The sequence below is a fragment of the Peromyscus californicus genome, unplaced genomic scaffold (genome assembly GCF_007827085.1).
Source record: "Peromyscus californicus insignis strain IS unplaced genomic scaffold, ASM782708v3 Scaffold_4__1_contigs__length_199733344, whole genome shotgun sequence".
Taxonomy (NCBI): domain Eukaryota; kingdom Metazoa; phylum Chordata; class Mammalia; order Rodentia; family Cricetidae; genus Peromyscus; species Peromyscus californicus.
In genome coordinates, this window is record NW_026294562.1 from 163,849,522 (window position 1) to 164,137,879 (window position 288,358).

Sequence of the window (288,358 nt, forward strand, 5' to 3'; positions counted from 1 at the left end):
GGGTGGAACCTGGCAGTAAGAGGTCCTCGGGGGAGGGGCTTCGCCACTCAAGTGGCTCCAGGGGCTTACAGCAGTCATTAAAAGTTTTAAGACAGTGGTGGGAATTATTACAGCTGTTAGAACAAGCTGAGCACTGAGCAGGGCCACAGAGAACACTCACACCGTTTCATTGGAGACTTTGGGCTTCTGCTCTTACGGTGTATATTAAGGTTCCTTAGAGAACATGACACCACACTTGGAGATGTATTTTGACCACGTAATATGGGGATTAGTCATGGTTGTATCACATGTTTTGCTGAAGAATAAGGTTTTATTCTAAGATTGCTTAGTTTTGCAAAACAGACCCTAGTCAATCATCTTCCAAATGTTTATGATTATATCCACAGACAGGTCCTGATTCTGCCTGGATCAGAGACACTTCCTATCAGAGGTGGATGGTTAATACAGAGATTCATAAGCATTCAAAGTGCTGAGGATAAGTGGGTATTAAGTCTGGATACCTAAATATGACATCCATTACATCCTCTGCAAGACCCAGAAAATACTGGGAGGAGAGTGGCAAACGTTCCAAGATCCAGAGGAGCGGTGTCATCAAGACCTGCATACAAAAAAGAGCAAAAAAGGGTGGTGGCTGGGTGTAGTGAGTTCCTTTAATCCCAGAACTTCGCAGGCAGAGCCAGGCAGATCTCTGTGAGTTCGAGGCCAGCCTGGTGTACAGAACAAAACCAGGACAGACACCAAAACTACATGGAGAAACCCTGTCTCAAAAAACCATAAAAGGAAAAAAAAGCTTACATACTTCAATGCATAATTGATGGTCTTTTTTTTCTTTTTTGGCAGGGTCTCTGTACACAGTTCTGGATGTCCTGGAACCCAGGCTGGCCTCAAACTCACAGAGATCTACCTGCATCAGACTCCAAAATGCTGAGATTAAATGTGTGTACCACCGTGCCTAGCTGCATGATTAAATGATCAATTTGATATCTCTCAAAATATTTTTTGAAGAAAACACAGGCATTTATTATAGGAACATTCTCAAAGCATGTTGGAAAAGGCCCACTCTGGCAGATGTGGTGGGGTGGAGATCACACAGTCCCCATTACTATTTTCCTGTGTGTCATCATCTAGGCCAGCTTTGCACCCTCTAAACAGGGGTCTTCTCCAAGTAACCAGACTCCATCAAGGACAGTCCTTTGCCTTTATGGCAAGGGCAGTTCTTATTCCCAGCAGGACCCCAACCCCCATCCCTATTCATGCATATCTTTGCTGAGTTTCAGGGATCACAGAAATGCCTTGCTGCATGAGGCAGGTGTTGCAGGACACTGGGGGACTAGAGTAAGGTGTCTTGAGCCTGGTGCACCCCAGTTCCATACAGTCCTCCTTCCCCTGATCTGCTGTAACACCAGCACTTGATGCTGCACTCAGGTCATGTGAACCTGCTTCTCCTCCTCATCTGTCTTTCCCTCACTAGACCCACCGAGAGTGCCTTTATCAGCAACTCCACTTTGTACACAGTGATGTTTACACTTTTAGAGATTCTTCAAAAGAGAGTTGTCCCTGTTCATCCATTTACCTGCTGTTTTTTTAATTTATTTTTTTACAGCTGAGTTATAATGTGTAAAGGTACTATGTTTTCCTTATCCATTTATCAGTTGATGTAGATCCAGTTTGAGTCTATTTCAAAGTTTTTGTGAATGTTGTTAAAATTGCATTAATTCCCTCTAATCTTGGATTTTTCCCAGGTGTATAAAACCAATGAATAGTGACAAAATAGTTAAACTATTGAAAGAACACAGCAAGAGGGTGCTGAGCGTGGCTTGTGTGCAGGAGAAGGCTGGGAGGAGGGGCCACAAAGAGACCTTTAATCAGTATATTAAGATACAATTCCATGGTACTGGACCCATGGATCACAGGTTCAGAGCAGTTGTTGCTCTCTCTTTGAACCATGATTCAATACCTGGTGCCCACATAGTGGCTCACAGCCATCTGTAATTCCAGCTACAGGGGATCTGGTGCCCTCTTCTGGCCTCTGCAAGCATAGCACACATGTGGTGCAGGCAAAACTCCAACACACATAAAATAAGTCTAAATAATGAGTGATACTTTAGGTTGCTGTGAAACCAAACTTCCTGGATTCACAATAAGCATGAGACTCTCCGTGACCAGCATCAGTGGAATTAGTTTTGGGTTGTATGGATTTTCCTTTACACTGTGTGAATATATGCTGCTGTGTTTGGTTTAATAAACAAGCTCCAGTAGCTGAACAGGAGAAGGGTAGGTGGGAGAGCCAAACTGACAGTGCTGGCAGGAAGAAGGGTGGAGTCTAGAGTTGTGAGGAGATGCAGAGAGAAGCAAGATGGCCATGCCACACTGAGAAAAGTTACCAAGCCACGTGGCCAAGCATAGATAAGATTATGGGTTAATTTAGATGTAAGAGTTAGCAACAAGCCTGAGCTATCGGCCAAGCATTTATAATTAAGTTTCTGATTGGTTGTTTGGGATCAGCTGTAGGCACAGGAAAACTCTTCTTACAGGTCTGCATGCTCATGTGCACATTTGTGCTTGGGCATGTGGGGGCCAGATATCAGTCTTGGTATCTTTCCTTATAAGCCTGTTTTTAATATTTCTTGATTTTTAAAATAACATTTTAGATCCATCCTCAGAAAGACAAACATGGTATGTACTCACTCATAGCAGGATACTAGACATGAAACAAGGATGATTTGTCTGCTACTCACATCACCAGGGAGGCTACCTGGAAAACAGGACCCCACGAAAGACACAGGGATTGCCCAATGACAGAGAAATGGAATGAGATCTACATGAACAGCCTGGACATGAGTGGGGGTAATGAAAGGCAAGGGTCGAGGGAAAGAGAGCTTGGGAGAGCGGGAGATCCCAGCTGGATCAACAACAGAGAGGGAGAACAAGGAATAGGAGACCATGGCAAATGAAGACCACATGAGAATAGGAAGAAGCAAAGTGCTAGAGAGGCCCACAGAAATCCACAAAGATACCCACACAACAGACTGCTGGCAATGGTCGAGAGACAGCCCGAACTGACCTACTCTGGTGATGGGATGGCCAAACACCCTAATTGTCGTGCTAGAAACCTCATCCAACTACTGAGGGATCTGGATGCAGAGATCCATGACTAGGCCCTGGGTGGATCTCTGGGAGTCCAATTAACGAGAATGAGGGTTTATATGAGCGAGAATTGTTGAGACCAAGGTTGGATAAAGCACAGGGACAAATAGCCAAATGAATGGAAACACATGAACTATGAACCAATGGCTGAGGGGTCCCCACTGGATCAGGCCCTCCGAATGGGTGAGACAGTTGAGTGGCTTGATCTGTTTGGGAGGCATCCAGGCAGTGGGACCAGATCTTGTGCTCATTGCATGAGTTGGCTGTTTGAAACCTGGGGCCTATGCAGGATTGTTTGGCTCGGCCTGGGAGGAGGGGACTAGACCTACCTGGACTGAGTCTACCAGGTTGACCTCAGTCTGTGGGGAAGGCTTTGCCCTGGAGGAGATGGGAATGGGGGGGGGGTTGGGGGGAAGGTGAGGGGGACGGGAGGGGGGAGAACAAGGAAATCCGTGGCTGATATGTAGAACTGAATTGTATTGCAAAATAAATTAAAATAAATAAAAAAATGCAAAAAAATAACATTTTATTTATGAGTTTGAAAATTGCATACAATGTATCATGTCCCCTACCCATTCCAACTTTCTCCAACTTCCCATAACAACTTCCAGACACATCTCTCTCCTAACTTCATATCCTTTTTTAAAAAATTAACTTGTTTCATCCACTCAGTGCTGTCTGTGTGCTCACAGTTGTGAGACCGTTCAGTCTGGCATGGGCAGTCTGCCAGTATGTACCCTCCTACAGAAAAATGACTCTCCTCTCTTAGTGGCCATCAACTGCCTGTTGCCCCAAGTGTATGATTGGGGCTTTAGTAGTGTTTCTCTCATTCCCTGCTAGGTTTTTAAAAATTCTTATTTTCAGGGCTGGAGAGATGGCTGAGATGTTAAGAGCACTGGCTGTTCTTCCAGAGGTCCTGAGTTCAATTCCCAGCAACCACATGGTGGCTTCCTCCATTCATAATGAGATCTAGTGCCCTCTTCTGGCCTGCAGGCAGAACATGGTATGCATAATAAATATATCTTAAAAAATTCTTGTTTTCACACAATATATTTTATGTTTTTTTTGTTCTCTGCCAACTCCTCCAAGATCCTCTTCATGTCCCTAACCAACCAACTTCATGTCCTCTCTCTCCTTCCTCTTTTCCAAAACAAAAACAATGAATGAAAAACAAACTTTTGACTGTTGTAAGCCTCTACCTGGGGTTCTGAGAACTGAATCTCAATACTCTGGAAGGGCAGCAAGTGCTCCAATGAGTCATTATTAAGCCCCTCAAAAATATTTTCTTATTTTTTTTATTTTATGTATTTGAATGTTTGCCTGAATGAATGAATGTGTACTATGTGCATGTCTGGTGCTGGTGGAGGTTAGAAGAGAGTTCCAGATCCCCTGGAACTGGAGTTACAGACAGTTGTAAACAACCATGTAGGTGCTGGGAACTGAACCTGGGTCCTGTAAAAGGGCAATAAATGCTCTTAACCACTGAACCATCTCTCACGCCCCTTAGAATTTTTTCATTAATACTTAGAAAAATTCATATAATGTGTTTTGATCACAATCATTCCTCACTCTCCCCCCTAATTCCTCCCAGATCTTTCCCTCACTCCTTTTCATGTTCATGTTCCCTTAAAAAAATCCAATGGGTCCAATTTGTGCTATCCATAAACTCCTGGGTGTGGGGTCATCTATAGGAAAATGGTCAACTTACTAGGGGCCACAACCTTAAAGACTATTGTCTCTGTCTCTACATCAGAAGCCCTCAACTGTCAATAGCTTGTCATTAGAGGGTGGGGATTCATGATCGATCCCCAATGCTGGTATGTTGAACTGCTTTGAATTTGTGAAGGTCACCACAGCTGCTGTGAGTTCATATTTACAACAGCCATATCAGGTCTCTTGATCAGCACTCACAGTGCTCTTCCTTATTTTCAGCCTTATGTCCTTTCTGAGCTTCTTCTGTTGCCTTTGAGACAAGATATCCCATGGGACTTGGGTATCATCAATTAGGCTATACTGACTGGCCTGAGGGGATCAGAAATCTTGGTGTCCTCACATTCCTATTGCTGCAGCTACAAAGACATGCCCCTGTGCCTTGGTCCTTACCTGGGTGCTGTGGATCACACTTAGGTCCTCAATCTTTTGCAGAAAGTACTTTACCATCTATGTTCATGTGGAGCCCTTTGGATCAATGCCAAAGAATGTTACAACTGTGTCACAAAGTAGGTATTTCTTTTTCTTAGTTTAATTTTTATTTATTTAAAAATATTGTTTGTTTTTTTGTGTATATGGTTTTAGAGCTCACCATTCTGCATTGGACAAAACCCATAATGGGGGGCTCATACCTGGAAAAAGGTAATTCTCCTTCTCCAAGCCATCATTAACTGTCTGTAGTTTTCTGTCTTGGAATGATCTCTCAGCAATATATATCCCCATATATATGAGTACTGAGGACACACATATATGTATCTGTGCACACACATACACACATATATAATCAAAGAAAAAGAAGTTATCAACTTGAGAGTTGGAGGTCATGGCAGAGGTGTTAGGAAGAACAGCTGGAAGAGTCTCAAAGTAAGAACGGTTAGGGGGAATGTGATGTCATTCTAACTGGGGCAAGATGGAATTTCACTGTGGTTTGGATTTACACTTATTTGATGTCTAGTTTATCTAAATATACATATACATGTTATAAAGTACACACTATACAGACTTTTTATTTAAAATGTTTTTCATACAATATATTTTGATCATGTTTTCCCTTCCCTCAACTCCTCTCAGATCCTCCCCACTTCTCTGCCAGAATTTTTTACATGAGTGCTTTATTTATGTCCTTTTTACCCCTCCCTCTCCCCCTCCAACACCTCCTATGTCCCTCCCCTGCTCCCTCTCAGATTAGAGGGACCTAATAATCTTCATGACCTCATCTTCTTCAGTTATTATTGTTATATATGCTCATTGAGTTTTGTTTGGTTTTTTTAAGATGAGGTTTCTTTGTGTAGTACTGGCTGTCCCAGAACTCACTCTGTAGAGTAGGCTGGACTTGAACTCACAAAGATCCACCTGCCTCTGTTTCCTGAGTGCTGGCATTAAAGGTGTTTGTCACCACCACCCAGCTGCTCATTGACCTTTTCTGTTTTGTATTTGATATCTGTCTGTTTATTTCAGTAGCCCATTCACTGGTTGGGTTGTTTATTTTCTCTAATTCTTAGAGTTCTTTTAACTTTATATATTCTTATATATCCTCTATCAGTTGTTATAGGTAGCAATGATTTTTTCCCATTCTGGGGGCTTTTTCTTCACTTGATTTACTTTCCTTTGCTGTAAAGAAACTTTTTAATTATTTGAGGTCATGTTTGTCAACTTTTGACATTGATTCTTGTGGGACTGGAGTCCTATTCAGAAAGTATTTTTTGTGTCTACCTCTTATTGCTTTCTTTTATTTTTCCTCTAATAGTTTCAGAACTTTGGGTCCTGTATCAAGATTTAAAATCTAATTTGAGATTTCTCCAAATTCTTTATGTGGGCACTAGGTGCTATGAACTTTCTTTACACTAGCTACTTAACAGTACACCTGAAGGCTCTAGAACAAAAAGAAGCAAACTCAGTCAGGAGGAGTAGATAACAGGTAATAATCAAAGTGAGAGCTGAAATCATTAAAATAGAAACAAAGAGAGCAATACAAAAAAAATCAATGAAACAAAGAGTTGGTTCCTTGAGAAAATCAATAAGATAGACAAACACCTGTCCAAACTAACAAAAAGGCAAAGAGACAATATCCAAATTAACAAAATTAGAAATGAAATGGGGGACATAACAACAGACACTGAGGAAATCCAGAGAACCATCAGGTCATACTTCAAAAACCTGTACTCCACAGAATTGGAAAATGAAAAGAAATGGATAATTTTCTGGATAAGTACCACATACCAAAATTAAATCAAGAGCAGATAAACAATTTAAATAGACCTATAACCCCTATGGAAGTAGAAGCAGTCATTAAAAGTCTCCCCTCCCCCAAAAAAGTCCAGGGCCCATGGTTTCAGTGCAGAATTCTACCAGAATTTCAAAGAAGTGCTAATACCAATACTCCTCAAATTGTTCCAAACAATAGAAACAGAAGGAACTTTGTCAAGCTCTTTTCATGAGGCTACAGTTACCTTGAAAACCAAACCACACAAAGATGCTGCAAAGAAAGAGAATTACAGACCTGTCTCCCCCATGACCATTGATGCAAAAATACTCAGTAAAATACTTGAAAACTGAATCCAAGAACACATAAAAAATCATCCACTATGATCAAGTAGGCTTCATTCCAGAGATGTAGGAGTAGGTCAACATACAACAATCTGTCAATATAACCCACCATATAAACAAACTGAAAGAAAAAAACCACATGATCATCTCATTAGATCCTGAAAAAAGATGCTTCTACAAAATCCAACACCCCTTCATGATAAAGGTCTTGGAGAGATTAGGGATACAAGGAACATACCTAAGCATAATAAAGGCAATTTACAACCAACATCAAATGAAATGGAGAGAAACTCAAGGTGATTCCACTAAAACCATGAACAAGATAAGATTGCCCACTCTCTCCATATCTATTCAACATAGTACTCAAAGTTCTAGCTAGAGCAATAACGCAACAAAAGGAGATCAAGTGGATACAAATTGGAAAGGAAGAAGTCAAAGTTTTGCTATTTGCAGATGATATGTTAGTATACATAAATTGCCCCAAGAATTCTACCGGGGAACTCCTATAGCTGATACACACCTTCAGTAATGTAGTAGGATACAATATTGACTTAAAAAAAGGCAACCCTCCTATATACCAAAGAGAAATGGGCCAAGAAAGAAATCAGAGAAACATCACCCTTTACAATACCCACAAATAATATAAAATACCTTGAGATAACTATAGGAAAAATTGCTAAACAGTCTTATAAATAAAAAACCTGGAGCCAGATATTGGGGTTAAAACCTTCAAGATCAGAGGAATAGGAAAAACCACAGCCACCCTCACCTTACCAACGCCTCAATCTCCAAAGAGACCTACTTTCTATACAACCATGACTATATGCCTTTCTGTTCTGCCATCTCATTTCCTCTCTCTGCCCAGCTATATCACTTCCTCTTCCTGCCCAGCTCTGTCACTTCCTGTCTGTCTGTACAGACCTCCAGACCTTTATGGCTAACTAGTGTTGGAATTTGAGGCATGTGCTACCACACCTGGCTCTGTTCCCAGTGTGGCCTTGAACTCACAGAGATCCAGATGGATCCCTGCCTCCTGAGTGACAGGATTAAAGGCGTGTGCTACCATTGCCTGACTTCTATGTTTAATATAGTGGCTGGCTTTTTTCTCTGATCTTCAGATAAACTTTATTAGGGTGTACAATATTTTGGAGGACACAATACATCACCACAGATAACTAGTCAAACATGAAAGACCTGTATGACAAGAACTTTAAGTCTTTGAAGAAAGAAATGGAAGAAGATATCAGAAAATGGAAAGATCTCCCATGCTCTTGGATAGACAAGATCAATATAATAAAAATGTCAATCTTACTAAAAGCAATCTACAGATTGAGTGCAATTTCCACCAATGTCCCAACAATTCTTCACAGACCTCATAAGAACAATACTCAACTTTATAGGGAAAAACAAGAAGCCCAGGATAGTTTTTTAAAACATAAAACAATCATGTACAAAAGGAACTTCTGGAGGTGTCACCATCTCTGACATCAAACTCTACTACAGTGTTATAGTAATTAAAACAACTTGGTATGGCATAAAAACTGACATGTGGACCAATGGAATTGAATTGAAGACTCTGACTTTAACCCACAAACCTAAGAACACCTGATTTTTGATAAAGAAGCCAAAACTGTACAATGGAAAAAAGAAAGCATCTTCAACAAATGGTGCTGACATAACTGAATGTCAACATGTAGAAGATTGCAAATAGATCCATATTTATTGCCATGCACAAAACCCAAGTCCAAGTGGATCAAAGACCTCAACATAATTCCAGTTGCACTGAACTTGATAGAAGAGAAAGTAAGAAGTAGCCTTGAATGCATTGGCACAGGAGACCACTTCCTAAATATAACATCAGTAGCACAGACACTGAGAGCAACAATAAGTAATCAGGACCTCCTGAAACTGAGAAGATTCTGTAAGGCAAAGGACACAGTAAATAAGACAAATTGACAGCCTACAGAATGGGAAAAGATCTTCACCATCCCCACATCTGACAGAGAGCTGATCTCTAAAATATATAAAGAACTCAAGAAACTAGACATCAAAATACCAAACAATCCAATTTAAAAACGGGGTACAGAGGATTCTATGAGCAAGGGACATCGAGATCATGATGGGAAAATGTATAGAGACGGCCAGCCAAACTATTAGAAACCCATGAACTGTGGACCAATAGCTGAGGTGCCCCCATGGTACTGGGCTAGGCCCTCTGGATAGATAGACAGTTGTTTAGCTTGAACTGTTTAGGGGCTCGCCAGGCAGTGGGATCAGCATCCATCCCTGGTGCATGAGTGGGCTTTTTGGAGCCCAGTGCCAATGGTGGGACACTTTGTGCAGCCTTGGTGCAGGGAGGAGGAGCTTGGACCTGCCTCAACTGAGTGTACCAGGCTCTGCTGACTCTCCATGGGAGACTTTGCCTTGGAGGAGGTGGGAATGGGGGGTGGTTTGGAGGGAAGGCTGGAGGGCAGGAGGAAGGAGGAGAGGGGAATCTGTGGTTGATATGTAAAATGAATAGAAAATCTCTTAATAATAATAAAAAATAAGAAAATAAAAAAATGGGGTGCTGTGGGATGGTCTGTATGTCAAGTGTGTTGCTGATTGGTCAATAAATAAATCACTGATTGGCCAGTGGCCAGGCAGGAAGTATAGGTGGGACAAGGAGGAGAATAAAACTGGGAAATGGAAGGCTGAGACAGAGAGACACTGCCAGCCGCCACGATGAGAAACAGCATGTGAAGATGCCGGTAAGCCACGAAGCCATGTGGCAAGGTATAGATTAATGGAAATGGATTAATTTAAGCTGTAAGAAGAGTTAGCAAGAAGCCTGCAATGGCCATACAGTTTGTAAGCAATATAAGTCTCTGTGTTTACTTAGTTGGGTCTGATGGCTGTGGGACTGGCAGGTGATAGAGATTTGTCCTGACTGTGGGCCAGGCAGGAAAACTTTAGCTACAATGGGGTACAGAGCTAAACAGAATTCTCAACAGAAGAATCTGAAATGGCTCAAAGATGTTTAGGGAATTGTTCAACATCCTTAGCCATCAGGGAAATGCAAATCAAAATGGCTCTGAGATACCATCTTATACCTGTCAGAGTGGCTAAGATTAAAAACACTGAGGACAACCTATGTTGGAGAGGATGTGGAGTAAGGGGAACTCTTCTCCACTGCTGGTAGGAGTGCAAACTTTTACAGCCACTTTCAAAATCAGTATGGTGGTTTCTCAGAACATTGGGAATCAATCTACCTCAAGAACCAGTGATGCCACTCTTGAGAATGCTCAATCATACCACAAGGACATTTGCTCAGCTATGTTTATAGCAGCATTATTTGTAATAGCCAGAACCTGGAAACAACCTAGATGCCCCTCAACTGAAGAATGGATAAAGAAAATGTGGTCCATTTACACAATGGAGTATTACTCAGCTGTAAAAAGCAATGACATCATGAAATTTGTAGGCAAATGGATAGATTTAAAAAAAAAATTCTGAGTGAGGTAGCCCAGACCCAGAAAGACAAGCACACTATGTTCTCACTCATAGGTGGATATTAGATGTAAAACAAAGGATAACCAGACCACAATCCACAGCTCCAGAGAAACTAGGTTTCAAGGATTATCCTAAGAGGGTCACACTTGGAGCTCCCCAGGAAGCAAAAGTATTTAAGACCTCTTAGGTAAACTGGGAAGGGTGTAGAAGGGAAGGTATGGGGGATGGGAACAGAAGGGACTGTGATGACTGAGTGGAGGGAGGGACGGAGAATCAGAGCAATGAAAGAAATATCTTTGTAGAGTGCTGCAAAAATATATGTGAAGTAGAGATTCAGCTGATGATGACAAAGCTATACCTGGAAGAGTTAAGAACTCTTCCAGAGGATAAGGCCAAGGCTCAAAGTGTCTTGGTGATAATTGGCTTTTGATTATTAGCTGTTTTCTGCTATGAATTTCTCATGTGCTATTGTAGCTTTTCCATCAATCATTGGGCACAATTTCCCCTCTACAATTAAAGTATTTGTACAACTTTCTCCAATTGTGCTACAACAGACACAGTCAAGACCCCTAATTTCAGGCCTTTCTGTAATTATTGTCATTAGCAGCATCCAGCCAGGAACATCTTCAGACAGAGGAAAGTATCTGAGATACCTCACAGATTCTCTAAGAACAGACTTAAGCATCCAGACTGTTTGAGAAGTCCTGGCAGATGTGCTAAGTAAGCTTAACTTTCTCCTTTCCCAAATCTTATCTCTAGTTTTAGATTTTTTAAAAAAATTACCAGGTACATCTAGCTGTGATGGAAGTTGCCTAGCCAAGTTGTCTAGTGACCGAGTACACTTCTCCTGCCCTCTCAGAAAATGGTAGATAGCTTGAACAGATAAGGAGCCATGAAAAAAAGAAGGCAGTTTTACTTGTACCCATGACCCAGTGACTTATAGGTTCTATAAATTCTTAACATTTTAACTAAACACTTCTAAGAATATAGTTTGAGCACATAAACCCCCTTTGCTTAAATATTAACCAAATTTAGCCCTTAGATGATTCATTTCCCTATTAGTCACTTTCCTTTTGGGTTGCAGATGATAGCTGATAATTACTGCTCTTTTGTGTGGATTTATTACCCCTCCTTTTGACCCTGAGGGAATTCAAGCCTGGTGATCTTGCCTTAGCCAGAGCATTGCTATTGCATGGGTATGTAACTGTAATCCTCAGAGACTTGAGGACAACATTTACTGTAAAACTAGATGGAGAACTAGAGGGATGAGATGGAAGATGAGGAAGAGCTAGATGAGAAAGAACTAGGTGGGTAAGAATGAGATGAGAAAGACCAAGATGGGGTAGAACTAAGATGAAGGAACTAAGACAGCATTTAGAGGGTACAGCGGATAAATGCAGAGAGAAATCCAGCAAGAAAGGAGCTAGGCATGTGAACAGAATGGAAGCTGTATATAGAGAGAACTGACTCAGAAGAATAAAGTGAATGGACTAAGAATTTCACATATGCAGATTCATTTCATATCATCTAAGGTTAGATTATCAGATTGTTGTAGATTCTTCCACAGACCCTGGGAGAAGGCTATTGAGGGGCTAAACCCCAATAGTCCCCATTAGTAGAGGAAACCATTAGGGCATTAGGGAGAAACCTGATGCTAGGGAAATCCCTAGGAATCCACAGGATAATACTAGCTGAGACTTCTAGCAATAATGAAGAGGGTACCTGAACTTACCTTCTCCTTTAATCAGATTAGTGACTACCCTAATTGTTATCATATAACCTACATCCAGTAAATGATGGAAGCAGATGCAGTGATCCACAGCAAAGCACTAGGCTGAACTCCTAGACTTCAGTTGAAGAGGAGAAGGGATCACAGGAGCAAGTGAGATCAAGATCATGATGGGGAAAACCACAGAGACAGCTGACCCAAGCTGGTGGGAGCTCATGGACTCTGGCTTGTCAGCTGGGAAACATGCATGGGACTGAACTAGGCCCTCTGATTGTGGGTAACAATTATGAGTTATGTGACTAGATCTGTTTGGGGATCCCCTGGCAGTAGGACCATGACTTATGCTGGGTGCATGAAATGGCTTTTTGGAACACATTCCCTAGGGTGGGATACTTTGTTCAGTCTTGACACAGCAGGAAGGGGACTGGTCCTGCCTCAACTTAGTATGCCAAACTCTGTTGACTCCCCAAGGGAGGTCTTACCCTCTCTGAGGAATGAATGGGGGGGGGGTGGGATGGGGAAAGGTGGAGGGTTGGAGAAGGGGAGGGAGGGGGAACTGGGATTGGTATGTAAAATGAAAAAAACTTAAAAAAATAAAGAGAAAAAAACCTGTGTGGGTTGAGCAATGGCCTTTAATATCAGAGAAACTGCAGGCCTTAGAACAGCTGGTATAGGAGCAGCTAAATGCTCAGCATATTGAAGAATCAACCAGCCTTTGGAACTCTCCTGCATTTGTTATTAAAATGAAATCTGGAAAATGGAGACTGGTAACAGATCTAAGAGCTATTAATAAGATGATTCAGGCAATGGACTCTATAGTCTGGAATTTCTTTGCCTTCTCTGTTACCTAAAGAATGGCCCCTTATAGTTATTGATTTAAAAGATTATTTCTTCACTATACCTTTACAAGAAAAAGACAAAGAAACATTTGCCTTCATGGTGCTGACATATAATAATTCTCAGCCTGTTAAGAGAGATCAGTGGAAGGTCCCCCCACAGGGAATGTTAAATAGCCCACCCTATGCCAATATTTTCTAAGTCATTCATTGGAAATGATATGCAGGCAATTTCCTCAATCTATAATTTACCATTACATGGACAGCAACTTACTAGCTGATTCAAATGCAGATACTTTAGAAAGAATGTTTGAAAAAGTAAAGAAAAATTTGCCTAGTTGGGATTACAAATTGCTCCTGAAAAAATACAAGGAGGATATTCTATTAATTATTTAGGATATAAAATAGGTCTACAAAAAGTTAGACCCCAAAAGGTGCAAATTAGGAGAGAACAATTGCGGATTCTTAATGACTTTCAAAGATTGTTAGGAGAAAATGGCCCATCAATGGCCCACTATTAGAGTAGAAAATCAAGAACTGATTAATTTTTTCAAAACCTTAAATGATGACAAGGACTTAAGTATTCCAAGAGAATTATCATCTGAAGTTGAGAGAGAATTGGCTTTGGTGGAAAAGAAATTACAGGATGCACATGTGGATTGTCTGGATCCAGAGCTTGATTGCATTATGGTTATTTTACCCTCTACACATTTTCCTACAGGAATATTCATGTAGATGGAAGATATTAGCTTAGAATGGATCTTTCTTTTTTTTTTTTTTTTTTTTTTTTACCACATAAACAGTAAAAAAAGCCCATCTTGCTCCAGACTTCCCTTTTACAACACTGGTGAGTGCCCGTCCTTGCCCCAGACTCCATCCCTGGGCACCAGCCACTCCAGGGAAGACCTGCCCAACTCGGCCCCAGGTTCTGGCCACCGGGCAGGTTCCCTGCTAGCCCCACCGGGAAGGATCCCCTTCTCCAAGACCCCTGGCAGACCCTGCAGTCTCCACGCCCTGGCCCCACGCCCATCCGCCTGAGCCCCAAGCCTCTTCCTGAGACTTAGAGGCCGGCCCCCACCTCCCATCTTGCTCCAGACTTCCCTTTTACAACACTCGTGAGTGCCCGTCCTTGCCCCAGACCCCATCCCTGGGCACCAGCCACTCCAGGGAAGACCTGCCCAACTCGGCCCCAGGTTCTGGCCACCAGGCAGGTTCCCTGCTAGCCCCACCGGGAAGGATCCCCTTCTCCAAGACCCCTGGCAGACCCTGCAGTCTCCACGCCCTGGCCCCACGCCCATCCGCCTGAGCCCCAAGCCTCTTCCTGAGACTTAGAGGCCGGCCCCCAGCTCCCATTTTGCTCCGGACTTCCCTTTTGGAACACTGACTTCCCTTTTGGAACACTGGTCTGTCTGAACCAAGTGTGCGGATAAGGCCAAGAACGAACCACAAGGAGATGGGCAGACGTCAAGGCAGAAACATATACAACAAAATGAATAGCAATACAGCATCACCAGGCCCTAGCCCTCCTCCAACACCTAGACCTGAACATCAGAAATTGGAAGAAGCAGAAGAAAACAGCCTCATGAATGACATCATGAAGAAGCTACAGGCTTGCGTAGAGGAAAAGACAAAAAAATGTGAAGAACGCTGTAAACAACTAGAGGAAAGGGCAAACAAATTAGAAGAAATCAATAAAGTCCTGGAAGAAAACAATAAAATACTGAGAGAAAATCAAGAAAAATCAATGAAACAAATGAAGGAAACAGTCGAAGACCTGAAAAGGGAAATAGAAAAAATGAAGAAGACACAAACAGAGGGAATGCTGGAAATAGAAAATCTGAGAAAACGATTGGGAACTTCAGATGCAAGTATAATCAACAGAATGCAAGAGATGGAAGAGAGGATCTCTAGCGTTGAAGATACAGTAGAAGAAATACATTCATCAGTCAAAGAAAACACTAAAGCCAACAAAGTCATGAACCAAAATGTCCAAGAAATTTGGGACACCATGAAAAGACCAAACCTAAGAATAATAGGGGTCGAAGAAGGAGAAGAATACCAACTCAAGGGCACAGAAAATATATTCAACAAGATCATAGAAGAAAACTTTCCCAACTTAAAGAAGGAAATGCCTATGAAGCTACAAGAAGCTTATAGAACACCAAACAGACTAGACCCCCCAAAAAAGTCCCCTCGCCACATAATAGTTAAACAACTAAACGTACAGAATAAAGAAAGAATATTAAGAGCAGCAAAGGAAAAAGGCCAAGTGACATATAAAGGCAAACCCATCAGAATAACACCCGATTTCTCAATGGAGACTTTGAAAGCCAGAAGAACCTGGACAGATGTAATGCAGACACTAAGAGACCATGGATGTCAACCTAGACTAATATACCCAGCAAAACTTTCAATCACCATAGATGGAGTGAACAAGACATTCCATGACAAAGCCAGATTTAAACAATACTTATCCACAAACCCAGCCCTACAGAAAGCACTAGAAGGAAAATTCCAACCTAAGGAAGTCAGATACACCCTCGAAAACACAGGCAACAGATAAAGCCACAGCAGTAAACCCCAACGTATAGAAGTACCCACACATCACCACCAAAAAATAACAGGAATGAACAATCACTGGTCATTAATTTCCCTCAATATCAATGGACTTAATTCACCTATAAAAAGACATAGGCTTACAGAATGGATACGAAAGCAGGACCCATCTTTCTGCTGCATACAAGAAACACATCTCAAATTCAAAGATAGACACTACCTAAAAATAAAAGGCTGGGAAAAGACTTTCCAATCAAACGGTCTTAAGAAACAAGCGGGTGTAGCCATCCTGATATCCAGCAAAATAGACTTCAAACTAAAATCAATCAAAAGAGATCAAGAAGGGCATTACATACTCATCACAGGAAAGATCCACCAAGATGAAGTCTCAATTCTGAATATTTATGCCCCAAACACAAGGGCACCCACATATGTAAAAGAAACATTACTAAAGCTTAAATCACATATAAAACCCCACACATTAATAGTGGGAGACCTCAACACCCCACTTTCACCACTGGACAGATCTCCCAAATTGAAACTTAACAGAGAAATAAAGGACTTAACTGATGTCATGACTCAAATGGACTTAATCGATATCTACAGAACATTCCATCCTAACAAAAAAGAATATACCTTCTTCTCAGCACCCCACGGAACCTTCTCTAAAATTGACCACATACTTGGCCACAAAACAAATCTAAACAGATACAAAACAATTGGAATAACCTCCTGTGTTCTATCAGACCACCATGGTCTAAAGTTGGATTTCAACAACAACAAAAACTACAGAAAACCTGCAATCTCATGGAAACTGAATAATACCCAACTGAATCACCAATGGGTTAAGGAAGAAATAAAGAAAGAAATTAAAGACTTCCTAGAGATCAATGAAAATGAAGACACCACATATCCAAATTTATGGGACACTATGAAAGCAGTACTAAGAGGGAAATTCATAGCACTAAATGCCCACATAAATAAGTTGGAGAAATCTCACACTAGAGACTTAACAGCATACCTGAAAGCTCTAGAACAAGAAGAAGCACAGTCTCCCAGGAAAAATAGACGCCAGGAAATTATCAAAGTGAGAGCTGAAATCAATAAAATAGAAACAAAGAGAACAATACAAAAAATTAATGAAACAAAGAGTTGGTTCTTTGAGAAAATCAACAAGATAGACAAGCCCTTATCCAAACTAACCAAAAGACAGAGAGAGCGCATCCAAATCAACAAAATCAGAAATGAAAAGGGGGACATAACAACAGACATTGAGGAAATCCAGAGAATCATCAGGTCATACTTCAAAAACCTCTGTTCGACAAAACTGGAAAACCTAAAAGAAATGGATAACTTTCTGGATAGGTACCACATACCTAAGTTAAATCAAGACCAGATAAACTATTTAAATAGTCCAATAACCCCTAACGAAATAGAAACAGTCATTAAAAGTCTCCCAACCAAAAAAAGCCCAGGACCAGATGGTTTCAGCGCAGAATTCTACCAGATCTTCAAAGAAGAGTTAATACCAATACTCTCTAAATTGTTCCACACAATAGAAACAGAAGGAACATTACCAAACTCCTTCTACGAGGCTACAATTACCCTAATTCCTAAACCAAACAAGGATACAACAAAGAAAGAGAACTACAGACCGATCTCCCTCATGAACATTGATGCAAAAATACTCAATAAAATACTGGCAAACAGACTCCAAGAACACATCAAAACAATTATCCACCATGATCAAGTAGGATTCATTCCAGGGGTGCAAGGGTGGTTCAACATACGAAAGTCCGTCAATGTAATACACCATATAAACAAACTCAAAGAAAAAAACCATATGATCATCTCACTGGATGCAGAAAAGGCATTTGACAAAATCCAACACCCCTTCATGATAAAGGTATTGGAGCGATCAGGAATACAGGGAACATACCTAAACATAATAAACGCAATGTACAGCAAGCCAACAGCCAACATCAAATTAAATGGAGAGAAACTCAAAGCAATTCCACTAAAATCAGGAACGAGGCAAGGCTGTCCACTCTCCCCATACTTATTCAATATAGTACTTGAAGTTCTAGCCAGAGCAATAAGACAACATAAGGAGATTAAGGGGATACAAATTGGAAAGGAAGAAGTCAAGCTTTCCCTATTTGCAGATGACATGATAGTATACTTGAGCGACCCCAAAGATTCCACCAAGGAACTGATACAGCTTATAAACACCTTCAGCAACATAGCAGGATACAAGATCAACTCAAAAAAATCAGTAGCCCTCCTATATACAATGGACAAAGAAGCGGAGAAGGAAATCAGAGATACATCACCCTTTACTATAGCCACAAATGACATAAAATACCTTGGGGTAACACTAAGCAAGCAAGTGAAGGACCTATATGACAAGAACTTTAAGTCCCTGAAAAAAGAAATTGAAGAAGATGTCAGAAAATGGAAAGATCTCCCATGCTCATGGATAGGCAGGACTAACATAGTAAAAATGGCAATCTTACCAAAAGCAATCTACAGATTCAATGCAATCCCCATCAAAATACCAACACAATTCTTCACAGACCTGGAAAAAATAATACTCAACTTCATATGGAAAAACAAAAAACCCAGGATAGCCAAAGGAATCCTGTACAATAACACAACTTCTGGAGGCATCACGATCCCTGACTTCAAGCTCTACTATAGAGCTACAGTAATAAAAACAGCTTGGTACTGGCATAAAAACCGACATGTGGACCAATGGAATCGAATTGAAGACCCTGACATTAATCCGCACACCTATGAACATATAATTTTTGACAAAGAAGCCAAAAGTGCACAATGGAAAAAAGAAAGCATCTTCAACAAATGGTGCTGGCAAAACTGGATATCAACATGTAGAAGGCTGCAAATAGATCCATATCTATCACCGTGCACAAAACTTAAGTCCAAGTGGATCAAGGACCTCAACATAAATCCAGCTACTCTGAACCTGCTAGAAGAGAAAGTAGGAAGTAGTCTTGAACGCATTGGCATAAGAGATCACTTCCTAAATAGAACACCAGTAGCACAGACTCTGAGAGAAACAATCAATCAATGGGACCTCTTGAAACTGAGAAGCTTTTGTAGAGCAAAGGATACGGTCAACAAGGCAAAGCGACAGCCTACAGAATGGGAAAAGATCTTCACCAACCCCACATCTGACAGAGGACTGATATCCAGAATATATAAGGAATTCAAGAAATTAGACATCAAAATGCCCAACAGTCCAATTAAGAAATGGGCTATAGAACTAAACAGAGAATTCTCAACAGAGGAAACTCAAATGGCCGAAAGACATTTAAGGAACTGCTCAACATCCCTAATCATCAGGGAAATGCAAATCAAAACAACTCTGAGATACCACCTTACGCCTCTCAGAATGGCTAAGATCAAAAACACTGAAGACACCTTATGCTGGAGAGGATGTGGAGCTAGGGGAACTCTCCTCCACTGCTGGTGGGAATGCAAGCTTGTACAACCACTTTGGAAATCAATATGGCGCTTTCTTAGAAAATTGGGAATCAATCTCCCCCAAGATCCAGCTATACCACTCTTGGGCATATACCCAAGAAATGCTCAACCACACCATAAGAGCACTTGTTCAGCTATGTTCATATCAGCATTGTTTGTAATAGCCAGAACATGGAAACAACCCAGATGCCCTTCAACTGAAGAATGGATAAACAAAATGTGGTACATATACACAATGGAATACTACTCAGCAGAGAAAAACAATGGCATCATGAGGTTTGCAGACAAATGGATGGATCTAGAAAAAATCATCCTGAGTGAGGTAACCCAGACTCAGAAAGACAAACATGGTATGTACTCACTCATAGCAGGATACTAGACATGAAACAAGGATGACTTGTCTGCTACTCACATCACAGGGAGGCTACCTGGAAAACAGGACCCCAAGAAAGACACAGGGATCACCCAATGACAGAGAAATGGAATGAGATCTACATGAACAGCCTGGACATGAGTGGGGGTAATGAAAGGCGAGGGTTGAGGGAAAGAGAGCTTGGGGGAGCGGGAGATCCCAGCTGGATCAACAACAGAGAGGGAGAACAAGGAATAGGAGACCATGGTAAATGAAGACCACATGAGAATAGGAAGAAGCAAAGTGCTAGAGAGGCCCACAGAAATCCACAAAGATACCCACACAACAGACTGCTGGCAATGGTCGAGAGACAGCCCGAACTGACCTACTCTGGTGATGGGATGGCCAAACACCCTAATTGTTGTGCTAGAAACCTCATCCAACTACTGAGGGATCTGGATGCAGAGATCCATGACTAGGCCCTGGGTGGATCTCTGGGAGTCCAATTAGCGAGAATGAGGAGGGTTTCTATGAGTGAGAATTGTTGAGACCAAGGTTGGATAAAGCACAGGGACAAATAGCCAAATGAATGGAAACACATGAACTATGAACCAATGGCTGAGGGGTCACCAACTGGATCAGGCCCTCTGAATGGGTGAGACAGTTGATTGGCTTGATCTGTTTGGGAGGCATCCAGGCAGTGGGACCAGATCTTGTGCTCATTGCATGAGTTGGCTGTTTGAAACCTGGGGCCTATGCAGGATTGTTTGGCTCGGCCTGGGAGGAGGGGACTAGACCTACCTGGACTGAGTCTACCAGGTTGACCTCAGTCTGTGGGGAAGGCTTTGCCCTGGAGGAGATTGGAATGGGGGGGGGGGTTGGGGGGAAGGTGAGGGGGACGGGAGGGGAGAGAACAAGGGAATCCGTGGCTGATATGTAGAACTGAATTGTATTGCAAAATAAATTAAAAAAAAAATAAAAAAAAACAGTAAAAAAAATGAAAACGTATGTGGAAAAGGTCTCTGAGTTGATTCTAAGAGGAAAATTGAGACTCTTCATCAATTATCGGGAATATACAGAAATTGTAGTACCTTTCATTAATGATGAAATTGACAAATTATGGGCAGAAATAAAACCTTGGTAAAGAGCTTGCTACAATTTTTGGGACATGTTAATAAATATCCCCAAAGCAAGATAATTCAATTTATAAAGAGAACTAACTGGATCCCTCCTCACATTGTATGGGGAGCACCAATTTCTGGAGCTCATACATTTTATACTGATGCAAATAAATCAGGAAAGGCAGGTGACAAATTTGAAAATTTAAGTGGCTCAAAGCCCTTATGGTTCTGTCCAAAAGTCGGAATTGTATGCTATTCTGATGGTATTAATGGATGTTATGGAACCTCTTAACATAGTTACTGACTCTCAGTATGCAGAAAGAATTGTTTTACACATTGAAATTGCTGAATTTATTTCTTATGAGTCACAATTAACTTCATTATTTATTCAGTTACAAGAAATAATGAGTAGGAATTATCCCTTATATATAACACACATTCAATCCCAGATGGGTCTGCCAGGCCCTATAGCACAAAGTAATGATGAAATTGATCAACTATTGATATGAAATGTGCTGGAGACCTCAGAATTTCATAAAAAGCATCACGTCAATAGAAAGGGTTTGAAAAAGAATTTTTCCATCACTTGACAACAAGCCAAGGAAATTATAAGGAAATATCCTACTTTTCTGCAATGAACATGACCATGCCAACAGCAACCTTTGAAGTTTCCAAAAGGATGATGGGGCCCCACAACAATGATTCCACATGGACTATGATAATGCCACTAAGCTGACAAACATAATCCAAAGATCAACTTTGGACTACAAACTGCTCAGGTCAGTTTTGAGGTGGCTAGCTGAGATGATGCAGCCTCACAGACTACTCTAGCCAGAACTTGAGATAAGCCCTGCACTTTTTTATTACGCAGAGACTGGACAACAAATAATTCAACTACCTCTTCCAGGACTTGATAATTAACCTCAATTTTTCTTTTCAGGATCCCCTAAAGATGCTGTCGCACCCAGCAGGAAGTAAATTTAAGGATACAATGCCCATAATCCCAAGAGGTGGGGTAGGCAGGTTTTGGTTATTCAGTGGGTTTGTCATGTTTAGGGAGGTTGGTTACAAGTTGCATTGGTAATGGTCAGGAAAAAAGCTGAACAAAGGAGATTAGATTCAGGGTTCTTGTTTGAAAAAAAAAGAAAGAAAAAGAAAAAAGGGGAATGCAGATATGCAGATTATTGAATCTACTCTGGAAAAAAATAAGATATAGAAATGATAGGATATATATATATATATATATATGCCTAGAGTTTATATATATATATATATAAACTCTAGGCCTGTAGGCTGAAGATGGATGCCCCAATGTTGCAGAGGAACCTTGGGTGACTGTCCAGGCAGCCAGCCATTTCTGTCATTTCTCACAATTTTGGAAGCTGCTTGTTTACACTTCCTGCTTACTCAGTTAATATTATTTCCTTCTCAAGTCTCTGGAGTTGAAGACTAGTTTTCCTTGTTATCAAATTCAGAAAAGAATCTCACTAAAGAGGTATAAAGTGTATAAGTTTCAGAGACATCAAAAGATAACTTTCAGTTGGTAATACAAGTTAGGATAGAAAGTGAATTCAGTACACTTTGGACTCACCAAAACAGGATAAATAATGGAGTATTTTCTCTGAATTTGTCAAGTGACAATAGACTAGACATTATTGATGTAATTATTGCTTATATATTATATATAGTTATTGTATTTATTGTATATAGTTTTCCTTATATTAGTTATAATATCTTTTTTATTTTAGACAAAAGGGGAAATGTGGTAATATTTGTGTAAGCTCTAACAAATAAAGCTTGCCTGAAGATCAGAGGGCAAAGCCTGCCACTAGTTAGCCATAGAGGCCAGGCAGTGGTGGCACACACCTTAAATCCCAGCACTTGGGAGGTTGAGACAGGAGTTGATATGGCTGGGTGGAGAAAAGGAATATAAGGCAGGAGGAGACAGGAGCTCAGTCCTTTTGGCTAAGGAGTTGGTGAGGTGCAAGGTGGCTGTGGCTTGTTCCTTTGTCTCTCTGATCTTTCAGCATTTACCCTGATATCTGGCTCTGGGTTTTTATCAAGATCAATTAGAATTCATGATATATCTATCTTTTAGTGTAGCTGGAAAGTTTCTTTGGTCCTGCCAAGCCCCCACAGACCTGTGGCCTGCTTGTAAAATAATCACTCAGAAGCTTTTAATTATAACTGCTTGGCCATTAGCTCAGGCTTAATACTGACTAGCTCTTACACTTAAATTAACCCATAATTCTTATTTATGTTTAACCATGTGGCTTGGTACCTTTTCTCAGTTCTGTCTTGTCATCTTGCTTCCTCTGTGTGTGGCTGGTGACTCCTGACTCAGCTCTTCCTCTTCCCAGCATTTTCCTCATCTCTTACCCCACCTATACTTCCTGCCTGGCTACAGGCCAATAAGCATTTTATTTATCAACCAATCAGAGCAACACATATCCCACAGCACTTACCCTTTTCTGTCTAATCAAAAAGGAAGGTTTTAACTTTAACATAGTAAAATTACATATAGTAGAACAATTATCAATCAAGAATTACAGTTATAATATCTAGTCTATTTGTATTTTGCAAAATTAAAGAAAATATTCTATCATCTATCCTATATGCCTGAGTATAAAGTTACATATCTAATTTATCTTTTATCATAACCAAGGAAAATTATAACTATTTAGTCTTCAATTACATCAAAGACCCCAGAAGAATATAATATTACCTAAGTAAACAGGAAATGCATTGTAAGCAACTTCCCAAACTCTGGAAATGAGAGACAGCTGCCTGCCTAGACAGTCATCCAAAGTTGCCCCATAATGTTGGGGCATTCATATTCAGACAATAGGCCTAGAGATTTTTAGTCACTTCTCCCTGTGTCCTGTAAAATGTCTGGCAGTTTCTTCTGTGAAGCAGGAACCTGAAGGATCAACTCGCTTTGCAAAGTTTGGTGGTCACCTTCCTATGGGTCCTGCTTGTCTAGTTTATATAACATATTATCAGCAGTCCAGGCAAGAGCAGTTTCTTGCCCAAATGGCTATTTTTGCTGAGAAGAAGATAAACTCCATATAGAGTGTCTTTGATTCCCATCTTTCTCTTTGAAGTAAATCAGTGCTGCCAGGAACAGATGTGTCTGACTGTCCAGAAAGTCTAAGTTTTAAAAACATTTTATATGCCATATTCTGTGGGTCTTTGAGGTGTTTGAAGATTACCTACCTAATTGAATTATATCTATGTATATCTAGAAAACTTAACTAACATGACTATATGTTTGACTATCATAGAAGACTATTTCTTAATTGTCCATTACAATTTAAATGAGTTACATAAACATAATACCTTAAACGAGAGTAGAAATATATATTCAGTATAACAAAACTAACTTTAAATTTGTGTCAATAAACTAAAATCCATAGCAATGTAAAACATTTCAAATAAGTAGATTAAATAATCTACCATTTTATCCTATCATATCTATATGCTATCCTCCTTTTTTTGACCATTTTTGAATTTTCTTTTGACAGCACTAATGCAAAAATGGAGGAGTAAGTATCAGTAATCACATGGATGCATTTTTGGCATCCAAAAGAGGAAACAAGAGTAACATACATCAGCTAAAGAGAGTAAGGGCGCAGGCAGGCCTCCAGGATTTGCAACTGTGGGCTGTAAAGGACCTAGTGGGAGGAGTGGTCCACAGGAGGAACATCTGTGAGCTAAATGCTTGCAAGTGACTTTTCTTAAATCTGGAAACAATTTGTAGAGGGAGGAAGCAGAGTTATGAAAGTGAGCATGTAACTTGGTCTAGTGGCGAGAGCCTGAGGGCAGACACAGCTTGAACCACTAATGCATTTCCCTCTGGAATTACTCCAGGGAGGCTGTGATGGGAGAGGATATGTTGTATATAGAAAAGAGCAGATCGTTGCTCCATTAACATCTGGAGCTGAGTCACAGCCATAAAAAGTGGGCCTTCTGTTGGTTTTCATATAGCATGGGGCAAGGATTTTTTACCACATTAGCAGCATACTGACTATCACTAAGAATATTGAGAGGGTCCTCATAGTCCTGGATCGAGATGGCCAAGAGTTCACTGAGCTGAACTGATTCTTTATAGGACGGAGTGTACACCTGTGGTTTGTTTCCTATTAAATGTGAAATAGAGCCAGATTTTGTCTTGGATGCATCCATGAACCCTGAAGCTCCATTTGGGATGGGGGTGGAACCGAGAAACCTAATATGTAGGTTTGACAATTGTGGCAAAATAGACAAAACCTCGTTTTTTTGGGTTAATGATTATCAATCTGACCATGGAACATCAATGGAAAAATTTGTGCTGCGGGACTAGAGGCGAAATTCCAAGTTAATAGATCCTGTGATATGGGAAGTACAAATTGATCTGGGTCTTTTCCTAATATTAACTGGGAGGTCTTAAGAATTTTGAGAGCCAGTGTAAAAATACCATCTATGAACAGAGTAATTGTAGGAGTGGAGGAGTGTGCTAAATGTACCTACCCAGTAAACTATCTGATCAGGGCTTGATATTTAGCCCTGATGGGTAATCCAGATGTGAGCATGATCAATCCCCAGAGTTCTTTATTTGAATCGTCAGTTTTAAGCCTGCCTTAACCATTCCTAGGCTTTTTGAGCCTCCTCCGTGATAGTCAGGAGTTCCTCAGGCCTCTTTGCACTGCTCAAAAGGGCAAAAAGAGGGCTCAATTGGCCAGTGGTAACAGGAAGGCAAGGTTTCCCAAAAGGTCTGCATGGATGATAAAGTTGGGGGAGTTAGGAATTTGAATTAGAGCTTTTGTGGCTTTATTTTATTATTATTTAGAGTGTGCCCCAGAATTATATAAGGCTCCTGACATTGCACCTTTTCAGCATCTACCTCCTTTTTAAAAGTAGGACTTTTGTAATCTTTGTCAGCAAGTTTTTTTAAATGGTGTGCATTAGGATTGTCCAATTAGAATGTCATTCATGTAATGGGCAATGGAAGAGTCTTTAGATACTGGTTTTAATGTCTTCCATACATAAAGTTGACAAATTCTTGGACTATTTTTCATGCTCTGTGGGAGCATCCTCCAATGGTATCTCTGTTGTTCTCAGCTGAGATTGAGGAAGTGAATCTCTGCTTGTCATCAGGATGTAGAGGGATGGAGAAAAAGCAGTCCTTATGTCGGCAGTTATTATATAATAATTATTGGGAATGGCTGAGAGCAGGGAGGCTGGGCTGAGTAGCTCCCATGGCCTTTATGAATGCATTAATTGCCCTTAAATCAAGGAGAAAACTGAATTTGCCTGATTTTTTTCTTTATAACAAAAACTGGAGAGTTCCAGAGGCTAGTAGATTGTTCGATGTGTCCCATTTCTAATTGTTCCTTAACTAGATTTTGTAATGTTTGGTGTTTTCCCCCCATGATTGGTCACTAATCTATCCAAATTGGGCTGCTGGAGTTCTCGGAAAGTTTTAGGAGGAAAAGGAGCTCCTTAGTATCAGTGGCCATTAGAATTGGGGGTAACTTTTCATTCCAAGCTTATCATGTATTATGCAATCATCATAAAAGGCTTTACTGTTAGTGGTGACTACCACATCCATATTGTTCAAAAGATCTCTTCCCTGTAGGCTATTGGGGGAGGTCTAGCAAAACTTGGGGGGATAATTGCCCTCATTATCTACCCATATCACCAGTGGAGACACCTGCCCAGATGATGACTGTTCTCCAACACTATAGGACCAGGGCGGACTTTCCAGGAGGCAGGTATTTCCTCCTTCTTCAAACCTGTTCTTTCCACACCCATGTCAATAATGCCTCCAAATATGGCACCACTTGTTTTAAGTCTCATTCTTGCTTGGTGGGTCCCTATGGGAATGGCCTAAAGTATTTAAGGGGTTTCCCTTATTTCTGGGTCTGGGGGCTACCCCGTTGGAAGTTTAAAGGCTGTCCATCTTTAGTGGTTTTTAGGTGTACAACCTCTAGCCCAGTGGAATCCTTTTTTACATTTAGGGCAAACCGAAGGAGGTCTCTTCCCCACAACATTCTGAGTTTTATTTGGGCATTGCTTTGCAAAATATCCCTGACCTCTACATACCCAGCAGCTATTTTTTGGACCCAAAGCCTCATTTGTCTTAAGGTGTTTTGCTAAAGCAGCTGCAAGGGCCTCTGCTTGGTTAGAAGCAGTATCTAAATCCCTCAGAGCATTTATCCAGTCCTTGAGCTTACCATTTTTAATCGGGCAACAGCTTTTTTTTCTTCTTTTTTTTTTTCTTTTTTTTTTGCCTCAGTAGTGGCTCCATCCCAAATTAATTTCTTTGTTAGAGCTTCACCCACCCCCAGGTGGCCGTTTACCGCCTCATCCACGGGTTAGACAAAATCTGCGAGATGCTCCTTGGATTTTTGCTTTAGTCCCGAAAGCAGAACAGTAGCCCCTTCGGTGGTGTGGTTAATTGCTTTGGTAGCGCAAAGCCACACTTGGTCAAAGTAGTTAGGCAGTCCTTGCGTCCGTGCAGAGGGCGAAGCATATACTCCCTCACCTTGTAAGGCATGGGGTGTGGGGTGGTACCGGAACATTTCTAGCAACATTTCCGTGTTCGAGAACTTCTCCCTCATCATAAAATGTGGCTTTCCATTTGGAGGAATTTCCCTCCAGAGAGGACAGCTCTCATTATAGTTTTCCAGTCCTGAGGGGTGTTTCGTGTAGTGGTCATGTATTCGAACAGCTGAGTAACAAAAGGAGAACGCAGCCCTTTCTCCACGACTGACTGTGTAAGGTGGACTCCCTATTATGTCGTTTCCATCTTTGCTGTCCCACTTGTTTTTTGGGGAGAATCACCGCAAATAATTGTGGAAACTCTGAAGGCAGGTTTATCATAGCATTATAAAGAGGAAACATTGGGGAGGAAGCAGAGGGTGCCAAGAGCTCAATGAGTTTCTTTGTCCAAGGATTAGGCGTCACTGTTGGGGGTGATGAAAACAGCTGTCAATTTGGGCTTTCGGTTTTTGATTGTGCATGGGTAGAAGCCAAGGCAAGTTGATTTTTAGCGCTTTGAGTGGGATGGGGGAAGGGGTTGGGGTGCATCCTCTTCCGTATCTGATCCATAATTAGACAGTTGTTCTAGGGCAGGGTAGACAGAAGATACTCTTGGTTTGCCCACATTTTCTTTTATAGAGTTGGGCAAAGGGGTGGGTTGTGGTTTCAGTTCGCCTGCGTTTTTTGCTTACAGAGTCGGGCAAAAAAGTGGACAGCGATTTCACTTCCCCCGCATTTTTTACAGAGTCCCGCAAAGAAGAGGACAAAGAATTGGGTGGTGTCGCCAGATCTCCCGGGCTCTCCACCTCTGCCACTAAGGTAAGAATGGAAAAAACAAAAAAAACAAACAAAAAATCCCAAACAAACCAGTTCCTTTAAGGCAATTGATGGCTGTGATGATGGGCAAGAAATAAGGAGGAGGGTCTTTTCCCTCGTGTTGTTGGGCGAGCAGTGCTACCCATTCCTAACCTAAGTATTCGTGTCCCATACTTCTCCAGCAAGTATCCAGGGACAAAGGTCTAGCACCTTGTCATAGAATTTATTAAGCTGTCAGAGAAAGAAAGCTGCCCACTCTAGAATCTGTTTCAACACGTTCAATTGCGTTCGTTTAACACGTTCAATTGCGTTCGTCTTCTATGAGAGGAAGTACTGCGTATTGGCTAGAGATCCACTCACCCAACTTTTCTTCTTGGGGGTTTCTCCTTAGGGCACCATGTCACCATGGCCCCTGGTAGCAAGCAGGTCCCCCACTGTTGTACTCGTGCCGAGAAACCCCCAGAGTGTAGCTGGAGTTTTCCTGCCTGGCCCACAGTCAGGGCAAATCTCTCTCACCTGCCAGTCCCACAGCCGTCAGACCCGACCAAGTAAACACAGAGACTTGTATTGGTTTCAAACTGTATGGCCATGGCAGGCTTCTTGCTAACTGTTCTTTCAGCTTAAATTAATCCATTTTTATAAATCTATACCTTGCCACATGGCTCGTGGCTTACCGGCATCTTCACATGCTGTTTCTCATCTTGGCGGCTGGCAGTGTCTCTCTGACTCAGCCTTCCACTTCCCAGCTTTATTCTCCTCCTTGTCCCGCCTACACTTCCTGCCTAGCCAATGGCCAATCAGTGTTTTAATTATTGACTAATCAGCAACACATTTGACATACAGAACATCCCACAGCACTTCCCCCCTTTTTTTTTTTTAAAAAAAAAGGAAGGTTTTAACCTTAACAAAGTAAAATTACATATAATTTGGGAATTTGGGTGTAGCTTCTCTTACTACTTCCTGCTGGAGGGGGGCGCTGTATCTTATGGGGATACAAAGAAAATTTTAGGATCATGGAAAAGTCCATGAGGGTGTATCGTCTGAGCCAGTTGCCTTCAAACCATTCTGGATGTTGGATCATCTGGGCCATGGTGTCATCGGAGACCTTTCAGGGGGTCTTGCCTGGTCAAACCTGATGTATCTTAATCTGGAACAAATCCATAGCCTTTGGCTTTCTGTGGGAACAAAAGCAGAGTCTCCTTTCCAAAGCAACATATCCTTATATCCAAATTTTGAAGTCATGGTATCTTTAAAATATACATTTTGGCATAACTCAACAGCTTTTACAATCAAATATTTTTCTGCAGTTAAAAGTCCCAAAGACAACACAATGCAGATTCTCTGTGTAATATCCATTTTTACGTGGCTTATTTTTTATACTACCTTTACTGTCTCTTTAAAGACTTTATTTTTTAAAACTATGTATTTATTTCTATAACTCTATATATCATCTTTTTTGTCTCTTTCAAGCCTACGTATCTTTTACGCACATTGTAAACTATTACATCTGAATCTGTCTTATTGTGAATCTATTGCCTTAAACTGCAGCAGCTGTGGCTGCTGGCTCCACCCACCTCAGCTTCCCAATGTGGCGTTTTCCACCAGCTCTGGGAGCTATCGTGGGTCTCTATGCTTTTATCCAAGCAGTGTATAGCCCAGAAACCTCCTTTTTTGTTTTGTACCTACAAAGGCTAAATCCACCACGCAGCTTAATGTGCCACTTGCAGAGGCTTCATTCCTGCCATTCTGCAGGTTGAGCGCACACACCAGAAACCCACAAGTAGCTCAAACCAGTAGCTGTTGCTCATTTGAGAGAGACAATTAGGAAGCTGTTTTTAGATCCGTTTTAGAATCTTTTTTCTCAGTTTTTAGGTGGAAACTCTTGCCACCACGTTGGACGCCATTTGTAGCTGGAGTTTTCCTGCCTGGCCCACAGTCAGGGCAAATCTCTCTCACCTGCCAGTCCCACAGCCGTCAGACCCGACCAAGTAAACACAGAGACTTGTATTGGTTTCAAACTGTATGGCCATGGCAGGCTTCTTGCTAACTGTTCTTTCAGCTTAAATTAATCCATTTTTATAAATCTATACCTTGCCACATGGCTCGTGGCTTACCGGCATCTTCACATGCTGTTTCTCATCTTGGCGGCTGGCAGTGTCTCTCTGACTCAGCCTTCCACTTCCCAGCTTTATTCTCCTCCTTGTCCCGCCTACACTTCCTGCCTAGCCAATGGCCAATCAGTGTTTTAATTATTGACTAATCAGCAACACATTTGACATACAGAACATCCCACAGCACCAGAGACCAAGGAGTCAGTTTCCCATGCAAGCACACAAGGGTCTTTTTATTGTCGGTTTCGAACCTAGGCTGCTGCCTAGCAGAGAAAGGGGCTCAGGGGTTGGAGGGTTTTTAAAGTAAAAAACCATAAGCCAGGAATTACATGCGTTGGTATTTTTGGATTGGGTAAAAGGGATATGGGGCAAAGTCATTTTTTTGAAACTATTGATCTAGACTTTCCTTTGGTGCGAAACCACATTTGAAACTATTGGGTTAGACTTTTGGTGTGGAACTACAACCTGTTGACTGGTTTATCTGGATATAGCAAGGGTCATAAACTGCAGACAGAGTATCTAGATCTTGTTAAACTTTACTGCCCTGTTTCTAAATTGATTGCTTCTAGGGTGTCTGTTCGAGTTGTCATGGCCCATTCCTGAGATTCTTGCTGGAACTGAGTACAGCCCCCTGCCCCCCCTTCACCAAGTGGTCTAAGATGGTGGCCCTTTCCTAAGATGGAGTCTGTAAAGTCTAGGCCATCATATTGCCTTCACACCACATCAGCCTAGTATTCGCTGACTCCATCATGAACCCAGGTGGCAAGCAGGCCTCCCACATCAGCCTACTGTTTACCACCTTCATTTCTTCCCTTCTGCCTCCTTCCACAGCACATGAACCATTATGCTTCTCTTTCTCTCTCATTTTTCCACCATATATTAGCTCATCATGGGACCTGTGGATGTCTTCCCACCAGCCTGGGGCCTTTGGGGCCCTAGCCGGCCTTTGGGTGGATAGCATCCATCTGAGCAGAATTCCTTTTCCATCTTTTTACCCTGAAGTGTCTATCCTTGATGGTGAGGTTCGTTTTTTTTGAAAGCAGCAGAAAGATGGATTGTGTTTCCTAATCCAGTCTGTTAGTTTGTGTCTTTATATTGGGGAATTGAGACCATTAATGTTGACAGTTATCAACGAACAGTGTTTACTGATTTCTGGTTTTTTTTTTTTTTTTTTTTAATTAATTTATTTTGCAATACAATTCAGTTCTACATATCAGCCACGGATTCCCTTGTTCTCCCCCCTCCCGTCCCCCTCACCTTCCCCCCAACCCCCCCCCCCCCCCCCATTCCCATCTCCTCCAGGGCAAAGCCTTCCCCACAGACTGAGGTCAACCTGGTAGACTCAGTCCAGGTAGGTCTAGTCCCCTCCTCCCAGGCCGAGCCAAACAATCCTGCATAGGCCCCAGGTTTCAAACAGCCAACTCATGCAGTGAGCACAAGATCTGGTCCCACTGCCTGGATGCCTCCCAAACAGATCAAGCCAATCAACTGTCTCATCCATTCAGAGGGCCTGATCCAGTGGGGACCCCTCAGCCATTGGTTCATAGTTCATGTGTTTCCATTCATTTGGCTATTTGTCCCTGTGATTTATCCAACCTTGGTCTCAACAATTCTCGCTCATATAAACCCTCCTCATTCTCGCTAATTGGACTCCCAGAGATCCACCCAGGGCCTAGTCATGGATCTCTGCATCCAGATCCCTCAGTAGTGATTTCTGGTTTTTTGCTGTTGTGATGTGCCCTCCCACTCCAGTTTTGATTACTGAACTGGGATTATTTATTCCTTGTGTCTTCTTGGGTGAATCTCTTTAGGTGTAAGTTTTCTTTCTACTGCCTTCTATAGAGCTAGATTGGTAGGAAGAAATTGTTTGATTTATTGGGGAATGTTTTTCTTTCTCTGTCTATTGTGATTGATAGCTTTGCTGGGTATAGTAGTAGGGGTTGACATCTGTGGTCTCTTAGTGTTTGTAGACCATCCATCCAAGCCCTTCTGGTTTTTAGAATCTCCATTGAGAAGTTGGGTGTTATTCTAATAGGTGGCCTTTATATGTTGTTAGTCTTCTCCCCTTTCAACTTTTAGTATTCTTTATTTGTTCTGTACATTTAGTGTTTTGATTATGTGCTGTGGGGAATATCTTTTCTGGTTCAGTATATTTGGCGTTTTGTCCTTCTTTAGATTGGAGAAATTTTCTTCTATGATTTTGTTAAATATATTTTCTATACCTTTAACTTGGGTTTCTTCTCCTTTCCCTGTCTCTATTATTCACAGACTTAGTCTTTTCACAGTGTTATAGATTTCCTGGATGTTTTATGTCTGTATTTTTAAAAGATTTAATGTTTTCTTTGACTGAACTATCCATTTCTTCTATCTCCTCTTCAACACCCAAGATTCTCTCTTTTCTTGTACTCTGTTGGTGAGGTTTACCTTTGAAATTTTTGTTAGAAATCCTAAATTTTTTCATTTCCAGTTTTATATCAGTTTGAATTTTCTTTAGTGCTTCTACTTCTCCTTTCATAGCAGACACAAATGCAGATGGACTAGAAGGAAAGGCTGAGGGGGTCAGCAGGAAAGAGCGAAACTGGGTCTGCCAGGTAATCTAGTTTTGGGTTATCGTCACTGCGATTTTTCTCTTGTTTTTTTCAGCATGCTCATTATTCCTACATATAAAAGTTCCTAACTTTTGTTTCTTTATATTGTATCTTACTACTTTGATGAAAGTTGTTAGAAACAAAGAGGTTTCTGGTAACATTATTAAGGCATTTTAGTTATAAATTTATGTCATCTGTAAATAGGAATAATTTGCCTTCTCTTCTATTTGTATCTTTTTTTACTTCTTCCTTATGTCTTATTACCCTGGCTTAGACTTCAATCACTATATCCAGTAAGAGCTGAGTGGTCATCCTTGGCTCATTCCTGATATTACTTTTTTTTTTCCTTTTTTTAAATTTTTTTTTATTTATTTTGCAATACAATTCAGTTCTACATATCAGCCACGGATTCCCTTGTTCTCCCCCTCCCGTCCCCCTCACCTTCCCCCCAACCCCCCCCCCCCATTCCCATCTCCTCCAGGGCAAAGCCTTCCCCACAGACTGAGGTCAACCTGGTAGACTCAGTCCAGGTAGGTCTAGTCCCCTCCTCCCAGGCCGAGCCAAACAATCCTGCATAGGCCCCAGGTTTCAAACAGCCAACTCATGCAATGAGCACAAGATCTGGTCCCACTGCCTGGATGCCTCCCAAACAGATCAAGCCAATCAACTGTCTCATCCATTCAGAGGGCCTGATCCAGTGGGGACCCCTCAGCCATTGGTTCATAGTTCATGTGTTTCCATTCATTTGGCTATTTGTCCCTGTGATTTATCCAACCTTGGTCTCAACAATTCTCGCTCATATAAACCCTCCTCATTCTCGCTAATTGGACTCTCAGAGATCCACCCAGGGCCTAGTCATGGATCTCTGCATCCAGATCCCTCAGTAGTTGGATGAGGTTTCTAGTACAACTATTAGGGTGTTTGGCCATCCCATCACCAGAGTAGGTCAGTTTGGGCTGTCTCTCGACCATTGCCAGCAATCTGTTGTGTGGGTATCTTTGTGGATTTCTGTGGGCCTCTCTAGCACTTTGCTTCTTCCTATTCTCATGTGGTCTTCATTTACCATGGTCTCCTATTCCTTGTTCTCCCTCTCTGTTGTTGATCCAGCTGGGATCTCCCGCTCCCCCAAGCTCTCTTTCCCTCAACCCTCGCCTTTCATTACCCCCACTCATGTCCAGGCTGTTCATGTAGATCTCATTCCATTTCTCTGTCATTGGGTGATCCCTGTGTCTTTCTTGGGGTCCTGTTTTCCAGGTAGCCTCCCTGTGATGTGAGTAGCAGACAAGTCATCCTTGTTTCATGTCTAGTATCCTGCTATGAGTGAGTACATACCATGTTTGTCTTTCTGAGTCTGGGTTACCTCACTCAGGATGATTTTTTCTAGATCCATCCATTTGTCTGCAAACCTCATGATGCCATTGTTTTTCTCTGCTGAGTAGTATTCCATTGTGTATATGTACCACATTTTGTTTATCCATTCTTCAGTTGAAGGGCATCTGGGTTGTTTCCATGTTCTGGCTATTACAAACAATGCTGATATGAACATAGCTGAACAAGTGCTCTTATGGTGTGGTTGAGCATTTCTTGGGTATATGCCCAAGAGTGGTATAGCTGGATCTTGGGGGAGATTGATTCCCAATTTTCTAAGAAAGCGCCATATTGATTTCCAAAGTGGTTGTACAAGCTTGCATTCCCACCAGCAGTGGAGGAGAGTTCCCCTAGCTCCACATCCTCTCCAGCATAAGGTGTCTTCAGTGTTTTTGATCTTAGCCATTCTGACAGGCATAAGGTGGTATCTCAGAGTTGTTTTGATTTGCATTTCCCTGATGATTAGGGATGTTGAGCAGTTCCTTAAATGTCTTTCGGCCATTTGAGTTTCCTCTGTTGAGAATTCTCTGTTTAGTTCTATAGCCCATTTCTTAATTGGACTGTTGGGCATTTTGATGTCTAATTTCTTGAATTCCTTATATATTCTGGATATCAGTCCTCTGTCAGATGTGGGGTTGGTGAAGATCTTTTCCCATTCTGTAGGCTGTCGCGTTGCCTTGTTGACCGTATCCTTTGCTCTACAAAAGCTTCTCAGTTTCAAGAGGTCCCATTGATTGATTGTTTCTCTCAGAGTCTGTGCTACTGGTGTTCTATTTAGGAAGTGATCTCTTATGCCAATGCATTCAAGACTACTTCCTACTTTCTCTTCTAGCAGGTTCAGAGTAGCTGGATTTATGTTGAGGTCCTTGATCCACTTGGACTTAAGTTTTGTGCACGGTGATAGATATGGATCTATTTGCAGCCTTCTACATGTTGATATCCAGTTTTGCCAGCACCATTTGTTGAAGATGCTTTCTTTTTTCCATTGTGCACTTTTGGCTTCTTTGTCAAAAATTATATGTTCATAGGTGTGCGGATTAATGTCAGGGTCTTCAATTTGATTCCATTGGTCCACATGTCGGTTTTTATGCCAGTACCAAGCTGTTTTTATTACTGTAGCTCTATAGTAGAGCTTGAAGTCAGGGATCGTGATGCCTCCAGAAGTTGTGTTATTGTACAGGATTCCTTTGGCTATCCTGGGTTTTTTGCTTTTCCATATGAAGTTGAGTATTATTCTTTCCAGGTCTGTGAAGAATTGTGTTGGTATTTTGATGGGGATTGCATTGAATCTGTAGATTGCTTTTGGTAAGATTGCCATTTTTACTATGTTAGTCCTGCCTATCCATGAGCATGGGAGATCTTTCCATTTTCTGACATCTTCTTCAATTTCTTTTTTCAGGGACTTAAAGTTCTTGTCATATAGGTCCTTCACTTGCTTGGTTAGTGTTACCCCAAGGTATTTTATGTCATTTGTGGCTATAGTAAAGGGTGATGTATCTCTGATTTCCTTCTCCGCTTCTTTGTCCATTGTATATAGGAGGGCTACTGATTTTTTTGAGTTGATCTTGTATCCTGCTATGTTGCTGAAGGTGTTTATAAGCTGTATCAGTTCCTTGGTGGAATCTTTGGGGTCGCTCAAGTATACTATCATGTCATCTGCAAATAGGGAAAGCTTGACTTCTTCCTTTCCAATTTGTATCCCCTTAATCTCCTTATGTTGTCTTATTGCTCTGGCTAGAACTTCAAGTACTATATTGAATAAGTATGGGGAGAGTGGACAGCCTTGCCTCGTTCCTGATTTTAGTGGAATTGCTTTGAGTTTCTCTCCATTTAATTTGATGTTGGCTGTTGGCTTGCTGTAAATTGCCTTTATTATGTTTAGGTATGTTCCCTGTATTCCTGATCGCTCCAATACCTTTATCATGAAGGGGTGTTGGATTTTGTCAAATGCCTTTTCTTCATCCAGTGAGATGATCATATGGTTTTTTTCTTTGAGTTTGTTTATATGGTGTATTACATTGACGGACTTTCGTATGTTGAACCACCCTTGCATCCCTGGAATGAATCCTACTTGATCATGGTGGATAATTGTTTTGATGTGTTCTTGGAGTCTGTTTGCCAGTATTTTATTGAGTATTTTTGCATCAATGTTCATGAGGGAGATCGGTCTGTAGTTCTCTTTCTTTGTTGTATCCTTGTTTGGTTTAGGAATTAGGGTAATTGTAGCCTCGTAGAAGGAGTTTGGTAATGTTCCTTCTGTTTCTATTGTGTGGAACCATTTAGAGAGTATTGGTATTAACTCTTCTTTGAAGATCTGGTAGAATTCTGCGCTGAAACCATTTGGTCCTGGGCTTTTTTTGGTTGGGAGACTTTTAATGACTGTTTCTATTTTGTTAGGGGTTATTGGACTATTTAAATAGTTTATCTGGTCTTGATTTAACTTAGGTATGTGGTACCTATCCAGAAAGTTATCCATTTCTTTTAGGTTTTCCAGTTTTGTCGAATAGAGGTTTTTGAAGTATGACCTGATGATTCTCTGGATTTCCTCAATGTCTGTTGTTATGTCCCCCTTTTCATTTCTGATTTTGTTGATTTGGATGCTCTCTCTCTGTCTTTTGGTTAGTTTGGATAAGGGCTTGTCTATCTTGTTGATTTTCTCAAAGAACCAACTCTTTGTTTCATTAATTTTTTGTATTGTTCTCTTTGTTTCTATTTTATTGATTTCAGCTCTCACTTTGATAATTTCCTGGCGTCTATTTTTCCTGGGAGACTGTGCTTCTTCTTGTTCTAGAGCTTTCAGGTATGCTGTTAAGTCTCTAGTGTGAGATTTCTCCAACTTATTTATGTGGGCATTTAGTGCTATGAATTTCCCTCTTAGCACTGCTTTCATAGTGTCCCATAAATTTGGATATGTGGTGTCTTCATTTTCATTGATCTCTAGGAAGTCTTTAATTTCTTTCTTTATTTCTTCCTTAACCCATTGGTGATTCAGTTGGGTATTATTCAGTTTCCATGAGATTGCAGGTTTTCTGTAGTTTTTGTTGTTGTTGAAATCCAACTTTAGACCATGGTGGTCTGATAGAACACAGGAGGTTATTCCAATTGTTTTGTATCTGTTTAGATTTGTTTTGTGGCCAAGTATGTGGTCGATTTCAGAGAAGGTTCCATGGGGTGCTGAGAAGAAGGTATATTCTTTTTTGTTAGGATGGAATGTTCTGTAGATATCGATTAAGTCCATTTGAGTCATGACATCAGTTAAGTCCTTTATTTCTCTGTTAAGTTTCAATTTGGGAGATCTGTCCAGTGGTGAAAGTGGGGTGTTGAGGTCTCCCACTATTAATGTGTGGGGTTTTATATGTGATTTAAGCTTTAGTAATGTTTCTTTTACATATGTGGGTGCCCTTGTGTTTGGGGCATAAATATTCAGAATTGAGACTTCATCTTGGTGGATCTTTCCTGTGATGAGTATGTAATGCCCTTCTTGATCTCTTTTGATTGATTTTAGTTTGAAGTCTATTTTGCTGGATATCAGGATGGCTACACCCGCTTGTTTCTTAAGACCGTTTGATTGGAAAGTCTTTTCCCAGCCTTTTATTTTTAGGTAGTGTCTATCTTTGAATTTGAGATGTGTTTCTTGTATGCAGCAGAAAGATGGGTCCTGCTTTCGTATCCATTCTGTAAACCTATGTCTTTTTATAGGTGAATTAAGTCCATTGATATTGAGGGAAATTAATGACCAGTGATTGTTCATTCCTGTTATTTTTTGGTGGTGATGTGTGGGTACTTCTATACGTTGGGGTTTACTGCTGTGGCTTTATCTGTTGCCTGTGTTTTCGAGGGTGTATCTGACTTCCTTAGGTTGGGATTTTCCTTCTAGTGCTTTCTGTAGGGCTGGGTTTGTGGATAAGCATTGTTTAAATCTGGCTTTGTCATGGAATGTCTTGTTCACTCCATCTATGGTGATTGAAAGTTTTGCTGGGTATATTAGTCTAGGTTGACATCCATGGTCTCTTAGTGTCTGCATTACATCTGTCCAGGTTCTTCTGGCTTTCAAAGTCTCCATTGAGAAATCGGGTGTTATTCTAATGAGTTTGCCTTTATATGTCACTTGGCCTTTTTCCTTTGCTGCTCTTAATATTCTTTCTTTATTCTGTACGTTTAGTTGTTTAACTATTATGTGGCGAGGGGACTTCTTTTGGGGGTCTAGTCTGTTTGGTGTTCTATAAGCTTCTTGTATCTTCATAGGCATTTCCTTCTTTAAGTTGGGAAAGTTTTCTTCTATGATCTTGTTGAATATATTTTCTGTGCCCTTGAGTTGGTATTCTTCTCCTTCTTCGACCCCTATTATTCTTAGGTTTGGCCTTTTCATGGTGTCCCAAATTTCTTGGACATTTTGGTTCATGACTTTGTTGGCTTTAGTGTTTTCTTTGACTGATGAATGTATTTCTTCTACTGTATCTTCAACGCTAGAGATCCTCTCTTCCATCTCTTGCATTCTGTTGATTATACTTGCATCTGAAGTTCCCAATCGTTTTCTCAGATTTTCTATTTCCAGCATTCCCTCTGTTTGTGTCTTCTTCATTTTTTCTATTTCCCTTTTCAGGTCTTCGACTGTTTCCTTCATTTGTTTCATTGATTTTTCTTGATTTTCTCTCAGTATTTTATTGTTTTCTTCCAGGACTTTATTGATTTCTTCTAATTTGTTTGCCCTTTCCTCTAGTTGTTTACAGCGTTCTTCACATTTTTTTGTCTTTTCCTCTACACAAGCCTCTAGCTTCTTCATGATGTCATTCATAAGGCTGTTTTCTTCTGCTTCTTCCAATTTCTGATGTTCAGGTCTAGGTGTTGGAGGAGGGCTAGGGCCTGGTGATGCTGTATTGCTATTCATTTTGTTGTATATGTTTCTGCCTTGATGTCTGCCCATCTCCTTGTGGTTTGTTCTTGGCCTTATCCGCACACTTGGTTCAGACAGACCAGTGTTCCAAAAGGGAAGTCAGTGTTCCAAAAGGGAAGTCCGGAGCAAGATGGGAGCTGGGGGCCGGCCTCTAAGTCTCAGGAAGAGGCTTGGGGCTCAGGCGGATGGGCGTGGGGGCAGGGCGTGGAGACTGCAGGGTCTGCCAGGGGTCTTGGAGAAGGGGATCCTTCCCGGTGGGGCTAGCAGGGAACCTGCCTGGTGGCCAGAACCTGGGGCCGAGTTGGGCAGGTCTTCCCTGGAGTGGCTGGTGCCCAGGGATGGGGTCTGGGGCAAGGACGGGCACTCACCAGTGTTGTAAAAGGGAAGTCTGGAGCAAGATGGGAGCTGGGGGCCGGCCTCTAAGTCTCAGGAAGAGGCTTGGGGCTCAGGCGGATGGGCGTGGGTTCAGGGCGTGGAGACTGCAGGGTCTGCCAGGGGTCTTGGAGAAGGGGATCCTTCCCGGTGGGGCTAGCAGGGAACCTGCCCGGTGGCCAGAACCCCTGATATTACTTTTATTGTTATCATTATCATCATGCTTTATTTATTTATTTATTTTTGAAATAGGTTCTTTTTGTGTAGCTTTGGCTGTCCTGGAACTCACTATGTAGACCAGGCTGGTCTTGAACTCACAAAGACCCACTTGTCTCTGCTTCCCGAGTGCTGAGAATAAAAGTGTACACTACTATGCCTGGCATCATTCCTGATTTTAGAGGGAATGCTTTTTTTTTCTGATAATTTTCTTTTTCGGTTTTTCGAGACAGAATTGTTCTGCGTAGTTTTGGTACCTGTTTAGGATCTCCCTCTGTAGACCAGGCTAGCCTCCTTACAGAGATCCGCCTGACTCTACCTCCCGAGTGCTAGGATTAAAGGCCTGCACCACTGCTGCTCAGCCCTGTTTTTTTTCTTTATTTAGTATAATATTGATATAATAAAGTCTGTTCCCCTGATTCCTATTTTCTTGATGGCATTGAAAGGATGCTGAATGCTGCTTAAGGCCTTCTTTGCATCTATTAAGATCATTGAATGGTTTTTGTCTGTAAGTCCATTTTATGTGATGTATTATTTATTGACTTGTGTATGTTGAACCATTCTTGCTTTCCCCAGAATGAAACCAACTTGAATGTTACATATGATCTTTTAAGATGTGGTTTTGATTTTGGTCCTTCCTTCCTTCCTTCCTTCCTTCCTTCCTTCCTTCCTTCCTTCCTTCCTTCCTTCTTCCTTCCTTTTTTCTTTCTTCCTTCCTTCCTTCCTTCCTTCCTTCCTTCCTTCCTTCTTCCTTCCTTTTTTCTTCCTTCCTTCCTTCCTTCCTTCCTTCCTTCCTTCCTTCCTTCTTCCTTCCTTCCTTCCTTCCTTTCTTTCTTTCTTTTTTGAGACAAGATTTCTTTGTGTAGCCCTGGCTGTCCTGGAACTCTCTTGCTAGACTAGGCTGGCCTTGAACTCAGAGATCTGCCTGCCTCTGCCTCCCAAGTTCTGGGATTAAAGCTGTGTGCTACCACCACCCCTCATGTTCATATTTCAATAAGAAACTTTTTCATGGGAGAAAGTGATCTCTATGGTTCTTTGCTGAGTCCCCCTTTGATTTTGGTGTTAAGGTAATAGTGGTATACCAGAAACAGACTGGTAATGCTCCTTTCCTTCTTATTGTTCTGGAATAGTGAAGACTGTTAGTGTCAGTTCATCTTTAAATGTCTGAATTTAGACATGATGATAATCTGTATTAGTCAGGCTTCACTAGAGGAACAGAACAAATAGAATGAATACGTATTAGAAGGAGATTTATTAAATTGGTTTATTCTATATGGTTGGGCTAGCCCAATAATGGCTGTCTTACATCAGACCAGAGAAGTGAAGAACCTGGTACCTGCTCAGTACAGTAATCTGGGTACCTCAGTAGTCCCAATTTGATGCTGAAGATCTTAGATGAAGGCTCAACATGATCTTTTTCTTTTTGGGAGACCTTTTGGTATTGCTTCAATTTCATTGTGCCTAAGAGATATATTTGATTTTGGTAGGCCATACATGTCTGGAAATTTATCTATTTCTTATAGATTTTTCCATCATTTTAGAATGAAGGTTTTCAAAGTATTCCCTAATGATCCTTTGTATGTCATTATTATTGATCGTAATGTCTCCCTTTTCATCTCCAATTATATCAGTGGTTCTCAACCTTCCAAATGTTGTGACCCTTACATGAGTAAGTAAGTATCAATGAATTTTTCAAACTAAATACTTAAAGCAAATGACAACAGGAAACTGAGAGTCACACAGACCTGATGAAGAGTTATGGGACACATTTAGTTGAAAGTAATTTCACAGACTGGAATTAAATTGCAAAGCATCCATACAATGTATGTGTGGCTATCATTACAAAAGCATGTATACAGGTTTGCCTGTGTGTGGATGCACTCATGTAAGTGTGAACACATGCACATAGCAGTCCATGGTTGATATTAGAAATCACTTTCCATTGGTCTTCCACCTTACCCATTGAGGAAAGGTCTTTCAGTCAAGCCCAGAGCTCACTGAAATGGCAAGTCTTGCTATTTGGCTTCCTCTGTGGATCCCCTGTCTCTACTTTCTGCATCTAAAATAATAGGCAGGCCGCCATGCCCACTTGGTTTTTACATGGGCCCTGAAGATGCAAATTCCAGTTCTCATATTTGCATGGTAAGTGCTTTTGCCCACAGAAACATCTCCTCAGCAAAGGTACACTTTTTCTATACTATAAGTATAATATAGAATCTTTTTGTTCTCATTTTTCCTTTTTTTGTTCAGTTATTAATTTCCTGTTATGAATATAGTGCCCAGAACACTCATAACATGTTTATCAAATTTATAAAAATCTCCCAGGGAAGCTGGGCATTGGTAGCACACATCTTTAATCCTAGAACTCAGGAAGTAGAGGAAGGTGGATCTCTGTGAGTTCGAGGCCAGTCTAGTCTTCAGAGAGAGTTCCAGGACAGCCAAGGCTGTTACACAGAGAAATCCTGTCTAGAAACAGCAACAACAAAAATATTTCCCAGCGAAGCACAATTTTGTAGACGATTAATCATAAATGTAGATGTAAATTTTGTACTCTCCATATTTGAAAGAGTCCAAACAAGCAGATAAAGTTACTTATAATACTATTATATACCATATGTACTCAACATAAAATTTAAACATAATTATATGAAAAATTTTAATTTTTATTAGTCTTTGTCCTTTTGATATTAAAGCTTCAAAATCTCATACTAAAAAAAAAAATCTAAAGAAACCTTGCATGAGGCCCTGTGTTTTAAGAAATGCTGAGCCGGGCGGTGGTGGCGCACGCCTTTAATCCCAGCACTCGGGAGGCAGAGGCCGGCGGATCTCTGTGAGTTCGAGGCCAGCCTGGGCTACAGAGTGAGTTCCAGGAAAGGCGCAAAGCTACACTGAGAAACCCTGTCTCGAAAAACCAAAAAAAAAAAAAAAAAAAAAGAAATGCTGTATCTATTTATTTATGTCCTGACTACAGTTTCCCCTCCCTCCTCTCCCCCCAGTCCCTCCCCCAACCTCCCCTCTGCCTCCTCCTTCATCCCCCCCATCTACTTCTCCTCTGTTTCTGTTCAGAAAAAGGCAGGTAGGCCTCCCACGGATATTGACAAAACTTGGCATATCAAGTTGCAGGAAGACTCAGCACCTCCCCATGTATTAAGGCTGGGCAAGGGAACCCAGTAGGAGGAGTAGGATCCCAAAAGCCAGTAAAAGAGCCAGAGACAGCCCCTGCTCCCACTGTTAGAAGTCCCACAAGAAGATCAAGCTAGACAATTGTGAGATAGATGCAGAGCACCTAGGACAGTTCCATGCAGGCTCCCTGGTTGGAAAAAAAAAAATCAAGAAGAATCAGAAACGAAATAAATAAATAAATAAACAAATAAAAGCACTTCATTATAACATCTTTACTATGCTTATTTTCATTTATAGTTTTATTCCAAAGTGCCAGGGACATAGCTCAGTGCAGTTATATCAAAGTCACAAATCCATAGTTTAAGCAGAAAATATACTTAAAATGGATGAAATTCATTAGTGGTTTTTAAAGAACTATAAATCATTACATTTGAATACATTATTGTTTTATTCTATAATGAAAATTATTTAACATGGTATACTTTATTAAATCTTTTAAGAAAAGATTTATTTATTTATTACGTATACAGTGTTCTGCCTGCATGTATGCCTGCATGCCAGAAGAGGACACCAGATCTCATTACAGATGGTTGTGAGCCACCATGTGGTTGCTGGGAATTGAACTCAGGACCTCTGGAAGAACAACCAATGCTCTTAACCTCTGAGCTATTTGGCAGCCCACTTTATTAAATCTTATTATTTTTTTTTTTTTTGGTTTTTCGAGACAGGGTTTCTCTGTGTAGCTTTGCACCTTTCCTGGAACTCATTTGGTAGTCCAGGCTGGCCTCGAACTCACAGAGATCCGCCTGGCTCTGCCTCCCGAGTGCTGGGATTAAAGGTGTGCGCCACCATGGCCCGGCTTATTAAATCTTATTTTATTATTTTTCTTATTTAAAATGAAAGCAACTCTGAATAATTTTGAATTTTTCGAAAATTTGTCTTAGTTATACTTTATATATTTGTCTAATCTCCATCTACCAATAATAAGAGTTTAAAAGTTTTATAAATCCTTCTTGTTTAACTATGTACTATGGCTTAACAAAGTCTTTCTGAATTGCTATCTTAGAAAATTCTAGTATAAGACCAGCATTCCAAAGACAGAAAAGAAAGTCTTCCTTATTAATAGATTACTATGCCAAAAAATAAATCTCTTCACTGATTAAAAAAGTGCAGTATCTGTCAGTTCCTACTAGTTGAATATTAAGAACGCCATGGTTATTTTGCTCAGATGTAGTAAAAAATCCTCTAAGGCAGAGGGGAGTTTGAGGTATCAGATTAGCCATGACAGCCTCTTGTAGAAAAGGTACATTCAAAGTTTGAAAAGGAAAACATGAATTTGGAAATAATTTTCCTGTTGTTCATCAGAACATAAGGGCAGACGATTGGGTAGCCTGAAGATAAAGCTCCACTAACCAGATCCAATACTGGGCTGCTCTTAGGTCTGTGAAGTGAATAGAAGGTGACAAAGGTGTTTGAGAAATAGAAAAACACGAAGAAACCCACAAGCAGAAGGATGCTGAGTGTGGCTTTCTTTTCAGAAGAGGCCTGGGAAGAGACACTAGAACTGTGGACATGCCGTGTTCTCCTCTTGTGTCTGAACAGGAGGGTCACCATGTAGAGGCTGGCCCACATCATGAGAAACACAAACAGGATGTCTCTAATTATTAATGCAGTTACAAGTGGCATGGTGGTGTGATAGCGAACCTGGTTGCTTCGGCAGTATGTCTGGGAGTATCCAGAACCCACAACAGTGAAGTTGATTTGGCCTTTTACATTTTCAAACATGGGAATATAGAGAAATGTATTGATGATCCAGATGAAGAGGAGTGAGGGAAAAATACAGGACTCAAGCTTGGATTTAAGCCATGCCCACTTGGAGTGATTAGAACTGACAGTAATGGCTTGAAATGCACTCAGTAGCAAGATAGTACAGATGGAAAGGCCCCTGGTAACACTGTATGCATACAAAACAGTCTTACATCCAACATCATGGAAAAGGAGCTTGACCGCAAAGGATGCCATGACATCTGGTATCAGCCTGAACACAATGCTCAAAACATTGACAAGTGTCAGATGTGTGAAAATCATATCTATGGGCTTCTTCAGATGAGGCTGAATTAAGAAGGTGTACATATATAGGACAAAGAGCAGTGAGTTTCCTATGAATCCAATGAAAACTTCTGACAGGAGGAAGAATCCAGAAATTAGGTCTCTTGGGAACATTATCTTAAGGAAGTCTTCAGTGTTCTGACTGGACAAGGCAGACCAACCAAGTATAAATGCATGATGTTGGGAGGTTAAAATTAATGGACTAGGTGGATGAATATAGTGATTGATAGATAAGTACAAGAACACCAGATAAACTCAGAGGTGACCCTTCCAGGAACTGGATTCCATTATTTCTGAGAGCCTGAGAGTGGAAAAGTCAGGGTTAAGGAACTCATAAGGAACCACATGACACTTTAGTATATGAACCAAGATACATTTGAATCATATGAAAGACAGATGGACAGTGTAAAGAACTAAAAAGCTGACCATCAAGAAAACAAATAACCCAATTTTAAAAGAAGGTATAGGATAAATGTAGAATTCTCAAAGATGGAAGACAAATGGCTGAGAAACACTTTTTTTTTTTTTTTTTTTTTTTTTTTTTGGTTTTTCGAGACAGGGTTTCTCTGTGTAGCTTTGCGCCTTTCCTGGATCTCGCTCTGTAGACCAGGCTGGCCTCGAACTCACAAAGATCCGCCTGCCTCTGCCTCCCGAGTGCTGGGATTAAAGGCGTGCGCCACCACCGCCCGGCGAGAAACACTTTTTAAAAATGTTCGGCATCATTAGTCATCAGGGAAATGCAAATTAAAACTACTTTGAGATTTCAGCTTAGCCCAGTCAGGATGACCAAGATGAATAAAACGAATGATGGCACATGCCGGGGAGGATGCAGGGAGAGGTAGACATGGGAACTAGTAGAGCCACTATAGAAACCAGTGTGGCAGTTCCTCGGGGAGCTGGGAATTGATGTACCATAAAATCTAGCTGTATCATTCTTGGGCATATACCCAAAGGACTCCAGTTGTACCACAGAGACACTTGCTCATCCATGTTCACTGTTGCTCTATTCATCATAGCCAGAAACTGGAAACAACCTAGATGTTTATCAACTGGTGAATGAATAATGAAAATGTAACATCTGTATGAATATCATTCAGCTGTTCAGAAAAATGGAATAATGTCATTTGGTGGTGAATCGATTGAGGTAGAAACAATCATCCTGAGTGAAGTAACCCTGTTCTAGAAAGAAAAACACTGGCCTGGCGATGGTGGCACCTGTTTAATCCCAGCACTCAGGAGGCAGAGGCAGGCAGATCTCTGTGAGTTCAAGGACAGCCTGGTCTACAGAGGGAGTTCCAGGACAGCCAGGGCTACACAGAGAAAGCCTGTCTTGAAAACAAAAACAAACCAACAAACAAACAACACCAACAACAAACAGAAAGAAAGAAAGAAAGAAAGAAAGAAAGAAAGAAAGAAAGAAAGAAAGAAAGAAAGAAAGAAAGAAAGAAAGAGAGAGAAAGGTAAACAGTGAATGTTGTCCCCCTGTGCCTACTGGCTTTACTATTGCCCTTGTACCTTCTCTCTTAATTATTCTTAATTATTTGACATTGCTATAGAACATTATAGCTCAGAACAAGAGTGTGGGTATTAGTCATTCTAACCTTGGTTTAGACTTTATTACACAAGTCTGTGAGGACAAGGATCAGTTCAACAATTACCTATCAGAGCTATCCAGGTAGAGACATTTAGCTCATTACCTCCAACTTTACTTTCTAAGTCAAAAGTCAGTGTTTGGGACAAATGTGGTTCACACAACTTGTAAAGGTTCCTGAATGGGAATGGGGAGAGGTAAAACTATATCTGAGTATCTAACTGTACAAAACATAAGTTTTTAAAATTATTTATTCTCCCCTCATACAATAGATCCTGACTGCAGCTTCCCCTCCCTCCACTCCTCCGAGTTCTCCCTCCACCTCCCTATTTCCCCACATCTAGTCCCTCCTGACCCCCACCCTAGAAAAGAGTAGGCCTCCCGAAGGACATCCGTTGAACTTGGCATATCAAGATAAAATAAGACCAGGAACAAACCCTCATATCAAGGTTGGAAGAGGCAATCCAGTAGGAAGAAAAGGGTCCCAAAAGCAGGTGAAAGAATCAGAGACACCCCCACTCCCACTGTCAGGAGTCTCTCCCAAACACCAAACCAACGACTATAACATATATGCACAGGACCTAGCACAGATCCATGCAGGCTCCCCGATTGATGCTTCAGTCTTTGTGAGCCTCCATGAGCCCTGCTTGGTTGATTCCACAGTCTATGCTTCTCTGGGTGTCCTCTGGCTCCCACAATTCCTCAGGGTTCTGGAGCTCCAAGGGGAGGAACCCACTGGAGATCTCCAACCTGGGATCTCTCTCTGCCTAATGTTTAGCTCTGGGTCTCGGCATCTGCTCCCGTCAGGTGCTGGACGCAGCCTCTCTGATAAAGACTGGACTAGGTACTGATCTATGCGTATAGCAGAACATCATTAGGAATCATTTCATTGTGGTTTTTTTGTTTGTTTGTTTTTTGTTTTTCCAGTTGTATTTGGTTCTACTCTAATCATAATAGGGATGGCATGGGTAAAGCATGGCCTTGTGGCATGAGCATGGGCTTCAAATTAGACCAGCCATTGGTTGGCTGCTCCTACAAGTTCTCCACTACCATTGCCCCAGCATATCTTGGAGGCAGGACAGATTGTACGTCAAAGGTTTTGTGGGTGGGTTGGTGTACCAGTCCCACCACTGGAAGTCTTGCCTGGTTGTAAAAGATGGCCAGTTCAGGCTTCATATCCTCCATTACTAAGAGTCCTTCCTAGGATCAGCCTCAGAGATTCCAGGGAATCCACTGCGCTAGATTTCCACATCACCCTGCTCCTATGCCATCCAATTCTAGTATTCTCTGCCTATACTCTTTCCCTCCATCCCTCCCTCCTGCCTGTTCCATCCTACTCCATCCCCACTGCACCCAATCCAACTGCAAAATCTATTCTATTTTCTCTTCCCAGGAAGAACCATGCATTGTCCCTTCTAGAGCCCTCTTTGTTACTTAGCCTCTAAGGGTCTGTGGACTGTAGCATGATTATCCTTTACTTAATAGCTAATATCCACTTATAAGTGACTATATACCATGTTTTTTTTCTGGGTCTGGGTTACCTCATTCAGGATGTTTTTTTTTCTAGTTCCATCTAATTACCTGCAAATTTCATGATGTCATTTTTTTAAACTTCTGAGTAATACTCCATTGTGTAATTGTACCACATTTTCTTGATCCATTCTTTGGTTGAGGGGCATCTACATTGTTTCCAGGTTCTGGCTATGATGAATAAAGCAGGAACAAATATAGTTGAGCAAGTGTCCTTGTGGTAAGATGAAGCATCGTTTGGGTATATGCCCAATACTAGAGTAGCTGGGTCTTGAGATAGATTGATTCCCAATTTTCTGAGAAACCACCATATTGATTCCATCGTGGCTGTACAAGTTTGCACCCCCACCAGCAATGGAGGAGTGTTTCCCTAGCTCCACATCCTTACTAGCATGAGCTGTCACTTGTGATTTCAATCTTGGCCATTCTGACAGATGTAAGATGGAATCTCAAAGTTGTTTTGATTTACAAACTGATAGTTAAGGGTGTTAAACATCTCCTTAAGTATTTCTTCACCATTTGAGATTTCTTTATTTCAAATTCTCCAAAACATGAATCTTTTTTTTGTTGTTGTTTTTCATTTTGTTTTTCAAGACAGGGTTTCTCTGTATCCCTGGCTGTCCCGGAACTCACTTTGTAGACCAGGTTGGCCTCAAACTAATAGAGATCCACCTGTCTCTGCCTCCCAAGTGCTGGGGTTAAGGGTGTGCAGCACCATCATATGGCCCAAAACACATCTTTTAATCTAAGATTTTTTTTCTGGCTCAAACCAGCATTCATGCCACGATGGGGACACCTAATCTGACCAAGAATTGAAGTGTCTTGAAGACCATGAGAAATCCACATGTTAGTGCGAATATTTTGTGTGTCTTTATGGAAAGATAATTTTTGCATTCTCAAGCATAGTTACAATGGTACTGATACAAGTTGGGGAGATACAGATATGAAAACTTCAATCAAACTATAGATCTTGAAGTGTCCTGAGAGGTGAAAGTAACGATATAGGGTCACCGAGTGACCAAGCATCAAACATACCTTTTTGCAAACAGGAAGCAGTGCTGTGTAGCCGAAGTTTTCCTGTGTCGTGCCTGGTCCCACAGCTGCTCATACCCAATTACACACACAGAGGCTTGTATTACTTACAAACTGGATGGCCTAATGGCTCAGGATTCTTGCTCTTATATCTTAAATTAACCCATAACTATTAATCTATGTATCGCCACATGTTCTGTGGCTTTACCTGCGTCTCATACATGTTGTTCCTTTGGTGGCTGGCTCATGTCTCTCTAGACTTCACCTTTCTCTTTCCTGTCTCTCTCCTTTCCCACCTGCCTCTAAGCTGCTTTGTCATAGGCCAAACAGTTTTATTCATCAAACAATGGGAACAACATATATTCACAGCACACAGAAAGACATCCCACAGCACTTTCCCTTTTTTTCTAATAAATGTATTTTTTTTTTTTTTTTGGTTTTTCGAGACAGGGTTTCGTAATAAATGTATTTTAAAGATATCTTGACTTCCAAATTTGGATCTAAGGATATGTTGCTTTAGAAAGAGGCTCTGTTTTGTTTCCACAGGAAGCAGGAGGCTATGGTTTTGTTCCAGGTTAAGATGGATCAGATTTTACCAAGCCAGACCTCCTGAACCCTAACAGATGGTACCTATCAACAAAGGTTATAGGTGGTCTTCCCAGGACTTGACCATTATCTTGAATTTCCTCAGGATCCCCATAAGACTACCAGTGCCCACAATCAGCAGGAAGTAGCCTAGAAAACTATGCCCACATTCCCCCAAACTGGATTATGGATATTTGTCTTTGTTTAGAGATTGGTTACAAATTGTTATTGGTCATAGTCAATATCTTTCTAAAGAAAAGAGGAGGATAGGATATAGATATGATAAGATAAAAGGGTAGATTATTGAACCTACTTTTAAACAGCAACTTGTTTTCAATTGCTATAGATTTTAGTTTATTGATACAAATTTAAAGTTAATTTTGTTATACTGTATATATATTTCTACTCTTGTTTAAGGTATTATGTTTTTTCAGCTCATTTGAAATTGTAATGGATAATGAAGAAATACAGATTAATAATTAGTTATCTATGATAGTCAAGCTTATAGTCATGTTAAGTTTTCTAGGTATACATAGATATAATTCAATTAGGTAGGTAATCTTTAAACACTTCAAAGACCTACAGAATATGGCATTTAAAATGTTTTAAAAACTTAGACTTTTCTGGATAATGAGACATGTCTGCTCCTGGCAGCAGCAATTACTTCAAGGAAGATGCAACTACTTCAAGGAAGCACCAAAGACACTCCATATGGAGTTTATCCTCTTCATGGCAAAAGTTAGCTATTTGAGCAAGAAACTGTTCTTGTCTGGACTGCTTGACAAAATGTTGTATAAACTGGACATGCAGGACCCATAGGAAGCTGACCACTGAACTTTGTAAGGCAAGATGGTCCCTTCAGGTTCCTGCTTCACAGAAGAAGCTGCCAGACATTCTACAGGACACCGAGATAAGTGATTGGGGGACTCTAGGCCTATAGGCCAAAGATGGATGCTCCAACGTTGTAGAGGAATATTGGGTGAATGTGTAGGCAACCAGATGTCTGTGTCATTTCCAGAGTTTTGGAAGTTGCTTACAATGCATTTCCTGTTTACTTAGGTAATATTTTATCTTTGTGAGGTCTTTGATGTAGTTGAAGACTAAATAGTTATAATTTTCCTTGGTTGTGATAAAAGTTAAATTAGATATGAAACTTTAGACTCATAAATATAGTATAGATAGAATATTTTCTTTAATTTTGCCAAATACAAATGGACTATTTATAATTGTAATTCCTGCTTAATAACTGTTCTATTATATGTAATTTTACTAGGTTAAAGTTAAAACTTTTCTTTTTGAATAGAAAGAAAAGGGGAAGTGCTGTGGGATGTCATTCTGTATGCTGTGAATATATGTTGCTCTGATTGGCTGATAAATAAAATGCTGATTGGCCAGTAGCCAGGTAGGAAGTATAGGAGGGGTAAGCAGACAAGGAGAATTCTGGGAAGAGAAAGGGTTGAGTCAGGAGTCACCAGCCACACACAAGGAAGCAAGATGACAAGGCAAAACTGAGAAAAAGTACTAAGCCATGTGGCTAAACATACATAAGAATTACGGGTTAATTTAAGTGTAAGAGCTAGTCAGTAATAAGTCTGAGCTAATGGCCAAGCAGTTATAATTGATATAAGCCTCTGTGTGTTTACTTGGGTCTGAGCATCTGCAGGACCAGGCAGGACACAGGAAAACCTTCAACTACAGTGCTGTAGACCTTGGACCCAGCTGTGGGCCAAAGAGCAGCCCAGTGACTCAACTCCAGTCCAACTGAGCTATGTGCAGGAGCTAGTCAGGGCTAGTCAGCATTCCAATGGAACCTGAACCACCCAGGCTCAGTTACACTCTCATCAATGCAGGGCGAAAGCTATACTGTCAAGGGGATCCTTATTCCAAGGCTGGCTTTTCAGATCAAGATCTTAGATAGGGGCCATGTGATTCACCCAGGAACCAGGGTGGACACAGATACATTTAAGCCCCTATCCATAAGACAAACAATAGAAATCCCTTGTACAAATCCTGTAGCAAACCATGAGATCCAGGCCCAGGGTCACTTAGCTATGATTTGGAGGGAACTAATCCACCTAGATTGCTTTCATAAGGAGATATTGGAAAACTAGAGAAGACATGGCCTCTTCTATGAACAGAACTGAAATACATGATAAATATTCAAGTATATAGAAGGGAGACTGGCCAGGCTGCAGGGATGTGCCCAGGGTCTGAGGACATCATGGGTGGAAGGGCCAAAGCAGCACAGGCTGTGGAGATAAAGCAGAAATGGAACCCCAGAGCCTGAGACTGAGTCTCTGTAAATCTCCTGAGTAAACAGACTGAGAAGGAACCTGCCTTACCTATTCCTTGTCTTAAGTAGCAGATTCAAAGGAAGATGAAATCCTCACTCTTACACTGGATGTGGTCCTGCTGAAAGGCTTGCCTAGAAAGAGACCACCTGGAGACAAGGCTCTCTACTGCCACTGTCTCTGGACCTCACTGGGGCCACAGGTGAAGCAGAATTGCTCTTACTGCAGGTCAAGCTGGGCTAGCTGTCAATCATTGTATCTGCTGCTGTTGCTGTCCCCCACCCCCACTGCAGTGGGAAACATAAATTCAGCTGAACACAACATGTGAACAGACTCACATAAAATCAAAGAAGCAAAACGAGTGGGAACAAATGAGAAATAAAAACTAGAGGAGAAAAACATCCACCCTGACAATGTGCAAAACTCAACACACACACACACACACACACACACACACACACACACACACACATCCAAATATGAGAAAGCATCTACCATCATCACACTTTCAAACAGAAGAGTCCACCACCAGAATCAAGGAAAAGGAGGGCTGAAATGTCTGAAAACCATTCCAGAGTCCTACTTTACACAGGATCCATGGCCACATGCAGGGCCCAAACTGATGAGTGAAGTAAGCAGATCAATTCAGGGCAGAGATGAGAAAATTAGCAGAGTAGATAAAAGGGTCAGCTCTTAGAAAGGATGATTAAAGACACAAAGGGGAAAAATTAGCAAAGTAATTAAGACTCTGAGAGCAAACAGAAATGCTGCGAATAGCAGAGCCAATCAATCAAATCAGAAGCACAGGTGAAAGCTTCAGCAGCAGATGATAATAAGCAGATGAGAAGAGATTTCCAGGCTGGAGGATGATATCAAGAATACAGTACATCGAGGTGTATGTAAAGAAAAGAATGAGCATGTCCAGATCTGTGGAATATACTCAACCAACACAAGGTGGGGTAGAGCATGGTGAGATAAAGTCTACAGGCACTAGTAAGTTAACCAACAAAACTAGATCCAGTGTTTGCCAAACTTAAAGGAATGATCATCCAAACACACTCCAAATAGACACACCAGAGAGGAGCCACACAAAGACACATCAAAGCCAAGATACCAAAAATGTGAACCCCAGAATCAGTCTCAGGTGTTATAAGTGGAGATTGCCAACCCACCTACCAAGATAGCCATGTGAAAATAACATCAGCTCTCAAGTCAGCAACCCCAAAAGCCAGGAAAGCATGAAATGATAGATTCTTAGTCGTGAAAGTAACTGGCTTTTCAAACACAGCTGCTGTGCCCAGCAGGATTCTCTTCCATTTGGTGGAGATGTAAGTGCACTTCAAGACAAGTACAGACTAAGGCAGTCCTCAAAGCTAAGTTGGCAGTGCAGAACGTACTTGTCACATTCCTGACCTTGCTGGAAAGAATACATGTTTTGAGATGGATGATTGGAGAAAGGAGAGCTTGAACATAGCCAGTCCCTTGTAAAGAACACATCCCCTCTCCTACACCACTGTGAAAGTGTGCACTGCCCTGATGAAGGAAACAGCATCAGGATTAAATGTAGACAGCAGTAGTTAAATGCAAATACTTGTTAAAAGATGAGATCATGGGGCTGGAGAGAGAGCTCAGTGGTTAAGAGCACTTGCTGCTCTTCCAGAGGACCCAGGTTTGATTCCCAGCACCCACATGGCAGCTCATACCCGTCTGTAACTTCCTGTCCAGGGAATCTGACACTCTCATATAGACATACATACAGGCAAAACACCAATGCACATAAAATAAAAGTAAATTATATATATACACTAGAACTGTAAGGAATCATGACTGAATCCTTGGCTAAAACATGTGCTAAGACAGAAAAGGGAAAGAAGATGGTAAAACTGTGTATGAAGATAGAGAGATGGAGAGAAAATAAGAATGAGGAAACATATATTTGATAGTAAACATGAGAAAAAATACCTGATAAGATCACAATCTACAGAAGGAGGCTGGGAAAGGGACATACCTCCCTCTCATTCTCAGGCCCGAGTGTCTTGCCATCCTCAGTGGAGGCAACTGTATCCCAGACAATTGTTTTAAAAAGTCTTCCCAAACACACTCACAATTAAATTGCACACAGAATGGCAGCATGTTTCCTCCCTATGGGCATGGCCCCCAATGGTATCTGAGGCATCGATGGCCTTGTTTTAGTGCATCATTTTGGGGCACCCAGAGAACAATAAAACAGTCTCCCACCTCTAAAATGAGTCTCCTGGTGACCTTATTAAGCTAACTAGGCCAGGTGCCTTTGAGAACACACATTTCCCCAAGATAAGCTACATCAGAGAGTCAACTTCGGGATCTGAAAAGTCATTAAAAGTTAGTTCTCCTGCAGTGGCAGAGATCACCACAGCCACTCAAATGGGCTGAGCACTGAGCAGGACCCCACAGGACATGCTCTCTGTTCCCAGGAGGCCATTGTGCCTCCTGCTCTTACAGTGTGCTTTGAACTTCTTCGTGCTCCATAGAGGGCAGGATGCCAGGGTGTAGTGGGTTCTCTGGATTATAGTATGTGTTTCTTGCTTGATATTGTTTGCATTGGTTGTAGTTCCATCTTATCTAGGTCATTATCCCTCATTATTCCTGGACTATATTTGATAACCATTCCTTTGTATATAGTCTTGTATTAGGTTAGAACTTTCTTATTTAGACAAAAAGTGGGTAGCCATTCCAGCTTTGATCTGGAAGTTCCAACCCCCATTGAGACTTCGGCAACTGTCACGCCTACAAGGCGGGGCGAAAGGAGGCGCCTGGGGACCCGAGATCTGGATCGGCGGGCGCTCTCTCTGTTGCGGGACCCTGGACTGGAGAGGTGGACCAAGCAGAGCTCCAGAGAACACCGCTGGACTGTGATACACCTTCCCCAGACCCCGCGACCTACCTATCCCTTAATTTGTAAGTTACGCCATTAAATAAATCTCCTTTTAACTACGTGGAGTGGCCTTAATAATTACACCAATACCAGGGTGTGAAGTCTAGCTTTGCCCACTGTACAGGGATCAGTCATGGCTATAACATACTCTGTTTCCCATAGACTCTTGTTTTGAAATTCCTTGCTATGATAATAAGTAAGTTTTTCTTTACTTATTGTGTTAAATATTTCTGATGAACTCATGCTGCAAATCTAAAGAATGTAAAATTATGCATATCCCACATGGCAAATAACCCTGAGTACCTCAAATGGGTACTTAAAGAGTCAATGTAACCCTTCCTTTCCTCCTGGGACAACCGTTGAGAACATTTTATATAGCCTTTACTTTTAGGTTTAATGCCTTTGGAGCATACAATTCAGAATTTAGAAATCTTTATTTTAAGTGGAAAGAATCATATGTACGAATTCTTTCATTATTTTTATCTTATGTCTATGGGTGTTTTGCCTGCATGTACATTATGTCCAACATGTGCATGCAGTTCCTGAAGTGGCCAAGAGAGGGAAGCAGATTCCCCTAACTAAAGTTACAGATGCCTGTGAGCTGTCCCATGTATGCTGGGATGCTAACCCTCTGGAAGAGGCCCTGCCTGTAACCACTGAGCCACCTCTCCAGGTTAGCATTTTACAAATTCTTAAGGGATGTAAGATTTATCTTGGGAAATATGATTTTGCAGTTGTGGGATCGTATTTTAGAATATTGTTATTTATTTATTTATTTATTCATTTATTTATTTTGGTTTTTTGAGACAGGGTTTTTCTGTGTAGTTTTGGTGCCTGCCCTGGATCTCACTCTGTAGACCAGGCTGGCCTCGAACTCACAGAGATTCGCCTGGCTCTGCCTCCCGAGTGCTGGGATTAAAGGCATGTGCTACTACCACCTGGCAATATTGTTTAATTTATTCTTTGAAAATTTCATACAATTTATTTTGATCATATTCATCTCCCTTCTCCACTTCCTCCCAGGTCCTCCCCCCACCTTCCCAACAACACAGCCTAATGAACTCTCTCTCTCACTCTCACTCTCTTTCTCTCCATCTCATTAAAATTTGATCGAAACCCAGGTGTGGTGGCTCACACCTTTAATCCCAGCACTTGGAGCTAGAGGCTGGTGGATCTCTGTGAATTTGAGGCCAGCCTCATCTACAGAGCAAGTTCCAGAACAGTCAGAGCTACACAGAGAAACCCTGTCCTAAAAAAAAAAAAGTGTTGATCAAGTCGAGTTTCTGTTGGCCTTGGTATGGGGCATACCCTTGAGTGTAGTGGATATGCCAAATGTCATTCCAACAAAGAAAACTGATTTTTCCTCTCCCAGCAGCAATCAAATGTCAGTAGTTCCTCAGGTAGGAATAGAACGTCCCATCCACTTCCTCTCCTCTATGCTGGGATTTTCTCTGGCTTGAGCTTGTGTAGGTCTCCTGCATACTGTCACAGTCTCTGCGAGTTCATATGTACATCTCTCCTGATGTGCCTGGAAAACACTGTCTCCTGGAAGTCATTCACCACCTCTGACTCTTACTATGTTTCCAACTCCTCTTCCTCACATATCCCTTAGGGGAAGGATGTGATAAAGTCATCTCATTTAGGGATGAGCGCAACAAGCCCCCAGACCTTAGCACAACTGACTCCATGACGGGAGTCCCATCTGGCTGTAAAATCCAGCACAGAGACAGCACCATCAGCCAAAATGAAAACCAAGACCGAATTCATCCAAGTCCATAGTTCTGGGGAAGTCTCTAAATGTACTAACCTTGTATTTTTGCCTTCTGTAGTTCTACTTCCAGCTAACTGTTCTTGTTAACTGAAGTACGTCAACCCTGGGTATGGTTGGTTTGTGCTGAAAAGCTCAGCCTGAGAAAGCCTTGTGACTACACTGGCATGCCTAACACCCAGTACTGTCGCCAGCCAGCTAATAAAGACATTCCAGTGGCCTACACCTCTGTCTGAGTACTCTTCTTTGGTGGATAGCCCACAAAACGGAGCACTCCAAAGTCTCTTAGTCTCTGTTCATTGACCAGTTATGGGTCTCTGCATCAACTCTCACCTACATCGAGGAGAACCTTCTCTGGTGAGGGTTGAGTGATCTATGGATGTAGCAATAAGTAATTAGGCATACTTTTATTGTTGTGTCCTGTTGCCAGAAAGAACACAGATCCCATGATGCAAGGTAGTGTGAGATGAGCACGGTTTCTGACACTTTGAAACTGTAAGTTCCAAAGATTCTTATACGTTCCCTTGGTCATGCTGTCTTATCACAGCAATAGGAAAGTAGCCAAGATCACAACACATACTTGAGTCATAGAACATAAATAAATCAAGTGGGTATCGACCTGGAAGCTTCATTCCTACTAGCTAGCCTTCACAGTGCTAGAAGGTGCTGTGCATGCTACTAGTGGTGAAAAGTGATGATCAATCTCACCCAGGTGGGACACCAGTGAAATACAGTAACAACCTGCTTGACAAGAGATGCCCACTGATGCAATAGTGGTATGGTTGTTCCAAGGGTAAGCAACCATTTCCTGGCTGAATTTCAGATCATGAGATGGAACCCATACCTGGCACTGAGAACCTGTGGCTGGATAGTGTATGAGCTCTAAGAGAAAACCTGTTACTATTACCCTACTAAATGCGTGTAGCCTTGGATGACTTCCAATACTTAATGCTTTACTTAGAGATTAGTGTATCTCTCAATTTTATCAAGGAAGCTCTTTCAGTAGATGGCAATGAACACAGAGACCCACAAATAATCAACATGCAGAGAATAGGAGACTTTAGAGTGCTCATCCCTAAATGGAAAGTAAATATCACACCCATTCTCTCAAGTGTCGAGGATTTTTGCAAAAGTGGGAATAGAAGGAAAGTAACAGCCAGAGATGATGGATGATTTTAAGGAAACTGGTTTTTAGACACAACAGAGCTAATGCACACATTAATTCACAACAATGCAAGACTAGGGCAAGCTCCAGCCAGACAAAAATCCCAGCATGGAAGCAGAGAGTAGGCACATAGACCAACCCATAACTGAGGAATACTGGCATTTGATGGCTGCTTGAGAAGACTAAATCAGTTTTCATTAATGTGTGGCATCTGGCCTCTGTTATATCAACCACACTATAGGACAAGAACTAAACCCAAGAATAGTTGGACTTGATGAGTTGAGAGAAAGAGAGAAACATGACAGTGGGTGAGATAGTGAGGTAGGGGTGAAACTGGAGGAGCTGGGGAGGGTAAATATGATCAAACCATGCTGCATGACACTTCTTAAAGAATCATAAAAATTATTTTTAAAATGAGTTGGATTTATCTGGTTGCTAAACTGTGGGATCTTCAATCAACTGAATTTCCCAGGTTTACTGGCATAGAATCCCATGATCTCATCTTTTAAATGAATAATAGCAGGAAAATTCTGGTACATTCATGAAATGAAACACAATACAGTAGGGGGAAGTGAATTAACTACAGCTTCAAAAATAGGTTTTTAAAACTACTATCTGTCTGTCTATTTGTCTATCTATCTATCTATCTATCTATCTATCTATCTATCTATCTATCTATCTATCATCTATCTTTGAAGATGGAACTTTGAGTATATCCACTTAAAGTCCCTAAATTCCTTAAAGTCCCTGAATCCTATTATTTATTTATGACAGGGTCTCTCACTATGTAGCCCAGGCTGTCCTGAAAATCACTATGGAGTCCAGGCTGGCCTAGAACTCATGGAGAATCAGTTGTCTCTGCCTCCCTAGTGTGCCACCATGACTGGCCAATTTTTGCTTTTAATTTTTACTTTTTAGGCATTAAACCCAAATGTAAAGGCTGTATAAAATGTTCTCAATGGTTGTCCCAGCAGGAAAGGAAGGGTTACAATGACTCTGTAAGTACCCATTTGAGGTACTCAGGCTTATTTGCCATGTGGGATATGCATAATTTCACATTCTTTAGATTTGCAGCATGAGTTCATCAGAAATATTTAACACAATAAGTAAAGAAAAACTTATTTATTATCATAGCAAGGAATTTCAAAATAAGAGTCTATGGGAAACAGAGTGTGTTATAGCCATGACTGATCCCTGCACAGTGGGCAAAGCTAGACTTCACAGCCTGGCATCATGCCCTCTATGGAGCACGAAGAAGTTCAAAGCACACTGTAAGAGCAGGAGGCACAATGGCCTCCTGGGAACAGAGAGCATGTCCTGTGGGGTCCTGCTCAGTGCTCAGCCCATTTGAGTGGCTGTGGTGATCTCTGCCACTGCAGGAGAACTAACTTTTAATGACTTTTCAGATCCCGAAGTTGACTCTCTGGTGTAGCTTATCTTGGGGAAATGTGTGTTCTCGAAGGCACCTGGCCTAGTTAGCTTAATAAGGTCACCAGGAGACTCATTTTAGAGGTGGGAGACTGTTTTATTGTTCTCTGTGTGCCCCACAATGATGCACTAAAACAAGGCCATCGATGCCTCAGATACCATTGGGGGCCATGCCCATAGGGAGGAAACATGCTGCCATTCTGTGTGCAATTTAATTGTGAGTGTGTTTAGGAAGCCTTTTTGACACACTTGTCTGGGATACAGTTGCCTCCACTGAGGATGGCAAGACACTCGGGCCTGAGAATGAGAGGGAGGTATGTTCCTTTCCCAGTCTCCCTCTGTAGATTGTGATCTTATCAGGTATTTTTTTTCTCATGTTTACTATCAAATATATGTTTCCTCATTCTTATTTTCTCTCCATCTCTTTATCTTCATACACAGTTTTACCATCTTCTTTCCCTTTTCTGTCTTAGCATGTGTTCTAGCCAAGGATTCAGTCATGATTCCTTACAGTTCTAGTGTCCTTTATGAAAAGTTGCACCCCAGAACCTTTTCTATGTCCCTGAAACTTTCAGAGGTACTGGTGCAGGATCCCATGATCTCATCTTTTATATATGTAATTTACTTTTATTTTATGTGCATTGGTGTTTTGCCTGTATGTATGTCTGTGTGACGGTGTCAGATCCCCTGGACAGGGAGTTACAGACAGGTATGAGCTGCCATGTGGGTGCTGGGAATCAAACCTGGGTCCTCTGGAAGAGCAGCAAGTGCTCTTAACCACTGAGCTCTCTCTCCAGCCCCATGATCTCATCTTTTAACAAGTATTTGCATTTAACTACTGCTGTCTACATTTAATCCTGATGCTGTTTCCTTCATTGGGGCAGTGCACACTTTCACAGTGGGGTAGGAGAGGGGATGTGTTCTTTACAAGGGACTGGCTATGTTCAAGCTCTCCTTTCTCCAATCATCCATCTCAAAACATGTATTCTTTCCAGCAAGGTCAGGAATGTGACAAGTACGTTCTGCACTGCCAACTTAGCTTTGAGGACTGCCTTAGTCTGTACTTGTCTTGAAGTGCACTTACCTCTCCACCAAATGGAAGAGAACTCTGCTGGGCACAGCAGCTGTGTTTGAAAAGCCAGTTACTTTCACAGCTAGGAGTCTTTCATTTCATGCTTTCCTGGCTTTTGGGGTTGCTGACTGGAGAGCTGATGTTATTTTCACGTGGCTATCTTGGTAGGTGGGTTGGCAGTCCCCTTATAACACCTGAGACTGATTCTGGGGTTCACATTTTTGGTATCTTGGCTTTGATGTGTCTTTGTGTGGCTCCTCTCTGGTGTGTCTATTGGGAGTGTGTTTGGATGATCATTTCTTATATAAGTTTGGGAAACACTGGCTCTAATTTTGTTGTTTAACTCATCAGTGCCTGTCGATTTTATCTCATCATGCTCTACTCCATCATAGGTTGGTTGAGTATATTCCACAGATCTAGACACACTCATTCCTTTCTTTTTTTTTTTAAAATTTAATTTTACATGCGTTGGTGTTTTGCCCGTATTCATGTCTATGTGAGGGTGTCAGATCCCCTGGTACTGGAGCTACAGTCAGCTATGAGCTGCCAAGTGGGTCCTGGGAATTGAATCCGCGTCCCTTGGAAGAGCAGCCAGTGCTCTTACAGCTGAGCTATCTCTCTAGTCCTGCCCATTCCTTTTTTTACGTACACCTCAATGTATTGTATTCCTTTTTGTTTGTTTGTTTGTTTCTGTTTTTGGAGACCGAGTTTCTCTGGCTGTACTGGAACTTCACTTTGTAGACCAGGCTGACCTTGAACTCATAGAAATCCACCTGCCTCTGCTTCCTGAGTGCTGGATTAAAGGCATGCACCACCACTTCCTGGCAATGTATGGTACTCTTGATGTCATCCTCCAGCCTGGAAATCTCTTCTCATCTGCTTATTATCATCTGCTGCTGAAGCTTTCACCTGTGCTTCTGATTTGATTGATTGGCTCTGTTATTCTCAGCATTCTGTTTGCTCTCAGAGTCTTAATTACTTCGCTAATTTTTTTCCTTTGTGTCTTTAATCATCCTTTCCAAGAGCTGACCCTTTTATCTACTCTGCTAATTTTCTCATCTCTGCCCTGAATTGATCTGCTTACTTCACTCATCAGTTTGGGCCCTGCATGTGGTCATGGATCCTGTGTAAAGTAGGACTCTGGAATGGTTTTCAGACATTTCAGCCCTCCTTTTCCTTGATTCTGGTGGTGGACTCTTCTGTTTGAAAGTGTGATGATGGTAGATGCTTTCTCATATTTGGGTGTGTGTGTGTGTGTGTGTGTGTGTGTGTGTGTGTGTGTGTGTGTGTGTGTGTTGAGTTTTGCACATTGTCAGGGTGGATGTTTTTCTCCTCTAGTTTTTATTTCTCATTTGTTCCCACTCGTTTTGCTTCTTTGATTTTATGTGAGTCTGTCCACATGTTGTGTTCAGCTGAATTTATGTTTCCCACTGCAGTGGGGGTGGGGGACAGCAACAGCAGCAGATACAATGATTGACAGCTAGCCCAGCTTGACCTGCAGTAAGAGCAATTCTGCTTCACCTGTGGCCCCAGTGAGGTCCAGAGACAGTGGCAGTAGAGAGCCTTGTCTCCAGGTGGTCTCTTTCTAGGCAAGCCTTTCAGCAGGACCACATCCAGTGTAAGAGTGAGGATTTCATCTTCCTTTGAATCTGCTACCTAAGACAGGGAGTAGGTAAGGCAGGTTCCTTCTCAGTCTGTTTACTCAGGAGATTTACAGAGACTCAGCCTCAGGCTCTGGGGTCCCATTTCTGCTTTATCTCCACAGCCTGTGCTGCTTTGGCCCTTCCACCCATGATGTCCTCAGACCCTGGGCACATCCCTGCAGCCTGGCCAGTCTCCCTTCTGTTTACTTGAATATTTATCATGTATTTCAGCTCTGTTCATAGAAGAGGCCATGTCTTCTCTAGTTTTCCAATATCTCCTTATGAAAGCAATCTAGGTGGATTAGTTCCCTCCAAATCATAGCTAAGTGACCATGGGCCTGGATCTCATGGTTTGCTACAGGATTTGTACAAGGGACTTCCATTGTTTGTCTTGTGGATAGGGGCTTAAATGTATCTGTGTCCACCCCAGTTCCTGTGTGAATCACAAGGCCCCTATCTAAGATCTTGATCTGAAAAGCTAGCCTTGGAATAAGGATCCCCTTGAGGGTATAGCTTTCGCCCTGCATTGATGAGAGTGTAACTGAGCCTGGGTGGTTCAGGTTCCATTGGAATGCTGACTAGCCCTGACTAGCTCCAGCACACAGTTCAGCTGGACTGGAGTTGAGTCATTGGGCTGCTCTTTGGCCCACAGCCAGGTCCGAGGTCTGCAACACTGCTTCCTGTGTGCAAAGAGGTGTTTTTGTAAAAGGCGAAAAACCTATATGACCTGATGAGATACCAGAGTATGTGTGGATGGGATAGGAGAGGTCAGTTTAGGGTGGGGAATGGAGGGAGAGAGTACTGGAAGAGACAACTGGAATTGGGGGGCATTTCACTAGCAAGGTAGCAACCTAGTGCAATGGAAACTCCTGGGAATCTACAAGGGTGACCCTAGCGAAGACTCCCAGTAAAGGGAGATACCGACCCTGAACTAGCCATCTCTGTAATCAGGCAAGGCTTTCAATGGAGGGATTGGGACACCAATCCAGCCACAAAACCTTTGAGCTACAATTTGCTCTGCCTACAAGGAGTGCTGGGGTAAAGCTGGTGCAGAACTTGTGGGTGTGGTCAACTAATGACTGGTCCAGCTTGAGACCCATGCAACAGAGGGAGCCCACATCTGACACTGCTTGGAGGGCCAGGAACCAGAGGCTGGGTAGCCCAGAGACCTAGGATAGAACCAAATATGACCAGAAAAAAGAAAGTCAATGAAATTATTCCTAGTAATACTCTGCTGTACTTGTAGACCAGAGCCTAGCATAATCATCATTAGAGAGGCCTCATCCAGCAACTGATGGGAACAGATTCAGGGACCCACAGACAGACATTAGACAGAGCTTGGGACTCTTGCAGAAGAGGGAGAGGAAGGATTGCAGAAGCCAGAGGGGTCAAGGACACCACAAGAGAGCTCACAGAGTCAATAAACCTGGGCTCATAGGTCTGACCTAGGTCCTCTGCATATATGTATGGTTGTGTACCTTGGTCTTCTTGTGGGACTCTTAACAGTGGGGGTGTGACTGTCTCTGACTCTTTTGATTGCTTTTGGGACCCTTTTCCTCCTATTAGTTCCCTCCTTCAGCCTTAATATGAGAGTATGTGCCTAGTCTTATTTTAACTTGATATGTCATGTTTGATTGATATCCCTGGGAGGCCTGTCCTTTTCTGAAGGGAAATGGAGGAGGAGTGGATATCAAGGAGGAGAGAGGGACTGGGAGGAGAGGAGGGAGGGGAAATTGTGGTCAGTATGTAATATATAAGAGAATAATAATAAAAAAAGGATTAGAAAAAAAGTGGTGTGTTTTATGCTTGGTCACACAGTGACCATATCTCTGTTTTCACCTCTCAGGAGATTTCAGGATCTATAGTTTGATTGACGTTTTCATGTTTGCAATTCCCCAACTTGTATCAGTATCATTGTAGCAGTGCTTGAGAATGCAAAAATTATCTTTACACAAAGGCATACAAAATATTCACACAAATGTGTGGATTTCTTATGGTGTTCACTTGGCAAGACACTTCAATTCTTTGTCAGATTAGGTGTCTCCATCATGGTACAAATGCTGGTTTGGGCCAGAAAATTCTTGGGTTAAGATTTATGTTTTGTATAGTTGGATAGTCAGGTATAGTTTTATAAAGACTCTCCCCATTCCATTTCAAGAGTCTTTACAAGTTGTGTGAACCACATTTGTCCCAAACACTGACTTTTGACTTAGAAAGTAAAGTTGGAGGTAATGAGTTAAATGTCTCTACCTGGATAGCTCTGATAGGTAATTGTTGAACTGATCCTTGTCCTCACAGACTTGTGTAATAAAGTCTAAACCAAGGTTAGAATGACTAATACCCACACTCTTGTTCTGAGCTATAATATTCTATAGAAATGTCAAATAATTAAGAATGTATTGGTTTAGAGAGAAGGTACAAGGGCAATAGTAAAGCCAGTATACACAGGGAGACAACATTCACTCTTTCTCTCTTTCTCTCTTTCTCTCTCTCTTTCTCTCTTTCTTTCTTTCTTTCTTTCTTTCTTTCTTTCTTTCTTTCTTTCTTTCTTTCTTTCTTTCTTTCTTTCTTTCTTTCTTTCTTTCTTTCTGTTTGTTGTTGTTTTGTTTGTTTGTTTTTGTTTTCAAGACAGGGTTTCTCTGTGTAGCCCTGGTTGTTCTGGATCTCCCTCTGTAGACCAGACTGCTGTGGATATCATTCTGTATAAATAAAACACTGATTGGCCAGTAGACCTGCAGGAAGTATAGGCGGAACAAGGAGAGAGGAGAATTCTGGGAAGTGGAAGACTGAGGGAGGGAGACACTGTCAGCCGCCGCCATGATAAGCAGCATGTGAAGATGCCGGTAAGCCAGGAGCCATGTGGCAAGGTATAGATTTATAGAAATGGATTAATTTAAGATATAAGAACAGTTAGTAAGAAGCCTGCCACGATCATACAGTTTGTAAGCAATATAAGTTTCTGTGTTTACTTGGTTGGGTCTGAGCCCAACTGTGGGACTGGTGGGTGACAGAGATTTGTCCTGACTGTGGGCCAGGCAGGAAAACTCTAGCTACACCAGGCTGTCCTTGAACTCACAGAGATCTGCCTGCCTCTGCCTCCTGAGTGCTGTGGTTAAACATGTGCTACCATTGCCAGGCCAGCGTTTATCTTTCTGGAACAGGGTTACTTCACTCAGGATGACTGTTTCTACCTCAATCGATTCACCACCAAATGTCATGATTCCATTTTTCTGAACAGCTGAATGATATTCATACAGATGTTACATTTTCATTATCCATTCACCAGTTGATAAACATCTAGGTTGTTTCCAATTTCTGGCTATTATGGATAGAGCAACAGTGAACATGGATGAGCAAGTGTCTCTGTGGTACAACTGGAGTCCTTTGGGTATATGCCCAAGAATGATACAGCTAGATTTTATGGTACATCAATTCCCAGCTCCCCGAGGAACTGCCACACTGGTTTCTACAGTGGCTCTACTAGTTCCCTTGTCTACCTCTCCCTGCATCCTCCCCGGCATGTGCCATCATTTGTTTTATTCATCTTGGTCATCCTGACTGGGCTAAGCTGAAATCTCAAAGTAGTTTTAATTTGCATTTCCCTGATGACTAATGATGCCGGACCTTTTTAAAAAGTGTTTCTCAGCCATTTGTCTTCCATCTTTGAGAATTCTCCATTTAATCCTATATCTTCTTTAAAAATTGGGTTATTTGTTTTCTTGACGGTCAGCTTTTTAGTTCTTTACAATGCCCATCTGTCTTTCATATGATTCAAATGTATCTTGGTTCATATACTAAAGTGTCATGTGGTTCCATATGAGTTCCTTAACCCTGACTTTTCCACTCTCAGGCTCTCAGAAATAATGGAATCCAGTTCCTGGAAGGGTCACCTCTGAGTTTGTCTGGTGTTCTTGTGCTTATCTATCAATCACTGTATTCATCCACCTAGTCCATTAATTTTAACCTCCCAACATCATGCATTTATACTTGGTTGGTTTGCCTTGTTCAATCAGAACACTGAAGACTTCCTTAAGATAATGTTCCCAAGAGACCTAATTTCTGGATTCTTCCTCCTGTCAGAAGTTTTCATTGGATTCATAGGAAACTCGCTGCTCTTTGTCCTATACATGTACACCTACTTAATTCAGCCTCATCTGAAGAAGCCCATAGATATGATTTTCACACATCTGACACTTGTCAATGTTTTGAGCATTGTGTTCAGGCTGATACCAGATGTCATGGCATCCTTTGCGGTCAAGCTCCTTTTCCATGATGTTGGATGTAAGGCGGTTTTGTATGCATACAGTGTTACCAGGGGCCTTTCCATCTGTACTACTTCTCTCCTGAGTGCATTTCAAGCCATTACTGTCAGTTCTAATCACTCCAAGTGGGCATGGCTTAAATCCAAGCTTGAGTCCTGTATTTTTCCCTTACTCCTCTTCATCTGGATCATCAATACATTTCTCTATATTCCCATGTTTGAAAATGTAAAAGGCCAAATCAACTTCACTGTTGTGGGTTCTAGATATTCCCAGATATACTGCCGAAGTAACCAGGTTCGGCGTCACACCACCATGTCACTTGTAACTGCATTAACGATTAGAGACATCCTGTTTGTGTTTCTCATGATGTGGGCCAGCCTCTACATGGTGACCCTCCTGTTCAGACACAAGAGGAGAACACGGCATGTCCACAGTTCCAGTGTCTCTTCCCAGGCCTCTTCTGAAAAGAAAGCCACACTCAGCATCCTTCTGCTTGTGGGTTTCTTCATGTTTTTCTATTTCTCAAACACCTTTGTCACCTTCTATTCACTTCACAGACCTAAGAGCAGCCCAGTATTGGATCTGGTTAGTGGAGCTTTATCTTCAGGCTACCCAATCGTCTGCCCTTATGTTCTGATGAACAACAGGAAAATTATTTCCAAATTCATGTTTTCCTTTTCAAACTTTGAATGTACCTTTTCTACAAGAGGCTGTCATGGCTAATCTGATACCTCAAACTCCCCTCTGCCTTAGAAGATTTTTTACTATATCTGGGCAAAGTAATCATGTCATTCCTGGGTACCTAATATTCAGATGGTAGGAACTGACAGGTATTGCATTTTTTAAAGTCAGGGCCTTATATAGGCCATGCTGGTCTCAAACTCGTTATGCACTGCAGATGATCTTGGCCCCCTGTTCCTCTTGCTTCCACCTCCTAATTACTGGGGTTACAGGCATGCAGCCACCTCATCTGTTTTTTTTTAGGTATGCTATGTTTTTAATACGAGACTCTGAGGACTTCATAGGAACAAACATACATTAATAAATCAACAATTTTCATATGACATTGTGCTTAACTTTTATAGTGAACAAATTTGAGATGTAATAGTATTATAATTAGCTTCATATTCACATGTGAACTCTTTTAAAATTACAGAGAGTGTCCATTAGATAATGATCCTAAATTTTAAGGGCAATGAAACCTGGGATCATTTTATGGCTCGAAATCACATTGTTTATTCTAAGTGACTGGCCAACCTGCTTTGATTTTCCCTGCTTGGTGCCATTGTTTCAATTTTTTTGTTGTTGTTGTTTTCATGAGGTTTGCCAAGGATTTTATGGGCTCTAACTTTCCAGCACCTTGAATTCCCAACAATACTAATTTGGGGCAGGGTGGTATCTCAGTCCTCCTCATCACTTTTTGTTTGAGATTCTTCATACTAATCATGGATTATTGTGATGTGAAATAAAGCCAACTTTCATCCTAAGAAAAATACATTGAGTAGAAGGTTTACTATTACATGTATGGTTGATCTTCTTCTGTGAAATTATTCTTCTGCTGTGAGATGTCCTGTGTGCTGTGAATATATGTTGTTATGATTTATTGATAAATAAAAAGCTGATTGGCCAGTAGCCAGGCAGGAAGTATAGGCAAGAAAAAGAGAGAGGAGAATTCTGAGAAGTGGAAGGCTGAATGAGGAGACGCCAGCCTGTCGTCCAGGGAGCAGCATGTAAAGGCAGCAGGTAAAGCCACGGAACACGTGGTGACATATAGAGTAAAAAAAATGGGCTGAGTTTAAGTGTAAGAGCTAGACAGTGGTAGACCTGAGCTAATGGCTGAGCAGTTTAATTAATATGTTTCTAAGTGATTATTTTATAAGCGGTTGTGGGGTCCGTGGGGCTGGGCAGGACTGGAGAAAACTCCAGCTACATTCTTCCCTGAGCAATTTTTACTTATCAGCTTGTTAAACATGCCAGGAATGTTCTGGCACTGTATTAATGACAGCAAATAAATAATTAAACAAAATGGCAAAAATGAGAATAAGATGATTATATACCACATTTATGGCAAAGAAAAAGTGCATCTTTGTTGAGGAGATGGTTCTGTGGGTAAAGCATTTGCCAGGCTAGAATAAGGCCCAAAGTTTACATCCCTAGGGCCTGTGTAAATGCCGAGTGGGTATGACAGGGCCTGTGTAAATGCCGAGTGGGTATGGCGGCCTGCCTATTATTTCAGACTCAGAAGGCAGAGACAGGGGATCCCCAGAGGAATCTAGCTAGTGAGGCTAACCATATCAGTGAGTTATAGGTTTCATTGGAAGGCCTTTCCTCAGTGGATATGGTAGAAGAGTGATGGAAGATGATTTCTGACATCAACCATGAGCCTCTACATGCATGTGCTTTCAGGTTTCAAAGCCCACACCATTCTGTGTTAGGTGTCTCTTTCTGTGTCATGGTTGTTGATCAAAAAGTTCTCAGGAAAAAATCCAGTGCCACACCTGCCTATCTGCTGCTATACTCCCTAACATGATGGTCATGGTCTCTCAACCCTTCGAAGTAGTAAGCCCCAAATAAACACTTTCTTCTATAAGTTGGTTATGGTGTGTTATCACAGCAATAAAACTGTAACCAAAACATTTTACAAAGTTTCTGTTTTACAAGTGAGACCAAAGTGCAGTGTCCTAGGTTCATTTCTGTTATTATGACAAATTATCTGACAAGAAGCAACGTAAGCGAGATTGGTTTTATTTTAGCTCTCAATTCCAGGGTGTAGCTCATTATTGTGGAAGAAATCACAGCGTTTGGACCTTGAAGCAGATAGAGACATCACCTCCACAATGGAGAGCAGAGAGAGATGAATGCATACATACTTACTCCTGGCTCACCACTCTCACTATACTTATATAGTCCAGATCCCTTTCTAGGGAATGGTGTCACCCATAGTGGGGCTATGTCTTCCCACACCAGTTAACAATAAAGAAAATCCCCTACAGACATGCCTATAGTTCAACCTGATCTAGACAATCTCTTACTGACTCTAGATTGTCATGTTGTAAATTAAAACTAATCATCATTACAGTCTGGAAGAGTCAATTATTTGCCCAAGTTCACATAGTAAATAACAACTAGAACTGGGATCTGGTTCATGTGCATTGAACTATTTCACTGTGTTATTTTCTAATAATAAAATGAAATAAAATAAAGTAAAATGGGGGGCTGGAGAGATAGCTCAGGGGTTAAGAGCACTGGCTGTTCTTCCAGAGGTCCTGAGTTCAATTCCCAGCAATCACATGGTGGCTCACAACCATCTGTAATGAGATCTGGTGCCCTCTTCTGGCCTGCAAGCATACATGTAGGCAGAATACTGTATACATAATAAATAAATAAATCTTAAAAAAATAAAGTAAAATGAGATAAAACAAAAACTAACACATTGGAATTGGACAAAACAAACAGAAGGAAAAGAGCCCAAGAGAGGAAATAAGAAATAGAAACCCACTGTTCACACACTCAAGAATACCATAAAAACACTAACCTGGAAGCCATAACAGATATGTGAAGGATCTGGTGCAGAACTGAGCAGGCCCTATGCATGCTGCATCAGTCATATATGAGTGCATATGAGTTTTGATCATGTTGACTTAGAGGGTGTAGGATAAAAGGTCCAAGTCCACTTCCAGGTTTGAAAATCTATCAGAACCCACCAATCCTTGAGCTCAAAATCCCACCAATCCCTGGGCTTGGCTTGAAATCCCACCAATTCCCACTCTGGAAATCTTCACCATGGAAAATTCCTCCCTGAAGAAACCCATATAAGCCTGTCTCCTTAGTTCCCTGCTGCTTCTTTCCCAAGCAGAGGGAGCCAGCCTCTTGTGTCTCTCCCAATAAATCTCTTGTGTGAGGTTTGTTCTGTGGTGTGACTTTGTGGTATTCCTTGGGTCCCAACTGCCAGGACACCTTTCCTTACAGACCTGTAACACTTGCATTGGTGAAACTCTCCCCTTCAGAACCACAATACCACCATTGGGGAAATTTTCCCCTTCAGAGCTGTATAGAAGGTCTTGTTTTCTTGGTGTTCCTCTGTCCCTTCAGGCTCTTACACTCTTTCTGTCTCTTCTCCCACAAGGTTCTCTGATCCCTAAGGGGAGGGATTTGATGGAGACACCCCCTTTGAGCCTGAGTGTTCCAAGGTCTCTCACTTTCTGCATGTCTGGTTGTGGCAAAATAGGCACACAATACTTACAAGATACGACGAAGAATCCAAACTGGGATGTCAGTTGTTGCAGCCAATGCCACCACCTCTTCTTTCCAGTGGGGGATGGGGAAGCTGAACCAAGCCACAGCCACTTGCTCAGTGGCTCACTGGGCCAAGTTGCTCCTTTCAATTGGCTAGTGGACCAGTGACAGAATTCATGTAACACCTCCCCCCCTTTTTTTGTCCAATTAAGAAGGAAGATTCTGCTGGGCAGTGGTGGTGCACGCCTTTAATCCCAGCACTCAGGAGACAGGGGCAGGTGGATCTCTGTGAGTTTGAGGCCAGCCTGGGCTACAGAGTGAGTTCCAGAAAAGGCTCCAAAGCTACACAGAGAAACCCTGTTTCGAAAAACAAACAAACAAAAAAGGAAGGTTCTAATCCTAAGATCAAAAAACTATATTCAATAAGAACTATTATCAAGTATTGTCCAGAAGAAAGAAAAGGTAATAACATAAACAAAAATTAAACTACATATAACAAAAACAATTATTAAGTAAGAAATACATTCTACATGTCCCGACCATAATTAATTGAAGAATTTATAGAGATTATTCCAATAGCTGTCCTCTCCTGAAGAATCCAAAGTTTTGTACCTAATTTATCTTAGCTAAGATTTGGGAGAACCGTAACTGTAACTGTCTAGTCTTCAACCCCATCAAAGACCTGAAAAGGAAAAGGAAGTGCAAGTAAACAATTTCCAAAAATGTAAGAAAGGACAGAAACAGTTGGCTGCCTGGACAGTCACCCAAGGTTCCTCTACAATGCAAGGGCATCCATTTTTGGTCTATAGACCTAGAATCTCTGACAGACCTTTTTCAGAAGCAGGACATTTTGAAGGACTGTCCACCCTGCCTTGGCAAAGTTCTGTAGTTGCTTTTCTTTGTGTCCTGCTTGTTCAGATTGGACAGCATACTTACTGTCAGCAATTGAGGCAAGGGCAGTTTCTTGCCCTATAGGCCAGTTTGTGCCACAGAGAAAGTAAACTCCATATGGAGTGTCTTTGGCACTCATCATTCTCTTTAGAAGTGCATTGGTACCACCAAGAGCAGATGTGTCTCATGTCAAGAAACAAATTCCAAGTTATTAAAATATTTTAGTCAGGCAGTGGCAGCACACGCCTTTAATCCCAGCACTTGGGAAACAGAAACAGGTGAATCTCTATGAGTTCTAGGCCAGCCTGGTCTACAGAGCAAGTTCCAGGAAAGTCTCCAAAGCTACACAGAGAAACCCTGTCTTGAAAAAAAAAAATAAAAAAAAAAACAATAAAAAGGGCCGGGCGGTGGTGGCGCACGTCTTTAATCCCAGCACTCGGGAGGCAGAGCCAGGCGAATCTCTGTGAGTTCGAGGCCAGCCTGGGCTACCAAGTGAGTTCCAGGAAAGGCGCAAAGCTACACAGAGAAACCGTGTCTCGAAAAAACAAAACAACAAAAAAAACAAAAAACAAAACAACAACGAAAATTTTAAGTGCCATATTCTGTAGATCTTTGAAATGTTTGAAGATTACCTATCTATTTGAAACATATCTATGTATACCTAGAAAACCTAACTAACATGACTATAAGTTTGATAAATATGGGTGACCATAACCTGTAATTCCTTATTATCCTATATTGCTTTTAAGGACAAAAACTTCATAATATATAAATAAACAAGCTGTATAGGTGTGAGCTGTATAGATAATACCTTAAGCAAAATTAGAAACAGTTGTACAGTATAAGGACAATAATCTCCAATTTTGTAACAGTATACAAAAATCTTAGATGGGAGTAGACACATACATACAGTATAACAAAAATAACCTAAATTTGTATCAATATACAAAAATACCTTAAACAGTAGTAGGAACATATATACAGTATAACCAAAATAAGCTTGAATTTATATCAATATGTAAGAAGCTATACCATGTAAGTTTTTTAAGACTGATAATTGCTTTTTAAGTTTGCAAGTAGATTCAATAATCTACCTTTTTATCCTATCATATCTATCCCCTCTGCTGTGGGATGGTCTGTATGTCAAATGTGTTGCTGATTGGTCAATAAATAAATCACTGATTGTCCCGTGGCCAGGCAGGAAGTATAGGCGGGACAAGGAGGAGAATAGAGCTGGGAAGTGGAAGGCTGAGTCAGAGAGACACTGCCAGCTGCCATGATGACAAACAGCATGTAAAGATGCCGGTAAGCCATGAGCCATGTGGCAAGGTATAGATTAATGGAAATGGATTAATTTAAGCTGTAAGAACAGTTAGCAAGAAGCCTGCCACGGCCATACAGTTTGTAACCAATATAAGTCTCTGTGTTTACTTGGTTGGGTCTGACGACTGTGGGACTGGCGGGTGTCAGGGATTTGTCCTGACTGTGGGCCAGGCAGGAAAACTCAAGCTATAAATGGCGCCCAACGTGGGGCAAGAGTTTCCACCTAAAAATTGAGTAAAAAGATTCTAAAACGGAGCTAAAAACAGTTCCTAGTTGTCTCTTTCAAGTTAGCGGCAGCCTGCCGGTTTGAGCTACTGGCGGGTTCCTAGCGTGCATGCATGCTTGACCTGCAGTATGGTGGGAATGAGGCCTCTGCAAGTGGCACATTAAGCTGTGTGGTGGATTTAGCCTTTGCTAGTACAAAACAAAACAAAACAAAACAAAAAGAGGTTTCTGGGCTACACGCTGCTTTGATAGAAGCATAGACCCACTATTTCTGAGAGTTGATGGCTCCCAGAGCTGGCGGAAAACATATCACCCACCGCCATGTTGGGAAGCTGAAGTGGGCGGAGCCAGCAGCGCCAGCGCCCTTTCAGGCTTAGAAGGCTGCAGTTTAAAGCAATAGGCTCAAGCTAATATAAAAAAATAAGCCACGTAAAGATGGCTACCACACAGAGAATCTGAATTATGTTCTCTTTGATATTCGTAACTGAAGAAAAACATTTGATTACAAAAGCTGTTGAGTTATGCCAAAATGTATATTTTAAAGGTACCTTGACTTCAAAATTTGGATGTAAAGATATGTTGCTTTGGAAAGGAGGCTCTGCTTTTGTTTCCACAGAAAGCCAGAGGCTATGGATTTGTTCCAGATTAAGACACATCAGGTTTGACCAGCCAAGACCCCCTGAAAGGTCTCCGATGACACCATAGCCCAGATGATCCAACATCCAGAACCATTTCAAGGCAACTGGCTCAGACGATACACCCTCATGGACTACTCCATAATCCTAAAATATTCTTTGTGTCCCCATAAGATACAGCGCCCCCCTCCAGCAGGAAGTAGTAAGAGAAGCTACGCCCAAATTCCCAAATATACCAAGCTGACTTTGGAGATGTGTAAAGGTTAAAACCTTCCTTTTTAAGAAAAGAAAAGGGGAAGTGCTCTTTCTCTATTTCAAATAAGATCCTTGAGTCTTAATCTCTTTTGTTCAACCCCTTACTCTACTTAAAACAAAACCCTCTTCATGATGACAATTATCCATAACCTGAGAAAACCCAAAACCCATCCACCCCACCTATTGGGAAAGTGGGCATCGTGTTCTTAGAATTACTTCCTGCTGTCTGGGGGTGATGGTATCTCTATGGGACCCTGTAAAAACCAAAATAATGGTTAAGTCTCAGGAGAACTAGCTGCATCATTTGTTGCTAGTCTCTGAGTAATGGGAAAGTGTAGAGCTATCCGAAGTTCTGACTGGAGTGGTGCATGAGGGTAGACCGTATCAGCTAACCCCCTTGGAATTGCCCTGAGCAGTTTGTAGTTCAGAGCCAATCTTTGGGTAGTGTTGAATAGCTTAATGGCATTATTACAATCCAGGTAGAATCGTCATTGTGGGGCCCCATCACCTTTTTGGAAACTTCAGAGATGGCTATTAGGAAAGTTTATTGTTCACTGTAGAAAACTTGAAGGAAGTCGTCAGAAGAATGTGTTACCTTTTATTCATAGACAAAATTCGTACACAATAGTTACAAAATAGGACGAAGAATTCAAACCGGGACACCAGTTGCTATGCTGCCTCTGATGCCGCTGCATCTTCATTCCAATAGGGGATGGGGAACCTGAACCAAGCCACAGTCACTTGCTCTGTGGTCCGGTGCCAGTTTGCCCAACTTCCAAGGCAGCGGGCATCTCGCCCCACTGCATTTTATTCGGGTTAACTCCGCCCTCTGGAGCAAGCTGCTCCTTTCAATTGGCTAGTGAACCGATGATAGAATTCTCATAACACTGGAAGCCTTTCCCAACCTGGGCATCATTCAACAAATTTTCCTCACCTGGGCTGCATCTAAGGAACAGAGAATTCTGGCTATGCAAATGGTGTGTGTATGTGTGTTTGAGTGTGTGTGTGTGTGTGTGTGTGTGTGTGTGTGTGTGTGTGTGTGTGTGTTGGGGGTACTATGCAAGTGTAAATGTCATATGAAGGGTCATATGCCCTGTGACCTAGCTATTTGGGTTTTTTTTTCTTTCTGCTCACTAGCCCACTCCCATTCTTGGGAGTGTTTTCCACTTTCTGTTGTTTTTTTTTTTTTCTTTTGAGACAGGGACTCACCATGTAGCTCTGACTGACCTGGAACTCAAGATGTGCACCAGGCTGGCCTTGAATTCATAGCGACCCACTTGCTCCTGTCTCCTGAGTGCTGGTATTAAAGGTGTGCACCACCCTGTTTTCCCCTTTAATAAATTGCCTCTTTCCATGATAGTCTGGACATTTTCAGTCTTTTTCTGAAGCCCCCTATCTGCCATGCGGATGCTTGCAGACTTCCGTTGCTGAACATGATGGCTTTTTTGGACCCTAACCTAAAAGGCATGGTTTCTCTTTTATCCTAATTCCTTGTCCCAGTAATGGCCAAAGGTTACAGATTGCCTGTCCTGTTTTGTGCTTTTTACTCCTTCAAAAACTAATAAAATTGTTATTCTCAAATGCTTTTATTAATGAGACTAAACCACAAAAGGGAACCCCAGTTTCCCCAGTAATATTCACGCCTATCATCCTGCATTGGATCCCTGTTTCTCAAAGTGCCCTCATTCATTCAGTCCAGTTGGCCTCGTCATTCCCACAGGGACCAGAGTGCCTATTTCTGTACCACTCAGAGACCTGAAATTCTGCCTCTAGTCATGTTCTTCCCAGCTACCTATGGTATTCTCCATGGCTGTCAATGTCTGAGCTACAAGGAATCCTACAGACAACATCGCAATGACTAGAAATTTCCCTTAGGGCACTTCCGATTTCCCCCAAGCATCCCCCATCTCCTCATATACTGGTGTCCCAGTGACTTCCCCACATCTCCTTATTAAAATTATATTATTTATTTTATGTGTATACATGTATTGCCCGTGTGTATGTCTGTGCACCACATGCATGCCTGGTGCCTGTAGAGGTTAACGAAGGGCATTGAATCCTCTGGGACTGGAGTTACAAATGGTTGTGAGCCATTATGTGCGTGCTGAGAACCGAACCCTAGTCTTCTGCAAGAGCAGCTAGTGCTCTTAACCACTGAGCCATATCTTCAGGGCCCCTCCAATCTCCTTATTACAGACATATCCACAACACTGTCATTCCTTTTAAACATCCCAACTTCCCTAATATTAGTCCAGTTTCTCTTGTTTCAAGCCAATCCCTCTGCCACACTCCATTCCTTCATGTTCATCCCAGCTCGCTTTGGTCATTGAATTCTTTGGCTGATAGTTCTAACCCCCCTATCTCACCTCACCTCATCTCCTTCTGCACTAGGATCACTATGGTAACAGTAACCTTTAGATTTCCCCATCACAATGAGACGCGCCCGTTGTCATGGAAATCAAGCATCAAGACCAGACAAGACCAGGACCTGGGCGTAGTAGCTCTCTGAACCTGAGAGCAATGGCGGCTCCCTTATTGTGCGGCTAGTAAAGGACCTTCCCCATTCCTCTACTCTCCTTCCCTCGGACTAAGCGCCCACAACCTCCCAGTCCTGCCAGTTAAGAACGGACGCTTGTGCCAGAGACTTCGGTTTAGCAGCAAAACTTGGACACTGCACATGCGCCCTATCTTAGCACAAGGGACACGCACTCAGAAGGCGGGGCGACGCTCAGCCTGATGGAAGTTGTAGTTTCCTACGTTCCACAGCAGACGACCAATGGGTGAATTGGATGGGGACAAGGTTTCTAAAGCTGGGATCTAAAGAGTAAGCAGTATTGTTGCCACAGGAATGCTACAGCGCCAGCCCTCCCAGCTGGTCGGCCATTTCCTTTTCATCTTTCTAACTCGCAGCTTACTTGGCACCACAAATCCTGGATACAATGGAGAACTGATTAGATTAGAGGGTGGAATGTTGGTCATAGACTGATAATAACGTCAAAGGTCACCGATAGTATGCTAATGGATGAATAGGACGCTTCGAGTAAAGAAGAATTGCAGGGAATGCTAGAATCTTTGTACACACACTCATTTATCCCTACAGAACCCTATGAAGTAGGTACTATTACTATCCCTGAACTGTAACATAAAGAAGCCAGCCGGCGAGACGGCACAGCAGGTGAGAGCATTTGCATTCAACCTGACATCATGGGAGCAAGAACCTACTCCCTCAAGTCATCCTCTGTCCTCCACACATATGCTGTGGCTTAGGCACACACACACATACACACAGTTAATTAGTAAGCAAACAAATATTTTAAAACATGTAACATAAAGAGATTAACCAACTGAAAGCTACACATGTGAAGCCAAGGATGTAAGCCCAGGCAATACGTTTTCACTGGTAAGTACCAGATGATGGTATGTGTCTATGAGGAGTGAGGCAGAGAAAGCCAGAGTATGGGGTGAGGTGATTTTAGGGAAACTACTCAGGGATGGTCTTCAGTAGGGGGTGAGTTTTGCACTGGCCCAAAGGGACTGATTTTCTTCACCAGTTGGGCACCTGGATCATACCCCAGGAGTCACAGTCCTAGTTGGCTTTGTTTTGTTGCTGTGATAAACACCATGACCAAAAACAACTTGGGGAAGGAAGGAAAGGGTTTATTTGGCTTCTGGCAACTGATTCTTCATCAAGGGAAGCCAGTGCAATAGTGCTGCTTACTGGCTTGTTTGGTACTTTTTTTCTTTTCCTTCTTCTTCTTCTTCTTCTTCTTCTTCTTCTTCTTCTTCTTCTTCTTCTTCTTCTTCTTCTTCTTCTTCTTCTTCTCTCTCTCTCTCTCTCTCTCTCTCTCTCTCTCTCTCTCTCTCTTTCTCTCTCTCTCTCTCTCTCTTTCTTTTCTGAGACAAGGTTTCTCTGGGTAGCTCTGGCTGTCTTGGAACTCGATCTGTAGACTCAGAGCTGCCTGCCTCTGCCTCCCAAGTAGTGGGATTAAAGGCGTGCGCCACCATGCCAGGCTTAGTCACCTTTCTTAAACAGCTTAGGCCCACTGGCCTAAAGATGACACCACCTACAGTGAGCTGGGCCCTTCTACATCAGTTAGCAACTAAGAAAAATGATTCACAGACATGTCCACAAGGCAACCTGATGGAGGCGATCTTAGTTTGCTTTCTGTGGCTGTAACAAAACACCATGACCAAAAGCAAATTGGGAAGGAAAGGGTTTATTTGGTTTACACATCCCAGGTTACATACAGTCCATTGAGGTAGGCCAAGACAGGAACTCAAAGCAGGAACCTGGAGACAGGAACTGAAGCAGAAGCCATGGAGGAACGCTGCTGCTTACTGGTTTGCTCCCCCATGGCTTGCTTGCTCAGCTTGTTTCCTTATACCACCCAGGACCATCTACCGAGGGGTGGCACCACCTACAGAAGACTGGGCCTTTGTCTATCAATTAACAATCAAGATACAGTGAGATTTGTCAAGTTGGCAAAAACTATGAGGTTAACTAATTTTGACTTTTCTTTCTGCCTTGCCTAAGGGCAAAATCTTATTATACATACTGTCCTTAGGCCAAAAATATACTTCATTCTTTCAAGGTGAAGTTCCTTATGAGAAAAACCATACCCATTTCACTAAATCGCTTCTATACTCTATTTCTGTTTTCAAAATTTAATTTCTCTCTGCCTCGTGTATGTGTGTGTGTGTGTGTGTGTGTGTGTGTGTGTGTGTGTGTGTGTGTGTGTCTGTGTGTCCATGAAGGCCAGAAGAGGGCATTAGATCTCCTGGAGCTAGAGTTGTAGATGGTTGTGAGCCACCCCATGTCGTAATGGGGACTGTACTTAGGTCCTCTGCAAGAGCAGCTAGTACTGCTAACCACCAAGGAACCCCCCCCCCCATTTCAAATGTGCTCCCATAGCAATACTGTTTTGTGGATTGTGGGAAGCCAGGGTATAGACAATCCTCTTGGGTGATACAAGACACATCAGCAATAAATGCATATTGTTGTATACCTAGGATTTGTTTTGGTTGTTAGCACAGCACCAGTGTAGCCATAGACAACTGACACTTATGACTTATGGATGAGAACACAAAGGTCTTCTGGGATCTAAATATGAGCATCTGATACTAGGACTTCAAACATGTATCTTTCTTGGCCATGAAAGGGCCGTGTGTGTGTGTGTGTGTGTGTGTGTGTGTGTGTGTGTGTGTGTGTGTGTATGTGTTCCATCACACAAATGGCAGGACAAAAGAGGAGAAACCTGGCACTGTAACCCCCACATTCGGGTACAGTTAGAACCTTTGATGTCTTGTCTGAACCATTGAGTTGTCTTACCTTAAAATTCTTTTATTGCTACTCTAAGTGTGGCTTGTGATCCATCAATAACAGAATCATCTTTCTCAAAGTTCTTGACCCTCCTTGACCTGCCAAATCTAACTCTGTGCCTCAACAAGCTTCCCTTTTCATGTTTACATGGAAGTCTGAGCAAAATCCACCTTCAGTTGCATTTTGTAGCCTACTATTGACTTAGGTCCCTTGTATGAGTTGTGCACACAGAACCCCAAAGTCAAGCCACTCTTCATCATTAACATCCTTCACTTCAGAAGCACCACACTAGAACAAGCCCTAGGACCCGGATCTAGAGTCCAGCAAGAATCTAGATATTTCTGATTTATTCTCTCTGTCTCTGTCTTTCTGTGTTTGTGAATGTATGCATGTGGAGAAGAACAACTTTTGGGAACCAGTTCTCTCCTTCCACTGTGGGTTCTGGGGATTGAATTCATATCATCAGGTTTGCAAGGCAACCTTTTTAAATTTTTATTTATTTCTTTTTTATTTTAACCTGCTGAGTCATCTCTTTGGCAATAAGATGTTCTTCATCTCCCAGTTCTCCGCTCCTCCTCAGGATGGGCTTCATATCCACACTGGTGGTGAGCAGGCCTAGAATAATTTCACGTTGGAACATTTTAAGAGTAAGATAATCTTTCCTAGAAGTTCTGTCTCCACTTGAGAAGACTCCATTAGTCAAAAACCCATTCTCAAACTAATCACTGAGAGGCTTTGGCATGCTCAAATGTCTGGAAATTGCTATGGTTGTGAAGTGGTTCAGAAGAGGGAGGATGAGTCATCAGCTGTCCTAGCAACCGATTAATTGTGAACCCTCCATTCATCCTAGAAGAAATTCAGTGACAGAAAGAACAAAGGGATGCTGGGCCATTTCATTTTTCCTCTGGATCTGTGTTCCCCACTCTCCCAGAAGCCATGAACTCAGCCTGGAGACCAAAATAATGCTGTTTATTCCAATCTCAAAGCACAGTCGTTCCATTAGTTTCCTTCCCTCCGAGGCAGTCTTTAGGTTGTCCCAGTAGACCTCCAGAGCCATCTCCCCTGAGAAATGGCCAAGTGCCCAGGTCATCCGTCTTTTCTCTTCCTGTGCTTTGCCACGCCCTTTTAAAATTCTGTCTCCTCCCCTTTCCCCCCTCTCTTCTTCGGTGCTTCACTTCCCCAGTCCTATCTCTTGCCCGCCCTCCTCCTATCTTTTCTTCCCTTCTCCAGTCTTACTCACTCTCCCTAGCTTCTCCTATTCCAATCTTATAGTCCCCAGGGCTCTCAGGCCTACTTCTGTCAGTGTCCCCATACCTTGGCTTCTTTTTGTGACCTCCACTGAGCCTCCCCCTGGCCCAGCTCTGTCCCTTTCTCGTCTTCTTTCTTGGCTGATACTGTTTACACCTTTCCTCATGCATTTCTTCTCCAGAGCAATGTCCTTTCAATGTGCCCTGGCCGTTGCACTTCCCACAGGTGTGGCTCCAGGATCTCAGAGACCATAGCCAGCATCCCCTAGGATGTAGAGGAAATTGGCCAAGGAGAGGTCCTTAGATGACTCAGGAGGTGATTACAGGGGCTGGGGTGGCCCCTTGGGCATGAACCCTGTTATCTTTGGGATCAAAGAATATGTTTCTGCCCTCCATATGGAGGGTAGCAGGAAGGGGTGCACAGGGTCAGGGTTCCTGGGATCTCCCCCAGCAATCTCTGAGCAGGTCCATGTGGAACAAGGCTGCCCCTGTGAGGAGACGTGCAGCAAAGAGGTGTCTGCAGGGCAGGCGTCTGGCAGCATGAATGGAGCAGCTGCAGTGTGTCAGGGCTCCATCCAGGAAGAAGTCTGAGGTGCCATCCTTAAGGGCAAAGCCAGCTCCGTTCCAGTGGAAACCTCGGGTCCCGTGCTGCCTGGCGAAGGCCAGCTCCTCGGCCACTAGGTCTGCCAGCTCAGGCCCACAGGCTGCTCGGAACTTGGCTAGTGGCTCGCAGTCCACCCCCTCCTCTCTGCAGGGGCGGCAAAGCCTCTTTGGTTCCCCTGGGCCTTCTTCGCCTGCCCCTTGCACCATCTCCCCTGCGGCAAGGGACTCCACTCTTGCCACTGCCCATTCTGAATTGCCCTCCAACACAGTCCGCACAGGGGTGGTGCATGGTACACCATTACCCAGCCCTGGAAGCCTCCCCTCTGGATCCCCAAATTCCATTTGCTGTGCTCCATTCTTGGAAACCACAGTCCGGGCCCCCCCTTCGTCTCCATTTGCTATGCCTGTAGCTCTTGCATCCTCCAAATGAACAACAACGATGTCTTCCAGGCCTCGTCTCCTTTTGACTTGAAACCTCCCACCTCTCTCCTCTGTAATCTCCAACTCTTTCTGGCCCTCACCGTCCCACTCGGAACCCTTCTGATCTCCATTCTCAGGGACCAACTCTAAGGGCTTCTCCACATGGACCTCCCTCCACTTCCTAATGTCTAGTCCCGTTTCCATGTCAAACTGAGGCCCTTTCCAATTTCGAGGTTTCGTTGGACGTGCCATCTCCTCTTGCAATTTGACGTCCCTCCAGGGACTTCCTTCAAGACTTTTGGTCTTCTCAGACTCAACCTGGGTGCCTCTCTGGTCTGTGGGCCCCAGCACCCTAACCCTTCCATCCTCCACCTGGGTTCCCCTCCAGTCTCTGACCTCTGGCCCTCTCAAGTGCTCTTTTTCTAGCTGGGCTCCTCTCCCTTCAGGTCCCCTCACCTTCTGATTCTCCAACCAGACTCCTTGACCATCTCTCAGCTGTAATCCCTTCCCCTTCTCACTTTCTCGCTCAGGCCCTCCCCAGTTGCTGGTCTCAGAACTCCTCACCTTCTCTTTCTCCATCTGTGCCCTATTTCTGGACTCACTCTCCAGCAACACTCTGTCACCATGAGCACCCTCGGAGGCTGCTTCTCCAGTCGCATCAGCCCACTGCATGGCCACTAGGTCGCGAAGACACTGAGCCACACTGTGTGAGGGGCTGAGGCGGCGCAGAAGTCGCCTTCGATGGCCACGCACTAGAGCACAGGCATCCAGGTCACGGGTTGCTTCGTAGGCGCGGAAACGTACCCACATGTCGTGGCGGGGTGCCCAGTTATGCTCAAAGTATCTGATGAAGGCAGTTGGAGCCTGGGAACGTAGCTCAGCCAGTGCCTCACTGTAAGCTGTATAGGATTTTGAATCTGCTAGACGGCAGAGGAGTGGCCACAGGTCTGGATCCTCCTGGTTGGCACCGCCCAACTCCTGTGCCTTACTGAAGAGCGTCTCCAGACCCTGAGCTCGACAGATCTGCACGCGTGCACACGGCAACAGCTGGCGAACTGCGCGCAGCTGTCCCGCCACCTCGGGTCCAGCTGTGAGGCAGCGCACACGGCCCTTGACGTCTGGAGCACTTTGCAGCAGGGAGACTAACATGAACCTCAGCAGGCTGGGTGTACCGGGGCGCGCCACACAACAGGCAGTCTGGCGCGCACGTCCCGCGCTGTCCACGCACAGCACTGCCATCAGGTCCAGCGCGCCCTGCAGCCCGGGCAGCCGATCCACCAACAGGATACGTGGGAAGCGCCGCAGCAATGCCCTGGTGCGTGATGTCAGGAGGAACACCGTCTCCACCATCGCTTGGTCCTCTACGAACACCAGCTTCACCTGTGGGCACGGGCAGGGAGGCAAGGAAAGAGGTCAGGGCACATGGGTGTGTGTGTGTGTGTGTGTGTGTGTGTGTTCTCGAGCGCTCCTGTGTTTGTGTCTGCGCACGCTCGTCCTGCTCAATTCCCAGGGCACATGCTTCCTTTGCAGAAATGCAAATCCATTTGTTCATGCATTTGCATAGAATCTTTTGATTGGCCAGAGGCAGTGTAATCAAATCAAAATCTGGCGCTCTTGTAAACTAATAGCTCTCCTGCGTTTGCAACCATGACACCCTGGTCTGATCTGACAATACTGGGATATTTGTATGTGATTAGCTCCTAGTTGCTGCTGCTGGAAGGCGGATGTTACTCCTTCTTGCACCCAGGAGCGGTCTTTGCAAGGGCCTTTGCACTACCACCGGCAACAGGAGCTGCAAGAGACAAGCAGCCTGCTGGAGCTGAGATAAGCCTCCCTGCTTAGATAAGCCTCCCAGGGGGTCCCCATGGCTTTGGTTTGAGGGCCACTGGTAAGCAGGCAGATAAAATGGTGTTGATTTGAGCCTCTCAGCCTACCTCATGGCTTGATTTTACCCCCCCCCCCCCCCCCCCCCCCCCCAGTATCCTCTTTAACCTCAGTCCCTGCGGATTTCCTCTTCTAGGAACTGTCTATTCTTCCCAGCCCTGAATGTGGGAGGAGCAGTTAGAAACAAAGCTTTCTAAACCAGATTGCTGAACTTGAGATCCTGCAACCCCTTCTTTCTGGCCGAGTGGCTTCTGGCAGCTTACCTCACCTCCATCTCATCTCTAAAAATGGCAATAGAAAGTTCTGTGACTAGAGGGATGAAATGCATTCATGTATCTTCTCCATTGCCTGGTGCAAGCAACATCATTACTAAGAAGTAGAATAGACTCTCTAAGAGTCCAAGTTCATAATGACCACATTGAGTATCTGTTTGCAGACACCCCCAAGACAGGGTTTCATGTAGCCTAGGTTGGTCTCAAATTATGTAGCTAAGGATGCCCTTGAAATTCTGATCCTTTGATCTAACCTTCTAAGATGTGGGATTACAGGCACTTGGTTTATATTAGGTGCTGGGGATGGAACCCAGGGAACCAACCAAGCAAGCACTTTACCAACTGAGCTACATCATCAGCCCCAGATCTCTTTAGGTACTGGGACAGTCCTGGGGCTCCTTTGGCCAGTTTCTGTAAGAAATAACCCACAGCTGTGGAAACAGAATTTGAATCCAATTTAATGAGAGACCCCTCCACAGCCACTCTGCCATAATCCAACCTAATCTTGCAAGACTATTTAAAAAACATTGAATCATGTTCAGCCTTCCTAAAATCTACTAAATAACTTGTGGACACAAGGAGCAGATGGTTCAATGGGCAGAGTGAGCATGTGGACCTGATTCAAATCCACAGCACCACATAAAAAACTGGGCACAGCTTTAACTGTAACCCTAGCCCCGGGAAGCAAACACAGGCAGATCTGAGAGTTTGGAAACTGCCAGCCTAGCTGAAAACAGCAATTTTTCACTTCAGCATGACATCCTGTCTCAAAGCAATAAGACAGAGATAGAGGAAGACAGATGATGCTTTGATTTGGCTTCTGCATGGGCATGTACACTCTTATGTGCAGGTACATGCAACACACATACACACATATGCCTAGCTACACACGTATATACACAGAGAGTCAAAGATAGACAGAGATCTAATAAATAACAGGTTTGGCAGAATTCAAAGAGAAGAAAGACATTACTTTCCCAACCCCCAAATCACACGCTTAGCACCCCAAAGGGTACTAAAATTCAATATATATATATATATATATATATATATATATATATATATATATATATATGTTTATGTTTTTTTTCTTAGACAGGGCTTCTCTGTGTAGCCCTAGCTGTCCTGGAACTTGCTCTGTAGACCAGGTTGGCCTCAAACTCAGAGATCCTCCTGCCTCTGCCTTCCAGGTGCTAGGATTAAAGGTGTGTACCACCATGCCTGGTGAGATCAATACATTTTAAGAAAAAATGTATAGTAAGCTTATCATTGACACAATTACAGTTCTACAACAATATTTTCAGACATTATTTAATTTTGAAAATTATTTTCTGTGTATTTTTTTTTCTGCATGTCTGGCTGTCAATCATGTGTATGTCTGGTGCCCTTGGAGGCCAGAAGAGGGTGTTGGATCCCCTGGGAACTGTAGGAACTATAGTTATAGTTGTAAGCCTCCAGGTGGGTGCTGGAAATTGAACTGGGTCCTCTGGAAGAGCAGTCAGTACTCTTAACCACTGACCCATCCATCCCTCCAGCCTTCATCATTTTACACTGTCATTTGAATTTACTTAAAATATGTTCAACCCACATCTGCTGTATTCAGTAGGGCAGATACATGGAGCTGTTTACATTTTAATTTAAGCTGTGTCATTTTGTTGTAATAAACTGTTAACTGTGAGTATAAGATACTTTCTGGGTTCTGTGACTGCCAGTGAATCCCTGAACCCCAGAGTGGCCACAAAGGTCTCCAACAGCACCAGGGGAGTGATTTGCCCAAGTCTTGCAAGTGGTGGGTCTAGGAGATAGGTTTAGGCCTTTAGAAGTGGCTGGGTGTATGTGCGTGTGGGAGAGGCTGGGTGACACTTAATGGATATGCTGACATTTGACGAAGGTGGGGCTCTATATTGTAAACAGGTTTAGTTTTCTTCCAAACATTTTATGGAGCAAACATGATATGCAAAGTACTGCTCTAGGCATGGAAGGGTGTAAATAAGGTGCAACATTGAGTGTGTATGTGGGACAGGCAGCAAACCAAAGAGAAATACATCTTAAGTTGATGATTCTGGGTGAATGAAGTGCTTAGGAACATTAGTCATGCATGAAGCAACTTCTCTACTAGGCATTCCTCCAAATCATTTAATAACCCCACAAAACATGCACTGTAATTACTTACCCCCCTCTTTCAGAGGAGGGTACTGAAACAGAGAGGCCAGTTGCTTGCCTGCGTCATCCAGACAGTAATTGTTAGAGTAAGGATTTGAGTCCATGTGGCTTGGGCATAAGGCCAGACTCACAGGATCTGGCTTTGTGCACACAAGTGCATCCGCAGAGATGGAAAAGCTAAAGGAGCATTGTTTCAGGTGTGTGTGCAGGTGTGGATAGAGGCTAGAAATGCTAATAGAGAGACCACAGCACTTACCACTCTCACTCATGACTCCCTATATGCAAGTACACCCTTCCCATTTCATATAATCACATGATACTACTTTCCAGTTTGTCCTGAAGGGAAAAAATTAGGGAGTGACAACAACTGCTAAATAGTTAAAATATAAAGGCCTCTTACTTTCTGGATTCTCTCCTTTCCTGTCCCTATGTCACTGTTGTGGAACACTGTCATTTAGGTCATCTAGGCATGGCATGACAGTTGCTCTCATGAGATTTTAGCAGCTGTGCATACACACACACACATACACACACACACACACACACACACACACACACACACACACACACACACACACACCTTTGTCTGAGATCTGCACAAGATTGGGCCTAATAAAGTTCCAGCAAAATGGTGGGGAATGTCAAGCAGACTAGCCCTTCCATAAAGATGTATAGGCTGTTACTGGTTGCTACGAGACAGACATTTTTCTTCAGTAGTGTAGCTCCTTGTAAACTTCCCATGCTTCTCTAACCCTAAATAAACTCACCAGTTTTACAAGGTAGATTTAGGTGGAACTGCTTCTTGGGTATGTTGTTGGTGTCCTATCTGGGGTGAATGGACATTTGGTCACCTCCTGAGGAAACGTTCACACATTCTCTGACACATACACATAATCCTTACCCGACAACCCTATAAAATAATGTCTATCATCATCATCATCATCATCATCATCATCATCATCATCTCCATTTACAGATGAACAAACTGGAGCTTCATGAACCTAAGTTACCTGTTCATAATGCATTCACTATCCCACAGCTAGTAAACAGCATAGTCATAATGTATGAGAAGCTTCCAGAACATATCAACAGCAATAAATCATGTTGCCAGCTTTGACTATATCCCCTCAAAATGAACTGATGTGATATAAACATCGTCAAAACTTGGGGAAGGTCTTGATGACACAGCCCTTGTCTCCGTCCTTTGCATAATATACTGGTTATTTTTCTTGTCACTGTGACCAAATACCTGCTAAGAAACAACTAAGTTGAGGAAGAGTTTATTTTGGCTTACAGTTTGCGGGGCTGCAGTCCTTCATGGCAGGAGTGGGGGTATGGAGGAGTGTGAAGTGGCTGGTCACCTGTGACTACAGCCAGGAAGCAGAGCTCAAACAGGAAGTTGGGCCAAGCTATAAAGACTTGTCCTTCAGTGTTCCACTTCCTTCAGCAATGCTCCATTTAGTTAAGGCTTTACAACATTCCAAAACTGTGTCACAGACCAGAGACCAGACTATGTGTTCAAGCACATGAGCCTATTTTCACACTCAAACCACGACAAGTGACTGCACTTTTCTCTATCCTGGGCACTTAGGATTGGTATTTCACATGCTTTGCAGGTGAGCAGCATCATGACTTGCTTTGGTCAATGAAATACAGAGAAAAGGAACAGGCGCTGAGCTTTCTAAAGCAATCTCTGCTATGCCTTTCAATACTAGCAGTGTCCTGCAATGGTGTTTGTATTAAAAGCTTGTGCTCCTTGGAGCCTTATGGGAGGTCTTTAGTTCACTGGGGTACATCTGAAGGACTGTGTCCCATCTGTCATCGCAGCTTCTCTGCTTCCTGCCTTGCCAGGGCCTGGAGCAGCTTGCTCTGCCACGTGCTCCGCACAAGATGTACCACCATGCCAGAGGCCCAAAGCAATGAGGCTCCTAATCTTTGACCCGAATCTCTAGAACTGTGAACTAAATGAACCGCTTTACTTTGTAAGTTCATGGCCTCGGGCAGTTCAGTATAGTGATGTAAAGCCAATGCACCCTTACTTAGAAAACTGCTGCAGAGTGAAAGGAATATATGAACGCTGCTTATCTAGTCTTGGGATGATAATAAAGAACTCCTTTTCAGAATATTAATATGCTTTATAATATAGAACTATCTCAAAGGAACTTATAAATGAAAGAAACCGAGTGAAACCATGCAAGGTGATGGACTGAGCACCCCACTTTCTCCTCAACCTGTAAAGATAAAAGATGACAGGTGCAAAACTTACCTTTGAAGCTGGAAAGCAGGCGAGGAAATGGATTGTCATCCCACCCACAAAAACTATGAACCCTAAGTGGGCAGATGGGAAGTACTAGAAACCAACATTAGAGTACCCCATCAGGACCAGGCAACACAGGACATTCCCATAAGACCAGGTGAGGGCTGCTGGAAACCCTGTGTTTCTTCTCTCCCTCTAGGCTGTCTTCCAAGTGACTGGAGGTTTATTCTGTAAATAGGGTAAATGGGAAAGGTTGCTGGCCTTGGGGACAGCAGGCCCACCTGAGGATGAAGGAGGGAGATTCCAAGCTCCATGCAGGGTTGCCATGCATCATGCTGACTGCCAGCTCCAGTCTCTTCCCCACATGGCTGCTAGACTCTGGCAGCCTGGCCTTCACCTCCAATCAGGAGGTGGGAAGACTTTTCTCAGGGGACCTGACCAAGCCCCAGAGAAAGAAGGAAAGATGTTGGCATTTGGCATTCTTCAGCATGCAAGGCAAGACAAACCATCTGTGTGCTAGGCATGGTAGTGTACTACTGTACTCCCAGCAGGAGTTCAAGGCCATCCTTAGTACATAGCCAGTTCCAGGCCAGCCTGGGCTACCATGAGCCCTTGCCTCAAACAAACAACCAGAAAAAAAAGATGCAAATGATGTATAGAATAGATGGCATTGTTGAGTGGGGTGTGTGTGTGTGTGTGTGTGTGTGTGTGTGTGTGTGTGTGCGCGCGCGCGCGCGCGCGCATGTGTGTGCTCATGCACAGGGAGGGTGTGGACAGCGTTAGGTTAACAGAGTTTTAATCAGCCATAAAAAAAAGAAGAATATTAGGTCATTTGTCAATTATAGGGACATGGACGGGCCTGGAGATCATATTAAGCAAGTCAGACTGAAACAGAAAAATACTGCATTTTTCTCTCAGATGGACAATCAGAAAATATACATAATAAAAATCAGGGAGGGTTATTAGGAAAGAAGATGGGGTATGTAACAGGAGGAAGAGAGAGACTAATGTGGGGTTAGTGACTAAAGTCCAAGTCCATAGTACACTCGAATGGATATCTCATGAACTCATAGTTTTATACACTGGATAAGTGCTAATATATATATATATATTAAAAATACAGAAATGTAAACTTACCTGCACATGTACAGCTCTATATTACCTGATGGAAAAGCCACACTAGTGATGAGGTCTGTTTAAATTCAATTACTTAAAAACTCCAGTTCTGGGCTGAGGAAATGACAGAGTTGGTAAAGTGCCTGCCACTCAAGTACAAGAACCTAATTTCAGATGCCTAGAACCCACATAAAAAACAGTGGGGGGTGGAGGGCAGAGACAGGTAGACAGCTCTCTGAAGCTCATTGGCCAGGTAGCCACTCTATTCAAACTGAACTGCAGGTTCAATGAGGGTCTCCATCTCAAAAAACAGAGGTGGCTCAGCAGGTCAAAGTTCTCACAACTAAGCCTGAGCACCAGAGTTTGATCCCCAGGACATACATGGTAGAAGGAAAGGACCAATTCCTGCAAGTTGTCCTGTGATATCTGCATGCAAGCTAAGGCATGTGTACACTTGCATATCCCCTCCACAAAGAAAATAAATATAATACATTTAAAAAAATTTGGAAAGTAATCAAGGTCAACCTCAGGCACATGTGTGCACTCCCACCCCAGCAACAACAATAAAAAATAAAACTAACCAACCAACCAACCAACCAACCAACCAGCCAACCAAAAACCCAGCTCCTCAATCATATTAGAATTGTTTCAACTGATCAAGAGCATATGAGGGCAATGGCTACTATACTGGATAGCAGAGATAAAGTTACTCTGAGTATAGAAAGTTGAGGCAGGAGATGCAGCCCAGAGGTAGAATGATTGTCAAGAATCCCCCAGTGAGGGTTTGGGGCGTGGCTCAGTGGCAGAGCATCTGACTATAATTTCCCAGTGAGAGGCTGGAGGTATTGTTCAGTGGTAGAGCGCTTGCCCAACATGTAATAGGCCTTGAGTTCTATCCTCAGGAGTGCAAAAACAAACAATAGATAGTTAACAGCACCTTACAATCTTTCTGCACATCCCCAGCTTCTGCTTTACAAGTTTTCACTCTACTGCATTATATAATACAGCTTCCTGAATGATGAGTTCAGGGGCATATCCTTGGGCACACGCATTAAAGAGTGGACTTATTTATGCACTTTGTTTGCATAGTCCACACTGAAAAAAATATAGATTGCACCTTCCCTCACTTAGATCTTCCTAATACTCAACTGACATTCTATCTGGGTGTTTTTGTTTCTGTCATTAGAACTTCTGCAAGGCAGCCAACAGTCATACATGCATACATGCTTTTTTAAGTTTCAATCAATTAAAATAAGCTCAGACCTTATGGTACTGGTTGCTTTTCAAGTGCTCATCAGTCATGCGTGTCTAGGGCTCCCAAACAATGCGACACAGAATCAGAGAGTCTGCACAGGACAGAAAGTTGCTGCTGGGCAGCCTGCACTAAAGGATGTTTTGTGACTGCACCTTAAGCACCCTAGCAGGTGCTTTCTGAATAAAGGGATGAATGAATGACATGTGGTGAGAGAATGAATGAACGATCAACGAAGTAGGTCAGTGATTCTCCTTGCCCAATGCTGCCTCCTGTGAGACCCTACCTTGGCCTCCGGATCTGTGCGGAAGAGCCCCTCAAGCACTTGCAGGGCATCCAGGACCCCATGGTCTGGGCCCTTGCAGTGGGACAGCAGGCGGCGCACGTCAGCAGGGGCCACAAACTGCTTGGAGATCTGGTTGGTGATGCGGACTGGCAGGCAGGCATTAGCCAGCAAGTGGCCCGGGCGGAAGTGGTAGGCAAACTCGCGTGGGCAGGCCGGGTGCGAGTGGGTCAGCTGGCATTCCGACACCACGAGACGATCCCGCAAAGGGCTCAGCTTGACAGTGATGAAGGCTGGGCAGCTGGGCTGGGGAGGCCTGCAGAGGGAACCACCAGCGCCTCCGTCATAACCCTCTGCACAGTCTCAGTTCTGTTTTTTCTTTCCCTCCCTCCCTCCCACCTTTCCCCTCCTCTCTCATTAAGTTTCAAGGATAGAGAAGAGTGGAGAGCCTTAAGAATACACTGGCTGGGTGAATTTGTGTAAGTCTCTGTGTTTCATTTTCTCTGCATGGTAATAGGGAAGTGATAAGACTTTCCACATAGGATCCTTGTGTCGGTGAAAAAGAATTGGCATGCTTAAAACCCCCAAAATACTGAACCAGCAACTATAACATAGTAAGCACTACATATTGGTAGAAAGGCTTACACCTACACACCCAGCTCTGTGACCGACCACATACCCTGTTATATTACCAGAAATTTTTAGCAATAAAATACTTCAGGGGCTGGTGAGATGGCTCAGTGGGTAAAGATACTTTCCAACAGGGCTGATGACCTGAATTGAATCCTCAGAACCCACATGGTTGAAGGAGAGAACACTCTCGTGCAAACTGTTCTCTGACTGCTACACACACACACACACACACACACACACACACACAAGCACACATACAATAAGTAAACAAATGTAGTAAGATCATATAAAAACACTTCAGATTGTCTTGTATCTGCTTCTGGTTTCACAATACCAAGTCCATATGAGGCCTTAAGATCATATAAAAACACTTCAGATTGTCTTGTATCTGCTTCTGGTTTCACAATACCAAGTCCATATGAGGCCTTAATGAATTCTCCCTTTCCTCTGTTCTCAGAGGCAATCACTACCTACAATTACATATTTTACCTTGCTATGTTTTCAAAATCACAAGCAATGGATGGTATGGTCTACTCTTGCTAGAGGTAGGAATGTCACCCAAGTCCAGGAATTCCAGACTAGACTGGGCAGCACAGCCAGACCCCTTCTTAAATAAATCAACAAATGAAAAAAGGAAATGCCAACAATAGAGAGGCCGACAACAGTACCCATCATGCAGTACCTGTCACTGATGTGTCAGACACTTTGAAGAACCCACGAAATACCTACCTATGGAGCCCTGTATCTTATGATACCAACTAACATGACTGCCTGCATGTAGGCAGCAAAAGACACTGATTGGCATGTACACAATAGGACTATGTATACTAGCCAGAACCCGAAACCCAGGTAAATAGCCACGGGTCAAGAAAACAGGCTTTGATATACTCTTAAAAAATAAAAAAGTAACACCAAACAACACTAAAAACCAACTAACAATTACCATTTCCAATGTGGATGTACCTCAACAAAGCCAGGAACAGAAGAGCAACCCATTGTAGGATTCCCATCTACACGAAATTCAATGGCAGACTAAGTTCACCTCTACTGCCAGGCTAGATAGTAGTGGCCTTTTTAGAGACCTGGTTCACTTCTAGGATGTTTAGACATCATGTTGAACATGCATCGTGTATATATTTCTATATGTGTGTTGCACTCTTGAAAGAAACCTTTTGTTCTGTAGCAGTACAGTGGAAAAATTGATACCACCCCCCATGAGTGTCCACATCTGAGTCATCAGAACTACATATGTCACCTAACGTTCAAGGGACTTTTAAGATGTGATTAAATAAGTATCTTGAGATGGGACAATTCTGGACTGTAGTAGTGGCGAGGGGCATGATCTCTTCATTAGGATCTTTATGAGGGAAAGAAAGTAAAAGATTCAGAGAAAGGACCAAAGCACTTGTGTGGGCTCCAGATGCTGGAAGGGTAGAGGATACTTGTCCCCGAACCTCCAGGAAGGAAGTTCAGGAGGATCAGGAATTCAAGGTCACCCTCAGCTACACAGGAAGCTCAAAGCTAGCCTGGTTTACATGTGACCCTGTAAAAAAAAAAAAAGTTTAAGCCACTATATTTATGGTAGTTGGTTATAAAATAGGAGACAAGGAGACAAAGTCAATGGACACCTTCTGTGCTTCCTTTGAAGACTATTATAGATTTTCCTGGGCTTTTCACATTTTGACTAATGCTCCACTTCATGACCCTGACAACTATTAAGAGATTTCCCAGTCATTCAAACAGACACTCTCTTAGATACCTCTCTGTATGAGTGGTTTTCAAACTGCAGAGCAAATCTCTTTGCATGAAATCAATTTTGGAAGTTATAATCAGTATCTTATTATAGAATGAATGAGAATAGGAAATACAAATCAGTATCTGGGTTTGATACCAGTATCTTAAAAAAATTATTTTCATAATAACAGTACTGAAATTGACATCTTCCTGAAAGAGGGTGGTTCAGCAGTATTTCTCTATGGAGTATTGATTACTACCCCCCCCCCCCCCCCCCCCCCCCGCAGGAGGTTTTACCTATAGAATAGTGGTTGGCTAACATTTTCTGCCAAGAGTCAGATAGTAGATATATTCCAAACAGATATATGCAAATATATACAAACCAAGAGTATGGTTGTGTTTCAATAAAACTTTATAAAAATGAGTTTCAGGTTGGAAGGAGCCCAAAAGCTTTGGAGCTTTATGACCCTTGTAACATACTATGTAGTAAGGAAGTCATGGTTCCTTGGTAGTCTAGTAAAAGATGTCAGTAGTGAATTCCCCCAAAATGGCCTTCCAGTGTCTCCAAATCGCTCCTGAGACAGGTGTTTGTCCTAAGGATCAACACATAATGAAAAATTTCTTTGAGACATCTCTTTTTTCTTATATGCACACCAAGGAACCTGGCAGATTAAAAAGAAAAAAAATCTAAATAATTATGAGACTTTCCCCCTTATTTAAAAATAATAAAATATAAAGTTAGAAAAGCAATCTATTTCGGTGTTTGAGACAGTTATGCTGTGCAACTCACAATCTTCCTACCTCAGTGCTGGGACCAGAAAATTCTTAAGTATATAAATTATAATAAATAAAAAAAACCCCAAACATATAGGCCCCATACTGGTATCAGGTGGAAGCAACATGCAACCACATTTGATCTACCAAAAAGTAGTACATTCCCAAGATCCACCTTGTCTATTTTCTAAGGAGAGTTCATTGTCATTTGTTGGAGTCTGGTCTGGTCCCTTTGAGCCTGAGGGGTTTCTGTTCCTAGATCAGGTCTTCATTTAGGGAATGCCACCTCTTCTGTGAAGCCATCCATCTTGCCAGAAAACACATGTCCTCTGTAGGGTCCTGGCTTCTCACATGACCAAGTATGGATGCCTGTATGTGCCATTCTTCCTTGCATATAGTGGTGGGTAATGCCAGTGCCTCTAAATGCAAATGTGTATAGGAATTACCTATTTTACCCATCACCTAGAGTAGCATCTGTCCACCAAAGAAGCTCAACAAATATATACAGTGGTTCCCTCATACCTCCTGGTTTTACCTACAGATCTCTCAGTCTTAAATCAAAGTCACTTGGAAAAAGAAAAAGAAAATCAAACCATCTATACTGCATATGCACACACTTTCCTTATGTTTCCCTAGTAGCATAACAGTTTTAAGCACGTACATGCAGTAGGTATTACAAGCCAAGTATAGGTACTTATATTTCACAGGAAGATATGCATGGGTTATATGCAGGTGCTACACAATTTGAGCACCTGTCGACTCTGTTTGGAATCAATTCACAGACACCAAAGACAACTGTACACTGAGTGAATCACCAAATGCCACCTAAACACCGGGCAACACATTCAGCCACCCTTCTCATCTCATCAAAACCAACTATCACTATGCCCTGCCTGTTATGTTTTCGAAACATCTCTGGACCATCCATGTTTTTTTCCATCTCTACAGCCACCAACCTAACATTCTTTCCTCCTTCATAAATCATCCCTTGCCCTTTACATCCACTCAACTCTTACTCCTTCAGACCATACCACCAGCATCAGCTCCTTCCGGAAGTCCTTTCTGATGAATCCCAGGCTAGGGAAGATACCAACACATACTAGATTGTGTGAAGGATGGCTGTGTGCATCCTATGCTCCCCACTACATCTCAAGACATATACACTGCACATGAGGTGCGCAGAACAATTTTCTTGACTGGGCTAATGGGCTGATCCCTAGAACCAAGAGACCCATCGGGGTCCTGGAACATTTCACTCCTATACTGACAATCTATGATTGAAATACAGATGGGTGGGGCAAGATAGGATAAAAATTAGAAGCATGAGCCTTGTAACCAAGACTGTGGGATCTAAGTCCTGGCTTTCCCACAGCAGCTGGGCTACTGTGTGTATGGGTCCTTTAACTATTTGTGCCTCGGTTTTCTCATCTGGAAACTGGGGCTGAAATACTGTCAATTCCTCCAGGCTTGATGAGAGGAGTTAAGTGATGCACAGGGGTCAGAGGAAGAGGGGTGAGCAAACATTTAACAAATTGTAGTCATTATTCTCAAAACATTTTTTTTTTCAACCAAAACCCCGTCTTGTTTATTCTGAAATTAAAAAACAAAGTGTCAAGGTAGGTGTGGAGCTCGAGGATAACTTGTGGGAGTCATTCCTTTCCTTCTACTATCTGGATCCCTGGGACCAAGCTTAGGTGGTCAGGCTTGGTGGCAAGCACCTTTACTCACTGAGCCATCTCACTGGCCTGACATAATTGTTCTTCATCTTGCAGGTTTTAAAGACTCTGTGTTTTTGAAGGTTGGGATATGTTGGGATGGGTTGAGGAATACTGTCCTACAGAGAAAAGTGTTAGGGGAAACGACCCTGGTGCTGGAGGTATTTGGAGGCAACTCAAGGCCATTGAATCTCTGGAAAGTGTGATTCTCAAATACTCCCTAGTATATACAGCCTCCTCCTTGGCCTCTCAACCCTGTCCTCCAGACCACGGCCCACATGATGAGATTTCACTAAATCAGCACTGACTTTGCTCACAGCCTTTCGGAACTCCTCAGTATCCCAAGGATGAAGCCCCATTCCCTGGACTCAGCCCATCCAGGTCCCGACTTTGACACCATCCCTGTTACAGACAAAGCATGGCCTGTCCCTGGACTGTGGCACTAGAGAGGGCCTGCTTTGAGCATCTGCGTAGGTTCAAGAGCTCAGAAATGATGAGCACAAGTCAGTGTCCCTGAACTAGCCCCACCAACCCTCACCCCCACCACAGAGCTCTCCACCCAGGAACCAATCTTTTTCTCCACTAGGTCAACAGGCTCAAATTCAGGGCCATGCTCTCTCTCCACAGCCATGTACCCCCTGCCCAATGGCTCTTCCTGGCATTTGTAGAACACCTGGACAGTAACTACAGATAGTAAACACCATGTGTTAAAAAACAATACATGCACAAGTGTATAAATAAAACTCTCTGAGGACCTGTTTACTGATCATCTCTTCTAGAAAACCTCCTAGAACCTCTCCTAAGATTTCAAGTACAAGATGGCTCAGTGGGTAAAGGCGCTTGCTGTCAAGCCAAGCCTAAGGGATCCTTGGTACCTACATGGAGTTACGAGAGAACTGACTCCCCCGAGTTCTTCTCTGACCTCTATACCTAGACTGTGGCATGCTTCCTCTTCCCCACAAAATAAATATATGTAAAAAAAAATATTTTAAGTAGAGTGGACCACTTTCCCTTTCCTTTTATCTAACTCTCATCTCACCCTCAATTGGATGCTCACTACTATACGTGGCTATTTGAAATCTGTTTTTGGGTTGTGCTTTCTCCGCCCTCCTTTCTGTTCCTTTCGTCTTTGTCGCCTTCAATAGATTCCGACTAGTTCATGAGGTAAGAAGATAATCAACTCTGGTCTCAAAACACCCAGTAAAGAGCAGACACACAGAAGAGGTCCTCAGTAAATGGTTGTTAAATGTTGAATATGGTCCTGCCAGCAAAGGCAGAGGCTGGATTAGGCCTGTCCCTTTTGCAAGTGCTCACTCTCTAGACAGTTGTGCGAGGACATGTGCTTGATGCTGCTCTGGTATTAGACCTCTGAATCTCCACTTCTAGAATAAAGAACAAACTAGAACACACCCCCACAACAAATGTTGAAATACCTTGGGTAAGAATAGCTGCGGAGTGCTTACTCCATGTGCCCTTCCGAACAATTAACAAGTTTTATTCAAAACCTACGACACAGATACTTCTGTGCTCCTTATTTTCCAAATGAGCAAACAGAGGCCCAGGAAGGTGAAGTTATTTCCTCCATGACTATAATCACAGGTAGACACCAGTCCCAAGTCTGTGCCCCAACTTTGGTAACAGCTATCAATTAATTAGGTAATTAATTGGTACCAGGCATCAGGTAAATGCCTTCTTATTCATGATCATGGATCTTTACAATGGTCCTCAGTACAGGTATACATGTGATAGCCCCACTTTAGAGATGTGAAAACTAAGGTTTAGAGCTGTGAAACTCATTACCTAACGGTACCCCATTCTAGTTAGTAAGCAGCAGAGCTGGAGTCCAGCAGCCCAAAGGCACAGCCTGTATTCTTAAGGTCTTAAACACACACACACAGACACACACACAGAGCTACAGTCCGGCAGCCAGCCCAAAGGCACTGCCTGTATTCTTAAACACTCTGCTCTTACCCATCCACGGCTTCAAACTAACAGTCTCAAATGAATACATGCTCTCTCTCTCGCTTTCTCTCTCTCTCTCTCTCTCTCTCTCTCTCTCTCTCTCTCTCTCTCTCTCTCACACACACACACACACACACACACACACACACACACACACACACACACCAGATAGGCAGGATAAAGCAGTGGCAGCTCTGATTGAGGCAATAAAGAGAAGTAGAACAGGTGACAAACAGAAACTCTAATGGCCTATCTCAGCAGCTGACCATTTCCTATCCAGAAGCATGGTTTTGTCTTGTCCTACATCCAAGGAAGACTGGAGACACATCAGTAAGAAAATCCCCAGTCCCGAGAGGTTCTCCTGGACCATCAACCAACCCTTTGGTGGCACTACACATTTGCCAGGAACTACCCGCATGCTTATTCTTTTAATATCAATCTTCCTGGCCAGTCAGAAAGTTCCAGATGGTCGATTTTAGTCTGAAGTACCCCCAGCTCCCAGCACAGGACATGGCTCTACATTGAATAAAGATATTTGCCTGTCTTGTGGCTTTCCTTGCAGTTCAGTCTCCCAGGTTGCTCTTCATAGCCGTGCAAAACCTAGAGAGTGCAAACCCTGGCCCTCTTATTTCCCTGGCTGGTTCTGGTATTTGGGGAACCGATTCTCCCATTTCATTTTAACTTGTTTCATTGTGTCTTTCACCCTCTTTGATGGCCTCTACTAAACCCTGTATATCAAGCCTGGGTTGTTTTGTAGTATGTTTGTCCCCTGGCTTAGTCTTTCTCTTTGTCTCAGTAAGTGTCCTTCCTTGAATCTGTCCTGCTTGGCCTCTCTGTTCTTGGCAATCAGTGGGCTTCTCTCCCTGATATTGGATCTGTGGGTAGGAAGCTCTCTGTCTGGCTCACCCCTTGTTCCCCTCCCCCTGCAGGGTCACAGCTCAGGCTCACGCACCACGCTGTGGACTGGTTGGGTACGCGCACATCCTTGCACACCAGCAGCACGTAGCTGTACTTGAGCACGTGGATGAGCCTGTAGAGTGGGGGCGCATTGGCCCAGGGGCTGCGTGCCACATGTGTGGAGCTCTTCACCGAGAAGACCACCAGCCGCTGCTGGCACCACTTGTCGAAGAAGCGGCTGAACTCAGCCCAAGAGAAGAAAGTTCGATCCAACAATTCCTGTTCCTCCTTCTGCACTGCTGTGCCTGGTGGGGGTTCTGTCAGCTCCATCCCGGGGCCCTGTGTGGAACTGGGGAGAAGAACTGGACATCAGACCCATCCCCACCTGGGTTACCCCATTATTCCCTATTCACAGACTGTCTTATCGGCTGCTGATGCCTCACGTATGTCTCTGGGCAGATCAAAGTGGTTTTATTGTTTGTTTTCCAGAGAGTAGTTTCCATCCCAATTTTGTGGTCCACCTGTTGCTTCCCTAGGTTCAGTTGGCACTTAATTTCAATTCTAGTCCCAGTTGCCTTAGATGTGACCTCTAGGTACAAGTGGAATCAGTTCTTCTAAATATCTGCCTTCAGCCCAGCTGTGGACATCTTTGTAGATGTATTTATTCCTAGTTTCTGGTTAAGATTTTTCCTTTTTCCAGATGGGTCTCCTACCCCTGGTGATAACTTCTAGTGGCCCCATTGACCTGGAACTTCTTTTCCCCATGAATCTACATTGACTGTAACTCATATCGACCCTCATAGCTAGGCATGAATTTCAAATCTAGGCATATTCTTCACACACCTTGGCTTTCTTCCCTAGATGTATCAGATATGCAGCTGTTACCCCTCACATATGACCACCTTGGATTGCTACATTGATCTGTGGCTTATGCTTTCCAGAGATGCTCTTATCTTCAGATGTCCTTCCCATGTCCTGTCATGGGTCCTTAGCCTACAGGGGTGTGGTCCACTTGTGGCCAACTGAACTCAGAAGTGTCACTCACGAGCAGTCATCTGTGGTCCATACTCCTCCTAAGACTTAACTCTCCTCCTGGGCCAAGTTGCAGCTCCCTCTTTCCAGCAATAGCTACTATTCTCAATGTGAGTCTTCGTTCTGGACTTGGCCCCCTTGTCCTCAGATGGACTTCTTCACCCCTGATGCTCCCCCCACGTCCAGCTGAGCCTTCCCTCCCTCGTGCAGCCCCTTCTAGCTGGTTCCCACCTCCCCGGACCCTCGCAGCCCGTCTCACCACCGCCCCTCCCGGCCTAACCACCCTACACAGCGGTGCTTCTCCACTCCCCAGGCTGTGCACCCTTCCCGCCCCCTCCCCCTCAACTCACCTACCCAACCCGGAGCAGCGTCCACCTCCCACAATGCCCCGCGCCCAAGCCCAGCCCGGCCCTTGCTCCCGGGATGCCTCGCGCGGCCTCCCGCCTTTCTTCCCGCAGTGCCTGGCAAGGTGGATTTTCACCAACCCTTTTCCTTTCCCCGCCTGTCACCCTTACGACCTCGCAGCCTCACCGGCTCATCCACGGGGAGGACAGGCTCCGGGCCGCTTCCCAGCATGCTGTGCGGGACAGCGCCCCTCCCCTCCCCGCTCCGTCCCATTTCCAGGCTGCCTCACGCTCCGGAGACTACAACTCCCAGCAGCCTTGGGGCGATAATGGCGGCGCGCGCGCGGGGCGCCCGGGCCCCGCCTTCGGCCATCTCCACCCACCCCCCAACCCCGCCCGCCAGTCTGCGCGCGAAATCCGTGTGGCGCGAATTTAGGGCTTTCGGGCGCGCGTCGCCGGGCAAGCAAGTGCGGCGTCCGGCGAGGTGACTCGAGAGGCAAGTGGGGCCGTGGGAGCGTGGCTGGGGCTAGGGCTGGGGGCGGCGAGCGTCCCGAGCGCTTGTCGCCGCCGGTGAGCTTCGCCGGTTCCGGGTGTGAGCCGCAGAACGAGCGTGGGGACGTCGCGGCGGCCGAGGGCGTGGGAAGAGGGCAAGAGGGAGTCGGGGTGGCGGGGGAGCCGCGGGCTGACTGGTGGACGAGGGCCGCAGCAGGTTGGAAGTGCGGCGTCTGCAGAGGACAGGAGGAGGCCTTGAAGGGGGCGGGGCCCGGGAGAAAGGCCGGCAGTGGGCGTGGCCACTGGAATTGGAAGCATCAGGTGAGCAGGGGCAGCCTGGGGCCGGAGGGAAGGTTTAAGTGTGCAGTGTTAACCCTGGACGCCAGCTTTCTATCAATATAAGATGCTAGGTGTAATGGGGCCGGATGGACTCTTGTAGTGAGAGCAGGGTGACGTCAGTAGCCAGAAAGCGTTCCTCTCTGAAGACGAGAGAAACTTGGCGTGATCAGTGTCAAGAGCCAAGGAAAAAGGTGAGGTAGGCTGCCAGAAAGGGACACAGGCCTGGGCATGGATGAGACAGGACTGCAGGTCTGGAGGCGAGGCCTGGAAACACTTAGGGGTGGGTCAGGGCTTGTTGCTTAAGTGCGTGCGGAGTTGAGGGGGCAGAGAAACTTGGATGGCAAGAATAGAAGGAAGTTGTCAAGGTGAAGAGGGACATTTGGAAAGGGAATCTGGCAGACAGCCAAGAGGGCTTGCCTAGCGGCATCAGACCCTGCCTGAATTCTGTCCTCAGTACCATAAGGTGTGTGTGGGGGGGGGCGGGGGACGAGAAAGAATAAAGAAACTTACCTCTCAAAGCATAAAAACCTGAAAAAAAAATCTGTGCTGTGAATTTTTTGTATTAGATGGAAAGCAGGCACCGTATGGGGAAGGAGACTTCCCTTTTTCTGATCTGCAAGTTTTATGACTTAATAGTAAATTTTAATTAAAGTTTCTTACTGGTTTATAAAATTAGGTATTTCTCCTGAAGAGGAAATGCATATTTCTGATTGTATACACAGTATGTGTGTGTGTGTGTGTGTGTGTGTGTGTGTGTGTGTGTGTACACGTATGTGTGTACCAGGAATTATGTATAGAATCTATTTGGTAATGCACATGAGTGTGTGGGAGGGAATCCAGGCCCACGTGTGCAAATACCACTATCTGCTTCATTGTCTTCAGACAGGGTCTCGCTAGGTTCTGGCTAGTCTGTCAGGCTGGCCAGTGAGCTTCTGGGATTGGACTTTTTCCACTTGTCTGTACCCCACAGTGCTGGTTTACAGCCATGTACAGCCATGCCGAACTTTTTTTTTAAACACGGGTGCTGGGGATTCAAGTTCACGTTCTCTTGCTTTCACAGAAAGCACTCTTACCCACTAAGCCATCTCTGCAGTCCCTGATTGCATCTGCTCTTTTATTTCCTTAAGGGGGGTGGTTGTGTGTCGTCTCCCTCCCCCCCCCCCCCCCCCCCCAGGTCTTAGTCTTTGCACAGCCAATATCCTTAGAGGTCTTTGAATTTGTTTTTCAGGTACAACTAATGAGAAAGAAAGAGCAAGAGAGGAAAGGGGAGAATTCTGCTGCCACCATGCAGAGAAGTATTATGTAAGGCCTCTGCCATGCTCCAGGCACTTTGTGTTGTGACTCTTCCTGGGATAATGCGAACTAACACTCATTTACCCCAGATAGGGCACCAATGACAAGCCACCCAAATTTAGCTTCGTGAACCAGTGGGTTTATTGGTGTTAATTGGTGACACAAAGGCAGCCCCTCACTCCAAAGCCTACCCCAGCATGGGTGATGACTCCTGAAAGCTGCATCCCTGGAGCTCCATGCTCAGTCAGCAGGCTGCTCCACTGAAGAGTCCCTCTCAATCCAAAGCAGTGTTGACTACTAATATAAACCTTGGGGAGGGGCTCGTGAGTCTTGTAACTTTCTGAGCCTCCCCAGTGTCTTGAGCTTCCTGATTCTTGAGCTTCCTCCTCCCTGTAAGAGGTTGTGTCTACATAATACGCCTTCCAAACTCTGAGCTTTCTGCTTCAAATCTGCATTTTCTGAGAAGACCTTGAGTGAGACTTCAAGTTCCTAGCATTGAGTAGTCTGAAAAATGAGAAGTGGGACATGGGAGGAAGTAGTGAATCAATTAATTCATTAGTTAATTTTTAGCTGCAGGGTATTGGTCCCTAATGCAGAGGTTCTCAGTTAGCCGTTTTGCACCCTGGGAACATGTGGCAATGTCTGCAGACATGTTTGGTTCTGGTGATTTAGGGGTCTGGGATTTGGTTTTGATATCTAGTGGACAGAAGTTAGGCTTGCACTAAACCTCCCTCGGTGCACAGGACAGCCTGAGTGCCAGTTCAGAAACCCTCTACTAATGCAAGGTGGCTTTAGGAACATGAGAGAGGAAGGTACATGGTTTCCATAGTTACAGTGTGCAACTTCAGGCTTGAAGTTAGATCCAGCAACCAAATATTGTCATGGTCTATCTTTCTGTGGTCATCTCAGTTACCTTTGATGTTGTACCTTCAGGCTGGCTCTCCCAAGATCAGCAATCTCAGGGAAGAGATTACCTCTCTCCTTTCTGACCCAGCAATATCTAGAGCCAAATTCTGACTTGCAGTGCACTGCACTAGTTGGTGAGGCCTGGGTCATGTGTCCATGTGCCATAGTGTAGGTCACTCCTATTCTGTATTGAGAGAAGACCATAGAGAGAGGGGTGTTCCGAGAAAGGAGGGAATGGATACTAGCAGGCTCAGACCTGGGCTTTAACTGTAGAAACCCAGGAGGCACAAATCCCTGCTTACTCACAGGGTGGGAAACCTGGATATGGTCTGTCCTGGGATGGCAGCTCTTTATTCAGATGCTTTCTGTTCTCTTATTTTCTTGCCCTTTTTTTTTTTTTTAATTTTTTCAGTGTCCAGAATAGAATAAAACCTAGGGTCTTTGCCCATTCTAGGGAAGCCCTCTACCACTAAGTTACATCCCTGGTGTGTGTGTCCCCTCCCCTCCCCCAAGGCTATACAAAAGTAGAACAATCTGCATGGCTGGGGATGGTGTCTGGAGCTTCAGGTGTGGCCCAGGTGGGTGGAGCTTCGGTGCTATTAATGTCTCTCATCCCCTTGTGCTCCTCCAGGTCATTTTTCCAACCCACAAAAGAGGGTAAAGCAAAGAAACCCGAGAAGGAGACGGCCAACAGCACCAGAGAGAAGGAGCCCCCTCCAAAGTGTGTAAGGGGGCCAGGGCAGGGCATATGCCTTTGGCAGTCAAGATGCTTGGCTTTGCAGGTGTTAAAAACCTACTTCAGATGTGTCGGCCACAAAATGATATTTTTATTTATTTATTTTTTTTGGTTTTTCGAGACAGGGTTTCTCTGTGTAGCTTTGCGCCTTTCCTGGAACTCACTTGGTAGTCCAGGCTGGCCTCGAACTCACAGAGATCCGCCTGGCTCTGCCTCCCGAGTGCTGGGATTAAAGGCGTGCGCCACCACCGCCCGGCCAAAATGATATTTTTAATTTAGATGTTTGACAGCCAGCTTCAGGTACTACCGAACCTGGGACTTCAGAGTTCTTGTCAGGGCTCTGTTCCCACATGCTTTGCATTCACTCTAGACCAGACCCTGTCCATGGGGTACAGATGCTGGCCACATTTTGATTCATACAGTCTCAGGAAAGATACTCTGTGGCCTTGCTTGGGTACCATGGTCACCCTTGGGCCAGAGCATGGATGTGAACACATTTAGTTCATAATCCCCAAATTGAGATGTTGAGCAGGAGGCCTCACTTCCTTTGTCCTAGCTTCCTCATGAGTAAAAAGGTGCCTAATATCCAACAGGCCTTCTGCGTGGGGTCAGTGAGTAAACAGATGTGCCATTTCTACCACACTGCATACTGGAGAAAAGGCACTCTGCACATGTAGGAGTCAAGCTATGATGTCGAGGTTGGTCACTGTGACATATGCATTGCTGTGTGCAAGTGCGTATGCCGGTTTGTTTTCTGTGATTGACTTAGGTATATTATATGTTATTATCTGTTAGCTTGCTTCTTAGCTTAGAGGACGTTTTTTCGTTCAGGAACACAGGGGCTCAGTTCTTTTTACCTTCTGTGTTGTATCCTCTTCTATGGATATTTATATGCTATATAAACTATTTAGCAATTCATTTTTGGTGAATTTTTAGGTTGTTTCCTCTTTGTGGGTGTAACAATTATATGCTAATATATTTAAATTTGCTTTTGTTATTTTTAATTATATGTGTGTATAATTATGTGTGCAGGTATTTTTTTTGTCTAACATTGGAGGAATTATGTATAATAACTGTAAAAACATTAACTCAGAACTAAGGTAGATATTTGACCTTGGGGCTGGAGAGATGATACAGTGGTTAAGAGCACAAACTGTTCTTACAGAGGACCACAGTTTGCTTCTAAGCACTCATGTCAGGTCACAATTACCTATAACTCCAGCTCCAGGAGAATCCAATGCCTCTGGCCTCTTGGAACACCTGTGTCCATTTGTACCTATCCACTCACAGATATATACAAAATGATAAATCTAGGGGCTGCTGAGATGGCTCAGTAGTTAAGAGTACTTGCTGCTTTTCCAGAGTACCCAGGTTCAGTTCTCAAGCACTCAGGTGGTTGCTCATAACCACCTGTAACTCCAGTTCCCAGGGATGTGATGCCTTCTTCTGGCTCCTGTAGGCACTAGGCATGTGTAGGGTACATAGATATACATGTAAGCAAAGCACCCATGCACATAAAAATAAATGAATAAAAATTTTTAAAAAATTAAAAGAAGTTTTTGACCTCTTTCCACTAGAGGAAAGCACTGTGACTCATAAAACAGCTCTCAAGTATTTTCTGTGTGTCAGATATAGCTCTAGACACTGGTTTTGAGGTGAACCAAGTAGATGGCCATTCCTCTACTCTTCAAAAGTCTGTAGAACTTTCTGTGGTTCTGAGCATGGACCTGCTTCCCTCTTTGTAAAGAAGTTCTGTAGGATGAGTGCCTGTCACCAGGAAGTATGGAGTAGCTGGTACTCACGGTGGCTATTGGGGGGATTTATTAAGGCAACTCCACGTAGTTAAAAAGGAGGTTTATTTTGGGGGGTAACTTACTAGTAAAGGGGTTGGTTATAGGATCCGGGAGAGGTGAGGTGCAATCCATCTGGGTTCTCTGGAGAACTCAGCTCCGTCTACCATCCAGCGTCCAGGATCACCAGAACCAAGAGAGCCGGCACATCCGGATCTTGGATCTTAAGGGCTTCTGTCTCGGCCCCACTTCAGGAGCAGGCCATAGGTAGGCGTGACAGTTACTGGCAGCCTCACTGTGGGTAGTACTTCCAGGTCAAAGCTGGAACAGCTAGCTGCCCACTACAGGTGGCCTCTGTTCTTTCTGACTGAGTTTGAGGACAGTAAGCACTTGAGTGACTGCCATCAACACATATGCCATCTTGCGTGTGTTCCCATAAACTGGGAGCTCAGAGGTGGCATCAAGGGGATAGGGGAGAGTAACAGTCTCCCTTTCTTCATGTAAAACTTCAGGCTGGTATGCTGTTGCCTGGGTGACTGACTACTGTGCTGAAACTCCTGTGACAAGATAGAAGGTCTCCATATGGATTTTAGTGTCAAGCTGGTGCCTAATCCCTGCCAAGAAATCCATCTGCTTTTCATGACATGTTACCACGACACAGGCACTCAGGATGCCTTGGGCATAGGATGGAGAAAGGGATGGAGGGAAGGATACTTAATTGCATATAACAAAGTCAAGTATGGTGGCATATACCATAATCTGAGTTCTGGTGAGGTGTAGGCAAGAGGATCAAGAGTTCAAAGTTGATCTCTGCTACATACTGAGTTTGAAGCCAGCCTTGGCTACATGAGACCATCTCAAAAGAAAAAAAATAGTGAATGCCATGGAGGTGCCTAGAAAAGTGCTCACTGAAATGGAAGAGAAGGGAAGTGTTTTTGGGCAGTGTCCCCACCTGCCTGCCATGTGCTCCACATCTCCCTCCCACCTTCCAGGGTGGCACTGAAGGAGAGGAATGGAGTGGTGCCTGAGAGTGATTCTCCAGTGAAGAGGCCAGGAAGGAAGGCGGCCCAGGTCCTAAGCAGCGAAGGGGAGGAGGAAGATGGAGCTCCTGGCACCCCCAAAGCCCAGGTGGGTTCCAGCAGCCTGCTGGTTTTTCTTCTCTAAATTTAATGTGTGTGTGTGTGTGTGTGTGTGTGTGTGTGTGTGTGTGTGTGTGTGTGTGTGTGTCCTGGCTGTGTGAGTAGAGGTCAGAGGACAACTTTGTGGTGTTCCTTTCTTCCACTTTCACGTGAGTTTTAGGAACTGCACTCATGTCTCTAGGCTCATGCAGCAAGCACCTTTGCCCATCAAGCCATCTTGCTGACCTTTGACCTACTCCCCTATACAGCTGAGTGCAGTAGCTGTGCAGGAAGACTGGGGCCATTGTCCAGGAGACAAGCAACATCCACTGTTGTGCCTTCAAGCAGGAGGCTTGGGGTACAGGGTCCCAGTCTACCTCTTCTCTGGCATGTGGGGCTCATTCGGCCCCTTGACATCGTCATGCCTCAGGTGCCTCATGAAGAATATATCTATTGCACCTTCTACTTCATAGTTATCCTATAATTCTGTCAGTCAGATGCCTGGAGTGGATTATCTTTAGGGTGTGGGCAGGGCCATTTTTCTGGAGCCTGTAGGGAAGACCACTTCCATGCTTCTAGAAGCCTGTTTGTGCATCTTCTGAGCCAGCCTTATGGTCTCTGTCTGTGCTTCCTGTGGTCACATTTCCTTGTGATTCTTCTTGCTTCTATGTAAATTTTTTTTATAACTTCTATGTGTCTTTGTCTGTGTGTGTGCGTGTGCATGCACATGCCATGGTGTATGGTATCACAGGATAATGTGCAAGAGTTAGTCCTCTCCTTGCACGTTGTGGGAGATACAAAGAAGTATGAAAATACAGTCCTTAGACTCATGACCACACTAGCTGCAGAGGAGGCTGTGGAATGTAGTACTCGGGCCCATGATTGTACTAACTCCAAAGGAGGTTGGTAGATAGTCTTTGGTTAGGCCATCAGACATACAGCTGAAAAAGGAAGATTCTGTTACTCTAAGAGGCAGAATTGGTGTTGGGGTCAATAATGGAGTGAATCTGGGACACTAAAAATGTTTTGGTGGGTCAGATGATTACCTAGATGAGAGAAGGTAGCTTCAGTGGGGATGAGACTGAGTCCATTCTGCTCTGAAGCATGGTAGCTGCAACTGCCAGGTGATGCATGCATCCTCTTTATTCTAGAACTGTTTTCCTGTCTCCTTCCAGAAGTCCGTGTCAGACTCCAAACAGAGCTCTCCTCCCAGCCCTGACACATGTCCTGAGAACAGTCCTTTCTTCTCAGAGAGAAGCAGCCCCTCCATGGACATCTCCCCATCAGGATTCCCGAAGCGTCGCACTGGTAAGGACAGGCCAACTCCTTCCTTTCCATCTGTACTGCCCATGGTGGTCCTCCTTCGAGTGGCCCTGATGGTAGTACTGTGGTGGTGATGGTAGTACTGTGGTGGTGATGGTAGTACTGTGGTGGTGATGGTAGTACTGTGGTAGCGAGCACAGTTAACTGTTCCTCAGCTGTGTGACCTGAGGCAAACAGCTTCACCTTTGTGGAGGTGTGGCTACTTTACCTGTGGACCAGGTGGTCTGAAATACAGTGCCAACTGCCCAGAAGTGCCAGGATTAAAGGCTGATTCATGTAAAGTTAATGGGCCGGACTTGGCCCACAGTCAGCGCTCAGTCAGTACGTGTTGGAAATTGTGATTGTCATGGGGAGTGATAGCTACCCACGGCTCTTGGTAGGAACACAAAAGTACACGTGTGGAGACTGCTGGAAGAGAGGGTAGCTAAGCTGATCCCTGAAAAGCAAAGAGTCAGGTGGGATAAGAGAAAGGAAGAGGATTCCAGGTAGTGTGAATAAATTGGGAACATCTTGGTCACTTAGGTCTGGAGTTCTGGCACAGGGAACACAGAGTTGGGAACATTGAGTGAATAGACTGGAGACTATCCTAGAGAATCAGCCTGAGACAGGCTGGAAGGAGAAGACTTGATGTGGATAAGGGCCAGGTGAGAGACCCACATGTGACCTGGGGACTCTGAGCCTGGTCTGATGACTTGTAATGTAGTGACTTGAGATGGGAACTTGTGGTGTTTTGGTTAATGGACATTGTGAAGCTGGTGCAAACGAGCATGCCCGATCTTCAGATCTGTGATGCTCACCAGTTCAGCCATTGCAGTCTGCAGACTTAAAATTGAAAACCCCAAATGATGCAACACCACTGGACCCAAGCATTTCATGCAGGGTGTTCCACCAGAGCTGCCTTCAGCAAGTGAAGACTTTCCAGTGTCCCATGAGCAACTTGGGTGTAGGAATCTGCTTTTTGTGCAGAATGCTGTCAGTTTTTAAAAACCTAAACACAGGTTAAATATTCATGACAAAAACCTGATGTCTGAATTGACACATACATACAGCATGTCAGATTTTGAAGACTTAGTGTATTTGGTTCTTTTTTTCCCCTTCTCATTACTGTGACAAAAGACCTGCCCAAAGCATCTTAAAGCTAGGAGAGTTTATTTTGGTTCACACTTTGAGAGTGCAGTCCATAATGATTGGGAAGGCATGACAGCTGGCCACATTGCATCCATGTCCGGAAGCAGAAGGAGACAATACTGGTGCTCGGCTCGCTTTCTCCTCCTTCGTTTTCATACATTCCCTGTCCCCAGCTGGTAGGATGCTGCCTCTCAAATTCCGGGTGAGTCTCTCACAGTTAAAACTCACCAGGAATGCCCTCACAGGCACAGAGGTGTGTTTCCTAGGAATTCCAGATTTGGTCAAATTTTCATGAATAGTGAAGGAATCAGTATTGGCTCAGGATACCCCAAGACCAACTTCTCAGCACAAAAGAGATTTATTTGCTTTAGAGGGACAAAGGGCAGGGAATAAGAGGCAAAGACAGGAGATAGATGATGAGGGAGAAGGGGAAGGGAATAAAGAATGGGGAAAGAGGTATTTGACCCAGAAGGGGACAAAGGACTGCCTCTGGATAGAGAGGAGACAGATGTGGCACATAGGAAAATGGCAGTTTATAAAGGTAAAAGAGGAAACCTTGTGTTAGAATGAGGTGTTTAATTTTAATTGGGCATGTTAATTAGGTCAGCCAAAGGGTACTTTTGATTGCTGGACTTTAATACTTTGATAGCTGTATGTTGGTAGTCAGCCTCAGGAGGAGGAAGTGGCCAAATAAGGGACTAGGCCTTGGTGGCTAGCTTTAGGAATGTAAGCTAATGGTTTTTAGCAAGGCAGAGGGAGTGGGAGAGAAGGGCAAGGTCTGCCAGAGTCATGTGTGCCAAGCTTGGGCTGGTTAGAGTCCCTTTAGATAGGAACCCACACTCTTAGCATTAAAAAAAAGACTGCTTATAATTTAGAATTGAAATTGTGCTCAGATCATAATATATGGTTTAAAACTAGGTTCTCCAGTTTGCCCCCCTCTTTAAGTGCTAAAGTTTAATATCACATAAGCAGTTCCCTGAGTAGACCCGGTCACAGGGCTGCTCTGGGAGCTCCGAAGGTTTGTAAAAGGCAAGTGGAGACGATCCCAGATAGGAGCCACATGTGCAAAGGCCCCGGGTAGGAATAACACAATGTTATTAATGTTATTAATAACACAATGTGTGTGGGAATTCTGACTCTGGTGTTTCTAGAGACTACACTGTGGTTTGAAGAACAGGGAGGCAGCTTGAGGATAGATAGTGTGTGGTAAGATGTGAGCTACAGAGTACTGGCTGGATCCTCAAGGCTCTCAGATACCAGCTTGTTATTGTTTACTAGAACTTGTTTCCTTCTCAGAATGCAAGAAGCGGGGGGGACAGGGGTTAAGTAACCCAGTTAAGGTCACAGATTCAGAGCTTGAAGAATGAGATGCTCATAGGGGTAGTGGCTATGGCAGGTACAGAAGAGGAAGGGATCTGGAACCTTCTGAGTCGCCCTGTTGACCAGGCAGTGTCTGATCTCACTGGGGCAGACACAGATAAACTGTGGTCAGCCATAGTCCTCCCTTTGCCTCCCTAGCTCGGAAGCAGCTCCCGAAACGGACAATTGAGGACACTGTGGAGGAGCAGAATGAGGACAAAGACAGAGCAGCCAAGAAAAGGAAGAAGAAAGAAGGTGAGGGACCAGGATGAGAGGAGCGTGTGTGTGTGTGTGTGTGTGTGTGTGTGTGTGTGTGTGTGTGTGTGTGTGTGTGTGTGTCTCGGGGATGTGTGGGGGGGGGGTGGGTACACGCACATAGAACGGGGACCTTCAAGGGTCTGGGAGGGGGGAGGTGTGTGCAGTACAAGGTGTTTGGACTTCCAGATCTGATATCTAAACCTTTTAAGTCAACATTTCACACTTGGAGCCAGACTTGGTGGCCTATGTCTGTAATCATAGCACTCAGGAGGCTGAGGCAGGAGGATCCCTTCCAGTTTGAGGTCCGTTTGCTCCACATTACAAGACTCTGTTTCAAATAGTTAAATGAATAAACATTCCATACTCTAGTACACAGAAGCTCATCATGAAAACTTTTTGAAACATTTTTTTGTCTTAATTCATTACTGTGTATAACTAATTTTGTTTTTATTTAATGGAAATTATTAGTATTTTTTTTTACCATTGCTTTGCTGAAGTTTTACTTATTTTTTGTTTTATTTTTCGTATTTTTCTTTTTTTTCAAAATTTATTCTTCTCTCATACAATACATCTCAATTGCAGGGTAGTAAGTTTATCCAAGGATATTCTTTGAGATGTGTTGTACCGGTTTCTTGAAACCCCCAGAGACCACCAAGGAGCTGGTTTCCAATGCAAGCACATAAGGGTCCTTTTATTGTCAGGTTCAATGTGGGCCACTGTACGGCAGATGGAAGGAAATGTGGCAGCGGCCGCGAACCCAGGTGTAAAGAGTTTTTATAGGGAAAAACCACAAGCCGGAAATTACATGCTTGGGATTGAGTAGAAAGGATATGGTGCAAGGTGATTTTTTGAAACTCTTGGTCTAGACTTTGGGCACAAAGCCACATTTGAAACCATTGGGTTAGACTTTTGGTGGGGGACTACAACCTGCCGAACAGGATTATCTGGATATCTTCAAGGGCCATAAACCACAGACAGAATGTCTGCAGGAGCATACTGTTCTGTGTCTGAGTTGTTATGGCATGTTCCTGAGGTCCTTCATGGGTCTGAGTACAGCAAATGGCCCTACCCTAAGATGGGGTCTGCATTGCCTTTACAAGATCTACCTCCTATTTTGAGACAACTGAAAACTTAAAATTCCCTCAGCTAGTTTTCACTTAATGTCCAGCAGGTGTCGCTGTGTTCCCTTGGAGACTGCAGAATGGCAGGCTATTGAGAGGGTTCCCTTTGTCTTGGTGCAGTGCAGGGAAATGGGGGTGGGGAAGTGGGGTGGGGTGTCCATTGGGGCTGTCTGTGATTCCATCAGTTGCAGTCTCTGACACATCCAGGTTCTTGTTTATGTGATAAGAAAAAATTATGCTCAGTTTCTATGGCAGGTTTAAATTATTTGGTGGAGACTTGATTTCCTATTGGCAATTTGTAGTTGGTAAAAAATTTCCCTATAAGTCGGAGATTTTAGCCATTCTGAGTATCTTGAAGTAAAAGGAGTATCTTTGTCCTAAGGCAAATTTTCCCCAAGTTAGTGTTTGTGATGTTATCCTTACCAGGGGGATAGCTTTTCAGTATGTTAAAAAAAGAAAAAGTTTAGGCTAGACAAGTGCTGGATGACTGAGTTACAGTTCAGTGTCTTGTTTTTGAAACACGGTCTCACAGAGTCGCCCAGACTAAAAGTTAAATTTACTCTGTAGTCCAGGCAGGCTTTGAACTTGTGACCTTCCTGCCTAGGACTATCTCATGGGTGGGAGTTGTTGTTTTTAAAAATGATAGGCGGTGCTGGTTACCATGCGGAAATGTCATGAGGCACAAGCCATGACAAAAACCTAGTATCAGAGCTTTATTGTGGGGGGAGACAAAAGAACCAGGCCTGGGGAGGAAGCACGTGCAGAGAGGGGTGGGGGGAGTGGGGGCAGGAGAGAACAGAACAGAGAGGAGAGGGAGTCTGTGTCCAGCTTTTTAAGGATTCCAAGGATTCCCGTAAACATGCTCAGGTAGGCTTATGGAGCCACGCCACGCATGCATGCGCTGACTGCGTGACCACATTGTGCGCATGTAATCAGTCACCAGTGCGCACTGATGACATGAGACCCCTCCCTTACTTCGCTGCTGAACTGCACATGTGTGGCCATGCAGCTGGAGTGGTGGCAGAACCCTAACAGGAGTGCCTTTAGGCCTCACTGCCATTTAACGTTTCTGTCTGTCACCAGAAGCACAGACCCCAACAGAAAGCCTCACAGAGGCTGAAGATGTAAAACGGAAGGAAGAAAAGGAGGGGGGCCAGCCCATAGTGCCCCCTGAGCCTGCAAAGTCCCCTGGTGAGTTGCTTACCCCCCCATCTTCATGTCCTGATTGGGGTGTTACTTGTCTTTTGATGGTGAGTCATTTAAAACAAGGTACAGACTCTCTAGCCCAAGCTGGTTCAGTGTAAACTCCCAAGATAATCATGGGTTTTATTGTTAGTACTGGGTTTATTGTTTGCATGAGGGAAAAGAGGAAAGAGCCCCCAAATAACGTGCTTTTAGACATCATAGGTGCCAAGCTGGGCAGTGGTGACCACGCCTTTAATCCCAGCACTTGGGAGGCAGAGGCAGGCGGATCTCAGTGATTTTGAGGCCAGCCTGGTCTATAAAGCGAGTTCCAGGACAGCCAGGACTGTTACACAGAGAAGCTCTGTCTTGAAAAACCAAACAAAAAAAACAAAAAACGAAACAAAACAAAACAAAAACAAATACATCATAGGTGCCAGTCAAATACAGTGAACTAAGTAGGTGTTTATTAAGAGCAACATCTAAACTTAGTTATGAGATTCAGAAGTGGGAATGCCCTTGGAGGCCATGGTGCAGCTTCTGTGCCCCGGTGTTCTTCAGACCCTGTGTCATAGGTGACATTTGCAGAGACGGTTTTATGACATACTGAGATCTGGTTTTCTACAAGTGCAAGAAAAGTGGGACTGCGTGTTCAAATCACGCTAAGATTTTATTTATTTATTTATTTATTTATTTATTTATTTATTTATTTATTTATTTATTTATTTATGTGATGCTGGTGGTGGAATGTAGAGCCTGATTCATGCTAGGCAAGTGTTTAACTGAGCTACACCTCAGCGCTCTCACTAGTGGGTTCTAGGCAGGTGCTCTGCTACTGAGACACACCCCCAGCCTCCCACTGGGGACTCTAGGCAGGTGTTCTACCCCTGAGCCCCACCCCCAACTCTAGGTTTATGTTCATTTGTTTGTCTGAGACAGGATTTTCCTGTGTAGTCCAGGGTGGCCTTGTAATTTTGCAGTCCTTCTGTCTCTGTTCTGAGTAGCTGGGGTTTCAGGCAGATCCGCCTAGCTGGGTGCTGAGGTTTCTTCTCACCACCATTCCCAAGTCTTCTGGCCAGCGCCAGCTGGGCTTTCATTAGCACTGAGGGGTAGACATCGGGCTGGAGGCCCTGCATTTATGGATGGAGAAAGGTCAGAATGGTTAGATTTTCCACTTCTAGGGCACAGTGACCTTCGAATTTTAAAGTCTAGAGGGAGAAAGAGTTTGTATCATCATCTGTCCTCTCTCACTTCAGAGTCGGTACCCCTGACAAAGACAGAGAACGTTCCAGTGTGTAAGGCTGGCGTGAAACAGGAGCCTCAAGAAGAGCAGAGCAAGCCTCCTTCCAGAGGTGGCAAGACACTCAGCAGCTTCTTCAGTGAGCACCTCTCCCCTCTCTGTCCCTCTGGGCTGTAAGGCAGCAGGTTGTGGGCTCTGTTCAGGCTGTGCTGGCTGGACAAGGCTTGGGAGGTGGGGACGATCAGGAGTAAGGACCCTCTACTCCGCATCTCCCCTTGCAGGCCCCCGGAAGCCAGCAGTGAAAGCTGAAGTGAAACAAGAAGAGTCAGGCACTCCAGGGAAGGAAGAGACCAAGGGGTGAGTCGGTGCCCGGGTCTGACAGACATCTAGCACATTCCCTTCTCCATCCCATGACTCAGCCCAGGCTTGGCCTTCCTCCTCTTGCAGGGCTCGGCCATTGGTCAGTATTTTGGGCATGTTTGGCCCCTATTGCAAAGCCTTAGGTTGCAGGCAGAGTAAGAACTGCTCAGGGACAGGGTTTGCATACCCATTGATTGCTTGGCCTCTTGCCTGACCTCCAGCCTCCTGTCTGACCCTCAAAGGAGTAAAGGCACCTATGTGACACAATAATGTAATCATGGGTTTTCTTACCTCTCACCCCTATCCACCTGCCTAGAGTGGTTCTGCACTATTCCCCGAACAAAATCTTAAGGCCCTTTGTCCACTGGTCCCCACCCATCACTCTGTCCTCAGTTCTTAGCACTTGGATTTTACCATACTGAGCTTACCAGGTTGAGCACATGTTCTAGAAACAACAGACATCTTCACTGATAACTCTGAGGGCCTCTGTGCCAGCCCTGGGTGGCTAATGGGTACGAACCAGGAAAGAGCTGCTCTTTCCTGATAATGACTGTGGATTAGAGTTGTGGTTCTCTGAATAGGCTGCTACGTGATTGTTTAATTGTGTTGGGCCACTCTTATACCACTGTTTATGAACACAAGAAGATTTGCTGAATGGACAGTCAGGTGGATGGTGGCAAAAACATCCTATAAACTAATGGGATCAGACCCCATTCTTGCCTTACTCAAAACCACATGTGGGTTGTGGCTCAGTGGTAGAGGACTTTTTTAGAATCACCACCCAGTGAGGAGCTGAGAGTGTGGCTCAGTGGTAGAGCACCTGTCTAGAACCCACCAGCGAGGGGCTAGAGGTATGGCTCAGGTGTAGAATCCCTGCATAGAATTCCCTCTCAGTGAGGGGCTGGGGGTATGGTTCAGTAGTAGAGCACCTAGTAGAGTATCTAGAATCAACCTGTGAGGGGCTAGAGGCCCAGTGGTAGACCTCCTGCCTAGATTCTACCAGTGAAGAGATGGAAATGTGGTGGCCTTTGGCCTTGTGAGCCAGATCCAAAACATAGTAGACATTCCTCTGAGAAGTAACTTTGTAGACCCAGAGTTACCCAATTTTATTTCTCCTTTGTCTTCATAGAACCCTGGATCCAACAAATTACAATCCTTCCAAGAGTAACTACCATCCCATTGAAGATGCCTGCTGGAAGCATGGCCAGAAGTAAGAAGTTAGCCTTCCCTTGCTGTCCTACTTCTGTCCCTGTGACTGTGGGAGGCTATCACTTTGGCCTCTATTGGAGGAGTTGTCACATCTCTCCCATTCCTGTTTTGGGACATGGCACCGTGGGAAGGGCTAGTGGATAGTTGCCTCTGCATTTTGGTGTTGGCAAGGCTATCCCCTAGGAGGGTGTGAGGAAGCAGGATGGATACAGGATGTGATGTCCTGTTCAAGTGGTTCTTGCATCTCTTTTCCTTCCCCAGGGTTCCCTTTCTTGCTGTGGCCCGGACATTTGAGAAGATAGAGGAGGTTTCTGCTCGGTAATTCATTACTCAGGTCTGGGGGCAGGTGCTCTATGGCTCTGTGCTGAGCATGGCATCGAGTGCTGCCTCCTACCCTGCGGTCTTTCCTCACCTCTTCTCCCCATCATAGTCACTGTCTATTCCTAAAAATGGCTCACATCATTTTGAGGCCCAGCCTCAGAAGACCCTCAGCATCATTTTTTTCCTTTTGGTTTTTGAGACAAGGTCTCTCTATGTAGCCCTGGCTGATTTGGAAGTTACTATGTAACTCATGGAGATTTGCCTACCTTTGTCTTCTGAGTGCTGGGATTAAAGGCGCATGCCACTACACCTGGCTACAACATTATTTTTGATGGCATATTATCTTAGTCTAAGTGGGTCCAGCCTGTGTCCAAAGGCTGCATGCAGCCAAGATGGCTACGGATGTGGCTGAACACAGACATCTTACACTTAATGCATCGTGAGAACTGTCTCTCGTTGATTGTAACTTGATTGCACTGTTCTGGAGCGTGAACCTTGCAGATGACCTCACCTGTCAGTGTCAAAGGTTGAGTGTGCCTGCGAGAAACAGAAGGGTCGGCCAGATCTGCAGGGTTAGGAAACAGATTCTAGGAATTACAGGAAATGTGTCACACAAAGTGATTCAGTCTTGCTTCCTCATCTTAAGTGAATGGAAGTCCAGTCTTGGTTACAGAGAGGGTGACCCCGCTTGCCAGACTTCCCCTGCAGAGCCTTCCCTCTTAGTGATGCTCAGTATCAGTAGTCCATTTTGGCTCCTTTGCTCCTCTCCCAAATCCTGTCCCTTCCTGGCTTCTTACACCTAGAGCTTTCTTCTGTGTGTGTAGGTGCTATAAGTATTATGGAGTGTACCTCATTCTGCCTTTGCATGTTTAATCAACCTCATTTTTACTTCTCCATGTTGGCTTAAGCTTTCCTGGCATATTTAAACTTTTCTATAATATGCCTTCATTTTTATACATCTTTAGGGTGCCCTTAATGCTTTGTCCTTAGAAATGTTTCCTTGGGAATGTTTAAGAACTTCCCATGGGGTGTAACCCCACAGTGAGGTGATGGAGGACGTGGGAAGGACCTTGAGTACCAGGATAGCTGTAGCTCAGAAAGTGGCTTGTAGCAGCAGCTGGGTAAGGTGGCCAGTGGGACAGTTAACATTGCTCTGCTTCCTGGCTTTGTGCCTGTGGCAGGTGGCTCAACCTCCCTCTCTGAGACTCAGTTTCCCCATGAATAAAGGGGAGACCATACATCTCTGCCTTTTATGGAGACTGAATTTATCAACACGACGTAGGGAGACATTAGCTTTTGGAGAATCTCATACATTCTACTTAGAAGGAACTGGAAGTGGCTGTCCTGACCCATAATCTAAAATCACGGGGACAGGGGTATACAGTTGGTCTGTCTGTCTGTCTGTCTGTCTTCCTTTCCTCCCTCCCTCTTTCCCTCCCTCTTTCCTTCCATCCTTCCTTCCCTCCTTCCTTCCTTTCTTTCTAAGGTTTTTTTGGAAGATATTCTAGAAAACCTTCAAAAGCAATGGCGTGTCCTCATGTATCTGGACTGGCTTCCTTTGTGTTGATGTGTTATTGTGGTTTAGGACCATCATTAGAACCAAGATCATCAGACTGTAGACACAAAGCTGTTAGTGACAGGGATCCCTGCCTTCATTTGCATTGTGACACTTGCCCGTTTCTGTCCTGGTTTCTTTTCTGGGATTCCCACCTGTGGTGTTTAACTGGCCTGTTCTCAGGCATCCCCTCCATCTTCATCCAGCCCACACAGCCTCTTCAGTTAGGCTACATAAGTTGGGCAAATAGAAAGCCTGCAGTTTCTGTGTCACCATAACCAGCATTTCACAGGCAGCATGGCCATCGTTTTCAGTGGCTGGAGTGTCCTAGAATGGACAGCCTTGGCCTGAACCTCAGCCTGAACCTCAACCTGATGCTTCATGACCTTGGGCAAGTCATGGTCTTCCCATGCTTGTTTTCTCACTTGCAAACTGGAGATAATAATGTCACCTGTCTCAGAGGGGACATGAGGATCCATCAGTTAAATGGTGGGAAGGATTTAAAAGCAATGCCTTCTTGAGGAGGTGTCTGCATGGCTGCTGTCCTTTGTTAGTGATTACTACCATCTACATTGTCATTTTCACAGTCACCCTTCCACAGGCAAGCTGTCATTGCTCCTTTGGTTCTCCCTCCCTCTCCTTTCTCTTGTTCCTTTCCCCCACCCCCTTACTTCCTGGGACCCCACACCCTACTGACCATGAAATAGGTGGACACACTCTGGCCCTTTCCTCCAGGCTCAAGATGGTGGAGACACTGAGCAACCTGCTGCGCTCCGTCGTGGCCCTGTCACCTCCAGACCTGCTCCCTGTCCTCTACCTCAGCCTCAGCCGCCTTGGGCCACCTCAGCAGGGACTAGAGCTGGGTGTTGGTGATGGTGTCCTCCTCAAGGCAGTTGCCCAGGCCACAGGTAGGAGGGACCAACAGGAGGAGGCACTTGGAGGTTGTGAAGGAGTTGGGGGTGGGTCAAGGTAGAGGGAGAGGCCAGTGGGAAGAGTACTTGACAGGCCAGAATTTTAAGATCTGGGCAGTACAGGGTGTGGAAGCACAGCCTGTGTTGGGACGGGCTGTGGGATGGAGAGGCGCGACACCGGGACACAACTCAGTCATTGAGTTGTCTTGACTGCCTGACTGTCCATCTTGTGAGCCCTCTGCTCTTACCTAAGTGTACCGTAATGGGACTCTGCTTTGGACCATAAACAAGGTCAAGGTACACCCCATATGGTAATGGCTATTTTAGAAAGGTAGAACAACAGAAGCACAATAAACAAGAGGCTGGAGACCATTAGAGACCAACTAAGGATAGAACAGAAAACCCTCTCCACTCCCGTTGGCTTCACCCCATCCCGAGGATTTCAGTCCCATCCACCCATCTCTGAGTCTGGGTGTGCTCACCCAGCTGCCTGTCTTCCTCTGAATGGCTGTCGTTTAGGCTTCTTACACTGACCTAATGGGAGCAGGTACTTACTAGTTGTACCAATGAAGCAACCTGGAGATAACTGGAGAAACATCCAGCCAGGGAAGGGACACAGGTAGCCTCAATGTCCCCTTCCCTCTTCCTTCCCCACCATCTCCTCTATCAAGGTCGTCAGCTGGAGTCCGTCCGGGCTGAGGTAGCTGAGAAGGGTGATGTGGGGCTGGTGGCCGAGAACAGCCGCAGCACTCAGAGACTCATGCTGCCCCCACCTCCACTCACCACCTCCGGGGTCTTTACCAAGTTCTGTGACATTGCCCGGCTCACTGGCAGTGCTGTAAGTAGATCAGTGTGGCTCATCCCAACACCCAGATGTCCCAGGACCTAAAGCAAAGCATGTGGAGGGGACTGTGTGCTTTGACTGTGGGGGCTGAGTGTTCTTTTCTGCTTGTATGTTCACAGTGTCTCATCCTGTTCTCCTCTGGAGACCCTAGCACCTAATGCTATGCCTCCTGGGTGTCAGAACTCTTGTTAGTGCTTGTTGGACAAAGGGAGAAAGGCAAAGAGAGCTAGTTCATTGCCATCCATTGCTCTCAGAGCAAGAGGCTACAACAGGTGGTGGCGGTGGCAGCTTTTCCAAAGCTGAAAAGTGTCTGGTTCCTCCTCTGATGATGCCTTCCCTTTTCTCCACTTTGTTCAGTCCATGGCCAAGAAGATGGACATCATCAAGGGCCTTTTTGTCGCCTGCCGCCACTCGGAAGCGCGGTTCATTGCCAGGTAAACATGGGGCTCATGAGACTGGGGAGGCATATGGGTCTACGTTGTGAGCACCTGGCAGCTCCAGCACTGTTAACAACCCGACTGCCTCGTGATGAGAAAAGTACCAACGTGGCCCAGTTCTGACTTTGCATAGGAAGCCTTGTTAGTTACTTTTGCATTACTGTGGTCAAACTACCTTTTTGTATAATATTAAGGGCCAGCCTTAATATTATATTATCCCAGGGGGCCCATAAGGGACACTACCAGTGGCATGGGAATGAATCTAGATACACTTGAGTTCTTTAGTCCATTCACTTTATTCTTCTATGCCAATTCTGTCTACACAGTTTCAGCCCAGTCCTCACATTCAGCTCCTCTCTGTGCCCAGTCATCCTGTCCTCAGAGTTTTAGTAAGCTCTTATGCTTTTTTGACCTGATCTTTCTTCTCTGTCCCTTCTATATTCTTCCTGACTCCTTACCTGGCCCTGATAAACTCTACAAGAGATCTGTTTTATCCTCTACTGAACCTCTGTCTTTCTCTCTTCTCTCTGGCCACGTGGTTCTGTGTCCTCTATTCCTGCCTCACCCTTCACTCTTCCTCTCCTCTCTCTGGCCATGCAGTTGTGTCCACCTCTGGAATTCCACTCCAGTCCTTACTGCACCTAGTTATGTAAAACACCCTATAGTCCTCAGTCAATCTTTCTGCCATGCCCCTAGACATGGAGGAAGGGGATGGTCTGAGCTTCATTTGCACAAGAAACAAAGCTATGCATCTCCAGCCAGCTTGTTTCCTAGGCTCAACCGGGGTGGGGTGTGTGGGTGGGGTGGGGGTGGGCGAGTTAGTTACCTAGAAGTTCTGCAGGTCTGAGGAGCTGAACTGTTTGTCAGATGGTCTGGGAATATTTGGGCACACAAGAATTTCATAGCAGAAGACAGCTGAAATACTAAAAGCTGGATAACACCAAATATTCATAATAAATGGCTTGCCTTTTGACAGACTCTTGGCCGGTCAAAGTATAGCTTTAATAAATACACAGCTGAATCTCTATAATATAGTCTTGTGGCCCGCAAGAATACCTGATGGAGGAAAGGAGTATTTTAGTTCATGGTTTGGAGGGTTTGGGTCCATTATGGTGGGGAAGGCATGGTAGGGTTTGTGGCAACAGGAGTGTGTGCAGGAGGCTCCTCATACTACAGCAGACAAGGAAACAGAGTAAGACTAGAGCAAGGCATGTATAATCTCCTGTGACCTAGTGACCTGCTTCCGTTGGGCAGCCCCTGTTTCCTGAAGTTTCCACAGGCTCTCAAAAAGTACCACTAGTTGTGGACAAGCATTTAAAATGTGAGCTTGTGGGGAATATTTCATATCAAACCATAATAACTTCCTGTCATGGGCTAACTTCCCTCTATTGGTGATCCTGCCTAGAGAAGGATTCTGGAGCTCAAGGGTAAATTCTGTGATTGATTCTTTATGTCTGCCTTGGCCTGAGTTCAGCATAAAGCTGTCATGACAGTGGAAGGAAAGTCCCTGGCCTCTCTTGAAGTGTGTCTTGAAGCCATTTTTTAGGTGTTCTGCCCTGTTCCTACTGTTTGATGCCATCAGTTCTCCCAGCTACTTTGTGAGGTCGAGCCTATCCACCTTATTCAGCTGATAGAGGTGGAGGTGCGGGTCGTTTAGCTCCCTGTAGCGTGAGTGACTGGCTTAAAGCACAGCCTGGGCTGGCTCAGGTTCTTGACTGTCACACCTGCTAGCAGACTCTTGTTCTGATTCAGCTTTTGCCTGTGACTTACTTTCCACAAGCCCCTACCCTCTCACCTGTGAAGGTCCTGCTTTCTCCCAGGAATGAACAGTGGTCATGGCCATTCCTGGCCTGCCTCAGTTTCCTTGTCATTTACGGGTTATGTGATATCTTGGGTCCCTTTGAGGCTATGAAGACTCTCTGGACATTTAAGAGGTTCCACAAAAGGTGGAGATTGGGGAGACAGGAACAGGTAAAGTGTGGAGGGCCAGACTGGAGAGTGGCCCGCTTGCTCACCCTTGCTGCTCTCTCCGCAGGTCCCTCAGTGGACGGCTGCGCCTCGGGCTGGCTGAGCAGTCAGTCTTGGCTGCGCTTGCCCAGGCCGTGAGCCTCACGCCCCCTGGCCAAGGTGAGTTACTCTGGCCCATTTTTATGCCAACACTGTGTCCCCAGGGCTTCCCTTCTCCATCTATTGCCCTATTCTCCTCTGAAAATGCTCCTGGGCAGCCCACCTCATTCCTTTCCCTGTCACATGCCATACACTGCCCTCAGTGACCCTGGGTCCTTGAATAGTGGAAGGGTCATGTTCATCACTAAGCTGCTGGTGGGTCTTTTCATAGACTTTCCCCCAGCTGTTGTGGATGCTGGGAAGGGCAAGACAGCAGAGGCCAGAAAGATGTGGTTGGAAGAACAAAGCATGATCTTGAAGCAGACCTTCTGGTGAGATGCAGGGATGGGGCAGACTGATGGCTAACACGTGAGTGACTGACGTGGGTCTAACAGCAGCAAGGGGCTGTAGTCCAGACAGGGATGATACTGAGTTGTGAGCAGTGAGAGGCAGACACTGACAGCATGTGGGGCTGCAGGCACAAGACACCCCGAGTTCCAACCAAGGCCCTAAGGGACCCAGAGAAGAGGCTGGTGACTACTTGTAATAGATGTTACAGGCACAGAGAGGATTAGGGCTCTATAGTGAGCCACATGGAGGAATTTTGGTCAGCAGTTGACCTAAGACCTTTGACTGGGTGACCATAGTAGAGGAAAGAGGGCTGTGGGCAGTTCCGTAAATGTCCCCAAGGCACCTGACCTGGGCCTGACTGCCTGGGGTGCTGGGCGTACGGCAGTCGTGAGTTTCTTACAGATCTCCCCGTGGCTCAGCCTCTGGAGGCTCCGCTATCTGCCAAGTTCTGTCCGACCCACTCCGCCCTTCCCAGACTAGCTGAACAAGTTAGCGGTGACCTTGAGTGGGACATAGCCATTGCTCTCAGGACGTGAGCGAGGGGTGATGGAGGTTGCATGCTGAGGGAGACAGTCAGCATGATGTGTGGTGACTGACAGTAGGACACAGTGATGAGGAGTTTAGGACGTGGTCACAGAGTTAAGCAGAGGTGTTCAGGAGCCCAGGTCTGGCACGGGCTGAGGGATCTCTGTATTTGCACTTGTATATAGACAGAGTTTTCAAGTTCTAGAAAGAACCTCCATGGGCTGGGTGTGGTGGTACACACCTGAAATCTCAGTACACACTTGGGATCTCAAGTTATAGGCCGACTTGGGGTACGTAGGAAGATCCTGTCTTATAAAATCACGGAGTGGGAATGTGGCTTAGCAGTTGAGTGTTTGCCTAGAATCCACTAGTGAGGGGCTAAGAGCGTGTCTCAGTGATACAGGACATGCCTAGAATCTAACACCTAGAATCTAGCAGTATCTGCCTAGATTCATCCTGATCTGGATTGGGGTGTGGCCCAGCAGCAGAACATTGCCTTCATATGCCTAAGATCCTGGGTTCTACCCCTTCTCCCAGCACTTGGAAGAAAACAAAAGACCTTGTCATCTTGCTTTCTTCTCTCCAACCCCTCCCTAGTGAGGTGCCTGACCTGGATCGAATCATCCCTGTGCTGCTGGAACATGGCCTGGAACGTCTCCCAGAGCACTGCAGGCTAAGCCCAGGTACCACGCCATCGGCCTCGAGGTGGGGGCAGCTGTCCTCCATTGAGCTGGTGTGAGCAGTCGCACCCAGACGGCTTCTGAGTGCTGTTTCCCTTTGCTGAGACCCTTTCCTTTTCCCCTGAGCTCTCCTTACGAACTGAACAGAGCCTGGGCTACAGCAGCAAAGATTCCCCAGAAGGCAGTGGCCGAGGAGAGTCTGTCGTGTATCTACATGTGTAGAGCACGACTGGCAGCCATAGAGCATGTAGCTGTGCTTCAGTGGTCATCCAGGGACCTGGATTCCTCTTATCTCGTCCCTCTGCTGTCTTGAAGCTGTCACTCTAAAGCCTATATGATTAGGGAAAGAGGGGAGGTAATGTTGCTTGTAAAATGTGACCATATACTGCTCTTGTTACTCCTGAGCCCATTTATGGCCTTTCTTAACTGCCAGGGAGGTTGGTATGGGGACCCAAGTGTGTCTTCTGAAATGCGGGTGGTTCTCTCCTTTACATTATGGCAGGAGAAGAGAGTAGTAGGTCCTGGGCACATTGGTAGCCTTTGCCTCTCCCTCTTAATTTCTTGATAGATTGCCTTTCCTCTGCCCTCCTAATTTGCTTTCTTCCCTCCCAGGGGTCCCTCTTAAACCAATGCTGGCCCATCCCACTCGGGGTGTCAGTGAGGTACTGAAACGCTTTGAGGAGGTGGACTTCACCTGCGAGTACAAATATGATGGGCAGCGGGCACAGGTATGGGTCGAGCACAGCCCTTCCTGTATGAGAAGGGTACTCTGTACAAGTCCGGAATGGCACAATCCTCTCTCTGGCTTTAGTCTCCCCTCTGTTCAGTGAGTGCAGTACCCTTCACCTCCAGCTTATGGCAAAATGGGGTTGCTAGAAGTTCTGACCTGTAGAAGGGTCACCAGGAGATGCTGACTCCCCTGGTACTTGGTGAATACAGTATGATTTATGGTTGCCGTTCTGGGACGCCCTTGTGTGACTCTTAGTGCAGTGATAGGCGTGTGCCTCCTGAGACCAAGGCATTGGTGCTGAGGAAGTATGCTATGGCTTTTCTGTCTTGGTGGGATTGGGGACTAGCTTGGCGTTTATCACATGAGGAAGGGATAGCACACAAGGTGAGTGGTACCTGGGGCTTTGAGGCAGTCACAGCCGTGGATTCCACACGCACAACCTCAGCAGTGAGTCTTCAGAATAATACTGAGAAGACAATCAGAAAACAGTTTATAATAGTGGTCATGATTATAAACATATGTGCATATGTATGTTAAAGATACTGTACATATGAGATGGCATATATATATATATATATAAAACCCTCTTAAACCCTGTGACCAGACAGTATTCCGACAGCTGTGCCAACAGTAGAATCCAGAGTGCTTCAGTTGTAGCACAACTCATTCAGACAGGTCTGTGTTGCATTCAACAAGGTGGATGAACTTTGAGAGACAGGGAGGTAGGGAAATGGGAAACAGAAGCGATGAAGTTAGACACCAGGCTGGTAAAGTGACAGTAGGCAAGATGCTTTACCAAGCTTGATGACCTGAATTCGATCCCCAGGACTCACATGGTGGAGGGAGAGAACTAACTTCCTCAGCTTGTCCTCTTACCTCCACACTCAACAGTGTGATAAATCTTGTACATGTGTGTGTGTGTGTGTGTGTGTGTGTGTGTGTGTGTGTGTGTGTACATACATTATATAAAGTTAAAAAAAAACCAGGGGGAAAAAAGATGTTGTATGCTATACACAGGTTGCAGGTACCAGGAAACTTAAGATGATTTGCTCAGATCTCTGTAGCAGCTCATTGAGCTTCCCAAACTTACCTGTGAAGGTAAAGTCTGAAGCCAGTGTCACACAGAAAGGGCTTACCTGACTTCCTTTCCCTTCCCCTGTGATGGTAGATCCACGTTCTGGAAAGTGGAGAGGTGAAGATCTTCAGCAGGAACCAGGAAGACAACACAGGAAAGTACCCTGATATTATCAGCCGCATCCCCAAGGTGAGTGGCTGCCTCCTGGGCTGTGGTACAGCCCCCTCTGGACCAACCTGGTGCAGTAGGGGCGGGGCTTATTAGGAGACTGGAAGATGTATAGCTGTGTATAACAACCTTGCTTCAGTATGGTTTGAACAGATGTTGCGTTATTTCTGCAGTCTGGAGGCAGGTGCTCCAAGGCTGTTCTGATTCCACTGTCCTTGGTTGGCTAGCTTGTCATCCTAGTCTTGTCTGCCTGCAGCTGCCACACTTCCAGACAGAAACAGAGGGAAAGGGGGTTCTAGGCTATGTCTAGCCCATGGGAAAGTTAATGCTTTCCTGGACCCCTTCCCCTGTCCCCCCCACTGGCTTCAACTTGTGGACACTGTCTAACACGGGTTTCCATGAACGTCCTTAGCAGAATCCTGGATCAGCCTGGAGCCTGTCCATAGTGAGGCCAAGAGAGGACCTAAAGGGCACTGGCCTGTGAACAGCTGGAGCTTTACAAGTAGCTCAGAGGCAGGGCAGGGCTGGGTCTTGGGCCAGGGGTTTCTCTACACTTCCTGGATGTTGGGAATTGAACCCAGGTCTTCTGCAAGAACATCAAGTGCTCTTAAGCACTGAGCACATCTTGGTTTTGCTGTTTCCTGGAAGTGCCCTTATGCAGCATGTTTTCTGTACCCGTTCACTCAGCAAATGTGGATTAGGCATCTGTGTATGCCATAGCCTGTGGTAGCACAGCCAGAGCTTGCTGCTTTCATTAGAGGGGGGCACTGTAGACTCTGAAGGAAAGGTCCAGCATCTGTGACCCTGAATAAGAACCATAACTGACTGGGACATTGTTCAGTGTTACAACAGTGGCCTAGAGTCTACTAATGAGAAATTGGGGGTGTGGCTTAGAAGTAGAGCTCTTGTCTTGAGTCCACCAATGAAGGGCTGAAGGCATGGCTCAGTGGTAGGACGCTTGCTTGGTATGTCGTGCCCAAGGCCCTCTGTTCAGTTCCTAGCACTGAGTGAGGGAAAAGTAGGTTTGAATTGGACTTTCTTGAATTATCAAGTAAGCAGTGTCTTAAACCATACAGCCAGCTCTGGGATGCAACACGAAAGGCGGCCCCTGACATTCTACCAGTGTTTTAGTGAGGGAAAAGAAGGCTTCCCAGGGAAGGTAAACCACAGGAAAGGGGATAGGGAGGAAGGCAGGCATTGCATAGGAAACAGCATGTGCAAAGGCCCAGTGCTGTGAGACGCCTGCTCCTTAGAGACACAAACCAGCTGATGTGCTGAAGTGAAGAGAAGACTAGGGGCTGATGAAGAGTTCTCCAGAGCCCAAGGAAGTTCACACCATTTTTATCAGCAGGCACAGCAATAATAATCAGGGTTTGTGGCAGTCACCTTGGCTGTTGGCTAGAGGTGCTATTGCAGGGGTCAGTGCAAGTAGGCAGCAATTGGGGTGACTGAGGCAAGCTGTGGTGAGGTGAAAGCTCAGAGACCTCAGAGGGGAAGTGCTGGGTTCAGGGAAAGTTGAATGTGGTTGAGAGGAAGAGGGAAGTTCCTCTGGGTGCAGCCGCTGAGTCTGGTCCATGGCACGAAATGGCAAGTCACCAGGAAAACCAGTGCCCCTTGGTGAGGACTCAGGAGGATCTATGTTCTTGTATTTGCTGAGGTCAGTTGTGGTTCATGAGAGCAATGGAGGGAAAAAGAATTCATTGGCTTGTTTCTGTCCTTTGACCTCTTCCCTCACTTTGCAGATTAAACTCCCCGCAGTCACATCTTTCATCCTGGACACTGAGGCTGTGGCCTGGGACCGGGAAAAGAAGCAGATCCAGCCATTCCAAGTGCTCACCACACGAAAGCGCAAGGTAGCATCAGCCCATCAATTTCCTGTTGCAGTGGCACACTCTGTCTCTTTCCTTCCAGTGCTGACTTTGGGTCCTACCTGGTCCCCTCAGGGGGCAGAGTGAATCTGAGTGTGGGTCTAGCTTTGGCAAAGTGGTTACCATTGTTCCAGCCATCACTTTCTCACCCCAGGATCTCAGTTAGGAGAGATTGAAGGGTCCTTTTCCTGTTTTTATCATTTCACTATGAAAGGCCTATTGGGGAAGTCGCATACCCTGGACCTCAGCTGGCTTTCCTTTTATATCTAGCTTGTTGGTGTTGTGGCATTTTTTCATCATTAGCTGCAAGGGAGGCTGGAAAGCAAACCATGCAGTGAAGGAGGGTTAAGTCAGGATTTCCCAGGAGTCATCCTCATTCAGGGCTTATGTCTGCAGCATTGCTGCCTCCTCAGCAGTGTGATCCCCTTGCCTGGGGGGAGGAGTGAGGAATGGTAGGTGTCTGTCCGAAGCATGATGGGATAGGGCACAGAAGGTCACCTCCCCTCCCCTCATTCCTGGTCTTTATTCTGTTCCAACTAGGAAGTTGATGCATCGGAGATCCAGGTGCAGGTGTGTCTGTATGCCTTTGATCTCATCTACCTCAACGGAGAGGTGAGTTCTGCTCTGTGACAGGTGCCACACAGAGAGTGGCAGGTTGGAGTGAGCTTGGAGTCTGTCTCTGCTGCTTCTGATTCTGCTCCATCACTGAGCTGGAATGTCATGCTCAGGCAGTGAGCCTTTCTAAGTGTGGGCTCAGTAGGCTAGAGGCCCCCAGACCTTTTGTGCAGGGTGATTTTGAGGACTCCTGGTATGGTTTTACATCTGTATGAAGTAGATTTTTCTCCCTGTGATTTCAGAAGCAGTGGAAAAGCCAGCCTCTGTTCTGTTGAGAAGGGTCTGCACACTGTCAGTCAGTCAGTGCCCCTCTTCTCGCTATTTATTTTTAAATAGATGTGTGTTTTATAAAATACACTGTTTGGAGGTGTATAAGTACTATAAGTAGAGTACCTGCCTGGCTTGCTCAAGGCCCTGAGCTCCATTTGCAGAACACAAAAAAGAGGGAGAAAAATGCTAATTGGCCATATTGGATACACTGTTTTTTAATGAATTAACTATATTTTAAATTTTGAATTTCTGATATTGTGAATATCAAGAAGTATGGCCACCTCTCTCCTCCCCCTAAATAGAAGCCCTTTAAAGAGAGTCCTCAAGTACTTTTTAACAAGCTGAGGTCACGACTCAGTGGTAGAGCCCCTGCCTAGAATACCCCAGTGAGGGGCTGGGGCTCAGAAGTAAAGTGTCTGCCTAGGATTTATGAGACCTCATGTTATGTCTCTAGTATCTGCTAAAAACATAAACATTTTAAAAAAAAAGGCTATAAAGAGTTTTAAAACTGAAAATTTGAAAATGGTCACTTAAGGGTACTGGTTAAGAAGCTGATGATTACTGTCACAGAAATTGTTCTCACCCAGCCTCTGGAGAACTCATCGTGTGTATTTAGGGGGTTGGGACGAGTGACAAGATCTCCCATTCTTTTCTTGCCTCTTCTGACTGCTTCTCTCTTGATATTTTCTGTCTGGGCAGTGCCAGTCAAATCTCTGTACCTGGTCCAGATCTGATTCTGTCACTGGGCTATCAGGAGAACTGATGGTCTATATGTTTCTGGCTAATTGAGCCACATAGCACATATTGTTTCCACCAGATAGATGAGTTTGTCTTAGGGAAGTAAGGAGAGCAGAGGCTAGCTTTCTTATGGATAGATGACATCTTATTGAGGTTCTATCTGTCTTGTCTGTGTGTATAAAGTGTGTGTGTGTGTGTGTGTGTGTGTGTGTGTGTGTGTGTGTGTGTGTGTGATCCTTCCTCAGCCTCCTGAGTTAGCAAGCAGTTAAGCTTGTTAGTTAGCTAGTTAGCAAGTACCACCCCCTGCCTAGCTTACTTCACTATTGTTTATAAAGGACCTTAGCATGTGTGAACTTTGTATCTGGGATGGGGGGCTCCCAGACTCCTCTCCATAGATATTGAGGCACCATTGCATTGTTAATCTTTTTCTCACTTAGGAGGGGATTCTCAGTTCTCTGTTAGTGTAGGGAAGATCCCCTTGGAAATGTGTATTAACCTTGTGGTCTTAACCCTTATTGGGTGGTACTAAAAATGACAAGAAGTAGGGCCTGTGTGATGGCATTCAGCATATAAAAGTGCTTGGCTGGCAAGCCTCATAACATGACTTCAGTCCCCAAAACCCTATGTGGAGATGAGAGAACTGACTCCACAGAATTATTCTCTGACCTCCACATGTGTGCCATGGACACCCATATCTGCATATTATGATAAACAAATTTATAATAAATAAAAACTAAATTATAATTCCACAAAGTGTTCATTCTGGCACCAGGTGGATGATGGATGATGGCTTCCCATTAGGTAATCCTGAGTTCAGCACACTAGTGGGGTCTGCTTTTCTCTGATCCCTCCGTCTATAGTTAAAGTTCTGACGGTCCTGCTGGCCGCTGGTTCCTCCTTCCCCAAGGCTTTCTGTAACCACATGTGTGCCTGCTGTGTACACTGTCAAGGTCCGGACTTCTACAGTTTTTATTTCCTCAGTGTTGTCCACTTTCTCTCCTCAGTCCCTGACTCGCCAGCCCTTGTCTCGACGCCGGCAGCTGCTCCGGGAAAACTTTGTGGAGACAGAGGGTGAATTTGTCTTCGCCACCTCCCTGGACACCAAGGACATTGAGCAGATTGCTGAGTTCTTGGAGCAGTCGGTGAAGGGTGAGTGCAACCACTCTTCTCTCTACGGGTCTGAAGCCTTGCTGTAGCCTGCGCTGACCGTGTTTCCATTTCCCAACCCCTGAGATTTGCCTGGAATCCTGCCTGCTCAGGCCTTGTGGGCCACTCTTTGCCAAATCAGGCTTCCGTGTTTCCTACAGACTCCTGTGAAGGGCTGATGGTGAAGACCCTGGATGTCGATGCCACCTATGAGATCGCCAAGAGGTCACACAACTGGCTCAAGGTGACTCTGGCCTCTGACTGGCTTTCCCAGTGTGGACGCCTGCCCCCCTGTGCGCTGGAGTCTCCAGCCACTCCCCGTTATATGATTCCTGCCTCAGCAAAGCATGGCTAATGGCGCTTCCAGGAACTCACTGTGAACTGCTTAGCCTACACCTTGGTTCCATCATGGTGAGGAAGCCAAGCCAGGTCTCTGTGCTCCTGTGCTGGTGTCATTGTTGTAGGAGGCACTCAAAGGACAGTCCTTGGGTTGTGTCCGAGATAAACCGCCTCTGATGAGCTCATGAGGAAAGAGTCAGCTTGGTTAGGGAAGGTCTTGGGGGGTTCAGAAAAGCCCTCCAGCTCGACATCTGGTACAACTCTGGACAGCAGGGAGGGGTGGGCCATGTGAAGATGAGGGCAGAGCATTTGGGCTGGGGAGCCACAGGTACATCGGCCCCGGAGGCGGAGTAGGTTCAGTGTCACAGGATACAGGGTGGGCAGGGGAGGTCAGGGGAGCAGGCTATAGACTGTAGCACCTAGCACCCTGTGAGATGAAACTGGGTTCTTTTCTAAATTTTTCAGGAAGCAAGCAGAGTCTCAGAGAAAGTCTGATCCTGTTGTCACTTTGCAGATGTCCTCTGGCTGCTTTATAGAGAATAAGCCAGTGTGATGTATGATTGGGCAAAAATGAGAAGGGGGTGGAAGAGTGTTTGCTGGCACAAGATGACAGATGGAGGCGCTTGGGAACTGGGCAAGCTAGGCCTGCCGTGCTTTTCCTCTTGCCTCTGGTCTGTTTCTCCTATCTAGAAGCAGCTCATTGTGTGCAAACCTTCCCTGCCTTAGCAATAATTCACTCTTTTACCCACAATCTTAAGTGCCTGCCTGTCACTCAGCTGGTGCTTCATAAGTGTTTCTTGAATGGATGGGTAAGTGTGAAGGGATGGGTTGAGTGAGTTAACCGTGACTGTTTGGGGACTGAAGCAAAGAGAAACAAGGTAACCCCCAAGCTGGATGTGGTACATACCATAACCCTAGCACTTTGGAGGCTGGGGCAGGAGGATCCAGATTCCAGCTCAGCCTGGAAATATAAAAGGTGATTCCCCTCACATATCTCTAACTCCTTTGCTTTGCTTCAAGATGAAAAGCCCTTTTACCTGCAACTTCTCCAGCAAGCTTTCCTTGCTTCTCTTCCTCAAAGTTCTCAGGTACTCAAGGACAAGCCTCAAGTAGTGAGTTCCCACCTGCCCTTCTACCCCTCTCATCCCTCGCTTCTCTCCTCCAGCTGAAGAAGGACTACCTTGACGGCGTGGGCGACACTTTGGACCTTGTAGTGATTGGTGCCTACCTGGGCCGGGGGAAGCGTGCCGGCCGGTATGGGGGCTTCCTGTTGGCTGCCTATGATGAGGAGAGTGAAGAACTGCAGGCCATATGCAAGGTCCTGGGGACTGGGTGCTGGTCACAGAATCGGGAGGGATAAATTTACACTCTGGGATGTGCCTGTGTCATCATGCATGTGCAGGCTCCACCAGCTCTGAATAAATGAGTGGTGCCTCACATGGTTACCCATGTGATCAAGTGGCTTGTAATATGTCATATTTTTGGGCACTAATCTGTGGTCAGAAATTTTTTTTGCAATATTTTTACATTTTTGCAGTATTTATCTAGAATGGGGATTTAAAAGCACTATTATTAGGACAGAAGGCAAACAGTAATATGGCTATCAATACAGACAGGACTTGTCTAGTTAGAAACTTACATAAGCAGTTTAAAGATAGCTACCAGCACGGAGTATTACTACTTTTTAGCATTTCCTAAATGTTGGTTCTAAGTTTAATGGTGGTGTTAAAAGAGTAGGAGTGGTAAGAGGTGGTGCAAGCCTGTAATCCTAGCCCTTGGGAGGTAGGAGAGTCACAAGTCCAGTGCCATACTGGATATGAAGCTGGGAGTGTAGCTCAGCAGTACAACTGTTGCCTACGATCCCCCATGAGGGGTTGAGGCTGTGGCTCAGTGGTAGAGCCCCTGCCTAGAATCCCCCAGTAAGAGGTTGGGGGTGTGGCTCAGTGGTAGAGATCTTGCCCAGACATTGGAGAGACACAGCAGAGGAGATAATTTTTTCTAGAAAGCAAAGGGCAGTGCATGACAAGCGTAGTCTTTCAGGGCAGGATATTTTCCCCTTCCTTGAGCTTTGGCCGAATGCTCAGTAGCATCACTCCACCTCATCTCAGGTGGCAGGAGCAGGATTAGGTGCTGGACCAGCTGGCCAGATGAGATTCTAATTCGCCATATTTTCCTGCAGCTGGGAACTGGATTCAGCGATGAAGAGCTGGAGGAGCATCACCAGAGCCTACAGGTGGGCTGCATGACTGCCCGGCGCCTCTCATCATACTCTGTGCCAGGGCTCTGGTAGTATGGATTCCGAGAACATCTAGATTTAAGTCCCAGATCTGCCAGCTACTTCCTGGCAATGCTGGCCAAGGGACTGCATGTCCCAGCACAGCATACATCTAGGAGCTGTCCCTTAGAAGTGCTATGAGCCTCTAGAGAAGGACGATCTTTCTTAGTAGTCTCAGGCGTTTTCTCTGTCCTGTGTGTTGGTATCTTCAGGTCTGACCCCATCTCTGTCCCATTCTTGGATATCTCTCTGCTGTTCCCTAGGTTTGTGTCCCTCACCTCAAACTCCCCCTCACCCCCTCAAGTGTTGTCTATGTATGTGTCTGTGTCTCTCTGTATCTTTAGTATCCCTTCTCAGTCCCAGTGGTGTCTCCTTTCTTCCCTTTATCATTTTCCTTGGATACCCCATGTCTAGCTTTTTGACTTAAGGATTGCTTAGACAGCATCTTCTCCACTTTCTTCTCCCCTTCTCTCATCTCTAACCTTCTCCCTCTAAGGCTTTGATAATTAAGCTCATCTCCTTTCCCTCTGCTCATTGCAGGCTCTGGTTTTGCCGACCCCACGCCCCTATGTGAGGATTGATGGGGCAGTGGCCCCAGACCACTGGCTGGACCCAAGCGTCGTGTGGGAAGTGAAGTGTGCAGATCTCTCCCTGTCCCCTGTCTACCCTGCTGCACGGGGCCTGGTGAGTGCTGGGGTCTGGGAAAGATTCTAGGAGGAAAGACAGAGCTGTTGGGGAGAGACTTTGGGTTGTGCTCTTCCTGTGTATTGATTAAGAAACCTGGAATATACTTGGGTGTCAGATATCATTCCAGCTGTAGTAAGAAGACAGTGACATTGCTCCCTTTGGTAGCATCTCACCTTCATCTCCAACGTAACCTGAGAACCTAGACTTATGTGAAAATTCAGCATGCCTTCCCATTGTTTCCTTCATGACTGAAGTTGCTACTTCACCCAGAATTAATTGTCATGCTACCAAGTTTTGCAGTTCCGTGGCTAATGTCCCTGTGTCAGAACAGGTCAGTGATGTAGCCGGTGGCTACAGCAGTCAGTAGGTAGCACACAGGAGATAGTACAACTCAAATTGAAGGTTCTTTTGACCTTTCTTCCTGTCCTGAAGCATGGCTGGCATGTACTTTCTGAGTATAAACAGACTTATATTTTGAAAAGTGTATCTCCTGGGTTTTTGTTTTTTAGGGTTTTTTGGTCTTAAGCCAGAGCCTGGTGCGTGCTAGGCAAGTTCTCTACTGCTGATCATGCTCTTACTAGGGGATTCTAGGCAGGTGTTTTACTACTGAGCCACATCACTGGCATCTCACTGGGGTATTATGCTCTATCATACCCCTCTTTCCTTTTTTCTCTATTTTTACCCTGTATTTTTGTTTTTGTTATTGTTTATTTTAGACAAATTCTCATTAACCTACACAGACCTTGAACTTGAAATTCTCCTGCTACATCTTCCTGAGCAGCTGGGATTGCAAGCAAGTTCTTCCAGGCTCAGTTTATCTCATTAAAAAAAAAATTCATACTTACTATACAGTAGAGAGCAAGGGTTCTTGGTACCAAGTGCAGGTAGCTGGCCTTTGTCCTGCATTTACTGTGATGCAGCCATAGGTTAGTAACTGGCATATTACCCGTTTAAGTCTCATAGAAATGTTAGTCTGTGTACTTGTGCTCGTAGGTGAGAATGAGCATCACAGAGAGCTGAGGTCACTGCCTTGAGCTGCCCGCTGGCATCAAAGCCCCAGCTGCTTTCCAGCACTCGTCCTCATTAGGATGCTAACTGCATAAATAACTATAGCAGCTGATACTTCCTGAGTGTTAAAGTACACCAGGTACCAGGATTTCAAACATGCTGACACCTTCTTTAACCTTTATGGCCCATTGCTCAGCCCCATTGAACCAAGGCCCAGGTCAGGAAAGAGGAAGAGACTAGGGAATCACTTGTCAGCTTACTGCAGTTGGAACCCTGCAGAGCGCCCCCACTACTGTCCTCTCTCACAGGTGGACAAAGAGAAAGGGATCTCCCTTCGTTTCCCTCGGTTCGTTCGCATCCGTGGAGACAAGCAACCAGAGCAGGCCACCACCAGTGACCAGGTGAGGCCCTGGGAAGGGGGTTGGTTCTGGCCAGGAGCCAGAGAGGTAGGAGTGGCTGGGGAGGAGCTGCTGATACCCTCCACCCTCTCCTCAGGTGGCCTGTTTGTACCGGAAGCAGAGTCAGATTCAGAACCAGCAAAGCTCAGACATGGACTCCGACTTTGAGGACTGCTATTAAACCTCTGGCCTCCTGGGCCTGGGGCAGAGGTTGAGGGAACCTGGGTACTGTTCACCTGGTGGTGTTGACTGGTGTGTGTAGGGACATAGGGGTGGGATACTGGGGCTGGGATGCTTCATTTTCTTCAATAAATGACTATTAAATGCCTACTCTGTGAGGAGGTCCACACTGAGCTGGGTGGCATTGGTCTGTGAGCTCACATAGGGTATAGTATATGACCTTGCCAGGTGCTGGACAAGTGTCATGTTCCCCGCATTCTGGCAGCCTCCAGCCATTTGTGCTGTGGAACATTCAACATGTAGCCGTTGCCACCTAAGTCCTAAGACTAGAACAGTTTATTTTACTTTAAATAGCCACATGTGGTCAGTGCTAGTCATTGAATAGCAGTAGTTGGGAGCCTTCATGTTTTAACTTCTTTGAACTCCTAGCACTCTGGCAGGTTGACACTGTCGTGCTGTCTTTTGCAAATGTAGGTGAGGACACTGAGACTTCCAGGGGCCACCAAGTGCCTTGGCCAAGAGCACCAGCACTTATGGTTCCAACCCAGTGGCCTGACAGGCAGTCAGTCCCACATCTTCCTAACAAGGTCCCCATTCCCTTGGGAGACAGTGGTGCAGTACCAGGTGTGTGGTTCCCATTTGTGTCACCCACCATCTTATTACCAGACATCACCTTAGAATCCTCAGTGTAGCATTTCAGTCATCACTCCACAAGATCAGGTAGTGACTGTGGCTGCTTTGCTTATGGCAGTGCCCTGGACATAATATCTTGTGTATGGCAGGTGATCAGAAGTACTAGCTGAGTGCCAGCCTCCTTTGGCACATGACCAGAGACCAGGCATCACTGTTAGTCTTCCCCCAGTGTCCCTTTCCTTTCCTCCAGTGCTTCAGGAGGGACTGCGGTTCTCACAGAGGTGCAGATAGCCCTAGCTAGTTTGTGGTCCCATGAAGGTCACCTGAAGCTGGAGAAGATACAGACATGTTGCAAAACTTACGCAGATGTGATAGAAAGGCTCTTAAGATGAGAGGGAGAATCTTCTAGAAAGCCCTGCTTTTCTGAGATGGTTCCAGAAAGAACTGGGCCCTGGCAGGTTTTAGGGACCTGTAGCAGCTAGCTTTCTGGCCACCAGCTGGAGGAGACATGGACCAGGAGGAGGGTAGACAAACAGGCAAAGTCCAGGTCTGCACAGCTAGAGCCATTCTTGTGGGACACAGTGAAGCCTATCTTAGTTGGCTATTGCTGTGATAAAACACCATGACCAAAAGCAACTAGAGGAGGAAAGGGTTTATTTCAGCTCATAGGTTCACTTCATCATCAGCAAGGGAAGTCACGTTTGGAACCTGGAGGCAGGAACTGATGCAGAGGCCACAGAGACGTGCTGCTTACTGGCTCACTCCCCCTGGCTCGGTTTTCTTACAGCAACTAGAACCACCAGCCCAAGGGTGGCATTGACCACAGTGAGCAGGATCTTCTCACATCAATCATCAGTCAAGAAAATGCCCTACAGATTTGCCTACAGGCAACCTAGTGGAAGCATTTTGTCAAGATTCCATCTTCCCAGGTGACCATACCTTGTGTCAAGTTGACACAGAACCCAGCTGTAGCTGAAGTTTTCCTGTGTCCCACCTGGCCTGTGGTCAGGATAAATCTCTCTCACCCACCAGTCCTGCAGCTGCTTGGACCCAGGTAAACACACAGAGGCTTATATTAATTAAAACTGTATGGCCTAATAGCTCAGGCTAACTATTGACTAGCTCTTACACTTAAATTAACCCATAATTCTTATTTATGTTTAGCCACATGGCTTGGCACCTTTTCAAGAAGTTCTGCCTTCATATCTTGCTTCCTCTGTGTCTGGCTGACGACCCCTGACTTCCCAGAATTCTCTTCTCTGCTTGTTCCGCCTATACTTCCTGCCTGGCTACTGGCCAATCAGCACTTTATTTATTAACCAATTAGAGCAACACATTTACAGCATACAGAGCGATATCCACAGCACTTCCCCTTTTCTTTTTTTTTTTCAAAAAGGAGGGTTTTAACTTTAACATAGTAAAATTACATTATAATATCTAGTCTATTTGTATTTGGCAAATTAAAGAAGATATCCTACCCTATATTTGCGAGTCTAAGGTTTCATATCTAACTTACCTTTTATCATAACTAAGGAAATCATAACTATCTAGTCTTCAACTACATCAAAGACCTCAGAAGGATATAATATTACCTAAGTAAACAGGAAGTGCATTATAAGCAACTTTCAAAAATCTAGAATGACAGAGACAGCTGGCTGCCTGGACAGTCATCCAAAGTTCCTCTGTAAAGTTGGGGTATCTGTCTTAAGCCCACAGGCCTAGCTAGAGTCTCTCAGTCACTTCTCTCTGTGTCCTGTAGAATGTCTGGCAGTTTCTTCTGTGAAGCAGGAGCCTGAAGGACCATTTTGCCTTGTAAAGTTCAGTGGTCACCTTCGTATGCATGTCCAGTCGATACATTTTTGTCAAGCAGTCCAGGCAAGAACAGTTTCTTGCCCAAATGGTTATTTTTGCAAAGAAGAAGATAAATTCCTTATGGAGTGTCTTCGATGCCCATCTTTTTCTTTGAAGTAAATCGTGCTGCCAGGAGCAGACATGTCTCACTGTCCAGAAAGTCTAAATTTTTAAAACATTTTAAATGCCATATTCTGTAGGTCTTTGAAGTGTTTGAAGATTGATTACTTGCCCGATTGAATTATATCTATGTATACCTAGAAAACTTAACATGACTATAAGTTTGACCATCATAGAAGACGAATTATTAATCTGTATTTCTTGATTATCCATTATAATCTAAATGAGTTACAATCTTCTGTCTTAGCCAGAACATACTAAATATTAGATTCAGGTTCTTCAGGATAGGACACCTTTTGGAATGATCTCTGTAATGTGCCATTTACCCATGCTCCATCCAGACTTCTCTGGATTTTGTATGTGTCTCTTGTTTGATATTTGTGTTGGCTGTAGTTCCATCTTGTCTAGGTCATTATCCCTTATTCCTCCTGGACAATATTTGATAATCATTCCTATTGTATATAGTTTTGCATTAGGTTAGAACTTTCTTATTTAGACAAAAGGGGGAGATGTACTTTGACCTGGAAGTACTACCCCCATTGAGGCTTCGGTAACTGTCACACCTACGAGGCGGGGCTGAGACAGGAGCCCTTAAGACCTGAGACCGGATGTGCCAGTTCTCTTGGTTCCTGAATCCTGGACGCTGGAGGGAGACCGAGCAGAGTTCTCCAGAGAACACCGCTGGACTGCACTTCACCTCTCCCGGACCCTGTTACCTATCCCTTTACTTGTAAGTTACCCCACAAAATAAACCTCCCTTTTAACTACATGGAGTTGCCTTGATACTTCCACCGATACCCAGCCCTCACAAAGCCCCTTTCAAAGCACTTGTCCTGGCCTAGGGAGATGGCGCAGTCAGTAAAGGGTTTACTGTGCAAGCATGGCGACCTGAGTCCAGGCTGCCTCAGAACTCACATTAAGGAAAAAATAAAAGAGCCAGGCACCATACTGTGTGCCTGTAATCCCAGCACAGAGGCAATAGAGACAGCAGGATCCCTGGAGCTCGCTGGGCCAGCCAGTCCAGCCGAATTGCCAGGCTCTAGATTAAGTGAGAGGCCAGACCCACCTCAAAAACTAATGTGGAGAGTGATTGAAGAAGACATCTGACACACTTGGAGCGTACTTAAGTACACACGTGAACATGCACATCCACGTGAATACGTGATAGGAGCACGTACATACACACAAAACCAGATAGATGTCTTTGGGGGTCTGTTTGCTGCAGTTGACATCCTACCTGGGCTGTTGTAAGAGTTGAATAAGGTGAGGCAAGGAGGAGCTTGAAGCACAGGTGTCAGTATGGTCCCCGGCCAGCACAGTCCTAGTGGGATCCAGTTGTGCAAGCCTGAGCCTGAACCAAGTGGCTTTTGGCCTTCCTGCCTTGCTAGTGATTTCCCTCTCATATTCTCACCAGTGAGCTCCACTAGTTTGTAAATGGTCTACATTTAACAGGTGAAGGTTCTGAGGCACTGGGCTCTACTGTCTGGGTGATGGGGGCGCAGCGGGGTGGGGTGGATGAGACAGGATTGTTTGGGCTATCTGCTTCAGGCCACATATTCACAGTAAGTATGCCAGGAGGGCCTTGTGTGCACCTATGAGAATATGGAACCTGCTACAATCAAGTCTGCAAGGAAGGAGTCACGCTGATGTCTAGAGGATGTGAACACTGAAGAAACAAGTCTGGAGTTGGGTGAGCAGTGGGCACATGAATGTTCCCCAGAGAGTGAAAGCCTGCTCAGCTCAAAAGTTGTCACAGCCTATCTAGGTGGGGAGATTATAGAACAGTGGTTTAGGTATATGTCAGAAGGCATCATGGGAGGTTGAAGAACTGGAAGCAGCGTTCCTAATTCAAGGTGACTCAGAATGACCAGATCTCAGTCACGTGATCACACCTGCTGCTAAGGTTGCTAGGAAGTGTTTTATGCTGGGAAGGAGTTTTTTAAATCAACCAACTGTGAGTGGAACTCACCACATTTTTCCATATGGATGTGAAATGAGTCAGACTTAGTCTTAAATGTCTCATGCATAACTTCATCCACCCCCTCCCATGAAGCTATTCTATTGGTACAATTATTTTCTATGTCTTTTAGTAAAAGAAAACCTTACCCTCATCAGGATACTGTTGGTTGCTATAAACCTCAGTTAGCAAGTAGTGGATTGAGATTTGGCTGGTGCCCTCAAACCCCGAGGACTTCCTATGTGCTATGATATAAATGCTGAACTGAAGATATGCTTTATGGGCTTCCCAGACCACTACACAGCCTTGATGCAGGAAGGAGGGGCCTGGACCTGCCTCAACTGAATATACCAGGCTCTGCTGACTCCCCATGGGAGACCTTGCCTTGGGAGGGTGGGTTAAGGGGGAAGGCTAGGGGGTGGGAGGAGGGAGGAGAGGGGAATCTGGTTGGTATGTAAAATGAATAGAAAAATCTCTTAATAAAAAAAATAATAAGTGAGCTTGCCAGCTGCCTGAGAGTCCAAGGGGTAGTAGCAAAGATAGTTGTTGGGAGCAGTATCTGTTTCCAAGTGCCATTCCTTTATCTGGAGCTTATCCTTCACTGCCCCTTATCATGGCTTGCCATGAAGAAATGGTTGCACTGGGCATACTGCCCAACAGCTTGCCTGCAAGTTCCCTGCTACCTTGGCAACAGAATCAAAGCAACAGCTCAGGTTGCTGCCAGGAACACCCAGTTTGTGACAAGTTAGGGGTGTGTGGTGACTGTTCTCAGGCCAATTTTCTCCCAAGGAAGATAGCAGAGGTTATGCCCTCCTTCCACCAGAGTTAGAAGCTCCCTGACGACAGAAGGAGCTTTACTTTTGCATTCAGAAGCTGAAAGAAGACTGTAGAAGACAGGAAAACAGGAACGGGCTAGCTAGTAAACGCTGACCTCATTTGGGTCCAGGGAAGCAAGGAGATTAGGAACCAACAGGATGCTGTGGAAACGGGGTCCCTGGAGGATGACGAGTTAGTAGACGTTCAGGTTTGTGCTTACTGACATGAGTGAGGGTGGCCCATTGTCTGGTTTTGTTTTGTTTAGTTGGGCTTGCTATGTAGCCCAGGCTGGCTTCTTAACTTATAACCCTTCTGCTTACTTAGTGCTGGGATGACAGGAATGCACCACTATACTCTGCCATTATCTGGCTTTTAGAAAGTTGCTGGGTCAACACTGGTTTAAGTTGGGAATGCTTTTAAAGCATTTCTTTGAGAACGATAATTCAATGTTCTGGCCTGAGTCTAGTCTCACTCCCCCTCCCCCTGCCCCACCATGGAGAGCAGAACCTATTTTTACTATATTCATTTATTTGTATGCATGCCATAGCATCCATGGGGAAGTCAGAGGACAACTTGGGGGAGTTCTCTCTTTCTACCATTTGGGTCCCAGGGGATGAACCCAGGTCATTAGACTTGGCAACAAGTACCTTTATCAACAGAGCCATCTTGCTGGCCCTTTATTTAATTGGTATATATTCGTTGAACACAGTCCTGAAAACTCATAAAAACATTTTCATACTATTATATGATGTACTTTGACTTTGTTCTTCTTACCCCGCCCTGCCATCCCCCCTCTTTTCCTTATCCCTCCCCTATATAAAAATCTAAGGACCACAAATGTGATACTGCCTTTATGAGCCTGAGAGTTTATCTCGTAATCTGGAGTTTTAGCCATTTCCCTGCAATTGTCATACTCTTTATGGCTGAGTGAAATTTCTTTGTGCACATGGACCACGTTTTTTGTATCTGTTCCTCTGTTGATGGACACCTAGGCTTGTTCCATAACTTAGCTGTTATGACTAGTGCCACAGTGGACACTCTGTGTCTGTGGAGCCCTTCGGTAAAGTTCCTAGGAGTGTCATAGCTGGGTCTTAGGGTAGAACTGTCTTTATTGTTTATTTTTTTATTTTTTTGAATTTCCTCAAATTCCACACTGATTTATTTTAAATGGACAAATTTACATTCCTATTAACCTTGATAACGTTCCCTTTGGTTTGACTCCTCATCATTAACTTGTTTCTTTAATGACTGCTGTTTTGATTGGAGTGAGGTAGATTCAATGTAGTTTTAATTTGTGTTTTTCCAATAGCAAGTGATGAACTTTTTTTTTTTTAAATTACTTGGTTATTTATACTTAATCTTTTGAAAACTGTTCATATCATTTGCCCATTTTATTGATTGGGTTTGATGTCTTGGTGTTTGTTCTTTGAGTTCTTTACATATTTTAGATGCTCTCTTCAATCTGAAGTGCAGTTAGCAAAGATTTCCTCTAATTCTTCAGGCTATCTTTTCACTCAACTCTTTCTTTGCTATGCACAGCATTAAAAGTTTACAATCCCGTTTTTCAATTCTTGGCATTATTTTCTGAGTATCTGGAATAATTCTTAGAATGTCCTTGCCTATTCCCTGTACCTTGAAATGATTACCCTAATTTTCCCCTCTAACATGAGTTTCAGGTCTTATGATTGTTGGGTAATAGCCTCAGGTTATGAGGAATTGAATCAGGGTGTATTAGACAATAGCCCCAAGCGACAAAGAATTGCTTAGCCCAAGCCTGACCATTCAGCTCCATCTGCAGAAATAATAAGTCTGCATATTGAAAACAACTCACCCTGTTCCCAGTCAAACTACAAAAAGAGCTATGGGCATCTATATATATCTACATGTCCCCCAGCTCCTGTGAAGGCAATCAACCTTCATCCTTAGGAAAAGCTGGGGCCTCTTGCTGTTCCAGTAAGGCTGTCTTGCCTGTTGAGATGGAGTCTATCTCTTCTCTGCCTCATTTTCCTTACAAAGACGTCTGATCCATTTGGAACATACCTTTGTAGAAGGTGAGAGGTAGGGATCTAGCTTCATTATTTTGTGTGTGGATTCACAGTTATTCTAGCACTGTTGAAGAGCCCATTTCTCTATATTTTTGGCATCTTTGTCAAAAATCAGGTGTCTGCAACTGCAGGGGTTCTGTGCTGGTTCCATCTTTTGTTTGCTACAATGGGTGAGCAGGAATTCTTGACTTTCACGAAACATGGCTTGGCTGTTTGCCTGTGGAGGGTTTGGGTGAATCTTGTGACCTCACTGAAACTCTGGTTTTCTTACATATGAGTCGATAATTGTGCCTGCAGTAGATGTGAGTATGAAATTTCAGTTGGGTGAATGATGTACAGTGTTGATCATGTGGAGTAGGTGGCAATATGCTATATTGACAAGTCACTCCCTTTGATTCTTTTCTTTCTCTGTAAATGGGGACAAAACACCATATTTTGTGGTTATAAAAGTCGCCACAAAGGGTCATGAGAATTAGATGAATAAATACAAAAATGTACGTAAGGCGAGGAGATGGACAGGGTGACACAATGGTGACCCAGACTGTAGTGGGATAGCAGTCAGGAGCAGGACAATGAACGTGTCTGGGAATTCCTGTTCAGGATTTTCTTTAAATTGTCAAAATCTGAGACTCCATTAGAAAAAAAAAAAAGTTTTTTTTTTTTTTTTGTGCTGACATGTAGCCTCAAGGTTTTCATTGCAAAGAAGCCGAGGAGGAGGGCCCTTTCTATATTCACTGCTTTCGAACAATGCCCCATACTTGGAATAGGTTTTGTTGGCAGCAGTGGAACATGATGGGAAGGAGGGGGCTAGAAATAGGAATCACTGCCTCTAGCTCCTGGACACCATTAAAACCTATGAAATGAGTTCTACTTTGTATCTTGAATAATTAGTTTGTAATAGGACTTACAGCATTTGTGAATAGTCTTAGCAAAGACCATGGGAAAAACATCACAAAGAAATTGGCTTAAAGAAATCATATAAATAGCAGGAGAAACACACCATTAATCATTTGAATGGAAATTCCAGGTTTCATAGCTATAGAAAGTGATAAATATTTCCAATGATTTAGTAGAAAGGTGTGGCAAACTAATGTAAAGCTAGAGACATACTTCTTGGGATTGACAAGGGAGGAATTAGCCCCATTCTATCATTGATGCAGGGTGGGAATCCCATTGTCCTGACGTCTTGAGTTTACCTGGAGAAAACAGAGTGTCAGTGCTAATGAGACCGAGGGAGAACCCAAATCAAGCCCCTTGCTTCACTTGTGTTGTTCCTTACATGTAATGGACTATACAGAAAGCTGGTTTTGGAGGTCAGTGTGCGTCAGTCTCAGATCTTGGCCATGTAACACTGCTGAGCATATTTCCTAAGAAATCCTGACCCCGCCCTTGACCAGCAGCTCTGGTTAATCATTTGAGGAGTGCTTGGTCAAAACTATCAATGCAGACTGGCATTTCTGGGATGCCTTTGATCTCTTTCCTCCCTTTCATGGTGGATGGTGCCAAAATAAGAGTAACTGGCAGCTGTCAGGCCCATTTAGGCTTTGTGACTGTGCCAAATCAGTAGATGACCAGACACCAAGTTTTCCCACACTCTATTCTGGACCACTGGACATGCGTCTAGAGTTCTACAGTCCTCCATATTTCCTAACCTAAGCTCTTGTACTTTCCCTTGCCTAAGGATAAAAGGACTTTAAAACCCCTAATGGATTTCGTGTATGTTCTCCCACACACACCCTCTGTGTGTGTGTGTGTGTGTGTGTGTGTGTGTGTGTGTGTGTGTGTGTGTGTGTGTATGTGTGTTATCATAGGTACTGGGCTGAAGCCTGATCACTTTGGCCTTCAGGGACAGTTTATGTTTTTAAAAATTAGTTTTTAAAATTGGCATTCAAAGCAGTGTGTTTCATTGTGACATTTCTATACAAAATTTTTGTTGCTCTCCTCCCCTCCACTCCCCCCTTCCTCTACCTGCTCCTGCTGGTCTCCTTCCTCCTCTCTGACTGCCCCCTCTTCCTGATTCCACAGTCCTCATGATGGAAGCTTGAAATCACCTGTGGTGCGACTGTTGACGCCATGGGAATTGCCAGGTGCTGCAATTGTTGACTGTTGACATCTTGCCATTGCCAGGTGTCTGTGTTATCAGACTGGGGGTCATAATCTACCCCAGGAGGTCAAGTTAGGTAACATCTTCCTGCTACAGAATGACAGTTGTTAAATGTGTACTAGCACACCACCAGACACACAATATGTACATATATGATATATATGTGTATATATGTAAATGAATAGTGTATGTGTTTTGTGTTTATATGTTTGCATATATGTATATATATCACTATAAATACAGATATAAGTGTATTCCTGTAAATATGTAGTGATATATATTCTATGAGGCTGTGTATGGATGTTATATACCTGTAAATGTATAGTATATCTATGTATGTACATTTAGTATATATGTAAGTATATAGTGTAGATGTGGTATATGTCCATATAATATAGATGTAAATATGCAGGAGTGTATATATCATTGTATATGTGTGTGTATAAATGTGTATATGGTATGTATATGTGTAGAGTATATGTAAATAATATGTATAGTTTACATTTATAGTATGTATACATGTGTAGTATGTATGTGTGTATATATGTAGTGTGTGTGGTAAATGTGTATAGTGTATACATGTGCATATAGTGCGTATAGGTAATGTGTATTTGCATATAGTGTGTATGTATAGTGTGTATGTATATTATAGTGTTATACATTTGCTATTTGTTAATTTCCATGTTAATTCTGGAAGGACATGAGAAAAGCAGTGATACATTTCCTGAAGGGAGAGAAAATGTAGGTTCTTAAGAATAAGAGAGAGACTGGGCAGTGGTGGCGCACGCCTTTAATCCCATCACTTGGAAGGCAGAGTTTGAGGCCAGCTTGGTCTGGTCTACAGAGTGTAGTTCTAGAACAGCTAGGACTACACAGGGAAACCCTGCCTTAAAAAAACAAAACAAAACAAAACCAAAAACCAAGTAAGCAGAGAATAGAAGGGAGATTTCACAACAATCCATTTTCCATGTTTGACTTTTACTATCACCTAGTAATAACTGATAAGTAATAACTAGTAATAACTGATAAGATTAATGATTTACGTGTAGGTGTTGCTTACTGTATGCAAGGTAGGTTGTAAATGATTGTACTCTTATCTTATGTAAACACACCATAAGACAGATGACATTGTCTGCAATTTACAGATGATAACCTCAAGACTTTGAGAAATTAATATGAAGTAACATCCTCATTCTATAGGCAATGATCTTGAGACCCTGGCAAGTTAAGTAACCTTTTTTTGCTGAATTAATGGAGTAATGTCCTTATCTACAGGCAGTGGCCCTCTGACCCTGGCGAGTTAAGTAGCCATTTTCTGCAGAAATTAACAGGGAGTAACATTGTTCTGCAATTACAAGTCACCTATGTAGTTGCTGTGTTTGGCCAACAATAAGGAGGAGAGAGGAAGAGAAATAAAACAGAAGAGTAAGTGAACAGGAGAGATTGGAGCAATGGGGTGGGGGCCATTCTTAGCGTGCTCCTGTCTCCTAGGACAGGCTCCACATTGTCATTTGAATGTCATAGTCATTTGCCTACTGTCAAGATGAGGGATCTGAACTCAAAGACTGTATCTCTCATAGCTGTGACAGAAGCAACTTAAGAAGGAGAGGATTTCTTTGGCCCATTGTTTAAGGATATGAACCCACCATGGTAGGGAAGGCATGATGCTGTGACCTCATCATAGGAGGCTGGAATTCACTGTGCAGCTTGTTAATCTTCCCGATAAGCACAGAGCTAGACCAGAAGGGATGCTGGCCTGCAGTGTGGAAGACCCACCATGGTGGTCCTACATCCTCCAGCTAGGTCCCATGTCCTATAAGTTCCACACACTCTTAAAACAGTGGCATCAACTGGGAACCAAATATTGAAAAACAGGAGCCTGTGGTGACATTTCGCCTGGAAACCGTAAGAGGCAGGGACTTGTGGTTTGTCACTGGGTCGCTGGAGCCAGCATTTGGTCTCAGGTCTGTATTTTTCTCGGGGTTCTGTTGAATACAGAACAGAGATGGGAGACAGAAGGAAGAAAGGAGGAACAGGGCAGATGCTGAGAGAGCTACCAAGAGAAAGGCTGTGAGGAGCAAGGCATTACGAAGGCCAGAAGGGGAAGAACGGAGAGAGACGGGGAAGGAGAGAGAGCACAAGAGAGTGAGATGGAATGAGTGATGTTTAATGGTGGGGGCGTCAACAGAGAGGAGCAGAGGAGAGGGCAGAAGGGTCGAGTCAGACACAGTCTCACAGAGTCCGTGTGGCCCTGAGCTGGGACCTGTCCGAGCCTGGTGTGCTCAACAACGGGTATGCAGTGGGTACCGTGACACCCTCTCCCAGAATGTTGCCAAGAGATCAGGAGTAAGTGGGAGGGCCTGGTGAGCAGGCCCTTCCTCCTCTGTAGCTGACACTAAAAACAAAAACTAACACAGACGGGAAGGAGATTTGTAAGGAATGAAGGGAGAAGGCATGGGTGGGAAGGAAATGAAAGAATGGGGAAGGGGGATCCAGAACACATTATATGCACGTATGGAGTGGTCAAAAAACAGAACTTATTTTTTAAAACCTCTTTGTTGTTTGGGAATTTTGTACAGTGTGTTTTGACCATATTCACCCTTTCCCCAACTCCTCCCAGATTCATCCTCCCTTCCCTATCCACCCAACTTTGTGTCCTCTTTAATTTTCACCCACACGTCAAGTCCCATTTGTGTTGCTCATGTGTTCATGGACTTGTAGCCTTCCACTGGAGCATGGTCAGCCTATCAGGGACTTTTTTAAAAATGAGAATTTAATGTAAATAATGTATTTACATCATTTCCTCCTCTCCATCTTCTCTCTCTAATTCTTGCTGCATCTCTCTGTGAAGTGGTTGACCTCTTTTTTAATAATTATTGTCACATAAATCACAAACACACACACACACACACACACACACACACCATTTAATGTTGCTTGTATATACATGTGCTTAGGGCTGACAACTTGGAGTTTGATAACCTATTTGGTGCATCCTTTGAGAAGACTGCTTCTCTCTCTCAGCAGCCGTTAATATTGCCTATAGCACTTCATCAAGGGATGGGGCCATGTGAGATTTCCCCCATCCATATTTACATGTTAACTAGAGTTTTCATTATGCAAGCCTTGTTTGGACAACCATTTCATCGAGAGTTCATGGGTGCAGTTTCCCTGTCATGTCTAAAAGAACAAAGCTTATTAATAGAAAGTGTAATCTCAGTTTTGCTGGCAACTATAACAAAAATAACGTATTTCCACCTTAAGTTTATAAGTTTTTATTGTCCCAGAAAAGCTGGGTGGGGGAATTGAAAGCTTTAATAAAACTCGAATACAAATCCAATAATGTTTTGATAAACCAGAGAAGTCAGGGGTAGAAGTGGGAGAACCTGTATGTTCTTTGAGGCAATTGAATATAAAAACTTCATTTAAAAAAAACGTAGTTCAAGCATGAGTGCTTATGCTTCTACTTGTTTTTAATATTTGACTTTAATCCCAGGAACAAGATTTCCAGGTAGGTCCCTTTTGATAGTTTCCAGGTAGTCGTTTACCACACCCATAGGGTGCCAGCTTGCAACATAGATAAAAACTAGAAAGCACTCCTCTCCCTCCACAGGCTGGGTTTCCTTTAAATGCACCACCCAGGCATTTCTCTGATAACTTGAAGTAACCCACGACCTAGTCCCCCAGTATATATTGCTGGTTGCCACTCTTTCCCATCTATCTTTCCTCTATGCTGGAGGCTTGTGGAGTCTTCCTGGGGTCTGTAAGTACCAAAACCTTTTTACCAAACTTCCTCTTGTATGTGTTTGTGTCATTGAAGCTGTTTGTACTCTGACACACTGACAGTGAGGCAGCTGGGTCCTTGCTGGGGACAACAGCTACCAGCTAAGTTGCTGGAAAAATTCAGGTAATGCAGGGATGGAACAAGGTCAATAGAATAAAGGCAACCCCAGGACAGTGAAAGAAAAAAGAAATTCTTGTGTTGGACTTGTGAATCATATCACCACTGATAATCACTGGCAATAGCAGCTCTCAACTGGTAGTTTCCTTCCCCGGAGCTAATATTGTCTGATGGAATTTAGCTCTTTTCATGAGTTCATCCCACAGGATGAAGGAGTCTGGTAGATGACCCTGTATGGGGTAGCTGGAGAGGTACAGGTGTCAGGCCTCTCAGCCCGTCTTCTAGCAACCTCTACAAGGACTTGAAACATCTAAGCCCTTTCAGAAGTGAGGAATTTCTAGATTGGGGTAGGACAAGGAGTCACCGCTAGCCCTAGGACTCAATGCCCTTCAATAGTGGAGTTGTAGTCACATGGAGCCTCTTCCCCAGCGTCCACCAGGGAGTCTGATCTTTTAAGTCTCCAAGTCAAGGGTGGAGTGTAGGGGCAGGAGAAACGTGGACTATTCTCCAGGAAGGTAGTGTGTTCACAATATGTCTTTGTCCTTCAGCTTAGCCTCATCCTATCAGCAGTCATATCAATAACCTCAATTTGAATGAACCACTGCCCTCCTGGGCTGAGGAGCCAATGGCTGAAGAGACAAAAACATCTGGTTCAAAGCCAGAAAACCGTCTAAAAGGCTTTCAACAAACTTGCCACAAGGTCCTAATTACTCTTTTCTGTGCCCCACCTCAATTTTTTTAAAATGGCTATTTGAATTCAATCCATGACATGACATTGATCCGATAATCACTACAAAGCAAGGCTGGACTGGTAGACTGAGCTGCCTGCCTTAAGGAATATCCATCCAAGTTCATTTCCACAGAAACCACAGCTGGACCCAATGCTGACCTCAGAACTCCATCAACTCACCACAAAGTAGGGCGTGACTGTGCCACAGGAAAAAAGCGACATTGAAAGTAGTTGAAGAATTTGGGAAGATGAACCCTGAAGAGTCTTCCAAACCACAGCCATCCAATACACATATGCGGTGAGTCGCAGGTGTAATTTAACTTTTAATGTTTTTATCACTTCCATTTTGTGTGTGTGTGTGTGTGTGTGTGTGTGTGTGTGTGTGTGTGTGTGTGTGTATAAGGGTGTGCATGTGCCATTGTATATATGTGGAAGTCAAAAGACAACCTATGGGAATAATTTCCTTCTACCATGTGGGTCCCAGGAATCAAACTCAGATCATCAGACTTGGAGGCAAATGCTATCATATTGATCCCCACAAACAGGTGAAGTTTAGCTTCTTAACTACTTAATTTTTTATTAGGGTAAAACATGTTAATATAAATTTACCGTCTTGACCATTTGAAAGTAAACAAATTCAGTAGCAATTATTACATTTTCAGGGAAGTTCAAGTACCACCTCTGTCTAATTTCAGAATATTTTTAGCACCCCAAAGGGAAACTCTCCACCCAATAATCATCTCTTCCATTTCTCCCCCTCTCCAGCCCCAGGGGAGCTACTGACCTGCTTCCTGTAACTATGTGTTAGATCCTATTCTCAATGTCTTACTTAGGGTGGTTATATATGATATGACCTTGTGTCTGTCTCTGTCACTTAGAATTTCCTTTGAAAGGGCCATCTACAATGTAGTATGTACAGGAAACTTTCCATTACTGAGTGATAAACCATCACTCAATTAGATCATGTTTTGTTTGTGTGTTCATCGCTTGATGGACAACGGGGTTTGTTTGCCTGTTGGTTATTGTGAACAACATGTGTAGGTTAATGTACAAGGTTTTGTTTGAATACCTGCTTTAAATGCTTTGGATTATATACTTAGGAGTGAAATTTCTGGGACATATAGCAATTCTGTTTGTTGGCTGCGTATGTGTGTGTGTGTGTGTACCTCAGAGGTTGACATCAAATATCTTTCTCAATTGATTGTCACCTTATTTTTTGAGATAGAGTCTCATGCTGAACTTGCTGTTCATGGATTTAGGTAGATGAGATGGCCAGCAAGTTCCTGGGTTTGTCTTAGCCTCCCCTCCCCAGAGTTGGGGTTATAGGTGCACATTGCTGTACCTGGCTTTGTTACCTGGATGCTAGAGATTGAACTCAAATCTTGCTTCCCCAGAAAGCATTTTACTGAATAAGTCATGTCCCTACCTTTCTCTTTTGCCTTCTTGAGATCAAGCATCACAGTGAAGCCCAGGGTGGCCTTGATCCTCAGTCAACATCCTCTTATCTCAATTTTCTAAGTGCTGGGATTACAGGCATAAGCCACCATGCCAGCTTCTGTTAAATATTTTTGAGAACCACTGAACTGTTTTCTGCCATGCTGTTAAGAGCATAAATGCAGCCACTCTTTAGTATCTGTGGAGAATTGATCCCAGACCAGCACTAGACCTCCTGCACACACCTATATCCCTAGGTGCTCTGGTCTCTTGTGTAAGACATCATGGTATCTTCAGAGACCTACACATCCTCTTGGCCTTTTTAAGTCACTTTCAGTACCCAGTAAGTGCCAGTTCTGTGGGAGCAGGTGCTCCACTGTCTTGTTCAGTGGTTAGTGGCCAGAAAATGTCTTTGCCTCTTTAGTGGAGCTGTAAGTTCCTCAGAGGGTCACTGAATTTGCATAAGCAGACCCTGAAAATATTGAGGACCACCAGGTGTTTGTAGTCATTATATCCTGAATTTTGAGCATGTCATGACAGAATTTATTGATGAGCTATTGTGTGCCCTTTGAAATTTTTGTAAGGTTTGTTTTTATGTGTATGTTTGGATGCCTGAAGAGGGTGTTGGATCCTCTGGAGCTGGAGTTATAAGCAGTTGTGAGCTGCCTGATATAGGAGCTAGGGACTGAATATGGGCCCTCTGGAAGAGCAACAAACATTCTTTTTTTTTTCTTTTTAAATTCTTCTCTCATATAATATATCCCAACTACAGTTTTCCCTCCCTCCACTCCTCCCAGTACCCCTACTCCCTATCTCCCCTCTCCCCAGATACACTCCTCCTCAGTTTCCTTTTAAAAAAGAGTAGACCTCCCAGGGATAGCAACTGAATACAGCATAATAAGATACAATAAGATTAGACACAAACCCTCATATCAAGGCTGGATGAGGCAACCCAGGAGAAGGAAAAGGGTCTCAAGAGCAGGCAAAAGAGTCAGAGACACCCCCACTTTCACTGTTAGGAGTCCCACAAAAACCCCAAGCTAAACATATATGCATATATGCAAAGGGCCTAGTGCAAACCCATGTTCTGTGATTGCTGCCTCAGTTTCTGTGAGGCATAAACATACAAACCCTGCTTAGTCAGTTCTGTGGGCTATATTCTTCTGGTATCTTCAACCTCTCTGGCTCCTACAATCCCTCATCTCTATTGAGGTTCCCTGAGCTCTACCTAATGTTTGGCTGTGAATTTTTGCATCTGTTCCCATCAGCTTCAGGAGGAAATATCTCTGATGATGACTGGGCTAGGCACCAATCTATGAGTATAGCAGAATATCAGAATATCATTAGGAATAATTTCATTGACTTTTTTTTCCCCGCCAGATGTGTTTAGTTCTAAGTTCTATCCTAGGTCTCTGGACTGTTCAGCCTCTGGTTTCTGGCCATCCAGACAGTGTCAGCCATGGTCTCCCTCTCATGGCTTGGGCCTCAAGTTAGACCAGTTATTTGTCGGCACTCTCATAAGTTTTGAGCCACCCTTACCCAGCACATCTTGTGGGCACGACAGGTTGTAGGTTGAAGGGTTTGTGGCTGGGTTGCTGTTCCACCACTGGAAGCCTTGCCTGATTATAGAAGACGACCAGTTCAGACTCCGTATCTTTCATCACCAGGAGTCCTCACTGGTGTCACCCTTGTAGATTCTAGGAAGTTTCCACGGCACTAGGTTTCCAAACTGCCCCCAAATGTCTCCCAATTCGAATAGTCTCTCCTATATTCTCTCCCTTTGTCCATCCCTCTCCAACCTGATTCCCCCGTTCCCATCCCCACCTGCTCCCAGCCCACCCACAAAATCTGTTCTATTTCTCCTTCCCAGGGAGATCCATGCATCCTCACTAGAGCCCTCCTTTTTTACTTAGCTCTCTGGGTCTGTGGATTATAGTGTGAATATCCTTAACAGCTAATATGTACTTATAAGTGAGTATATTTCATGTTTATTTCTGTGTCTATGTTACTTCACTCAGGATGATTTTTTTTCTACTTCTATCCATTTGTCTTCAGATTTCATGATGTCGTTTTTTTTTTTTTTTAAACGGCCAAGTAATACTCCATTATGTAAATGGACCACATTTTCTTTATCCATTCTTCGGTTGAGGGACATCTAGGTTGTTTCCAGTTCCTGGCTGTTGGCATCAAGCATTCTTAATTGCTGAGCCATGCGTGTCTCTAGCCCTCTTAAAACAATTACATTTAATTCATTAATGTGTTTATTTGTATGTATGTGTGAGAATGCATGCATGCATGTATGCTTGCGCACATTGTACCACGGCACATGTGTAGGTCAGGAGACAAGTTCTCTCCCTTTACTGTGTGGTTCAGCTAGCTCATCAGACTTGTTGGCAAGCACTTTTTACCTGCAGAACCATCTTGGCTGGCCCTTGGCTGCTCTTTAGTTTACGTTTTCAGTAGCTGATATACACCTTCAACTTAGAGCCCTTGACCACATTTGCTCCTGAGCAACCTGCAGCTGGTAGATGGCTCTTTGGAGGACAGAATTCTAGCTAATTTCTGTGTTTAGTTACTGCGCAATCCCTGATGTTTCCTGTTTTTTCTTTGTCCTGGGAAGCTCTGGGGTTTACTTTGCCACTGGACTCCAGGAAGAAGAGAAGGCAGCTGTGAACAAACGTAGCCCCAAGGTGTTGGAGGCTCTGCAAAAGCTGAACATCCAGGCTGAGCAGGTAAGTGGGAGTGAGGTGCCATACTGGTAGGATTACCTCTGCTGGCCCTAGGCTTTGCAGCTCAACTTGTCCAGGATGAGCAGGAAGAGCATAGGAATGAACTTACTCTGGTAGAGCAGTGACATGGGGCAGCTGTCACCTTACTTTGGATACCCTCCTGTTCCTTACATTGTCCACTGGTTCTAATTGTCCTTCCTCTAATGTCCAGGCTCCAGTCATTGCTGTCCTAGGTTCTGGTGGGGGGCTGCGGGCCCACATCGCTTGTCTTGGGGTACTGAGTGAAATGAAAGAACTTGGCCTGTTGGATGCTGTCACATACCTCGCAGGGGTCTCCGGGTCCACTTGGTAAGTGTTATGTGTGGGTATGGAAGGGTGCGCCATGTTTTCTAATATCAGAATGAGAGCATCTTCCTCCAGACACCAAATGCATGCTGCTGTCTTTTATTTTCCATTTCTTAAATGGACAGATAACAATTGCGTATTTTATGTTGTATGGCGTGATATTTCAGCATATGGATTTGTTGTGCACTGATGTATTTTCACTTTTCTTGGTGTAACGAAATACCTGACAAAAAGCAACTTAACAAAGGAAAGATTTCCTTGGGTTCTCAGCTTGAGAGCAGTGTCTGTCATGGCATTAAGGGCACTTTGCGAAGCAGAGAGGGAGGTGTGATGATGATCAGCTCAGCTTCCTTTTGTTCCGCCTGGGTCCAGCCTGGGGAATGGTGTGATCACATTCAGGGTATCTTCTCATGTCATTTAAATGTCTCGATAAACACCTTCACAGGCTCACCCACAGATTTACCGCTGCATGTGAGGGTGTTGGGTTGTGCATGTTCCTGTGGAGGCCTGTAGTGGCCAGGGCAAGGCAGATATCAAGTGTCCTCCTTGTTGGTCTTTACCTTATTGCCCTGAGACATGGCCTCTTACTGAGCCTAAAGCTCACAGTTTTGGCTAGGCTGGCTGTAGGATCCATCTGTCTCTGCTCTCCAGTGCTAGAGGTGCAGGCATGTTCATCCATGCCTACCTTTTAAAATTATTAATTAGATTTATTAATTTATTTTACATCCTGACTGCAGTTTCTCCTCCCTCCTCTCCTCCCATTCTCCCCACCCCCACGTCCAATCCAATCTTCTGTTTCTGTTCAGAAAGAGGCAGGCTTCCTATGGGTGTCCTCAAAGCTCGGCATATCAAGTTGAGGTAGGACTGAGCTCCTTCCCTTTTATTAAGACTGGGCAAGGCAATTCCGTATGAAGAATAGGTTCCTGGAAGCCAGCCAAGGACTTATGGGCAGACCCTGCTCCCGCCAGAAGAACTACTACTACTTCCTGTTCTACAAGTAGATCAAGCTACACAAGTGTCACACCTATGTAGAGGGCCTAGGTTGGCCCCATGCAGGCTCCCTAGCTGTTGGTCCAGAGTCTGTGAGCTCCTATGAGCCCAGGTTAGTTGTTTCTGTGGGTTCTTTTGTGATGACCTTGACCCCCCTGGCTTGTCCAATCCTTCCTTTTCTCCTTCTCTTCAACAGGATTCCCGAGCTCATCCCAGTGCTTGGCTATAGATGAAGGCTCTCTGGTGACAATTGGGGTAGTTACCAATCCGATTACAGGAGATGCCATGCCTGCTTTTTACATGAGTATTATGGATTCAGACTCAGGTCCCCATGCTTGCATAGCAAGCACTCTTACTTACTCAGCCATTTCCCCAGGCCCAAAGTTCTCTTTGAAATAGTCTATCAGTTGTACAACAGAAGGGGCTTTGCTACGTTTCTGTAATGCATATAGTATACTTCGATCATATTGACCTCTCTATTACTCCAAATTTGCCCACCCACTTTTTACCTTCTGCTGCCCCTTTTCTAGCAGTTTCAAGTTCAAGGGCAGTGTTTACACTTTAGGTGGGCAAAATATAACCCCTTATGATCTTTTAGTTTTTATGAGAGATTATTGTGTTAAATCTATGTAGACTTTCTTATTCCAAAGGGCTCAGAAGCCCTCATGCCTGACAACCTGATTCCAAGCCCAGGGCAGACATGGTTATTCAGTGTTGGTACCTTTTCAGTAACAGATAAAGCTTCACAAGCTTTTGAACTTAATGGCGTGGAGAATGAATGATAGGTGGAGGCAACAGATGGCAGAAATGTAGCACTTAGTGGTGGGGCAGCTCCTTTAGAGACACACTTGTTGGATTAGTTATTTTTCTCATTGCTGTGGTGAATACTCAGCAAAAGTAATTTAAGGAAGAAAGAGTTTATTTGGCTCAATTTGAGGGAATATGATCCATCATATGGTGGGGGAAGACATGGCAACAGGATCTTGAGGCAGCTGGTCACATTATATCTTCATTGTAGAAGCAGAAAGAGGGGCTAGAGAGATGGCATTCTCAAAGCTTAAGCATGGTGTTGTTGCCTGTAGGGGAATAGGAGGTGGGCCTTGCAGCCCAACAGTGTTGACACAACTCCTACAGTGAGTCATTCAGGGCTGGTCTAAGCCCAGCTGTCACGTCTGTGTGCCTCCATCTCTTGGACTGTTAGGAAGATTACAGTTCTAATCTTACTGGGTTGCTGTGACAGGGAAAGCATCCAGATGGAGCTAACTAATAGAAATATAACTTGAGTCATGTCTGTCCCTTCTGATTTTCTAAAAGCCCCATTAAAAAGTAAAAGGATACAGTGACATTAATTGTAATGGTGCATTTCCTCTTTTAATAGTAGTTTTTTTTAGGTATTTAAAGATTATATATGTATATATATGTTTATATAGTGTATGTTAATCATATCCATTCCCTACTCCCCCAAGGCCCTCCCTAACACAGCTTCCTCCCAACTTCATATCCCCCCCATTTTTTTAAAATTATGATTCAGTCCATTTAGTATTACCATATGCACATCGGTGTGGGATCATCCTGTGGGATATAGGAGACTTACCAGTGGCCTCACCCAAAAGAAAAATGACTCTCCTTCATGAGTATTTATTTCATTATGTAATTAATCAGCAACTTGACATTCCTTTTGTCAGACCAAGTCTTTGCAAACCGATACACATTTTATTTTAAATATTTTCTATCATGTTTATTTATCGAGCACATGTGTGCCACCACATCTGTGTAGAGATCACAGAAGCTTATTTCTCATGTGTTTCAGCTTCCCACTAATGGAATGGAACGGCCGTGTTTAAATTGAAGTTAATAAAATGAAATGGAATGGAGAACCAATTTCTAATTATATTAATCACATGCTGTATTAATTACTTTTGATCATTGCTGTGTCAGAAATATCCAACAAACGGGGCTGGAGACATGGCTCAGTGGTTAAGGGCACTTGCTGCTCAGTCATGAGAACTGGAGTTTGGGTCCCAGCACCCACCTCAGGAGGCTCACAACACTCATCACTCTAGCTGCAAAGGATGACACTCTCCTGGCTTCTGTGGGCACCCTCACACACATGTGTACATACAGATGCATACACACGCACACACACACACACACACACACACACACACACACACACACACACACACACAGACACATTCAATAAAATAAATTAAAAAGGCACTTGACAAATGTGACTGGAGGAAATGAGGGTTCATTATGTCGCCATGGGCACTTGCATTTGTGTGTGCATGCATATTCCTGCAGATACACATACACAGAGAGACAAATTTTAAAAAATACTAACTGAACCGGCTGGTATCAAATTTCTTTATAGGAACTGGTAAGGAGTTCTCATTTGAAAACCTTTCCCCATCTAGGCATGTTCTCAGTTTGTTCATCTAAGATCAGATAAAGACAATAAAAAGCATGAAGATAGTAGGTTATCTGAAAATAAATCCAGTTCCCTTTCAATACCTGTGTGGTGCTGAGGAAGGCATTTAGCCTCTCTGTGCCTCTCTAAACTGAGAATGACCCTGTTGTTCCTTTTGATGGCTAATTCTGAAGGTGATTGTGCTGGTTGGTATCTTTGACAACTCAATGTGAACCAGAGTCACCTGGGAAGAGGCAACCTACTGAGGAATTTTCTCCATGGGTTGCCTTGTAGACATGTCTGTGAGGGCATTTTGTTAATGTTTGATGTGTGAGGGACCAGTCTGCTGCAGGCAGTGCCACCCATTTGGGAGGACTTGTTTGCACTGCGACCCTGCTGTGCCAAAAAAGTCATCTTGAATCAAGGACAGAGTCAGCGATTGGCCGACAGGGATTAGCCATAGAGTTATTGGAAGACTGAGGAAGTTGGAGGAGAGAGGGACAGAAAGAGAGAAGGAGAGACTGAGGGGGACTTCTGGGACTTTTGGACCAGGAAAAGGTGGAGAGCAGGGTCAGCTGATTGTCCTTCCACTACTACAATTTAGGTAAACGCTACAGCCACCCTTAAGCTGGTGGTCGTATAAGAAAGCAGGCTGAGAAAGACATGGAGATCCAGCCTTCCTCCATGGACTCTTCATCATTTCCTGCCGTGCTGGAGTTCTTGCTTTGACTTCCCTCAGTGATGGACTGTAATTTGGCCTGAAAGCCAAATAAACTCTTTCCTCTGAATGTTGGTTTGGGTCAGCATTTTATCACAGCAATAGAAACCAAATGAGAATAATGATTATCTGTCACATATGTTTTTCATCTGAAAAAAAAAAAAACCCTCTCTGCCCGTCATATGTAGGACACTGGGATTCAGTTCCAGAGGTGGGATTCAGGGCGACACTGAGATGGATCGTTGGGGTTAAAAACTTTATCAGAAGTTACTCTATTAGTTGCTTGTCTCTTGCTGTGATAAATATGATGACCAGAGTAACTATATAAGGAAGAGTTTATCTGGGCTTCTGGTTTCAAAGGGAGAGTCTGTGGTGGTGAGAGGCATAGCAGTAGGCAGCTAAAGCAGGAAGCCGAGAGATTACAGCTTCCATGGAAACAGAAAGCAGAGAGAGTGAACTGAAAATGGGGTGAAGCTGTGAACTCTCAAAGCTCACCTTCAGTGATGTACTTCACAGCAAGTGTCTACCCCTTGAAGGTTTCAAAACCTCCACAAACAGTGCCAGCCACTGGGGACCAAGTTCAAATACATGAATCTATGAAGGACATTCTCAGTCAGACCACCAGTTATTAATGCCATCCACACATAGGTAACAACAGAATTCAGGATCCAACAATGAGACGGTACAACATGGTGGGGACCCTGAAAAGGAGTCAGGACTCATATGATAGAGTCAGGTTCCTTCTTACAGGTCTCAGAGGGAGGTTTCAGCATGATCCTGCAGTCAGTCTCTCCGATTCCCCATCATGGAAGCAAGTGGGGGTGCAGGATGTCTGTCTGTCTGTACCCTCTAAAGTGTAAACCCACTTCCCCAGGTTAGAGATCCTTGTACTTGGAAAGGCATTAACTAGATCTTCACAGACCGTGCTCTTAGTAGGCACCTGACTGTGTCTGTATGATGGGCAGGGTAGCAGTCTGGTCTGGGGGCGAACATTAAATCATGATGGATTTCTTCTATCTTGCTCTCTTGTCCTATCCGTTAAATAGGAGAATCACAGAGAGGCCGTGTGAGTCCTTGTTTGCCATCCCGAATTTCCTCTATGAATAACCATTATTTCCCTGTTTTGTCACATGAGAGACACAGTCAGAGTTAATGGCACTCTTGGGTCACTGTTCTGATCCTCAGTCCTTTTCTTCTCTCTGCTCCCAGGGCATTGTCTTCATTCTACATCAACAGTGGGAATATGGAAGGGATGGAAGAGGAGCTGACACATCGATATGAGCAGAATAGGTGGCACTTTGGAGAGAGCCTGAAGAAAGCCGTACAGGCAGCAAGGAGGGAGAACTACTCCATGACTGATTTTTGGGCCTATTTTGTTGTTTCTAGGCAAACCAGAGAGGTAAGCCATTCCCAGCAGAGGATGTGGGGTCCCAAAAGGCTTGCCCAATATCCTCTTTCAGCTCTTCCAAATCTGGGCACTGGGAACGTTTACCTCAAGACTAAAAAGATGCCAGGGTTGATTGGTTGTGAGTGGAAGAGTCAGACTGTGACTCATTTGTGCAGTAGAGTAAGTAGAAGTTGTAGAAACATCTAGGACCATCCAAAGGCAAGAGGCTCCGAGGTACCTGTTCTTTTTTCATCTCTGTCCTTGTTCATTTCTTTTCCTGAATTTGCTTTTCTCTCTCCTTGTATTAATTTTTATTCTTCACCCCAGAAAGACTAGAGTTTTCTGTGTCTCCATGTTTTCAGTGGGAAAAGTTTTCCCCAGGCCCAGAGTCCCACAGAGGTCACCTCCAGACCCTCTAAGCAGCCGGCTCCAGGATCCAGCCCCAGGTTGTCTGAGCACACCTGGTCAGCTCTGTTCCGAGCAGATGGCTGCTGTCATCCAAATGCCTGTGACTGCCTGTGGGGTGAACTCATCATGGGTGCGTTCCTCATAGGAGAGTCAGGATGACAGTGGGAACTCAGCCCCAACTGAGTTCTTTCTTCAGTGGATTTCTTCGGTTTTTTTTTTGTTTGTTTGTTTGTTTGGTTGGTTGGTTGGGTTGAACATTGTCCCATTCTTAGAAACAAGAGGGAAAGACACAGCCTGAATTGTGAGACAGGACTAAAAAGAGAGAAAATGGAAGTTTTGAATGATGCTGTTAGAATTTCTATCAGACTGTGGGTTCTAGGGGAACAGGTGCTGTTCAGAACTGTCAGAGTAGAGCAGGAACCTACAGTGTATTTGGTTTTCTCCTCTTGTCATCCCCCTTCTCTTCCCTTTCTCACTCTCCTTTCTGTCCCTCCTTTCTCTCTGAGAGATTATTTTTAACTTTATTTGTATATGAGTGTTTGCCTGCATTTATGGATGTACATTGCGTTCATGAAGTGCACATGGAGACCAGAAGAGGGCACTGTATCCCTTGGAACTGGAGTTAACAGACAACTGTGAGCTGGAAACTGAACCCTGCTCCTCTGCAAGTTTTCTTAATCTCTGAGCCATCTTTCTAGCCCCCTCTCTGTCATCTCTCTTTCCCCTGCATCTCTCCCTCACCCTCCCTCTCACAGTTTAACTTACTGTTTTTTTTTTAAGATTTTTGAGGTATAACTGATATGCACACAGTTGAACATACATATATATTTCAAACACATTTTGATGAGTTTGGACACATGCACTTACCTGTGAACTATCTCATGATCAAAGTACTCAGCATTCATCCCCTATAGAAATTCCTTGTGTTCCTTCCCGAGTGTGCACGCGTGCGCGCCTGTGTGTGTGTGTGTGTGTATGTGTGTGTGTGTGTGTGTGTGTGTGTGTGTGTGTGTGTGTGTGTGTGTATGTGTATATGTTTTATTTGTGAGGTGGATGGTAATACTTTGCATGACAACTATCCCCTTCAGTAATGCTAAGTGGCACAAGCCAGTCACATGATTCCACTTCTCCGGGGCATCTAAGACAGTAAAACTCACAGACGTGAAGAACAGAGTGGTGGTGGTCAGCACCTGGAGGCAGAGGCAAATGAGAACTGTTGCTCGAAGGTGATGTAATTCTGCCAGATGAATAGGGACACGATCTCTGTCTTCACTCTTGGCCCGTGAGACTGTTTTCCTCTGCACTGGTCTCTCTGACTCTTATCCACTCTCATCCTTTGAGGGTACCCCACCTTACTCTGTAGATGAGCTCTGTCTATTGTCTACACTGAGAAGCATGAATAGTGGACTGTCGAGATAGCTGCGGTCAAGCCTGAAGACCTGAGTTTGATCCCTGGAACCCACATGGCAGAAGGAGAACTGACTCTTTCACGTTGTCCTCTGACTTCCACACATGTGGAAATGGGTTTCATAGATGAAGACGAAAGAAAGAATATTCCAGAACTAGGTGCACTATGTACTCAGATCCTATCGAGTTTGGGGAGACTAAACCATACCCTTGTGCTTTGATCCCATTCAATCTGGGTACTTTCCCTTCATAGCTGCAGGACTCCAGTTTGTCCAGCATAAAGAAAGAAGTGGAAGAAGGCCTGCTGCCTTACCCAATCTTTGCAGCCATCGATGGTGACCTTCAGCCTGACTGGAGGAAGAGAAAAACTCGGAGTAAGCAAAAAAAAAAAAAAAAAAAAGGAGGGCAGGGGAGGTAGTAAGGGAATGAAAGGCACTGAACAGGGCTGGGGATATAGCTCAGTGGTAGAGTGTTTGCTTTGAATTCATGGGGTCCTGGGTTCAGTTTCCCCAGAAAGGCTTTGAGTGGAATATGTGTGTGTTTCTGCAAAACTGGCTGTCAGGATAGAAGGGTATGCTCAGCTCACAGAGAGCAAACAGGAATCCCAGAAACCACCAGAGGGCCCACACTTGCGTTGAGTGACCAAAGAAGTTGAAATGTGGGTGAGGTGAGGGACCCGGGTTGGAGATACAGTGGCATGACTCTTTCCTGTCATCTTCTCCATGGTTCCAATAACCACCCCAATGCTGGAGGCTTTCCTAATGTTCTGTTTTTCTTTTGAGTCCCAGTCTTTGCTCTGGGATCAAGAACTCTTCACCCGATTTACTGCATATAAAATGCATTTATTTGTTTGATGAGTTTGCCCCTATTTCTCAGTACCTGCCAGGCCCTGTTCCAGGTGCTTGCTCACCCTAGCATCCTAAAGCTCAGAAGTCCCTGAGGTTAATGCTCTATTTCTTGAGTCCCAGTACGTGTCCTTGATCTTGTTTCATTTCTGTTGCTGTCACAAAAAAGCAGCCTAGGGAAGAGAGGGTTTATTTGACTTACAATTCCAGGTTATGGCCCAGGGAAGTCAAGTCAGGAACTCACATGTCACATCCACAGTCAAGAGCAGAAAGGAAGTATGCATGTGTATCATTATTTTCTTGCTTGCTCTGAGTTGTCTTTCTCTCCCTTTATACTGATTTTGCCTAGGGAATAGTGACAACCACAATAGGCTGGATTTTTCCCTCTCAATTGACAATCAAGGAAGGTTCCCATAGACTTTCCCATATGCCAACCCAATCTATTACCCATTATGACTCTTTTATGGGTATTCTGGCCCATGTCAGGTTGAAAGTTGAAATTAATCAGCATCGTCCTTGTATGGTTTTCCACTAGAGTGAGTAGAGCTGACCTCCTCCTTTATGTAGATCCTCCCCCAGCAGTCTAGAGGTAAGGTTAATTTGACTGTATCATCTGACACTCCATTGATTACCAAGGTTGATTTGACTGACATGGATATGGATATGATAAGGAACCCAGGAGGTTCCTTCCTCCCTAGCCACTCCATATGTGTCTTTTCTGAGCTATATACTGGTTTAGAGAGGTTGACCTTCCTTCATAGAGGAAGACAGTTATTCAGTCAAGAAGGTATGAATAGCTGCACTCTTCTCAAATATTCCCTAAAGACTAGTGAGACCTCTAGCCCACGCCTTCTCTAACTCAGCCCTCCACATTGCAACCACTATCTTCTCCACAACCGGAGCACATTATGGACTGAGTACCAGCATCTCTCTTGAGGACTCTTGTAATTACCTCCTCATTTGTCTTCCTGTACATGTCATCTCCTCCTCCCATAGCGACCTGATAGAAATTTCTAGGACAAACATAATCATGTGATTTTCCTTCTTACTATAAATAGTGCACTCAGTCCACAGTACCCCCAGATGACCCTCATCTCATAGTGTGTCTAGATTTTCATCATTCTCACATTCTGGAGTTGCATCTGTGATGAAGTAGAAGAGAAAGGTGGGTATGAGGCTCAAGCTTGGGGAAACAATGGAAAGAGGGTTTTTGAAAGAATGAATTGCTTCCATCTGAATCGGCTTTCAGAGGCATGGGGAAGAGATCCCCCAATATTTGAGATCAGCCAGCCCATCCCTATATGGTAGTCTCTTGGTTGGTATTCCTTACTCTATGGATGCCCTTCCCTCAGCACCTTGTTCCAGGCTCAGAGATTGCAGTTTACTCTTGTTTTGCCTCCCCAGAGTCCTGGTTTGAATTCACCCCTCACCATGCTGGCTACCCTGCACTGGGGGCTTTCGTTCCCGTCACACAGTTTGGAAGCAGATTTGAGAATGGAACACTGGTTAGATCTGAGCCTGAGAGAGACTTGACTTACCTGAGAGGTCAGTACTGGGATCAGATGGAATTCTGAGGAGGTGAGAAGTGGATGTTGGGCAAGAATAACCTCTCTGAATGTCTGGCTCTGCCAGGCTTCTTCATTGCTAGGAGAAAAGGAGAAGTCTTGGGGTTTCCAGAGGAAGGCCTTCAGCATCTCCAGGGACTCCCTTGCTTGACAGATATCTGGTAGCTTACTAAGTGGTCCAGGAGGCACCTGAATCTAAGGTTACAGCTTCTGATAAACAAATTTAGAATGCGAGTATGGGATTTATATGCAATCCCCAAAATAAAACACTCAGCACTGTACCCAGACTGTGGTAGCAATTCAAAGATAGTTAAATCCCTATTTACTCAGCAAATGATTTTTGTTGTTGTTTTAGATTGGGTCTCATGTATCCTATTTGGCCTTGAACTGACTGTGTGCCTGAGGCTAGTCTTGAACTCTTATTTCTCCTGTATCCATCTCCCAACTGCTAGGATTATAGGTGTGCACCACCATGCCCAATCAGCATATAATTTTGAGATACACTATGAAGTCCTTCATGGGTACCTCCTTCTGCACAGACAGATACAGAGCCAAGACTGAAAATGGCCCTTCCAACAATCTGGTCGTGAAGTAGGGTCCTTTGATGCCATCTCTGCACTTTTTACTTGTCTAATCTGGCTCTAAGTCCTCCCCATTCCATTTCCAGGATTTTAGAATCCACCCATACCCCTTCTTTCCCGCCAGCAGCAGCCCTCAGCCCCGAGCTATCATTGTCTGACACTATGAACCCCTCAGCTGTTCCCCACATTCCCATTCTGCTTCTGTCTATTACAGGCAGCAAGACTCAAGTGTAATGCAACCCCATTGATTCGCTCTAATTACAGGAAGTCTTAGTTTGATTTCTCTCTTCTTTACAGGTTTATGGGGAAGTGCTCTAGCTGATATTGAAGACATTAAGAAATATATTTGGGGTGAGTATTTGAGGGGACCCCAAGGGCCAAAGCCTAGAGATAGGTATCTTGTGTAAAGGAACTCATCTTCCATTCCCTTCGTGTGACAGATGAGACTACTGTCATTGTCCCTACAGTTGTATTTCCTAAGGCCACTGCTTTCTCTCAAGCCCCCTTGAGGCAGCAAGGATGGCTGCCCAGCGGCTGGGTGCAGGCTGCCTTGGCAACAGTGCTGTTTAATTACGTGTGACCTCTTTTCCCACCTTCTCTGCATCTCAGTTGCTCTGTCTACACCACACAGATGATGATAGCAGTTGCTGTAAGGGTTCAGAGAGTGAGTTCCTCTAAAGGACGAAGGATGGAGCCTGGTAGGTAAAAGCACTGGCAAACAATAGAAGTTATTATCTGTTCTAGTACATCCTTACCCCAGCCTCAAGGGATGGATGCTGCAATCACATGAATTTAAATTTTATTTATTTTGCCAGGCATGGTGGTGCACACTTTAATCCCAGCATTCAGGAGGCAGAGGCAGAAGTTCTCTGTGAGTTCGAGGCCTGCCTGGTCTGCATAGTGAGTTCCAGGGCAACCAGAACTGCATAGAGAGACCCTGTCTCAAAATTTATTTTATGTACATGGATGTTTTGTCTGCATGTATGTCTGTGTACCACATGTGTGTCTGGTGGCTGCAGAGTCCAGATGAGGGCATTGAATCACCTGGAACTGGAGTTCTACATGGTTGAGAAATGTCATGTGTGTGCTGGGTATTGAGCCTGGGTCCTCTGGAAGGGCAGGCAGTACTCTTAACCACTGAATCATCTCCCAAGCCTTCAACTTTAATTTTTTTGAGAGCCACTGAGTCGTAAGAATGCTGAGTGACTTGTGTGCTCTCATTGTCAAGTGAGTACTGATGTAGGAATGGATAGCAGTTTGTGACTGCAGCCACATCACAGCTCTGACCAGTATGATATATGCTCTGGCCAACCAAATGCTCTGTGACACCCTTTCTCCTGTAATTGAGACAACAATAACCCCCAGCCTCATGTATTAGAGGTGAGTTTTAAATGACTTAATATTTGTATGGTGCTTAGAGCAGAGCCTGGACCACAGTAATAATGTCTCATGAATATATAATAACAATGATGTAACCAGACGGAATGAGTCTGCATCTTGGTGAGTGTGAAGCCAAAACTCAACAGCCAAAAGGTGACACAGTAGAATAAAGAGGCATTACCTATTATCTGTATGGCTAAGTAGAGTCAGGCATTGATGCCAAAGTGATACCCTCTTCAAACAAAGGAAGTGTGAAGACTAGTTTGGGGAGGTCGTGAGTGTTTGGGAAGACATTTCAGGAGTGTGCACATACCTACCTGGGCATACATAATTTAAGAGGTAGAGCTGTAGCAGTGGCTTAGTGGTTAAAGCATTTGCCATGCAAGTGTGAGGACTAGAGTTTGGATCTCCAGATCCTGTGTAAATACCAGTTGGTCATGGCAGCCTGCCTGTAAATCCAGCCTTGGATGGCAGAGACATGGGATCCCTGGAGCAAACTAGCTACTAATGTAGCCATATTGGTTAGCTCTGGGTTTGACTGAGAGATATCTGCCTCAATGAGTAATGTAGGAAACAACTGAGGATGATTCCTAGCATCATCTTACATACTGCACACATGCACACACACATGATGTGATGTGCACCTTCATATGTTACCCTCATGTGACCAACACCAATATCATACCCATAAAAATGAAAAAAGGAAAAAATAAATCAGATGTATGCTGTTTAGTATGCTCAGTTTCAAATTAAAGTTCAAGAGGGAGGGATGGAAGTTGAGAATGAATCTGGGTACATGAGTGAGGCTTGGGTCAAAGATGGTGGGCAGGAATACTCTGGCTGTGCTAGCTTTCATGGTAGAGGTGGTGGGCCTCACTTAGTGCCACAGTGCTGGGCAGTTGTTTGTTGAGTTTTTGTGAGCTGACCTGTTGTAGGCCCCAAGTAAAAAAAATTCTTTCTCCAAGATGTTAGCTGCAGCCAAAGTAAAGAATATTTTGAATATGAATAATATCTATAGGAATCTCTTATCTCCAAGGCTGCCTGCCTCACTGTAGCTGCTAACAGTAAAAATAATTACTGAAAGTTTATGCCCATAACTATTCATTCTTTATTTAATACTTTGGGCCAAACATATTCAGGGTCTGTGTTTTAACATTGTTCCTTGAAAATAACATTCATCATGTGTTTGTTGGTTAAAGGCAAATTCAATGAGTCTAGAACCAGGTGTGGTGGCTCATATCTTTAATCCCAGTTCTCCAGAGGTAGAGGCAGGTGGATCTCTGAGTTCTAGGCTACCCTTGTAGGCCTGGTTTACAGAGAGTTCCAGGACAGGCAGGATTATACTGAGAAACACTGTCTTAAAACGTAATAAAACAAAAAACCAAACAAACAAAAAAGAGAGTATCTATTTCTAGCTTCCCTGTGGCTAAAGTTGGAGGTTGAGTCATACTTCATTTCCATAGTGGGTGTATGAGGATTGCTTTCTGGTGAAGAAGCCTTGATTTATAGTGGTGTGTAGTGTCTTGTCCAATTTCAAGTTACCAATATGGGTTCACTGAAGGTAGAGTTGGAGAGAAAGCATGGAATTAGGTCTTGAGATTCAGTATCAGCAAAAGCTCCAGCCTGCGGTGACCAATCCTATAAAGGAATAGCCCTAGAGAAACTTGCCTTGGACACACTCAGCACTGGGAGTGATGGTGCATGCCTGGAATCCCAGCACTTGGGAGGTGGAGGCAGGAGGATCAGGAGTTCAAGGTCATCTTTAGCTGTGTAGTGAGTTTGAGACCAGTCTGGGCAATATGAGGCCCTGTCTTATAAAACTAAGAAAAAAAACAACAACTCAACACCATAGCCATTGGCTTCATTGTACAGTTAAACTTTCTGCATTTTTACTCTCTTGCAGACATGTTAAGGGACCTGAGAGAAAAATTGAAGCAGAAAGGTAAGCACCCTGCTTTGTTGTGAACCACTGATGAGAATATGGATGAGGAATTGAATAAGCCAGCCACAGATTATGCAGAATGTCACGATTATGCTCATAGTTACCTTGTGAAATGCAATTCTTACGTCACCTGCTCAGTTGTGCTGTGTGTGTGTGTGTGTGTGTGTGTGTGTGTGTGTGTGTGTGTTCCTTCCAATAGTATGTAAAGGTGTAATGGTGGGAAAATCAGAAGCCTTGTCAAGAGGGCTCATGCCTCTGTGCTACATGGAACAAGGGAGGTGGCCTTCTGTTCTGTACTTGCCGTTTGCCAGCCAAGGTGGGCATGGGAGGAACATCCAGGTCCCTGAATTGCATGTGGGAGCTTTGTAAGTAAAATACATGGAAGCTGGGCTGGGCACACACAGCAGTGTCAGGAAAGGGGTGACAGGGAGATTTGTGTGGGGGAAGTCAGTGATGGTGTCTCCACACCCTCATGGGAGGCTACTTTTCTCTCTGAGCAGAGGCTAAAGCAGCGACATACATGGACCCTCCAGAGGTGCAGGTGGATGAAGCGCTCTTGGATTTAATGATGGCTTATGTCAAAGATCAGAATGACCCCAGCATCAAGGATAAGCTCCGGGCCCTGCAGCAGGTTCTGAGTGCTGAGAGAGGTTTGTGCATGAGGACACACTTGCAGACCACTGTGTGGCTGCGAAGGGGCTGGTGAGCATGAGGAAGGCAGGGTGTCGACACAGCCAGGTGGCCTGCCATGGCGATGCGGCCCTCTCTTCTACCCCCACCCTGTAAGTGAATGTGTGTGCCGCTAGGCCTGACCCTTCCTGAGCTTTCCTAGCCTTCCCTGAAGGATGGCATGTTTTCTCTCAGAGGAAATTATTGCTCTACAACGCAGTCCCTGTCAGGTCACCGCAAGAGATGAGGTGGAGTGGGCTAAACAGTGGCTCCTGGGAGCTGGCGTGGGTCCATCCTGAAGCGGGTCACCAGCTGGGTTTCTTGTAGCAGATGAGTCTGGCGAACAGAAATACATCTGGCTGGCTGAGATAGTCCAGAATTGGGATGAGGTCTCTCCCAAGGAGAAGGAGCAGTTTCTGGAATATCTGTTGTACTGCTTCATGAGGCCACGAGAGCTTCATGAGGGCGCCAAGCCCAGCTCGATGAGCCGGATCGGGGGTAAGAGTCAGCACTGTCAGCCTCCTCCTCTCTTGTCCCCACTGGTATCCATCACATTTCCCCATCCCTGTGACAAGTCGTCTGACACAAGCAACTTAGAGTGGTTTACTTTGACTCACAGTTGAAGGACGTATTGTCTGTCCACCAGAGGAGTGTGCGGCAGCTGGTCACATTGCCCCCCAGTCAGGAGGGGGGGGGAGAGAGAGAGAGAGAGAGAGAGGATAGATACAGACAGAGACAAAAAGAGAGAGAGAGAGAGACAGGGATCAGGAAGAAGTGAGAGAGAGACAGATAGATAGATGATAGAGACAGAGAGACAGAGACACAGTGAAAGACACAGAGAGACAGAGACAGACAGGGAGACACTGAGAGACATACACAGATAGAGAAAGAAGCAGAGAGAGACATTTACAGAGACATGGAGAGGCAGGGAGATGGAGGGAGACAGAGACAGGGAGATAAACAGAGGGAGAGAGATGGAGAGAGAGACAGAGAGACAGTGGAGAGATAGGAGAGAGAAGGGAGAGACAGGAGAGAGAGATGAGAGAGACACACAGAGAAATACACAAGAGACAGAGAGAGACTCAGAGAGAGAGACAGAGTGGAGAAACAGAGAGACAGAGATGGGGAAACAGTTTAAGAAGATACTGTCCACCATGGCAGAAGGAGTGTGAGGCAGCTGGTCACATTGCCCCTCAGTCAGGAAGCAGAGAGAGAAAGAAAGAGAGGCGCAGAGACAGAGATGCACAGAGATAGAGAGACAGAGATGTAGAGACAGAGAGACACAGAGAGAGCCAGAAAGGGAGACACACAGAGAAAGAGACAGAGAGACACAGAGAGAGACACATGGAGGGACAGAGCAAGACAGGGAGAGAGAGAGACAGAGAAACAGAGAGACAGAGAGGGAGTGAGATAGAGAGGGAGAAAAAGGCAGAGAGGGAGAAAGAGAGGGGAAGGGAGAGGGAGAGAGAGGGAGAGACAAAAGTAAGAGAGACAGAGACAAAGTAAGAGAGGTACTGGTGCTCAGCTATTTCTTCCTTTCTATTCAGTTGGGGCCCAAGCTCTTGAGATACTGCTGTCTGCTTTAAGGTGGGTCTTCCATACTCAAAACCCTCTGTCACCTTGAAGGTCAGTGCTTCGCCATAGGACTTTAGAGGCGTGCCAACCCATACCATCCCATGATACTTACTTTGTACCTTTCAATTTCTGCATCTAGGTCTAATCCAGGATGTTTTTACTTTTCTGAGTAAAACTGGAATTTGTTGTTGGAGGTGGGAGTGGGGAACTGTCTACAACTTCCTCTATAAACACGGTAAGAATACTCCCCCTTTTGTCTTCTAATCTCTCACAGGCTGTGGTAAGCTGTGGAGGACTAGGGGCATGAGTGGTCTCAGCTCGTCTCTTTCCTGGAGGTGTGGAGGTGGGGATGGCATGGTGCTCAATGGTCTGAATGGCAGAGCTTCTCCATGGTAGTGGTTCACAGTGAGTCACAGTCTTTTTGGTATCAATAGAAGGCGTGATAATGCTCCTGAAATGTTGGTGTTTTCCTCTGACTCTGAAAAGATGTAGACATCCACCATAGTTTATCCTTTCATGATCTGACCTTCATCATTGAGATAGAAGAGACACTAGCCTGTGGGGTACTCTTAGATCACTTTATAGTTTTTACAAACTTCTGTCTTGCTGTATGAATGCCTTCTTTCAAGATTATGCCAATCCCCAAACATTTAAAGTCCATTTACCACTCTTCCATGATAAGACTACATACTGCCAACATCTTGTGCCTTAATGGCTTTGTAGTTTAGGAAAAGGTGAGTTCCCTAGGAAGATGAGCTCCGCAATGTTGTTAGCTTGGTCAGTACCATACATGGCTTGAGAAGTTGCATCACTCTATTTTTGCTGGTTATAACAAAATACCCCAGGCTGTGTGCTTTATAAAGAAAAAAAGTTTATTTAACTCATTAGGAGATGAAAGTCCAAGATGAGGTGGCCCCATCTGTTCATCCTCTGTTTTGAGTGTTCCTGGTTGCAACATAATGTGATGGAGAAGCCGTGTGTAGAAGGGACATAGTCATAGGTGGATGGGCCTCATTGTATAAATACTTTGCTCTCTAAAGAGCTAATTTACTGCAACACAAATCCCTTCTAAGGCTGGTGCCTCCACATTCAAATAGGTCCATCTGTTAAAAGGTTCCTCCACAGCACTTCACACTTCAAACCAATCTTCCTGTGCACGGGTCTCCGAGGAGCACACTCAAACCATGTCCAAACACCAGCAGAAGTGAACCCTAACTGGACATGGGTCTCTACTCACCTCTCAGAGACAACAGCTCTGTCTGCTCAAACTGCCTCCTGTACCTACATTCTGACCTTAGATTAGACAAGTTCTTTTCCTGGTTTTAGGTAACATCACAGATGAGGCCATGCAGAGCCGGGAGTTTCTGCATCTGGTGGACGCTGGTTTAGCCATCAACACTCCCTACCCGCTTGTTCTGCCTCCGGTTCGTGAAGCTCACCTCATCCTCTCGTTTGACTTCAGTGCTGGGGACCCACTAGAGGTAAGTGAAAAGAAACTTTCGTATTTGAGGGAAGGAGATGAGATGGCCTGGGCAGAGATGGGGCTGTTCAGGAAGGAACTCAGGGTCTGGTTGGGAGGTGGACATTGGGCAGTTGTTGTCTGCGGGCACTATGGCATGTACATCCCCCACATCGTGCATAGACACACATAATGATCATATATTTAAAAACTATAAAGATACTTGCTGGCTGGCAAGATGGCTCAGCCGATAAAGGTGCTTGCTGCCATCCTCCAGACCCATGTGGTGGATCTCATAAGTTGTCTTCTGATGCCACACACACACTGTAGCACACACATGCACAAACACACACACACATACACACACACACACAAAGTACATTTAGTATGGGTTTATGTATCTTGTCTTTAAAATATACACACTTACAGCTGGGCAGAGGCAGGCAGTGTGAGTTCGAGGCCAGCCTGGTCTACAGAGCGAGATCCAAGTCAGGCACCAAAACTACACAGAGAAACCCTGTCTCGAAAAAAACCACACACACACACACACACACACACACACACACACACACACACACACTTACATAATATACATTTGCATCTCTTATGCAATGTATACATATATAAAAGTATATTTATGTTTGATTAAACTCAGATCATCAGTCTTGGTGGCAAATGCCTTTACCTGCTTAGTCTTATTGCTGGTGGGCAAAGATTTATATTTCACATTTATGTTTTTTTTTGCTGGCTGTGTTACTTGGATCTGAAATGTACCCCAGAAGTTAGTAACTTCTACCCCATGTGTTTGTACTTGATCCTTAGGGTGTAGAGATTGGAGAGTGTCAGATGATTGGGGAGATACGCCTAGTGCAGTGTTCTCAGTCTTCCTAACTCTGTGACCCTTTAACACAGTTCCTCATATTGTGGGGACCCCAACCATACAATTATTTTCATTGCTACATCATAACTGTCATTTTGCTACTGTTACGAATCCAAATGTAAATATCTGTGTTTTCTGATGACCTTAGGTGACCCCTGTGAAACTGTTATTCAGCCCCTAAAGATGTCGACACCCATAGGTTGAGAAACACTGGTTTAGTGGGAGGTTCCTAGTTCACTGGGCTCATGCTCTCAAAGGACAGCATGATCCTTTCTCTTTCTGTTATCTGTCTGCCTTGTGAGGTGAGCAGTTTTGCTCTGTCATACACTCCTACCATGTGGCCAAGTGATCATTGTAGCAGGAATCTTAGAGAGTCTTATTAATAAAATCAAATCCAGGGCCAGTTATTGGGGTGAACACTGGAAGATCAGAGAGACAGAACAAGCCACAGCTAACCTCACCTGGCCAACTTCTCAGCTGGTCTTGTTTCCTCAGACTGGAAGCTTTTGTGTCCTCATCCCAGTGGCTCTCAGCTGAACTGTGCTGCTCGAAAGCCTGAACGCTTAACCAGCCAAATGCTTAATCAGCCAAATGCTTCTAGCTTCTGGTCCTCACGCCTTATATACCTTTCTGCTTTCTACCACCACTCCCTGGGATTAAAGGCTGGCTTTCTGGGATTAAAGGCATGATGAGTCACCATGCCTGTCTGTATCCTTGAATACATGGATTTCTGCCTCTGGAATGCTAGGATTAAAGGCGTATGCTACCATTGCCTATCCTTTATGTTTAATATTGTGGCTGCTCTGCCTCTGACCCCAGATAAGTTTATTAGAATGCACAATATTTGGGGGAATACAATACCACAGATCATGGCCTGGAACCTCCAAGCCTTGAACCCAAACCAACGTTTTCTCTTTGTAAGCTGATTGTGTTGGGTGTTTGGCTGACTGACTTCCATGGTAACCATTAAGCTATTTAAAATCACATGCATGGCTGACTTTCCATTTCTGTTAGCCAGCAATGGAAACTAGCTTTCTCTGTCACCATCCACCATCCCTGTGAGGTAGATGTTAAAGAGTCTTTCAGGGAGGAAATGAGATTGGCTGGTTCTGAATATCTGTGGATGCCCCCTCATCTGAGCACATTGTCCTTCATAAAGACCCCAAGGTTATTCTCAAGCCTAGAAGAAACTATTCATTGTCCCACAGTGAATGGGAGATGTCTTCTGTGCAAAACCAAACCAAAAACAACCATGCACTTCCCAGCCTCCTCCTGAGGTCTTTGGTGAGGTTCCTGTGTGTCTCAAGACCTCCTATTCTCCCCTTCTCAGACCATCAGGACCACAGCAGACTACTGCCGATGCCATGCAATCCCCTTTCCTGAAGTGAGAGAGGATCAGCTGAAGGAATGGGCCAAAGCCCCAGCGAGCTGCTACATCCTCAGAGGGGAGACTGGACCTGTTGTCATGCATTTTACTCTGTTCAACAAAAACAACTGTGGAGGTAGGTGTGGGAGGAAGAGCAGGGTAAGGAGCCATGGGATCCAGGCTGGGTGGGGCTGTATCTTAGGGATGCCTGGTCCACACTTCAACATCTAAAACTCATCCTGTCGACCCTGGGGCCTCCAAAAGGATGTCATGTTTTCTGTTTCTGTCTTAGACATTTCTACCTGTTTCCTCCTTTTGTTGGGACGTTCTGGTCTAGCTGGATGTCTGGCTCCTTCTACCTGGGCACTCCACATTTATTATCTAGTCCTAGGTGAACAGTTCTAGGTGGATCTTAGCATGTAGCATGGCCATCCTGTCAGTCTCAGCCCTGCTGCTTATCCCACTGGACTCTCTGGAGCTCTCTGCCACTCTGCCTTTGGGGTGGGGTTCCCTATAAGGGATAAAGTATAAAGCCTGTCTTTTTTTCTTTCTGTAGTAGTGTCTCACTATAATTGCTGAAGCTGGCTTTGAGCTCAGGATCCCCTTCCTTCAACCCTCCAAGTGCTGACATTGTGTCCATCACTTTACCTGTTCCTTTCTACTGGCCTTTGTTTTGCTTTAAAGATTTATTTTTGTTATTTCCAGTTATGTGTATGTGTGTTTGTCTGTCTGTCCATGTGAGTGCAGATGCCCAAGGAGGACAGAAGCACTGGATCCTTTGGAGCTGGAATTACAGAAGGTTATGAATCACCTGACATGGGTGCTGGATATTGAACTCCAGTCCTCTGAAAGAGCAGTTTGAGATCTGTCTAGCTATTTCTCCAGCCCCCATTAAATTTATTTCTAAGGCAGAGTCTCACTGTGAAGTTTAGCCTTAGCTCAAACTCATAATCTTCCTGCCTTGGTCTCCAAGTGCTACTATGCTATGTGTGCACTACCATGCCCAGCTAGTGTATGTACTTTCTTACTTCTTTTAGTTTTTTTGCAAAGATGTTTTATTTTTATTTTATGTGTATGGGTGTTTTGTCTGCATGTATGCTTGTATACCATGTGTGTGCCTGGTGCCCAAGGAAGCCAGAAGAGGGCATCAGATCTTTTGGAACTAGAGTTACAGATGGTGTGAGCCACCATGTAGGTGCTAGGAATTGAGCCCATTCCCTCTGGAAGAGCAGTTATTACTCCTAAGTGCTGAGTTATCTCTCCAGCCCTTTCTCTTCCTTCCTTTAACAAATATTTATTAGTTACCTACATTGGCCATTGTTCCCGGCAATACAGGTTAATATGAAAATGGAGGCATTTTTTTCTTCCTTGTGTAGGTATGGAGAACAGATAGTAAAACACATGCTTCACTTTATAAAGTGATTTACCAACATCTCTTTGTTTATAAAGCCAAGTGTGCCAGCTGGATTTGGGCCAGAAACATAGTTTAGCAGCTCCTGACATAAACGGACACAATCCTAACTTGACAAATGTTCTCCTTGGTTTGGTTCTATTTCAGATGACATTGAGACGTGGAGAAAGAAATATGACACAATGAAACTCTCTGACTCCTACACACCAGATCTGGTGAAAGATTTGCTGAGAGTGTCTAAGGAAAATGTCCAGATGAATAAGGATAATATCCTTAATGAGATGAGGAAAATAGCTGTGTGAGTATCAGGCTGTATCAGCAGCTGTAATGGCCCTGACCTCTGAGTTGGATCTAGGGAATATCTATTGCAGAGCTAACTTTCAGTACATCTGGTGGGAGGATTGTAGGTGTGGCTGGCAATTGAGCTCCTGCCTAGAATCCCCCAGTGAGGGGCTGGGGGTGTGACTCAGTAGTAGAGGCCCTGCCTAGAATCCCTCAGCGAGGGGCTGTTGGTATGGCTCAGTGGTAGATGCCCTGCCTAGAATTCTCCAGTGAGGGGTTGGGGGTGTGGCTCAGTTACAGGGTACTTGTTTAGTGTGTATGGGACCCTGGGTTCCATCCTCCGTAATAAAATAAAAATTTGTGGGAAGAGAGAAACTGTTTCTTACCATTGGAGCTTGTATCTGTGTATGGGAGAAGACAGGCAGTGGATGGTGTTGGAGTGAGTGGCTTTCTGAAGCACAAAGCAGAGTGGACCAGGTTGCTATGACTGTTGGTGCTTGCTTTGGGGACCAAATGTGTGATGGTTTTCTAATAGCCTAAGAGTATGCACTGAATGGACACCCCATCACAGCCTTTCACAGCTGACATTGAGGCCCCAGTCACTGCCATGGCCCAGAAATGTCTGTCAGATGACATTCAGAGCTGCTTTTCATTCCACTCTCAGGAAACCTGTCAACTTCCCACGGGTGACTAAGGAGGACTGCTGGGGAGACACAGAGCAGCATGCCCAAAGCTCTCGGACTGTGGAGATCAAGATGTCCAACAACACGGACATAACATTCAGTGAGCCCTTGTAAGTTTCATCCTTGTCTTGTCCTCTCAAGTCCTGCCCTAAGTTATCCCTACGCCTCATGTGTGATCGGTGGCATCTCTGCAGTAGCTCAGTGTGTGATGGCAGATCAGAGAGGTGTGGCCAGTTCAAGCCTCAGCTTCCCTTCTATAAAGATTTCACAGCAAGTGTGCTAAAAGTTTGTAATGATCTTACTTAAAAAAATTATCTTATATGTATACATACTTTGTCCTGCATGCATGCACGTGCACTGTGTGTGCAGTGCCAGTGGAGGCCGGAAGAGGGCATGAGATCCCCTGGAACTGGAATTACAGATGGTTGTGAGCTGCCGTGTGGGTGCTGGGAATCAAACCCAGGTCCTCTGAAAGAGCAGCAAGTATTCTTAACTGCCAAGCCATCAATCTTACTTTAGAAAATGTAGTGTTTTTACTTTTTCTTTGAGAATTTCATAACGTGTATATGATATATTTTCATCATATTTACTCTCCAACCCCCCTCTAATTTTTCCCAGATGCCCCCAGATCCCACTCCAGACTTCATGTCCAGTTTTTTTTAACCCACTGAATTCATTTGGTGCTACCCATATGTGTGTGGGTGTGGGGTCATCCACTGAGCTTGGCCTTAGACCTAACAGGATGACATCCCTAAAGAAAATAGGTTGCTGTAGTCGGAAGTTTTCTCCGGTCGTTCCCGGCCCTGCATTTGGGACGAATGAATCTCTCCCTCCTGTGTCCTGTAGCCACTTGGTTCCACGTGAACACACAGAGGCTTATATTATTTACAAACTGTATAGCTTAATGGCTCATGCTTCTTGCTAGTTAGCTCTTATACCTTAAATTAACCCATTTCTATTAATCTATGTTTTGCCACGTATTCTGTGGCTTACCAGTCTGCTGGCATGTTATTACTCCAGAGGCAGCTGGCGTCTCTTCCTCTCCTTTTCTTCTTCATGTCTATCTGCTTAGATTTCCGCCTGCCTCTAAGCTGCCTTGCCATAGGCCAATGCAGCTTTATTTATCAACCAATCAGAGCAACACATATTCACAGCATACAGAAAGACATCCCACAGCAGGTTGCTATGGCTCTTGGTGCCACCTTGGGGACCAAATGTCTGATGGTTTTCTAATAACCTAAGAGTATGCACTGAATGGACACCCCATCACAGCCCTTCACAGCTGACATTGAGGCCCCAGTCACTGCCATGACCCAGAAATGTCTATCAGATGACATTCAGAGCTGCTTTTCATTCCACTCTCAGGAAACCTGTCAACTTCCCATGGGTGACTAAGGAGGACTGCTGGGGAGACACAGAGCAGCATGCCCAAAGCTCTCGGACTGTGGAGATCAAGATTTCCAACAACACGGACATAACATTCAGTGAGCCCTTGTAAGTTCCACCCTTGTCTTGTCCTCCCAAGTCCTGCCCTAAGTTATCCCTATGCCTCATATGTGATTGGTGGGCATCTCTGCAGTAGCTCAGTGTGTGATGGCAGATCAGATAGATGTGGCCAGTTCAAGCCTCAGCTTCCCTTCTATAAAGATTTCACAGCAAGTGTGCAAAAAGTTTGTAATGATCTTACTTAAAAAAATTACCTTATATGTATACATACTTTGTCCTTCATGCATACACGTGCACTGTGTGTGCAGTGCCAGTGGAGGCTGGAAGAGGGCATGAGATCCCCTGGAACTGGAATTACAGATGGTTGTGAGCTGCCGTGTGGGTACTGGGAATCAAACCCAGGTCCTCTGAAAGAGCAGCAAGTGTTCTTAACTGCCAAGCCATCAATCTTACTTTGGAAAATGTAATGTTTTTACTTTTTCTTTGAGAATTTCATAACGTGTATATGATATATTTTCATCATATTTACTCTCCAAAACCCCCTCTAATTCTTACCAGATGCCCCCAGATCCCACTCCAGACTTCATGTCCAATTTTTTAAAATAATCCACTGGAGCTTGGTCTGTAGAGCTACCAGGATGACATTCCTAAAGAAAACAGCTTCTCTCTCTGCCAGAAGAAATCAGTTTTCTAAGTAGCTCCTCATGTAGGGGTGTGGGCTTGTGTGCCCCTCCCCAACCCACTAGGGGCTGTGGACTGGCTTGATCGTGTGCAGGTAACCACAGCTGCTGTGAGTAGTTGAATGCAGCATTCCTGCCCAGAGCAATCTTATCTTTTGAGGACCTGCTTGTCTTTCATCATCTTGTGGGTTTCCTTTAGTGGAAGGAGTTGCCACTGGCTTGATGGTGGGACACTCCTCCCCCAGTGTGAGCACCATGTCATGTGGCAGAGGTGAACATAGTTTCTCACAGATGCCTGTGGTCACAAGCAATGAACTTGGTTTTCTTGTTATCAAGCACTTAAATGGTGCACAGGTGAATCAGGGTTGCAAAGCACGGGGAAAGAGTGCTAGCCATGATGTCTGTGGGAACAGACTTCCATATAAAGGAAAACCACATCCGAAGAATCTGCAGTAGGATGACTTTAACCTATTGAATAAGGAGGAGGAAAGCTATTAGCGTGGCTCAGTGTGAAGATGTAGAAAACATGGAATACAATATGATGTGGCTTCTGACATTAACTCCTTGCCTCAATCTGAACAGTTGTCCCTAGACTTGACATCATTAGATACACAAATATTTACACAATAAGCATAGGTGATGGGAACACCCCTTAGGCAGTGGAGTTGAGATTAAATGTAGGTATTCTTGTGGAATAAGGAACTTTCTTTCTTTGAACCCATGCATAGTCTATAGAGGCCTCCAGATCTATTTTTCTCCAACATGCAAGGCCACCTGCTTATAACAATAGTGACCTGTAACTCCTCTCTCCCAGATACTACTTGCAGAGTGGGCGTGTACTAGTGGACCCACCACCTCTGCTGTCTCCAGAGTCCACCATCAACTGCTCCTTTGTGAAGAAGAACTCCAGCTTCCAGGGCACTGTGGGCATACTGGTCTACCAGGGCCCAAGTGTTCACTTTGCATTGCTGTTCTCTGTTCCCTTCAACTATGCCCTTCACAGAATTGAGTTTGCCTTAGCCATCATAACTGAGCCAGTCTCCAGAGACCTGGAGAGGGTCTTTGATGACATCATTCAGGGCAAAGGGTCTCCGGAGCTAAAGGCAGCAAAGTATGATCTTCAGATTCCTCATGGGACCCTGAAGCTGGAACACGATTCCTTGATCATTAGAGCCACAATGTCCAACATCCATGTGGCTAAACTGGATGTAGTGGTTGAGACCAAAAAAGCTCCTTAAAAGTCTCTTTCCTCCATCTATAGCTGCTTGTTTTATACTTCCAGTCAGATTGCTTGGCTCTGTAAAAAGAGAGACCTCAACTGAAATCATGGTCTATCTCTGCAGAGCCAAGGAACTCTAAGAAGACAACTATTCTGTAAATGCTTGCTGCTTGACCAACAGATTGATGATGCATTTCTTAGTCCCTCAGCACCCTCCTGCATCCTGTGTCACCCATGATGTATCCTTTATTCTTCATTCCCTGCCATGCTGTTGTGGCTTGCCTTCCACACTTTCCTCCCTCAACAACTTACCTTCATTGGCTGTCTTGTCTGCTGCCTCACCCTTCCATTCTACTCCTTCCACTGGTAAATCAGTGGCCAAGCTTGATGGCTCCGCATCTGACTTGGGTCCTGGCCCCACAATTTGCTCACTATCAGAACACAGGCAAGTCCTTTCACATGTGAGCCTTCCTTTCACCATCTGTGGAGTAGATAATTGTGTCTGTGTCCTGGGGGGCTCATATGAATTAAGTCCTAAGACCTTAGACCAGCTCTGGTAAAGGCAAAGTTTTCAAGAGGCATTACTTGTTCTTTTTCCTCAAGCTAATATTCTTTTCTTTTGATTAAAACATTGTAGTTTTTAGATGGCATATAAGATAATTGGGTTCATCATGGCTTTCTGTAGCCATAGATAATTGTATTTGTTAGTATTTGTTCCCCATTACCTCCCTTTGGCCCTACTTCCTTCTCATGTGGGTCTCCTTCCTCCCTCCAAAATACCGGCTCCTGCGCTTGTGTCATATGTATGTGTGCATAAATATGTATTTTAACCTAAATTCTGCATATAAAAGAAGACATGCAATGTTTGTCTTTTTTCTCTCCTAATTTCCCTCTTGTCCTTCATCTCTTTGGACTTCTCTCCTGACACCAAATTGTCCCCCTTTCACTTTTACAACATCCGTAATACATAGAGGTAGATAAGACAAAGAAACAGATAGGTGGTAGATGGTAGATGTGAGGCATATAGATAATACAGATAATTAGTAGATAGTGATAAATAGATGACAGAAGAATGATAGTAGGTAGATATTGAGATAGCTGTTACACTTAGGAAGGAAAACATGATAGTTGTCTTTTTGAGGTTGGGTTATTTTGCTTAACATGGTGGACTCCAGGTCTGTCCATTTCCCACAAACAATGTAACCTCGCTCTTCTTGATGGCTCAATAAATGTTAAAGACTGCTAGAGTTGAATTGTTTATTTCTTCTAAAAAGTAGATGGCATACCTCACGTGCTTGTAGACATGACATTAAAAGGAAATGGGGAGTTTTCACATGTGAACCAATTAAGATGAGATGACTAGGGTGGGTGCTACTCCACTGTGAACATGGTTGCTGGTAGCAATGGCCATATCAGAGGTGCAGCAGATGGCAACCCAAGTTCAGAGGTCAGTCCACCAGAAGAATATCTCTGATGGATATGTCTCATTCAAGCAACACTTAATGAGAATGCAGACTCCAGACTGTATTTTGCTTCTGTTGTCTCCCTGCATACTTGCTGCTGCTATGTATGCAGTGTGGGGAGTTCCCCACTGCCTGTATTATTATGTATTCATCTCATAAATACATTTCATCTGTTGGGCATTTACATCTGTGGATGGTCAGGAAGATGATTTCTGCTTAAGCTGTGTAATTTTGATGAATAGAAATAATATTAGGTTATTTTTCATAAGTAGGCCTATTGTTCCACGAGGACTGTGAGATACTTAGGACCTGTTTTATATCATAGCTCAGGCAGACATTGGAAAATAGTTGTATCTGCCCAGCTCTAAGACAGCTTTCGTGCCATTAGCTGATTGAATGCTTCAAAGTAACTTTAGATTAAGTCCAGGTATCTTGCTAATGGTTTTTTTAGATAAATATCCCCTATCTTAGTTCACAAGGACATACGAGCTACCTGGCTAGGTCGTGTATACAAAAAGCCCAATTATTACTAGCTAGCAAATGATTTAGTCCTTGCACCCATTCCTGGCCTCAATTTGTGAAAATATATCCTGACTAGTCAAGGCTACAGAAAATAGCTTGACTGTATAGCCCCTAATGTGGGCTGTGGATGTTTTTAGATAATTAGAAGTTACACGCAGGACAGAAAAAATGTATTTTAAAACTTAAAAAACTTTGCTTTGGAGAATGCCAGAGTGAGCTCATATTAAGAAAATGAAGGTAAACCTGACTTCCAACTAAAGCATTTATGGCATCTTGTCCTGCGAGTCTAAAAATAGGATAGCGGGCGGCGGCGGCGCACGCCTTTAATCCCAGCACTTGGGAGGCAGAGCCAGGCGGGTCTCTGTGAGTTCAAGGCCAGCCTGGGCTACAGAGAGAGTTCCAGGACAGGCACCAAAACTACACAGAGAAACCCTGTCTCAAAAAAAACAAACAAACAAAAAACAAAAACAAAAGCAAAACTCCAAAAAATAAGATATATGCACAAATTTCTTATTTTTCTTAAACTCCTCAGTAGTTTAGCTTTATTTATCTCTAGATAAATAAAAATAACTGTTTTTTTTTCCTGGAAGCTGCAGCTGTGAGATTACAGCCCACCAATTAGGAAGCTGAGATTTATTGCATGTGTGCTGTCGGGATGACTCTTCTCTTGTCATTTACTTAAGGAATGGAGTGTGACCTTAAAATGTCACTCCTATATTCAACATGAAAGAGTCTGTTGAATATATATAGCTGTGAAGAACAAAGAGATAGAGAGCAACATGAGAGAATAAAGAAAAGTGACCATCAGAATAAGTGTGAATGTGGTTCCTTCCCTAAAAGCCCTTAGATGGAAAAAAGTCTTAGCTTCATGACACTGGATTCCTTGCAAGCCCTGTGTCAGCTGCCTACTGAAGAGAGAAGCTTTTCTAGTCAAGGTCAAGTGCACTAAATATTTGGAAGGCAGTTTGGCAACATATCTATTTAGCAAAACAACAGTATGTAGGCTCCCCTTAAGATCTGTGACCTCCTGGTATCAAGGATTCTTGCACCCTGCTCCTTTGAGCACATGACTGACTTAGGAAATACCACATCTGTCCTTTCCATCTTTCAGTCACCAAAGGTCAGGCTTAGATGAGTGTTCAAAATGCTTGTTGGAACAGCAAATGAGCGGAGGCTTCACTCTAATCCCCATATCAAAATGTACTATCCAATTCTGTTCTGGGGATAAAAGAGTTTCAGAGGCCCACACTAGCTCTCCCCTCCCATCTCACTCCAGCCAGATGGGGAGGTAGGAAGAGCTCCTATCCACTGTCTGATGAGAGATTTCCCATGAGCTGTCACAGATCTGTCACAGGGACTGAGGGAGAGGCCAAGAGAGGCAGGAAGAACTGGCAAAGGACTGAGACAATCAGGAAGCTGGGCTGCCTGCTGCAGGGGAGCAGGAAGGAGGGGCCATCTTGACATCAGAGCTTGGTGAACTCTACCTGCCCCCATGCAGTTTCCCATGGGCCCTGCCTGCATCTTTTTGAGGAAGGGCATTGCTGAGAAGCAGCGGGTGAGGTGGGGATGATGCAGAAAGGTTGTGGGAAGAGCAAAGGGTCCTGGGGCCTGGGGAGAAGGAAGGAGTATGCAAGTGCTGAGCAACAAGGGAAGCTGGTGAAGAGAGCACAGCATGAACTGAGCTCAGGTAGCACTGTGTGGGCACAAGGGTCAGAAGTCAGGAGCAAGGGGGGATGGTGGAGTGAGAGAAATGTAAACGGGAGATGGGATAGAGCCATTGTTGATAACATCATTGTTTTCTATGGGAAATCAAACAGTGATGATGGTGATGATGGTAATGGTGCTGCTGCTGCTGCTGCTGGTGGTGATGACAAATGTATATGGTGGAGGTGGTGGTGATGCTCATGACAATGGTGATTGTGATGGTGCTGCTGCTGCTTTATGGTGATGGTGTTGATGATCCTGATGATGGTATTAACAACAGCTACTGCTTATTGAGTCTTTCTGTGTGCCTAGTCCTGTGCAAAATAGTTTACATGCCTGATGGCATTCAGTCCTTAGAACAGCACACGAGGTTGGGTATAATTTCATTCCTGTTTTACAAGGGAGCACACTGAGACCATTAAATCATGAAGTATTTTGCTTTAAGTCTATAGAGTTAATGAGTGTCACGATTTTATTTATTTATTTACTTATTTATTTATTGATGTACTTACTTATTTACTTACTCAATCTTGTTTGATTCTTAGGAACATGGTCTTCCTTGTAAGGCTTTAGAATCACCCAAAAGGGGAAGAAAAAAAGGAGAGGATAGAGAGGGAAGAGGAGAAGATGGAAGGGGAGAGAAGAGAAGGTGACACAGGTCACGGTATGGGGCAAGGCAGGGCAGGGAAGTGAAGATAGGAGAAAGGAAGTGAAGGGAAGATAGGGGAGGGAGAGAGGAGGGAAGGCAAGAGATTACTTGGGAAGAAAAGAAGAAAGAGAATCCAAAGTGAGGAGGTCTCAAATTATAAGGTTGATAAGGAGTAAATTCCCCGACACTATGCCTGCTAACCAAGCTTACCCTTGGGTGTACTCATGAGTAGGGAACCATGACCAGCAATTCTCAGATGTGAGACTGACACTGAACATTCTTCAGGAACCACCCTGAACACTTGTTTCACAGAAGGGGATGTTCACCCTGGGAAGGAGCATGGCGGTTCTGGAGTCAGTGGGATGTAGCAGAAAGAATTTGCTATGGGAATCAGGAGTCCTCCATCCTAGCCCCAGCCCTGTGTCTGACCTCTGAGTGATCTCAAAGGAGTATGAGTGTCATAAAAGTAGAAGAGGGTATTACTTCAGGGAAGAAATGGGACTGGGAAAAGAGGAATATGTGCTAGATGTGGTTGTGGTGCCAAGAACAGCAAAGGACAATGATATAGATGTGTGACAACATCCCAGTGTAAACCTGTTTCTTTGTTAACAAAAATTCATTTTTAAAAGGACGAAGTGGCTGAGAATGTATCTTAACTGGCAGAGTTTATCTTTGCACATCTGAGGTCCTGGGTTCAATCCCTAGCTTCATACAAAGTGGGCGTGTTGGGATGTTTTTGTAATCCCAGGGCCTGGGAGGTGGAGGCAGGAGCATCAGAAGTTCAGAGTCATTCTTGGCTACTAGTTATATGAGACTCTGTCTCAATAATAGAACAAATAAATAAGGGCCAATGAGAATGCTCAGTAGGTAAAGGCACCTGTTGTTAAGTCTGATGACCTGAGTTCTATCCCCAGGATGGTGGAAGGAAAGAACTGACTGCCTCAGATTGTCCTCTGACCCCTCACAAGTACTCGGCAAGCGCTTGCATTTCAAAATGATTAAATAAATAGGCAAATAAGTAAAAGGAGAATAGGATTCATTGATTTCTCTCTCCCTCGGAAGGGAGTATTCTGTTTATGAACTCTGTGACCTTTGGTAGGCTCATTAATCTCTGTTTTTCAGCTTCTCATGGATAAGATGAGAATATTTGAGTCTACCTCACTGACATGGTTCTGAGGTTTAAATACAACGAAAGGGCTCTGACCACAGTAGATGAGACATATTGCACTTTCTTCATCTGGAGAAGAGGTTCTAGCTCCCTCATGTTTAGGACAGACCATCAGAGATGAAGATTCAAGGATGGGAGACAGGAAATGAGAGGGGAGGAAGAAAAGGGTAGTCAGAGAAGAGCCGGGGACGGGAGGTGGAGATGGAAGGAGGAAGGTGAAATTAAAGAGCGCGAAGGACCGGGAAGCTTGATAAACACTGGGGACGGGAGGTGGAGATGGAAGGAGGAAGGTGAAATTAAAGAGCGCGAAGGACCGGGAAGCTTGATAAACACTGGGCTTGTTTGGGGAAGTGGGACCTTTCCAATCTCCTCTCCTTGTGTTCCTTTCAGGAGAGACCACTGGGACAGGACGAGATTGATGGTAAGTCCTTGCTTAGATGCCCTTCCATGTTAGCCACTCATTGCTGCCCCCTCCTCCATTTTTGTGTAACTTCTTTCATGGGAGGATCCCTTTCCCTCCCCCTGCTGAATGTAATTTGCGCAGCTCATTCTGTGTCATTTTAACAGGGTGTCTGTCTCATTTGCATGGGTCTGAGGAACTCAGAAATGATGCAAGTTTTAGATTTAAAAATGTTACTATTTTTCTTTGGTTGGTTTTGAGATCTCTTGTAAGTTCACTCAAGAGTCTGAGGACTTCAGTGCTCTTGGGGGGTCATCTTCTCATTAGCACATTTTATAGATTCCTGCTTTTTTTTTTTTTCTAAATGAGTCATTTAGTTCATTAAATGCATTCTTCATAAAATCTCTAGTTGTGTCTTATGGATAGTTTCAAGGGATGCCAGTCTTAGCCACTGGCTGTTTCAAGTTGCTCTACAGCTCTTCTCTTAATTTTTAGAGCTCCGGGAAGCATTTCTTGAATTTGACAAGGACCGAGATGGGTTCATCTCTTATAAGGATTTGGGCAATCTCATGAGGACGATGGGTTACATGCCTACGGAGATGGAGTTGACTGAGTTGGGCCAGCAAATCCGCATGAACCGTGAGGACAGGGCTCGGGGACACGCCTGGAGTTAGGACAGCGTGGGAATGAGGAAGGTGTTCAGGTTGACAGTCGCACTTTAAATAGGAAGGTGGTTCAGGGGAAAGAGCTGTCTGCCAGAAAGCAGCTCGGACTGTGCTGCATTTGAAGTGGTTAGAAAAAGGACTTTTAGGGGGGTGGGCTGGGGGGAAGGCGGGGGGGGTGAGCGGGAGGGGGGAGAACAAGGGAATCCGTGGCTGATATGTAAAATTAAATTAAATTATAAAATTAAAAAAATTATAAATAAATATAATGTTAATAAATGAGTCAAAAAAAAGAAAAAGGACTTTTAAAGATGGATCTAGATACCAGTTGCACCTTTTATGATTCAAAATGTTAAAGATTTCAAAAAAATGTGTATGAGTGTTTTGCCTGTATGTATGTCTGTGCACCTGCAGAAGCCAGAAGAAGGTGTCAGATTCCCTGCAATTGGGATTACATACAGTCATGAGCTACCATGTGGGTTCTGAAAACTAAATCCAGGTCCTCTGTAGGAGCAGACTGTGCTCTTAATAGCTGAGCCTGTCCAGCTTCCCACTTAAAATTTTTAAATTGCATTTATATATTTTGTGTGTTAATGGAAGAAGGGGCACATGTGGATGCTACAACATCTGTGTGGTAGGGTACAGTTTTCAGGAGTCAGCTCTGTCCTTTCACCACGGGAGTCTTGGGGATAAAACTCAATGTCATCAAGCTGGGCAGCAAATAATTTTTACCTGATAAGCCATCTCCCTGGCCCACAAGTCCCACTTTCATTATTTACTCATTGTGGCCATTTTGAACAGTGGAATATTTCTGGAATATTCCTGGTTTTCACTTTCCTGATCTATCAAGTAAAGATATGATCATGGCTTACTTATTCATTGTATTGTAGAAAGGGTGCCACTGTGGGAAAGGTCATATTCCCCAATGAGCCCTTACTATATGTAAGTTCTTATCAGTAGAGTAGCTTGGTGTTGAGCTTGATGGACATTGAACATACACCTGGACTTGGATCCAGTGTTAATGAATAAGTAGTATTGCTCAGCAATGCATCATTAAATGCAAACCTAGGCTGATTCTGTGATTGAATCCAGAATTAAGTTGGCTCCTGGGCATGGATCTGAGTTAACAAGATTAAATTCCATGTCATAATAGTAGTTAGGCCCCTGTATGCTGGTTCCATATCTGTAGGTTCAAACAAGTGCCAACAGAAAATATTTAGGAAGGCTCTGTATCTACACTAAACATGTAAGGACTTTCTGCTTTTCTCTGGTACCTGAACAGTACAGCACAGCTGCTATTCACAGAGCATCTGAGTGTAGCAGATAATGGATAATCTAGAGGTGACTAGATCATATATGAGACTGCATGTATAGTATACACATATTATTATACATATTATACCACTTATGATAGGGACTTGAACATCAACATGCTTTGATATACCATGGATATCCTAGCACCAGATTTCAGTGGATACAATGGATAGCTCTCATCAAACTTGGAAGAGACTGGTCCACGTTTAAATCTACATTTCTTCTGTTGATCTATAGATGGTGGATGAATAAGCCTTAAACCAGTAAAAAAATTGCTGAGTGGGTCTGGACAGATCACTCCATGGTTAAGAGTATCTACTATTCTTACAGAGGCCCTGTGTTTATATCCCAGCACCCATGTTGGGGAGCTTATAGCCATCTGTAATGCCACCTGCAGGAGAATCTGATGCCCTCTTCTGGCCTCTGTGGGCACTGCACTCATGTGCATACATGCACACAGTTTAAAATGAAAAAAAATTAAGATTTACTGAAGATCACCCAGTTATACCTATATGCTTTGTCTAATAAGTTCATTCACATTAGAGCAACCTGAGGGCTTGACTTGTCTGAGAAAAGGAAGAGACTCAAAGAAAACCCTTAGCGTTCAAGAAGACGGGAGTTGACCTATTTCTGACTTAAATGGGAAAGTGCAGGGATAGAAGCTCAGAACCTGTGGAATCATTGCTAACCATGCTCCATCTTCCTCAGTTGGTGGCCGTGTAGACTTTGAAGACTTTGTAGAGCTGATGACCCCCAAATTGCTTGCAGAGACAGCAGGGATGATTGGTGTCCAGGAGATGCGAGATGCCTTCAAGGAGGTGAGTTAAAAACTCCATAATGCTGACAGAGGGGTGAGGGAGACCTCAAGGAGCTAGTTTTATTAGTCCACACCATGGGCAGTGCTCATTTAAATCAGCTGGTTGGGATTAGATACAGAGGAAAGGAGAACCACATATTCCAAACACCAGGCAATATGTATTCATCTTTTTTGACCCTTACATACAGTATTAGGAATAAGCACACATCTATTCCCATTGTATGCATGAAAACATTGAGAATCAAGGACTGCAAATGATACCCATGTTTCCCAAGGTAAATACTGGAGCCTCTAATCTTGCCTTCTGTAATGGAAGGAAGAATCTAAGAGTTGATATTTTCAAAAGGGCAGAGCTATTCTATGGAAGGAAGCTTCTAGTACAGAGGTTGTTAGACAGGAAGATGTTTGTGAAAGGGAGGCAAGTCTTAGTCCTAGACATAACAAGAAACAGATAAGGTCTCCAGGATTTGGTGGCATGGCTCAGTGGCAAAGCACCTGCCTTTAGAATCCCCCAGTGAGGGGCTGGGGTGTGGCTCAGTGGTAGAGCCCCTGCCTAGAATCCCCCAGTGAGGGGCTGGGGCATGGCTCAGTGGTAGAACCCCTATCTAGAGTCCCCCAGTGAGGAGCTGGGGGTGTGGCTCGGTGGCAGAGCCCCTGCCTAGAATCCCACAGTTAGGGGCTGGGAACCTGGTTTTGCAGTAGAACACTGCTTTAGTGTGTGCAAGGCCTTGGTCCTTCTCTGGCTTTCATGTCACATGTATTCTGTTATCTCCTTCCCTCTTCCTCCTCCCATCTCTTCTTCCCTTCTCATAGTCTGCTTTCTAGTTTCATGACACACACACACATGCATACACATACATACTCAGATTTAAATCTATGTTCCATGTATGAGAGAGAACATCTGATTTTTGTCTTTCTGGCTTATTTTGTTTAACACAGTGGTTTTCAGGACCATCCATCTTCTTGCAAATGTCATAATTAAAATTTTCTTCATGGCTGAATAAAATTGTCAAAGAATAAATAAAATATCCTACTAAATATTTATAATAATATAATACTCCTAATAATTTATAAAAATATAGTGATATATGATAATAATAAAAAGCATGGGGTGAGTAAGATAATTCAGTGGGTAAAGGCACTTACTGCCAAGCCTGATGATCTGAGTTCAATCCCCAGGACTCACATAATGGAAAGAGAGCAACAACTCCTGCAAATTGTCCTCTGACGTTCACAGGTGCACCATGCATGCATGTGCCCACACATACACATACACATAAACAGACAAACAAATAAATAAGCAAATAAATGCAATAATTTGTTTAAAGACATGGAAAACAAACAAAAACTAAGAAGAACAAGGAAGCTCCTGGCCGTGATGGATAGATCTGTCACACTAGTTGTGACAGATTTCATGAATCTATGCAGAAGTCTACACTCATCCAGTTGTGTGCATTACACACACAGAGCTGTTTGTATATCAGTTACACCCTTAATAAATATGTTAAAAATAATGTAGATGCAAATTTAAAAGAAGCCCTATCCTGGAGGAGCCAACATTCCAGTGGATGACATGTCCTCAGTACTTAGCTTGGTTCTTAACCTCCAGTGAATGACCTGGAACCCTGACCTTCCCTGAGGCTGTAATCACCACTGAAGCTAATCTAGCCTCGTTGCTTCTGTTTAGTTTGATGCCAATGGAGATGGGGAGATCACATTGGCAGAGCTGCAGCAGGCCATGCAGAGGCTGCTGGGAGAGAAGCTCACACCCCGGGAGATTTCTGAAGTGGTACAGGAGGCTGACATCAATGGAGATGGCACTGTTGACTTTGAAGGTAATACACTGGACAGAAATCCAGGAATCTGCACCTGTTCCTTCCCCATGTGGTTCTCCAAGTCACCCTCTCCGTATAGCTCTCCAAGTTTGCATTTGAATGTTCTAGTTTCATTTCTCTTGCTGTGATAAAATGGCTCACTCCCTGGCCTTTGCTCAGATAGCTTTCTCATGCAGAAACCGCCTGCCCACAGAATGGTGTTGCCCACAGTGGACTGGGACCTCTTGCATCAATCAGTTAGCCACCAACCAATGCCCCATAGATATGCTCTCAGGCCAATCTGATTGTGGCAGTTCTTCAGTTGAGTTTTCCTCTTCCTAGACAACTCTAGATTGTGTCAAATTGATAATAACTATAAACTAGTACACTGTCGGATCATACCTGAGGGAGGCATACGTTGGCTACATCAAGTTTAAATTGTGATATTCTCTGGTTTAAAGTACTCAGCATCTAGCTATTGCCTTCAGGCATGGGGCCAAAATGTGTAGTCTATTCTCCAAGTCAATGCCTCTTCAGCTCACCTATCTCTGTCTTCTGCAACTATGCTGTGAATTGGTATGTCCTGGGGAAATGTGTTTCCTGTTGCTTATCCTTTAACTTCTCTTCCTTTGTAACTCACTTCCTGTCCACTTGTTGCACTTCTAAGACATCCTTCAAAGACACATGCCAATCACCTTTTGCCAAGAATCTCCCCTTTCCCTTGCCTGAGTACATTAAACCTGACAGGCCTTTTTGTTCTTTTCCATGGAATGTATCTTATGTTCGTTTCCATGCTGCAGAGCAGCTGAGGATCTCCCACCCACCCCTTCCTTTTGCTGGTGTTTGTGTGTGAGGCAAATGTACAATGTGTGTGTGTGTGTATGTACACTCACAGAGACCAGAGGAGGGTATTGGGTGTCCATCTCTATCACTCTCCACTTTATTCCCTCTAGACAAGGCTGTCTCTGAATCTGAAGCTAGGCTGGTAACTTGCAAGACCCAGCAATCTTCCTCTTTCCACCTCCCACAGCACTATGGTTACAGGTGCACACTGGAAATTTTAATGTGAGTACCAGGGATTCAAACTGAGCTACTCATGCTTTTGCAACAAGCACTCTTACCCATGGATCCAGCTCCCCGGCCATTCAGAGGGGTCTTTTAAAAGCCATGTCTGCTCTGCAAGTCCCCAAATGGGAACTTAGTAAATTTGTTGGGTACCCGTTGGATCTTATCAGTCTCAGATATACTTTGTGCATCAGTGAGAATGGGGAAGAGGTGGAGGTGAGGCTATCAGATTTTTAGGCCAACTACAAGCAAGGGAAGGATAAGATGACCTCAAGATGTGGTGGAGCCAGCAAATTCATCTGACATTACGTCTAGACAAAGTAATGGGCAATCTGTTCATTCAAGGCATTCTATTCACTGTCTACTTGATCTTGAACAAGCCAGTGTCCCTTACTAGCCTCTATTTCTTTTCTGTAAGATGGCACCAGGAGGGTTGAAATATGCAACAAAGGCTAGACATATAGCCCAGTGGGTAAGAGCTTTTGCCGCCCAAGCATGAGGACCTGAGTTTGGATACCTAGTACCCATGTGAAAAAAAATATTCAGGCGTGGCCCCATGGCTGTAACTGGTGGGGGATAGTGGTGGAGATCAGAGGTTCACTGCAGTTCCTTGGCTATCAGCTTAACAAAGAATTGGTGGGTTGAGTCTGGAGAGATGGCTCAGTGGTCAAGAGTGTTAGCTGCTCTTCCAGAGAACCCAGAACTCATGGCAGTTCACAACTCCAGTTCCAGTGAGATCTTCTGGGCACTGTATGCATGTGGTGCACAGGCATCCATGTAGGCAAAATACCAATGCACATTAAAACAACAACAACGACAACTAGTGAACCCCAGGTTTGGGGAGGGACCCATCTTCAAGGGAATGAGATGTGGAGCATTGGAGGAGGACACTGGGCACCCTCCTCTAGCCTCCCCATGTGCATGTGTGGGTGCACATGCACCTGTACATACATGCATATACCACACACACAAGAAAAAGAAAAGATGGCATAAATATCATATATGAAATAAATTTCAATAAAAGATGAAATAAATGAAACTAATAATTTCTATTTATAAGCACTTAGTATGATTTTTATGGACATTGTGTCATAGAGAATTCAAGTCATTTCCTAAAGATGGATGTCACTACCTACAACACGGGAAAATCTCCCCAAAGTAACCCCAGTTGCTTTTACTAAGAGGAGCTTCACAGGAAATTTTCTTTTTCAGAGTTTGTGAAGATGATGTCTCGTTGAAGAGGTAATAAGCTCCAGACACACACTGCCTTGTCAACATGGGACTGGATTCCCAGGAGCCCTTGAAGGGTAGAGGGTGGGAGTGGACTTGCCATGTTATGGACCTGGGTGTAACTGCAATCAGTTGCTTTGCTTTTGGGGAGCAGAAACAACTATAGAAGCAGATTTAGAAGGAAGACTGTGTCCATAAGTAGGAACTGCATTAGGATCCAGCTGCCACTCAAACATTCCAGGGGCTATGACAGCTTTCCCTAATTCTCTGTTTCCCAGCAGATTCTCCTTCCATGTCTCCCTTGGGAAAAGGTGGTGTGGGGAACTTTTTCACAGCCTGCAGGAAGAAAAGAAAATCTTTCAAAAAGTTCCACATCGAGCCTGCTTTCCTCCTGGCTCCTCTAACAACAACCCTGTTTCCTTCTCTTGGCAAGAGAGTGTCCCACCAGTCACAGGGCTGTAATGGGGATCCTGATAAGTCTCAGCTTGGAAATGCCTCAGGAAGGAGGCCTTCAAGGTTGCGTTTTCCCAATTTCCCAGAAGCACAGTTCATTGCTCCCCTGTAAACACCCATGTCTCTGTCCCAGTGTGAGATAACCAAGGGGAACTGAGCTAAACCACTAATCTGGATTATCAAGGTTTAGAGCAAGCTGATCCCTGGGGGGAACTAATCCCCTGCAAAATATCTTGAGCTTGGGGGGAGTAGGGGGAGAAGACAGGATCCCCCAAATCCCTAGCTCAGCCAGGTGACTGAAATGCCATTCCCAGAAACCCTCTGCCCCTGTGCTGATCTGCCCTTGGCTGCTTCAAGTGAGTCTCTACCTTAGGTGGTTCGTGGACTCCATCCCTTACATACTCACATGGATCTGGGCACTTCAGCCACTTTATCACTCAAGATAATGAATTCTTGTCATGCCTTCCTCCCAGCTTTTCTTGCTTTGAAGTCCATTAGGTAGAACTATAGAATATGTCATCTGATCTATGACCCAGTAGCCTCAATGTATATGACTGAAATAAAGTAAAAGTAGAAGAATAATATATGTCTTATCCTCTTGCCTATGGTTTCTCTGTTTATGTTACTCTCTGGGGACCACTTGAATTTATTTTAGCTTTTTTTTTCCTTTTAGTATTTGTGTAGTAATTTTCTCTGAATTGAAACATTTCAACCCAGAGGAAAGCGTGTTAATACTCAGGAAATCCTAAACAAGGATCCTTAACACTCAACTATGGGTCTTGAAAGATGGCTCTGCAGTTAAGAGTCCTGGCTGCTGTTCTTCCAGAGGACTCAGGTTTGATTCTCAGCACACACATGGTGGCTTATAACCATCTGTAATGTCAATTTCAGGGTATCTGGCTCCCTTTCTGGCTTCTGTGAGAACTGCTTGCATGTGGTGCACACACATATGTGCAGGCAAAACATCTATAGATATTAAAAAAAGAAGATTGGAGATATGGTCTTGGCTTTCTTGTGAATGATGATCTGGAGGGAGGTAAAGTGAGAAAGTGGGATGATTATATCTCCTGGGACATGTGCAGCCTACCAGTGGCCATGTCACTCAAAGAGAGTGATTATCCCATTTGAAACAGCCAATGACTCTTCTAATAGGGGTGGAGACTTAGTGGCCCTGCCTCCATCTGTGATGGAGTTTTGACTTACTTGATCTTGTGCAGGTAACTATTGCTACCATGAGTTGATGAAGTCCACAGCCTTCCTGTGCCCAGAAATCAGCATTTTACAGCTTTCCTCCCCATCCACCAACTCTTAAAATTTTTCAGCCCTTCCCTTCCATTATATTACCTGAGCTTTGGTGGGAGATTGATACAGATGGTTTATCCACAGTTGAGCACTCAGAGTTAGTTATACTTGGCACTTTGGCCAGTTGAGAGTCTCTGGATTAATCATTACCCACAGCATGAAGAAGTTTCTCTGATCAAAGTAAAAAAAAAAATAGTTCTGAAAAAAACCACAAATCTATTTATAACTACAAATATTTAGAATGCATTTTGACAGAATGACCATTTTGTGAAACAACAGGTTTCCTTCCATGGCCTATGATTTCTATAGCCACAGGCTTTGACCAGGTTTACAGTACCCTGGTGGGGTGGGAGGCCACTTGGAGCTGAGGCTACTTCTAACTTGGGCTACAGTTACAGTACCCAGGCATGAATTCTTTCTCACGATGCAGACTTCATAGCCAATCAGTAAGCAGTTGGTTACCCCCGTAACTGTCATGCTGTTAGCAGATCAGTATTGTAGAATTCAGTGTCCGCTGCTGGGCAAAACCACTGATGCCTGGGCAGCATTAATTAGACTCAGAGGGTTATTAATTATAATAAAAAATTTATATAATAAAATAAAATATAATATAAAAAATAAATACAATAAAAAGAGGACATGACGTTGAAAAGGGAATGGGGTGGGGTCACTAGGGAGAGTTAGAGGGAGGTAGTGGTAGATTGATATGATCAATATACACTGAATAAATGTTTGAAGCTATCAAATAATAAGATGTATTTTTTAAAGAAAAAAAACAAAAATAACAACACACACAGATGAAATATGGGAAGAATAAAGAGTAGCTTAATTAGAATGGCAAGAGAAGGGAGCTCATTGAAGATGGTATGTCTCAGTTTAGGTTTTCCAAGTTTTTTCTCTGTATGGGGGTAAACATGAACTGGCAGGAGGTTCACTGCAAGAGAATCAACCCTGTGAAGGAAAGCGAAAGGGGTGGGATCAAGCAGAAGAAACTGAGCTTTGGACACAGCCCTGTGGAGTTGTCTCACTTGAACTGAAACACCTGAAATCTGGCCTCATTCACTCCTACTCTGTCAACTGAGAAGGACATGAGCCTGGGGGGTGGGAGGCCACTTGGAGCTGAGGCTACTTCTAACTTGGGCTGGCCACTGATGACTCTGCAGCCAGGACTCTACAATTGGACAAAGTTCCTTTCTTAAGAGGGATCTGCTCAGCCTGATTCCATTTCCATCATAAGGGCACTTCAACCTTTAACAGAGGGGGATGCAGCAAAGTGGGGGAGGTGTAGGGAGATGAGGGTAGACTGCTTAGCTAAAGTCAAGGCTCATAGGCTTGGTGAGTTTCTTAGTGTTCTATTGCTGTGAAGAGACACCATGACCATGGCAACACTTATAAAAGAAAGCATTTAATTGGGGCTTGTTTACAGTTTCAGAGGTTTATCAGAGAGCATGGTGGCATGCAGGCAGACAAGGTGCTGAAGAAGTAGCTGAGAGTTTTACATCCAGACCCACAGGCAGCAGGAAGAAAGAAACTCTGGGCTTGGAATGGGCTTTTTGAAACCTTAAAGCCCACCCCCAGTGTCACACTTCCTCCAACAAGGCCACACCTAATCCTTTCAAATCATGCCACTCCCTGGTGACTAAGTATTCAACTATATTAGCCTATGAGGGCCATTCTTATTCAAACCACCACAGTGAGTGAGGATAGTGTGATGAAGGAACACAGGCAGAGAAGGAAAGAAAAGAAAAACCTTAATATTGTATTCACCAGAGAAGATTGCTCAGACATGGGTTTAAGCCAATAGAAAGTCTTTATTATGTAAATATGCCACATTTTCTTTATCCATTCTTCAGTTGAGGAACATCTAGGTTGTTTCCAGGTTCTGGCTATTATGAATAAAGCTACTATAAACATAGTTGAGCAAGTGTCCCTGTGGTATGATGGAGCATCCTTTGAGTTTATGCCCAAGAGTGGTATATCTGGGTCTTGAGGTAGATTGATTCTCAATTTTCTGAGAAATCATCATATTGATTTCCAAAGTGGCTGTACAAGTTTGTACTTCCACCAGCAATGGAGGAGTGTTCCCCTTGCTCCATATCCTCAACAGCATGAGCTGTTGCTTGTGATTTTGATCTTAGCCATTCTGACAGGTGTAAGATGGAATCTCAGAGTTGTTTTTATTTACATGATGGCTAAGGATGTTGATCATTTCTTTATATGTTTCGAAGCCATTTGAGATTCTTTTGTTGGGGATTTTCTGTTTAGATCTGTACCCCAGTTTAATTGGATTATTATTATTTTTTGATGTCTAGTTTCTTGAGTTCTGTATATGTTTTGGAAATGGATGGAACTAGAAAAAAATCTTCCTGAGTGAGGTAACCCAGAAAGACAAACATAGTATGTACTCACATATAAGTGGATATTAGCTCTAAAGTAAAGGATAACCATGCTACAATCTACAGACCCAGAGAGGCTAGGTAACAAGGAGGGCCCAGTGTGGGGAGGGACTCCTTGATCTCCCTGGGAAGGGGAAATAGAAGAGATCTCATGGGTAGACTGGGGGTGGGTGGGTATGGGAACATGAGGGGTAGGTAGGGTTGGGAGGGTGTGTGGAGGGGGAGAGTACTGGAAGAGATGACTGCAAAGGGGGTGCATTTTGGGGTCAGATGGAAACAGTGCAAGGGAAACTCCCAGGAGTCTACAAGGATGACCCCAGACAAGCCCCCTAGCAACAGTGAATACATACCCTGAACTGGCCATCTTCTGTGACTAGGCAAGACTTCTAGTGGAGGGATTGGAACACCAACCAGCAACACAGTCTTTGACCTACAGTCTGTCCTGCCTATGGGAGGTGCTCGGGTAAGGGTGGTGCAGAGATTGTGGGAGTGGCCAACCAATGACTGGTCCAACCTGAGAACCATGCCATGAGACCAGTCATTTGCACCAATCTTTGAGTTTCTAGAAAGAAAGACTAACCTTCAGGGACATCTAAGAATTCTTGGACCAAGAGTCTGATCTCTTTGAGTGAGAAATGCCTTGCACAGGCTCAAGTGATTGAATACTTAGTCCTCAGTGAATGACAAGGTTGTGGGACCTTGGAGAAATGGGTCTTAGCCTACTGATAGCTAGGTGTGGGTCTTGAATGTTATATACTCTTTTTGGTGCCAGTCCGAGCTCTCTGTTTTCTGATGCAACAAGATGTGAGAAGCAGCAGTTGCAAGCTCCTGCCACTACAGATGAAGATGCTCCAACTGCCATGCCTTTCCCACTGTATTGAACTAATATTCCCTAAAAACACAAGCTAAGATAAACCCTTCCTCTTTTTTTTTCACCTGTACACCATAACCATTTATTTCTTGTTCCCTAAATTCTTATCTTAATATCATAATATGAAACACAGTATAATTTTTAAAATCCTCCAGTCTTTACAAATTACAACACTTCAAAAGTCCAAGGCCTCTAAAAAACAAACAAAACAAAAGTTTATTAAACGGTCTGGTAAAAAAAAAAAAACTAAAAAAAAATTAGATATTTTCTTTTTTTTAAAATTTTTATTTTGCAATACAATTCAGTTCTACATATCAGCCACGGATTCCCTTGTTCTCCCCCCTCCCCTCCCTCTCACCTTCCCCCCAGCCCCCCCCCCCCCATTCCCATCTCCTCCAGGGCAAAGCCTTCCCCACAGACTGAGATCAACCTGGTAGACTCAGTCCAGGTAGGTCCAGTCCCCTCCTCCCAGGCCGAGCCAAGCAATCCTGCATAGGCCCCAGGTTTCAAACAGTCGACTCATGCAATGAGCACAGGACCCGGTCCCACTACCTGGATGCCTCCCAAACAGATCAAGCCAATCAACTGTCTCACCCATTCAGAGGGCCTGATCCAGTGGGGACCCCTCAGCCATTGGTTCATAGTTCATGTGTTTCCATTCATTTGGCTATTTGTCCCTGTGCTTTATCCAACCTTGGTCTCAACAATTCTCGCTCATATAAACCCTCCTCATTCTCGCTAATTGGACTCGCAGAGATCCACCCAGGGCCTAGTCATGGATCTCTGCATCCAGATCCCTCAGTAGTTGGATGAGGTTTCTAGCACGACAATTAGGGTGTTTGGCCATCCCATCACCAGTGTAGGTCAGTTCGGGCTGTCTCTCGACCATTGCCAGCAGTCTGTTGTGTGAAACCCTTCCTCTTTTAAGTGATTACTGTTGGCTATTCTGCCACCGGATGGGAAAAGTAACTGTAGAAGACTCACTGACATGAGGGCTAGAGAGATGGCTCAGCCTTTAAGAGCATTGACTGTCCTTCCAGAGGATCCAGGCTTTGTTTCTAGCATCCATGTTGTGCAGCTCACAGCTGCCTGTATCTCCATCTCCAGGAAATTAGACACCTCCTTCTGGCTTCTGTGGGTACGCATACATGTATTACTGTACATTTAGACACCCCTCCACACACTAAGACCCCCATGTCTACCATATGCCTTATTCAAACAGTTGAGTTCAGGCTTTGTGTTTATACCATACTTTCCTTCTGCTTCTGACACAAAATATCCACTTGAAGCAGAATGTTAAATACTGAAACTGAAACATTGGACCAATCGGGGTCTTGGGATGGAGACTTTGTCTCAGATGGGTTTAACACAGGAATTAGGGTGTCAGATATTCATGGTAATACAGCATGGTTTTACTAGGTCTTTGTCTCACCAACTTAAAAAAAATGAAATCCACAGTCAGTAAAAGGTTAGTTTTAAAAAGGAATTTTATTCTCAAAAGAAGGCTTATAGAAGAAAGGTTTAAAAAGTTACTGCAGAGATAAGGCAAGTTGAGACTCCAGTGCCAGTGGGAGGGGACCCCAGTGGGCTGCTTTTGATCTGCTGCTCAGGGGCTTTTTACAGGTCTGCAGCAGAAACTGGACAAAAGGTGAGGTAATTTTTCTTGAGGTTAGTTTTTTTTGAGTATATTGGGGGCTGAGTCAACTGGGAAACTCCATAGTCTGCACATTTCCCTGGCCCAACCAGGGTGACAATCAGGGCTGTTCACATATGGTGTTCCCTACTAGGGAGTACCTATGCATATGTACTGAAGGCCCCAGTTCTGACTTTAGCTCATCCACTGGCTGCCACCAATCCCAGACAGGGCTGCCCACTGTTGACCTTGCATGTGTTGCTGGTATTGGACTTCGTTGGTGTCTGCTAGCTGTTAATTAAACCATGTTCATATTGTTTCTTGGTTTTGTGACTAGTTTGTCATTTTTACCCTGGACTATTTCCCTTTATGGTCTATGAGGAGTCCACATAATCACAGCCACCAAGATGTAGTTGCAGTTTTTCTTGGGTATGTCTTATTTAGCTGTTTGTATGCTGGGTGGTCTGGGGTAGACAGGTGGAAGCTTTTTTGAAGCCATCTTTAGTTTGGTCTGTGACCATAAACACTATTAGTACAATTTGGTCTGTGGTAATGAGTACTATTAGAATACATGGAAGACAACAGTGCCTTCTGAATGTTCCCCAGGCAAAGGGCTTTCTGGGAGCAAGACAGCCTATGATACTGTCTTTCCTCCTATCCCTACCCTTCCTCTTATTTGGCCAGTTTGGTGCTCTCACACCCAGCTGCAAGCCCCTCGACTTTCTTTCTTAAGTGTTCAAGACCCCACTGCCTTAACTCTAGCATCCTAGCATCCTCTTTAGGCTCAACTGGTTATTTTTATGTATCTATCTATCTGTCTATCTATCTATCTATCTATCTATCTATCTATCTATCTATCATCTATTATTCATTTATTCGAGACAGGATCTCACTATATAACCTTAGCTGGCCCAGAACTTGCTATGTAGACCAGGCTAGCCTAGAACTCAGAGCTCTTCCTACCTCTACCTCCCAAGTGCTGAGATTAAAGGTGTGAGCCCCCACACTTAGCCCAACTTGTTCTTATAGCAGTGAGGCAGCATTTCTAAGGCTGATTAAGTTTGGAAAGATGTGCAGTGATGATGAAGTAGGTTCCAGCCTCAGTGTGATGTCTTCCTCTGAATATATTCTTCTCCCTGAGAATACAAGGAGCGGCTTGATAAATAAGTATGCAATGGTTTAAAGTACATTATAAATCATAAATAAAAGGGGACTTTTGATGGATTTCAAGACTCAGTAATTAGAAACAGCTGAGTGAGGAATAAGTAGACACCTACTTTCTCTTGGCTCAGAAAATTAATCATGAGTCTCTTGGCCTCACATTTATGGGAATAAATTTTGTGAGAGAGGAACCTGTAAGATAATCTTGCTGTAATGGAAAGAAGTTGGGAGGAGGATGAGGAGAGGAAGAGAAGAGGAGGAGGAGAGGTGAGGAGGAGAAGATGAGGATGAAGAAGAGAAAGAGAAAGAAGAGGAGAAAGAGAAAGAGGAGAAGGAGGGGGGTGAAGAGGGCTGGGGTTATCTTCAATCTTAGCCATAGACTGGAGATCTCCCTGGCTATTTTTGAATATGTACCCAGTTGATAAGGTACTCAGAATTCCAAACCTGTTCTTTGCCTCTTTTCTAGTCAGGAAAGATAATTCTTACTACTAAGACACACTGTAGACCCGGTGGTGGTGGCGCACGCCTTTAATCCCAGCACTCGGGAGGCAGAGCCAGGCGGATCTCTGTGAGTTCGAGGCCAGCCTGGTCTACAGAGCAAGATCCAGGACAGGCACCAAAGCTACAGAGAAACCCTGTCTTGAAAAACCAAAAAAAAAAAAAAGACACACTGGAGATCCGTCACTAACTTGGGATCATCCACAAGAAGCACGCCTTGTGAGGACAAATACTACTGAAGCCACCAGAAGTTTGCTGCACTGGAGGGAGGGGTAGTGGATTTTGTCCACACACTCATGAATGAGTTTCTCCTGTCTTCTGGAGCCCACAAGTTATGGGGTTATTAAGTTAGTGGATGCAGAAGGATCTACAGAGGATTTATATAAACTAGCAAAGACAGAAGGAAAAAGTCATAAGGAAATGGTGTACAAAGTTAGTCTTGCGGCGATACTTGGTGAGTTCTAGGCTGAAGCTGGGGATAAACACCAAGTGCCAAAGGACAATAACTACATGCCACCTTTTCTCTGGTCAGCTACTCAGTGATAGAGACATTGAATTAGCAATGGGGTGCCATAGCTTCTGGGGGACCATAGAATTATTGGTCATTATTTCCAGGTTTTCTTTCTTTTTGTTTTGTAGCGGCGGGGGGGGGGGGGGGATTGGAACACAGGGCCTTTCTAATGCTAGGCAAATGCTTTAATAAGCCATATTCAAGCTTCTAATCATTGAATTCTAGGACAGCACTGTATAGTACAGCTGATCCACACTCCTAGCCCTTCCCTGGGGGATTCTAGACAGGGGCTCTACCACTGAGCCACACCCCAGCCCCTCACTGGGGGATTCTAGGCAGGGGCTCTACCACTGAGCCACGCCCCAGCTCCTCACTGGGGGATTCTAGGCAGGGGCTCTACCACTGAGCCACACTCTAGCCCCTCACTGGGGGATTCTAGGTAAGTACTCTACCACTGAGTCATGTCTCCAGCCCCTCAGTGGGGGATTCTGGGTAAGTACTCTACCATTGAGCCATGCCCCCGGCCCCTCACTGGTGAACTATATCCCCACTTCTCTTCTTGGTTTTTTTTTTTTATCTTGAGATAGTATTCACCAAGTTGCCCAGGCTGACTTTGAACTTGCTTTGTAGCCCATGAGGGTCTTGAAGTTGACTCCTGTATCCAGGACTGTAGGTTATCCTTTTCTGTTACCTTCTAGTTTGAGAAATTCTACTTTTCTAACTTTTTACACACAGTCTCCTATACTCCTGATGTGGAGTGATAACATGGGCTAAAGGGTTTACCTGTCTCTCTCCTCACTTCTCCTTTGCAAGAGAAATAAACCTGAGTTTCCTGCAGCCTTCTACCTGGAGAAGTTCTTCTAGTCTCCCGTCCTCTTCACCTCATCTTCAGAAAGTGAAGGCCACCTTTGTGGTTGCCTGAGTGGTTCAGGGGCACTGGAAGTTCAGGGGTTCTGGAAGGAGCAGCTCTCACATTTTTCTCAGCGTTGCACCCAGGTGTGTGACCCACTTCACCTCCACATTAGTGAGGAACTTAATCTGAGCCCCAGGTCTCACCTTAGCATCAGCAGCGTATCCAATTGTAGTCTTCATCAGAGCTGTACGTGGTTGCATACCACGCACCGTTTGTCCTTGGCCTGTCTGTGGTGCAGTTAAAATACTTCTTGTTGCTACAGAGGAATGAGAAGTGGCAGAGAATGACAGGAGTCATTGCTTCAGAAAGACCCAGGGAGAAGAAAGGGATTAATCAGTAATTGTTCTCAGGACTCCACACTGTCATAGAGGCTTGGGCTTCAGAGCCCACCCTAGACTCAAAGCTGAGTGAATGCTGCATGTGGTGGGGGTGCTTGGGCTCTGCAAAAGGGCTGCTATTGCAGGGAAAAGAGAGCCTTTCTCATGTAAGACTAATACCCCAACAACAAGCCATCTCTCCAGCTTCTCACTGGTGGAGTCTAGGCAGGGGCTCTACCACTGAGCCAGATAATTGGTGCTGTCTCCTCCAGGTTGATTATGATCTGTTTAAATCAAGGCAGCTGATATCACCACATGAGGCCTTTATGAAATCATGTCTACTATTTTTTTCCTCAAGTAGGGGTGTGGAAGGCTCAAGTGACTCATGGCAGTCACAAAAACCTTTCTGCAAGGATGCTCTCTTTTTGGATCTCTGACCAAAAAAGAAGGTCAGCTGGTTGCTTCTCAGCTTCTCTGATATAGCGGGTTTTTACCCCAATATCTGGCTCCTGAGTCTTTGTTGGTAAATAGAAAAATAGAGACTTAGTTAAAAACTTACATATTGTGCCCACAGCAGAGCTGGTGTCACGGGACTGTAAGTCCCTTCAGGCTATGGCCTGAGTGGCTGATGGAACACTGACTGTGGAGCTGTGGAGCCACAGATGGTGGTAAAAATATCAGACGATTCAGGGGTAGCTGCTAAGCTGACAGAAAAGCAACAGCTTGATCTCATGGAAGCATTTCCTCAACTGAGGCTCCTTCCTGTCTGATGACACTAGCTTGTGTCAAGTACACTCGATATTCACTCTTGAGGCCCAAACCTGGTCAGTCTCCATCCATCACGCAGCCCCCACAGCCTCCACTTCTCACATGTCACCTCACAGGACTTCCAGTATTGCATGGAGTCAACTTTGTAGTTGCTGAAACACCATACTTTTGTCTCTGCTGTTGTCTGTCATGCAGGTAGTATTGGACTTCGGTGGTTTAAGTAGGTATCCCCCTATAGATTCATGTGTTTGAATAGGGAGCACTACTAGGATGGGTGGCTTGGTTGGCACAGGCATGACGTTGTCGGAGTCCTTGGCCTTGTTGGAGTAGGTGTGGCCTTCTTGGAGGAAGTCTGTCACTGTGGGGGTGGGCTTTGAGGTCTCCTATGCCCAGGCTATGCCCAGTGTGGGACAGTTCTCTTCCTGTTACCTGTGGATCAAGATGTGGGACTCTCAGATCCTTCTCCGGCACTATGTCTGCCTGTATGCCACCATGTTTCTTTCTGTGACAACAATGGACTAAGCCTCTGAAACTGTAAATCAGCCCCAAATAAATGTTTTCCTTTATAAGAATTGTCATGGTCATAGTGTCTGTTCACAGTGACAGAAACCCAAACTAAGACAGCCTTTATGGTAAAAGGTAGAGAGAAAGAGACATTGTGCATAATCTGTGCAGAACAGAGTTCACCAATGGCTCAGCTTTCTTAGGCTACCCACAGGGAAGAGTTGTTTTATCATCAACCAATCATCAATCAACAAACTGCTCAATTATAAACCTCAGGTTTGGAAGAGAGTTTTCCCATTCATTTCTGAAACATTTGTAAAGCCTGGAACATAGACAAGGCCTCTATGCCTGCTCAACATTTAGGTGGATGCTAGGGGCCAGGACTCCAGAACCACACTCTGTTGACAGGAACTTTACATACTGAACCATCTCTTCAAGCCATATGGACACTTTTTGAAATAATACTTAGCTTTAGTGATTAAAAAATTACTTTTTTATGGAAAGCTTTTGACCATTTTTAAATATTTCAGCTATGATATCTTTCCATATATTTCATTTTCTTTTCTTTGGTTTTATAGAGTTTCTTTGTGTAACAGTCCTGGCTATCCTGGAACTCACTTTGTAGACCAGGCCCAGCCTTGGACTCAGAGAACCCACTGTCTCTGCCTCCCAAATGCTGATGTGCACCACCATGCTGAGCTACTTATTACTTTACTTCCCTTTATTTCTGTCTGTCAGTCAAATAATTAGCGCTTGCTATCTATAAATTTGATTTCAGAATAGTGAAATGAATGTTATATTTATTATAAAGAGGGGTACATTTCACCAGAAGCTCAAGATTGATGGTACCAGAGAAAAGAAAATCCTAAATATTCAAAAGCAGGAGTTAGTTGGAAAAATTTAACACTAAGTGGTTGGCTCAATCAGGCATAATGTCTTTTGCCTTTGTGAACAAAAAATATCAGAAATCATGCAATCCTCAAAAATGTCCTGAAATTTCTCTTTTCTCCTTTAAAAAAAAAGATTTTGTTCTGGTGGAAGCTCCACCTCAATTCCCCTCCCTCATCTCTCTGTCCCCAAACTCTGCTTCTCCCCCAGAGATGCTCAAGACCACTCTCACAGGATATTTAAACTGCACCTCAGAAAACAGACACATGGTTTTTCGGTCTCTCTTCCCTGTCTCCTTTCTTGGGGCTAAAAAAAATCACCTAGGAGCATTTTACCCGTTAAACTGGGACTTTCTCTTTTTTCTTTTTTAGAATTTCATACATGGATACTGTATTTACATTCCTTTTTACATTACGTATCCACCCTTCTTCTAACACCTCTAATTCTTTTTTTTAAATTAATTTAATTTTACATATCAGTCACGGATTCCCCGTCCTCCCTCCTCCCCCCTCGCTCTCCCCCCAACCCCTCCCCCCATTCCCACCTCCTCCAAGGCAAGGACTCCCCTGGGGATTCAGCTCAGCCTGGTAGATTCAGTTGAGGCAGGTCCAGTCCCCTCCTCCCTTCACCTACGCTGAGCAAAGTGTCCCAGCATAGGCCCTAGGTTCCAAAAAGCCAGCTCATGCACTAAGGACAGGTCCTGGCCCTGCTGCCTGGGGGCCTCCTAAATAGTTCAAGCTAATCAACTGTCTCACTTATCCAGAAAGCGTGGTCCAATTCCATGGGGGCTCCTCAGCTATTGGTTCATAGTTCATGTGTTTTCACTAGTTTGGCTATTTGTCCCTGTGCTTTTTCCAATCATGGTCTCAATATCTCTTGCTCATATAATCCCTCCTCTCTCTCGCTGATTGGACTCCTGGAGCTCCACCTGGGGCTTGGCTGTGGATCTCTGCATCTGCTTCCATCAGTCACTGGATGAGAGTTCTATCATGACAGTTAGGGTGTTCGGCCATCTGATCACCCGAGTAGGTCAGTTCGGGCTTTCTCTCGACCATTGCTAGTAGTCTATTGTGGAGGTATCTTTGTGGATTTCTGGGGAAACTCTCTAGCACTCTGCTTCTTCCCAAGGGGTCTTCACTCATTATGGTATCTCTTTCCTTATTCTCCCTCTCTGTTCTTGATCCAGCTGGGATCTCCCACTCCCCTAAGCTCTCTTTCCCCCGACCCTTGCCCTTCATTACCCTCCCTCACGTCCAGTTTTCTCATGTAGATCTCATCCATTTCTCTGTCATTGGGTGATCCCTATGTCTTTCTTAGGGTTCTATTTTCTAGGTAGCCTCCCTGGAGTTGTGAGCAGCAGTCTAGTCATCCTTTGCTTTACATCTAGTATCCTCCTATGAGTGAGTACATACCATGTTTGTCTTTCTGAGTCTGGGTTACCTCACTCAGGATGATTTTTTTCTAGATCCATCCATTTGCCTGCAAACCTCATGATGCCATTGTTTTTTTCTGCTGAGTAGTATTCCATTGTGTATATGTACCACATTTTATTTATCCATTCTTCAGTTGAAGGGCATCTATGTTGTTTCCATGTTCTGGCTATTACAAACAATGCTGATATGAACATAGCTGAGCATGTGCCCTTGTGGTATGATTGAGCATTCCTTGGGTATATGCCCAAGAGTAGTATAGCTGGATCTTGGGAGAGATTGATTTCCAGTTTTCTAAGAAAGCGCCATATTGATTTCCAAAGTGGTTGTACAAGTTTGCATTCCCACCAACAGTATAGGAGTGTTCCCCTTGCTCCACATCCTCTCCAGCATAAGCTGTCTTCAGTGTTTTTGATCTTAGCCATTCTGACAGGTGTAAGGTGGTATCTCAGAGTCATTTTGATTTGCATTTCCCTGATGATTAGGGATGTTGAGCAATTCCTTAAATGTCTTTCGGCCATTTGAGCTTCCTCTGTTGAGAATTCTCTGTTTAGTTCTACAGTCCATTTCTTAATTGGACTGTTGGGCATTTTGATGTCTAATTTCTTGAGTTCTTTATATATTCTGGATATCAGCCCTCTGTCAGATGTGGGGTTGGTGAAGATCTTTTCCCATTCTGTAGGCTGTCGCTTTGTCTTGTTGACCGTGTCCTTTGCTCTACAAAAGCTTCTCAGTTTCAAGAGGTCCCATTTATTAATTGTTTCTCTCAGGACTTTTTCTTAATTTGGTTTGATTTGGATTGCTGTGTCAGTGGAGAGGTCTATTGGGGTGCAGAAACTTTTTGGATTTCATTTTTTTTATTTTAATGCAAATGTGTATGTGTTTCTATGTGGGTGTGTACATATGAGTGCAGTGTCATGGAGGCCAGGAGAGGGCATAAGACCCCTGGAGCTGGAGTTACAGATGGTTGAGAGTCATTGTGTGGGTTCTGGAAACTGAATTCCAGTCCTCTGCAAGTGTAGCTAATGCTCTTAACCTCTGAACCATCTTTCTAACCCCTTTCCCCACTTACTAACTGTCCAACGTAAGCTATGATAGTCCATTTGCTGGATTGGTCTTAAATATTATGATATCTTCACTTTGAGGGCACTATTTTAACACTATCATTAATAGCTTTGTTATCTATTATGGTATCAATATCCATAATGTAAACATTTAATATCACAAATTCTGAAATGATTATGGCATCAACATGGCTCCACAGGAAAATACCATAATGGACATCCTTTAATGGGCTGTGATCAAAACACAAATATCCTAAAATATTGTATTAAATGACCTATAGGATCTTTATATAAATCACATAAATGAAATCCATGTTTAGATACCCCCAACATAGCTCATTAAATATGTACAGCTATTCCAAAATATGAAAAACAAAAGCTCCAGATGCTTCTGGTCCTGAGCACTTCAGAAAGGATACCTAACTGGTATTAGCATCCAGTGTTTGGCTTTCAAGAACATTTTCTCCTTCTCCTTTTCCTTCTCCTTCTCCTTCTCCTCCTTCTTCTCCTTCTCCTTCTCCTTCTCCTCCTTCTCCTTCTTCTTCTTCTTCTTCTTCTTCTTCTTCTTCTTCTTCTTCTTCTTCTTCTTCCTCCTCCTCGTCCTCCTCGTCCTCCTCCTCCTCCTCCTCCTCCTCCTCCTCCTCCTCCTCCTCCTCTTTGGTTTTTTTTTTTTGAGGCAGGATTTCTCTGTGTAGCTTTGGAGCTCACTCTGTAGACCAGGCTGGCTTCAAACTCAAAGAGATCTGCTTGCCTCTGTCTCCCAAGTGCTAGGATTAAAGATGTGCACCACCACCACCCAGCTCAAGAACATTTTCTACGTATATAAATAGTATTTTTTAAAGATATGGTTGGGGCTGGAGAGATGGCTCAGTGGTTAAGAGCACTTGCTGTTCTTGTAAAGAGTTTCCAGCACCTACATTAGTTGGCCCACAACTGTCTGTAACTCCAGTTACAGGGGATCTATCACACCCTTTTGACCTCTTCAGGCCCTGCATCCATATGATGCACATACCTATATGCAGGCACACACATACATATAAAATAAAATCTTAAAAAAACTTTTCCAAAAAGACACAGTCATATCTAAGGATGTCATGCACATTAGCATGGTCCCTTTGGAAATTTGCCCTATTGAAAATGTGCAGACAGAGAAATGTAACTATGAGAAATCAATTTTATTCACTCCCCAGACTATAGCATTGTGCAGTACTTCCACCAGACTCTGAAAGTTGATGTGAGTGAACACCAAGTGGCAATTCTATGGAATGAAGTACAGGTGAAGAGAAACCTTCCCATGTAGAAGAAAGGAGACACAACTCAGTGTTTTCTAAAAGACGAATCAGAAAAGAATCATGACAACAAATAAAGTGAGGACACAGCTTAATTTGAAAGTTTGTGTTCCTCAAATTCATAGCTTGAAATGCCAGGTCTCAGCTAAACTTAGGGGCTTGTGCTTGTAATACCCAGTTCTCAGGAGACTGAGGTAAGAGAATTGCTATAGTTCAAGGCTACTTTGGGCTACATAGTAAGTTCCTGGCCAGCATGGTAGGACCCTCTCTCAAAAACAAAAACAAAAAACCAAAAACAAAACCAAAAAACAGGATAAATAAATAAATTAGTCAATTAAAAGCACACACAAAAAACCCCACAGTCCTTAAGGTAATGTCATTAAGCACTGAGAGGTCGCGAGGGTAAATCCCTCATGAATGGGAGTACAGCCCTTATTAAAGAGATCCCATGTGGCTACTCCCTAGGATCATGTGAGATTTACAATGCAAAGTTGTTAGCTGAACCATGAACAATGGCCCTTATCAGACTCTGAATCATCCAGTGTCTTTGTTTGCAGGCCTCAGCCTAAAGACATGTAAGGAACATGTTTCTATTGTTCATAAGCCACCCAGTCTCTGGTATTGTGTTGTAGTAGCACAAATAGATTGGCAGTTCTCATGATGGTTTGAAGGCTGCGTATCTGCTATGTGAATCCAGCTCACTAATGATATGCAAGCTTGTGCCTACTTTATGTCTAGGTCAAGAGGACTAGGGAAAGCATTTTGTTTTAGTTTGATTTCTGTTGCTGTGATTAGACATACTCTAACCAAAAGCAAATTAAGGGAGGAAAGAGCTCCATTTCATGTTACAGTTACAGCCAATCACTGAATTAAGTCAGGCCAGGAACTCAAGTAGAAACTTGAAGGCAAGCTTGCTTGTTCCACACAGCATTACCTTGGACCAAGGTACTAACTTCATAGCCAAAGATATACAGAAGGAACTATGGAGGGTGCTGCTTGCTAGCTGGACCCAGGATAGCTTTCTTTTTTAAAAAATCAATTAATTGATCATTTAATTAATTAATTTTATATCCTGGCTGCAGTTTCCCTTCCCTTCTCTCCTCGTTGTCCCTCCCCCACCTCCCTCTGTTCCCAACCCCTAATCCACTCCTCCTCTGTTTCTGTTCAGGAAAGGGCAGGTCTCCCATGGACATCAACAAAACATGACCTATCAAGTTGCAGTAAGACTAAGCACCTCCCCATGTACTAAGACTGGATAAGGTGACCCAGTATGAGGAGTAGGATCCCAAAATCCAGAAAAAGAGTTAGAGACAGCACCTGCTCCCGCTGTTAGGAGTCCCACAGGAGGACCATGCTACACAACTCGAACATATATGCAGAGTGCCTAGGTCAGTATCATGCAGGTTCTCTGGTTGTCTGTCCAGTCTCTGTGAGCCCCTATGAGCCCAGGTTAGTCGATTCTGTGGGTTTTCCTGTGGAGTCCTGAGCCCTCTGGTTCCTACAATCCTTTCTCCCCCTCTTCTGCAGGATTCCCCGAGCTCCACCTAATGTTTGACTGTGGGTCTCTGCATCTGTTTCCATCAGTGGCTGAATAAAGCCTCTCTGATGACAACTGGGCTAGCCTCCAATCTATGTGTATAGCAGAATAGAGTTGGGCATAATTACTTTGACATTATTTTCTCCAGTCATGTTTGGTTCTATCCTAGGTCTCTGGGTCATCAAACCTTTCGGTCCTGGTGCTCCGGGCAGTGTCAAAGGTGGGATTATTCTCCTGGCATGGATTTTAAGCTAGACCAGTCATTGGTTAGCCACTCAATCTCTAGCCTACCCTTACCCCAGCACGTCCTATACGAAAGGGCAGACTGGAGGTCGAAGGTTATGTGGCTGGGTTGTTTTCCCACTCCCTCCACTTGAAATCTTGCTTGGTCCCAGGAGATGGCCACTTAAGGTTCTGTATCTGCTATTGCTAGGAGTCTAAGCTGGAGTCATCCCTTGTGCCAGGATTTTACCTGACCCAGATATGCCCCTCTCTTTCCAGTAGCTCTTTCAGTACTCTTCCCCCACATCACTCAATATTCTCATCCCCATCAGACCTCAGTCCACTCACGAAATATCTTCTATTTCTACTTCCCAGTGAGACCTGGGTGTCCCCCTTGGGCCCTTCTTGTTACTTAGCCTCTCTAGGTCTGTGGATTGTAGCATAATTATCCTTTATTTTACAGCTAATATTCACTTATGATTGAGTACCTACCATATTTGTCTTTCAGGCTAGTGTCCTTATGTAGCCCAGGACCACCTGCATAGAGATGGCACTGCCCACAGTGGGCTGGGCTCTCAACATCAATTAACAATCAAGACCTTCCTCCACAGATATGCCCACAGGCCAATTTGATCTAGGTAATTCCTCAAATGAGATTTCTTTCTCAGGTGACTCTAGATTGCATCTAGTTGACAGTTAAAGCTCACCAGGACATGTTTCAGATACAACAAAGGTAAACAAGGTATATCATTCCAGATACCTTTCTAAGAGAGTGGAATAGGCACCAGCAATGTTACAAAAATTCATTTTAGTGTTTGACAAGACTGTGTTAGATAAACAGGGATGCATAATGACTCATATTGAAACATCATAGACTGAGAGAAAAATAAATCCCTTCCAATGGTCTTTTGAATCCCTCTGATTATGAAAAGGGAAAGGTTCAATTTAATGCAGCTACATCTCTACTGTCTAATTTCATAATCTCCCCTTTTAGCAAAAAGGAGGCCAGGACTTAGCTCACAGCCTTATTTGAACAGTAGTATCTAGTGAAATTTGACAACAGGCTTTTCATAGAACCTTTTATTTGCATTCCCTGTGCACAAACAGTACTGCTGACTTTTTTATTCTATCAAAGAAATGATGAATTTATTAAAGTGAACTTAAGGGGATGGAACTTAAAGAAAATGCCAAGTAAATAGTGATTTTTTGGTGATATCTAGATGTGGGAAACAAAGAGAAGGGGGCATTTGAGTTGTTAAGCTTGGGAAACTCAATCCCTTGGTATTTTTATTTTTCTGTATGAGAATGAGAATTTCATGTTTTATTCAATATGTTCATAGACCCCAGAGCGGTGAATTAGTCACAGTTCATGCTGATAAAAACAACTGACAGAATAAACCAAGTTTAGAGAATACCAAAGGAAATAAAACTAAACAGATTTTTTAAAAGATTTATTTATTATGTATACAGTGTTCTGCCTGCACCAGAAGAGGGCATCAGATCTCCTTACAGATGGTTGTGAGCCACCATGTGGGTGATGGGAACTGAACTCAGGACCTCTGGAAGAGCAGCCTGTGCTCTTAACCTCTGAGCCATCTCTCCAGCCCCTAAACAGATTTTTTTTTTTAAAAAAATAAACGAATCATAAGAAGAGGTAAAATGCAAATTAGAGCCAAAGTATTTAGAGTGTTACTTTATTTTTTTTCACCACTCAATGCTAGATACTTAATATCTGCTCTTACACCCCAGGGAGTGCTGTTCTTGCCAACATTCATTCACATATTCACACCAGCCAAGGAGTCAGGTAAAGTTAGCACCATGTTTGGAGTAAAGATGGAATGCCTGCTAAGCTTTCTTGTCTGCTAATCCAGGCTCACAGCCTCCATTCTTGCATTTCTCTGATTTTCCTATTTTATTTTCTATTTTCTTATTTTGTTCTTTCCTTTAGTGACATAATGAGGGAATCCACAAGTAAAATAATCTGGTAGGTAATCCCTCCACTCCTCCCCGCTTCTCCAGTGCTCTGTAGTGGAAATGGTGTTTGATATCTTCCAGCTCAAAACAATTACCAAGGAATCCTCTGTCCAGCATCCTCTGTCACCTTCCAGTTAAGTACATATCAACATGCTTGGTGAAGGAGGGGAAACTGTATTTCTTACTACCACTGAGTTTAACAAAAATTTCAGACAGTTTTTTTGGTTGTTACAGCTGGTGGAGAGTCAGATAGTTCCGGGTCTAGCATCTGCCCCTCCCCTACATCCCATGATGCACAGGCATGGTCTCCAGAGTGAAGAGTCACTGGGTTCTAAATTTCAAATAGGAGCATGATTGGGAAACTCTAAGAGAGAGATCTCAGTCCCTGGGAATAATAGAGATGAAGCAGAAGATCTTGTCCTCTGTCTACCAGAAAATGCTTTTCTACACAATTTGCATTATGATGTGTTAAATGAACTTAAACATTATTGTAAACTATTGTTACAATAGTCAGTCCTCTACTAGTATGGATGAGCAATATGAAGTCCATCTTCAAGCTGTTTGCAGAATTGCCTCATCCCTTGTTCTGGAGTATGAGGGATGGATTAGCAAAAATGAAGAGACTCCTACTTTTAAAACTGGCTGCACTTTCTTAAGTAACATGCTATTTCCCACCTGTGGCTCTCAGAGATGTTGTGAAGTTTAAATAGGTTTAAATCTTGAAACTACTTAAAGTATATATGAAGCACGAGTGCTGCTTAACAAGCACCAACTGCCTCTGTCATGATTAACACTGTCATGTTATTATCACCACCACCACCACCATTATCAACACCATCATCATCATCATCACCATCACTAAAGTGTTTCCTCTACCCTGGGATGCACTAAGTACATGGTAGCTTGTGGAGATGGAAAGGGCAGGTGGCCCCTGTGCATGGAATTAAGGTTATCCTTCAGAGCTGTTAGTAAGAACCCAAACGTAATGAATACTATTAGCCATCTGTGAAGCAACTCAGCAGATGGCCTAATCTTCTTAACTGGGTTACAATCCTCCATAATCCAGACCCTCCTGACCTGTGTGTTCTCACTCTCTGATGAACATCTCTTTGACCTTACCCCATGGTATCTCTGGTCTTTTATTCTCATGTCCTTTATCCCACCCTGAATGCCATTCCTCCTTTACTATCTGTAGTTCTTGTTCTTTACTCATGACAAACTGCTCACTACCGGCATCATTAGTCTTTATCATGCTTTATTCAGCATATCCCTGAAGGAACTTCCCAATCTGAAAGTATTGTCTATGATCTACAGTCTCATTCAATGGGGGTGCTAGATTTATAGCTGCATCCCTTGTTCATAATACAGAACCTTGAACTTAAGGTCACTTAATGAACATGCACTGAATAAACAAATGCACCAATAAATCTGTGCAGAGGAGATATGGGGATAGCAAGTTTTCCCTTCGTGAGTATCGGTGTGTTCTTAGGGAGGCCTGACCAAAATGAGATGAGGATCCCACAACTCCTTTGAAGGCCACGTCCCACCAGGCTTCCTTCTTGGCTCCACCTCTCCAAATTTTTATCACCTCCCTATAGCACCGTAACCCAAAGAGTAAGTCTTTAATAATGGAGCTTAAGAAGGTGGAGACCCTGGGGTCAGGATGTCAAACAAACAAACAAACAAACAAACAAACAAATAAAATAAAAAGAAGGTGGAGATGCTTAGGACCTAAACTATAGGAAGGAACAAGAAAAAAGTTTTTGTGTTTAACTGATATTTTGGAATTTATCTGCTATAATAACAGCGCCACCCCCAATCCTCAGGGAGTCACACATTTGAAAATATAAAGTCAGTGTTCTATGGCCTCTAATGGTCCACCAGTGACCCTGGCACTGAGTAATCAAAGCCTGTGAATTTATGAGTGCTTTTTAGGCTTTATTCAGAAAAAGAGTTGTCAGCTTGCAAGGAATCTAGTGCAGAGCCATGCTCCCCACTTCCAGCCCCTCTGTGAGGAATTCTAGGCAGGGGCTCTGCCACTGAGAGCACATTCCCAGCCCCCTCCTTACCTGTTATTTTGAAACAGTTATCTTGTTATAGCATCCGTGCTGGTAACAAACTCCCTCGGTAGTGTAGACAAACCTTGAACTTAAGATTCTTCTGCATCAGCCTCCAGAATAGCAGCATCACAGCCACAGAGGCCGGTTCTTTTTCTAATCTCCAATGTACAAGTAAGAAAGCTGGTATTGTGTTGTGCACACAGTGAGACATGGCAGAGCCAGTGTTCTACCTAGACTTTCATCCGAAGACTCCATGCACACTGCATCTCTAATGGTGTTCTTACATCTTCATGCAGGACACGTCTCTCTCGGGCCGGTTTTTGGAGTCAGTAAATATTTGGTACTTACTGTTTTCATCAACCATTCTGACTGCTGTTCCCTTCATGTGTCTTCTTCATGATCCACAAGCATATCATCTAAGCAACAACAGGAACCCAAGAGTTGGCAATCGTGGGAGCCCACAAGTGACTCAGTTTCCCAGTTTGACTCTGAAGTCTATCCTGAGTCAATAGAGCTCAGGCTTGCTTGCTCCAGGGCTGTGAGAAAGTCCTGATTAGCCCATGGGAAAGAACATGCTATCTAGCTAAATGCAGGCTGCTGATACCAGCTGGAGGTGCATCATGATAGGAAATGAAACTCTCTGCTCCTTGATCCAAGGACAGGATAGACAGTGGTTGAAAGCCTGTGCTGTGCATTGTTCTACTTCTGTCCTTCAAGTTTGTACGTAAGCTGTCTGTGAAATAAACTCAGGCACTGTCTGGCACTGACTGGTGGTCCCCTCACTCTATTCCGTCTTCTTCATTGTCTCTGCAATCCGCATGCCTCCACCCAGCTACCTGGTCGACTTGTCGCCTGGCTCCAACAAGTGGCGCCCTGCGTAGGGGCGGGTACAGAGGATACTGTGATGGACACTGCGGAGAAAAAATGAGTGACACTTGAGGAAAGTGGAAACTGTGGTAAGTACAACTTGAGAGTAAAAGTGATAAGTGTGAATAAAAAAGCAGATGCGCAGTAAAAAACTTCAAGAATAAGTGTAAAAAATAAGTATGGGCCAAGGAAATAGTAAACAGCTCTTTGTACATTTACTTAAAGACATCTTAAAGGCTGGAGGTACTAAAGTAGAATATCAGCAACTATGTACATTTTTAGAATTTGTAGAAAAGACTCATCCTTGGTTTCCTGAGCAGGATACCTTGGATGCAGATATTTGGGGGTGTATTGGAGTTAAGATACAGCAATATTATGACAAGCATGGCCCAGAAAAAATTTCAATAGACGTCTTTAGTCTCTGGACACTTATTAGGGACAGCTTAGACCTCCATCTTGAAAGGCAGAAAGTGTTTCCTGAACCAAGTAAAACTGAAACTAAACCTTCTGCTCTGCCAGAGGAACCACTTTATGCGGATGCTTTTATAAAGTTATCTAATGATAATGACCAGTTTAGACTCTGACAATGAGGCAGAAGTAGAAGGAGAGGCTGCTAAATATTATAATGAAGATTCTCCCCTACCTCAAGATTATCCCCCACCTCCATTCCTGACTATGAATGGTTCCTCTGGAAAGATTAAGTGGGTCACTACCTTAAACCACTAGCCTGGTGTCTCATTTTCAGATCTGTTCATGGCTGGCCGGTAAATGTAAATGTGAATGCTCTTTGTCTTGGTCTGTGTTCTGACTGTTACTATGTTACTGTTCTGATCAATGTGTTTAAGGGGACTGGGTCCCCCTGACTGAACTGGGATAAGCAGGTAGCTCCTGCTAGGTGGCGGCTTGTGTATTGCAAGAGAAGCCATCTGTTAGACGGGACTCACTAACCGAGAGTGAGGCCATCATCTTAGTGCTGATGTACCAGTACTTGGTTGTCTGTGTAATTGTTACTTGTTTCTGTCTACTAACTTGCCTCATTTTCCTGGGAGAGAAGGAGAAAGAGGCATGGCAAGAGCTGCCTCTCTCTGTAGCTCTCTTGCTGTCAGGCCCACAGTATTGGCAGAGCTGGTCTTGGCCAGTAGGAGAGGCCTGCAGCCAGGCAGCGGCTCTCACAGAGGTTGGGGGTGCACGTTCTTGGAGCAGGAAGGGCAGAGACAGGGTGAAGTGGCAGGGAGTTTACTACGTACAATTGACGAGCTGTACTGAAAGCTGAGCAGGGAATCTGAGGTTAATTGTTAATTACCATAGTCAGAGGAGTTAACAATTTTTCTTCAGGAACACTGGCAGCCAAGGGCATATTCTGTGCCCACTATCCCCCTCCTTTCCTTCCTAAGCCAAGTTCTTCACTGTGATAACTTCAAGGTCTCTTCTGTTGGCCAGGAGCTTCCCACCTTAACCCTTCTCTGTCCTGATACTGCTTGAAAAAAGTGTTGAATTACCAGTTTGCATACTTTGAAAAGCTTTGACTTTAGAATAAAAGTCAAAGACACATTATGTTTGGGAAAATTATGCTTTTGCTTGCACAGGAAAAGGAAAATTAAATGGATTTTGATCATTTGAGTTCAATGATTACAAACACTTGTCATCATTTAAGAGAATTCATTATAAATTATTATTGGTTAAGATAAGAAAAACTGATGCTAATCTCCAATGTTTCACATTGATACAGGTTTTTATATATTAGTGCAAATGTAAGTTTTTTGTTATGATATATGCACACACATATGTTTCTATTCTTGTTGGAAATGTTATGCATATGCAGTGTTCTATACTGCTAGGATGAAACCACAAGAAAAAGGATTTTGATGGAAATTTGCATGTTGTCTGAAAAGCAAAAGAAGGCAAAAGACTGGATTAATTAAAGAAAAGGAAAAAAAATTGTCTATGTTTGGCTGATCCAGAAGAGCAAACATAGGTAAAGGCCTGACTTGAAGGTACATGGAAAGTTATAGAAGGCCAGAGAGGATGTGAACTATGCTGTATTTGAAGGGAAACTGTAAGATATATTGGAGATTTAACAATATTAGGTTAATTCTGGTTGGTTTTCTTCATTTCAAAAAATATTAGATGACTCTGCCCTTTCAGTATTTAGGACATATATCCTAAGGAACTAAAGCCTCAGAAATTGGAAATAAGAAAAGATGGGTTAAAAACATTGAATATTGGCCGGGCGGTGGTGGCACACGCCTTTAATCCCAGCACTCGGGAGGCAGAGCCAGGCGGATCTCTGTGAGTTCGAGGCCAGCCTGGGCTACCAAGTGAGTTCCAGGAAAAGGAGCAAAGCTACACAGAGAAACCCTGTCTCGAAAAACCAAAAAAAAAAAAAAATTGAATGTTTTTCAAAAGTTATTAGGGGATATTTAATGGTTACAATTTTATTTAAAATTATCTACTGGTGATTTGGAACCCTTGAATGACATTCTAAAAGGAGACAGTCATCCCAATTCACCTGGAAAGTTAATGGAAGAAGGACAGCAGGTTCTTTCACAGATTGAGAAGGCTATTCAATCGACAGGTACGTTATATTGATTATGATGAACCTTGGCAAGCATATATCCTGCCCACTGGACTTACTCCTACAGCAGTATTATGGCAAAATGGCCCTCTTTTGTGGTTACATCTTTATTGGTGAAATTATGAAGGCCACTCCACGTAGTTAAAAGGGAGGTTTATTAGTGGTGTAACTTACAAATGAAGGGATAGGTAGGTTGCAAGGTCTGGGGAAGACATAGCTCAGTCTGGCGGTGTTCTCTGGAGAACTCTGCCTAGTCTACCTCTAGTGTCCAGGGTCCAGGAACCAAGAGAGGGTGAAACATCCGGATCTCGGGTCTTCAGGGCCCTCTCTTGGCCCCGCCTTGTAGGTGTGACAGTTACTGAAGCCTCAACAGGGGTTGGAACTTCCCGATCAAAGCTGGAATGGCTACCCACTACACATCTTCACCAGTTAAAGTATTAAATCCATATTATGAAGCTGTAGCATGTCTAGTGCAAAAGAGTCAAGTTGAATCTAGAAGATATTTTGGCAAAGAGCTTGAGATAATTAGTGTGCCGCTCACTTGACAAAAAATTGATTGGCTATTTCAAAATGATTTTTGGGCAATTGCTTTTGCTCAATTTTTGGGTCAAATTGATAATCATTTTCCTCTCGACAAATTATTACAGTTTGCTCAGATGCATTCTTTTATTTTCCTTAAAGTGGTAATGCAAACTCCATTGAAAGATGCTGCTTTAGTTTTTCCTAATGGCTTATTTAATGGAAAAGCAGCCTATTAATCAATGGAAATGATATGTAATCCAGATTAGTACTACTTCAGCTCAAGTAGTCGATGAGCTGTTGCTATGGTCTTTCAAGTTCTTAAAGATGGTTCATTTAATTTATGTATAATCATTATATTTATAGAGCTCTTCAACTGTTTCTTCTATTAAAACTACTAATAAGTAATTAAGAATGCTATTTCAACAAATTCAGGATGCCATTCAATTAAGAAAACTGCCATATTTTGTGGGACATATTAGAGTACATTCAAATCTTCCTGGTCCATTGGCTGAAGGTATTGCTTTAGCTGATAAATTTGCTCAGTTGATCACTTTATCTCAAGTTGAGCTTGCTCAGTGATCACATGCTTTGCATCATCAAAATAGTAAAAGCTTAAGAAAACAATTTGGTTTAACAGGAGAAACTGCTCATCAAATTGTTAAGAAATGTGCTATGTGTCTATAATATTTGTCTGTACATCATTTTGGAGGTCTTCTTCCTCATAATTTATGGCAAATGGATATTACTCATATTACAGAATTTGGAAAATTGAAATACGTGCATGTAATGGTTGATACTTATTCAAGATTTTTCATGGCTACTGCTCAAACTAGTGAGGTTGTCAAGCTCATTGCCTGAAATGTTTCTCCTGTATGGGGAAACCAAAAGTTATTAAAACTGATAATGGATATGGATATGTTAGTAAAGATTTTCATCAATTTTGTTCTCAATGGAAATTGAGCATAAAACAGGTATTCCTTATAATCCTCAAGGTCAAGGTTTCGTTGAAAGAGCTCATGGCAGTCTCAAAGCACATCTTCAAAAATGAAAAAATGAGGAGTTATACCCTCAGTCACCACATAATGAATTGAATCATACCTTATTTGTTTATTTTTTTTAATGTGGATGCTGCTGGAAAATCTGCAGGTGATTGATTTTGGCATACAAGCACAACCATAAAATTTGCTCGAGTCAAATGGAGATCCTTATACTGGTTTAGGGAAGGGCTCTGACCGTGTATTGATATGGGGACAAGGGCATGTTTGTGTTTTTTCACAGCATGAAAATGAAGCTCATTGGTTGCCTGAATGATTGGTTCATGGTATGGAGCAGAGAGATGCTGGTCCTGATGTTGTTGGTAATAATCCAGAGGTGCCAGAGTGAGACCTATTGGGCTTATGTTCCTGATCCACCTGTGTTACATCCTGTGATTTGGGAAGGAAAAAAATTGTGGTTGCAGTCAATGATACCAGGCTTTTAGATCAGACTGACACTCAAGAGTACCCAATTGCTTGAAATTTTTCTTACATTGGATATGCTAAAGAAATTCCTGTATGTTTTGCAAAAAATATTACTTTGGAGGGATGTCTTGAAGTGTTTCCAAAAGAAGTATTGGGACATGATAAACAATGTACACATTATACAAGGTTATTGCTTCCTCAAGGTAATTGGAAAAGTACTACTTCACCCCCTCAATGATTACCTCCATGCACAAAAGAATTGTGAGAGTCTAACAGAACTTTGTTATGGGGGCGATGTACTGGTATTGCTCCTTTAACGTATAACATCACAGGACACAGCAACATATTCTTGACTAGTCCAGAAATTAAGATGATTATAGTGACTCTTATCCTTTGTCTACAGCAGAATCTTGGGGCCAAGAACTGTCAGCTGGAATTTGGTATTCCAGTACTGGATATCCAGGGGTGGGGCACACAAGCTAGATATTAGTTCCTGTTTGTTTTTATTTGTTTATTATGTGTATGGGTGCTTTGCCTGCATGTGTCTGTTCACCAAGTGTATGCCTGGTGCTTGCAGAAGTCAGAAGAAGGTGTCAAATCCCTGGAACTGAAGTTACAGATGTTTATGAGGCACCATGTAGGTACTGAGAATCGGACCCAGGTCCACTGGAAGAGCAGTCAGTGCTCTAACTGATGAGCCACCTCTCCTGCTCCGGTTCCCATTTGTAGAGAAGGGAGAGAAGCACCTTTTGCTATATCCTCCAGAGCGCTTACCAGTAGCAACTCCATGCTTGTATCTTACTAGAAACATGACAGCTACATCTTAGCTAACTTTTTAATCTTAATATTCCACTTCTACCTTACACTAATTCTTTATGTGAGGCTTCGTACCACTCGTCTATGGCAAGGCTTGCTTTCCTAACTTTAGTGAGGAAAAAGGTGAGATTGAAATCCAACTAACAGTTGTTGCATGTGTCCTAACATCCAGGCAGACAGTATTACTGCTTAAAAGTACCTGCTCGGGAGCTGGGCTGCTTGGCCTTCTGTTCCCTTCTGACCCCAACGAAGTTACTGCCTGTCTGGGTCTCACATTATCCACAATGAAGGCTATTCCGTCTTTGGCAGAAAATGATTCCATGTCTTAAAAATCGTACAGAAGTGTTCTTTCTCCTCTCTCCCTCTCCTTCTGTCCTCTCTCTTCCCCCTCCTTTCTCTCCTCACTTTTCTTCCCATTTCTCCTCTCTCTTTACCTCTCTCCTCTCTTCTCTCTCCTACCTCTCCCTCTCTTTCCTTTCTCTGTCTCCCCCCTCTCTTATCTTCCCATTACCCCACTCCTTCTTCCTGTCTCCCCCATCTCTTCTCTAATATTACATATTTGGATTGCCTTTGGAGATCTTCAGAGGATCTCTTTACATCACCATTTTTCTCCTTTCTAGAATTAGGAGAACAAGCCTTACCACACAGGGGTGGTGCAAACATTCCTGCATCTATGAAGAGCTTAGTCCAAGGGCTTTGTAGGAAGGACTCATTTATTCCAGCTCCCTTTCTTTAAGCCTTGGGATACAGGCAGGTTTCCTTAGCATAACATCATACAAATACTCTCCCTCTCCTTGTTCCTAAAGTTTCTTTTTTATTATTATTAAGAAATTTTTTTTTTTTTTTTTCCGAGACAGGGTTTCTCTGTGTAGCTTTGCGCCTTTCCTGGAACTCACTTGGTAGTCCAGGCTGGCCTCGAACTCACAGAGATCCGCCTGGCTCTGCCTCCCGAGTGCTGGGATTAAAGGCGTGCGCCACCACCGCCCGGCTAAGAAATTTTTTTCATTCATTGTACACACCAAAGATCCCAGAGATGGGTCTCCCAAGCAGATCAAGCTACATAACAATTCCAGAGAAGCTAACCAACAGGGAAGACCCAAAGAGGGATGCATGGACCACCCTGGGAAGGGAAATAGATAAGATCTCCATGAGTAAACTGGGGATGAGGGGTGAGCATTGGAGGGTAGGGGATAGGGGATGAGAACATAAGGGAATGGGATGGTTGAGCTGGAACAGGGAGGGAGGGGGAATGCAATGAAAGAGATACCGTGATAGAGAGAGATATCATGGAGGTAGAGAGAAACCAGGTTCCTCAAGTTTCTTCATGGAGAAAAGAATCTTCCTTCAGAACCTCCTACCCCATTTCTACCAACTTCCCCGATGTCCACCCCACAGCCACCAAGCCTCTTGTGGTTCATTGAGCTATTGAAATATGGTGTGTCTAAATTATGTAAAATACTTACTGGATCCAGAAGGCAAGCTGCAAAGAATGCAAATTATCTCAATATTTTTTGCTTTCCTAATGTGTTGAAATAGTTAATAGCTTTGATATTGTGTGCACCACTAAATAAATTGCATCTATTTATTTTCGTAGAATAATATCCATCATAAAACTTAAAATTATAAGTTACAGTTCAAATTACATTCTTAGAGGACTGAGAGATAATTTACTATAGAGATCTAGGTTTCATAAGTTTCCCTATTTCCACACCTTTAAGAGGGAGTTTTTCTTTGTCCCACCACACTTTCTGTCCAGAAATAGTGTTCAGAGTTTATAGTGGAATATTATTTTAACTAGGCAAAGATATATTTGTTTATGCTGCAGAATGTTACTTTAACTATGTAAAGGTTTGCTTCTTTTCTTTATGCTGTATTTGTTTAATTATGTAAAGATGTGTTGCATTTGTTTTACTTTGCTCGCCTAAGGCACCTGTTTGGTCTAATAAAGAGCTGAATGGTCAATAGCTAGGCAGAGAAGGGACAGGTGGGCTGCCAGGCAGAGAGAATAAATAGGAGGAGAAACCTAGGCTTGGGAGAAGAAGGAATGAGAGAAGAAGGAGGAGAGAAGGGGGACATTCCTGGGACCAGAAACCAGGCAGCCACCAGCCAGCCAGACATAGAGACAGCAAGAAAATAAGAAAAATTAAAAAGTCCCGAGCCAAAAGATAGATTAAACAGGTTAATTTAAGTGAAAAGACCTAGCTAGAAATGTGCCTGAGCTAGAACAAGCATTCAAAACTAACACTAAGTCTCTGTGTCATGATTTGGGAGCTGGTTGGTGGACCAAAAGAAAAAGCCTAGTAAAAGTTCTGCTCCCAAGATCTCCAGATGATCTTGGAACTGGACCCAGCCTGTCTGCAGGGCAAGGTGGCACCTTTGGAGAAGAGAGTCCTCTATAAGTAGTTATTAACAGGAGAAAGTGTCGATGGTATCAGCTCATGGGTTGATTAACAATACTTAAAGATGAATATGTGTCTCATGTGAGACCATACAATATAGTCATGGGTATATAGCTAAAGTTTCCCAGGGGCTGGAGTTAGGCTATTAATAAAGGAAGGAGGAAGTGTTCTGTATATTGAGTTCTGAGGAACTTGGAAAGTTTCAACAGAATAATTAAGACCAAAGGTCCCAGAATTTTCTACTGATAAATTAGGAGAGAGTTGAAATTTGCTTTTTGAAGTGTCTTATCCAGTTTGCTCTTGCTCTTATTAATTTTAATAAACAAATTGGTTGATTTTTTATAATTAAATTTATTTATTTCTTATATACATCCAGACCAGTTTCTCCTCCCTTTTATCCTCCCATTCCATCCCTCCATCTCCTGTCCAACAGACCCCCCATAATCTACGCCTGCTCTGTTTCTGTTCAGAAAGGGGCAGGCCTCCCACAAAGCATGGCATATCAAGTTGAGGTAAGATTAAGTTCCTTCCTTTGTATTAAGGCTGTGCAAGGTGCTGTGGGATGGTCTGTATGTCAAGTATGTTGCTGATTGGTCAATAAATAAATCACTGATTGGCCAGTGGCCAGGCAGGAAGTATAGGCGGGACAAGGAGGAGAATAAAGCTGGGAAGTAGAAGGCTGAGTCAGAGACACTGCCAGCTGCCATGATGACAAACAGCATGTGAAGATGCCGGTAAGCCACGAGCCACGTGGCAAGGTATAGATTTATAGAAATGGATTAATTTAAGCTGTAAGAACAGTTAGCAAGAAGCCTGCCACGGCCATAGAGTTTGTAAGCAATACAAGTCTCTGTGTTTACTTGGTTGGGTCTGAGAGGCTGTGGGACTGGAAGATGAGAGAGACTTGTCCTGACTGTGGACCAGGCAGGAAAACTCTAGCTACAAATGGCATCCAATGTGGTGGCAAGAGTTTCCACCTAAAAACTGAGAGAAAAGATTCTAAAATGGAGCTAAAAAGAGTTCCTAATTGTCTCTCTCAAATGAGTGGCAGCTGCTGGTTTGAGCTACTGGCAGGTTCCTATCGTGCACGCTCGACCTGTAGTATGGCGGGAATGAGGCCTCTGCAAGTGACACATTAAGCTGCGTGGTGGATTTAGCCTTTGCTAATACAAAACAAAAAAAAAAAAAAGGTTTCTGGGCTATACGCTGCTTGGATAAAAAGATAGCTCCCAGAGCTGGTGGTAAACGTACCACTGCCATGTTGGGAAGCTGAGGTGGGCAGAGCCAGCAGCCATAGCTGCTGCAGTTTAAAGCAATAGATTCACAATAAGACAGACTCAGATGTAATAGTTTACAATGTGTGTAAAATATACGTAGGCTTGAAAGAGACAAAAATATACATATATATACAGTTATAGAAACAAATACATAGTTTTAAAAAATAAAGTCTTTAAAGAGACAGTAAAATTAATATAAAAAATAAGCCATGTAAAGATGAATGTTACACAGAGAATCTGGATTATGTTGTCTTTGGGATTTTTAACTGCAGAAAAACATTTGATCATAAAAGATGTTGAGTTAAATCAATATGGATATTTTAAAGATACCTTGACTTCAAAATTTGGATGTAAGGATGTATTGCTTTGGAAAGGAGACTCTGCTTTTGTTTCCACAGAAAGCAAGAGGCTATGGATTTGTTCCAGATTAAGATACATCAGGTTTAACCAGCCAAGACCCCCCTGAAAGGTCTCCGATGACACCATGACCCAGATGATCCAACATCCAGAATGGTTTAAAGGCAACTGGCTCAGACAATACAGCCTCATGGACTATTCCATAATCCTAAATTTTCTTTGTGTCCCCATAAGATACAGCGCCCCCCTCCAGCAGGAAGTAGTAAGAGAAGCTACACCCAAATTCTCAAATTATATGTAATTTTACTTTGTTAAGGTTAAAACCTTCCTTTTTGAAAAAAAAAGAAAAGAAAAAGAAAAGGGGAAGTGCTGTGGGATGGTCTGTATGTCAAGTGTGTTGCTGATTGGTCAATAAATAAATCACTGATTGGCCAGTGGCCAGGCAGGAAGTATAGGCGGGACAAGGAGGAGAATAAAGCTGGGAAGTGGAAGGCTGAGTCAGAGACACTGCCAGCTGCCATGATGACAAACAGCATGTGAAGATGCCGGTAAGCCACGAGCCACGTGGCAAGGTATAGATTTATAGAAATGGATTAATTTAAGCTGTAAGAACAGTTAGCAAGAAGCCTGCCATGGTCATACAGTTTGTAAGCAATATAAGTCTCTGTGTTTACTTGGTTGGGTCTGAGCGGCTGTGGGACTGGCAGGTGAGAGAGATTTGTCCTGACTGTGGGCCAGGCAGGAAAACTCTAGCTACAGCAAGGCAACCCAGAATGAGTAATAGGTTCCCCAAAGTCAACCAAAGTGTAAGAGACAGCCCCTGCCCTCACTCCTAGGAGTCCCACAAGTAGACCAAGCTACAGAACTGTCACGCACATGTAAAGGGCCTAGGTCAGTCCCATGCAGTCTTCCTGGCTGTCAGTCTAGACTCTGTGAGTTCCTATGGTCCAAGATAGTTGTTTCTGTGGGTTTCTTATGATGTCCTTGACTCCTCTAGCTGGTACAATCCTTCCTCCCTCTTTTCAGCAGGATTCCCTGAGTTCGGCCTAATGTTTGGCTATGGGTCTGTGTATCTGTTTCCATCAGTTACTGGATGAAGGTTCTCTGATGACAATTGGTGTACTTACCAAAATGATTACAGGAGATGGCCAGTTCAGGCTACATATCCACTATTGCTAGGAGTCTTAGCTGGGATCATCCTTATAAATTCCTGGGAGTTTCCCTTGCACCAGGTTTCTACCTGACCTTGAAATATCTGCCCCCCTTTCCAGTCATGTCTTTCAGTACTCTTCCCCTCCACCCAACTCCCAATCCTATTCTTCATGTTCTCATCCCTACACAGCCCCCAGTTCACCCACAAGATCTCTTCTCTTTCCTCTTCCCAGGGATATCCCTCCTTGGGTCTCCTTGTTACCTAGCCTCTCTGGATTTGTGGATTATAGCATGGTTATCCTTTACTTTACAGCTAATATCTACTTATAAGTGAGTACATTCCATGTTTGTCTTTCTGTTAGGTTACCTCATTCAGGATGATTTCTTCTAGTTCTATCCATTTGTCTTCAAATTTTCTGATGTCATTGTTTTTAACAATGACATCATGTAAATGTACCACATTTTCTTTATCCATTCTTTGGTTGAGGGGCACCTAGGTTGTTTCCAGGTTCTGACTATTACGAATATTTTTTAACATTAATATTTAGAAATTGAAAATATATTCTTCTCTCATACAATACAAACTGACCACAGTTCCCCCATCTCCACTCACTCCTCCCAGCTCTCCCCAATCATCTCTTTCCCCCAGATTCACTCCCCCTCCATTTCCTTTCAGAAAAGAGCAGGCCTCCAAGAGACAATTAAATATGACAAAACAAGATAAAATAAGAAAAAGCAAAAGCTCTCATAGCAAGATTGGACAAGGCAACCCAATAGGAGGATAAAGGTCTCAAGAGCAGGCAAAAGAATAAAAGACACATCTACTCCCACTGTTTGGAAAACATCAAACTAACATCCATAATATATGTGCAGAGGCTATTTTTACAATGTTAATTCTACCAATCCATGAGCATGGGAGATCTTCCCCTCTTTTATATCTCTGGGATGAAACCTCCTTGATCATTGTGGATGATCTCTTTAATGTGTTCTTAGACTGAGTTTGCAAGTATTTTATTGAGTATTTTTGCATATATGTTCATGAGGGAAATTGGTCTGTATTCTCTTTGTTGATTCTATGTGGTTTGGGTATCAGGGTGACTATAGCCTCATAAAATGAATTGGGCAATGTTCTTTCTGTTTCTGTTTTGTGGAATAATCTGAGGAGTATTAGCATTAACTCTTCTTTAAATGTCTGGTAGAATTCTGAGCTAAAACTGTCTGGCCTTGGGCTTTATTGGGCTGGGAGACTTTTAATGACTGCTTCTATTTCACTAGGGGTCATAGTTCTATTTAAATTATGCAATCTTTCTTCCTTTGGAATATAGTTATCTCTCTCTTTAAAAATTTTTTTATTCATTTTACATACCAACCACAGATCCCCCTTTCATCCCTCCTCCCACTTCCCCCAGCCTTCCTACCCCCCATCCCTCATCCCCTCCTCCAACGGGATAAGTTCTCCCATGGTAGGACAGCTAAGCCTGGTACATTCAGTTGAGGCTGGACCAAGCTCCTCCCTGCTGCATCAAGGATGAGCATCAAGGATGATCCCATAGATAATGGGATCCAAAAAGCCAGATCATGCACCAGGGATAGATCCTGATCACACTGCCAGGGGCCCCTCAAATAGATCCAGCTTTATAACTGTCTCCCATATTCAGAGGGTCCAGTTCAGTCCTATGCAGGTTCCACAGCTGTCAGTTAAAAGTTGGTGAGTTCCTTTGAGCTTGGTTCAGTAGTCTCTGTAGATTTCCCCATCATGATCCTGACCTCCCTTGCTCATATAATCCCTCTTCCCTCTCTTCAACTGGACTCCTAGAGCTCAGCCTGATGCATGATTGTGAATCTCTGCCTCTACTTCCATTTGTTACTGGATGAAGGCTCTATGATGACAGGGTATTCACCAATCTGATTACCAGGGTAGGCCAGCTCAGGCACCATCTCCACAATTGCTAGTAGTCTAATCTGGGGTCATCCTTGTGGATTCCTGGGAATTTCCATAGCACCCAGTTCCTCCCTTACCCCATAATGTCTCCCTCTATCAAGATATCTCTTTCATTGCTCTCCCACTTCATTCCTTCCCTATCTTGACTATACCATTCCCTCATGTTCTCATCCTCTATCCCCTCCCCTCTATTGCCCCCCATCCCCAGTTTACTCATGGGGATCTCCTCTGTTTTCCTTTCCCAAGGTGACCCGTACATCCCTCTTAGGGTCCTCCTTGTTTCTTAGCTTCTCTGGAACTGTGGGTTGAAGTCTGGTTATCCTTTGCTTTACATCTAGGATTCACTTATGAGTGAGTACATACCATGTTTTTCTTTCTGAGTCTGGGTTACCTCACTCAGGATGATATTTTCTAATTCCATCTATTTGCCTGCAAATTTCATGATGTCATTGTTTTTATGGCTGAATAATACTCCATTTTGTATATGTACCACATTTTCTTTATCCATTCTTCAGTTAAGGGGCAACTAGAATGCTTCCAGTTTCTGGCTATTATGAATAATGCTTCTATGAACATAGTTAAGCAAATGTCTTTGTGGTATGATTGAGCATCCCTTGGGTATGTGCCCAAGAGAGGTATCACTGTGTCCTGAGGTAGCTTGATTCCCAATTTTCTGAGAAACCATAATATTGATTTGCAGAGTTGCTGTACAAATTCGCACTCCCACCAACAGTAGAGGAGTGTCCCCCTTGCTCCACATCCTCTCCAACAAAGCTATCATCAGTGTTTTTTATCTCAGCCATTCTGACAGGAGTAAGATGGTATCTCAGAGTCATTTTGGTTTGCATTTCCCTAATGACTAAGTATGTTGAGCAATCCCTTAAATGTCTTTTGGCCATTTGAGATTCTTCTGTTGAAAATTCTCTGTTTAACTCTATAGCCCATTTTTTAGTTGGATTGTTTGGTATTTTGATGTCTAGTTTTGTGAGTTATTTATATATTTTAGAGATCAGCCCTCTGTCAAAAGTGGGGTTGGTGAAGATCTTTTCCCATTCTATAGGCTGTCATTTTGTCTTATTTACTGTATTCTTTGCCTTACAGAAGCTTCTCAGTTTCAGGAGGTCCCATTTATTGATTGTTGCTCTCAGTGTCTGTGCTACTGGTGTTATATTTAGGAAGTGGTCTCCTGTGCCAATGCCTTCTGGGCTACTTCCTACTTTCTCCTCTATCAGGTTCAGTGTAGCTGGATTTATGTTGAGGTTTTTGATCCACTTGGATTTGATTTTTGTGCATGGTGATAGATATAAAAATCTATTTGCAATCTTCTACATGTTGACATCCAGGTATGTCAACACCATTTGTTGAAGATGCTTTCTTTTTTCCCACTGTATAGTTTTGGCTTCTTTGTCAAAAATCAGGTGTTCACAGGTTGTGTTGATTAATGTCAGGATCTTCAATTCAATTCCATTGGTCTACATGTTGGTTTTTATGCCAGTACCAAGCTGTTTTTATTACTATAGTTCTATACTAGTGCTTGAAGTCAGGGATGGTGATGCCTTCAGAAGTTGCTTTATTGTAAAGGATTGTTTTGGATATCCTAGGTTTTCTGTGGGTCCAGTGGGGTGGGTGGTGGCAGTGGTCAGGCTTGCCTGACCTGCAACTGGGACTATAATGGGTGGGGGTATGTGCCCCTGGGCCTAAAGCCTAGGGGCTGGAGTGATCAGCTAGAAGGACAAAGACTCAACTCTTGGTCCAGTTGGAGCTGGCCAAGTCTGTATCATGGAATAGTTATGGTCTCGGAGGATTGGTGGGTTTGGGTGTAGAGTGGGGCTTGTAGGTTGCAGGGCTGGTGGGGGATGGTGGTAATCAGGTCTGTCTGCAGGAGTCCTGCCTGCTGGCCTGCAACTGGGGCTGCAATGGGTGGGGGTATGGGGCACTAGTTGTGAATCTGGGCCTAAAGCCTAGAGGCTGGTGTGATTGGCTAGGAGAACAAAGACTCACGTCTTGGTCCAATTGGAGCTGGCAGAGTCTGTCCAAATTATCTAATCTTGATTTAACTTTGGTAAGTGGTACCTCTCAAGAAAATTATTCATTTCTTTTAGATTTTCCAATTTGGTGGAGTACAGGTTTTTAAAGTATGTCCTTATGGTGCTCTAGATTTCTTCAGTGTCTGTTGTTATGTCCCCCCTTTTGTTTATGATTTTGTTAATTTGAATATTCTATCTACATCTTGGAGTTAGTTTGGATAAGGGTTTGTCTATCTTGCTGATTTTTCTCGGAGAACCAACTCTTTGTTTCGTTGATTCTTTGTATTGTTCTCTTTGTTTCTATTTTATTGATTTCAGCTCTCTGATTATTGCTTGTCTTCTATTCCTTTTGGGTTTGATTTTTTTTTCTTTTTGTTCTAGAGCTTTAAGGTGCGCTGTTAAGTCGCTAGTATGAGATCACTCCAAATTTTTATTTAGGCACTTAGCGCTATGAACTCTCCTCCTGGCACCACTTGCATTGCGTCTTGTAAGTTTGGGCATGTTGTGCGTTCATTTTCATTCAATTCTAGAGTGTTTTTAATTTCTTTATTTCTGTCTTGAACCATTTTTCATTTAGTGGAGAGTTTTTCAATTTCCATGAGTTTGTAAACTTTCTATTGTTTCTGTTGTTGTTGACATCCAGCTTTAATCTGTGATGGTCTGATAGAATGCAGGGAGTTATTTTAATTTCTTGTGTCTATTGAGCCTTGTTGTGCGTCTGAGTATGTGGTCAGTTTTGGAGAAAGTTCTGTGAGGTGTTAAGAAGAACTTGTGTTTGAGTGAAATGTTATGTAAATTCTGTTAGGTTCATTTGGTTTATAACATCAGTTATCTCCAGTAATTTTCTGTTTAATTTTTGTCTTGACGACCTGTCCATTGGTGATGGTAGGGTATTGAAGTCTCTATCAGTGAGTGAAGATCAAAATGTGATTTAAGCTGTAGTGGTATTGCATTTACAAAGGTAATGGCCTTGTGTTTGGGGCATAGATGTTAAAAGAAGAAATCTCATCTTGGTAGGTTTTTCCTTTGATGAGTATGTCATGTTCTTCCCCATCTCTTTTGGTTAATTTTAGTTTGAAGTCTATTTTGTTAGATATTAAAATGGCTACACCAACTTGCTTCTTAGCTCTGCTTACTTGGAATATCTTTTTCAACCCTTTACTCTAAGGTAATGTCTATCCATGATTTTGAGGTATGTTTCTTGAATGCAGCAGGAAGACAAATCTATTTTTGTATCCATTATGTTACTCTGTATCTTTCTATTGGGTAATTGAGACCATTGATATTGAGAGACATCAATGACCAGTAATTGCTAATTCCTGTTGTTTTGTTGTTCTTGTATGTTTCTCTTTTGTTTTTGCTGGTGTGAGATTATTTATTACTCATGTTTTCATGGGTGTAGTTAACCTCCTTGGTTTGGAGTTTTCCTTCTAGCTCCTTCTGTAGGGCTGGATTTTTAGATAGATATTTAAATTTGACTTTATCATGTAATATCTTATTTTCTCTGTCTATGGTGATTGAAAGTTTTGCTGGGTATGGTAGTCTGGGCTGACATCTGTGGTTACTTAGAGTCTGCAGTGACATCTGTTCAGCCCTTCTGGGTTTTAAAGTTTCCATTGAGAAGTCACGTGTAGTTCTAATAGGTCTGCCTTTCTATGTTACTTGGTATTTCCTCCTTGACGCTTTTAATATTCTTTTTCAGTTCTGTATGCTTAGTGTTTTGGTTATTTTGTGGCTAGGGGACTTTCTTTTCTGGTCAATCTATTTCATGTTCTGTATTTTTCTTGTGTCTCTATAGGCATCTCCTTCTTTAGGTTAGAAAAATTTTCCTCTCTGATTTTGTTGAAAATATTTTCTGAGCATTTGAATTGGGATTCATCTCCTTCCTTTATTCCTATTATTCTTAGGTTTGGTCTTTGCATAGCGTCCCAGATTTCCTGGATGTTTTGTGCCAGGAATATTTTAGACTTAACATTTTATTTGTCTGATACATCCATTTCTTCTATCATATCTTCAATGCATGAGATTCTTTCTTCTATCTCTTTTATTCTGTTGGCGAAGTTTGCCTCTGTAGTTCCTGTTTAAATTCCTAACTTTTTCATTTCCAGAATCCCTCAGCTTATGTTTTCTTTATTCTTTTCCCATTTTCAGGTCTTGAACAGTTTTATTTGTTTCCTGAAACTGTTTGTTTTTTCTTTGCTTTCTTTAAGGGATTTATTCATTTCCTCCAATGGTTTGTTTCTGCTTTCCTAGCTTTCTTTGAGAGATTTATTAATTTCCTCCAATTATTTGTTTGTGTTTTCTTGGATTTCTTTAAGGAGTTTATTCATTTCCTCTTTAAAGACCTCTATCATGTTCATACAGTTGGTTTTAGGGTCTTTTTCTTGTGCTTCAGCTATGTTGGAATATTCAGGGTCTGTTGTGGTAAGGTAGCTTGACTCTGGTAGAGTCTTGTTGCTCTGGCTGTTATTGATTGTGGTCTTATACTAGCATCTAGGCATCTGGGTTTGGGGTGATTATAGGTCTAAGTATTGATTTCTGGGTTTGTCTTTGTTGGGTTGTATTTTGTTTCTTGGCTTCTGTTTCCTCTCTGAATTTTCAGGGAATGTGTTGGCTGTATGTTGCCTCTTTTACTGACCTGCTTGGCTGGTTTCTGGTGTTGAAGGCTCGGGGAATGGGAGGCTAGGGGGAGATGGCTATCCTGCTGATTAGGTCTAGGGGAACAACAAGAGTGGACAAGGTCTACATGCAGCCTACCGAGTCATCTGGCAGTTGAGACTTTTGGTTGAACAGGGGCTGTCTTCCTGAGTTAGCGAATGGGATACAGTGATGTGGGAACAGGGAGGGAGGCCAGGGAGGAATGGTCTGTGGGATCCACGGAAGGTGTGGATGGGGGAAAGGGAGGCTGCATCTGGTGTTTCATCATAGCACTAGGTGTGATCCTGAGGATTGCTAGTTTGATTTTTTTTTTTGAGATAGGATCTTATTTTGTCACACAGGCTAGTCCTTTACTCACCATGTAGTCCAGGTTGGCCTTGAACTCATAGCCTCCTGCCTCAGCCTCTTAAGTGCTGGGATTGAAGACGTAAGCCATTACACCCTGCTGTGTATTAATTTTTAAAAATTAACTTTTTACCATTTATTTACTTATTTTGTATGTTTTTGCTCCCATCATGGTGCATGTGTCCATATTTATAGGTCAGAGAGATGGAAGTAAGATCATGAGTCTTGTTAGCAAGCACTTTTACCCATTGACCTACCTTGCTAGCCTCATTCTAATTTTTAAATGTAATTCTAACATCTTAGAATTTCTTTTAAGGTGGCTGTAATCCCTTCTTTGGCCTTTCAGGACTGACTACATATTATAGTTGATCCCAAGAAGGATTCCTTTGATGAGGAGGAAGTTGAGGTGTAGAAGTGCCAAGGACTTGTGAATGACACACAGTAAACTGTTGGGAAGCAGGACCACAGGTAAGGCCAATGTCATGTTCTCAATGAATTCTCATTATTCCAGAATAAGGGACCTCGAGGCTTTGGTCATTCCCTTGCCTGTCTACACGATCTAATTCTAGCTTAGCCTTCATGTCTTCTCTATATCTTAGTGATTCTATTGCTGTATCTCAGACCTACCTCTCTTATCATTCACTGACTCTCTTCTCCCTTCTCCATCCCTGTTTCTTTTTCTCCTCCTCTTTATATTTTTCAATATCTATCTATCTATCTATCTATCTATCTATCTATCTATCTATCTTTGTATGTAATCTATATCTTCCGTTAATATCTCTCTCCATTTTCTAGAGATTAGTCTCTCCTGGGGTACCATGTCAGAGGCCCTGAAAGTCAAAAGAACCCAGACCCAGGGATCATATCAGAGAGTATCATGCACTAGACTGATAAGAATTCAGGATCATGTGGTTTTGGTTCTTATTAGCCCACTTGACTGAATGGAAAAGTGGTCTGATCAACTTCTGATGTTCTAGAGCTGTTTGAATACTCTGGTAAAGAAACAGAGCACAGTTCTTGAGTAATTTCTGACTATTAGACTGGCATGGGATTCCCAAGAACGTTTGTTTTGGAGCAATGGATGAGCGATGCTCCAAGCTAGTGAAAACCAATCCAGAAGTCCTAGTCTCTTCCGTCTTCCTCTTGTGTGTGAATGCCATCTGGTGGGATGAAATGGGAAGATACCTCAGAAAACTCACTCCTAGGATTGCATAGCAAAGAATTTAAGAAAGGAGTATGCAGACTATCATGTTAAACTGTCTCCTAGGAAACCCAGAATGTTCTGTGAAATGACTGGCCTTCATTTAGGATGGCCTTCTGAGGATTGCTGGACAAGGGAGTAGTTATGTCACAGGGAACCAGGGCACTGGATCACTTTCACTTCATTGATTGCTGGCAAGATGTGGTTGTCACTTGCCCAAAATGGCTAGAGGCTTATCTCAAATAAAACTATAAGATTATGATGATAATTTAGGTTTCTTTTTTAAAGAATAGATCAGAGCCTAAAAAGCCCATTTTGTTCTGAGAATTGGAGAAAATTCCCCCTCATCTGCCCCTTTCCCCCATCTCTACCTGCATCCTCTCAGGAATTGGAGAAAATCCCCCTCATCTGCCCCTCTTTCCCATCTCTACCTGCATCCTCTGAGGAATTGGAGAAAATCCCCCCTCATCTGCCCCTCCCCCCATCTCTACCTCCATCTTCTGCACTTTCAACACCACCTGAGTTCTTTTTGACTGGAGCTCTGGCCTGCCGGTGCTAATATTAAACCTCCCTCAGCAGATGCTTCACCAGGACCAGGGTCCGACTGAAAGGTGCCTCAGGAGACTTTTATACCCACGTCCGAGAAGTCATCTCTTCCACAGAATTATCTGAGACTTGAGAGACTCTCCTGGCTGGATCCTGAGCTGCCTGCAGGCAAATGCCTTACACAAAACACCCCTTGCCTGCTGTGGGATGGTCTGTATGGCAAATGTGTTGCTGATTGGTCAATAATAAAACACTGATTGGCCATTGGCTAGGCAGGAAGTATAGGCAGGACAAGGAGGAGAATAAAGCTGGGAAGTGGAAGGCTGAGTCACAGAGACACTGCCAGTCGCCACGATGACAAACAGCATGTGAAGATGCCGGTAAGCCACGAGCCACGTGGCAAGGTATAGATTTATAGAAATGGATTAATTTAAGCTGTAAGAACAGTTAGCAAGAAGCCTGCCACAGCCATACAGTTTGTAACCAATATAAGTCTCTGTGTTTACTTGGTCAGGTTTGAGCGGCTGTGGGACTGGTGGGTGACAAAGATTTTCCCTGACTGTGGGCCAGGCAGGAAAACTCTAGCTACACTTGCCCATTCCACGAGGAATCACAGAAGAACTTGTTTGGCAGCCTTCCCTGCCCCTTCCCACTCTCCCAGGCCCTGCAAGGTGCTTACAAACTCTATTGAGGGAGACCCAGGGACCCCTCTATTAGGACCAGGACAGGTGAATTCAAGGAGACTAACACATTTCTATCAGTCTTTCTCCACCACTGGTAGAATCACACACCATCATTTACAGAAAAACTACAAGCCCTGGTCATAGCCAATGTATTTTCACCTGAAAATGTGTTCTGACCTTTCTTGACAGGATGTATAGCTCCATTGCTGAAGACAACACCCACACAACTCATTGAGCTGGTGCCTTGGAAGACATCACCCCCATCTTCAAGTGTCTTTGGCATGGGAAGGTACTCTGTAGGCTAGTAAAGGGAAATGTAAACACTAAGCCAGCCACAAAGTCTTTGATCTACAATCTTTCATGCCTTCCGAATATTCTAGAACAATGGAGCCATAAGATATGTGGGAGTAATCAACCGATGTCTACTTTGACTTAAGGCCTACTCCACAAGACTGAACCTATACTCAAAACTGCTTGGGTAATGAAGGACCAGAGACCATATAGCCCAGAAACCTATGCTAAAGCCAAGTACTACTGGTCTGAAAAATGAAAAGTAGCAATAAAATGCTCATATTCCTTATTCAGACATCATCAGAGAAGCTTCCTTCTGTAGCAGATGGGAACAGTTACAGACACCCACAGCCAGACATCACACATGCATGGGAGAGAGAGGAGGTGGGTGTGTCTTCATTAAATCTCCTCTCTAAGAGCTCAGGAAATCCTATGGAAAAGGTGATGGACAGAGTGGAAGAGTCAGAGGGGATGGAACACACCAGGAGAATAAGACCCTCTAAATCTATGAACTCATAGAGATTGAAGCAGCAGGCACAAGGCTGACATGAGTCTTCACCAGGTCCTGTGCATATATAGTATGGCTTTCAGTTTCTTATGGGACTCCTGAATGTATGAACAAGTGTGTCTCTGATTCTAGTGCCACTCCAAGGGCCCTTTTCCTTCTGTTGGTTTACATTGTCCAGTTTTGAGGTAATGATTTATGTTTTATCTTATTATATTTTATTTTGTTACCTCTTAAAAACTGGTTCTTTTCTAATGAGACACAGAGAGGGAGTAGATGTAGAAGTGGGGAGAAACTGGGAGATGTAGAAGGAGAGGAAACTGTAATCAAGATATATGGTATGAGAAAATAATCCCTTTTTAATAAAATGGGGAAAAAAGAAACAAAATTTCCTAAAATAGAAGTCCAATGAGATCACTTTCTTCTTTTAAATTTTTTATATAATTAAAAAGTTTTATGTGCATTGGTGTTTTGCCTGCATGCATATATGTGTGATGTTGTCTGGATTTACAGAGGTGTGAGCTGCTATGTGGGTCCTTGGAATTGAACCCAGGTCTTCTGGAGGAGCAGCCAGTGCTATCTCTCCAGCCCCTGAGATCACCTTCAAAGGTAAAAAACAAAGATGTGCCTTGTTACTTTAAAACATAAAAGTGTGCCGGCTGGTGGTGGCACACGCCTTTAATCCCAGCACTTGGGAGGCAGAGCCAGGTGAGTTCGAGGCCAGCCTGGTCGACAGAGCGAGATCCAGGACAGGCCCCAAAACTACACAGAGAAACCCTGTCTCAAAAAAACACCACCCCCCACCAAGCATAAAAGCATTGCATTAGAAAACTTTCAGTACTTTGCTGACAAAATATAGTACATTTTGGCGGTGATAGATTTCTTGATTAACTTGATATTACCATCCGCACTTTACAAAAATGCAACAACTTCACATTGTATCTCATTGATGGATGCAATAACCATTTTTTTTTATAAAAATGGTTGCTAAGGCTGAGCTTGGTGGCACATGCCTGTAATCCCAGCACTCTGGAGCAGGAAGACCAGGAGTTAAAGGTCTGTTTAAGCTACACCGAGAGTTTGAAATCAGCCTGGACTGTGTGAGACCCTGTCTCAAAAAACTCAAGCAACCAAGCAACCAAAATTTTTACCAAGAAAACTGTCAAAGGGTAGACTGTCAGACTCCAGCTGTGACTTTCTGGCACTTATTTTTTTGGCAGAGTTCTTCATCTTTCATTAGAAACCAAACTCATGGGAGCTAGGGATTCAGGGCAGAGTCCCCTGGGCCTCCTTACAGCATCACGATCTCACAGGCACAGGGGAATGTCACCCTCCTGGATAGAAAGACAACAATGCTCCCTACAAGATAACCCAGACTCTACCCATTGCTCCTTTGCCCCTTCCAGTGTCAGGATTCTGCCTACAGACTTCCCCTGCACTGGCAGGTGGATGGCACTGCCTGGGTCATGATGTTCCTAGTGCCCCAAGTGGTGACTGTCAGATGGCACAAGACAGAGGATCTGTGGAGTTTCCCAGAGGATGAAGTAAAGCAGCCTCTCTGAAAACTGCTCCTGGCTCCTTTGGAGGTAAACACATTTCAGTAAATACTTTGTGGTGTATGAAAGCAATGCTATTTAGGGAGCTAACCAGCCCCTCATCTACTGATCTATTAATTCTCTAAAGAGTCCTATGAAACAAGAAGAGTCCCTGGGTCTCTGTAATGTATTCCTCAACTTTGGTTTATGAAGCTGGATTAAGGTGTCGTTAGACCCGTGACTCTCCATGTGATCTGGGTGATTATTTTCATGATAACATCTTGAATTTCCCCAACATCATTTTCTTTGTTTATGCTTAGTGCCACTAACATAAAGTGTTTCTTTTTATGTATTAATTCAATTGCAAGGCTAGAGGCTTAGTTTTGTAGTGTGGAGAGAGGGAGGCAACATGGAGGAAGAAATATAGGGGGGAGATGGAGAAACAGTGAGCAGCAGAGGGAGGCAAAGGAGGAGAATGAAGAGAGGGAGGGGAAGTGGAGGAGGGGGAGGAGAGTAGAGGCAATCAAAGGGATTAAGGAGAGAAAGTGATAGAAGACAAGATTATCTGAAGCTAGAGATGGAATTAGTTGGGAACGAAAGAAGATATGGGAATGGATGAGAAGGTGGAGAGAAATAAGAGATGGAGGAGGGAGAGAGAGGAGGGGAGGGAGGAGATGAGAAGCCAGACTGGCATTTGCAGTAGAGAAGGATAGGGAAAAGTAGCAGACTGAGTCTAGTTGTTCAGAGAAGGAAGAGTGGGAAGAGGAGGGAGGAGGGGAGAGATGACGGAATAAGGAGGAGACAGAGGCTGTGACTGGATCCCAGGTCTTCAAGATCTTTAGAGTAAGCTAGGTTTATCAACCATTTTCTGACAGGAGGAACATGGTCCAGCCCGTGGGTATCCTATTGGTTTCTATATGCCTGTTTTACAGACTGTCCAGTCTTCCAGACAAAGGTGAGGCATGGGAATGAGTGTGGCTGGGGGTGAGTTTTTGATGAAGTAGCTGCACACATCAATACCATTTGTAACAAATTCTGAGATGTCCTGTAGGGGAGAGGCCACCCTGATTTTGTGTGTCGTAATAAACAAAAGAGCAAGTTCTCTATCATCTAGTTTTGTTTTGTTTTTTTAAGTGTAGAAAACATGATCTTCCAAAAAGGCTCAAAACTAGCAAGATTAAACTAACAAGGGGGAAAGTCAGAAGTCATGTCACAGAACAATTTTTTTCTTCATTTTGATGTTTTAAGTGCCTATAGAATGAGAAAAATATAACTTATTTCTGTAAAGACTATTTTATTTCTTTATCAAAGTTGTAATGTTTTGAGTGATTCTGAAATGGCTATTTACAAAGGGACTTCATTCTGGTTCATTTCTTAGTGTTGTAAGAATTATGCAGAGCTGGACATATGCTTTTTTTTTTTTTTTTTGGTTTTTCGAGACAGGGTTTCTCTGTGTAGCTTTGCGCCTTTCCTGGAACTCACTTGGTAGTCCAGGCTGGCCTCGAACTCACAGAGATCCGCCTGGCTCTGCCTCCCGAGTGCTGGGATTAAAGGCGTGCGCCAGGACATATGCTTTTTATGGAATGGCTGAGAGTACATACTCATTTAAGTACTTCTTGGCATGTTTTAAAATAGTCAAAAAGCAGAGTGGATAAGTGTTTAAAAATGAAAGAGAAAAAAAGAGGAATAAGAGATTCTTATTGTATGATCACTTTAGTGTCAACTGGGATTCCTATTTTACGATTATTGAAAGGTAACATTTTTCCCTTAGCTGTGTGTCTTTATTTTAAAATTATGAATAATATTTATTTATTTGTTTATGTGCATGCACACTTGCATGTCATGGTATGCATGTGTAAGTCGAAGGACAACTTGCAGGAGTCTGTTTCCTCCCTCCACCATGTGGATTCCAGGGATCAAACTCAGGTCATCAGGCTTTGGGGGCAAGCACTTTTTTCTCAGAGCCATCTCGCTGGCCCAGGTCTCTCTTTTACCATGTACACTTTACATGGTACATCTACTAGGAAGTTGATGAGATGCTCCTAAGACCTCTCCACTTTCAATGTCTGGCCTCTGAAGGTACTGTTGTCTTATCACTCCATATATTACTATTACAATTTCTGGTATCTAGAGTGAGATCCCATGGATCCTGGGCATGTTAGCCTGTACTTAGAATGATGCAGTGCTGTTTTGGTTTTGGTCATCCAACTGCTGCTTTATTCATGATCCTCCTTTAGACAGCTCATGAATATTAGTTTCCAATAGTTACAAGGGGCCCCATCAATGCCTTTTTTTTTTTTAAATGAGCATTTTGCCTCTGTGCATATAAATGCACCATGTGCATGCCTGGTGACTGTAAAAGGTGGAAGAGATGACCTGAACCTGGAGTTACAGATGGCTATGAGTTGGCATGTGGCTCCTGAGAACTGAACCCAAGTTTTCTCTCTGCAAGATCCGTATATGCTCTTCACCACTGAGACATCTCTCCATTTGTCACCTCAATTTTATTTTATGCTTTTTTTGGGTGTTTGGGGGTAGCTTATCATAGTTGCTATGTGGTGGTCAGAGGACAACTTGTAACAGATGAGTCTCTCCTTCCACTCTGTGGGCGCTAGGTATCTAACTCAGGTCCTCAGACCTGTCTTGGTGGTAGGTTCCTTTACCTGCCAAGTGCCTGTGGGGCTTTTGTCTGAGCCCCAAAGTACATACTGAAAGCTTGTGATGCTGACTGTAGTCAGTGTGGGCTCTAGCTATCATGTTGCCACCATAGCCAATTTGAGGATGACAGAATGTGATCAGAAGTTAGAGGCATTCTGCTTTCAGAGAAATCAGACAATGAAAATGACCAAATTCTAGCATTTTGGCAGTGATAGCATGGTAGGCTTTGGGGTGAAAAAATTAAGTGTCACAGACATCTTCAGTCAATGATTGAACAGGCACGTGGGAAGACAGAAGACACAGGTTTTGAGCGGTACTTGCTGAAACCATTTATGATCATGGCCTGGAGGAAGAGAAGTGATTGAGTTAGAAACGCTTCACAGAGGACTGGTTTGAGTGATCTTGTTCCAGGGTTGAAATTATTATTTTGGGAATAAAATATATTACCAAAAGCTGGCAAATGGTAACCTCTCTTACTTTCTATTTCTTCTATTTTTGTTTAAAATTTTTCTTTATTCTTAAGAATTTTATATATACATACATACAATAAAATATAATTATATATACTCTTCTTTCCCCCTTCAATTTCCCCCAATATGTCCCATTCTCAACCTTTAAAAAAGTAACCCATTAAGTCTAGTGAATGGCACCCATGTGTACATGGGTGTGAGCCATCTACTGAAGCATGGGAATCCTATCAGTAGTCACACCCTCAAAAAAGAATGAAGCTCTCCCCCAGAAGCTTTTGAATGCTGATAGCTCCCCAGTAAGGCATGGGCCTGGAGAGATCATCTCTCCCCTCTGTGCTGGAGTTTTGGATCTATTGACCTTGTGCAAGATACAGATGCTGTGAGTTCATGAGTATGACAGTCATGCCATGTCCAAAGGACAGAATTTCACCACACTTCTCCCCACACGTTGGCTCTTAGACTTCTTCTGCTTCCTTTTCTGCAACATTCCCTAAGCCCCAGTGAGAGGGGCTTGATATGGATGTCCCATTTAGGGCTGAACACTCAGTATCCTATGTTATCTTGTTTCAATCCTCTTACTGCTTATATTTGAATGTTAGTCATAGGGAAGAACCCCAAAATTAGTCTTCCTGAAAGGCATTTCTCTTTTTCAGTTTCTGTAACTTTGGATTGCCTTATACTGGAGTTGGTTGGTAGGTAATGGGTCACAAGTGGAGGTTATGTTAATTTTTTTTCTGTGTTGCTTTGTCATGTTTTACATGCTTGTTGAAGTGGGTTGGTTTTCGCTTCCTCTTCTCCCAAGCCTGCTGGGATGTTCTGTTTTCTGTGACTTGTATTAGAGGACTATCCACATGTAGTTCACCTAGGGGGCTGGTGTAACACAGTGTTGATTATTGAACGGATTACTATTTTTTGGCTGTGCCAGTGGGACAAAAGGTGAGGCTGGACACTCAGCACCAAGGTGAGTAGGTGGAGTCAAAACCTCAGTTACCCCTTGGGTTCTATGAATCTGCTGGGGTCAGAATACCATCTTCAGATCCAGTAAAGTCTGTCTACAACTGGTGGCTATAAAGTCACCAGCTCAGAAAAAAACTCTGGGGCCTCAGCTGTATAGAGTCCAGATCCTGCAGCAATGATCGGAACTTCAGGAGTGAGAAGACAACTCACACAATGACCTGAGAGACCAAAGCTCCATTCTTTTTTTAAACATAATATTTTTATTTATTATTTGGAGATTGCACATAATGCACCCTGATCACATTTACTTCCCAGTCCTCCCAGGTCCACCCCCCTACCCTTGTGATCTCCCTCAAAACCAAAGAAGAAAAAGAAAAAAATACAAAGTCTAATTTGTGTTGCTAATATACTCATTGGAGCATCGTCAAAACAAACCCCTAGTAGCCATCCCTTAAAGAAAATTGAGTTCTTCCCCACCCCAACCCCCACCAGAAGCCATCAATTTTGAAGAGTTACACTTCAGCATCCCTACCACAATTTTTAAGAGTTCTCTTTATTGGCTTCCTGTCTAGACTGTTTCTTTTTGGGGTGAGTGGTGGGAGAGAGGGATTGTCACAATTGCCTTCTGTCTTTCATTTTCAACTGTGAGTCTCTAGTCATCAACACCACAGCAACAAAAAGCTTCCTTGCCCTTTATCGTCAGCTGCAGCCTGAATCATAGACTTTCATATGGTTTCTGGCTACAGCACAGACCATGGACATAACATAGATTCAGGGAACAGCAAAAACCATGGACATCCCCATGGCCTTCAATGGTAACATGGGCTGCAAACATCAACATGGCCCCCGGCTACTGCAGGGTTATGGACTCCAACATGATCCCTGGTGGCAGAATGGACCATAGACAGCAACTTGGCTTCAGGTTGCAGCACAGCCCAGGGACATCAGCACAGCCTCCAGTAGCAGCACAGCCCATGGACATTAACATGGCTTCAGGCAGCAGCATGAACCACAGACATCAACATGGCCTCAGGTGGCAGCACAGGCTAGACACCAACATGGCTTCCAGCAGCAACAGGGACCATGGGCATCAACACCCCTCAGCAACAGCACAGACCACTGACACCATCCTGGCACTCAGTGGCAGCACAACTATGGACATCAGCAGAGTCTCTGGCACCAAAGCCCCATTCTTTTATGGGGCCCTGGGTACCGGAGCCAAAGCTCGGCTCTGCACTGACCTCTGAGACCACTAGACTAGAGTTCAAGGGTACTCTCTTGTCCTGTATAAACAATGATCTTCAAACTACATTTTTCACAACAGTTGAATTTGGTGAGATATTTTTGTTTCTTTCATTTTAAGTGTTAAATTTAGTGAAATAAATATTTGTTCCCCATTGTGTCTTTCAGATTATTATCCACCAACCATGGGTAAGTTTGTTTTAAAAAATGTTTATTAGAACTTGTGAAAAAAAAAAGTTGTGACAAGTGGTGTCACTGGATCATCCATATTTTTAAAAGATGAAATACTAGTTTACGTATATATACAAGGCAGTGTCAGTTCCTTTAAAAATAGTTGAAGATTTTGTATGGCTTGAGCTTGCGTGGGTCTTGTGCATGCTGTCACAGTCGTCATGAATTCAACTGTGATTCCACTGGATCTAACAGTATTTCTACTTCCTCATTCACAATGATCCCTGATTCAGAGGAGGATGGAATGTGGTATAGACGTCCCATTTAAGGTTGAACACCCCACGGTGTCTTATTCTCGGCATGTTGCTCAGTTGTGGGTGTCTGTTAAATACCACCTACTACAGAAAGAAGCTTCTCTGATGACGGTTGAGTGCTGCACTAATCTTTGGGTATAATGACAAGTTATTAGGAGTGGTGGGCAGGAAGTCCCGCCCCTCACTGAGGAGCTATTTTCTAATTGATAGCTTCTGGGAGAAGAATTAGTTCTCTTTAAAGGTGTGGACTCAGGTAAGGTTGACCACATTCCAATGGATGGCCACACACCCAATAGCATATAGGGAAAAAACATTGGGTAGGTATGGAATGGGGTGTGAATCTGGAAGGACCTTCTATAGTGAGGGTATATGATCAAAATATAATGTATGAAATTAATAAAAATATTCAAAAAATTAAAAAGAATAATGATTTTCCATCAGTACTTTTAAGTGATTAAATATGCCATTTATGAACATGTCAAACTGATATTTCTTTTCTCAAAGGCTGAATACTTAAGAAAATAATGAAAGAGAACTTTTCTGTGTCTGTTCAAATGATCATTTTTGATAACAGCTGAATGTACTCTAAAGCATATTTTTCTTTAAAATTCTTTTACTGATTGATATTTTAATTTACTATTTTTAAAAAGAGTTACTTTACTCTTAATTGTATGTGTGCGTGTCTGCTGGTATACACAGAGGTCTTGGTCTGGTCTTACATGGTCTTTGGCTGTTACAATCTTTCTACCTCTCTTCAATGATGTTTCCTGAGCCTCAGGGGCAGGGTGTATGATACAGTGTTCCATTTGTGGCTGATCACTCCATAGGTGATTAATATTTGCACTTTGACCACATGTGATTTCATGAAGTAACTGCTGTGAATAGCATTCTTAATTGGAGTGTTATTCCAACTAACTCAGGAAACACGGGACTATCTAGTGTCAACAATACTAGTTAACTTGATTGGAGAGGGGACTTCTAATCTATTTGATATTATGAAAGAGAATTTGTGAACCAAGAGCTACCTACCACTGGATAATTAATGTTAAAGGTCAATCAGTCATTGATAAGAGAGGAAGTACTCTCCTTTACACTGATGATGAAATGTACTTTGGAATTAAGTCATTAAGAAACACTTAGGGGGCGGTGGTGGCGCACGCCTTTAATCCCAGCACTTGGGAGGCAGAGGTAGGCGGATCTTTGTGAGTTCGAGGCCAGCCTGGTCTAGAGAGTGAGATCCAGGAAAGGCGCAAAGCTGCACAGAGAAACCCTGTCTCGAAAAACCTAAAAAAAAAAAAAAAAAAAGAAACACATAGGATTAGAAGAGAGTCTGCCTAGAATCCCCCAGTGAGGGGCTTCAGGTGTGGCTCAGTGGTAGAGCCCCTGCCTGCATGGGCAAGGCCCTGGGTTCAGTTCCTAGCAATGAAAATATATGTAGGATTTCAATAAAGTAAATAATTTCAGGTGGAAAAAACTAGGTCTGAAAAACAGATTGTGTGTGATATCCTTGACATAAGCTCATGCCAATGTTGCTTTTCCTCAGACTAACATAGCTATTAATGTCATTTGCTAGAAGAGTCTATTTTAAAGCCTAAGATTAAAATGAACTTTACTTAAATTTTTATTTCTCAGATTCCATCATGAAAATGCCAGAGACAGAAGGTAAGTTGATCAGAAAATTTTCATTATTAATGTATGTTCTTTCTCTTAAAATTTTTAATCTTTATTTTTATTTTATGTGTATGGGTGTTTTGCCTGTCTGTATGTCTGTTCACCATATGCATGCCTAGTGCATGGGGAGGCCAGAAGGGGGTATCAAATCCCCTGGAACTGAAGTTACAAAAGATTGTGAGCAGCCATGTTTGTGCTGGTAACTGAACCCAGGACCTCTGGAAGAGCATCCAGTGCTCTTAACCACTGAACCATCTCTCCAGTGCCTTTGTGTTCTCTTCTGATTCCATAAAAATGGGCACATTCGTGATTTTGCTTCTAGTAAATTTTGTCTTCCCCCCTTTTTTCATAAAACATTGCATATGACACCAAACATGAAATACGCCACCATGAATTCATTTTTTATATTTATTTTGCATACTAGCCACAGTTTCCCCTTCTTCTTCTCCCGTTTCCTCCCGCACCTCCGTTCTATCCCACCCATGCGCTCCTCAGAAAGGGTAAGGCCTCCCATGGGAGTCAACAACACATGGCATATCAAGTTGAGGCAGGACTAAGCTCCTCTCTGCATTAAGACTGTGCAGACATCCCACCATAGGGGATAGATAGGTCCCAAACAGCCAACTTGTGCACCAGGGAAAGATCCTGGTCCCACTGCTAGGGGCCCCATAAACAGACCAAGCTACAGAGCTGTCACCCACATGTAGAGGGCCTTGGTAGGTCCCATGCAGGCCTCCTAGCTGTCAGTCTAGAGTCCGTGAGCTCCCACAACCTCGGGCCATCTGTCTCTGTGGGTTTCCCCATCATGATCTTGACCTCCTCCCTCTTGCTTATATAATCCCTCCTCCTCTTCAACTGGACGCCTGAGCCGCCCGATGCTTGGCTGTGGATCTCTGCATCTGCTTCCATCATTTATTGCCGCCATGAATTCTTACCAGCACTAAAAACTTAAATTTCTGCCTTTCTAATAGAGAATCCCAGATTTTAAAATTCACATAAGAAATCAACCAATAATAATTTGGGATATCGTGAACAAAACAGTACTGAGGTAGAAAAACACTTCATTTTATAACCAACTGCCTAACCATAGTATAGATGTTTCAATATAAAAACATGGCATTGACCTAGGCAGAGTCAAATAAGTGATATTTTTTAAGCTTATGGAATCCAGGAATTGCCCATTTTTTTTCACAGTGTCATCCACAGTTCTAATAGTGGCTTTGATCTCAGAGGTCAGGGATTCTGAGGAAAAACTCATCTTTTTTTAAGAGTTACTTTTAGTTTTTGAGTATGTATATGCCTGTGTCTGTATTTGGGCATGTTCATGTGAGTGCAGGTGCCTGTGGAGGCCAGAAGTGTAGGGTCTCTCCTAGAGCCTGAGTTACATGAATTATGAGTTGCCACACTGGGGTGCTGGGGACTGAACTGGATCCTCTTGTGTATGTGCTCTTAATCACTGAGCCATCTCTTCAGTCCTGGAAAAACTCACTTAAAAAATTTAAAATAGAACAGTTTTTTTAAAAATATATAAATCTAATGCATTTAAAGGAAGGGGGAACGTGATATAATTCTATTTTAATTAAAATGTGTTACATAGAATAGTTCATATTTTTTCTTCAACAATTTCACATGTGTAAACAATGCAAGCCAGGTAGTGGTGGCATACACCTTTAATCCCAGCACTTGGGAGGCAAAGACAGGCGGATCTTTGTGAATTTGAGGCCAGCCTGGTTTACAGAGCGTGTTCCAGGACAGCCAGGGTTATGCAGAGAAACATTGTCTTGAAAAAGTAAAAAAACAAAAAACCAAAAAACAACAAAACAAACAATGTATTTTGATCATGTCCTTCTCTAACCCCTGTTCCAGTCCCCTAATGTCCCCTCACACGCCCTTCCTCCTTTTATGTCCTCTCCACTTTTTTCTTTTTGGTAACTCACTGAGTCCACTTAGCGATGCATGCTGGACTGTTGAGTCATTTTGTTGATTTGATCTTGGGCAGGTCACCCCAGCTGCAGTGGGGTCATGAGAGCAATGGCCATGCTGTGTCTAGAAGACAGTATGTCACAGCTCTCCCTCCCATCCTCCCGACCTTACATTCTTCCCATCCCCCTTCTGAGATGTTCCCTGAGCCTTGTGTGTATTCGTGTGTGGTATGTTGATATAGATGTCTCATTTAGGACAGGAATTAATTAAAAAAAACCACTACTAACAAACTCAGGGACAGATAAAGGATTTTTGTTTTCTTTTAGATGATGACTGTGTCTTTCCATTCTGGTATAGAAATGAAATATTCTATGACTGTGTCAATTTCAATGCAAAACACAAGTGGTGTTCTTTGAACAAGACCTTTCAAGGTTACTGGAGGTACTGTTTTGTCTCAGGTAAGAGTCTTGACTCAAAATTCCACAAATGGGAGGGTATGCCTTGTCTTGGGGACCATTTGGTGTGATAGGCAAGAACTCAGAATCTAGAGCAGATTCTGAAGTGAAAATAAGAGATACACAACTTCTTTGTTGTTGTTGTGTATGAGTGCATATGCTGTATGTGTGAGTGTGTGTGGGTGTGTACCTGTGAGTGTGTGGAGGCCAGAGGTCAATGTCGTGTATCTCCTTTTATTACTCTCTACTTTATTATTATTATTATCATTTATTTATTTTTGAAACAGGGTCTCTCATTAAACCTGGAGCTTGTTAATTTGGTGAGACTGCCTGGTCAGAAAGTCCGAGGGAATCTGCCTTTCTCTACCTCCACAGTGTTGAGGTTAGACGCGTGTAATACTAAGCGTGGCTTTTTACTTGGGTCCTAGGGATCTGAACTTGGATCCTCATGCTTGCATAGTGAGGGCTTTACATGCTGAGCGGTCTTCACATTCTCTGAGATGCATAATTTCTGAAAGCATCAAAATCACACGTAATCAAAGATGTGTTAGAGGTGTTTCGACTCCATTGTCTTTATAAGAAAACTACTAGCGGAACATGGAAGGGGAAGTGGATTACAGGGTAGTACCAATATAATTGTCATAAGCGATTGGTGGAGTAAGGAAGAGCAGACCGTGGAGAAGTGTGTGTGTGTGTGTGTGTGTGTGTGTGTGTGTGTGTGTGTGTGTACGTGCTGCAAAAAAGAAAGTGTTCCTCTTCCCAATGGTTCTTTCTTTTACAGACTATGCTAAATGTGCCTTTCCCTTCTGGTTCAGACACATGATCTACTGGGAATGCACAGAGGATGGGGAAATGTTTGGAAAAAAGTGGTGTTCACTCACCCCAAATTACAACAAAGACAAGATTTGGAAATATTGTACATAATGGTGAGATTTACTAGATGAAGATGAGGAGGAAAATCAGGGGGGGGAGGATAGGAGGGAAAATATGGATTTTTCTTGGGGAGGACTTTTCATCCTTTCTTTTGGTCAGGAGAAGAAAAGGTGGAATCTTCATTACAAGCTTTTGTTTAAATTTAACTTTTCTTTTTCTAGGATGCGAGTTGAAGATACTCTGACTGTAGATCACTTGGGGTTTAGATGATGGATTATGGCATTCTATGGAGAGTTATTGTTTAGTTTCCACATTTTATTTGCTATGTGTGTAAAATGAAGCCCTTAAAAATACCATGTCAAGTGAAAACATCTTGGCAATGTAGTTTCTTTAGTGGTCACAGTCACACTACTCAGATGGGGGTGTTGATAACAGAGGAGGTGATACATGTGTGAGAACAAAGGGAATAAGAGAACTCTCTATCATTTCTGCTTGATTTGCTTTGAAGAGGAAAACAGTCTAATTAAGTCAATTAGAAGTTCATTGCTGAAGAAAGACCAAATTCTGAGAACACCTGCTCCATGTCCACTTGCCCTGCTCCATGTCCACTTTGCTTTATACCTGAACCAACTCATCTCATAATCCACTGTTCCCCCTCCTAGCACCATTTGTATCTGAAAGTGAAGAATACTCAGCAAATGCCTCATTTTTTTTCACCCCAAAGAGGGACAGCAGACCGTACAACCTACCTTAACAGATGAGAAGAATTTTGCTATAGAAACACCACAGGAACATGAAGCAGCTTTGGAATACTGTACTTAGAAGTATAAACTGTCTAAAAGGTGAAGTCAACTGAACAGAATTTAACGGACTTCAAATAGAAGATACCGAGGAGTTGTCAACATTAGAAACTGTCAACATTAGACTAGTAGGAGCTCTATCTGGCACTGTGTAAATTGGTGGGTGTTGCACCTATCTCCTACTTCATTCAGAATACAAAAGAGCCAATGCATACCTTAACCACCTATAGCCTGGTGCTATAGCTACCAAGATGATGGGAATAGCTTCAGTGAGCTTGTCAGCAGGGTCACATGATCTCAAAAGACATCAGCACCCATTTAGATCCTGAAAGGAGAAAAGCCAAGAATCTGAGCTTTAGAGAACTGTATCTGTGTCCTTTCTTATCCAGGCAGTAAAGTCAACAGTTTTTTGGGCATGGGAAAAGTGTCTGGGTTAGAGCTGGATGTGGTGATATATTGTGTATCCTAATACACTTGCCTGAGGATCAGAGGATAGAGCCAGCCACTAGATTAGACATAGAGGTCAAACAGTAGTAGCACACACTTTTAATCCCAGTACTTGAGATCTCATGCCTTTGCTTGGGAAGCACACACACCTTTAATCCCAGGAAGTACTATGGCAGGGAAGAGAAAGGTATATAAGGAGTGTGGAAACAGGAACTCACTCTCTTTAGGCTGAGGATTTCCTAGAGGTAAGAAGTAGTGGCTGGCTGTTCTGCTTCTCTGATCTTTCAGCTTTCACCCTGATATCTGTCTCTGAGTTTTTTTTATTAAAAGACCATCTAAGATTCAAACAACAGCTGTACATAAGAGTTAATGCAAGAACACAGTACGAAATCAAAGTCTGGATCTCCATTACCAAGCTTTTTAGGCCTTATTTCGGTTTACACGGAACCACCCCACTAAATGTCTGCCTTTTGCAATGTTCATAACTTTTCAAAAAAAAAAAGATGATGTCTTTGTATATAAGCAAGGTTTGCATTAGACTAGTGAGTTTCCTACATAGCCTTCTGGGATTACAAGCCCTCACTATCATGCCTGCTGCGATATTAGGGCATTTGAAGATCACACTCTTGGAAGGGGCTGATGAGATGGCTCAGTGGGTAAAAGCACTTGCTACCAAGCCTAGCCTGATGGCCCAAGTTTGATCCCTAGAATACACATGGTGGAAGGAGAGAATAGTCTCTTGTAGGTTGTCTCCTGATCCCTGCTTCCTCCCACACAATTAATAATTGTAAATTATTAATAAATGTAATTAAATATTACATATTTATAATGTAATTAAAAGTTAAAGATTACACTGTAATGGGAATTGTGCTTTCTAATAGTGATAATGATTTTCTTTTGGCATGGCATGACCAAATGAGAACTAGATCTTCAATTCATCATGACTTTATTTAAGTGCAATTGATTATATACACATGTCAATCCATAACAAAAGACCCCAGAAAATCTGACTTTTTAAAAAATCAATACCATGCTATTCATCTGCTTTGTAAGGTGAAGAAAACTTTGATTTTATAAAGGCTTGGCAAAGTGGAGATGTAGAACTTGCTGTAGAGGTGGGATTGACATATCAGTAGTAGTAGGTCTGTGCATGGAGTTCATTTGGTGGAATCCTTGCCTAGCATGCACAAGCTGTTGGATTCCATCTCCAGCACCTCATAAATCAGGCATGGCTTCACAATCCTGTAATCCCAGAAGTTGGGAGGTGGAGTCAAGAGGATCAGAAGTTCAAGGTAATTCTTGTGGGTCTGAGGGCAGTTTGGGTTACCAGAGTCCCTGTCTCAAACAGATAATCACACAAACAAGAATCTCCCACCCCCCCACAACCCTCCCCTAACCAAATGATTAGTAATACTCAGATTGCTCATGGAAGGAACAAAGAAAAGGAAGGAGAACTGAAAGACATTTTAAAACATGCTATTCCATGAAAAAATTTAAGAGAAGGAAAAGAGTGAATTATGTGCAGAACCAATGATCACATTCACACAAGTATGGGCCATACATAGTAACAAGACCCAGTGGACTAAAATATAAATAAATATAAGACAAAAAAGAGACCAAGAAATGGGGAGGAAGATGTGTTGGGTTGTCCTGTGGGGAGTTGGATCGGGGCTGGTGGTGGATATGATCAAGATATGTTGTATACATATATCAAATTTCAAAGAGTAAATCAAAACATTATTTTAAAAGGCAGAGGGGCTTATTTGGGCCTATGGGGAAGTTGCTAACATAGCATCCAAGTCAGGAAACAGAGGAGAATACTGGTGGTCAGCTCACTTCCTCCATATTCCCCTTTTTGTTGCTTAGGATCCAGGAGTCTATAAGACAATGTCATCTGCATTTAGCATGGGTCTTCTTTTCTCAGTTGAAGCTCTCTGGATATGCTCCCACAAACATGGCGAGAGGTTCATCTCCCAGGTGACTGCAGTGGCTAGTTTGTGTGTCAACTTGACACAAGCTAGAGTCATCAGAAATGAAGGAGCTGTAAGGCATTTTCTCAATTAGTGATCAATGGCAGAGGGCCCAGCTCATGGTTGGTGGTGTCATTCCTGGGCTGGTTGTCCTAGGTTCTATAAAAAAGCAAGGTGAGCAAGCCATGGGAAGCAAACCAGTAAGCAGCCCCCCTCCATGGATTCTGCATTAACTCCTGCATCCAGGATCCCGAGTTTCTGTCCTGACTTTGTTCAGTAATGAACAACAATGTAGAAGTGTAAGCCAAATAAACCCTTTCCTCCTCAACTTGATTTTTAGTCATGGTGTTTTGTCACAGCAATAGCAACCCTAACTAAGACAGTGATCCTTAATCCAATCAAGCTGACCATGAGGATTAGCTGTTACATTGCATTTATGTGAAGTGTCTATACCAGGCAAAATTATAGTGACAGGAAATAAATCAGGGGTGGTCCATAGTTAAAAGAAAGAAAGGATAAGGGGTTACTGGTTGATAAGTATAAAATACACTGTTTGGGGTGATTTTTACAAGATTTGAAATACTAGTTACAGTCATTAAAATATGAAATAATGATAGTGACTGTCTTAGTTTGAGTTTCTATTGCTGTGAAGAGATACCATGACCACAACAAGACAGGATATCTATGTGTTGTCCTTGCTGTCCTGGAACTCACTCTGTAGACCAGACTGGCCTTGAACTCACAGAGATACTCCTGCCTCTGCCTCCCAAGTGCTGGGATTAAAGATATGCACCACCACCTACTGGCTCAACCATCGCAAGTCTTATGAAAGAAAGCAGTTAATTGGAGCTAGCTTACAGTTTCAGAGGTTTAGTCTATTAACACCATGGCAGGAAGCATGGTACTTGGTTGGCCGGCTGACATGATTCTGGGGAAAGAGCTGAGAGTTCCACATCTGGATCTGAAGGCAGCAGGGAGAGACTGGCTTGAGTATTTGAGACCACAAAGCCAGTCCCTTAGTGACACACCTCCCCCAACAAAGCAACACTTACTCCAACAAGGTTACACCTCCTAGTAGTGCCACTCCCTAGGGCTTATGGGGGTCATTTTTATTCAAACCACCACACTGACATATGTACTAAATTTTCAAAATGGCAGACTACATGTTTTACATATGCATATACATAATTTTTGAATATTTTAAAAAGGCCATAAGAGGTAGGAAGATTGAATATCAACTGGGATGAAGAAAATACATTCATTGGGAAATTACTTATCTCTAGCAGGCACCAATAGACATATTTATTAATCATCCTCCACCAGAATAAAACTATCATTAGATTTTTAAAACTATAATACCCTCACCATATACTTAGTTACAGATAGATGTGAAGGAAGAATTAATCTATACACAAAAGTTGTTCAATTCATGCTCCACATTAAAATCTAGATTTCACTTTCTTTTGTGCTAGTTTCTATTTCAGATGACCAAGAGAGGGGGCATTGAAAAATGAATCAAAGTATGGTCTTGGATCCCTACTCTAACACTTCCTACCTTAAAGAAATGGTACATAGTAGACCCAGTGAGATGGTTTTGTGGGTAGACACCTGTTGCTAAATTTGATGACTTGAGTTCCATCCCCATAACCCACTGGGTGGAAGGAGAGAACTGATTCCTGCAATTTGACACACACACCCACAGAAAGAGAGAGAGAGAGAGAGAGAGAGAGAGAGAGAGAGAGAGAGAGAGAGAGAGGAGATAGACAGAGACAGCAGATAGACAGAGGCAGGCAGAGAAAGACAGAGAGAGAACAGGAGATCAGGAGAACAGGGTGTCCTGATTTTTTGGTCAGCTTGACATAGCTAGAGTTGTCTGTGAAAAGGAACGTCAATTGAGATAATAACTCTATCATATTGTCTGTAGGCAAACCTACAGGGCATTTTCTTGATTAATAGTTGACATAGAAGGGCCCAGACCACTGTGGGGGTGAGTGCTGAGAAATATTAGGATCAATGTCAGGAGAGACTTTCCACTTTATAACTACCTGCTTTTTTCACGAGGAACATGAGGTGGTGCAGTACATGCCAGTTTCTCCTGGGAGGCACATACTAGGGCTCATGATGATTACTGTCCAAGAAAGTTGCATATGACCTTTTGTTCCAAGAATCAGGAGTCCCAAGCCATCGAAGAGTGTGCACAATTTTTCATCACTTGCCTTTGCAAGCCTGGCTCCTTGAGACTGAAATCACTGTAATTTTTGATAGTGTCTTTTGCATTTGTTGACAATGTTGGTGGAGTTTGTTTTTCTGGGAGGGGGCAGGAGGGAAGGCACAAGTTTTTACCTGAGACTAATTCCAAGGATCCAGCTAGCTCTGGCTATACCACAAAGCTCCAACGGGGAAGCTGAAGCGAGTGGAGTTCTGGCCACAATTCTTGCATGGAATGACTAAGCTGATAAGATGTTTATTGATATATACTTTCCTTGTTTAGCTTTCCTGTGATTAAGCCACATTTTATACTTTCTGTTTTCCCCATTACCTGACTAGCTTTTTGGTCACAAGCTTCTGGGTAGTGTAAGATCATGGACTGTGGTTAGGCCATTTTCTTGGAAGCACCAAGTAAGAGTAAGTTTCATGTTTCCTCAAGTAGATTCTATCCAACACTTAAGACATATAGTGTGCTATGTGCTTTGTAGTCACTATTTGTTGATATTCATATACAGAATATATATACATATACAGAATACTTATATTCTGTATAAATATTATCACCCCCTCGAAACTGTAAATTGAATGGAACGAGTACCTGTTTCTGAGGCAAAGAGATTTGTAATTGCCTAGTGGAGTCCTTATTAATTGGTCTGTGAAGAGAAACTGGTTGCATTTTTCATATTTGTTGGGCTGGCTGATACCAACCTATATCTACATTGCCTCACCATTTCTATCGGACATTCCCACTGAGAGAAGAAGACTTACCCTAAATGAAAGGGGCACCATCCCGTGGGCTGAGGTCTTAGACTGAGTATAAAGAAGGAAGTGAACGGACTGCTACAACAAATTTTTTTTGGCTTACTGACTGTGAACACAATGTGATTAGCTGTTTCCTGCTCCTTTTTCCATAGCTACAGCTGATCTCAGTGTACCACCTTATCACAATGGACTGAATGCTCAACCTGTGAGTAAAGGGGCAGGAGAGATGGCTCAAGAGCATTTACTACTCTTTCAGAAGACTTACATTCAATTCCCAGCACCCACATGGCAGCTCACAATCCTTTGTAACTTCTAGTTCTATGGAATTCTCCACTTTTGTCTGGTTTCCAAAAGTACCCTACACATGGTGCACCAAAATACATGTAGGGAAAGCATTTGTTTTGGTTACCTTTCTATTGCTGTGATAAGACAACATGATCAAGGCAATTTATAAGATTAAGAGTTTAACTGAGTTTACAGGGTCAGAGGTTTAGAGTTGATAATGGCTGAGGGAAGGCATGGCAGCAGGAGCAGAACCTGAGAGCTCACATCTCACACCACAAACAGGAAGCAGAGAGAACAAACCAGGAATGGAGCAAATCTTTTGAAACCTCAATGCCTGCTCCCAGTGACACGTACTTCCTCCAGCAAGATCTCCTCTCCCAAGTCACACACACACACACACACACACACACACACACACACACATGCACGCACACACACACACGCATGCACGCACACGCACACACACACACGCACGCACGCACAAACCTATGAGTCAAAATAAATCCCTTTATCCTTTAGCAATAAAAAAGTAGCTACTTTCGGAGAATTGGTGGGGTCATTGCTGTCATTATACTGGTCACATGGATTACAGGTCTTTGGAACTGGTATGTGGGAGAAATGTGGAAGCATGTGCAGCTGTGACCTGGTGAATCCTGATAATGCTGTGAGCAGAGCTTAGTGGGCCATTTTGGCAGGGTTTGGAAGCTGTGAATGCTGAGAAATCTGGGTAGTGAGTGATGGCTGGGCTTTTGAAGTTTCCAAGTGAGATAGAGAAAAGAGGTAGGGGACTAGAGAGATGGCTCAATGGTGAGGAGCTCTTGTTCTCAAAGGACCTAGGTTCAGTTCTCAGCCACCACATGGTAGCTCACAACCATTTGTAGTTCCAGTATTGGGGGGGTCTGATGCCCTCTTCTGGCCTCTGTGGGCATTGCAGGCACATGGTGCAGAGACAACAAGCAGACAAAACACACATACACATAAAATAAATACAAATCCTAAAAATTTAAAAGATTGAAGTAGAATAAAAATTATAAACCTTTAAAATACAGTAAAGAGAATATACTTCTAAAAATTTAGTAAAAAGACAAAGAAGGGAAGCATCAGAGGTGAAGTTAAAAAAAAAGGAAATTTAAAAAAGAATAAAAGAGTAAAGGACTGTTTGCTCAGTTTCTTTCCGGGTCTTTGAAGACTGGAGACTGACGGTTAATTGGGCAGGAGGGAGGACAGCTGAACTTGTGGAGTTTTGTCTGTTGGATAGTTTACACTGGTTGCTGAGCTTCCTTGCAGACATGCCTTGGCTTCAGTATTGCCTCTTCTTTGTGCCTCTTTGTTGTGCCCTCTACTGGCCAAAATGACCTTTATTGCCGCAGGACTTGATCAGGTTTTCTCACATTAGATACTCTGACAGTGGTACCTCCAGGGATAGTTGATGTTTGAATAAGGAGACATTTCTTCTGGGTATGTTGGGAGTGTGAGAAGCAATAGCATTGACACCCACATGGACCTAAGCCCTGTCATCATAATTCCCCAAATTCCTGCAAGTATGGATATCCCTGCTGGAGGGATGCAGCTGTAGATAGCACTGGTAGACCTTCAGGGTTTCCTACTCTACAGACATGTATGATAGATAAGTGGCTCCAGAGGTTAATCCATCCACTGACCTCATGCACAGAGCTAGAAAAATCCAAAATTACTTTCATTTAATGAGCTCTTCTGGCCATGAAGAGTGTGGCTACCTTTCCTTACATATTTCACCACTTGAGATGAGCTCCTACTACCTGCTGTTTATTGGCTTGACAACATCCAGACCTCCCCCATGTAATCGGATGTTCCCTGTCCCAACCACTCAGTCCCAAAGAAACACACAAAAACTTATATTAATTACAAATGCTTGGCCAATAGCTCAGGCTTGTTACTAGCTAACTCTTACACTTAACCCATATTTCTAGTTATGCTTTGCCACATGGATCATGGCTTACTATTTCATTTTTAACATATCCTGATTACTCTATGGCTGACTGGCATCTCCCCTGACTCCACCTTCCTTCTTCCCATCATTCTCAGTTTGGTTTTCTTGCCTAACTTCCTGCCCAGCTACCAGCCTGTCAGCTTTTTATTAACCAATGATAGTAATACATATTCATAGTGTAGAAAATGATTGTTCCACAGCACTCACCCCCCTACAATTGTGTCCTAGATTTCTGTTTCTTCCTATGGTTCTATAAGGCTACGTCTAGGCTCCCAGATTTGTAGCTCTCTGTCTCAGGTCCCTGCAGTAGCTCAGTTTTAAACAACAGATTCCCTCTGAAGACATCACTAGGAGATGCTCCTTGAATTGTATAGAATGACTAAATAAAATTTCTGCGCACTGCCTCCCCATTCAAAAGAGGAATTACCACCTCACTAAAAACCTGCACCTGGATTTGAGGCTCAAAAGAGCTCTAGGCTTGTCTGGAGGGGATACTGTCAGTCTGGTTTTACCTTGGCTGCCTGGCATAATTTTTGGATGAGGCTCTAGCTTCCTCCTAATACCAAAGAACTGAGAAGCTTGAACTGTGTTCTTCTGGGCTTACTTAATTTTTGCCTGTGTATGTGTGTGTGGTGTGCATGTCTGTGTATATATATGTACAGTGGCCAGAGGTCAGCATCGGGTGTCCTCTTTGGCCACTCTCAACCTTCTATATTGAAACAACGTCTTGGGTAGAGGCTAGTTTTCCTTCTCTCAGCAGTCATCAGTTGCCTCCTTGTAGTTCTTCGTTTAGAGCTGGGGGACCTTTGAAAACTTAGTGTTATTGTTCCACTGCCATTTCTTTTTTTTCCCTTTTTTTTTGAGACAGTGTTTCTCTGTGTAACAGCCCTGGCTGTCCTGGAACTTGCTTTGTAGACCAGGCTGGTCTCAAACTGAGATCCGCCTGCCTCTGCCTCCCAAGTGCTGAGATTAAAGGCCTGTGCCACCACTGCCACCTGGCTCCACTGCCATTTCTAGGAGAGAGTCTTACAGTAGACCTCCTGGTCCTTTGACTTTTATAATCTTCCCACCCCTCTACCACAATGTTCCCTGAGCTACAGATAAAGGGTTGTGATGGAGATGTATTCATTGGGGCTGGGATCCACATGGTTGATGATCTCTGCATTGTGACTGTTATGAATTATGAACACACGGGAAACCCCCAGCTAGCCGGGCCAGGGTATCCCATGAGTGCAGGGGACCATGCTGGCATGCTGGGTAGATGCAGCAGTGGGCTGGCAGGTGACCCACTCCATGTGGGCATGGCAGTGGGGTGGCGGGGTGGTGGGTGGATACTCACAATCCAGAGGCTGCATCTGCACAGAAATGGTTTATTATAATAGAGAGACAAAGAGAAGATAGGAAAGAGAGAGAGAGAAGAGAGAAAAAGAGAGAGAAAGAGAGGGAGGTTGAGGGGTGCACGCCTCATGGGAGTGGAGGGAGAGAGAGAGGTGGGGTTGGAGATTTTACTTGTGGTTTTCTGTGATGCTCTCCACTTACTGTAAAGAGAAGCTTCTTTGATGAAAAGTAGCTACACTTATGATGTTATTCTATTTTAGTTAAAAAATGTTTTTTTTTTTCTAAAGCAAGGTCTCTCACTTGACTCAGAGCTCAGCAAGTTAGCACCAGGAATACAAGTGATCCATTCTTTCTGCTTGGCATTTTTTTTTTATGTAGGCATCAAGGATCTGAACTCTGGGTATCATCTTTGCACAGCAAGTGGTTTAGTTAGGGAGTCATCTCCTAGTCTGGTGACTTATTTTTCTTCAGTGTTTTGCTCCTTTTTTCCTCCAGCACCTCTCAGTGGTTCTAGCGTGACTGTTGTAGATTTAGAAAATTCTTCCCTTTTCTTCTTGGAATGGAGCCCATTCTTCTTTGAACAGAATATTCTAGTAAGTGGGCCACACAGGGACAACACCCACTACACCATCTTACCCCAGCCACTGTATATGAGCTTCTTTTTAAAAATGTATCTATTTATTTTACATCTTGGCCACAACATTCCCCCATCCTCCCCTCCCAGTCCCTCTCCCCATCCCCCCCTCTCACCTCTCAGGCCCCTCCACTTCCATCTCAATCCAGGAAAGGGTAGGTATCCTATGAGTATCAATAAAACATGGCATATCAAGTTGCAGTAAGACTAAACATATCCCTCATGTATTAAGGCTGGGAAAGGTGGCCCAGTATGAGAAGTAGGGTCCCAAAAGCCAGTAAAAGAGTTGAATACAGCCCATGTTTCCACTCTTAGGAGTCCCACAAGAGGACCTAGTTACACAACTGTAACATATATGCAGAGTGCCTAGATCAGTCTCATGCAGACTCCCTGGTTGTCCGTTCAGTCTCTGTGAACCCCTACGAGCCCAGGTTAGTTGATTGTGTGAGCCTTCCTGTGGTATCCTTGATCCCTCTGTCTCCTACACTCCTTCCTCCTCCTCCTCCTCCTCCTCCTCCTCCTCCTCCTCCCCAGGATTCCCAAACTCCACCTAATGTTTGGCTGTGGGTCTCTGCATCTGCCTCCATCAGTTGCTGGATGACACCTCTCTGATGACAATTGGGCCAGGCACCAATCTGGTCACAGGAGATGGCCAGTTCAGGCTACTTATCACTATTGCTAGGGTCTAAGCTGGGGTCCTCCCCGTAGACTCCTGGGAGATTCCCCTGTGCCAGGATTCTGCCCAACCCTGAAGTGCAACCTCTCCAGCAGTCCCCCTCAGCACTCTCTCTCTCTCTCCATGCCCCCCAACCTAATCGATGAGCTGCTTTTTAAATGAAGATGTTACCTCATGTGTCCTGCAACACAAATGCCAATGTATATCTTTGAAGAAACAATGTACTAAGGAAAACAAGGAGGGGGCTGTGTCATATGCTCATTTTTTTTTTGCCAAGGGAATGAAGAAAGCCAATGAAATGCTAGGAATAGGAATAGATTGCCAAGTGATGTTGGCTGTCCTCACTGAGAGCTTTTATGTCTAAGTGTGAGTCCAGCCAAAATTATGTCTTTAAAAGAAAAAATAAGTAATCAAACCTTGGAAATTTTTAATTAATTTTAATTAAAATATAGTTACATCACTTCCCTCCTTCCCTTTACTCCCCAAACTCCTCCTATGTACCTCCCCCACACCATTGACTGCCTTTTGCTTTATTATTATTACATATATGTTATATGTAAACAAGTACACATATATAAATATAACCTTGTGAGTCTGTTTTTGTTCCTTGTGAAGGGCCCCAGCATACTTGCTTAGCTTAACGCCATTTTTGAGCAGGGCCTGAAAAGTAACTAGAGGTCAGAAAAACAACTTGTACCCTGGATGAGAGCCAAGTCAGCAGGCGTGTCGAGCTCGGGGAAAAACCACGAGCTGTCCTGAGTTTGAACCTGGCCTCATACGAATCGTCCAATCAGAACCCTGTAAACTATGCTTCCTGCTTCTGTACCCGCCCTTCCGCTGCCCAACCCTATAAAAACCCTCCACTCCAGCCCGTGGGCGCGCCAGTCTCTTCAGCCTCTGGAGGGACTGTATCGCCCCGGGTACCCGTGTTCCTGAATAAAGCCTCTTGCTGTTTGCATCTGACTTGTGGTCTCGGTGTAATCTCTGGGCGAGGGTCTCTCCAGAGGGAAGACTCCAGTCGGGGGTCTTTCATTTGGGGGCTCGTCCGGGATTTGAGACCCCCGCCTCGGGACCACCGACCCACTGTCAGGAGGTAAGCTGGCCGGCCACTGTCTGTCTGTATTGTCTCAGTCTGTTTACTTGTCTTTCATTTTCGTCGGACGTCCTAAGTCAGGTCTGAGTCGGTGGGGGCTGAAGGAGCTGACGAGCTCGGACTTCGCCCACCGAAACCCTGGAAGACGTTCCACGGGTATCTGAAGTCCCCTCTGGGGCACGGAAAGTCCCCTCTGGGGCACGGGAAGTCCCCTCTGGGGCACGGGAAGTCCCCTCTGGGGCACGGTTTTTCGGGGCCACCCACGCATCAGAAGGATACGTGGTACTGGCAGGGGACGGAGAATTCAAACACTCCGCGTCCCCATCTGAGTTTTTGTTTTCGGTTTTACGCCGGAGCCGCGCAGCGAAAAATTCTGTGGTCTGTCTTGTCTGTTTGTTTCTCGTTGTGTGTTTAACCCTTCTTTATTTGGAGACCACCATGGGACAGGCTGTCGCCACCCCATTGAGCCTAACCAAGGACCACTGGTCCGATGTTAAGGCCCGAGGAAACAATGAAGGTGTCATTGTCAGGAAGAAGAAATGGATCACCTTCTGCGAGGCCGAATGGGTCATGATGAATGTCGGCTGGCCGCGAGAGGGATCTTTTAACCTCTCTCTTATTTCGCAGGTGGAGGGTAAGGTTTTCGCCCCTAGCCCTTATGGGCATCCCGACCAGGTCCCATATATCACCATCTGGAGATCACTGGTCGAGAACCCATTTCCATGGGTTAAGCCTTTCCTTCCGCAGCCCCCTCCAGTCTCTGGGCCTTCTGCGCCCCCCAACCCAGACTCCTCCCTTTACCCCGTGCTCCCTCACAAGGAGACTCCTAAGCCTCCAGTCCTTCCCCCAGACCCCAATACTCCCCTTATAGATCTCCTGACGGAGGACCCACCACCATATCGAGCCGGACCACCTGGAGAGCCGGCCAAAGCGGCCCCAGCCGCCGCCCCGGTGGCGGCGTCCCCGGCCGTGCCCGTGGCAGATCCGGAAGTCACCTCGACTCGCAGGACCCACGGGGCTGAAGAAGAGGACGCAGCCCCGTCCCCCATTGCCGGCCGCCTCCGCGGCCGCCGGGATGGCCCCCCTATTGAGTCCAGGGCCTTCCCGCTCAGAGAGGGGCCGAATCGCCAGTTGCAGTACTGGCCCTTTTCAGCCTCAGACCTCTATAACTGGAAACAACATAATCCCCCTTTCTCCAGGGATCCTGTTGCCTTAACCGGCCTAATTGAGTCCATCCTAGTGACTCACAGGCCGACTTGGGACGACTGTCAGCAGCTCCTGCAGACCCTCTTAACAGTAGAGGAGAAGCAGAGAGTTTTCCTGGAGGCCCGGAAGCAGGTTCTGGGCGACGATGGGAGGCCAACCCAACTCCCAAATATCATCGATGCAGTTTTTCCCTTGACCCGCCCAGACTGGGACTTCAATACACCTGAAGGTAGGGAGCATCTACGTCTCTATCGCCAGTTGCTCTTAGCGGGTCTCCGAGCGGCCGCCAGAAGGCCTACCAATTTGGCTCAGGTAAGGAATGTGATACAGGGAAAGGAAGAAACACCCGCTGCATTTTTAGAGAGGCTGAAGGAGGCTTATAGGATGTACACTCCGTATGATCCAGAAGACCCAGGGCAAGCACCAGGTGTCATCCTATCATTTATCTATCAGTCTAGCTCAGATATCAGAACCAAATTGCAGCGGCTGGAAGGTTTACAGGCGCTAGGTTTGCCAGACTTATTGAAGGAAGCAGAGAAAGTGTTCAATAAGAGAGAAACTCCTGAGGAGCGTGAGGAAAGGAGATGGCAGAAACAAGAGGAAAGGGACAAGAAACAGCATAGGGAGATAAAAAAGGTTTTGGCTGCCGTTGTGTCTCAGGGACAGCGGAGAGAGGGAGATAGGTCGGGAGAGCGAAGGAGGCCACCCCTTGATAAAGATCAATGTGCTTACTGCAAGGAGAAGGGACACTGGGCCCGAGAGTGCCCCAAGAAGCCACAAGGACCCCGCCGGCCCAAGCCCAAGACTGTAGACCTCCTTAGTCTGGAAGACTAGGGGAGTCGAGGCCAGGAGCCCCCCCCTGAGCCTAGGATAACCCTCAAGATCGGGGGGCAGCCCGTGACCTTCCTGGTTGATACTGGTGCCGAACATTCAGTCCTAACCCATGCCGGAGTGCCTCTTAGCCGGCATTCTGCACTGGTGCAGGGGGCAACTGGAAACAAGAGGTATTATTGGACTGCCGAGAGAAAAGTCCAACTGGCATCAGGGCAAGTAACTCACTCCTTTCTGCACATACCTGAATGCCCCCATCCGCTGTTAGGACGGGACCTATTAACCAAATTGAAGGCACAAATCTATTTTGATGAGAAGGGACCGAGGGTCACGGGTCCTAAAGGAGACTCTCTACAAATCCTTGCCCTCAGTTTAGAAGAAGAATACCGTTTGTTTGAACCAGAACCCCCGGAGAAATCTCCTGAGGAACTACAGAACTGGCTGAGAGAGTTTCCTCAGGCCTGGGCAGAGACTGGGGGCTTGGGGCTGGCACACGATCAGCCACCGCTGGTGATCTCACTAAAGGCCTCCGCAACTCCCGTTTCAATTAGACAATACCCAATGTCACGGGAAGCTCATGAGGGGATCAAGCCCCATATTCGAAGGCTCCTAGACCAAGGGGTGCTAAAGCCCTGCCAGTCCCCTTGGAACACCCCTCTCTTGCCTGTTAAGAAACCGGGGACAGGGGACTACAGGCCGGTCCAGGACTTGAGAGAGGTCAATAAGCGGGTGGAGGACATACACCCCACGGTGCCCAACCCCTATAACCTTCTGAGCACCCTCCCACCGACCCACGTCTGGTACACTGTGCTAGACCTGAAGGATGCCTTCTTTTGTTTGAGACTGCACCCTCAAAGTCAAATGCTATTCGCTTTTGAATGGAGGGACCCAGAAAAAGGGCTTTCGGGACAGTTAACCTGGACCCGGCTCCCTCAGGGCTTCAAAAATAGCCCAACCCTCTTTGATGAGGCCCTACATGCAGATCTGGCCGGATTCCGGGTCGAACACCCAACCCTGACTCTGCTCCAGTACGTGGATGATCTACTCCTGGCAGCCAGGAGTCGAACCGAGTGCCTGGAGGGCACTCGAGCCTTATTGGCCAGACTTGGACAAAAGGGCTATAGAGCCTCAGCCAGAAAGGCTCAAATATGCCGAGATAAGGTTACCTACCTGGGCTACACCCTGAGCGGGGGGCAAAGATGGTTAACAAGAGCGAGGAAGGAGACGATAATCTCCATCCCCCCTCCTCGGAACCCCCGCCAAGTTCGAGAGCTCCTGGGTACGGCTGGGTACTGCCGCCTTTGGATTCCTGGCTTTGCCGAACTGGCAGCCCCATTGTACCCCCTCACTAAACCAGGGGCCATGTTCCAATGGGAGGAGAAGCATCAGAAAGCGTTCCAACAGATCAAGAAGGCCTTACTCGAGGCCCCGGCTCTGGGTCTGCCAGATCTAACCAAGCCCTTTGAGCTGTTTGTGGATGAGAACTCAGGTTTTGCCAAAGGGGTACTGGTGCAAAGACTGGGACCTTGGAGGAGACCTGTAGCGTACTTGTCCAAGAAATTGGACCCGGTGGCTACAGGATGGCCATCATGCCTCCGCATGGTGGCAGCCATCGCCGTATTACTTAAGGATGCCGGGAAGCTGACTCTGGGACAGCCGTTGACTGTGCTGGCCTCCCATGCAGTGGAGGCCTTGGTCCGACAACCACCGGACAGATGGCTTTCTAACGCCAGAATGACTTACTATCAGGCCTTACTGCTGGACTCAGACCGGGTAAATTTTGGGCCGACAGTTTCCCTTAACCCTGCTACCTTGCTGCCACTGCCTAGCCCCTCCGGGGAGCATGACTGCCTCCAGATTCTAGCCGAAGCACATGGCACCCGCCCTGATCTGACAGATCAGCCGCTTAAGAATCCAGACGCTGTCTGGTACACAGATGGGAGCAGTTTCCTGGAGGAGGGGAAACGCAGAGCCGGGGCAGCTATAACCACCGAATCGGAAGTGGTATGGGCATCGTCACTCCCGCCCGGGACATCGGCCCAGCGCGCAGAACTGATTGCGCTCACCCAAGCTCTCCGGATGGCAGAAGGTAAGAAGCTCACAGTTTATACTGACAGCAGATATGCCTTCGCCACTGCGCATGCCCACGGGGAAATCTACAGACGGAGAGGCCTGCTGACGTCCGCGGGTAAGGAAATCAAAAACAAAAAAGAGATCCTAGACCTCCTAAAGGCCCTGTTCCTCCCGCTCCAACTCAGTATTGTCCACTGCCCAGGGCATCAAAAGGATGACTCTGCGGTAGCCAGAGGGAATCGGCTGGCGGATCTGACTGCCCGAACAGTGGCTTCCCAGCCAGCAGGGAGCAGCCAGTTGATGGCCATACAAGAACCACAGCCTGAGAGAGACCCCGTGCCCTATAGCCCAGAAGACCATGAGCTAGCAAAGAAAATGGGGGCGGACTGGGAACAAGGAAGACAGGCATATATACTAGGGGACCGGATGGTCATGCCAACCTCCCATACCCGATACATGCTAAGATTCCTCCATGCTTTGACCCATTTGAGCAAAAACAAGATGAAGACCCTATTGGACAGAGAAAACACCTGGACAGTGCTGCTGAACCAGGATCAGGTACTTCAGCAGGTAACTTCTACCTGCCCAGCCTGTGCTCAAGTCAACGCAGGAAAGGTTCATCTAAACAAGGGGGCCCGCCAAAGAGGCCATCGTCCTGGTGTTCATTGGGAAATAGACTTTACAGAAGTAAAACCCGGACTCTATGGGTACCGGTACCTCCTGGTCTTCGTGGACACTTTTTCTGGATGGATCGAGGCATTTCCAACCAAGAATGAGACGGCTAATGTGGCAACAAAGAAACTGTTGGAAGAAATCTTCCCCAGGTACGGGATGCCTCAAATATTGGGGTCGGATAACGGGCCTGCCTTCGTCTCTCAGGTAAGTCAGAAGGTGGCCAAACTATTGGGGGTTGATTGGAAACTCCATTGTGCATACCGTCCCCAGAGCTCAGGACAGGTGGAACGAGCTAATAGAACAATCAAGGAGACTTTAACCAAATTAACGCTTGCAACTGGCACTAGAGATTGGGTGCTCCTACTTCCCTTGGCTCTCTACCGAGCCCGAAATACTCCTGGCCCACACGGCCTAACCCCTTTTGAGATCATGTATGGGGCCCCACCTCCTGTTGTAGACTTTCTCCATCCTGATATTTCCTCCTTTGCTACCACCCCTACTTTAGAGGCACATCTTCAAGCCCTCCAACTGGTGCAGAGGGAGATCTGGAAGCCCCTGGCCAAGGCCTACCAGGAGCAGCTAGACAAGCCGGTGGTGCCCCACCCCTTCCAGATCGGGGACTCCGTCTGGGTCCGACGACACCAGACCAAGAATCTGGAACCACGGTGGAAGGGGCCCTACACTGTCTTGCTGACCACCCCCACTGCACTCAAGGTCGACGGGATTACTGCATGGATCCACGCCTCGCATGTGAAGGCTGCCAGGGAACCCGACCCAGCAGGATCCAGAAAGTCAACATGGACAGTGCGCCGCACACGGAACCCCCTAAAAATAAGGTTGGCCCGCGGCTCCTCTTCCTCCCCCTCCTCTTAATCTCTGCCTACCCCCAGGGGACTAGGGCGGCAGAGAGCCCGCACCTAGTTAAGAGGCTCACTTGGCAGGTTATCTCACAAACTGGGGAGATGGTCTGGCAAACGACCGCCCTTCACACCCCCTTCACATGGTGGCCCAACTTGCATCCAGATCTCTGCCAACTAGTAGCAGGGTCAGGGGACTGGGACATCCCTACCACTGACCCCATGAACCCCAGAGCACCAGACGTCTGTCAGGATGGTAAGGGGACTTGCAAATGTAGTGACGGGAGATATGGATGTGGTCACCCTGAAACCAGAGCAGCCCTGTCACAACTATCCTTTTACGTCTGTCCCCGGGATGGTAGGGACAGAAAGATGATTAGACAATGTGGGGGTTATGAAAGTTACTTCTGTAAAGCATGGGGATGTGAAACAACTGGTAATACCTATTGGGAGCCTTCATCCACTTGGGACCTCATTAGGGTAAAAAGGGCTACCCAAAGAGAAAGCCACTCATGGCGTCCTCTTACTCAAGGACGTTGTTGGGGAACTGTCACGTCAGGAAGAGATAACACTTACTGGAAAGGGGGGGGGGCCCTGTGTAAATTTCACCTGCAACCCCCTGAATATATCTTTTACTCAAAAGGGAAGGGAGATAACACAAGACTGGATTAAAGGTAGAACATGGGGACTTAGACTTTACATGACGGGATGGGACCAGGGAGTCGTGTTTACGATTAGGCTTAAAATCACAGAGCCCTCCGCCTCTATAGGTCCCAACCAGGTTCTCTCTGACCAAAAGCGCCCCTCTTTACCCGCTCCGGCACCCCCGAGGGCTACCCCCCGACCCAATTCGGCCATTCGCTCAAGCACGGCTCCGAATGCCACTATAACCCCAGTCACCCTCCAGCCACCCAGGCCCGGTACGGGAGACCGGCTATTGAATCTTATAGAGGGCGCTTACTCAGCCCTCAATGTTACCAACCCAAATCAGACTCAGGAATGCTGGTTATGCCTAGTCTCCACACCCCCCTATTATGAGGGGGTGGCCGTAGTCGGAAGCTTCACCAATTCTTCTTCACCCCCGTCAGGATGTGCCTCGACACCTCAGCATAAGCTCACAATCTCCGAGGTGTCAGGACAAGGACTATGTCTGGGGATAGTACCCTACACCCACCAACACCTGTGTAATCGCACCCAGGCACTTGTTCCAGGACCCCACTATCTCGTGGCTCCCAACGGGACTTATTGGGCCTGTAGCACTGGACTTACACCATGCCTCTCCTCCTCAATACTAGCCAACACGGCCGATTATTGTGTGCTCATAGAACTGTACCCCAAGATAGTCTACCGTGCACCTGAAGATATCTATGCCCGATATGAGACAGGGGTCCCCCGTATAAAAAGGGAGCCAGTCTCGCTAACCCTGGCCCTGATACTAGGTGGGTTAACTATGGGAGGAGTCGCTGCCGGAATAGGCACAGGTACCACTGCCCTCATGGAAACCAACCAGTTCAGACAACTCCAGGTTGCCATGCATACCGATATCCAGGCACTGGAGGAATCCGTGAGTGCCTTGGAAAAGTCACTCACCTCCCTGTCTGAAGTAGTTCTGCAGAACCGGAGGGGATTAGACCTCCTCTTCCTGCAGGAGGGGGGGTTATGTGCCGCCCTTAAAGAAGAATGTTGCTTCTATGCGGATCATACTGGGGTGGTGAGAGATAGCATGGCTAGATTAAGAAAAAGATTAGAGCAAAGACAAAAACTCTTTGAAGAACAGCAGGGATGGTTTGAAGGATGGTTCAGAAGGTCCCCCTGGCTCACCACCCTCATCTCCACCCTTATGGGACCCCTTCTGATTTTATTGCTCCTTCTGACGCTCGGGCCCTGTATCCTAAACAGACTTGTCCAATTTATCAGGGAACGCGTTTCTACTATTCAGACCTTGGTATTGACACAACAATACCAACGACTCAACCAGGTGGAAATGGAGCCACATCCCTATTCTTCCCCATGAATGGAGGATTCCATTCCCTGAGATAAGAAAATGGGGGAATGAAGGGCCCCAGCATACTTGCTTAGCTTAACGCCATTTTTGAGCAGGGCCTGAAAAGTAACTAGAGGTCAGAAAAACAACTTGTACCCTGGATGAGAGCCAAGTCAGCAGGCGTGTCGAGCTCGGGGAAAAACCACGAGCTGTCCTGAGTTTGAACCTGGCCTCATACGAATCGTCCAATCAGAACCCTGTAAACTATGCTTCCTGCTTCTGTACCCGCCCTTCCGCTGCCCAACCCTATAAAAACCCTCCACTCCAGCCCGTGGGCGCGCCAGTCTCTTCAGCCTCTGGAGGGACTGTATCGCCCCGGGTACCCGTGTTCCTGAATAAAGCCTCTTGCTGTTTGCATCTGACTTGTGGTCTCGGTGTAATCTCTGGGCGAGGGTCTCTCCAGAGGGAAGACTCCAGTCGGGGGTCTTTCACTTGTGTATATATGATTTCAGGGCTGACCGTTTTGTATTGGACAGCCAACTAGAGGCTCATCCCTGGGAAAGGCTAACTCTCCCTCTCTCAGCAGTCCTCAGTTGCCTGTAGTTCTTTGTCTAAAGGTGGGACCCTCTGAGATTTCCCCTTCTGTGTCTACATGTCCATTGGTGCTGCCCTTGTTCAGGCCTTGTTTAGGCAGTCATATTATTGAGGTATCATAGGTGAAGCTTCCCTGTCATTTCTAGGAGACACAATCTCGCAGCAGGTTTCCTGTCCTCTGACTCTTATAATCTTTCCGTCCCCTCTTCCACAATGCTCCCCAAGCCTTAGATGCAGGAGTTGTGTTGGAAATGTATCCAGTGGGGCTGGGCACCTCATGACTAGTTGTCCTTTGTATTTTGACTAGTTGTGGTTTTCTTTAAAGGTCTCTCTGTTGTAAAGAGAAGTTTCTCTGATGAGTGGTAAGAGCCACATTTATCTGTAGGTGTAATCTTATTAAGGTATAGCTAAGTTCAATTTTCAAGTATACTATTGAGAATTTTTCCACTTACGTTCATCAGGGACATTGTTTTATAGTTCTGCTTTGTGTATTCTCTTCTAAAATTTCATTTCATTTCTCCATAGTGTATGTGTTTCTGTGTGAGAATATATGATGAAAATATGTCTTCTAACTAGAAAAATAGACTTTGAGGTGTGATGCTGATTCTTACCCAAGTAAAATGACACAATTCAAAAGACTCAGATTCCTTCAGGCATCCCAACAAAAGACAACTGCCCAAAAAACCTCCCTTCTAACTTATTTGAGTGACACATTATTCATTATTTTAAATTATAGTCACCCAGTGTGCCATGCAACACCAGAATTTATTACTTCTATCTAATTGTAACATTATATTCACCATCCAACCTTTCCATGACCCCTCCATTGGCCTTCCCTGGTCTCTGCCGAGTATTAGTCAAGATCAATGTTTTTAGATTCCACATGGGTTAAATGATGTGATATTTGTATTTCTATTACTGTCTTGTTTCACTTAACATAGTGTCATTCAGGTCTCTCTATGTTACTGTCCATGGCAGGACTTCATGACTTTTTTTTAGTGAATTACTGGTATTTCATTGTGTAAATATACCACAAATTCTTTATTCATTCATTACTTATTGGTCATTTAGCTGCAATATAACTATCATTTTGGCTTCCCATGGCTCAAGAACAAATAATAGAGAAAACACAACATTTTTAGTCACATATTTAAAATATGGGCACTAACAATCTTATATCCAGCCAAGCTGTCCATCAAGCATGATGGTTTCAGACAGTGTTCATGTACGAACCCTGAAGAAATGGTGATTGTTTCCACATGTTCATAAGGAACCCACTAGGGGGAAGCCTTAAGTCAATCTTTATTCACTCTTCCATACAAAACAACCCAGAAAGCAATGTACAATGAAGTAGTGTATTTTGGTGATTCAAAATACAGTGGAGTCAGGTAACAAGGAGTGTGAAACTCTAGCCCAGATTTTAACAGTCATAAGACTGGGACTTAACTTTTTAACACCTTAGCCTCTCCATCTGTCAGTTCATTCACACTACTGTTTTTCTTACATAGTGTGGTGGTTTGAATTAGAATGCCCCCATAGGCTCATATATTTGAATGTTTTGTCACCAAGGAGTGGAACGGTTTGAGAAACAGTAGGGGTGTGTGGGGGGGCATTTACCCAACCACCCCCGCAGTTCCCCAGAGTTTTCTTGAGTGCGAGCAGCAGGAAATATTAGATAGAAGGATTTACTGAGGAGAATATCGCAGAGATAAACAGATAGAAAATAAAGGATAGCCTTGAGAGGGCCTGGAACCTATTCCAACGGGCCCCGACTGTCTCTGCCCCAGGGTTTTTATAGAGACGCCAAGGGGTGGAGCAAAAGACCTCCTCCCCCAGCACAGTCAAGTGCAGACCATCTCAGACACCTGCACTCAGGCCCGTGGTCCTAATCATCCTCTATGCGGACCTGCTGGGTAAAGCCACGAGGAACCCGAGAACGGGCTCCCACAGGTGTGGCATTGTTAGAGTAGATGTGGCCTTGTTGGAGGAAGTGTGTAACTGGGGGTGGGCTTTAAGGTTTCAAAAGCCCATGCCAGGCCCAGTCTCAATCTCTCTCTCTCTCTCTCTCTCTCTCTCTCTCTCTCTCTCTCTCTCTCTCTCTCTCTCTCTCTCTCTCTCTCTCTCTGCCAGAAGTCTGGGGATCAGGATGTAAAGCTCTCTGCTACTGCTCCAGTACCATGTCTGTCTGCTTCTAGCCAGGATGATGAAGAACTAACCTTTTAAAACTGTAAGCAAGTTCCCAACTAAATGCTTTCTTTTATAAGAGTTACCGTGGTCCTCACAGCAATACAACGGTACCTAAGACACAGAGTTTGGTAGCGTCACTGTTTTAAAATCATAGTTACTGTTAGCTGCATTGATAATAGCAGGAGCAATAGGAGAATGCTTCTATAGCATGTTTTATGCCAGGGATTGTATTCCGTGCTAACACACACACACACACACACACACACACACACACACACACACACACACAGAGAGAGAGAGACTCATAAAAATCCCTGCAATTTGATGACCGTGGCTCCATTGTCACCTCTATTTTACCACATCAGGAAAGTTAAGCACAAAGTACCAGACATATTAACTGAAAATAACAGCTTGTGAAAACGCAGAGTTACTAAGGGCAGCATCAGAAAATACTTTGAAAATCATTACCGTCCCTTCTCTGGCAAACATGGACACGTGAACTATCTCATGATGCAGACAAGCACATCAAGGTCCTTGGACCAACAGCCATCCTTTATTTTTACTTATTTGTTTTAACAATTCTGGTTCCTTTTGAAAATTTTGGACATATTCATCTCCCCTCCTTCAATTTTTCCCATTGCCACCCTCTCCACCTTCTCACCCAACTTTGGGCAGATACACACACAAACTCACAGTGATTGTGAAAGCATGCAAAAGATCTGTAAAAGCTCCACGCAGACAATATTCCAGCATAGAAGTAGGAAGTGGGGCACAAAAACACAAAAAAATTCCAACAGCTATTCTGTATAATTACTCAGCACATGCCTAGTTGCTTTCCCTATGCTATGCCACAAAATCCTTATTCCCAAACCTGTGGGGAAAGCATGGTGTACTCATTCAAAACAACAGGGGCTAAGCATGTTATTCGCTAGTCCATTTGTCCGTTTGTCTGGGGATAATCTCCATCTTCATTGAACTTACAGTGCAATAAAGGGAATTGATAATAAACATGCACATCAATAGGTGCAAATGTGAATTATTGATACAAATATAGAGTAGACATCAGGCAGAAGCAATGGAGATTGAGTAAGTGACATGATGTCCTTTTCTTTAAAATAAATAAATAAATAAATAAATTTATTTATTTATATTTGTTTGTTTATTTATTTTACATCCTAGCCACAGTTTCCCCTACCTCCTCTCTTCCAAGTCCCTCCCTGCAAAACTCTGTTCCCACCCCCCAATCCACTCCTCCTCCATTTCTGTTTAGGAAAGGGCAGGTCTCCCATGAATATCAACAAAACATGACATGTTTCTGTTTAGGAAAGGACAGGTCTCCCATGAGTATCAACAAAATGTGGCATATCAAGTTGTAGTAAGATTAAACATATACCCCATTTATTAAGGCTGGGTGAGGTGACCCAGTATGAGGAGGAGGGTCCCAAAAACCTATAAAAGAGTTCCAACTGTTAGGAGTCCCACAAGAGGACCAAGCTACACAACTGTCACATATATGCAGAGAGCCTAGGTCAGTCCCATGCAGGCTCCCTGGTTATCAGTTCAGTCTCTGTGAACCCCTGTGAGCCCAGGTTAGTTTATCTTGTGTGTTTTCTTGTGGTGTCCTTGACTCCTCTAGCTCCTACAATTCTTTGTCCTCCTCTTCTGCAGGATTCCCTGAACTCCTCCTAATGTTTGTCTGTGGGTTCACGTCTGTTTCCATCAGTTGCTGGATGACACTTCTCTGATGACAGTTGGGGTAGGCATCAATCTGCTCACAGGAGATGGCCAGTTCAGACTACGTATCTGCTATTGCTACATGTCCTTTCCTGACCAAATGCTTCGCAAGAAGCAACTTAAGAGATTTCTCCTGGTTTACAATTTGAGGTGACACAGTCTATTATTCCAGGAAAGGCATGATGGGAGGAACGTGAGTTTGTTGGTCACATTTAGCCTGCATTTGGGAAGCAGAGAGAAGATAGGAAGTGGGGCCAAGACATAAACACTCGAGGCTCACCCTTGGAGACTCACCTTCTCCAAGGAAGTGCCACCTTCCAAAATAGTGCCCCCTGCTGCTGATAAAGTGTTCAGACGTGAATCTATGTTGGACATTTCACTATCAAATATCAGCACATGGGTTCTCTGGGATCTGAAGAAAAGGAGTGAATGAGTCTGGTCTGATAACTTTGAGGAATAGTGTTTGGGGGCCAACAGTGTTGAAATGCATATGCTTTTAAAGAATATTCTGTTTAGATGTTTGAGGGATGACAGGGAGTTCATTGGTTTGAATGAGTGAGGGCATGATTTGTCTGTCTGTGGTGTTTTGTATTGGCAGTTTTAGCAGACTAATATAATAGATTCATACATCTCACATACAATTGTTCTAATCTTTTTTGTTATTATTATTATTATTATTTTTTGCAACAGAGTTTCTCTGTGTAGCCCTAGCTGACCTGGAACTCACTTTGTAGATGAGGCTGGCCTTGACCTCACAGAGATCCACTTTCCTCTGCCTCCTGAGTGTTGGGATTAAAGGTATGTGCCACCATGCCTTCCAATTGCCCTACTCTTAAATTCACAAATACTCATGATGTTTGAGAACTTAATATTCTTATGCTGTGTGACTATGAAGCACAGATAAGAAACAACCCCTGCCACAGATAAAAAGTCCTTTATCCATGACCCCGACTAACGAATGGAGATTCATTATTTGAGCTTAGTCTATCTGATATCAATGGGTGTATATTCTCAAGGTTCTACAGGTTCTATAGAAGACAGTAAAAGTGCGAACTCATTTCTGTATCTCTTTGTTTTTTGTGTTCCACATAAAAATGGAGTCCCTATCGATTCCTTCTGTATCAGAATCACTGATTAATTTTCACTGGCCTGCAAATCAATTGGGTATTCACATAGAAGCTGTAAAATCTAAGACCACCTCTGCCTTTTTGTAGGTTTTTGATCTTGGGTAAAATTTTCCTTTCAAACTTGCCCCAAGCCACCAAATGTTGTTGGCTAGATACCAGCCTTGGTTCTGAGAAAATTGGAAAGCTTTCTCTTTAGCACAAGTGACAATAGCCTTAGGACGTAATAACTATGCAGGTGAGACAGAAAGGAATAATGGGTTCTTTCTGAAGTCCATTGCAGTCTTTCCAGAGGGTGAGATGTTCTGGCCTCTGATCACAATGTCCTTTAGCATGTAAGACAAAACGAATCTTTGGACCACTCCTCACTCACTATGTACATATTTATCAGAATTTACAGAACTGCATTAGCATTCAGGAATATATCTGCCTATTGTCTTTGGGGAAAGTTAGGACCACAGTAAAGAGGATTAGAAGAATGTTCTTCAACAAAGCAGGGAAAAGGCAGCTGAATCAATTCAAGGGTGTGCCAACTTCCAGCCACTTGCCGTACTCTATGAGTAAGGGATATGGACCAGAACCTTTCATTCCTGGAGATGTATGTAAATTGGATTGTGATAGTTCTAATTGGAGACAGGGTTATGATGGGAAATAATGAACACAAATTAACTGAAACAGTAACCACTTTTCTCTCAAATTAGGCTCCTCAAATAGCTTTTGTCTTTTGGGCTGGGGTCCCTTGTTTTCCAGACATGTGAACTAAGTTGTAACTGGCATTCAATCAATTATTTCCAATGGAGAGATGGCTTTTTCAGTGGCTATGAGAAGATCAGGCGTCCTGTGAAGACACTTAACCTGTAAGATCTCCTAGACTCTGGAGTGAGGATGAGTCAGATAGATCTGCTCAGGATGCTTGAATGAAACCCATAATTTTCCACTTCTTCATGAGATACTTAATCTTCTTTTATTAAGGAATTTTTTATTCATTTTACATACCAATCACAGATCCCCCTCTCCTCTCTCTTTCCACACTGCTCACTTCCCCCCAAACCCGCCCCCCAATTCCCTCCTCTAACAAGGCAAGGTCTCCCATGGGGAGTCCAAAGAGCCTGGTACTTTAAGTTGAGGCAGGTCCAAGCCTGTCCCCCTGAATCAAGGCTGTCCCACCACAGGTAGTAGACTCCAAAAAGCCAGCTCATGCACTGAGGATGATCCTGATCCTACTGCCAGGGGGCCCCTTAAACAGATCAAGCTACACAACTGTTTCACTTATGCAGTGGGCCTAGTCCAGTCCCATGGAGACTCCACAGATGTGGATCTAATGTTCATGAGTTCCCACTAGTTTGGTTTTGTGGAGACACTTAATCTTAATGAATGACTTGGACTCTTTGGCCCCCAGTTTCTAAATCTTTGGACCTACGTTTCCTAGTGGAACCAAGTACAGGATCCCATATGGTGCCACTGTATGAGACTTCTATGGGTGTATTCAAGAAGCACTGCTAGCCTGTGTGTTTCTTGCTTGCATTTGATGAAGATATTCATCATCCATGGCAACACTGGAGGGTTTTTATGGCCATTATGCTAGTTTATCAAAAGTATAAAAGCCTATGTTTTTGATGTTCATCTTCTCCAGGTTCTGTGCCATTATCAGCATTTCCTCTCATGTTTACATATGGTCATAATAGAAATAATGACTGAAAAAAGAATCCCTGATCTCTTCATAGGCATTTGGTGAATGATGACTGTTAACCCTGCTTTTACTAACATGGCCATAATGCCTGGCTTCCAAGACCATTTGTTCTTTATTTTGGATTATCTTGAAGTACACCAAGCCATTTGCAAGGGAGATATCTGCTTCTGGTTTGGTGTTCTATATTCTAAATATCATCCTCACTGTTAACCTTCCTCTCTCCATTCTCACATTTTCCCTTCCTCCCTTTCTTCCTCTCTCTCCTCCTTCCTCCCTTCCTCATTCCCAAGGACAAATTCTTGGTTAATTATTGCTTTTGAAATCAGACACAGTTGGATGTGATCCCAAATGCACCTGCATGGTGCTGTGTTGAATAAATACTAATATCTCTCCAGGTTTCATCTCTAACAATCAGGAGAAGACACAGACTATATCTTACAAAGTTGTAAGATATTCAAAGACTGGCTGTCATGTTGAAAAAGCCAAAAGATCCCCTACAGGGTGAGCAACACTTTCAGAAAGACACCATGGAACGTTCTAAGATAAATGTTGAATCACTCTAAGTCATTTAGGACAAAGGGAATTCACTGTGGAGGAAGTGTGTGAGCAGACAGAGTAGGAGGAGCAGAAAGAGAGAGTATAAAGTCGGAGGCAAGGTTTGCTCCTGGGTGTGTGCCATCTGCAGGCAACTGGAGGTGATGAGACATCTTGTGGGCTGGGTGTTGCTAGCTGTCTGTATGTATGGACTGAATGCAGGTGAGGTGGAAAAGAGGGGAGAGGGTTGGAGCAGGAGAGTCCAAGGCAAATGAGAATTGAGAAAGGCTGGAGATCAACTGTCCATGACATCTTTTCAGTACAGCCAGCAGAGGGTGGAGAGCTGTGAATTGGACTATTGTTTGTTCTTCCCCTCCTTGGTTGAGTGAGCACAGAACAGGTGACTTTACCTGTGAGGGTGCCCTAGTTTCAGCATCTGTATAGTAATAAAAAATATCTTCATGAAAGAGGGGAACTAGTATGAGTTGTTTTGGAAATTTCTGCAAAATCTCTTGTTAAGGAAGCAAGGTCTAAAATGGTGTATGGACTCAGTTATTCTTTGCATGAGAGTAGTCTATTAATGCCTTCCTATCTGGTTGTTGACTGACAGTGTCTATAAGTTTCAAACACACATGACATGGGTTGCCAGTGGGGCAGATGTCAGGGTGACTGAGGTCAGGTTTGGTGGGGAGAAATTTCATGTTGATTCATTTTATAAGTCACTTATATGGAATTTGAACCACATGAATGGCATCCTTAGGAGACAAGTAATTTCAATGCAGAACAAGGGGTCTCATCTTGTGGTGTGGTTGTGAGGGTTAATCAGGAAGGGTAGAGGAGTCCTTTAGCACGGCCATCATCCTGCAGCTGTGTCCACAGGAATGCAGAGCCCTAGAGAAAGCTGTGCTTTTCGTGCACGACAGCTTGAAATATACAGAGTGTGGGGTACTCTGTGTCTAACGAAGAGAGAGTTAGAACACTTTGTTGTTTTAGGAGTATGTTTTGAAAGAATCTCATGTAGTCTAAATAAATCTCATGTTCACCATGTAGATGAAGATAGCCTTAAGCTCCTGATTTCCCAGTTTTTACCTTTTGAGAGCTGAGATTATGGGCAAGTACCACCATCCCTAGTCAGTTTATATGTTGTTGGGATCGGACTCAGGGCTTTGTGCATGTTATGCAAGCACTCAATCAACTGAGACATATCCTCTTCTCTTAGAAAGGATTTGGACTCTTGTTGTTACCAGAGATACAAAGGAAGCAAGAATCATGCAAGTTGGTATGCAGTCAGAAAGGAGGCCAATGCTATAACATGGTATCTTAGTAAATCTTGTCTATGACAAGGCAGAGTAGCTGTCTTTAAGTAAGGAATGAAAGCAGATGGGTAAAAAATAGGGGGTGAGGGTTGGAGGGGGAAAGTCCAGAGCAAGTGAGGATTGAGGAAAGCGTACTGAGTCACTCGCTTTGGCGAAGGGAGTAAGACCACTTGCTGGCAGGGCGTTATTTCCCTCCTGTAGCTGGAGTCTTTCTCTCCAGGTTCCGCCAATCCCCCCGCAGCCCCACAACCCACTTATAAAATAAACACACAGACGCTTATATTATTTAAACTGTTTGGCCTAATGGCTCAGGCTTCTCACTAACTGTTCCTATCCTTAAATTAACTCATTTCTATGAATCTATAAGTTGCCACGTGGCTCGTGGCTTACCAGTGTCTCAACATGTTGCTTCTCATCACAGTGGCTGGCAGCGTCTCTCTGCCTCAGTCTTCCACTTCCCAGAATTCTCCTCCTTGTCTTGCCTACACTATTCTTCCCGCCTGACTACTGGCCAATCAGCATTTTATTTATTAATCAATCATAGCAACATATATTTATGGCATACAGGACATCCTACAGCACCCTCCCATGTTCTCCCTGAATTCTGAAGTGCTCTTATCATGACTCATTTTTATCTCATAAAAACACTTCAGAACTTTGTGGAAGCATAGTAGAATATCAAGGAAGTTGCTTAAGTCAATCCTAACAAAACTGAAAATAAAATATGTAAAGCCAGAAAGTTATGAGGGAAGGATCCTTAGGAAGTTGCTCCAGAAAATGAAAAAGCTATTATAAAATGCTCTACAGGAATGACAGCTATATACAAAGGGTGTGTAAATTACTTTACAGGAGATCAGGCATGGAGGTAGCTCAGTAGATATGAGAGCTTGACCCTAAGATTCACCAACTGATGTGGATTCCCAGAATACATAGTAGAAGGAGGGAAATGACTTCAACAAGTTGTCCTCTGACCTCCACACATATATCATGGCTTACAAACAGACACACAGAAACAGACACAGACACAGACACACACACACACACACACACACACACACACACACACACACACACACACAAATACACATACACACATTTGTAAAGAATAACAAAACAAAAACTCAAACACACAAAAAATCTTGTAAGTACTCTCTCAATCACATTTTCCAGCAGGTGTTGGTTACATTTTGGGGTGGCATCACTCATATTATGGATGTTTGGGGTCAATTATAATCTCAATTTATCTGGCAAACTTTCTTATCCCCCCTTGACTCAGGCTCCTTAAATATGACTACATTTACTTTGGCACCATATTCTCATTGAAATGTTCTGTTAACAATAAGTTGGAAGAAGAATATTATTTAGACTTTTAGTGAATGGACAGAACTGGCATGGCATTGGACATGGCAGGATGACTTTAACTGACTCCAAGGAAGACATCAGAGAAGTGAGAGCTCACATCTAAGTGGATGGAACTTCCTGGCTTTCCACAGCTTGATGTGACATTCCCTGGGAGATATACAACCCCAACTTGAGATGTTGCAGGACACTGATGTATATTTCGTAGTCATTCTGTATATGCAGTGCTTTAGAAGGTGGCTTACACTTTACAAATTATTTTTTGTCTTTCAGACTTGATTCCCTATTTACGGCCCCCAATGGAAGGTAAGGGGGCAACCTCTATCTGGCAGCATCTTAAATGACAGCTTACACCCCTTAAGAGTAGCAGATGCATACTTTCCTGCTGTGGAAATTTTTTTGTTTTATTCTTCTGACCTAAGAGGCTTCCCTGGGCTACATCAGCTAAACAATACTGAAGATCCAGTTAAATGACCAACTCAAGATTCTCACTTGTCACTCAAGGAAGGCACTCCTTTATCCATTGGGACTCAGATAAGGCACTATGTGGGTTTCTGTACTTGGTTATTTATTTCCCTTTACAGTGTAATAGTAATTACATATGTATGGAGTCAAATTTGATGCTTGGATATAGGTTCACACTATGAGTGGTTAAATCAAGGTCATTAATGTAATTAATAAAACCATCTTGTTACAAATACCAGTTTAAAATGTATTTATTTTAGCAGAATATAATTGCATTATTTCCATCCATTCCCTTTCCATTCTCCAACTCCTCCAATGTTCCCTCCACATCATCACATTCCCTCAAATTCCTGGCCTGTGCCTCACTGAAATGAACATTTTAAAATCAAGTCCCAGCTGGCCATGGTAGCTCAGGTTTTAATCTCAGCACTCAGGAGGCTGAGGCAGGAGGACTGATATGAATCAGAGGCCAGTCTTACCTACAGAATTCTAAGACAGACCAAGTTACAGGAGTGAAACCTGGTTTAAAAATTAAATGAAATATAAAAATTTAAAAGTCAATTCCTGCTAACCATGATAGCGAATGCCTTTTAATTCCAACACTGAGGAGGCAGAGGCAGGTGGATCTCTGAGTTAAAGGCCAGCCTGATCTATATAGCAAATTCTAGGCCAGCCCAGGTCAGCATAGTGAGACCCTGGAATCAAAGAAACAAAACAAAACAAACTCACTTCCCATTGCGAGCATCTTTTACATTCTGAAATTATTCTTTTCTCCAGAATTTCCTGTGCCAAACTGTACCTTTCCGTTCATCTATAACGAGGTAATCTACCACAGCTGCATCTCTGTCCACAGTGATTATGATTGGTGCTCCCTTGATTATTATTTCCAAGGAAGGTGGAGATACTGCAAAGCATTTGGTGAGAGTCCTATAAAGGTATATATTATATAACCACGACCCAAGAGGCAGTGTGTAGAATCTGGAGAAAATGTTTTAGATTTCAGAAAGCAGTCTTTCATATATATATAAAAAGCAGTCTTTTATATATATATATATATATAAAAACAATCAGATAGAAAAAAATAGTTGACTATTTTCTCCACAGGGATTAATTTGAGGACAGTGTTCTTAGTGCATCCTTTATACATCTTTCTCTGCAGATCCTCCAATGTGTATCTTTCCTTTCCAATTTGGAAAAAAGTACATTTATGAATGCACCAAGGAAGGCTACATTTTGAATCGGAGTTGGTGTTCATTGACTGACAATTACAACAAAGATAAAAAATGGAAGCAATGTTCTCCTTACAAGTAAGATGATGGGAGAGGTGGGTCAATGTCCTATTAGCTGTGAAAGGAGCAAAGCATTAGGCTGGTGGGTGAGAAGTCTGAGATCTAGATCTCCTGGCTATGGCTTAGTCAGGGGGCAGCAAACATTTCCTGTGAAATGTCTCCTGTTGAGTACAGTGGGCTTATGTGGTGCTGGTCAAAAACACTCAGCTTGGCTTGGTAGCACAAACACAGTCACAAAAGGACAAGTGTACTGGGTCATTGGATAATCTGAAAAACATTTACATGTTTTCTAATGATTAAAATCACATGTGTCGCTTTTGTCGTTGCTGTGACAAATCACCCAAGGAAAGAAAACTCAATGAAGGAGGGAAGGGTATCTTTGGGCTACTGTGGTTTGAGGGAACATAGTCCATTATGGTATGGATGGAAGGTGCGGTGGTGAGAACATGAGTCAGCTGATCACATTGTGTCTGCATTCAGGACAGACAGAGATGTAGACAGACAGAGAGACAGATAGAGGCTTGTACTCAGTTGGATGACTCCTTTTTCCTGTTATAGTGACTAAGGCCTCAGTTCAAGAGCTGTTGTTGCCCACATTCAGGTGAGTTTTTGTTTCTCAGTTAAATCTTTTGGGACATGCCTGGGTGATTCCAAATCCAGTCACATTAACAATGATTACTAATTAGCCACTTTATTATGGATGCATTGTTTTTCAATTTTTTTTTTCAAGACAGTGTTTCTCTGTATAACAGCCCTGGCTGTCCTGGAACTTGCTTTGTAGACCAGGCTGGCCTCAAACTCACTGAGATCTGCCTGCCTCTGGCTCCCAAGTGCTGGGAGTGTGTGTCACCACTGGACTGCTTTTCAGTTTTAAAACTTTCTTTGAGTCACAAAATAAATATGAGATAGATACTGAAACACTGAAACAGCACATGACAAGAGAAACATCAGCATTCTTTATGTTCTCCTCCCCAGAACTCCCTTCCACAGCTGCTTGTATCTCCCCACACATCTACACAGATACACAATTTTAAAGTCTCTAAAATATAACCAAATCTGCTTTCCCCTCTGTCATCATGGCTTGATCATTATTTAAAACACATTGTGGGGGGTCTCCCTGTGAACACATCAATATCCCCCACTTTCTTGTGTGCATGGAGTATCAAATTTTAAGTGGTTGGAGATCATCCATCATCCACATATGAGATTTCTGATTAAAACAAACTTCCTGAACATTGACAGTGATCAATGAAAATTAAATGTCTTTCAAACAGTGGACAGCACAACTTTGTGTCATCATAAAAAGCATGATGTATATTCAGGTTTTATTTATTTAATATTTAAAATTTTTATTTACATTTTTATGCAATGTATTTTAATCATACTTTCCCCTCCTGAACTTTTCCCAGGACCTCCCTATCTCCTTATCAATATCCTCCTACCTCCTTACCTTATTCTCTCTCTCTCTCCCCCTTTCTCAAACACACACACACACACACACACACACCCTGAAAAAAACATTACAGTGAAGAATGTGTGACTCCTTCTGAAGCCACCGGTATTATGCCACATGGACTCATGCTATTCTAATCCTCCATCAAAGAGGCGAAAAGACTTTTTAATAGCAGGGGAGGCAAATGAGACATTGACATTGGGAGGGTGGAGAACCAAGACATACATTCTAACATGTTACTCTTTCTTCAGTTTTTAGATCAGCTGTGTGGTTTTGAAGAGACAGAAGTTACAGATCCATTAACTGCTTCTCCAAATCAATTTTTCTGTCATTAAGGAGTATTATGATAATAAATATCTATGGTTTTATCTATCTGCATATATTGTTTTCTGGAAAAGAAAGTCAAAGCACATATTTGTTGTGTGAGAGACTTTTTCTGAGATCACACACACATACTCGCACACACAAAATGATAGCACCAAAGCCCAATTTAGTGAACCCAAGTTACTTTTTATTGTGATTATGAAGAGGAGTATGGGGTAAGGGGTTACTTCCAAGAGCAGGGATTCACCCCTGCCCCCAAATCAGCTGCATCACAGAAAAGCATACCTTAATAGTGATGACAGCTCATGGAAGCTGCACCCCTGGACTCTCCCTGCCCAACTGATAACTAGAGTTATGGATCCAAGAATGTCCTCTCAGTAGTTTTCCTGGACGTATTCTTCTCCTTAGCAGTTATTTAATCCTTGATAAAGCTGTTAAAGGACATTAGAAAACCTTGCAAGTTTCCACTTTCCTGGACATGTGACGTTTTGTTTACCTTCAGAGACTTCTGAGCCTTTCCTTCCTCTTGGAGGGACTGTCTGAGGAAAGCACTGAACAACAAAACGGGTGATTTATAAAGTCACAGCAGTCAATGGCACCCCTCAGTAACAGTGGGACCTACAAATACAAATTGATACAAGTCATCAAGAATACTAATGCAAAATGAAACAAACAAACCAAAAGATGGGGAAAAGGGAAAATAGAAATAGAAAGAAACAGGGTGTTTAGATGGCTCAGTGGGTAAAATGTATGTTGGGCAGGCATGAGAACCTAAGTTTGGATACCAGCACCCACATAAAAAAAAAAAAGGCTTGCAGGACATGCCTGCAACCTCAGTACTGCTTGGGTGTGGGAATGGAAGCAACAGATCTCAGTGGCTTACTGTCCAGCCAGCCTAGCTATAATGGTGAGTTTCAAGTTCAATGAGAGACCCTGCCTCAAAAAACAAAGTGGAGAGCAATTGCAAGAAATATTCAAAGTTGGCATCTGGCATTCACACATGCATGCATACTCAAGTGCACTCCCTCCCCATGAACATGCATGCACATAGCACACACACACACACACACACACACACACACACACACACACACACATACACACACACACACATACACAAACACAGAGGGGGAGAAATTGAGACACATCTATCTCAACACATGCATGAAACATAATGGATACGAAGCAATAAGTCATTATAATACCTCCAAAAGTTCACAGCTCCTTACTCAGCTCTGGAAACCAAAGATAATAAAGACTAAAATACAAGATAAGGATAGCAACTACTCCAGGGCAGGCCTCATGTTCCAGAGTAGTTGACCAACATATAATAGACTCCACAGGGTTTTTTTTTTTTTTTTTTGTGTGTGTGTGTGTGCATGCTTTTATTTGATTAAAGTTTATTGTTTGTTTTTCCTTTTCCTTTTTGGGTGTTGTTTTAATTTTGTTTTCTTGATTTTAGTCATTATATATATTTTTTTATTTTGAGAAGGAACTTAAAGTTGAGTGGATAGGGAGGGGGAGAGGATCTGGAAAGAGTTGGGGGAGGGGCAGAATATGATCAAATACATTTAAATTAAAATTATTTAAATAATAAAAAACATAATAAGAAAGTTGTAGAATGAAATATTATATGTGTGAGTCATGGGAGAAATTTTAAAGCACAGAAACCCAATTGGCTGAAAGAAAGTGGAAGTGAGACTAGGAAGAAGTGGGGATAGGGAAAGTGGATCCTAACAATTTGTTAAGAGGAAGATTCTCTGGTGAACTACGGCACAGAGGGGGATAGGGGTGTACTTTGTATCCAAAAAAGCAACAAGAAAACCTGTAGAATTGTTCATCATAGAGAAACACCACAAATCTGAAGAGATGGATATGTTTGAATTGGTTTAAATGGTACGAGATGTATGCATGTATGGACTCATCAGATGGTATACCATAAGTGTGTACAATCATCATGTTTATGTGTCATTTAAAAATAAATTAACAAAACAAGAACAAAATAAAAAAATAAAAGGATCAGTGATCATACAGAGGACTCAAACAGATAGATGAAATAAGAAGTCAATTTCGGGTTTAGATGAGAAAGTTAACAATGTGGATGAAATGGTCAAATCTTTAGAGGAAACATCCAGTAATATGAAGTTATGACTAAACAAAGAAATTGAGCCCAGAATAGAAACAAATAGAGATACTGCAAATAAAAGAGTCAATCAGTTCAATAAAAAGCACAGCGGTAAGCATCAGAAGTAGACAAGGGCAAGGAAATGAAGGAATTTGGAGTATAAAAGAGAGGACAAGTTGAGAACATATTGAATTCATACACCCTGGCATATCTATACTATTCTATATCTGTATCTGTAACCTCTGAACTGGTTGAGGGTATTAATAGAAGATCCTGGTGGCTTGCTTGGTATCCAGTCTAGCTATAATGATGAGCTTCATGTTCAGTGAGAGACCCTGCCTCCATCCCCACAAATAAAGTTCAAAAAATAGTTGAAAACTTTCAAAGATGATATCTGGCATTCAAGATTGCATGCACAGCCAAGTGCACCCCCCCATGAACACAAATGCATATAAACACACACACGTCTCTCTGTGTGTGCATGTGTGTGTGCATGTATACATACATACATACATACATACATACATACATACAAACAGAGGAGAAGGGAGAGAACAATGAGATAAGCATGACCCAAGTTCAAGAACTTAAATATATTCAAGAGACAAAACCCCAGGAACCCACGGTTGCAGAAAGATGAGTACAGAAAGTCTAACAGCATAGACAATGTATTCAGTGAGGCTGTATTAGTTTTCTTAACCCAGTGAAAGAAACAAATTTCTAAATCCAAATACAAGAGATGTTTATGTCATAGAAAACAGGCTAATTATGCATGGATGGTTTGGCTTTTGAAAATTAGACTAGTTCCACACAACAGACATGCACTTTCAAGACATACATGTTAATTGATAAGCAATGTGTAGTTTACACACACACAGTAAAATATTATTTGGTCATAGAGAGATGGAAAAATGTGGGTAACTCTCCAAAGCATTAGTATGAATAAAAGAAGCCAGGCACAAACTGTCACATGGTGTATGATTCCGCTGATGGGGAACGTCTACAACTGTCAAATTTATAACAAAAGAAAGGTTTGTGGCTGTCAAGATCTGGAGGAAAAAGAAGATGGGTGATTACTGCTTCATGGGTACAGAGCCTCCTTCTGTGATGCTGAAAATGGTTTGGAACTTGGTGGAGGGCGTTGTTCAGCATTCTGATTGTATTGAAAGCCACCGACTCGTTTAAACTCAATGTGCTTAACTGTATTTCATGTGAGTTTCAGCTCCAAAGTTTTAAGCTGTATATTTTATTTCCATCAAAAAAATTAGGTACCAAGAGAGTTTGGTTAACTTGCCTCAAACTAGAGGAACTTGATTTGAGCATTTTCAGGATAATTTCATTGAGGATGGGAAAATTCACAGAGTGTGGGTGCCATAATCTCAAAAACCGAGGACTCTCAGTGAATAAAAATGTAAATCAGGTGTAGGTCTGTGAAGCACCAGAATTCACCCCTTTGTGTCCTATTGAGAGCTGCTGGTAGCAAAAGTCCATGGGAGTGTACAACAGTGACAACTAGAGTTCAGAAGGTCAACCTATCAGAACTAATGGTTGTGTCAGAAGAAACCATCTCTCAAGGCATCATGCAATTACTGCCTTTTGAATGAACTGGCTATCTCTTGTTGTAAACTTCTTGTGCAATAACAGCTATGATTCTCCCCATTTAGCATGCATTTCCATGTTATGTGTACATGTAATCTCACGACTGCATCTCAGTCACAACTTTCCCTATACATTTGGGGTAATTGGATAACTGTCCCCAGCTGTGTTTACTTTTCATTAACAAATCTGGCCGGGGTCATTCTCCAGACAAAAGTATTTCAGCAAAGATACCTTTTTCCAAGGACAAATGCAGAGAAATAAACATTAGCTCATTTCACCCACAGATAGAGAAAATAACCACTAACAATTAAATCCTCTACTCCTTACCTTCACCCCGGGTTATTTACACAAGACCCTAATTTAAGAGATTTACTGCTCACATTCCTGGGATGATGTATTAGCCACTTGGTAGTTACTGAGTTACTTCCCACTGACCCAAGGAGACTGCTGTCAAGGCCAGATAGGTGATAAGTGCCAAGCTTCTTTCTTGTGCAAATTAAGTTTTACTTCCTTCTCAGCCATGTGCTATTCCTAGATTCCCTAAATTATCTTAGCCTTTAGTTGACCCTACCAGAGACCTCCCCTTTAGTCACTCCCCTTTTGGGTTGTAATTAGAAGCTGATATTTATTGCTTTATGTGTGGATCCTTATCACCTCTCTCTGTGACCCTGAAAACTTCAAGCCTCAACTGCTTTGTCAGTTTGTTTATATATACTGGTTCCCTCACAGCCTGGGGAGAATGGATTTAGAAGAACAAAGATGAGGATGAAGATGGAAAGAACTAGATAGACATGAGAGAACAGCAGAAGGGACTGAGAGCAGGAAGGACTGAGAGGAGCTAAGTATGAGAACAGAAAAGAAACTGTGTAGATGGAATTGAACTTAGAAGAATAAAGTGAACAGACTAACAAACTCGGTGTGTTTAGATTCATTTGCTATCCCTCAGATTAGTATCCTTAGCAGCTTGTAGCATCTGTTCTGGACCCTGATGGAAATCTCCTCAAGGCAGGCACTTGGGGGGAATTTGGTAGTGTCCTGATGGCAGACACACTGTAACGAGCCACCCCAAGGCATTCCCTTGGGTCACAACCCCACCATGTGAGAATGAGTTGATCATCAATGTACTTTGCTCTTTGCACCCACCCCAGGAAAACAAGATATCAATGTAGAGAAGAAAACAGACATTTATTATCAGAATGCTCCATAACAATAAAAGAAGAATTGTATCTAGGGAGACATCTGATGGATCTGTAACTTCTGTCTCTTCAAAAACACATGTTTACCTAAAAACTGAGGTGAAAAAAGAACCACGTTAGAATGAATGTCTCCGTCTCCCCTACTGTCCCAAGATTAATATCACATGTGTCTCCTTCCCTCAAAAATAGTACTTTTTTCTCTCTCAGATGAGAGATCAGAATAGAATGAGTCCATGGGGCAGGAGATGTGGCCAAAGAAAAGTTGATGCTTCCTGATTGTAAAAACTGAATATACATTTTTTTTATATAACAATATAACTTGTACGGTCCACTGTTTGAAAGACATTTAATTCATTGATCACTGTCATTCATTGATTCCTGTCAATGTTCAGGAAGTTTGTTTTAATCAGAAATCTCATATGCAGATGATGGATGATCTCCAACCACTTAAAATTTGATACTCCATGCACACAAGAAAGTGGGGGATATTGATGTGTTCACAGGGAGACCCCCCACAATGTGTTTTAAATGATGATCAAGCCATGATGACAGAGGGGAAAGCAGATTTGGTTATATTTTAAAGACTTAAAAATTGTGTATCTGTGTAGATGTGTGGGGAGATACAAGAAGCTGTGGAAGGGAGTTCCAGGGGAGGAGAACATAAGGAATGCTGATGTTTCTCTTGTCATGTGCTGTTTCAGTGTTTCAGTATCTATCTCATACTTATTTTGTGACTCAAAGCAAGTTTTAAAACTGAAAAACAATGAAGTGGCTAATTAGTAATCATTGTTAATGTGACTGGATTTGGAATCACCTAGGAGATACACTTTCAGGCATGTGAGAAAAGGTTTAAAATTCACCCAAATGTGGGCAGCAACAGCTCTTTCTGAGGCCTCAGACAATTGCAACAGGGAAAAAGGAGGAAGCCAGGTGAGTATCAGCATATTTTTTTTATTGTTTTTAATCTGACTGCAGACACAATGTAATCAGCTGTCTTATGCTCTTACCACCATGACTCCACACCATGATGGACTGTATCCCCACAGCAAAATGTAAACCAAAGTAAACCCTTCCCTCCTTTGTTGAGTTTTCTTTCCTTGGGTGTTTTGTCACAGCAACAACAGAAGCGACATGTGATTTTAATCATTAAAAAAACATGTGAATAGACACCAGCATGTCAGATTATCCAATGACCCAGTGCACTTGTCCTTTTGTGACTGTGTTTGTGCTACCAAGCCAAGCTGAGTGTTTTTGACCAGCACCACATAAGCCCACTGTACTCAACAGGAGACATTTCACAGGAAATGTCTGCTGCCCCCTGACTAAGCCATAGCCAGGAGATCTAGATCTCAGACTTCTCACCCACCAGCCTAATGCTTTGCTCCTTTCACAGCTAATAGGGCATTGACCCACCTCTCCCATCATCTTACTTGTAAGGAGAACATTGCTTCCATTTTTTATCTTTGTTGTAATTGTCAGTCAATGAACACCAACTCCGATTCAAAATGTAGCCTTCCTTGGTGCATTCATAAACAGCCTTTTTTCTGAATTGGAAAGGGAAGATACATATTGGAGGATCTGCAGAGAAAGATGTATAAAGGATGCACTAAGAACACTGTCCTCAAATTAATCCCTGTGGAGAAAATAGTCAACTATTTTTTTCTATCTGATTGTTTTCACGTTCTGAAAATTATGCAGAGAAGACAATATCTGAACTCAATTCTTTCTGAAATCCAAAACCTTTCTCCTCTTGGGTTCTGTCATCTGATATATACCTCTGTAGGACTCTCACCCAGTGCTGTGCAGTAGCGCCATCTTCCTTTGAAGCGAAAGTCAAGGGAACACCAATCAAAGTCACTGTGGGTGGAGATACAATTGAAGTGTAATTCATCACCGTAGATGAATGGAAAGACACAGTTAGCAACAGACATTTCTGGAAAAGAGAACGATTTCAGAATACAAAATAAGCTCACATTGGAAACTGACTCTCAAATTGTTTTGTTCTTGAGGTTGATCTCACTCTGTAACCAGGCTAGATTTCAAACTCACTCTATAGACAATGCTGGTTATAGCTCATGTTAGCCTCTGTCTCAGCTTTCCAAGTGTTGGGATTGCAAGCTTGAGCTACCATGCATGACTCAGACTTGACTT

The 288,358-nt window shown here is 43.7% G+C and overlaps 9 protein-coding genes across 25 annotated transcripts in view; 6 read left to right on the forward strand and 3 right to left on the reverse strand.

Moving 5' to 3' along the window:
* Nucleotides 1–44,282: 44,282 nt before the first annotated feature.
* On the reverse strand, nucleotides 44,283–45,230 carry LOC128093974 (vomeronasal type-1 receptor 4-like). The gene has a single exon (XM_052711945.1). It carries the CDS (start codon nucleotides 45,228–45,230, stop codon nucleotides 44,283–44,285), a length of 948 nt encoding a protein of 315 aa, XP_052567905.1.
* Nucleotides 45,231–66,172: 20,942 nt separating this feature from the next.
* Nucleotides 66,173–67,120, forward strand: LOC128125248 (vomeronasal type-1 receptor 4-like). Its single transcript, XM_052762423.1, has one exon. It carries the CDS (start codon nucleotides 66,173–66,175, stop codon nucleotides 67,118–67,120), a length of 948 nt encoding a protein of 315 aa, XP_052618383.1.
* An 11,039-nt stretch (nucleotides 67,121–78,159) lies between these two features.
* Nucleotides 78,160–100,176, reverse strand: Zswim9 (zinc finger SWIM-type containing 9). 5 transcript variants are annotated; one of them, XM_052714372.1, is made up of 4 exons: nucleotides 100,058–100,176; nucleotides 98,550–98,843; nucleotides 90,783–91,095; nucleotides 78,160–82,932 (listed from the first exon to the last, which is right to left on the reverse strand). In XM_052714372.1, the coding sequence occupies exons 1-4, from the start codon at nucleotides 100,063–100,065 to the stop codon at nucleotides 80,956–80,958; spliced, it is 2,592 nt and encodes an 863-aa protein (XP_052570332.1). In that variant the 5' UTR covers nucleotides 100,066–100,176; the 3' UTR covers nucleotides 78,160–80,955. The 5 variants fall into 5 exon arrangements, with proteins under 5 accessions (XP_052570332.1, XP_052570333.1, XP_052570336.1 ...); XM_052714373.1 differs by lacking the exon at nucleotides 100,058–100,176 and adding an exon at nucleotides 99,877–99,990; XM_052714376.1 differs by lacking the exon at nucleotides 100,058–100,176 and adding an exon at nucleotides 99,881–99,976.
* Nucleotides 100,177–100,257: 81 nt separating this feature from the next.
* Nucleotides 100,258–138,324, forward strand: Lig1 (DNA ligase 1). 5 transcript variants are annotated; one of them, XR_008213242.1, is made up of 29 exons: nucleotides 100,713–100,892; nucleotides 101,930–102,003; nucleotides 103,532–103,621; nucleotides 106,419–106,554; nucleotides 107,696–107,852; nucleotides 110,514–110,609; nucleotides 112,817–112,924; nucleotides 114,172–114,294; nucleotides 114,437–114,512; nucleotides 115,645–115,725; nucleotides 115,986–116,042; nucleotides 118,336–118,508; nucleotides 119,183–119,349; nucleotides 119,713–119,789; nucleotides 121,828–121,919; nucleotides 122,131–122,230; nucleotides 123,372–123,457; nucleotides 124,067–124,182; nucleotides 125,353–125,448; nucleotides 127,170–127,280; nucleotides 127,836–127,907; nucleotides 129,923–130,067; nucleotides 130,226–130,308; nucleotides 131,569–131,721; nucleotides 132,583–132,636; nucleotides 133,219–133,362; nucleotides 134,682–134,774; nucleotides 134,869–135,023; nucleotides 135,426–136,967. XR_008213242.1 is itself a non-coding variant. In XM_052714370.1 (28 exons), exons 2-28 carry the CDS (start codon nucleotides 101,939–101,941, stop codon nucleotides 134,950–134,952), a joined length of 2,835 nt encoding a protein of 944 aa, XP_052570330.1. In that variant the 5' UTR covers nucleotides 100,258–100,366; nucleotides 101,930–101,938; the 3' UTR covers nucleotides 134,953–135,101. The 5 variants fall into 5 exon arrangements, 4 of the variants coding, with proteins under 4 accessions (XP_052570330.1, XP_052570331.1, XP_052570328.1 ...); XM_052714370.1 differs by lacking the exons at nucleotides 100,713–100,892; nucleotides 135,426–136,967 and adding an exon at nucleotides 100,258–100,366 and having other exon boundaries at nucleotides 134,869–135,101; XM_052714371.1 differs by lacking the exons at nucleotides 100,713–100,892; nucleotides 135,426–136,967 and adding an exon at nucleotides 100,532–100,683 and having other exon boundaries at nucleotides 134,869–135,101.
* On the forward strand, nucleotides 138,172–192,120 carry LOC128095438 (calcium-binding protein 5). 9 transcript variants are annotated; one of them, XR_008213245.1, is made up of 22 exons: nucleotides 138,172–138,285; nucleotides 139,104–139,245; nucleotides 148,091–148,240; nucleotides 149,242–149,406; nucleotides 153,163–153,274; nucleotides 153,483–153,619; nucleotides 158,944–159,133; nucleotides 161,190–161,310; nucleotides 163,186–163,326; nucleotides 164,225–164,278; nucleotides 167,211–167,249; nucleotides 167,750–167,899; nucleotides 168,246–168,416; nucleotides 169,633–169,728; nucleotides 170,820–170,974; nucleotides 173,163–173,334; nucleotides 174,757–174,907; nucleotides 175,556–175,684; nucleotides 176,940–177,068; nucleotides 184,816–184,846; nucleotides 185,321–185,464; nucleotides 187,510–187,619. XR_008213245.1 is itself a non-coding variant. In XM_052714377.1 (20 exons), exons 4-20 carry the CDS (start codon nucleotides 149,357–149,359, stop codon nucleotides 178,936–178,938), a joined length of 2,421 nt encoding a protein of 806 aa, XP_052570337.1. In that variant the 5' UTR covers nucleotides 138,172–138,285; nucleotides 139,104–139,245; nucleotides 148,091–148,240; nucleotides 149,242–149,356; the 3' UTR covers nucleotides 178,939–180,164. The 9 variants fall into 9 exon arrangements, 8 of the variants coding, with proteins under 8 accessions (XP_052570337.1, XP_052570341.1, XP_052570342.1 ...); XM_052714377.1 differs by lacking the exons at nucleotides 184,816–184,846; nucleotides 185,321–185,464; nucleotides 187,510–187,619 and adding an exon at nucleotides 178,515–180,164; XM_052714381.1 differs by lacking the exons at nucleotides 184,816–184,846; nucleotides 185,321–185,464; nucleotides 187,510–187,619 and adding an exon at nucleotides 178,515–180,164 and having other exon boundaries at nucleotides 168,249–168,416.
* Nucleotides 192,121–237,558: 45,438 nt separating this feature from the next.
* On the forward strand, nucleotides 237,559–247,461 carry Bsph1 (binder of sperm protein homolog 1). The gene is made up of 5 exons (XM_052760270.1): nucleotides 237,559–237,631; nucleotides 242,172–242,192; nucleotides 244,121–244,150; nucleotides 246,409–246,540; nucleotides 247,319–247,461. The coding sequence occupies exons 1-5, from the start codon at nucleotides 237,559–237,561 to the stop codon at nucleotides 247,459–247,461; spliced, it is 399 nt and encodes a 132-aa protein (XP_052616230.1).
* Nucleotides 247,462–259,124: 11,663 nt separating this feature from the next.
* LOC128094434 (uncharacterized) lies at nucleotides 259,125–267,640 on the forward strand. The gene is given in 1 exon segment (XM_052712821.1): nucleotides 259,125–267,640. A coding segment is annotated over 1 exon segment (5,220 nt). The 5' UTR covers nucleotides 259,125–260,030; the 3' UTR covers nucleotides 265,251–267,640.
* Nucleotides 267,641–271,915: 4,275 nt separating this feature from the next.
* LOC128124037 (binder of sperm protein homolog 2-like) lies at nucleotides 271,916–279,532 on the forward strand. The gene is made up of 5 exons (XM_052760272.1): nucleotides 271,916–271,926; nucleotides 275,233–275,303; nucleotides 278,030–278,062; nucleotides 278,999–279,139; nucleotides 279,381–279,532. Exons 1-5 carry the CDS (start codon nucleotides 271,916–271,918, stop codon nucleotides 279,530–279,532), a joined length of 408 nt encoding a protein of 135 aa, XP_052616232.1.
* An 8,101-nt stretch (nucleotides 279,533–287,633) lies between these two features.
* The window catches only part of LOC128124038 (binder of sperm protein homolog 2-like), a 6,291-nt gene continuing 5,566 nt past the window's right edge, over nucleotides 287,634–288,358 (reverse strand). Inside the window, exons 4-5 of the mRNA XM_052760273.1 lie at nucleotides 288,000–288,140; nucleotides 287,634–287,785 (exon numbers count right to left, since the gene is read on the reverse strand). Of these exons, the coding sequence (XP_052616233.1) occupies nucleotides 287,634–287,785; nucleotides 288,000–288,140 (293 nt within the window). The remainder of the gene's footprint in view (nucleotides 287,786–287,999; nucleotides 288,141–288,358) is intronic.

Coding starts and splice junctions, on each gene's coding strand:
- Zswim9 (XM_052714372.1), bottom strand. Junction 91,096..98,549: donor CCCAACCAGTCCACAGCGTG/GTGCGTGAGCCT, acceptor TTCCCTCTGCAG/GCCTCCCCAGCCCAGCTGCC. Junction 82,933..90,782: donor GCACAGATCCGGAGGCCAAG/GTAGGGTCTCAC, acceptor CCGTGCCCACAG/GTGAAGCTGGTGTTCGTAGA.
- LOC128093974 (XM_052711945.1), bottom strand. CDS start 45,230: ATGTTCCCAAGAGACCTAATTTCTGGATTCTTCCTCCTGTCAGAAGTT.
- LOC128095438 (XM_052714377.1), top strand. CDS start 149,357: ATGAACCCTGAAGAGTCTTCCAAACCACAGCCATCCAATACACATATG. Junction 153,275..153,482: donor TGAACATCCAGGCTGAGCAG/GTAAGTGGGAGT, acceptor TCTAATGTCCAG/GCTCCAGTCATTGCTGTCCT. Junction 175,685..176,939: donor ATAACATTCAGTGAGCCCTT/GTAAGTTTCATC, acceptor TTCCACTCTCAG/GAAACCTGTCAACTTCCCAT.
- Bsph1 (XM_052760270.1), top strand. CDS start 237,559: ATGGTCCAGCCCGTGGGTATCCTATTGGTTTCTATATGCCTGTTTTAC. Junction 242,193..244,120: donor TTATTATCCACCAACCATGG/GTAAGTTTGTTT, acceptor TTTATTTCTCAG/ATTCCATCATGAAAATGCCA. Junction 244,151..246,408: donor GAAAATGCCAGAGACAGAAG/GTAAGTTGATCA, acceptor GTTTTCTTTTAG/ATGATGACTGTGTCTTTCCA.
- Lig1 (XM_052714368.1), top strand. CDS start 100,788: ATGGACTCTTGTAGTGAGAGCAGGGTGACGTCAGTAGCCAGAAAGCGT. Junction 121,920..122,130: donor CCTCACGCCCCCTGGCCAAG/GTGAGTTACTCT, acceptor GTCTTTTCATAG/ACTTTCCCCCAGCTGTTGTG. Junction 130,068..130,225: donor CTTGGAGCAGTCGGTGAAGG/GTGAGTGCAACC, acceptor TGTTTCCTACAG/ACTCCTGTGAAGGGCTGATG.
- LOC128125248 (XM_052762423.1), top strand. CDS start 66,173: ATGTTCCCAAGAGACCTAATTTCTGGATTCTTCCTCCTGTCAGAAGTT.
- LOC128124037 (XM_052760272.1), top strand. Junction 275,304..278,029: donor TATGTATGGACTGAATGCAG/GTGAGGTGGAAA, acceptor TTTGTCTTTCAG/ACTTGATTCCCTATTTACGG. Junction 279,140..279,380: donor GAGATACTGCAAAGCATTTG/GTGAGAGTCCTA, acceptor CTTTCTCTGCAG/ATCCTCCAATGTGTATCTTT.